The sequence below is a fragment of the Anopheles moucheti genome, chromosome 3 (assembly GCF_943734755.1).
Source record: "Anopheles moucheti chromosome 3, idAnoMoucSN_F20_07, whole genome shotgun sequence".
In the NCBI taxonomy this organism is placed as follows: Eukaryota; Metazoa; Arthropoda; class Insecta; order Diptera; family Culicidae; genus Anopheles; species Anopheles moucheti.
The window spans coordinates 91000217-91234796 of NC_069141.1; the positions used below are offsets into that span (position 1 = coordinate 91000217).

The 234580-nt window shown below is 41.0% G+C and overlaps 30 protein-coding genes across 53 annotated transcripts; 16 read left to right on the plus strand and 14 right to left on the minus strand.

Moving 5' to 3' along the window:
- The first annotated feature begins 626 nt into the window (after positions 1-626).
- LOC128304785 (uncharacterized) lies at positions 627-4193 on the plus strand. The gene is made up of 3 exons (XM_053042017.1): positions 627-834; positions 3760-3961; positions 4046-4193. Exons 1-3 carry the CDS (start codon positions 627-629, stop codon positions 4191-4193), a joined length of 558 nt encoding a protein of 185 aa, XP_052897977.1.
- A 2223-nt stretch (positions 4194-6416) lies between these two features.
- Positions 6417-14316, minus strand: LOC128305889 (arfGAP with SH3 domain, ANK repeat and PH domain-containing protein). The gene is made up of 16 exons (XM_053043521.1): positions 14245-14316; positions 13029-13536; positions 12473-12545; positions 12265-12410; positions 11938-12192; positions 11756-11841; positions 11195-11634; positions 10670-11105; positions 10421-10601; positions 10039-10338; positions 9440-9962; positions 8930-9379; positions 8731-8847; positions 8588-8661; positions 8269-8505; positions 6417-8191 (listed from the first exon to the last, which is right to left on the minus strand). Exons 2-16 carry the CDS (start codon positions 13152-13154, stop codon positions 7991-7993), a joined length of 3645 nt encoding a protein of 1214 aa, XP_052899481.1. The 5' UTR covers positions 13155-13536; positions 14245-14316; the 3' UTR covers positions 6417-7990.
- Positions 14317-15605: 1289 nt separating this feature from the next.
- On the plus strand, positions 15606-19843 carry LOC128305539 (E3 ubiquitin-protein ligase ZNF598). Its single transcript, XM_053043032.1, has 6 exons — positions 15606-15894; positions 15965-16110; positions 16233-16544; positions 16612-18331; positions 18403-18600; positions 18664-19843. The coding sequence occupies exons 1-6, from the start codon at positions 15688-15690 to the stop codon at positions 18889-18891; spliced, it is 2811 nt and encodes a 936-aa protein (XP_052898992.1). The 5' UTR covers positions 15606-15687; the 3' UTR covers positions 18892-19843.
- An 8-nt stretch (positions 19844-19851) lies between these two features.
- Positions 19852-31351, minus strand: LOC128305540 (glycogenin-1). Of its 4 annotated transcripts, XM_053043036.1 has the most exons (8): positions 31219-31351; positions 30972-31138; positions 29058-29193; positions 28522-28986; positions 28273-28453; positions 24400-24760; positions 22127-22714; positions 19852-19985 (listed from the first exon to the last, which is right to left on the minus strand). In XM_053043036.1, exons 2-8 carry the CDS (start codon positions 30976-30978, stop codon positions 19951-19953), a joined length of 1773 nt encoding a protein of 590 aa, XP_052898996.1. In that variant the 5' UTR covers positions 30979-31138; positions 31219-31351; the 3' UTR covers positions 19852-19950. The 4 variants fall into 4 exon arrangements, with proteins under 4 accessions (XP_052898996.1, XP_052898995.1, XP_052898993.1 ...); XM_053043035.1 differs by lacking the exon at positions 19852-19985 and having other exon boundaries at positions 20942-22549; XM_053043033.1 differs by lacking the exon at positions 19852-19985 and having other exon boundaries at positions 20942-22714.
- A 374-nt stretch (positions 31352-31725) lies between these two features.
- Positions 31726-59832, plus strand: LOC128303363 (guanine nucleotide exchange factor DBS). 2 transcript variants are annotated; one of them, XM_053040294.1, is made up of 17 exons: positions 31726-32580; positions 33579-33977; positions 34063-34649; positions 34709-34824; positions 36094-36229; positions 36313-36630; positions 36687-36896; positions 37087-37266; positions 48545-48664; positions 48743-48838; positions 56916-57101; positions 57168-57370; positions 57439-57553; positions 57617-57814; positions 57888-58093; positions 58185-58612; positions 58689-59832. In XM_053040294.1, exons 1-17 carry the CDS (start codon positions 32394-32396, stop codon positions 58793-58795), a joined length of 3792 nt encoding a protein of 1263 aa, XP_052896254.1. In that variant the 5' UTR covers positions 31726-32393; the 3' UTR covers positions 58796-59832. The 2 variants fall into 2 exon arrangements, with proteins under 2 accessions (XP_052896254.1, XP_052896253.1); XM_053040293.1 differs by lacking the exons at positions 31726-32580; positions 33579-33977; positions 34063-34649; ... (3 more) ...; positions 36687-36896; positions 37087-37266 and adding an exon at positions 44689-48054.
- Positions 59833-64106: 4274 nt separating this feature from the next.
- Positions 64107-67141, minus strand: LOC128302006 (adenylate kinase). Of its 2 annotated transcripts, XM_053038710.1 has the most exons (4): positions 66575-67141; positions 65801-66474; positions 65606-65728; positions 64107-64957 (listed from the first exon to the last, which is right to left on the minus strand). In XM_053038710.1, exons 3-4 carry the CDS (start codon positions 65705-65707, stop codon positions 64337-64339), a joined length of 723 nt encoding a protein of 240 aa, XP_052894670.1. In that variant the 5' UTR covers positions 65708-65728; positions 65801-66474; positions 66575-67141; the 3' UTR covers positions 64107-64336. The 2 variants fall into 2 exon arrangements, with proteins under 2 accessions (XP_052894670.1, XP_052894669.1); XM_053038709.1 differs by having other exon boundaries at positions 65801-67141.
- Positions 67111-74737, plus strand: LOC128302003 (chondroitin sulfate N-acetylgalactosaminyltransferase 1). 4 transcript variants are annotated; one of them, XM_053038703.1, is made up of 6 exons: positions 67111-67306; positions 67788-67873; positions 71832-71941; positions 72004-73266; positions 73342-73490; positions 73558-74737. In XM_053038703.1, the coding sequence occupies exons 4-6, from the start codon at positions 72051-72053 to the stop codon at positions 74185-74187; spliced, it is 1995 nt and encodes a 664-aa protein (XP_052894663.1). In that variant the 5' UTR covers positions 67111-67306; positions 67788-67873; positions 71832-71941; positions 72004-72050; the 3' UTR covers positions 74188-74737. The 4 variants fall into 4 exon arrangements, with proteins under 4 accessions (XP_052894663.1, XP_052894661.1, XP_052894665.1 ...); XM_053038701.1 differs by having other exon boundaries at positions 67144-67195; XM_053038705.1 differs by having other exon boundaries at positions 67144-67195; positions 71832-73266.
- LOC128302007 (synaptobrevin) lies at positions 68029-125912 on the minus strand. 8 transcript variants are annotated; one of them, XR_008287362.1, is made up of 5 exons: positions 71278-71362; positions 70635-70697; positions 70126-70448; positions 68728-69667; positions 68029-68640 (listed from the first exon to the last, which is right to left on the minus strand). XR_008287362.1 is itself a non-coding variant. In XM_053038715.1 (5 exons), exons 3-5 carry the CDS (start codon positions 70664-70666, stop codon positions 68543-68545), a joined length of 420 nt encoding a protein of 139 aa, XP_052894675.1. In that variant the 5' UTR covers positions 70667-70697; positions 122110-122175; positions 125722-125912; the 3' UTR covers positions 68029-68542. The 8 variants fall into 8 exon arrangements, 7 of the variants coding, with proteins under 7 accessions (XP_052894675.1, XP_052894672.1, XP_052894674.1 ...); XM_053038715.1 differs by lacking the exons at positions 68728-69667; positions 71278-71362 and adding exons at positions 122110-122175; positions 125722-125912 and having other exon boundaries at positions 70126-70415; XM_053038712.1 differs by lacking the exons at positions 68728-69667; positions 71278-71362 and adding exons at positions 122110-122175; positions 125722-125912.
- LOC128302004 (filaggrin-2) lies at positions 77446-83244 on the plus strand. The gene is made up of 7 exons (XM_053038706.1): positions 77446-77507; positions 77610-77783; positions 79041-79402; positions 79473-79702; positions 79782-79878; positions 81029-81688; positions 82852-83244. The coding sequence occupies exons 2-7, from the start codon at positions 77757-77759 to the stop codon at positions 83093-83095; spliced, it is 1620 nt and encodes a 539-aa protein (XP_052894666.1). The 5' UTR covers positions 77446-77507; positions 77610-77756; the 3' UTR covers positions 83096-83244.
- LOC128302005 (uncharacterized) lies at positions 83248-85586 on the minus strand. Of its 2 annotated transcripts, none has more exons than XM_053038707.1 (7): positions 85331-85586; positions 85043-85241; positions 84866-84968; positions 84552-84758; positions 84242-84483; positions 83745-84146; positions 83248-83667 (listed from the first exon to the last, which is right to left on the minus strand). In XM_053038707.1, exons 1-7 carry the CDS (start codon positions 85487-85489, stop codon positions 83417-83419), a joined length of 1563 nt encoding a protein of 520 aa, XP_052894667.1. In that variant the 5' UTR covers positions 85490-85586; the 3' UTR covers positions 83248-83416. The 2 variants fall into 2 exon arrangements, with proteins under 2 accessions (XP_052894667.1, XP_052894668.1); XM_053038708.1 differs by having other exon boundaries at positions 85043-85223; positions 85331-85585.
- On the minus strand, positions 86198-87238 carry LOC128303124 (uncharacterized). Its single transcript, XM_053039981.1, has 3 exons — positions 87065-87238; positions 86923-86998; positions 86198-86847 (listed from the first exon to the last, which is right to left on the minus strand). The coding sequence occupies exons 1-3, from the start codon at positions 87236-87238 to the stop codon at positions 86306-86308; spliced, it is 792 nt and encodes a 263-aa protein (XP_052895941.1). The 3' UTR covers positions 86198-86305.
- On the plus strand, positions 102217-124463 carry LOC128302002 (uncharacterized). The gene is made up of 19 exons (XM_053038700.1): positions 102217-103160; positions 103227-105493; positions 106050-106523; positions 110612-111076; positions 111357-111524; positions 111594-111730; positions 111804-111876; positions 111956-111991; positions 112300-112429; positions 112502-112652; positions 113007-113039; positions 113673-113728; positions 113802-113977; positions 114600-118754; positions 122902-123241; positions 123315-123429; positions 123500-123715; positions 123794-124005; positions 124080-124463. The coding sequence occupies exons 1-19, from the start codon at positions 102217-102219 to the stop codon at positions 124246-124248; spliced, it is 10317 nt and encodes a 3438-aa protein (XP_052894660.1). The 3' UTR covers positions 124249-124463.
- Positions 125913-126605: 693 nt separating the features above from the next.
- Positions 126606-133941, plus strand: LOC128300500 (activated Cdc42 kinase-like). The gene is made up of 9 exons (XM_053036578.1): positions 126606-126633; positions 126979-127048; positions 127117-128557; positions 128632-128943; positions 129010-129286; positions 129367-129472; positions 129540-129870; positions 130714-132813; positions 133865-133941. The coding sequence occupies exons 1-8, from the start codon at positions 126606-126608 to the stop codon at positions 132772-132774; spliced, it is 4626 nt and encodes a 1541-aa protein (XP_052892538.1). The 3' UTR covers positions 132775-132813; positions 133865-133941.
- A 1944-nt stretch (positions 133942-135885) lies between these two features.
- LOC128300502 (ubiquinol-cytochrome-c reductase complex assembly factor 1) lies at positions 135886-137797 on the minus strand. Of its 2 annotated transcripts, XR_008287336.1 has the most exons (4): positions 137651-137797; positions 136889-137587; positions 136620-136818; positions 135886-136483 (listed from the first exon to the last, which is right to left on the minus strand). XR_008287336.1 is itself a non-coding variant. In XM_053036582.1 (3 exons), the coding sequence occupies exons 1-3, from the start codon at positions 137681-137683 to the stop codon at positions 136723-136725; spliced, it is 828 nt and encodes a 275-aa protein (XP_052892542.1). In that variant the 5' UTR covers positions 137684-137797; the 3' UTR covers positions 135886-136722. The 2 variants fall into 2 exon arrangements, 1 of the variants encoding a protein (XP_052892542.1); XM_053036582.1 differs by having other exon boundaries at positions 135886-136818.
- A 191-nt stretch (positions 137798-137988) lies between these two features.
- LOC128300501 (zinc transporter ZIP11) lies at positions 137989-140569 on the minus strand. Of its 3 annotated transcripts, none has more exons than XM_053036580.1 (5): positions 140559-140569; positions 139196-139643; positions 138730-139120; positions 138412-138669; positions 137989-138350 (listed from the first exon to the last, which is right to left on the minus strand). In XM_053036580.1, exons 2-5 carry the CDS (start codon positions 139536-139538, stop codon positions 138272-138274), a joined length of 1071 nt encoding a protein of 356 aa, XP_052892540.1. In that variant the 5' UTR covers positions 139539-139643; positions 140559-140569; the 3' UTR covers positions 137989-138271. The 3 variants fall into 3 exon arrangements, with proteins under 3 accessions (XP_052892540.1, XP_052892541.1, XP_052892539.1); XM_053036581.1 differs by lacking the exon at positions 140559-140569 and adding an exon at positions 140319-140433; XM_053036579.1 differs by lacking the exon at positions 140559-140569 and adding an exon at positions 139726-139906.
- A 218-nt stretch (positions 140570-140787) lies between these two features.
- LOC128303125 (uncharacterized) lies at positions 140788-141357 on the minus strand. Its single transcript, XM_053039982.1, has 3 exons — positions 141183-141357; positions 141021-141111; positions 140788-140951 (listed from the first exon to the last, which is right to left on the minus strand). The coding sequence occupies exons 1-3, from the start codon at positions 141240-141242 to the stop codon at positions 140788-140790; spliced, it is 315 nt and encodes a 104-aa protein (XP_052895942.1). The 5' UTR covers positions 141243-141357.
- A 41-nt stretch (positions 141358-141398) lies between these two features.
- Positions 141399-155797, minus strand: LOC128300677 (rho guanine nucleotide exchange factor 18). Its single transcript, XM_053036832.1, has 22 exons — positions 155706-155797; positions 154708-154971; positions 154525-154622; positions 154280-154452; positions 154069-154198; positions 153868-154001; positions 153390-153458; positions 152734-152840; positions 152596-152666; positions 152460-152515; positions 150080-150151; positions 149556-149721; positions 148766-149460; positions 148569-148701; positions 148337-148494; positions 148152-148264; positions 146331-147343; positions 146085-146253; positions 145909-146014; positions 145641-145767; positions 145476-145573; positions 141399-145405 (listed from the first exon to the last, which is right to left on the minus strand). Exons 2-22 carry the CDS (start codon positions 154763-154765, stop codon positions 145072-145074), a joined length of 4080 nt encoding a protein of 1359 aa, XP_052892792.1. The 5' UTR covers positions 154766-154971; positions 155706-155797; the 3' UTR covers positions 141399-145071.
- A 965-nt stretch (positions 155798-156762) lies between these two features.
- On the plus strand, positions 156763-157804 carry LOC128304819 (uncharacterized). Its single transcript, XM_053042055.1, has 4 exons — positions 156763-156956; positions 157035-157180; positions 157247-157537; positions 157610-157804. The coding sequence occupies exons 1-4, from the start codon at positions 156848-156850 to the stop codon at positions 157622-157624; spliced, it is 561 nt and encodes a 186-aa protein (XP_052898015.1). The 5' UTR covers positions 156763-156847; the 3' UTR covers positions 157625-157804.
- A 2272-nt stretch (positions 157805-160076) lies between these two features.
- LOC128300899 (potassium voltage-gated channel subfamily H member 7) lies at positions 160077-183864 on the plus strand. The gene is made up of 28 exons (XM_053037147.1): positions 160077-160152; positions 160289-160519; positions 164037-164174; positions 164239-164392; positions 164467-164620; positions 164711-164813; positions 165581-165685; positions 168187-168344; positions 168470-168538; positions 170167-171312; positions 174029-174166; positions 174845-175088; positions 175170-175351; positions 176819-176839; positions 178382-178536; positions 178619-178742; positions 178812-178932; positions 179020-179138; positions 179211-179401; positions 179488-179630; positions 179709-179902; positions 180365-180456; positions 180540-180652; positions 181069-181143; positions 181874-182168; positions 182240-182602; positions 182690-182801; positions 182888-183864. Exons 1-28 carry the CDS (start codon positions 160077-160079, stop codon positions 182924-182926), a joined length of 5055 nt encoding a protein of 1684 aa, XP_052893107.1. The 3' UTR covers positions 182927-183864.
- LOC128300901 (mucolipin-3-like) lies at positions 161498-163749 on the plus strand. The gene has a single exon (XM_053037148.1). The coding sequence runs from the start codon at positions 161741-161743 to the stop codon at positions 163676-163678; it is 1938 nt and encodes a 645-aa protein (XP_052893108.1). The 5' UTR covers positions 161498-161740; the 3' UTR covers positions 163679-163749.
- Positions 183865-185244: 1380 nt separating the features above from the next.
- On the plus strand, positions 185245-187540 carry LOC128300902 (glycine receptor subunit alpha-2-like). The gene is made up of 10 exons (XM_053037149.1): positions 185245-185267; positions 185497-185594; positions 185678-185745; positions 185839-186086; positions 186158-186240; positions 186310-186462; positions 186534-186772; positions 186855-187037; positions 187126-187304; positions 187384-187540. The coding sequence occupies exons 1-10, from the start codon at positions 185245-185247 to the stop codon at positions 187538-187540; spliced, it is 1431 nt and encodes a 476-aa protein (XP_052893109.1).
- Positions 187541-187913: 373 nt separating this feature from the next.
- LOC128301955 (kinesin-like protein KIF23) lies at positions 187914-190907 on the plus strand. The gene is made up of 4 exons (XM_053038640.1): positions 187914-187980; positions 188061-188786; positions 188856-190266; positions 190333-190907. Exons 1-4 carry the CDS (start codon positions 187970-187972, stop codon positions 190795-190797), a joined length of 2613 nt encoding a protein of 870 aa, XP_052894600.1. The 5' UTR covers positions 187914-187969; the 3' UTR covers positions 190798-190907.
- On the minus strand, positions 190847-191941 carry LOC128301956 (THUMP domain-containing protein 1 homolog). Its single transcript, XM_053038641.1, has one exon. It carries the CDS (start codon positions 191881-191883, stop codon positions 190903-190905), a length of 981 nt encoding a protein of 326 aa, XP_052894601.1. The 5' UTR covers positions 191884-191941; the 3' UTR covers positions 190847-190902.
- Positions 191942-191990: 49 nt separating this feature from the next.
- Positions 191991-193707, plus strand: LOC128300158 (spliceosome-associated protein CWC27 homolog). Its single transcript, XM_053036128.1, has 2 exons — positions 191991-192125; positions 192189-193707. Exons 1-2 carry the CDS (start codon positions 192084-192086, stop codon positions 193659-193661), a joined length of 1515 nt encoding a protein of 504 aa, XP_052892088.1. The 5' UTR covers positions 191991-192083; the 3' UTR covers positions 193662-193707.
- Positions 193678-194902, minus strand: LOC128300159 (E3 ubiquitin-protein ligase HACE1-like). The gene is made up of 2 exons (XM_053036129.1): positions 194871-194902; positions 193678-194809 (listed from the first exon to the last, which is right to left on the minus strand). The coding sequence occupies exon 2, from the start codon at positions 194801-194803 to the stop codon at positions 193844-193846; it is 960 nt and encodes a 319-aa protein (XP_052892089.1). The 5' UTR covers positions 194804-194809; positions 194871-194902; the 3' UTR covers positions 193678-193843.
- Positions 194903-195025: 123 nt separating this feature from the next.
- Positions 195026-195686, minus strand: LOC128300160 (uncharacterized HIT-like protein Synpcc7942_1390). Its single transcript, XM_053036130.1, has 2 exons — positions 195324-195686; positions 195026-195257 (listed from the first exon to the last, which is right to left on the minus strand). Exons 1-2 carry the CDS (start codon positions 195618-195620, stop codon positions 195096-195098), a joined length of 459 nt encoding a protein of 152 aa, XP_052892090.1. The 5' UTR covers positions 195621-195686; the 3' UTR covers positions 195026-195095.
- A 115-nt stretch (positions 195687-195801) lies between these two features.
- LOC128302133 (protein CLP1 homolog) lies at positions 195802-197328 on the plus strand. The gene is made up of 2 exons (XM_053038873.1): positions 195802-195986; positions 196068-197328. The coding sequence occupies exons 1-2, from the start codon at positions 195885-195887 to the stop codon at positions 197235-197237; spliced, it is 1272 nt and encodes a 423-aa protein (XP_052894833.1). The 5' UTR covers positions 195802-195884; the 3' UTR covers positions 197238-197328.
- Positions 197174-198664, minus strand: LOC128302134 (N-acetylneuraminate lyase A-like). The gene is made up of 4 exons (XM_053038874.1): positions 198629-198664; positions 198192-198493; positions 197743-198131; positions 197174-197675 (listed from the first exon to the last, which is right to left on the minus strand). Exons 2-4 carry the CDS (start codon positions 198251-198253, stop codon positions 197278-197280), a joined length of 849 nt encoding a protein of 282 aa, XP_052894834.1. The 5' UTR covers positions 198254-198493; positions 198629-198664; the 3' UTR covers positions 197174-197277.
- A 140-nt stretch (positions 198665-198804) lies between these two features.
- LOC128300407 (GTP-binding nuclear protein Ran) lies at positions 198805-201544 on the plus strand. The gene is made up of 3 exons (XM_053036448.1): positions 198805-198940; positions 200117-200694; positions 200771-201544. The coding sequence occupies exons 2-3, from the start codon at positions 200266-200268 to the stop codon at positions 200984-200986; spliced, it is 645 nt and encodes a 214-aa protein (XP_052892408.1). The 5' UTR covers positions 198805-198940; positions 200117-200265; the 3' UTR covers positions 200987-201544.
- A 1210-nt stretch (positions 201545-202754) lies between these two features.
- Positions 202755-232524, plus strand: LOC128303465 (syntaxin-1A). 5 transcript variants are annotated; one of them, XM_053040428.1, is made up of 10 exons: positions 202755-202797; positions 205088-205671; positions 216632-216812; positions 216885-216958; positions 217047-217230; positions 217313-217386; positions 217522-217659; positions 220666-220776; positions 223962-225333; positions 227210-232524. In XM_053040428.1, exons 2-9 carry the CDS (start codon positions 205639-205641, stop codon positions 224037-224039), a joined length of 873 nt encoding a protein of 290 aa, XP_052896388.1. In that variant the 5' UTR covers positions 202755-202797; positions 205088-205638; the 3' UTR covers positions 224040-225333; positions 227210-232524. The 5 variants fall into 5 exon arrangements, with proteins under 5 accessions (XP_052896388.1, XP_052896391.1, XP_052896392.1 ...); XM_053040431.1 differs by lacking the exons at positions 220666-220776; positions 223962-225333; positions 227210-232524 and adding exons at positions 219353-219463; positions 222103-222893; XM_053040432.1 differs by lacking the exons at positions 223962-225333; positions 227210-232524 and adding an exon at positions 222103-222893.
- The last annotated feature ends 2056 nt before the right edge of the window (positions 232525-234580 follow it).

Below are 234580 nucleotides of genomic sequence, written 5' to 3' on the forward strand. Positions count from 1 at the left end.
TCCTTCTTCTGTTGCTCGGCAACCGTGCCGGGGATTATAGCGGGGTTTTCGGTGCTGTTGCGCTGGTTTCGGGCCACACGGCTGCACCATACCGGAGTCAGTATCCACTTGGCCGACTGTGGCACTAGACGCATAAACATTAGCTCGCCGCAGTTTTTTCCCCGGTTCGGTAACGCATAGATGCATAGGGCGTATATACTACGAACCAGCTCTTCGAATCTTCGAGGTTTAGCGTGTTAGCGTTTAGGATTTTTATTTTTACGAGCTACTAGCGATAACGAGTGTGCGTGTGTGTTTCTTCGGATTAGATACACCTGGCTGTCGAGTGGGATTGCATTTTTTTCCAGCAATACTAACGACGACGGTGACGCCGATGCTTACATAAACAGTGACAGAAATTTGCATCTGCAGGGAAAAGAAAGAAAAGGTGAAGCAGGAAATCACCGTGCAGAAACCAAAAACCGCAATTGATCTCAACAGTTACACAGTGAAGTCTCCCGTGTACCGAATTTCCAATTTGGTAGAAACAACAAAAAGCAGACCTTTTGCCATCTAGTGCTCATTGGTGGTTTAGTGTCCTACGTAGTGTTCTTGTTCGTGCAACACCATCTTCGCTGCCCTTCATAATGAAGATGCAGAACGTGCTACCGGTCGCTGTCTACTTTTTCCTCTTCATTCTACTCTCCTCCAGTGACTTCAACGAACGGAGATCGCTAGTACAGGCTCAGGAGCCGCTGTTCGAACTGCCGGTACAGCTGATCGGTTTCCCCGTAATCATTCTCTCCGTCCGTTTGGCAAACTTTGCCAAAAAGCTAGCCTACTCGCTAAATCCAAGTAAGTAACGCCAAGTGACAACGAAGGTCACGGCTTGTACTAGAACAATGCAGGTATTCGGTCTTTACGCATCGTTGCGTCCATGTGCGTGCAATTGCCCGTGAAGTTTTGGTTTCGCTTCGGCTCAAATCATGTAAGGACATTTTCTCAAGTAGCTTGTGTCAATGCACGCCATACTGTGCGCAGCCTGTGAGGTCATGACTAATTAAACGAGAACAACTTGTCGAAAAAAGAAATCTCCCATCCAACGCGACCTAGACGACGAGCATAAAGCTATTTCCTTGAAGTTCCCAATGCAATGCCTTTTTTTGTACCTGACCAAACCAAAACTAGTTCCCGCTTTAAGGTGTTTTGTGGCTGTTCTAGTAGTAGCCTTGGACCTGCGTCGGGGCAGATCCCACAATCAGTCAAACATTTTCCACCATTTCACCTTGTGCGCAAGGTAAACCGGTGGTGATCCGTATCACTGATCATGGGTTATTCAATTCACGATCCGTTATCATTTTGGTCATCATCCCCAGCTTCGTGTTTCTAATTTTAAACCACAGCTAGCCATTCAAGTAGCCATATACGTTTTATTTTAAGCTTCTAAGCTTCCAGTGTGAGTAGTCTGAAAGACAAAAGGTGGAAAATCAAGCTTTTTTTTGCTGGGGTGATTTTATTTTGACCATTTCACCATCTTTCTGCCTTCCAGCCTTCCACCAGTAAAGTGCCTCACTGACTTACTGCGTTGTAAGATGAGCTATGGAGTAGCTCAACCGAGGTTGACCACTTGACCCACATTTGCGAACGCTTCAAGATGCGCGCACCGCACGATCGCTCTTCTCACTCTCGTACTCTCTCACTTACCCTTTCCTTTCGGGGTGCGTCAACAGTTGATTGCAGCGAGAAAAAAAGCACACACACCCTTGAGGGGTTGGATCGGGTTGGGCGTAGCGTCGTGGAAAGGGGATATTCATTCGGTGGACGAAACTTGTATCTTGAGTCCCGTTGCAGTGAAAATGACATGCGGATCGGCGATAAGTGATGCAGTCGGATTGCCGATGTGCTCCACGCACCATTTCCTGCGGCCAAATGTATTATTTCGAAACATCATCTGTAACTGACCCCCTACCGCTTCACTCGGGGAGAGAGATTGGGAGATTGGGATTATTTGCCGTCCAAAACTTTATGCCGCATGTCGGAAGCGTTTGGCGATTCATTTGTGGCACGGCTTCGCGTCTGGGCCAACTGATACGACCCGGCTACGTGACCTTATTTTACGCATCAAGCCCATCTGTTGTGCATGGCAGATCGAAAAGATGAAACATGTACGCCTTGAGTGCTGTGCATTCTCACTCCGACACACATGCTGTAGAGAGTGGCACAAAAAGCTCGTTAAAATATTTTAACCAACCAGGAGGTAATAACTGTAAACACACACCCTGTAATGTTCAGGAGGAATCAGAATCAGAAAAGCACTGTCGTACTGTCGAGTACCTCCAGAGTGTTAATTTCACCCCGAACAACAAACCGAAAGTAACGGATGGTCGTCCGGTTGTTTGGGCAATTATTGAGCTCTTAGTCACCACACAAGAAACGAATTTCTGGAATGGCGCACACGTTGGACATTGGGGTATGCATGGGAAGTGGAGTTGTGTCCTTGTGTAGCTAAATTTCTGCTGGCTATATGCAGCATACTTCATGGAGTACCTTATTGCGTGTTGGGAGAGTTTAAATTCACCAAGTCAGCGTTGATGATTGGTGTCAGTTAAAGGATGGACTTATATGACCTACATGATAATGACAATTACTACTCAAGTACGCTGCCATCGCACAACAAAGTCTTTCCAAACTGGGAACATAAACAATGGTAGCTTACGAACCTTCCTCAATTTCTGGAAGTGAAATTCCTCCCTGTTTCATCCACAAAGAGAAGCAAGTAGAAAAATTGGGTCCATTAATCGCACCACGTGTCCGGTGAATTTTCGCAATGCTTTCATCCCCTTAATGCCTTGGCATGTCAATCCGTCAATTATTGTTCAACCATTAAGGCCGGTGTGCCTGTACAAACTACTGCAGGAAGTCGCTTGGAGAGATTAATCTGCTCAACGCAAAAAAAAGCACACACTTAACGATCCACATCGAGCATTACCGATCTCTCGATCGTATTCGATCAGGTGGAATGAAAAGAAAAGCCCCTAATGTGGAAACAGTTGTCATTTCCTTATTGGCGAGCAAAAATGAGCATTTGTGTTTTTTTTTTGTGTGTTGTTTTTGCGAGCAAAGGAAAGCGGAGTCTAGCCGTGTGACTGCACACTACACGGTTGAAACATATATTAGCCAGCACTAATTTCTTCTTCAAACCCGCGAGCAACGCCTGTACTGTGCTTTGTCCCAAGAGTACGCTACTCCGGCTACATGGGAGGGGAGCCCTGCACCATGGCTCATTAAAACCGTATGCATCGAATCTTCGAACCGATGGAATGGTACTTTTTTCTGGAGCTGTAAGACACCAAAGCGACAGACATGCCGACTGCTCCGAAACCGAAAAACCGTCACGTAATCACATCAAAATAGAAGCGCATTGCATAAATATGCTTTAAACTGTGTCGATGCTTGAACTAAACTGCGTACCATAGGTGGGATTGGTTCGAGTCGGTTCCAAATTGGCCTGTTGTTTTCTGGCTGGCTGACTGGGTGGCGTGCGATGAATGGAGCGTAAAACTGAAAGTGAATCGGCGCAACGTGGTCGGGCTTCGTGTCGGGTGTTCAGCACCGGAGGGATGATAATAAACCGTAGATGCATTCTCAGAGCATTTGTTAAAAGACATTATCTAAAACTGGTTCCAACGAAAGCTTGAACGACTAGAAACGTCCACCAGAGGCTTATGAACTTTTAATCACCATTTCACATCCCATCTTCATTTTCCCCATCCCATACAGAGACCTACCAATCTCGTAGCCGACGCGAGACGCTGCATCCGGAAGAACTGTCACGGCTAGCGATCGATGTGGTACAGGCGGAGCGGAAAATTCTTCACGAGTTCGGACCCAAGGCATGCATCGAGGAGGAACCGTGTCGAATTCACGCTGTCAGCAGCGCTCGGCTGGACAACTATCAGCCAGACTGGGAGGATATTTTGAAGTAAGATTTATTAAATTCTAACACACTATTACGGTACGATTATTAATATGAATATGGTTTCAATCCACACTCATACCCACACAGAAACTACAAAACACAGACCAGCGGTATGAAACAGTGGTACTTGTTGTCCGTGTTCCTCGGTGACTACTTGCGGGACGTGCAGTTCTGCAAACAGCTGGCCAAGCGATTAGACTGCAATCGATACCAGAGACCATTCCTGCGAGACTGAACATCCCCGTGGCGGTTCTGTTAGCTGTAAATTATCTACGTTGTACATATAGTCCGAAAGCGATCAACCAATAAAGAGCATACGGTTTAGGTTTAAGTATAGACAACACAAAGAAATAAATACTTTTTTACTTTAAACTGACGAAGACAGGTCGCTTGTAAATGCATTTCGGTGGTTGAAATGAAAGAAATAACAGAATCTGTTAAATATGTATATCATAAATTAAATAGCCGTGCCAACCAACCAATAGAGGATCCAGTCCTTTGGAGACCCCTGGCGCAAAGGGAAGTAGGTCTCCTTATTTAAAAATGATAGAGGTTGAAAAATATCGGAAGAAGCGGGGAGATTCCTGCATTTCTTTTCTTTCGGAAAATTCTCGTACCTCATAATTGCATGCGGTTTTGTGCTGAGTATATAGTTTGCATGAATATACCGACGAGCTGAGCTGTGCCGGTGCTCGAAGGACGCTACCGAATATACCGCTCAGCATACGACGATACAGATTGCAGCAGATTGACTCGCGGTACTATTTGCCTCCACCACATGTTACGGAGCAAACGGACCAGTCCGTTAGCTTCCAGTAACAGTAAGTGGATTGATTTTTGCTGTTTTGTGAAGGTAGTGTAGCGAATTCGCACATGGTTATTCTTCTTCTTGATGACAATCTTTGTTGAGGGACAACAGAGAGCAAAATGGAAAGAATTAATCACCGTTAGTGTTTAGTGTCCAGCTTACAAGAGCTAGAGGAGCGCACGGTCTCTCAGTCGTCATTGCATATTATTTTGAAGCGCGTTTCCTTTCGTCGAAGTCTCCGCGCATGCGATCGGAGCCACCAAAAAGCGACCGGTTTTGTGATTTCTGACACCAAGAGAGCATCCATAAAAGGAGATAACATCAATCCGATTCGCACAAGGATCCGCCATGTTTGTACATAACATATTGATATCGCATACTCACGTTATCATTCGCTTTGATGGTATTGATCAATCATCAGAATGAGAGATCTTCTACTATTGGCTATTAGTTACACATAATATCAAACTAGGGAGAGCCATCGATAGAGTAGATAGCTCACCTACTGTGGCGAGAATCCTCCGTCTCATTTTATCCATCCAGTTCCTACAGTGCGTCTCATAACTGGACAGCAGGTAAGTTTTTTAATTATTAGGAGTAGGAAACATGGAGTGCCACTATTTCCGAAGACATTATGTATTGTTTATTGTTCGGTTATTTTGCAATATTTATATCTGTTGTCGTCATGGAGTGTCCGGGGGTTTAGAAGGATTCCATACATAAATATTTTCCATCCATATCCATCCAGTTATTTCCATAAAATTAAACTTGGGTACAGTTGTGGTACGCACTGTACTGATTGGACGAATGGAAAGAGAGGAAAGATCAGTCGACGGATCAAGCGCTATGATGACTAGAGGGAAGAGTACAGCTATATGAAATGCTGCCTGCTGGTACGGAAATTTGTGCTACCGCTTCGTATGGATGCTCTCTTGGTGTCAGAAACCAAAAATTCCATCGTTTCTGAAGCATTTTCGACGGACGGAGCGGCGCAAAATACGAAAGAGATGCAGGATCCGCTTTGCCTTTTCCCCCACATTCCAATGCGTTTGATAGGAATGTGACACCGACAGGCAGACGTGATTATTGCCATTATGCGAGAAAATTGTGGATGCTCGCTTGGTATCACAAGTAACAAAACAGGCCGAATCCGGGGCATTTTGTCCCAACTTCAAATTTCGCCTGGGGCCTCTCTAGCATAAGGAAACTGGGCCTATGTATACAACTACTACACACAATTTTTGGGGCCCCCAACACCCCGAGGCCCTAGGCGACCGCCTACTCCGCCTACCGTTTGATCCGCCGCTGAAGATAACACAGATTCCCTTTTGTACTACAGCTATTCCACTGTCGCATTGCTATCTTTATCTGTGATAACAGATGTTCTACTACATAACCTATCGATACCACATAATAACAAATACAGGACCGAGAGTGCAAGTAAGATGCAGAACTCAAAAAGTATTCTTCTTATACTTTAATAGAGTAAACTGCATACTTCGACAACAAAATCTCACATACTTCAGGTTGAGAAGATCGTACAAAAGATCGTTGAAAATCGCAGAATAGAAATGAGAATTCGTCATCATCAAAGGCTAACTTCTAGCCGGGTTTCGTATGAAATGAATGCTGCACCATGCGTGTTTCTGTTCTAACAATGAAATCTGTACATTTATTTCTTAGTATAATCGCTTTAGATACTATAATCGAGTTAACATTCTATTCAATAAATACTATTATGATGTCCGTAACTATTAGCAGTTTGCTGTGATCTTGCTTACGTTTGTACGGTTATAGTTAGATTTCATGTATGGTTTGTAGTTTGGTGGACTCACGATCGAACATGGGCTTTCGTTCTAGAGTTAATCTTTTTAAAAACTCAAGCGCTATTTTTCTTTACTTCAATGATACTACACTGCTGAGCTATTAATTTTCGAAGCCAAACACAGATTTTAGTCGCGGCTTTGCAGCTACTACTTACTACACCTCTGTCGTCCTGTAAAACGGAAATTCTCACCATTCCGATATTCCTGCACAAAGTGATGCATTTATTCGCGAAAACTGATGGACTTATATTGTGCTAAAACTAGGCTGCTTTTACGTCAATGTGTATCATTTTGAATTTGAAATTCAACATTGTATACGTTTCGCTGCGCTCGAGGTAACTTATTGCGATCGAAAGTAAAACAAAAGTCGTTCACTAATGTATAGGTTCTTATAGTCCATATGACTGAGTAGATTTGTATTTGTTTTGCAAAATTTTATACATACTGGCACGTGTAATTTCCATTTGATTGAAGTTATGTAACATATGTATTTCCTCCTCTTCCTACGGTGATAGTTTTTTTCACGATATTCAACGTTAACAATATATGTAAATGTGTCATTCGTTATTTAATTTACTTGGCAAAACTTAGAAATACATTTCACTATCTTGTATTACATAGTAATGTGAAAAACGTTTAGTTTTTATTCCTCTCTAATAACATTTACTGGAATTCGTTACATTACTTTTATTTTAGTGTGATCTCTCTTTTGGTTCAACTTTGTTTACTGCTAAGCGTTCGGTAATCCCAACCTATTCCAAATTTCGCGTTTGCATTTGTTCGAAATGATTTTTCATCAAGTTTAAGACTCCTTCTTTGCAACAGAGTCTTTCATTAATACCACTACTGTGTATTAAAATCATAAGATATAATTTGAGGATAAAATTATTGAGTAAAACTGTAACAGCCCGAAACAAAATCTATGCAAATTCAGCAATATCGTCTATTGGAACGATGATCGTTTTGCCTTGTATGTCATATGAACAACTCTTTGATGAATGGAGTTGCAACGCGCACACACAATGCATGACTATAAATTATATACGTATTGTAAAATAAATAGAATACGTTATGAAAGCCGAAGCAGATACTACGTTCAGTGAAATCTCATCCTTAAATATCGTTTAGAATGTGTCAAGAAAATGTAGGAAATGGAAACGAATGAACGGTATGAACAACAAATGCAAGAGCATGTAGCTTTTCTGTTCTGCAAAACTCAAAGACAAACTCCACCAGTACCGGTCACCTACTAGTTTTCACCAAGCGTTTGGTCAGAGTGGGACTAGGAACAGTTATGAGTGTGTGTGTGTGTGTGTGTAACAGCTTCAAACCAAATGTCCGTTTCATTGGGAACTCGATTCACAGCATTCGCTTAGCTTAATGAACAAACGATGCCCCTTAATCGTCCATCATTTGTACAAAACTAACCGGAAACATTCCACGTCTCGTGCTGTCACCTTCGATTTGGCCTTCCATCCAATTCTCATCGTCGGTTCGTTCGTTCAATACGAGTAATATTTCGCCCTCCTTGAACTCAAGCTCATCATCGTTATCAGCATTACAATCGTACAATGCTCGACATCGCCGCATTACTCCGGTCTGTGTTGAATGGATGAGAAGATCAATTCTTTTTATTAACCGTTTCATAAAGAACACACCTATAATTAAATACTTACAAAACTTCTACTGGACAAGTTGAAAGAATCTAAACCAACAGAGGCAGTACTACCACTCTTATCGTTGCGACTATAGCTACTGTTGGAAGAATCGGCGTTGCCACACGACGAAGACGCTATCGAGTTGTCTAACGTGTTTACTCGTATACCAGAAGTATCATAGTCGGGATAAGTTGATCCCTTCATCATTTCATCCATGTTCGTTTCGTACTCCGCAGATACTGTTGGACCTTTTGCCTGTTTCGTGGAGATTGTAGCGAAATGTACATCAATTAAATAAGTAAGATAACTTTCTTTGTATATATGTCTTATTATTTACCTTTCGTCGCATAACTATTGCATCATCAACAGAGGACAAGCTTTCATTAGATTGTCCATTGGAATTTAATTTTTCTGAAGAAATTAAGGATAAAGAAATGATTTACCAAACTATTTTACTGGGCGTTATTTGCGCCGCCATACCTGAATTGCCAATTATTGTTCCAACCACTTGGGAAGGGATTGGTTGTTTGGGACGGTTAGACACTGGTTTCAGCTGTGGAATTTCCCCAGCAGGCGGCAGAACTAGTTTAGCACCAGCTACAAACAATGACATTGACAAGCGTGAATTAGATTACGAGAGATTAAATAAGAACCCAATTGAACAACTATTGCAGCGTACCTAAGTTTCGTCCAAGTGATTCTCCGCTAGGCGAGCGTTTATGACCTCCAGTGAAGGTACTCAAGAAATTTGGATCACGACTTCCACTGCCTACGCTAGTGGTAGCGGTTGAAGAAGCATACGGTTCGTATCGATCGAAAATTTTGTTATCGAACTGCAGCTGTGCCTGCATCGATTTAGTTGATCCTCCACGCATTTCGCTTGACAACAGTACGGCGGGTACGGACGAAGCACTGCTATTAGACGCAGGATCGGATCCTCGCAAATGTGGTAGTGTACTATACATGTCCGGATGATGGTGATGCAATCCATGTAGACCATGATGCTGCGATGCAACGCCGAACAATTCATTGTCTAAGTTCTGCGAGTGTCGAGGAGCATGCGGTAAAGTTCCGTAGGTAGTAGGAGGAGGTGCTGGTGCCGTGCGTTTCTTCAAAGAACCCAAATTTACTGAAACAAAACAATATTCGTAAGAATTCATTATGATGAAAATGTAACAGTTTCACGAACCAGATGATGGCTTTTTACTGGCAGACACATTAAACGCTGCCACACTGGATGATGACAGTTGGGACGATGTAGCTCCCGATCTGGCGATGCCACTGGAGCTGCTAGATATTGGACTAGATCCCGATGTAGGAGCAGAGCTACCAACACCAACGGCATTTGATACAGAACCACTGGTACCACTGACATAATGCGAGGAGAATGCGGATGCGGATGTGTTGAACTGTTTCGGACTTGTTCCGGATGATGGGATTGGTGGAATTTGACGTTGATCGCGGACCGCATTAGGATTGCAACTTGAACTAGGACTGGAACCGCTCTGAATCGAGTCACAAGTGGATGACCGCGATCGTAACGCAACCGGTGAATCGCCCCCAACAAAGCTTGGAGGCCTGGAACGCGACTTCCTTTCATCCATCAAAGCTGTATCGTCGTCTGAAAAGTCCGTTGAACCATCGTCATGGATGTTCCAATCCGTATTAATATGATCAAAAGCACTTTTCTCGCGTTTCATGGCATGTTCAATCTGCAGGAGAGAACAAAAGCATCAAATATATCATATATATAACCAATGTTAATGTACGATGGTGCAAGGGCGTTACCAATTCTTTGCAAGCTTCATTTCCCATCTCTTTGGCAATATCCAATGCTTGTTTATTCTGAGAATTACGAATATCGCAATCACAGCCAGAACGAAGTAATAACTTCATGCTCTCCCGACGATCATGCAGTGCGCATAGATGCAATGCCGTGTTCTTGCCACTCATTTCCATCGGACCGGGTGGATTGGTTTGTTTGTTCAAACCCTGCGCAGTCATGTTTTGAATGAGGAAGTCCACAATATGCAACGTAGATCCCATTTCTCGCAGCACCGCTAAATGTAGTGCTGTTTCACCAAAATCCTACATAAACCACGAACATGAACCATTAAAGGAACCATTTACCAGTTTTTAAAAACAGCTTAAATTGATCTGTCATTCTTACCGATGATGGCAAAACACAAGTTAAATCTGCACCTTCAGCCCAAACTTGTAACAGTTGACCAAGATCAGCATTAATGATGGCTTGTTCTAAGTCGCTTCTGAGATCTCGATCATCGGCACATGTTCGCATTACGTATCGTTTAGCTACATATTTTGCACGAATGAAATCGTATCGTTCCTCCCTAGAATAAGAACAAATAAAACATTCGTCAGACTATAAATCTTCAATCGTTTATAACAAAAGCAGTACATAGAACTTTCCGGAGTAAGTTTTCCTTGCGCAAGGGTGGCTTCCATCACTTCGTTCAACGCATTATTACCCATCGCACGAGCAACGAGAAGCTGTGCAGTGGTCAGATTATCCAGCGTTAGACTTTGTATGCGTGAATGATGCACACCCAGATCTCGATGTACTCCCGAGCATTGTATGCACACCAGTATGCCAAAGTTCAAGCTTATCCATGTAACATCATTCCGGGAACCACAGTCACAGCACTGATCATTTCCCGGCAAATTTTGTATATGTTTTATGACGGTTTTTTGCAATTCTATTAAGCTGGGACTCATTTGTGGATTGGCATGCTGAAATGCTTTCGCTAGAGCCTTCTCTTTACAGTTGATCAATACCGACATCCACGCCTTCTGGTCCGCCTCGTCCTCCGCTTGGAAGTGATAAGACCGATTATCTGTAACCAAAAATTCGAGAAGGTTAATACTGCTTCTGCATCCGATATGCCATCCTGCAAAACCGCATAGCACCAACACGCATACTTACAACTAATTAAATCAAAGCCTTTCCTATCGTCTGCTAGAGGTTTTATCTGACAGGTTAGCAGATTTACCCTTGTCGGTGCTTTGGTTTCGTCTGCATGGCAAATGTCTAGAAATCCATCGGCTGTTACGCGGCATCGCCGTTTCTGCCATACGCGTCGTACTTTCCCCTCACTTTTCTTCAACAAGTGTCCACTGCGGGTAATGCCATGATTTTTATCGCCTTGTAATTGATGTAAAGAATACCCGACCGCTCCGCCCTTGTCACCGGGCGGAACATTTTCCACACGATCAAAGTCTGGTGTGGAACGCAAGAGTGTACGCAATTCCAGTAGCTTCCGACGTTCCTCGTCCTGCTTGTGACGTATGGTTTGTAGTTTAATACTGAGTTCCTCGATGTATGTACCGAAGTGGGCGATTGTCTTTAGACCATCCTTAAAGTAGCTGAAAAAGAAATCACACAGAAAACAATAACATGAAATGGGTTACGGAACAGCAACTTGTACTTATTCCGATAATAGTTTAATTGTATTTCAAACGCTTGTTACACAGTAATTCTACTTACTTATTTTGAGCATGATAATATTCAACCAAGTGCTGTAGCAATTCGATCCCCTTTTTGGTTTTGATTTCATTGAATTTTATAAGATACTGTAATGGATGCGGAGTAGACAAGGTTAGAGCTTTGTGTTACCAGTTAAAGATAGGAATACATTGCTAATATTGCTTATTCATTGTACACATTACCTCGCACATCTGTAACTGGAACACACGTCTTTCCTTTTCAATTTCCTCCGCTATTTCGGCGGGCGTAACCTCTGTTCGCATCATGCCAACTTCCTTAGCGAGCGCTTTCTTTTCCTTCTCAATTTTCATCAGTTTGGAATCGTAATCTTTGGCCGCCTTATCAAAGGGTCGTTTCATTTCTCCTTTCATACCACGCAGTTCCGACTTGAGCAGAGAATCGACAGGAAACATCACAATATTGTTGATGTTTTGCATCTGCAGAGGAAAGTAATTGTTGTAAAATACAACGTCCAACAACGCTTTGGCGAGCGTGACTTCTATACTAACCAATGTTTTCATTAGCGCACTTAGCTCTTTGGTTACAACGGAAAATTTCAAGAACGCTGCTCCAATGTCCGGTTCCTCTTTGGACAAAGCAACCGAACCGAGCCGTTCCAGGGCTCGCACCAAGCACATCTCGTTGTCGACATGGGCTGAAATTGAATTGCGATTAATATCGTTTCGTTTGTTCGGTCAGTTCTAAGATTAAACTTACTGTTTCCGGAATTGTGAATGGCTTTAACAGCTTTTTTAAGTTTTGTTAATCCTTCGCGATCGAAATCCAATGTCTGGAAGGGAAAAACAAGCAAAAGTTATTACCCTTTTCTGAAACATCATCGTGAATGCTATTTATTATTGCATATAATCTTCTTTAATTCTACATGAAGCATAATAATTTTTATTAATGTTAGTAAAAACTAATAAATAAATTCAGTCTACAATTTCAACGATGCATGCAATATGAAGAAAAACACTCCAACATTATCTATCGGCCACACGTTCCAGTGCTGCAGCCTTATATGGCTTGTACATACGGGTGCAGTGATCATTTATTGAATTTCCGAGGACGTCTAATTATTTATTCTATGCACCCTCTCATCATTAAAACTGGCTGCGTTCAAAACACAAAGATGATCATGTTCAAACTCTAAGTCATTATAGAACAGAAGAGTTGGGTTAATCCAACAAGTGCTACCTTTTATGTGTGTGCTACAGTTTCATCAAACAATTGATGAAACGCATTATATTAAATAAATGATTAATAAACTCACCTCTTCCAGCGCTGCAATGGTTTGCCGGCACTGAGCCATACGAGACACGAACGTGGACGTTGTCGGAGAGTTGTAATCCTCTCGAGTTTCTTCGAGGAACTCCCCGACACCAATAAGCTCCGGCATGATTATCGTTTATGGATTTGATTAAAATGTATGAATTTGCACCATGTACACCACCATCAATTAGAAGAACACGACGAATCCAATAGACGCAATTGTTTGTTCATTTACAGTGCATAGCTCGTTGCACTTGTACTAGAATGGAGGTAAAACTTCACCGTCTTCCGCTGACCGTACATTTTTTTCGCACATTAACTAAGGGCACCTTTAATCGCATACATCTTCTTCTATATATTAATGCCTTTGCCTCTATTGGCTCTTCGCTCCTATTGATAACTTATCCTCGATACTATGTTTGTCCAATTGAATCGAATATAGCCTTTCCCGTTGATGTAAAATGTGTGCGATCAACTTGAAAAGCCAGTGATGTTGAGTTCCATAATTTCTAAAAATAAATATTCCACTTTTCAGATTTATTTATACGATCACACCTTACATTTCGGTGACACCTTGCTGTATTCAAGATTCACGGAGCGGATGGATGTTGTTATAAGTAATTTATGTTTTCTTTTCGTCGCACAACGCCTTAATTGGCATCAAAATCATATCACCGAGTTATCGCTAGAGGTACAGTAGGAATGTAGATGCTAGACACGAGAATGTTGCTTATCATAAATGGGATTAACATCTTTGGAGGACATTCCTGCTTTTTGGAACGTAATTTTGCACATTTAAGAAATATGCAAAACAAAGCACCAAAGAAGGTAGTAATACGTGGATTCTATTTACACCGAGCGTAAAGGGAGAGGCATTAATTTATGTTCCTAGAATATATACGAAGGCATTTGTAGGACGCACAAATTGAGCATACAAGCCAATAACTTTATGGATACTAGCTCTTAAGGCTCAGATCCGATTCGCGAACATCCTGACCCGCCTAGAATCTGTTCCACCACATTCAACAAGCAAATGATTTCACAGGTATCACGCCCTCGATACACTCAGCACATAGAGGATATGGACTAGAGTTTAGCAGGCAGCTCACACTCTTATTGCAAATGCGCTTGAATCATCCGACCAATTGTCCGAAGCCTCCAGGAGGATAAAGTTCACAAGTGAATAATAAACGCTCTGCCTTGATACGCTGCATCACCTATAGTTAATCACGGATAACGATTGTTTGCAACAAATCAAGCACGACTTCGTCACTGTGATTAGGTTTTCCTACTTGGTTGTTTTGTCGTCGTACCGAAAAGCTGTTCGTTTTGCAATTCTGTTTCTTTTATGTCTGCTTGCGTCCTTCTGTGCATTGGCAGTGCTGCGCAAATGTCGCTTTTGTACCGTGGAACGTTTGCAACAATTTTATAACAATTTTAACGCTCTCTGAAACATATGTAATATCACCTTCAGTAGCATTTTAAATTCGATTTATTTAAGCTCTGTTCTTTGGTGCTTGTTTCATAATAGATTTAGAAAAAAATAGAGGCTAGAATTGAAGTGGAAATAAATATTTCAGATACATTTCGAAAACCCTACTCTGTTTGGCAGCACGGATGCAAAACGTTCTGAAATGACAGTCACTGACAGCAATGCCTAGGACTACACCAAGGTACTTATGCATAATGTGGGCACTGGCAACAGTATGGTGAAAAATACACAGTACATGGTGAAACATGATGAAGAAGTAATGCTATTTTTATACTGGCAGAACTCTTCTAATGGGACTGTTGAAGCGGTTAGTAAATATACTATAAAACACACATCTAGCCCGCTCTACCGAAGTCCATCAGACAGCATAAAACAATCCAATCAAGTATGACATCGGACAAATCCGTGCGATGTTGTATGATATGTCCGATCCCCACCTTGCGCCGTGTATATCTTGTGAATATCGTTTGTTTTGATTCTGAATTGGCTGTTCCACTCACGATCCACGGTTGGCAGGGAAATTTTTGAATAATATCATGTTTTCAATGTTCATTAAAATACATTTACTGTATTTATCTACTGTACAGTTATCGAAATTTGATACTGATTTGAATCTCTTTCAAGATAAGAAGTTGTAAATGACTATTAACGGAACAGAAGAAAAAGAACTTTGCGGCATGCATGCTCTCGTATAGACACCTTGGGCCACGGAAAATTTGCAACTTGTCAAAATCTCTCTTTCGTGTTGGAGGCGTGAGTGTTGATTTGCTGTTGTTTGAAGAAAAATCTGTTTTAAAAAGTAAATCTGCTGTTTCAGCTCGTATTCCCCATTAATCGACAGGAGCAGATACTTCCGGAGAGCGCATAACTGAACGCTATTCAATTATTGGCAGTTTGCAAGCAACAGCCAGCTGTATTGTTGAGCCATAAGATCAACGTGTACGTGTCGCGGTTTATTGCCTTTCGTAACCTCATCTAAGGTTAGCGAGCTGTTCGTCGTTCCTCCGGCTGTCATCTAGCGAGTTCGGTTGCCCTTTCCTACAGCAAAATCGTCTGATCTGGTGCCGTACGCTATTTCGCGAATTGAGCAACAGTTCGTTGAAAGTAGGAGCTAAGAAAAAGAGTTCTCTATCTACGTTACCACCGTTCAGGAGCTGTGAGTGACAACATGGCCAACAATCGGCAAAAAAATATCCAAGAAAAAAACGTCTCCGAAGCAGAAACGACGGAAACGCTTTGCGTCGTATGCTTCAAGCCGATAGTATACTTTGCTATTGGCGAATGCGATCATCTTTGCTGTTACGAGTGCTCTACTCGTATTCGGGTGTTATGCCAGCAGAATGATTGTCCGATCTGTCGGAGAGATCTGGCCAAGGTAGGAGTGTCTCATCTTTCCTACGATTACACGATCTTGGCATTAACATTGTCTTGCATACCGTTTATAGGTTATATTTTCTAAGACGCTTACACCGTACCACCAGCTGGACGTGAAAAATCGTTCGGGACTGTATGATAAAAAGTATCGCATCTGCTTCACCGATGCAGAAGTTCAGCAGGCATACTACGATCTGCTGGATTATAAGTGTCCTCGGTAAGCACATCACGTATGAAACCTATTTTTAGGCTAGCTTTCAACCCACGTATATTTATGAGTTTGGCACCATATGTGCCGCATAGCAGTGCACGATGATACATGTACGAATTGTCTTTCAGATGTGATCAGAAGAATTTTCCCAAATTTGAGTTACTGCGGGACCACGTACGAAAACAGCACGAGTTATTCTACTGTGACATCTGCACGGAACATTTGAAGGTATTTTCCTCGGAACGGCGCTGCTACAATAGACAAGAGCTAGCGCTGCATCGTCGCAAAGGTGATCCGGACAAGGTTGGTCACCGTGGTCATCCTCTATGTGAATATTGTGATACACGATTTTTGGATAAGGATGAACTGTTTCGTCATTTGCGGAAAGATCATTTCTTTTGCCACTACTGTGACGCTGATGGGCGAAACTACTTCTACGGGTAAGATAAAAAAGCTCGCGCTTATCTTTTGCATCAAGCTGATATAATGTGCAATTTTATGTTGTAGAGATTACGTGTCGCTACGCGATCACTTTCGGACAGATCATTTTCTGTGCGAGGAAGGTGAATGTGAGCAAGAACAGTTTACGTCAGTGTTTCGCACGGAGATCGATTTGCGTGCGCATCGTGCTTCGGTGCATGGAAAATCCATGAATCGGTTAGCGAACAAGCAGACCCGAACGTTAGAACTTGAGTTCACATACGCACCACGGCACGGAGCTGCTGTCGCTGGAGGTTCCGGTGGATCACATTCTGCTGCTTCGTCCGGTGCTGGACCTTCATCAAACCGAGGTCGAGGAGGCCGAACGGGTAGTGCAACGGGGCGTCCCGTTCCTACAGGATCATCAGCCGATTTGCTACAGCACGAATTCGACAATCTTGAACTGGCAAACGATCATACCACCAAGCAACATCCCAAAAAGGTGATAGATGCCACTAACGAGCAAGATTTTCCAACACTTGGAGGTTCGGCACCTAACCCAGTATTCCGACCAAATAATGTCACTATACGGCAGCGTGTTTATGGAGCCGCTGGACTTGCGCGCACGAAAGAGAACTTTCCCGCCCTCGGGTCGGGCGGTGGAGAAGGGACTGGTCCGACCAGCCTGAACGAAGGATTTAGCAGTAAAATCACGGCGAGTTCTCTGCTAAAACCCAGTCAGCCTACTGCTACACCTGGGACGAGTATGATGATACATGTTTCAAACCGGCCTACAGGGTCAAGCGGTGGAAAAGTGAACGGTGCATCCGTTGCATCCATGGTTGGGAAGAAAAGTACCTCAGACTTTCCGGCTCTGCCCGGTTCGGGTGGCAAAGGATCAAGCAAAAAGACTGGAGGAGATATATTTGCGGACATGGATGAACGTGGTGGTGGCGCTGCGATGGTAAATCTCAACGCAATCTCTGCGAAACATCGCGCCCTGGTGGACGATTACGTGTCAGTATCTAGTGTCGTTTCCAAAGTAACGACAATATCTGCGAAGGATGCTAAGAAACAGTTATCTGCTACCGTCCAAAGTTCCGTGCCTAGCGTGAACTCAATCAAAGCGTTTCCTTCACTTGGGGAAGGCAACAAACCGGCATCGATTAAACCCTTGCCGTGGGCTTCGGGAGCTGCAAGTTCATCGAATAGCGGTGGTGGATCTACCGCATCTTCCGGCAACATCTCGAGCAAGAAGAAACCAACGCCAGCCCCAAATCTGAAAGATGAAATTGCTTTTGTCAATCTTAACGCTTTAACGGGTAAAAAATCAGCCGACAAGTTGAAACAGAAGGCGGAGTCATCTCTCTCTAATATGGTTGATGCGCGTAATAATAATAGTGAATCGGCTCAGAAAGGCTCCGGAGCAACGAAGGATCGTAACAAAGACCAACAACAAAAACAGCAACACTCCAAATCCAATGGACAGAGCTCGTCGGGAAACCAAACATCTCATGCAAACAATAACAACACTCCTTCCACGCAACACAATGCGTTCCCGATGTTGGGGAATTCGAACAGTGTACAGTTCGCATTAGCCGCGGGACCAAAGCGTACACCGCCCGGATTCGAAAATGTACATCTAAAGCGTACCCCTGGCCCACCGCCGGGATTCGGGAACGTGACGTTGAATTCTGTTGCACGGAATGCAAACAATATGACGTTCACGAATTCGACGGGTGAATCATATAATATATTGCCCACACATAGCTACGTTTCACCATCTAACGCCAGCAAACGGAATCAAGTAAGCAACACGCTGGGTCGTAATGGGCGATTTACGTTATTAATATTCTTTTCCCTTACCAATTTCGATAGGTACTTGTGACACACTTTCAGAAAGCGTTGAAAAACCAAGATGCGTTAATGGAATTTCGGACCATATCTCAGATGTTCCGCGATAGTCAGTACGAAGCATCGGCTTATTATGATCATTGCAAAGTAGCACTCGGCGATCGTTTCAATGAAATATTTCCCGAACTGATTGCGCTACTGCCAACTATTGCCAAACAGCAGGTAATTGTTCTTCAATGCTGTTCGAAGTCATGGGGTTTTATATTGCTACCTTTTTGATTGCAGGAACTTTACTTGGTGTTTTGTCAAGATGAGAAAAATAGACCGAAAGCATCGTCTGCGAAGGGAAAAGCTTCTAATGCGTCCAAATTGGAGGTGTGTCATGTTTGCAAACAAGTGCTCGTACAAAACGATTTGACGGAACACTATCAAACTCACTACATGGAGAATAACTTTCCGAAGCTTGGAACAGCAGATGAGGGAAAAGTTGATTCTTCGGCATGGAAGAAATAGTTTACTGCTACAGATCCGCCCATCGATTGATCATCCATTGGTGCAAGATGATAAACCCTAAGGCCATGTTTATTCGGTATACGAAAGATATTGCGGTCAAAGGAGCATAGAAATACGATCCTGTGTACAGTGTTTTAGAGCGTTTTCTCCGATTAGTTTGCCGAATTATCGATCGTTATTGGAGTGATTTTGTAAACCTACAGGAATGCGAACCATCTCGTTATTTTTATTTAATTCTTTTTAATTATACAACTGAACGTTTTGTGGTACAATATTAACGCGATACAGGTAAAACCCAAACGTGTGTCAGGAAAAGGTTTAAACATCGACAAATATTGGCGTGAAGTTGATCCGCGAAACTATTTTTTCCAGAAAGCTTGTTGATTTCATACGCTTAGCGTTGTACTAATTGTTGTTCATAAAAGTTATGCTCAATTTTAATCTCCCCAGCACACATACATGGAAGTTGTACAAAATTGTAGATTAAATAGCAATGTACATACAATAAACTGAACACCTAAAATTCTAACTAAAATGCTTCTGCTTTAAACACCGGTTCTATTACGTACTGATCAACTGGCTTACAGTTGTCCCTCATAGTCGATCGGGACTTTGGGCAAGAAAGATTACCTCTGCTAGACAAGTTGAAGTAAAGCTAGCGCTTACTACCAAACGAATACTTACCTGTGCATCTATTGACTCAGTGCTCGAAAATGCAGTTCAATTCATGTGTACAACAGTTAATATTTATTTTTCAAATAAAGAAAGCTAGTTCAGAATAGCAATTGAAGGAAATTGTTGCACGTAAACTAGAGAGCAACAAAATGCATCGAAAACGAACCATTTTCAGGACCATAAGGAACTGTGTTATGGGTAGGAAATTAAATTTTGTCTAGATTTTGTGTGCCGGAAAGAAAACGAATGATTCATTCGTTCAGCTAAACCAGAAGCTGGTTTAACCACTCCACTGTAGTAAATGTAGTAAAGCGTTATAAAAACAGACGGCGGATGCAGGTAGTAGAGAAGTTTTGTTTTCTTACACCAAGCTTTTACTTTTTTTCACAAAATAGTGCAGAACGTTCGAATGAGTCGTGCTGGTAGGAATAAAAATTGGAAAAGGAAAAAGGAGTGTTATCGTCGTAAGGATTATTCAGTGATATATATATATATACAATTGTAAAGATATGTAAGTGTATAAATGTGAAGAAAACATGAAGGGACGAAATGAAACCTAATTCATCTTCTTTAGCGAAAAGAGTAAAGCATTTCGAAGGCCAGGAGCATCGTAAAACGTACGTACCACTTATATTATACGAGAAAAGGGGGTTTGTTTTGTTGGTTTTCTTAAATTGTCATCCATATATATTTCGATATTTGGTTTGAACAGTTCAAGCGTGTTACGTTATTAAGTGAATTCAAATGAAACACTATCATCGTTTTTTCTTCGAACAAGAAATACAAGATAGTAACAATTGAACAAGTTTTGATTTCTTTGTCTTTTCTGTTCAATCGTTATGTGAGCAGCCAAAAGAGAGCGAGAGTTAAAAGATACAAACAGGTGAATCACATTTGTAGATCGTTACATAGGTACAACACGATAAACGATTGGTATGTCACGTGAACCGAATAATGTAGTATAAGGACATTTCATTGTGACAAAGTGACGGAAAAGAGAAAAAAGAGAAAAGAACGAGAGAATAAAATCGATTATAAGTTAGATTTGTATAGAAATCAGAGAGCAAAATGGCTAGCGTTAAGCAGGCGGCAGGGAAATAAAACAATACATATTTACGCAATAAAAGAAAAAAAACGTCTAAAATTAATGCCAGGATTTACAGGAGGGACACATTTGTGAACACAGTAAAACTAAGCAACAACATATCGATCGGGAAAACAAAAAACTTATAAGAAACTTATAAGAATCAAAACACTGAACGATTTGTTAATCGTAATGAATAAGGAGAACGTTAAACGGACAGAAATTTACAAATTGTGTGTTTTGTTTTTATTAAAGACAGCCTTACACAATTAAAAAAAAAACATACCAGGGTGTCGACCAGGTTCTATGCGTTTGAATCGTTTTACATGAGTAAGTAGAAGTAGCCGTACAACGGAAAATGATTGTGTTTGTTTAGAATTATTCGAGTATGTTGATATAATGCTTCGTTTTGAAGATAGCATCTATTCACTAATTAATAGTCAATTGATATCGAAGAAGAATTGAACGTGTCAGCATTAAATTTTGGATGCAAAATTTTGGAAACCATAATTTTGAAGTTCTCGTCGCTTTCAGAGTTCAATACAGGCTCAGAATTGTACCTACAGTTACATCATCTGCGTGTATCGATCCATATCGAAGGATCGATCGTGTCGGTTAGTATCTAATAGAGCCATTTGAATTGCGGCAATAGATGACTCCTTCCTGTAGGTAAATTTTGAAAACGGACTACCAATTCTTGAAGTTCTCAACCACTTTAATAATGCTAACTGTTTGCAAAACGCAACGTCTGTTACATCGTCAGCTCTTTTCGATTTGCTTGTTGCGCCTGATGGAAAGAATGGTGATCAAGGCTTCGGGTTGCCTGTACGCGCGGTGGTTTTTGAATGTTTAGCAATTGCTCCACCGCAAATACTACTCATGTAAAAACGTCATGGCGAACAGAGAAAATGATGATTCGAATGGAAGCGCTATAAAGGGATGGCGTTTGTTAAATTTTACCTAACTTTGTTGCTCTTGACTCACGCTTGCGGCGTGGAGGCACTGGTGGCGAACCAACTCTAACACCTTCCGAAACTGGCTGATTCTGTTTCGTTTGAGCAGAAGGCGGCGTGTTAAGCTGAGGTGATGATTGTTGCTGTACGGGTGGAAGAGTCTTGTCTGGTGATAATGATGTTAAAATTGGTGATACTTTCTCATCACCTAAAGCAGTGGACTTGTTCGGAGTGATCGGACTGTTACTCGTCTTTGCCATGTTGGGCGATACTGACGGTGAAGGCGATCCGATGGCTGACGAAATGGCAGTAGCGATGGAAGCCTTTTGGTTAGACGGTGGGTCATTGCGCGAAGCAGACGTTAAGGATGATGAAGATGATGATGGGGATGGTTTTCCTGGCGCTTGATTGATCGACGCGGCATTTGTAGTAGTTTGCTGTGGTCGCGACTGTGGAGAGATGTGTCGTTTTTTGCGCAATGCTTTGACCGGTTGCTTCGTGTCCGCCAATGCATTCGTTTTACCTGCAATCGATTCCTGTGCCACCTGTTGCTGGACCGGCGCTGGTGCCGCAGGTGTAGCTACAGGCTTTGGAGCGGATTTAGGAATCGTCGGTTGATAAGCGCTGACATTACTACTGGCCTCCGGAGCAGTACTTGGCGTCTGCCTTTCCTTCTTTGGTGGCACATTTTCGCTTGTGGCAGCTTGCCTCTGGGACTGTTCTTTTGCATCTGCTTTCGCTATCTGAGGCGTAGCAGTAGTAGCAGTAGCAGCACCATCTACGACGTCGTGTTTCGAACTCTTCTGAGAAGCATCTAGTGCCGTAGATGGTTGATCAACTTCTCTGTCCGACTTTTGATCATCTTCAATCGACGGATCGTAGACGAGTTTCTCGTGCGTACGGGTTTTGCCTTCTGGACTCTTCGTCGTTATAATCTGCCGATAACCTGCAAAGACTTTCTTGGTCAATGTTGTCGTATTGGTAGTCGGATCGTACTGAATTGGTGGCGGCAACTTTGCTTGGGTTCGCATCGCATGGGTACTTTCGATCGATGATAAACTGATAGCAACGTCGTCTTCCTCCGCAATGATCGGCGGTGGGACGACTAGTACTGTAGTAAAATAGTTTGCATGGGTTTGGTGATGGAAAGCAGCCCACAAAACGTAGACAAAGGTAAAGAAAACCAGATGAGTGTAAGTGGATCATGCATACAGCATTATTCCCAGTATAAGAAAAAAAGCGCGCAAGCAATACCAAAATAGTAGAAAAGGGACATGGGTTTACATATTCAAACGTGGCCCGCGTGACACAGTTCCGGATGCGGAAGTTGGGAAATGGAAAGTATATTTTTGGGTCATTGTTGTTTTTTTTTGTTCAATAAAAGGAAAGAAAAGAAAGTTTAAGAAGAAAAGGAAATCCTTGTTAGTGTTTGAATACTATTGCATGAGCGGCACCAACATTTTTAATAATGCAAGATTGCTAAAATAACAACTTTTTTCAGTAGTTTCACTCAAATAATGTTTAGTAATTGAAACATAAAACACGTTATAGATGAACAATTCTCCATACTCTTAGGTGGAATTGCTAAATTGAACAGAATAAGACAGAGCTCTGTTGTTCTAGTCACTTAATTACTGATGTTGGACAATGTCATTCCACATTTCTTGCACCAGATCGTCACTGCCTCTGTGTGTTGAAGGAAGGTTGACATGTAGTTTTTTTTTAATTTGCTTCAAACTATGATTTTAGTATTAAAATGTAACCCACATAATGAGAAGTAAAAACAACGTCGAAAATACTATATGAACATCCCATTATTTGATGCTGATGTATTCTATATCACTCGTTTAGCTCACAGTTAATCCTTCTGAAATATAAAAAAAAACACCAACGTTTTATGTAAGATGAACGCTTACAGAACACAACACCAACCAGGAACAATAATGATTACATATATTTTTACTAGAATGAATTCTCTTTAGGGGACACAGTTACACAATTTGCTAAAAAAAAATGAATGTACCATTTCACGAGTAATAGGGCCTTAACTTTTATACCTTGTCGAAAGATGAGACGAAAGCGAGTATTAATGTTTATTCTTGTTTTGCCGTCCTTTTTTTTTCTTTTGTATCATGCGTTTCATTTATTGTTTGTTTCATTATTATGTTCACAATGAGTGTTATTTTCCTTTCTTGATTCTTGTTTCGTCGTTCTGTTCGTTTGTACAGCTGGTAAACTGTTTGATTATTTATGTCAGATTTCTTCTATGATTTAATTTGTTTACATTTGCTTTCTAGCTAATGGCACTAAGAGGTGTGAAGTAATAGTAAGAACCAATAAAATGTGTACAGTGTAAGTTACTTTTCCTACTAAATCAGCTTATTGATTCAACATAACGCGTGTATATATCGAACCGTTCTTCATGTCGCAGTAAGTAATATATGCAGCTACTTCATATAAATTGTCTATATCTTCTGAAAGTTTCTTTTGTGCGACAGTTGATTGTGATGGAAGATTAGCTAATATAATAAAACAAAATGACCAACAATCATGACGGATGAGTCGGTGTTTAAACTAACGTTGGTTCCACGGTTGGTAGCATGGCCCAATGTGAATATGGTGACACGTTGATACTGGTCATAGTAACAATATTAGAGACACGACGTACGTATGATAAGGGAGACAACACACAGCAGGAAAACAATTTTAAACGATGGATGATATTGGTTAGTTGGAAGCAATTGCCTGACTGGTGCCGCCGGTGAATGCAGGCAATGATGATGGTGGGTCAATTACCTTCCTTTTTATCGACAGGTTTTTTATCTTCCGGTTGCGGCGTAGGAGACCGATCTTTCGGATCCCTTTTCGGCGTCGCAGAACGTGATCGCGATGGACGGCGACTAGTGCGTTGTGCTGGAGCGGGGGATACAGTCTCCACGGTGGAGGAGGATTCCGCCTTATCTTCGGCACCCGTGCCGGCTCCGGAGTTGAGGGTTTGTTGAATGCGTTTCCAAATGTTTTCGAACGAATCGCGACCCATATAATCGATGTTACCTGTTTCCCAACATTGGCGTCTCATGTGCTCTTCGTAGGCTTCCTGTTCTTTAGATTTCGCCTCACCAAGATGCAACTGAGCCAATGCTCCCGCAAGACCACTCTGTAATGGAACAACCACAATGCAAGGCCGTTAAACTAATTTGGTTTTTCGGGAAATGAAGAACTGTACGATAGAAACACAAAACATAACATGAACATTACAGATATCGAAATGATACAGCATTTTATAAACCATTTTTTTTTTTAAATACAGAATTCACCTTTTTCTATGAATATGAGTAGTTGTTCGGAATACACTGCAACGGATCGTTGAGCGAAACAAGCAAATGAAAGAAAATGTCTTGCCATAGAAAGTAATTTAATTATGGTTGTATTATGCATTACAATGTCCGCACAGGCGTGGCACTAATTTTTGCACTCACAATTTTTATAAAACAGCCGAGAAGGAGTCAAAACACCACACACACGAAAGCTACACACGCAAATGAATAGGGAAAATGCTGGGAACAAAAATGCAACAACGCGTGAGGTTAATACACTCGCATTAATGGACGGCTTTCCGTTACAGAATTTAGAATAGTCCTGAAAGTTACAGGCTAAACCACTAAAAGTACTCATGCAAATAATAAACAGGATAAATGTAAAGAGCAACAATGAACACACACACACACATTAAGCGTAGTACGAATTGAAGACTATGACCCAGGAATGCTTTTTTAGATGATATTGACGTTCATTGATTGTAAGGTACCTACCACATCCCCAACATTACCACCAGCGTCACATTCCCGCTCGTTTTCGCTTGGTTTCCGTTGGTTGGTTGGTTCTTGCTGGGAGGAGGAACTCGGAGGATACGTTTTGTGCTCATCCAAATCAGTACTTTTATTGGCGGCATTGGCGTTACTAGTACCATCACCAACTGTGATGTTATTATTCGAATCTTGCTGTATTATTCTGTTGCTCATATTATAACCAGCATTGTAGTCAACCGTACTGAAGCTAGGTGATTCTTGGTGTCGAACAGCGAACATCATTTCCCCAGAATCTTTTTCCCAGTGACCTACGTTTTCTTGATGCTGTTGAACCATTCTATCGACCCACTGATCTGTACGCTGGAAAGCATTTTTATCATGATCATGCTCTGTATGACCACCATCAGCACCCCTGGGCGGATCCTGATGCTGTGGTTGTTGAGCATAGTGTGGTATATCATGATATGGTGACTGTTCATGATGTTCATGTTGTGCATTTACGAGTGATAGTTCATACTGTGTGCGGCTTCTATGTTCTTGTGCGCGTAGTTCATTCAAATATTGGAAGTACAATCGTTCCTCCTCTTGTTTGCGCAACACTTTTTCGCGCTCCTGTCTCTGCACGTAATCCTCCCAGGGATCTTTATAACCCATTTCCGGATCATACGAAACGACAAACCCTTCTCTTTGCTGCTGCTGGTGGTGGTGCTGTTGGTAATTGTCTTCATATTGCCAACATAACATCTGACTATCATTATCTGCTTCATGAGTAAAATAGACTGTACTCAAGGGCGTTGAACGAGATTGATTAACACTAACCTTGTGCAAAGGTTTAATCCAGTGAGCTAAAGCTCGTTGCTGTTAGGAAATAAAACTCAAATCTTCTTAGCACAATCACACGCACACGCATGCATATACGAATTAAAAGCAAAAATAAACTTAAATCACAAGTCACATTGAAGAAGGACATATGCACTATATGATAAGCGGTTCGACAACATACATACAACGGCACGTGGCGCAAGCATCTGAGTCTGCAAGCACGTTTTGCGTTACTGTGGAGGAGAGTTCTGTTCTGTTTCATAGTTGACAAATTACATTTCGTTATGCTTCTATGCTACATTTAATGTAGGTGTAATCCTTTATTTCCGTATCATGTATCGCTAAAGGTGTGACTTTGCAGTTGCTTTTTTAGCACCACAACAACCAGCAGAGAGCACTTTCGTCCAAATTCAACTCGGCAAGTATAACACACATTCCAATCCAATGCATCAAATGTATCGAAAGGGTAAAATTATGTTATTCGAGCTCGCTTCCTTTATCCATGGTTTGCTGGATTTTGGCCCAGATATGCTTAAATGCGTCACGTCCAACATACTCTGCATTGCCCGCTTCCCAGTATTGTCGGCGCAGTTTCTCTTCAATGCGGTCCTGTTCCGAAGTGCGCGGTTCTCCAAGCGTTACATTAGCTATCGCCCCAGCGAGGCCATTCTAGGGTTTTGCGCAGGGTTTTGTGTATGCACAAGGGTTTAGAAAATCGGGATAGTTTTGGAAAGGATGTAAAAAAAGAAGCGAGAAAATGACAAGATGTGTGGCAACGAAAAAAATGCATTAGCCGAATCGTTTTAAGACAATTAAGTTGGAATTGAATGTTGGTTCGAATTTTCGAGGCAGTAATAATGGGAAAAAGCGAGCAATTGTGTTCGAATGCATGTTTCAGCTTGCTCGTATGATGCTGTATTAGATTTCATTTGTGTACCAGCTTTTATCAGCTGTGCGAATGCCTTTTTATTGTTTTGATTAACATTTCCTGACACAATCCTCTTTTAGCGTTGACATTATCACAGGCACATTGTATTGTTTTCTGTAGTGTAGAAACCATTTACAAACAATTAATGTAGGTTTGTATCCTTTTTTCTGGAAGCCATTACCAACAAGCTCTACCTCCCGTAACCAAAACATGTACAGTGCGCGTTGTATGTTGTCACGTTTTTTTATGATTGTTTGTAATGATTAAAATATTACTCGACGCAGTGAAATCCGGTAAGAAAGAAAGATGCAACACACATTCAATAACCAACAGTAGTGGCCTAATGATATTGCTTTCTTTTGAGTGGGTAAAGCAACTACTTTTGAAAGCATTTTAACAATACTTTTGCTATGGGTACAAAGGCAACTAATAGTTTAAAACAACAATTAATGGCTTCAATACTATGAAAACAAGCAATAAAGCATCACTCTTCATTACAGTAATAGTGTGCAAATGCAAAGCTCTACCTACGGGAATCCAACAAACAAAATATATGACGAAGTTTCATTCGTTTAATACGCCAAATTACGTGAACAATTGAAATGATAATGAATAATTAATAAAAAGCGTTTGCAAAAGCTGATGAAAAGCATAGTACAAAAATATTCAAATCAAAAAGCAAAAAACAAAAGCAAAACTAAACTACTCTGGCAATAAGTTCATCTCAGGGTGCTCATACGTTCTCTTACCTCCGTATTGAGTAATATACTCTCTTTCCAAACGGAAATAGGTTCAGACTTGAAATTTAATTAGAATGTTTTTGCTTATTAAATTGTGTGCCAATTGCATGTTACTTAACAGGGTGTTGTGTACCCTTTGCATGCCCTTCTGGAATACATTCTCGAAGTAACGAAAGTTCTAAACGGAATAAAAACGGGGATTGCCAAAGGCAAAGACAGGCATGCCAGGAAGCACACGCTATACACTTTGTATACGATCGAAAGGAGAAAGACAGCGGGAAGACTTTTCACAAAAGGCCGCATCGTAAAATGTGTGCATCTGATTCCTGCTTTTGGTAGGATAGCAATAGCGAATAATGTGATTACTTACCATATCTGGGCTCAGCCTTGAATGGACATCTTCGGCAAAGATGTCCCACCAGTACTGAAGAAAGTTCGCCAGATGCTGATACTCTGAAGGCACATACACTTTACGTGTTTCAGAGTTAAAGTTCTGCAGCCATGGTTTGACAGTGCCGATGAAATGAAGAATTTTGGTATTTTGTCCAAACCTGAAACAGCGTGAAAGGTAAGTTTCATTAGTCCATTCGTTGTGTTTACACTCGGCATTTACACGTACTGTTTAAATGCAGGCAAGTAGGAGTACGTCGCTACCGAGGACGTGTTGTAAATGAAGGGTAAGTGCTTTTGAATATCCTTGTGGGCCCAGTCAGAGAAGTAGGCATTCAGCAATCCTTGATCACCGCCATCGAAGCTTCCGTGCGTCACCGCATATTGCAGCAAACTGGAGAAAGTCTCCAAATTGGGTCTAAATACATATACGCCCGAGTTGAAACAATCCGGCCAGCCAATATCCGGTGCAGCCGACAGTTCTTCTCGCTCGAACAGTTCGTCACTATTACGCAAAACAAGTGTGTCCGCATCGAGAAAAACGCATTTTTCGAACTGAGTAAGACGCCAGCAGTGCAATTTCGTGAACGTAACCCCCAGTTCTGGGCGCTTCAGAAGTGCTAGATTCGCTGCATCCTTCGAATCGAGTAGATTGACTTCTTCTACTACGTTGAATACAGCACGCAGCTTTGTTCTGTAAAAAAATACGATCGCATAAATTGGATTCCGGGGGAGGGAATTGATTACGAAGCAGTAGCGTCTTACTTCATTGCTTCCGATACTCCAGGCGCGATGAGTACGGCCATTTGGTGTACAGTATGAACACGTTTCAGTGAGTGAGCAACAACAAGAGCTCCCAGCGAGTAGGAATCGTTGGTTGCTAAAGTGACCCAGGCGTACTCTAGAATAAAAGAAACAAAGGCCAGTTTTAATGTACCAATTGCACATGATCATTCAACATGATGGACCATTCTTAAATAAAGGCCGACCCCACCTGATAAGTGACAACAGTTCTATCAATGCCAATATTTGGTTTGATAACCTTGAAAGCTAGATTACAGCTACAACAAAATTCTAACTGTTACTTTTCCCAGACGTTCGTGTGATGTAATCATATTCAAATAAAAGAAGAACACATGCGTTGAGTATGATGTTTCATTAACATGTGATAACATGGGTGGTTCAAAAATTAGTGGTGTGAATTTATTTTTGTAACAACGGTTCGTGTTCGCAGATAAGGGTTTTCTTTTGTACTAGAGAATAATATCAGAGAGTTTACATCAAATCAATTGGGAAGAAATGCGAGAGAGAGACTGAAATGTTATTTGTCAATAGAAAGTACATCAGTTTGGCCAAAGAATTTTTTTGTGATTTACTGCCCATTACTCCGCCTTGCAACATAATGCACTCATTTCGATCCAATGTTAAATGGTGCATTCGCCAGCAACCTATTTTGTTTAACAAAAACATGACCATAAAAATCAACACCGTAAATTTGAAACAAAATCAACACGTCAGATAAAAATTCAAGAAATTATTAATGTTTTTGAAACTTAATACCTGTTGCTAATCTGTGCTTTATATTGCTTTTGAAAGCACAAACAAAACAATAGGCAACAAGGCCATTTTAACAGTGACTTGAGATGATAGTAAATCGGTCGGCGACAAGGAAGAAAGAGAAATAGTAAAAAAATAATCTACCACCTAGTTACTTTCCTAGAGCCTAAATCCCCATGGCGGTTGCATCTATTTGAACACAATTAAACAATCATAATGACGACACTGATAAGAAGCAAACGTAAAGGATGTTATGTTGCCATTGATGACATTTTGTGACGTTCATTATCATTTGCACTATCTCTGTTTCTGATGAATGTTATTCATGGCGCCAACCCTGGTCTTGGGCGGTAGAAAAGCATAAACACTAGCAGATTAACATAGAACTTTTTAAATTGCAGCTGATAACATTAAATGCAACAGCGGTCACCGTTACCGGTTTTCCCAACAATTATGGACGGTGCGATTCTATCAATCGGTTACGGATATTTGGTTTGAAAGATAGGCGCCAGCAATCGCGTCAAGAGGTAAAATTCAAAAAGCCGAAGATATTTTCGGTAAGCCAAACGCAAACTCCAACGTTGTTGCCAACGATGCAAACCTACGCAAGATTAAATTTAGAATTTTGGTACCATGCGGGAGAAACACCAGTCGATTCTTCATTCAGAGCTCGATTCGCATATAAGTTTTACAATCGTCTTCGCTTGGAAAACGGAAACCTTAAATATGCATGAGTAATGTTAATAACTAAGTTGATTTTTAAAAAAATTAAAATATGTTCGTATTTTATGTTCGTTGTATTGGTCAGGTATTTACAAACATACCAATAAACCAATGGTATAAAAATGTTCCAACGGATATTTTATTGCATAAAGCATTGCACTTTTCGATACAACACCACATTTCCTTTTCTATTATTCGAAAACATGCATTTGTTTTCAAAAAGTATGTTCAAGGTCACTCTAGGTCACCTACTTTGACATCTAAATCTCACATGTCGTGGATAGAATGGTGCTGTTGTTGCTTCACACTGTTTTCGCCGTAGCGATTAGTCGGACCTTCTACATTATTACGAAACACTGCGTCTGGTTAATTGTTTGGTTCTAGCTTCTGTATACTTACTGCTCATTTTGCTGGATAGTGTACTATTATTTCCCTATGAAATGTGCGTTGAACTTGATGTTTCGGCACTGAAATGATGCTGCACTGATGGCCAATTAAGAAGATGCAATTAGAGGCCGATATCGATGGACTTATCAGTATCGGACGACGAAGGACGAAAACAACAGCTTTAAACGAAAACAGAGATGCGTCAATTAGTTAGCAAAGGTATTTCGCACGAGCACGTTTCACAGATGAGGCTGCGCACCTAAAAACACCCAAGCATCACGCACGAGACTCCGTGATGCCGCGCTTTAGCTCGAGATGATGGTGATGATGATACGATTCGCGAAACTCTGCCGGTATTTTCTGAGCGGTTGTTTCACATAGTTCTATAAATACAGCCAATCCAAGGAATACCCGGATTATGGAGCACCACGGATGATGCGCTTTGTATTGTTGACATACGGACTTTGGTTCAAGGTTAGTACAAAAGAACTGAGTCAGCAATACAATGAGCAGGAATCCAGAACAGAAATGGATTTTGAGAATTCATTCTGTTCAAAAACCAACAAAAATGTCAGCAATTTTCATGCAAAATGAAACAGTTTCAAATTAAGAAACATACAACCTGAGAACGGTGTCAGCTAATATGACCGATGCCATCTCACCGTGAATCTGAACTGCTCTCTTGAAAGAGAATAGCATAGCAAAAGAGAGAATAAAAAAAAAACAAAAATGGAGTTATTGTTTGTTTCGGCAGGTGTATAAAATTATTAGCGGGTGCTTTAATTCCGCTGAACTTGAATAATGTAAAGTGTAAAAGCATTTAAAAGTGTGTCAAGTGTGTCGAGAACTTTGAACAGTTCGGATCTAATGAAAAACCAAATGTGGGTGTGATGCTGTACGCAGCTGAGCAGCTAAAGTGAGCAGGTTGCGGATGCGGTGTGAGATTGCGTGTTCTAGCACATATTCCGTAGTCATATTATGTGTTCTTAATGATAGAGTGTACATTTAGGAATAGCTAATAGTCCAGCATCATGATGAAGCTTAGTGAAATAGAGCCGCATCAAAGTTGGATCCAAAATATTCTTTTTCTGTGATTATGTAAAGATAACCGAGCAGCAGAAGCAAGTGCTTGGTGGTTGAACGCGCCCCATATCTTGCGTGTTATGCAAATTGGAGAAAGGTAGTGAAAATCTTCTAATAGTTGTAGGATGTGTAAATAAAATGTGGTTTGTGTGATACAAGGCGGCCAAAAGGCTTTTATTTATTGATCTGTTTGAATGAATAGTGCGGGGCATTAGTGTTTTCTCATGAGTACTGTGTGATTGCGTGTGTGCTATTTAAAAGGCATCGAAGGGAAATGGCAATCATTTGTTTGTTCTACGAGTGACGTCGTATATAGAGTACGATAAAGTGGATACAAGTGATAGATTGACTATGGCGGCAGGTACACCTAGTTCGATCGAGGTTCAGATCGATAATTTTTTAGAGCAATTCAAACGCAGCGCCTCGAAAGCTATGGATGGTGACTGGTCATCGTCATCTGCGGTCACGACACCTCAGTCGGCCTGTTCTTCCGGTTCAAGACTAAAAACCATCTCCGGCGACCAACTTACGCACGAAGGTGAGTTGCACGGACTGTTCTAATGTTTTCAGATTCAATACTGATATGGTCGGCCTGTCAATACGGCATGGTCATTCGAATGGGAATATTATGGAGGAATTGTGATTATTGTCAAATAGCCTACCCCCTAATAATCTATTTATTAGTTCGCTAGGTTGATGTCGGATTAGCCGAAAAGAAAAAAATACTTGCATGTACTTATATGGCTAAGATTAAGATGCACACCTTATTATTACAAGAAGCCCATAGGACGGCGCAACGTACTTAATACGCTTGGAAGAGCTCGTGGAACATAATTCCGTAGATTGGTGTGTTCACTTCCGTTAAAAAGCAATGCTCTACTGCATATTACATTCCGTCTCTATCTCGGAATGGTTGGAATAAGATGTAATAACTTGATAAGATAAACTATAAGGCAGGAAAAAAAGTTTCCTTTTCATTGCGTCCCCAAAGGAACCCGCTTGATAAGGTTTGTTTGCTTGATACTGGAAGATATCTAATCCCAAAAGTTACTATTAGTGTTGTTCAGAAACGACCAGTTTCATCAGTACGGATACCAAGATATCATAACATAGCCCCAGAAGGTGACACGAACTTGTGCTTATCTCCAACCGTTGTTATAGTTGTTCCTTTTTTGCACGTTATCAAAAATCGTGATATGAGATTTCTTACTATTGGCTATTCATTATCAAACCGAAGAGAAGGGTGATATTCACCCTTATAGCTAGGAAGCATATAGCTAGGAAAATCTTGCATCTCTTTTAATTTTTCGATTCAATCATCAACGATAAGAAGCGCAAAAGGAACATATGTATGGAACAGTAGCATGAAAAACAGTGCATAAGTTTGTCGGCCCCTGAGCTGATGATGCTGGCCATTTTTGGTCACTTACCTTACCTTATTACTAATGGGTGTTCGTCATTTGTGATAGTATTCGAATACAAACATGGGATATTAATTACTGTTCGTATTACATTTAAAATGGTTTTATATTTTAGAAAACAGCAACTTTCCTAACAATGGAAGTGCCAGCAGCAACGCATCTTCATACCATTCAGCCCATCAAAATCATCAGTATACTAACTATCAGAATGCTATTCAACATCAATCATCGGTGACTTCTAATACATCCGTGCAGACTGTGTTAAACCAAAGTTTACAAAATTCTACCAACATTAATAAATTAATCGAAAACGTGTGTCAAAATGGGAATCACTTTAACTTTAACACATTTGGCAGCTGTAGCTCGTTGATCACGACTAATGGGCACGCATCTTCGAATGGATCAATCTTAAGAGATAACATGAATTCGGCTGTGAGCGTCAGTTCTGCGGAGGAACCGCTGAGCGTAGGAGATGTGGCAGATCTTTTACATCCTCAATATGCCATCATTACTGGTAAGAATATCCACTTCCGTGTAGATCGGTCCGATTGCTCTAAAATGGCTCTTCACTATTGTAATGTATTTAATTTCTATTTAAGGTGGACGTTCGAAAGACGGTTGCCCATTGATAACGTTTCCGGATTATAATAACTTTCAAAATCTCACTGACCTCGAGTACCAAAAGTTGATGCTTTATCTAACGTCCGTACCTTCCCTATCCGAGGCAGATATGGGATTCAACTTGATTATAGATCGACGCAAAGATAGATGGGCTGCGGTGAAGGCAATTTTGCTGAAGATATCGATTTATTTTCCTGCGATAGTACATTTCGTATTCGTGATTCGTCCTGCAGGCTTTTTACAGAAAGCTATTTCAGAAGTCAGCAATAAATTTTTCAAGGATGAGTTTCGCTTCCGCGTAATAGTCTGCGCAACACTAGAAGAATTGTATGAATATGTTTGCCGCAGTCAGCTCACAGTAGAGTTGGGCGGTGAGCTGGCATATTCGCACCATGAGTGGATACAGCAACGTATATCGTTGGAAAAGTTTTCCGGCCTGACTAACATTATATCAGGCAATTTGGATGCGTTCATGAAATCAATTCACGACATGGAATTCCCAAACTCTGTAGAAGCAACAGAACAATTGATTAACGATCAGGGAGAGCAGTACGAAAAGCTGAAGGTAAGTGAAATTGCTGTCTAACGAATGCATGTATTGAAACAATTGCATTTGCTTTGTAGGAAGACATACTTTCTGCTGGACAGCATGGTGAAGTTCTGTTAGAGGAAATGAAGAGCAAAAAGGAATATGATCGAGAAGCGGTAGAACGCTTTGGAAATATAAGTTCTATAGAAAGGTAAGTGCTGGTTTGTTCAAATGCTTGGTCTAAAATACAAAAATTAACTTGTTCAAGATTGTTAAGACTGCTTTTTGTTTGTCGATAGTTAACGATCAGTTTTAGTGTATTTTTATTACTGGAAAATGAAGTAACTTACCCGTTAATTTTACAAATGTCATATTTAACCTATAACGGCATATAGGCGCCAAATTTGGAAAGCGCTATTTTGGGTACATAGTCTACCTAGTGTTCTCACTTTAAACTTAAACTTTGATAAATTGTTTGATTATAACCGTATACGTTGAACATTTTTGAAACAATCAATGTAAAATTAACACACACAATTTTTATTCGATATTCCAAGCGGTTTTAATAGTACTTTCAAATAAATACTTTTATAAACAAAACTTGTATTTGTAGCATTTAAGATAACAGTAAGAAAACAATTTACCTTGCACTGGTTATTTTATACATATAACGTCAATGGGTTAAGATGTTGCATGAAGCAACTGTATATCATACATTTGGTACTTGCATATTGCATTAAGCATATTATAAGAATTAATACTGCACTTTTGTGTTGTAATTATGACATATTATTTTTATTTGTCAATTTATTTCTCAATTTCGTAATGCAAATATGTGAAAGAATAATACATTTCGGTATTGAATTTTGTACTATTCCTGGTCGTGTTTCGCTAATTTATCGTCAAATGTTGTAACGACCTTGTGGATTGTGTTTGCCTTTTTTGAAGAGGCGAATGAAGTTATAATACTAACAGTACCGATGTCGGCATTGACAGTAGATTCTACCGCAGGAATCTTCCTGTACTGCATTAGTTAGAGCGCTTAGCATCTCGCGTCATGTCATGTTTATCATTGATGAAGTTAATAATTTTGAAGAATCATTCCTTTGTCTATTTTGTTTATATAAATGTTACGATATCCATGCACAATTTTCCCATATTTGTCTTATCATAGAGATTAGGTAGAAAATGCACAATCGTTCATAATCTACACTATATAATTTTTGACCATATTCATATTACATAGACATCTCATCATCTATATTCATATCTCATACGCTTACGCCTTTATGCTTCCGTGTTCATATGATCTTCGGTTACTTACGGCAACATGTAAAATGAAACATAATGAAACCATTGCTTTTCGTGAATGATATGGCATGTTGAATATTTACTTATGGAACGTGTAACGAAAACAAAAACATAAAACATCCAGTGCAAGGAATTATTTAAATATCAATACGCATCATTTTGATGACAGTCGCGATTGTCACAGACTTTTGGTACAACTGGAGGAAACCGAACGACAATTTGAAGACTTCTGGACGGTGCACTTGTCAAGATTGAAAAAATGCCTCGAACTTCGACGATTTGAGCAAGATTTTCGCGAGCTACAGGTGAGATATTGAATCGTCCTAGATTGAGCATAAATTGAATACTTATCTATGTGATATTCTCTTTCTCATTACATGGTATAAAGAATAACTTCGATCGTCATTTAAAAACAGTATCAGATATGACCGAAATTGGAGAAACAGTCACAAGAATGGATCAACTATTAAAAGAGACCAAAGAGTTCCAATTTAACTGTAATGTAGATGTAGAGCGTGCCCAGCATGTCATCAGTACAGGCCAACGGATAATAGGAACTAAGGGTTGTATAAGTTCATGTCCAAAGGAAATGGTTCAACCGAAATGTGATGAGTTAAACCGTGTTTGTGGGCTTATTCACAACCGTATTTCAAAACGGATCGACACTCTTGCCAAAGCACGCGAATTGATGGAACGGGTTGAAAAGGTAGACGAAAGTATAGTGTTTATAAAATTTAGACGAATAATTTGCAATCTTTTCAGGCAAACAAATGGTGTACACGAGGCATCGAGTTATTAGCGACGCAACGAATAGAAAAATGTTCAGTGTCGGTTGAAATTGCTGAACAGAGCTTGCAAGAGATTCAGGACTTTCTTGCATCCGCGGCTGAGTTTAAGTTGTCTAGTCCAAAGGAAATAAAACTAGAAATTCAAGAAAATACAACGCTCGAAACTAAGGCGTTAGTATCACAGGTAAGTTACATTTCAAGTTTTTTTTAGAATAGTGAAAACTTAAATAAACGTATTAATAATGATAAGAAAAAAATATTTTATTTTTAAAACATTAGTTTTTTTCACTAAAGTTTGGTTTAATAGCAGAAGAATTTGTCGTACTACGTATATTGTCTTAAATTGTATCGTTGTGTGTTGTCTTTCGTAACAGGTGCTACAGCGTATAGATGATGTCCAATTAATGTGTGATAAACGCATGATTACACTGAAGAAGCTGACATTGAAGCCACCGCGTCCAGTACAAACCGTTACGCCAGAGCCAGCAGTACCGCTGCAGCCTCCGGGTGGTGCGCCTCATCCCTTATTTCGTACACGGCGATCGTACAGCAAGGTAAGTTATGAAAAACATACTCGAACAATGCTTGGTAGTGTAGGCAGCATTTTCCATAAAACAAGAAAATTTGTCCCGCTATGTGAAAAGTCGATCATATCAACACGTAGGAGCTTGAAAAATGTTTTTAAGGAAACATTTATCACAATCACTATCGCATATAATTGTTACTTTACATTCGACAAACACAAACTATAACGAAATTGTATGGTGTGCGTACGACCTGTTTTTAAATTGTGCCTAGTAGGTCACTTATGTTATGCTACTAGCAGTGAAACGGGTGTTCTAATTTCCCAATGGTCTCATGACACGATTTGATATTCCGGTTCAGGACTTTAGGAGAAATGCTATAACATCGCTCTCCTAGGAAATTGCATCATAATATCTTAAACCTGTTTACTATGCGACCGATTACGCTCATGGCCAGAAAAATGCAGCATAAGATCAACTCGCATCGGAGGCTGGCGAGCATCGCACGGTAGTTAATGGCAATCCAAGTTCACTTGAATGAGGTCGAGGCCTTTATGTTACGATGCATCTGTACTTTCAGGTTGCGTAATTTTTTTTACCTCTCTTTTATCTCCACACGGAGAAGTAGAATCATTCAATGAGGATAACTATCCAATGCAGAAGTAGTGAAAGATAGAAGGAGAAGAAAAAGTTGCACTAGAAAGTAGAAGGGATGAACGCATCGTGGCTGCATCCAGACGGCCCGGGCAGTAAAGATTACGGGGCTACATGCAGCAAACCGGAATCGGCTTGACTCGTCGCTCAATGACTAGTACCGTCGTATAACAGCCTGCTGACCTGAATATGGACAGGCCATAATAAAGATGCTCACAGCATCCTCACGACCCATATAACTTCCGTACAGAACCTGTTATTAGTTGGTGGTTTGTTCTAAATTGATGGACAAGACTTTCCTTGGAAACGAAACTTTCTCCCAAACTTGTGTGCAACGTAGATCTATAGAAATAAAAACTAGATCAGGAAATAGCCGGTACTGATTAAGAAATAAATTTAATTATAAGCTGCAAGTTTTTTGTGGTCCTTTTTAAAATAATTCGATCCATTCGTGTGAAGATCGGCGCCGCTACCATCATGTCACCAGGCCGCCCCTTTCTATTCGGCTCAGAATAAAAAGAGTTTATTGAAGGAAATGGCAATGGACCATAACAAAATCCGCTTAATTATTCCTTGTAAAAAATCCAAAGCATTTCGTCCAATTCCATTCGCATGCTCGTACGTTCAATAAACTCAAACAAGCCGATTACGTTACATGCGTTACATCCCCGTTTGACGATTCGTTGTACGCGCGTGGTTTGCAATGTACGTTACAAGCTCGCTGATTGAATTGAAAAGATCGACGACCTGTATTTACATCGTTTTATCGTTAAACAGGTTATAGGAAGAGATTTCGTGGCAAATTTGTGATGAAGCTGAACAAAAGGAAGCGTTTTATTTATAATAACTTATTGGTTAAGCACTTTGCAAACTTCAAACATCTAAACTATTGTTTGGGAGTAATAGTTGAGGGCAGTTCACATAAATCTACTGATGTATGCATCATCTTTTTTGTATTACCCAATAAACTTGTTTGGTTGGTTATGTTGGTGATTGGTTAATAGACGGTCTTTGAGCAGTGGGAGCTCTTTCATCTCCATCTAATAAGCATATACTGTGCACGAACAATTCGCATATGGTTCGGCAACAAGATTGATTAAATACGAACAATAACGAGAATAAAAGTATGATTGCGCGTTTGCACTAGTAGATCGCGTAACATTGTTTTAAGTCTGAACTTTTAGACCCTTTTCTCAACAAAATGATGCGAACGTTGTGCGTTATTGTGGCAATACGTCGATTCGCATGAGATTGGCAATAAACACCCTCGGAGTAAAGTAAAGAGCTTTTCGATTTCAGCAGCTATTATTTCCACACTAAAAATAGAACTATCAAATTACATGATGTTTAATATTAGTAAACGTAGACAAACATAGTGGGAAATCAGTAGAAGATACTGTAAACTAATAACATGTCGTGGGTATATTAATCAAGATGAAAGGCTGAGTAATTGGCTGTGAGGTTCGTCGCTTATGCGTGGGTAACTTGTCAGATCATGACATTACCACCGTCTCATTGTTTAAAATTGTTGCACACAAAATTATGCCGCACCCATAAGCTTCGTTTGTTCAGTTCAAAGGCTCTACTTATTACTTTCAATACGGTTTTCTTGTGTTATTTTTCTTAACTAAATGGTGGCATATTGTACATATCAAAACAATATTTATTTATTAACGTAATTGGAACTCGAACATCGACTGACAGACTGTTGCCACACTAAATACAAATAAGCGGAATTCCGATGAACACACCCATGGATTTGATTTATTCGATTAATTGTTTTACTTCCTTTGCAAATGTTGTAAATGTTCAAAGTGAACGAGTGTCCTCACGTGTGTTGTTTACTTTTTGGTAGTTTTTGTTGGAAAAAACACCAAGCAAAAAAGCCTAAAAACATTAATAACAATACGAAACCTCGTCATAAATATTAATTTTTCAAGTTTTTCATTCTTGTTGGCTTGATGGTTGGCTTCGATACTGAATTATCGTATACAGATGATCGGACGCAGCAGCGTTCGAGCTGAAATGCCATCAGCTTTTGAGTGACACCATTTATTGTTCCCCAGGCAATGAGACAATGGCTCTGCTCGTAGGAAAAATCGAAAACATAATGCATTATTACACTCTTTCTCCAGTTGTTGGCTGCAGTAGTGCCACCTGCTCCGGGCGGAAAATACGGGAACGGATCTGTTGTCTTTTGCTATGATTTGGCCGTTATCTGTGTAGAGGGGGCTACTGAAAAGCACGTCGACCTTTCGTTGTGGTATGGTTGGGAAACAATGTCATCAGTTCGAAACAAACCGACACCACGAGACGTAACAAATGAAGTGAAAATGACGTGTACTGATGGCGCAAGGCGTCAAGCGTAGAAATAATGGCTACCTACTTTATAGAAGTTTGACTAATTCCCGTATTTGAAACACGTTCCCTTTGTTTCGCCGATAAATCCAGCTGCTACCAGGTTGGTTCAGTAAATTGACCATGCACTTTCCAGTCACTGTTTGAAAATCCTTACAACAGAGATTTTCACTCTCAATACATTGCTGCGCGTTGATTAACCTTACTACTGAAGGAATTCTTCACAATATTTGCAATAATGATAAAATTGAATTCAATGTCCTCAAATAAGCTTTGGCTGGGATTTTGTCTCAACCTTTGCATTACATAAAACAGATAGTTTAATGTTTATATAAAAAATCCTACTCTATCGGTCGATTTGCATTTACGTTTTCGTGTTTCCGGAGATCGTCGTACGAACGCCAGTAATGTAATGGTGCCGAAACTAAGCATTTTTGTCTCACTTAGCTCACTTAGCTTATTGCAGAGCGCTTAATGCTGGAGCTTGACCACAGTGGAAACAAAAACACCAACTATGAGGTGCGCAGAGAAATGCGGGTTAATTGAGGAAGTATGTTTTGCTTCGGCTACTCTACGGTTGTGCTGTGAGTTGCTGTAGTAGCGGTACTTTACTGGACAGTGTAGGTCAAGAGTAGTTTTCAACGGTAGCGACTGCAGCCCGATTTTGACAAATACTGAAAACAACAATCAGGGCAAGAAATCAATTGAATTCTTGTGTTATCCTTGTCAATATGAGGGTGAAAAACAATTACATTGTATCTTTAACGCGTTCTTTCGTATGTATTTAGCCGCTTTTCGAGTTCCCTTTACGTTTGTACTGTTTTTGGGACTCTGTGTAAAAATAAATACGCTAAGTATCCGTTTGTTTGACTCTCAAAGTTCATGAAAAAAGGTAATGTTGTGATTTACCATCAATGCAACAATACATTTCAAGAAGTCGAGATTCAATACGCCAGTATCTCGCTAGAGAAGTGCTAGTAGTAAAATGGAGGATATCATAATTGTTATAACTTTGCTTCAATAATTTTCATTAGAATTATATGAGTAATCAATGAAAACAAAATTTTTAATCCGTTACACGAGGTCAAAATCTCTATTCCGTGAACGGAACGGCGACGAAAACATCTCGTCGAAGCTTCACTCTCCAGTGCGTTCCATAACTGAGAGAGCTTGATCCGCGACGGCGACGAAAACATCTCGTCGAAGCTTCACTCTCCAGTGCGTTCCATAACTGAGAGAGCTTGATCCGCGATCGCGAGTGCGTGAACCAGCGCGCTTGCAACATTAAGAGAGCTTAATGAAAGGTTGTTCCAGGGTTTCTCTTGTGCGATCGTAAGCTACGAAGTTCGCATTCCGTGGTATGTTGCTTTCTTCAGTCGCAGTTCATACATCTACTGAGGCGCATACCGTAGTGGTTGAACGTGAATGTGGTACCGTCTCGATCGCATAGCTTCGTAGAGATTTTATTTCAGCAACTTAACATAGTTTCCCTATTTTGTGACATAGTATATAGTCACCGTGAGCGGAATACAATGTGACATGTTATTGTGATTCATGCAGAAGTTTACTAAACTACTAATCAGTGGATTTGTTTATGTGTTGTGGAACGCCATACTGCTGATTACTATGTGAGAATATGTGACAAAAGAAGATCGCGTTGGGTTCGTGTGTTTCTACTAGCTAACGTGTACTGTGATAAATTTGAAATACGATGATAGAGCAGGCATAAAAAGAGAGAAAAAAGCTCTAGATTAGCCTTGGTGTATGCATTGTTGGTAACAAATATTATGGAGTGTGTGCAATTTGGAAATATGCAATTGACCTTAAGCAATACAAATTAACTCAAACTTTCTCTGGTTTACTAAAATAATCTTTTACTGCTCAATTCTCATATTTGTGGAATAAGCTAGAGCTAAGGTTGTGTCTATTTTGTTGTTGAAGTAGTTAAATCTGCGAGTAACGGAATAATGAAAATGAATGAAATTGTTTAAAAATACAAAAAACCAGAAGGTACATGCACAAAAAAGAAATGTGTTAAAGTAATTTAAAAGTTAATTGTGTGAAATAATGTCGTTCGTGAAGTGTATAGAAAATACAAATGGAAGACGTTTAGAAAATACAAAAGATTTGTATGATGGTATATGTAGTGAATTTGAATCTTGTTAAAGGTTGTTGTGCTGTTTTATGTTTTTAGTGTTGTGTGTATGTCGAATTACGAAGTTACATAATGAAAACAAAAAAAATCCAAAATATTCAACAAGAATATAAAAATTGTCTTATCCAAAACCTTTATTCAAACTATTTGTTGAACTCCTTTATTCTGTGCATGACGAACCAGTGACTTTGAAAAATTGAACCAAAGTTGTAGCATTAATGTAAAGCTAGCGAGACGTAAACATTGCTGTATTCTCAAAAATCTCCCAGTAGGGACGGAAACATTTGTGATGTCAGGGCTCAGATAATAATCCAAATTTTGAAAGTAGTTGTATAACATGGCACTGTGCATTGATGGATGGTCTGTAGAGGCTGGCTAAAGGTCGTTCGGGCTGGTGAAATGACAAAGTGTCTCCATTCCAAAAATTATTACTTGACGAGGTGGCAGCGATCAACATTTAAACAAGTTGAAGCTGCTGAAACCTCTGCTGGAGATCAGCAAGACAATGTATTTGTTGTTGAGTTCGAATATTGCCCAGGGAAGCCGTTCAATAAAGCAAGACAAAGTATGGAAAGGGTTGTTAGTGTGTTTTTGTTGCTTTTTTACTTTTGCTTGGGATAATAGTTATGAATAAGCGCATGCCATTTGTTTTCAAGTGTTTGTTTTCTTCGTTTCTCCCAGAATTACGCCAAAGGAATGCTATTTTATAAAGAAAGAGGAAAGCATTACGGCGTGGGAGTATTTCAGATGACGTTTATTATATTGTTACGTTGATGGTGCCGTGCCATCCACAATGCGTTTCGTTGACTTTCATTGTTGAGGGCTTCAGCCCGATGATGGTTACGGCTGCTTTCATATTCGCAGATTTTCACTTTTCAGCAACGCAACATTTTCCATTTCAATTCTTCAGTTACACGTGACATTTTCACGATCATTCCAAATATCTCGGATGATTTGTTATGATTGTTCTATGTCAAGTGGCATAACTTTCATATCCAGAGAGCAAGCCATTGCAGTACGTTTGAAATATCCAACCATAGACTAATTAAAGCCAATGCTTCAGCTTATGCCTGTGAGATTTGAACCCGCTTATCATTTTAATGATTTCCGGGCGATTTGCCAAAAAATGTTTGCAATAACGCAAATTGTGCGTTGCATCAGCAATGTTCGATAGAGAGTTGTCGGTGCGGATAAGCAAAAAATTTAACCCGAAGACGTAAGCAAAGGCGTACAATGCGTGGCTTCCTTAAAAAATGCTTCTGCATCATATGTAAATTGTCCTCGAATAGAGAAAGAGTTTCATCTTCAATCACACCAACGATCATCATTGATCGCAAGATTTTTGGCTGTTGTTTCGCTAATGGAAAGATGATTGTTTTTACTTACATAACGAAACCCCGAAGCGACCGATCGGAGCGCCAAATGCAGACAAAGTTTCACGAAATTTGTATGCCGGGCTTATGCATAATCCGACCGCGCACACTGTATGTGCCGGCTGTGCGCATTGGCTCATCTTCTCTCCGTGCAATTTGCGCAGGTACTTTCTGTATTGAAATGAAAGAAAATCACAGCTTCAAGACACAAGAGTGGTTAATTGTGGTTTTCCTGGTCCAGCAATTTGTTATGCGGTACCTCTACTGCTGGTGCGGCTCGTTTCTCATATACACCCGGAGTAATCGATTGATGGATGAAAAAGTAAGAGATGTGAATACGGAAAATGGAGCTCATCTTCACCAGTAGAAAATTGGCTTTCGAAAATGTTCGGTGTTTCCTGGTCTCAAAAGAGCGAGAGAAAAAAAAGATCTCAACTACTTATACATTTCGTATGCTTTATTTTGGTTTTCCTTGCTCTCTACTCTAGCTAGCGAGCAAAGAAATGGTAATGAACAGAAATAATTTGATTTTTCTTTGTTAAGTTTTTTTCGTTAGAGTTATACCGTTTACAGAGCTAGTGGTGTAAATGAACTTGAAGTTTATTTAAAAATTTCTATTTAGATTTCGTTCAGGAATGAAACCTTTTTTTTGCAATGCTTTAACGTAATATAAAAAGTAATACTTGAACAACCAATCATTTTGTTTCTATTAATCTTTGGTTCATTTCGTTGTCACTGGTTCTAGGAAACCGTCACACAACAGCCCACATAAAAGTTGAAAGGTTAAGGTTCCACTGTATTTAAACCTGTGTAGTGAATTAAAGCAAAGGAATTCGATTTGTGTTATTGTAATATTTTGCAGGCGTTGTTAAGCGAGTGAAGTGATCTTTGTGCGAAATATGAAGCATTACTATCCGGCAAGTGCATCATCACCGTGAATGGTGGTACTGTTACCCAAAGTGAACTCCAAAATATGTAGCCATTATCGTTTGTGAAAGTACATCATCTACCGTGAAAGTGATACTGTTACATAAAAGTGAAGTGCATGATAGAGGCTTATCCGGAAGAAATGTGATTAAAATAATGATGCACCAACCATCCCGTGTTATACATCAATCTTCGGTTGCCCTAAGATCGGTGTCACAGCCAAATAGTCATCATGCGAGAAGCGGCACTACGGGAGTATCTTTGGCGAATCATGTTCCCGATCCGCACTCGAGTAAAGCATCCCAGCAATACACCAAGTTTCGGAATAATCGCAGTGCAAGCAGTAGCCGCGTGGTGGGAGGACTTCAAGCTCAAATTAGGGCCGAATCCAAAGTAGATTGTCTGCGAAAAAATGATCCTCGAGTATGCAAAAATGGACTGGAGAATGAATCCTTCGCGAATGATCGTATCCCCAAGATGAAGCTGCTGAAAGTGAACTACGTTAATTTAAAGAACGAGGAAACAGATAAGAAACCTGCTTCTGATGTTGATAGAAAAGAGTCTGTTGCATCATTCAACGGCAACCAAGCGAAACATGGCAAGGTATTGAAGGAAGATATTGAAAAGAAGAAAACAATATCCACCGCTACTGTTGTAGGTTGCAGTGAAAAGAGCCCTAGCACTAGTGGTAAGGTGGTTAATAACGCCACTAATAGCCTGGCGGACGCATCAGTTAGCTCTTTTGTCGGCAAAAAAGAGAAAAAGGAATGCAAACCATCTACATCCAGCAAGGAGCCGGAGGCTAAAGTTGGGGATCCTGGAAAATCCGGCAATTCTAAGTATCTCGTGTACAAGAAACATAATGGGTTTGGCGCAAACACACCCAGCTCAACGGAAAGTAGTACTGTAGGCGGTAAACTGCAGTACATTAATGACTCCGACATCAAAATCAAAGCATTGGCCAAGAAAAAGTATGGTTTGCTGTTCGAAAACAAGAAGAAAAGCAAACTAGAAACTGTGCAATACTACTTCGACAGCCGCGGATACGAACGATACGTGGACAATAAGCTGTACGGTGTAATTAATGAGAAAAAGAACCTGCAGGATGTCCAATCGGCTCAGTCCGGTTCTACACCACAGACCCAGAAGTTGACCGATGTTCAACACAAAAGGCTCAGCTGGGATGTTCGGCAGCATAATAGACCCAGCATGATGCGCGTCATTAATCAGTCACCGGCGGCTAAAAAGTGTGCCAACGTGCTAATGATGAACCAGCAAACGGCATCCAAGCCAATGTCCGCGGAAGCACCGGACACGTTTGGAGGTGGCGGCTTAAAACAGGAAAATTGTCGCATGTTCAAACTGCAAAAAAGCCATACCAGCACAAACCTGCTGACGCGCCATAAATCGATGAACGATATCCACCGCATCAATCAACTGTTCCTAGATTCGAGGGAAGATCCGGATCTTATGTCCAATTTTTCGTCGCCGAGTCGTCCGAGTCCTAAACACGGAAACAGTAGTGGTTGCGATCCTAGCTCGCCAAACAATGAAGTTGCAGTTCGTGATAGTACACCGGTACATCGTTTCGAGAAGCACCGAAAATCAGAACAGAGTAAATATCTGGTGCATAAACGACTCAGTGCGAGGTACAAAACTGAGAGCAATCTACCAAAATCGGTGGACGTTAGTACACCGGTTTCAGGTGACAATATAACCTCTTGCAGCTTATCGGGCGATGACACAATTAGCAAACGCATCCGCAAAATCATTGACGATCAGGATCGTATTGTATCGACGGAGACTCTCGATCAGCAACCAGATGAGCCACAGATCCATGAACAGAAACAGCCGCCCCAGAACCATTCCATGTATCAATCAAGTGCCGAAAATGTGTGTTCTAAGAAATATCGGCGTCTGTCCAAATCAAAATCTGCCGACAAGCTTATCGTCAATAGTAAACACACGGGAGAAATGGTGATGAAAAAGGAGAAAAATGGCAATACTTGTGGCTACAAAAACTGCAAATTTTCCAACTGTCCAATGTCTTCATCGTCATCGTCTTCATCCGCTTCCTCGACCACATCAGCAGGTTCTTGCAGTAATGACTGTAGCAAGAAAACTGTTTCTTCGGTGAAACCAACACCCATCGATAGCAGCACATCAGATCAGTTGGATATAATTTTATGCGGAAAGCGAACTTCGATTGTGATTAACGATAATGACGACATCATGGCGACCACCAAGGAAATGCCGGAATATAAAAACGAAAAGTTTGTCATGAACAATTTGCTGAACAATGGCATGTTGAGTGGAAAGGTGAATAATACACACAACAGCAAAGACGTAAATGATGAATCGGAAATTATAACATCGTCCACAATAAAGGAAATCGATTTGGAGAGCAACAGAATGATCATAGAAAAATGCATATCACATGTGCCACAAAATATCGGCATTGTATCGCGACAAAAGTTTTGGAACCAGCAAAATCAGCGTAACATTAAATTGAAAAACAATCCTCAAACGAAAGCTTACGATGATAAGATCAAAATCAACAACAAAATCAAGAACGAGGAAAACAACAGCATCAAAATCTTCATCAGTAGCAGTAATGGCAGCAATGGAAACAGCTGTGCCAGCTTCTCCGAACCAACCTCGCTTATCTCCACAGCAACATCCAATAGCAACAGATCTTCCTCGCGATCCTACTCTTCCAATTCTTCGTGGGGTTCTACTGGTAGTGAATCCGACAAGGACGATGGTTATTACGATCAAAGTGAACGGTCAATAAGTCCCGAAAAGCAACAACCTTCCTCGATCGTGTCGACAACCAGTACCGACAGCAGTAGCAGTAGCACAATCTGTAGTGAGTCAACCAACATTTCGAGCGTGACTTGTACTAAAAGTCTTCCTACAAGCAGCGGTGCAACGGTTACGCACAGTGGTAAAAATCGTTATACGTCCAAAACCAGCATTAGGCTCGGGTGTGATGGCTCGCTGTTTTTAAACAAAAGCTATCTCGATGAAGGCGAGGAACTTCCCGGTACCGTGACCAGTGATCTCGAAGGTGATGACAATGAAGACGGTATATGTGAACTGCAACAATCCCTCGGCACGAGCAATTCCTGCTGTTGCTGCCGGAAAAGGCATCAGAAGTTCGCTCATCGGACACAACCGTGTTTAGTCAGCTCCATAGACATTACAACCAACGGCAACCCAGAAACTCCGCTTTCGACGGATTGCGAAGGCTTTGGAATGTCTGCTCCAAAAATCAACGATGTTGCAAATGTACATAAGCATAAAAATGATCATTGCTCTTGTATGAAAAAAATAAATGCTCAAAATAAGGTAAGCTTGAGTCGGCAAGTAAATGCAAATGTTATTATTCGACGTATTGAACATATGTCAGAAACACAAAAAATCACTTTTTTGGCATGAATTATAACCATATTTAGCGGCACTGAAACATATTAGTCGACTTTCACATTAAACACCCTTAATGAATCAACGTAAAATAATTGTTCAAAATGAGAAATCCGCTATTACCCTGCAGTAATTACTCTTCTCACCGGCGATAGGTCCATTTAAACAATTGATTTTAAAGAAATGATTTGAACTGTCAGTATGTTTTTGAATTTTGTGTTTCATAAATGGTTATTTGAATTTGTTATGCCTTTACAAATAATGCGACTTCTCAAATAATATGAATAAATCTGGTTTTCACGTATTCAGTTATGCTTTAACCATGCCATCATCTGCCAATCTTTTGGGTATATCGACTGCCCTGTTTAAAAACTGTAAAATAACAAAAATTCTTTTGTATTACAATCGTTTACAGATTGAAAACTTTTCACCACGGCCACGATCGATCGAAGGTCCACTTGATTCGGGTATCTCGATTAGCAGCGATACGGCGATAACCAGTTCGGATAGTGATCTAAATCTTCAGAGCCAAACGGTAAATTACCTAAAAGTTCACTGCCATCAGTGAAGAAGCGAAATAACAGCATGCCAATATCATTCCACTTTATTGTAGGACTCGGACGAAAGAAAACTGAAACGAGGACATGTGTTAGCTGAGCTTCTGGAGACGGAACGTATCTACGTCGCTGAGATGGGATCTATTTTAAAGGTAAGTCACAAACATTGCGGTATGCACAAGACATACATTTAAAAGATTGTCTGTCGTTCAAGCTGCAAAACAAAGAGCGATGCTATTTACTGTATATGATCAAATCGGTAACCATATATGTAAATTGAAAGCACTTACGAAAAATAGAAAACTTTTTCTTCACTTTTTTCGTATATGTTATGGAAAATAACCTTAATTTGGTCGGTAGGTCGTTGATCATGTTGATCAACATGAGATACGTGGATGGACGCTGCGTTAATGCACATGCGGCTGTGTAGAAGCGCATAATGCGGAAATCAAGAAGCGATCAACAGCTAAATGGTGTCAGAGTACGTGCGTGGCGGTAGGATGGCGCCGTGTGGTGGCCAGGAGGGACGGCATGTATTGCTGAATGCGTGGAAATGAATCGCCAAGAGAAATTAACTTTTCAACTTTAGTCGTTCGCAAGAAACCAGAGCATCTTCATTTTATTTTCCTTTCTCCTTCCCTCTCTCCCGATCAGTTTTCTTTTTTGTTCTTCGTATTCCCATGCTCGTGATTTTCTTCCAAATTACCAGTCTGAGGTGCTGGTATATACACAACACGTTGTTGGAGAGCATAATAGGCCAAAAATGGCTTTCCGCCTTCGAGTGGTCAACGGTACAACTGTTTTCATGCGCTTCTTTTTCCTTTAAGTATATTTCGATCTTGGAAGCTTATATTTTGATGTGAATTTTATACTACATAGTGTACCGGGACCACAGATCAGGTGATTTACCGGGACGTTGTCGTTACCTGATAAATAGGGATTTGAAAGAATAAAGAAATTTCTTCCCTTATATATGCTTTGTGCGCGTCACATTGCATATCATATTAAATTGAGTTCTAAATTTAAACCCAACTCAATTTCTTTCATAAATTATAATTATTGCAAGAAAGTATTAAAAAAAACATTTTATAAACCAGCTGCCAAATGTTGACTAATCTGTTCTATTCACCTACTCTCGTTTATTTGAAAACGTTATATGAATCTTGGATCAAACAAGCTGTGTACTTACCAAATAGCTGATAAATTAATAACGAAACAAACATTTGGGGATCGAACAAACCGTGGTGCTGCTATCGAGCAGAGCCCTACAAACATATAAGTAATGGTCAAATGGTCTGTACTTTCGCCTATAAAAACCAGCAGATATAAGTTTTAAACATGTAACGGAAAAGCTAACAGAGAGTAGAACATGAGTGATTCATAGGATGAAAAGATTGAGCAGATATAGACGTAATACTGGTGCCTGAACCGCAATACATTTGTTGTGGTCTGCTGACTAGTTGTTCTATCCAACGGGGGTTTCTTTTTCGGTTTTGCTCAACGGACCCCATCATATGTGTGTATCAAGCAGTGGGTAACAAATTTCCGTTAGTTGTTTGTGTTGCAGATAGTGGCGAAGGTTTCACTCTTTCTTGCTGACCATTTCGCATAGCTAATCACATGAAACTTTCGGGTCTTGGTGAGTTAAGTTCGGTAAGATCTTCCCAACAGGGCGCAGGACAGTAAGAACTAGAAGGACTAGAGATAAAATAAAACTACTGTTATACCGAGTTACGACACACTTTTCGCTCATATATACACAAAATGTGTTTTACCTAACTGAAGTTTGTTTGTTAGATAAATAGCGCGTTGCAATTCTTCATTAATTAAAGAATAAAACAAAGCAAGGCTAATAAACCGTGAACATGAAACGAGTTGCTTCATTGTGTATTGTGCAGTTTAAAAGCATCAATATATCGCAACTCAACAACAGTTTACTCATTAACAACAAAGTTATTTACATAAATCGATCATTTACTTTGTTGTTATATGATCATTTGTTACGAGCTGTAAAAGTTCAATGCAAAACATACCGAAACAGATTTATGTGAACCGTGATTGGAATCACGAACGGTGGTGATTATTTGGGAACATTTTCTAATACACCGGAAGAAAAATGGCTTGCCGCGAGTGGCTTTTCTCCCGTTGCATTACTGTGCGCACAGGTAATGCAGACATTTCATGCGCATAAATGCATCTTTGAAGTCTTTTTTCGCTGCGCTTCCTCGTGAAGCAAAAGCAGCAAAGCGTGATGAAGTATACGATTAGGTGCTCGCGGTAAAGATTACACCGCCACAGCAAAAGGAAAAACAAAACCGATTCTTTGTATCGATACAGTGTGCTGAAGATTTACTCGGTCTCGTGGAACGATATGTAGTTGGTAGGATTGCGCCTATGATAAGACCTATCAGGCAACACCCAGTACGCTTGCGCTATTCGGAGCGTCTCACAGTTTCTCCTTTGCTAAAACATGCTTAAATAAAGCTACCATCCACATATTGGCATAATCATAAACGGGATGAGCATCCATGGAGCGGACGTGTGTATTACGGTGTTGCGTGTGTTTGAGCGGTTTGGATGAATCGGTCTCCAAAACGAGCGCAGTGTGCAGCCAGTGCACACACTTCATACAAGCCAACCACACCCTGGTCCTGGTGCTGCTGCTGCTGCTGCTGGTGTGAGGCTCCAAAATCATCCGCCATATCTATTGTTTTCAGTTTGTATCGATAGCTCACCGTGATTGGGGGTTTGTGGCTAAACTCTTCACCACTCTTCATAAACATCAATGTTTTTTGTGGGTGTGTGTGTGTGTGTGTATGTGCGCGATCTTTGTACAATTAATCGTGATCATTTGAAACTAAACCGTGATCATAAGAAACCAAGTTCATCAACAACATTGTGCAATTGCAAATATATTTATTGCAATATGTCCTTTATGCTAACAATTGTGCGATGCGTATAACAACTTGTGCGTCAATGTTTGATAGTTTGATAAGCAATGAAAACAGTGTGCGAATATGTGCTCAAGTTGTATAAAAGTATCGTGATAGTTTGGTTCATGGTACAAGAATTCATGACATTAAACTTGTTTGTGAAACTCCACAGTGCGTGACACTTTCCGCAAACGATAGAAAGTAAAATAATGAAAAATTTATACTTTTCTATTATATACGGAAAAAAATCGCATACATATGTGTAATGTGCTCCCGTTGTTGCTAATGTGGACCAAAATTCGTCGAAAGTTGTGTCTGGAAAATGGTTTTGAAAACGATGACGTTACTGTGGTGTACGCAAGTGGCTGGCGGGTAGCCAACAAGTGTGTTTTGAGGTGAAAAACATTATCTCATGTAAAATCATCGTGCTCACTCTCTGTGAGTTTGCCGTTTGTTATCTAGTAGAAAGTTCGATTTTGAGCCGTCAGTACTTTTGTGGGTCAAAACTGTGTTGTTGTCTGGTGGATTTGAATGGTTTCCATTTGAATTGAGTAACCGTTTTCGTACTGGTAAACATTTCGTTGGGCAAAAGTTTAACAATAGTTTAACAGTGTCATTAGCGATAATCTGCTCAGCTCGCACGACACTCTAATCCACGGAGCGAATGTTAAATATTTTATTTTTTAATTTCCCATTAGTACGTCAGTTGCTAGACTTGTCGGCCAGTCTGCTGTCTGCTGCTCTAAAAGAAATGCTATCCTCCGTACTCTGTTTCCCGTATCCCTCGCGAGCCTACGATCATACTACTACTGGCCATCAATCCACCCCATATCATTAGCAGCGCATTTAAGTTGTCGGTAAAGTTGTTCGCTAGAAAACTGTTCGCGCGGTTCGTGTGCAAGATGTGTGCAGCCTCTCGCTAAAAGTTGTAAACCTAATACACCCACACACACATACACCCCGTTGGAAAAGAAGAAAGTTTACAGTGGTACGCTTTATCGTAATTATTTGCACCTTAAATAATTGCTAAAAGTGGAATATAAAAACGTTTAAGTTGCGCTAAGCGCGGGTGGTTTATTGAGCGTGTTAAAAATGTACAACCTTTTAACATATCATGTTTTTGTTTTCGGGGTGCAGTTTTAGATGATAACGGAATTGGAAACGTATAATCCACAGTGAAAAGAAAAGCAAACACAACCGCCGCACAGACATAAATCAATCGGTATCGTTTTATGTGTGAGCTTTATAGTTTATGAACTGGAGTATTGTTTTACTGGCACGAAGAGCAATCGATACAAGTGAAGTTTATTAGGAATGACACAAAAAAGACGTTAAACATTTGTAGGCTTATTAAGAAAAATGAAAAACAAAAATTCATGTGGACATTAATCAGACATCAATGATATCAGAGTGCACAGAGTGACGCATAACTTTCAGGCCAGAAACGGCGGCGGTGCGTTAAGTATATTTACCATCTCTCTACGTACCGTAATCTTCCAAATCCCAAGTTCGAACGTGTCTAAGGATGAAGTTTGGCAACTACAACCTGACCAACATCGGAACAGCGGAACCATGTGACAAAAAACGAAGGCATCTCTCTCTCTTTCGGGCCGGAAAGGTAAAGAGCACTGCAAATTACATCGTCGGGAAGGTTCACAGACGCTTCGGGAGTGTTGCGAGCACAAGGATGCCATCACCCACCGTTCTGGAGGCCAAGTGTTTGAGTGGGGAAAGTGCAACAAACGAACCCCCGGTTCCTGCCACGAACAATCCGTCCAAGCATTGTGCTGTGCATGTGATCGCATCCGATCGATCGGAATCCTCCTCGACGCTTTCGTACCGGGCGTCGTTGTTTGGTGAGCAGGACGAAATGGTGTCGTTGGGTGTTGGGGAGCGAGAATTTACCATGCCACGGTTTTCTCCGCGAGATTTCCCAACGAGCTGGATCGGCAAGAACGATGGCACGCCGTTCGGTTTGCAGGGAAAATTAGCGCAGGGCATATTGGGCACGCGCCTAGAAGAATCTGCCTGCCAGCCGTTTGGAAGTCGAGCGCATCTGTTCCACAAAAACAAATCCATTACGGGCAAGCATGGCGTGTTACCATTTTCGCACGTTGAAGGTGCTCAACTACTGCCACACGCTTACCATTCGCTGAAGAGTTCTTCAACGCTGCGCAGAACTGCGCACACTTTCGGTGGGAGCTGTCCCGAGATACATGCCGCATCGGATACGATGCGGTCCCAAAAGAGCCACAAATCCCAACGGTCGTCCGCTGGAAGCCATGCGAACGGTGGCTGTCGGCTGGGCAAGAGTAAAATTGTCCAGCTGCTCGAACGAAACGAAAACGAAGAAAACGACGAAAACACCGAAATGGCCATTTTGCAGGAGTATTTCGATACCATGTCCTACACGGAAATCGTAAAGGATCGAGACTTCAGAAACTATCTCATGAAGAAGCGGTACCTCGATATTATGGAGTATATCTACAACAGTAGTGGAGCTTCGGAGAGTGGTCAGTTTTCGCGAGCAGCCTCTACCGTGGGCCCGGCCTCGTTGCCCGTCTCGAACAATGATTGCGACTCGGTGAAGAAGGAGAAGCTCATGGCAGAGTCTGTGTCGCCATCTACCGTGCCGCCGCTTCCTCCATTGCAGCGATACTATTCCTCCAACACCAACTCGCAAGTGTTCTGTCGCCGAAATAGTAGCTTCGAGCAGTATTATCAAAATGAAAGCCAAACGCTTCCACCGTTTCTGGATCCATTTGAGAAACTTATACCAAGGAACCGAACGCTTCTATCCACCAGCCGACAACAACGGGGAACAAACTGTGAAAGTTTGTCAGTTCCTCCTTACGCGACCCTGCTCAAAGACCGGAAACCGAAAGCACCTTCCCGCTGCCAAAGAACATACCGTCAGATTCGAGCATTTTGCGAAAAATCGCTTATGAAATACTCTCTAAACCGATCGCTAAACTCCACCACTATGACCCTCAAGCGTTGTAAGTCATCCAAGGATTTTTCGGAAAAGAAATACCGCCGCGTGATCGATGCTTTTGTGCATCAGCGTGGATTCTCCAGCGTCGATGAGTACACGCGCTATCATTATGGCGATTTTTTGCGCCAAAAAATAACTGCTTCCACGCGCAAGCGCAACAAGCGATCGTCAAAAGTGAAACCCAAATCGTTGAAGGTATCGTCGCCCCAAAGCCAGCAGCAGTTTCAGTACAATTCTTTACCGCCTCCTCCGTACTCGAGCGGTGACTATTACCATGCGCCTTCCACACCGGTTTCCTTTGAGTCCAAAACCACTCCACCGCTTGCTCGCAACATGGCGACAAATTTGCTGTTTGAAGTGGATGCCGAGCAGCTATCGCCGACCACTGCTACTTCGATGCCTAACGTGTGCGATCTCATCGGCGCGGACACATTCAAAACCTTCGACTACGTGAGTCGCTCCAAGACGCTGCAGCACTATCGCAAAAATGCTCCCTCGATTAGTTCGACCGCTTGTCGATTGAATGATCGGAGGCAAATTTTCCTTCCGGTCAACAGTGACGGCGAGGAAGATCCACACCATGGCAGTGCTGCCAGTCGCCCTTTGCTACCCTTTGGCAGAGAGATGCTGCTGGACGATGTAGTGGCAACGAGTGATCAAACCAATCGGCCGTACATATTCGACGACATCGGTGTGTACGAAACTATACGGTCCGGTAACAAAACGGAACAGGTTCGAGCGGAAATGAGGTGTAGGAAAGATTTTTTCATTAAAACGAGCTGTGACAATTATGATTATTGTAGCAAAATTCGACCACAAGCACGAAATCCCGCGAAAGATGAAGACAGTTCAAACGTGTATAGGTGTGGCGTCTTCCAAAAGCTAGTAAGTTCAATTAGCACGCTTAAGCAATCGGTAATCGAACGGTGATTTAAGGGATTTAAGGGAGGATTTTTATTACAAGCAACTTTAGTTGGTCATTTTTCTACCATATCTGTCCTAGTCATATAGCTGGGTCAAGAACTCCAAGGTTGTATAAGCACCAATAAGAAAGAGATCTTTTTGCTTCCAAGCATTCATTCAGTAGTAGACCAAAACGGCCGCGATGTAAAGGATTTCTTAATCAAGACGACAATTTCCGAAATATTTGTTTTCCATTGTTCGCTGATCGTCAGCGAGCTTTTGCTGGAATCGGAGTTCTTATCTCCTTAGCGAACGATGTAAAGCGCGCTTAGCTCGTTACCATCCAGTGTACGAATAGATCTCGTTCATCTGATGGGTAATTGGCTGCTATGGAGATGTAGCCGGCGTCGAATGACACTTTCGCATCACGATGTCCATCTTGTCCAGGTTACATAGCCGGTGGATCGAAGAGGTCCCTTTGCAACACGGGAAGCGCTTAGGTTCGTCGCTCTGGTCATTCTCCGTGAGAGAGGAGTTATTATAAATGCCATTTCGGTTATATCCGGCAGACGAGAAACGCTTCACTATTTCAAAATTTCTTTTGAAAGGGGTGGTGTTACCCCCCTATGTAGTAGTATGGACAAATAATCCGTGTAAAATTTTTCGCTGAACAAAACAATTGCCACAATGGATGGTGCATGGGTGGATTTATGATCGTATGATTTTTGGGTGGATCGTATGATCGATCACAGAAATCAGTCCAGAGTGTAATGCCTGCGTTATTTGGACAGATCTAAGGAAAAATGGCCACTTAAAAGGGAAAGAAAGAAGATACGATCAAATTTTTAAAAGGCAATCCTCCACTGGCGCCAAGCGAGATATGTTCAGTGTGGTGCTGATCGGTCCGGTAGCGTTGCTTTCTCTCTCCCCTTAACGTGCGATACATATAGAGGCGCGATTCAAGTAACTCCAGTTTTGAAGCACACGGTAGCTGTTGTGTGCCGATGCATGTGTCCGATTGAAGTGAGGGCTATATTTTGGGGTTCCCCCCGGAGGGCATCTTGCTGCTCTGCTGGCGTGTTCGAGTGTAATTATATGCTGAAAATGCATGTTTGTAGCAAGAGAAAGTTGACCGCTTTCGGGGTTCAAGCAAATCAAGCGTTGGCCGGCCAACGGAATCTGTTGAATCGGCAGTGGTGAATCAAGCAAGTTGGCGAGACCATTCGGTATGGCCGTTCAGAATTATGGGTTGCATACAGCAACATTGTGCCGGTTCATTGCCGAATGATGGAATGGTTAACGTTTGTTTTTTAGTTCCGAAATAGTAGAATAAAAAGTAGCAAATTCGTCTTGTGCACGTCTTATAACATGTGCCACTTATTGTTGTTCTATCTACAGGGCTACAAGGATGAAATGCTGTCCGAGGAAATGAGCTCACTTGTGCCGCCGGGTTTGCAGGGAAAATCGGACATACTGTTTGGAAACTTGCACGAGCTGTACACCTTCCACAATGATATTTTCCTGAAGGATTTGGAGAACTGCATTTCCACCACCGAGCTAGTCGCACTATGCTTCGTTCAGCGGGTAAGTTACGATTGGCGACAGTGTGTTTGGGCTGTTTATTAATTGTTGGACATTTTCTTATTGCAGCGCGACACCTTTTTCCGGCTGTATTCGTACTACTGTCAAAACATACCTCGTTCCGAGCGCCTGCGGGAAACGCTCGTCGACACGCATCTATTCCTGCAGGAATGCCAAAAGAAGCTCGGCCACAAACTTCCACTGGCCGCCTATTTGCTGAAACCGGTCCAAAGGATTACCAAGTATCAGTTGCTGCTAAAAGATTTGCTAAAGTAAGCAATATCCGTCGCGCGGAATATAAACGTTCAACGTACTGATGTGCCTCTGTTTCTGATTCCAGGTTCAGCGATACAGGCACATGTTCGCGAGAGCTCCAAAAAGCGTTAGATTGTATGTTGGTGGTGCTGAAGTGTGTTAACGATTCCATGCATCAAATAGCAATTACAGGCTTTCCGGTAGGTAAAACCAGCTGCCCTGGTCGAAGGCATTGCTTCCCTAACTCTTGTGCTCAATTTTAGGCTGATTTGTCGCAGCAGGGCGAACTCCTGATGCAGGATTCGTTCCAAGTGTGGACGGAAAGTAAGAAAGATTTGCGGCTCCGATTGAAGACACAGAATAGGCACATCTTCCTGTACCAGAAGGCGATGCTGTTTTGTAAGCAAGGTTCCAAAACGGGACACAACAAGAGCACGTACCAATTCAAACATTGGCTTCAGGTATGACCGTAGTTCGCTGAAGAATATAAATTTCCGCGCAGTTCTAACGCTACTCACATTCACGCCTTGGCAGATGTCGCAAATCGGCTTGACGGAATCGGTTCGCGGTGATTCACGACGGTTCGAGGTATGGTTGCAGGGACGCCAGGAGGTCCATACAATACAGGCTGGCACAATTGAGATTAAAAACAAATGGGTTGCCGAAATTAAGAAAGTTTTGCTAAACCAGCTGGAAGAGCTGAAGGGCGAAAAGATCAAACAGTATGGCTTAAACCACAAGTAAGTGTTTCTGTGCTGTCAGATTAGACTGCTCCTGCTGCATGAACTTTCGATTGGATGTTTACACAATTTAAAATTCTCATTTTTGAAGACCGCTACGGCACATGACATCGTGGGACGTTCCACAAGCCGTTCATGGTACCCCGAATCGAATCGTGAGCTGTGACCAGCAGACGCAGTTACAATCCAATGGATTGGCAGCCGCAGGTATGGTGGGACTTGCGCAGGATGTCGTTACGCGAATATCGAACTTGAACGACGATAGTCTGTTGAACGCGACCGGAATCTCGTCATCTTCATCAGAGCACGACAATCAGGAGAGCAATGCGTGGAGCTCCGATTACTCCAACAGCGAGGATGAATTCACCACGGTGGAAGACAGTGTCGTGCCGGGGCATAAGTTTGTGTCGCTGGCCGATTACTGCGCCATGGGTAATTCGGAAGTATCCATGAAGGAAGCGGAAGTGGTAGAACTGTTGAAGGTCGGTTGTGCAGGATGGTGGTTCGTGAAGGTTATCTGTAAGTATTCGATACGCTGGCACTGGAATGCACGACCAGAAAATGATACGTGTGTGCACTTTCTTTTTTTTAACAGCTACCGGTCTAGAAGGATGGGCACCGGCAGCATACCTGGAAGCAGTCAGTCGCAAAAATTCTCGCCTTCGGAATGCTCGTAGTCAGGACCGTCTGAACGAGCACTAGAAACTCAAAAAACAGCGTCTTTTCGCGTTCGTAACTGCAGTGTGCGTGCATGGTCGACGAAAGGAGAGATTATCAAATTGAGCCAAAGCAAAGAGAAATTGACTGCGCGTGAATGCGCCTCTGGGCACTTTATAGAATGTCAAGTATTTAGTTAGACAATACCTATCGCGTTGTCATGTGTTCTCTCCGGGCGAGCATTTGCGAACCGGGCATGACAAAAGTCTGATTTACGTACCTCGAATTCGAAATGTCGATTCTTTATAACGTTAATTAATAGATCATGATACTCTGCGTCCTCTCGAAGTTTTGGAAAAAAGTTAAATAATTAAAAAGATACTAACCTTTAGCAAAAGGTGCATAACCGTACGATGGACGATCTAGTACCAATCTTTTTCGACGCTTTTGCTATCATTTTTAAGTTATCATGCTGAATGTATCATCCATCGTGAAGGTAGTACATTAGAAAGTGCGTTTGGTGGCAAGTAAGCCGTCTAACTGGCTTATCAGTACTCCAATTTGCTCGAAATCGTGATAGTCGTACTATTTTACGTGGTCGTTACACTCTTTTGCTTGGAAATTATGAGTAAATGCTAGCGTTTACTAACCAACCCCATTTAATTTGCTGAATTATCGAATTTATAGTGAAACGTTCCGAGTTGTTGTATATTACATACCTAGCTTATAAACTACTGCTCAAACGCGCAATATGAACCTAATCAAAACACGTTTTTTACACACGATAAAAAAGAAACCCCCCGGTCCGGTTGCCGTTAATCGTGTACGTGGTTTTGAGTGAATGCTGCAATTAATATCATGTCATACACATATTTATCTCGGAAACACATAAACTATGCACTTACGGTATGCTGTGTTGTTTTTATGTGGCTTATATGTATAGCTTCGATCTGTGGGTAGCGTAGCGAAGGCGAACAGCAGACATTTATTTGTGCAAGCAGAACAGTTTAAGTTATAACATTGGACATCTTTGTAAAAGATATTATGGAACGAGTGCAAGTAAAATATAATAAAACCCGACATAAAAACATTTAAACAGAATTCATTGCTTGGAGTTTAATGTTATTTTGCATGGAAATGAGCTTCCTAAACATTGTCGCAACTGCCGTGCCCCGTAGCACACAACGGTAGCTGAAACAACAAATTCTCCGTAATCAAAATGGCATGGAAAGGAGCCGATTTCCGATTGCTGATACCAAGAGAGCATCCAAAACAAGAGGTAACATCAATTCCCCTCCAGCGTGCACACAGCTGATCCGCTCGCGCTTGTCATCATCGAGCGTGATGCGAAATTCCATACAAACAAGCCGTTTTCAGATTTGCACCACCAAGAGAGCATCCAAAACAGGAGGTAACATCAATTCCCCTCCTGCGTGCACACAGTTGATCCGCTCGCGCATGTCATCATCGAGCGTGATGCGAAATTCCATACAAACAAGCCGTTTTCAGATTTGCACCACCAAGAGAGCATCCAAAACAAGAGGTAACATTAATTCCCCTCCAGCGTGCACACAGCTGTTCCGCTCTCGCAGCATCACACATTTAACTTTCTCTTTTGTCAGGTGTGTCAAACACACTGATAGGTTGGAAATATTTTATTATTTTATTTATTCATTAAATTGCCAAACATTAGGAAGAATCACGGAGAACAGGTGGGTCGATGTTATGTTCTTTCGCGGAAAATACTTACTTGTATCAATTTATAGCTTAACGGCGCTCAGAAAACAAGCTTACAATGCTGTCATCATGTCTTAACTCATATGTTTTGAATTTCTTCAATTGAAGTTGATGTTCGATTTTGAACGATGATCATAGTTTGACACCTCTGACTCTAACGATAAGATAAGAGCAGTTTGCCTGGGAGGTACACAGCTCTCTTTCTCACTTTCGATCTACGGCTGGTGTTGTTAGCCCGAGTCAGTTCTGGTTTTACGATCGAAAGTAAAGATGGCTTCTCGAAGGCCTTCTCAAATACCACGAGCCGATATTGTTTTCCTGGCGTACAGCCCAGTTGCCGGGAAGGCCCCGTCGTTGACGCTGAATAGCATTTGTACGGTTAGTTAGTACGAGTTGTAGCGCTCATTGTGCTAGTTGTGTTGTGTGTTTGTTACCTTGTGACCCTCATTTATCAAATTGGGCAAGAACATTGTGATGTGAAAATCTGATGATGCAACGGGTTCGGATGATACCGAAGCAAAGCGTGCCCGGTATGTGACCGAATTGGAAGGAATTTCAGTGAATCCTAACCAATCCGCACCACCTGCAGCTTCGAAACATTGCCTATCGGTAGAAGGGGCTGCGAGCAGCAATTGCTAATACATCCATTATCCAAGAAGGCGATGAATAGCAGTTAATACTACTACTAACACCCGCACCACCAGCACGACAAGATGATGTTTGGTGATGGTGAACCGTGATGCAGTTCTAGTTCGATAAGTGTAGCGTTGTGCCAAGCAAGCCATGAAGTGGATTTTATTTGCTAATTTGGAATAATTTAACGTTCTTTATTGGGATCGAACACCGTGATTTGATCAACCCGTTGTCGAATAAGTTTAAAGAAGTATAACAGAAACAGAATAATACTACCACAGCCAAACAAAGATCGGTTCCAAAAGAGAACCATGTGTGATAGAAGATATACCGTTAGTAGTACGTACGTGCGTTCCATGTTCTGAGAGGATGGCGCAGTGCGTGTCGTAAGCTCATTGCATAAGAAACATCATTCAAGCAAACATACGTAGAAGAAAGAACCAATACCGTACTCAAACGATACATGGAATTGAATCTAGCATCGCTGTTGAATTCAGGGCCTGGTTTGGATGTTGAGGAAGTTCGCCGCGTGAGTGGTCCATGCCGAACGAAAAATTAAGATAAAGTGAAGCATCTCGTTTCTTAGAATGGTTAAGGTAGAATTGAAAGCGGAACCCTTTTGGTTGAGTACGAGATGTATCAATTATATACATCTATTTTTATATGGGCATACTGTTTTTTGCGTACCGCTCATTCACGAGCGATTTTAATTTTTGTACTACCAGTTGATGAAGACCAAACTTACCACAGTTTGCTTGTAGTTTTGTAGTTCCCTTTTCACACGCCGTCAAGCGTGAGGAAAACACATCCATCACCACCACCAACAATTTCAGGCCAATCCACCGGGTGGACACGTCTCGTATTGCATATCAAACCATTGAATGACCGGGCAACAAAACAACAAATAAAATACAAACGATCAGCTGTTATATTTTACGCGCGCTTTTCCGTTTAGAGTGCCGGCAATTACGGGAGCTTCTTCCAATTCTTCGTCTTATTTGTCTTCCACGAACGTTGTGCAATTCATGGTTTCTTGTTTGTTTACCCTCGTTTTTGACAGGAAAAGCGAAGGATACTGAGATGTTTGAATTGGATTTCCCTTTCCTTTAGAGCTGTACGCTTTCAAGTGCCCGGTGCTGTGCTGTGCTGTTGGGTTTAATCTAGTTGGTCGTCTGCTTCTTGGGTATATCGGGATTATTGCTACACACGCCATATTAATGCTAAACGTAATATCAAATCTGTTTCATTAGTTGAGCGATAAATAATGTAAATAGTGTAACGCAACCCCAGTCTAGAGCAAACTAGGAATGCGAAATGCTATGAAACAAGCGATAAATGTATAACAAAAACGTGTCAAACTGTGGAAATGAATGGAACAAAATATAGGGGATAGGGGATAAGAACAAGATAGACTAAGAAAAGAATGTACTAATTGATCACACACGTATCATGATGATAACATACGTACAGTCATATACATGATAGTTTAAGGACGAAAAGAATTAATAATGCTGGAACAGACAAAAGCGAGCCGACAGATAGATTGTTTCCTGTGCAGCAAACATTACTTTGAATCTTCCTACAAATAGCAGAGCGTACAGTACATGTATCGCAAATCAGAAGCCAGTTTAACAACCATTCTACAGAAAAACAGACAAACCACCTGAGAGATAACACACCGAGAGAAGATGAATGGATTGATTTAAAATATATGCAACATGAAGCGAATTGGGTCCTGTCGCGGGTTGGGAAAACTGCTAAACACAACCTCCTAAGCAAAACATATATACACCGCCTATTTATGATGAACATACACACAGACGTGCGTAACATGAGGTAACATTATATACATATACATATTTTGAAAAGAAAAACACAAGTGGTGTAACGATTTAAACATCCTATCAGCTAAACTCCCTTTCTATTGTGTAAGTTGATTTAAATGATATATACAACAAAACACTCGTTGTAGAAAGAACATAAAGAGAATATACGAAACGGAAGGAAATCGTTGTTGTTTTGCGTTATTCTAGAGAAATTGAGAAACAAAGAAAAAAAAATCACATGGTAAATCACAGGAATCTTGCGTTTTCAGATTTGCACTACCAAGAGAGCATCCAAAGCAAGAGGTAACATCAATTCCCCTGCAGCGCGCATATTCAGTTCCGCTCTCGCATTTTATCATCGAGCGTGATACGAAATTCCATACAAACAAGCCGTTTTCGGATTTTCGACACCAAGAGAGCATCCAAAGCAAGAGGTAACATCAATTCCCCTCCAGCGTGCATCACAGCTGATCCACTGGCGCATGTCATCATCGAGCGTGATACGAAATTCCATACAAACAAGCCGTTTTCGGATTTTCGACACCAAGAGAGCATCCAAAGCAAGAGATAACATTAATTCCCCTCCAGCGTGCACACAGCTGATCCACTGGCGCATGTCATCATCGAGCGTGATACGAAATTCCATAGAAACAAGCCGTTTTCGGATTTTCGACACCAAGAGAGCATCCTAAACAAGAGGTAACATTAATTCCCCTCCAGCGTGCATATAGCTCATCCGCTCTCGCATGTTATCATCGAACGCGAGAGGAGATCTTCTAATACATTGGCAACCACCGCTATCGCATACCATCAAACTCGTGAGAACGACCGCCAGTGCAAGTGAGATAGATGAGTTGGAGATGAGATGCTTCTTCTCTCTTGAACTCACCGTCCCCGCTGATACGAAAACCCATACAAACCAACCGTTTCCCGATCTCTGTCCAGCGTGCATATAGCTCACGCTCACGATGACGAGAGTGATCGAAATGTTGGATGGAGGGAAAAGTGTGCTTCTTCTGAGGAAAAAACATCCAATGCAGGTGGTTCATTTATTCTACACTAACTGTTTTCGAGATGACGCTGCCGGCCTTGCGGATCCTATCGATTAAATATAAATTAACATAATTTTAAAAACCGATTAACCACCTACTGGATGGACATTGACATTGCTTTTCTCGTTTTATTTATAGAACAAGAACTTTTAACTCTTACTACCAGTGTTTATACAACACAATATATGGTCGTGACATTGTGGTGGGAAAATGCGAAGCACCCGTCAAACAGAACGACGTAAGTGTTAAATTTATAAGTAAAGATAAAAGAAGTCACAGGTAGTTAGCTGGTTGCATGTTCCGAGTGTCATCCGTTGTCGTGAGCCCTTTGTTCCCATTTACAAGCTCAACCGAACTGCCCGCTGCTTCGTAAAGATGCTGTCGATATTGGCAAACACGTCCGACGCACTTTTGGCCGCATCGACACGGAAATGCAATCCTCGCAGTGCGTAATAATCAGCTAATGGTTTCGTTTGCCTATGATATGCATCCAGACGTTTCACTAGCGCATCCGCATTGTCGTCACTTCGCCGCATTAGCGGTTCGCCGGTCACATCATCGCGCATTGGCACCTTTGGTGGCGCAAACTCTTCGTGGTACGATCGACCGCTTGCCTGGTGGATCAACCGACCGGTGATACGTCGGACCAACAGACTGTCGTCGATACCGAACTCAATCACCGCATCTAGGCCCGTGTTACGTTTTTCCAGCAAATTGTCTAGCTTCTCCGCCTGTACCACGGTTCGAGGGAAACCGTCCAGCAAGAATCCGTTACGGCATTCCGGTTTGTCCAGGTTGGAATCGATCATGTCCACCACCAGCTCGTCGGACACCAGCTTGCCCTCATCCATCACCTTTTTCAGCTGTGCACCGAGCTTCGACCCAGCGGCTATCTCCGCCCGCAGCATATCTCCCGTAGACAAGTGACATACGCAATATTTCTCTTTCAACAGCGGCGCCTAAAAATATACGGAAGCATATAGACAAAAATAAATAAAAGACGGCTGAATTTAAAATCGTCCGATGGCCGAGGGGCGTACGGTTTAAAGGTTAATGGTTTGCGTAACGCTTGAATCGATTTCCGAGTCACACGTGGGAACGAAACAGTACTTAAGCCGGTTGAGCTTGCTCGATGAAGTAGCGCGCTTCGCTATAATCCTTCCCTATCGGTATGCGAGGGAGCGATAATCTCTGCCGGCACTTTCGCTTTCATTTGTTAGGACGTCACTACATCAACCGAGACGAGGTAGGGTCCGTTTGTTGCCCCTTCCAACTGCTCTCGTCACGTGTGATTCCTCATTAAACGTGCGGGCACTCTGCCGCTAGAAACAATTACTACACTTCTCATATGTGATGAGGCAAGATCAGCAAAATCATACACGCCGGGCCGAGCGGTTCAGTGTTCGTAGGGTAGTTCTTCTTCTCGGCGGTTATCACTGACTTGAATCGGACACAGCAACATGATTTGCATTATGTAATCGGAGAGATATTGCTTCTGGAGAGCACGACTTTATCAGCCAATTACCACACGTATCACTGATTTACGAGCACTTCCAATACGACTTGCGTTCAATACCATCACGCCTGAGAGAAAAAAAAGCGAGTACCTGTGTTCCTTTGCCAGACCCGGGAGGTCCAAGTAAAATGGCATTAATCCCAGTTGATGTGGATGCAGGCCTTGCCAGTGGTTCCGCCGCATTAGGTGCCATTTCAACAAGCCAGGGTCTTTGCTGTTAATGAAACAAAAGTTTTCAGAAGGTTAATGTCTGGAGATCGAGAACAAGTGAAGCAACAATTATTACTTATCAAAGCGTTGACAAAATTAGCACCTCAGGCTCTAATTCCGTGCTTCGTGGGTGAAGGTACAACGGCAAAAAAACCACGACAATATTTGCCACACGTATTTGCCCCGCATCAGCTCACACGCACTATTTAACAAGGAATGTTTTTTTCCTCTTACTCTTGCGCTTAACATACGTGCTTATCACAGTTTCTCTGTCTTTCATATTTAATCTTCACAGTCATCTCTTTCCCTTCTGTTTTGTAGAACGAGGATGTTTGTTTGCAACGTTTTCCTTCCACACCACCGACTGTCATTTCGTTTATACCATGCAATCGGTTACTGAGTCACGTGACCAAGATGCTTAGATGTGTGTGCTATAGACACCTTGGCATCAGGGAATTCCTTTTTTTCTACAAAATGCTGTAATCTATTAAAAAAGCTTGATGTACGTTACAAACATCATTTACAGACATTTAGGCTGATTTTTTCTCATTAGTTTTGATTTTTTGCGAATCGTAACAGCGAAATGTTTTCATTTTTGTTGCATTATTCGTATCCATATCAGCTCCTTTTTGTGTGCCTTGCATGGTTTTGACTCTATCGTTATCTCCAAATGATGACTACTAATGAGACTACTAATGGGGGTTACTTCTGTACTTACATTTAACTCTGGTTAATAAAGCATCCTTCCATCTGCGAGAGAAATGCGGTAAATTGTTTTAATACATAATTCTTTTCTGTGGTATAAATTAACAGCTACTTAGATATGCTTCTATTTAGTTATAACCATTACCTTCAGTGCTTAATAGCTTTCAATATTGTGTTGTTGTTTACACTCCTCTAGAGTCACTCAACAGCTGATTCCGTGTACCAATACACACGTGGTTCAATTCTGCTGCAGCAGCAACACATTATTTGTGCATCTCTTGCACTCTCTCTGTAATGATATGCTGCTATACGTGCCCTTTATAACAATGTAAAAATTCTGCAGTAAATTCTACTAACATTGCTCACCAGCAGCAATCCTATCCCTTTTTAGCAAGGATCTCTCCCCCAGTACGGTTTCCTGGTATCTTGCCGCACAAAACTCTCCGGAGAATCGCTTCCTTTTCTGCGGCGCAAGCGATTTTTGAATGAAAATGGTAGCAGCATTGCGCGATTTGTGACAGGACGCGAGAGAGAACGGATTGCAATACGAACAATCGGACTAGAATGTTAACATAATTGTGTGGCATTGGTTTACTCAAATTACAAACTTGACTCTTTTACACTAACAGTCCCCAGTCCCAGTTTCGTTCGAGTCTCACTGCGTACATTTCCTACGGTGGATTATGAAGAGACGATGTATTTCCGCAGTGACCAGCTAGCTAGTGCGCTATTTTATTAATCGCGTGTCCCGAATCAAACAAAACAAGTTAGTGCAATACAATAGCTGTTCGAGCAATAGCGTAAAGGTGTTTGGAGCACAATCTACATGAATTGATTCTCCTAAAAATAAAAGCAGTGCATTTAACAGCAGCATAATGTACGCTATACCGATTAGCATAAATATGTGCAAGTGATTATGTTTCTAATGTTTGGTGTTTCGTGCTAAACGGAACACGATTATGTTGAATCTGTCAGGATATATACACGAAAGGATTGGTTTAGTCCTGCCATCGATAGAAATAATAAATAATTCTTGCGTCGTTCTCATTTCATCATCACATAAATTAGCGACTAACAGTAATTCCTTCGTGTGTGTGAATGTGTTCGAAGCCTGTATTTTGAAAGCTGTAAAATATATTGATTGAATATCTTCGCTTCTGCTCTCCGATTTTCCTGTTTTTCTACCAAAGAAACATATTTCCATGCGCGGTGTTTGGTGAGAAAGCAGAGAAAGCAAGAGAGATGAAATGAATGATGCAAAGTAATAGTGTGTGTGTTTTTTATATAAGTTTGCTTACAACGTTTAACACGGTCCTGTTGTAGAAAAGACAAACATCGCTAATTTTAACTTTTTCTAGTTATGCGCAAGAAGCTAATACCAGAACAAGTGAACCAGATTGTAGTGCAAAGAATCCTGGATTCCATCATGGTCCAAAACGAATAGGTGAGAATATGCCTTTACTGTGATTAAAGAAAATTGAAGGATCAACAATTAATGAAATCAATCCATATGGACAAGAAATTTTAAATTGTTCGAAGTATATTAAACTGCGTATGTTAAACTAACTGTAAGTTCAAGACCGACTGAAAGTTGTGTGCCAAAAACTAACTACCAAAGGGTAGCAGCAAAACCCTTATACATACAATTCCATTTCATTCCGCCCTGTGTATACAGTTGTTGGTTTATTCAAGCATTTCAATAATTTAAATACATTCATACGGATGTGATATTTGGGACAAGCAAATTATATAACCTCCACAGATGCTCAAACGTTTATCCATTATTTCCCTTTGCTGATTTATCTTTGACCTTTTTCCATATGTAATACAGATTTAGTATAAAGTTACCAGTAAAATAATAACATTCGTATGCAACAAAAACCAACATTCACATGGATAGATGAAAGGGATGCAGAACAGCAATTATGCTGTTTTACTGCAGATAATATACTTGTTTACCACAATAATTGCAGATTTCATTATTCAATATTAAGCTCGTCCAGAAATATAGTTTTTGCTTTTATAAATGTTATTGCTTTCAAAGATTGTGATTGGAAGTTCATTCAATAAGTTCAAAATTTAGTCATTAAAGTGACAATTGTTTTAAGGCCTATCATAGCTGTGGTGCTTCGGTTACTTCTGGTTTAACCGTTGTTGCGGGTGTTTCAATCGCTGGAGAACTGTAAGATCCACCACTTGGAACAATCCAAACTGTGTAATATGAAGCAGAAAAGATCTTATTAGATTAAAGTTGTACTATGTTAAATTAACATGTAGCCAAAACAATGTAAAGCATACCTTTTTTCCTAAAAAAAACAGTCCATTGTACAAGATATATACATTTTAAACAATGTCACAACCTCTTTACAAGAACTTGTCGATGATAGCCAATAGATGAATGGATGATATTACACTTTAAGTTACACAACAACTTCGATATGTTTTCATTAACTTAAAGAAAGATTATGGAAAGATCTCACAATTTCAGACATTAATAAAGAGTAACATAACATATAACAAAGACGCCGATGCCTATGTATGATAGAAAATCCAGTTGAATGTTTCCTTTGGACAAACATTGGAGCTGAACATAAATTAATAATACCAAGCTTAGCCGAAATCTTGAACCCGCATGTAAGCGTTTCTTTAAGAATAACATTCAGCCGGTACTACACTTATATGTGTTCCGTAATTGTCATCTGAGAATATTTGTTGGATAAATTTTTTTTCAACAGTTTGGGATAAATTTCTGAATATAAGTTACATGAATATTCGCTTAATTGAATATCGAATACATGAACATAATATAATTTTATATATTTATCTACGATAGTACATTCTTTAAGGAATGCAAAGGAGACAAATGAAAAATAAAATGAGACGTTACATATACATTTGAAAGGTGAACATGATAATAACAGAACGATACCTTCAATGCCGATTCTTGATGAATACATGATATTAGTGGATTTATCCATTTCTCTCTCTAAATTACGTCTTTTCCAACTAAAGTGACGCGATTGGGGAAAAAATTAAGAACCGTACTATACATGTGCTGCGAAACATAATGGAATTATTCATTTGCTATTGCAACTGTGATAGCACGTGACGAAGATATCACAAATCTGTTTTGAAGGTATTCATTGGAAGAAATGCTTACAAAGTGATTTAAGAACGATTATTTGAGTATGTATATAATAATGCAAGGTAAAATGTCATTTTTAATAAATGATGGACACTGAAAAGAAAAGAAAAGAAAAACACACGAAATAAAAAATGGAAGGGGAAACGAAATTGCGCCGGGAAATCACGAAATGTAAATGTTTTGTACTTTTTGCTTAGAACGATCGAAACGGCTTGTATGTCACAATGATGATTTGGATATAACCAACAAAAGGAAAGGCATCATGAGATCGAAACATGGAACAAATGAAACAAAATTCTTTGGTAAGCTAAGCTAGTTACGACCAAAACAAATCTTAAATTCTTGTAATTAAACATATGTGCATCCCATTAGCTATATAATGAAGCAATCGAATGAACATACAAATATGAACCAACCATGAACACAACCAACACAGGTTGTGAAACAAAAGGAAAGGACCATAATAACGCTTACATACAAGTCGAACAATTAGCAAACTTTAGACCGGAAAGAGGATACTGCGCATCTACTCTGTGAGCCAAACTACTTACGAACGATAACTGTTAGCAGCACCACGCCAACGACGCCCATGATGATCATCATCTTCATGTTGGCCCACCATTGTTTTCTCTTCAGTTTGCCGGCTTGCTGTTCGAATTGCGATGCACCGTGCTGTAGTGCATCGGCCCGCTGATCCAGTTCGGAAAGTTTTTGATCGCGTTCTAATACTTTTTCCACGTTCACGCGCATAATGCCGACCACTTCGTCAACCTGCGCTTGTGTCTGCTTCAATCGATTCGAGGTGGCATTGTTGGAACCATTGGCGCCAGACGGCTGCGTACTGTCCGTTGGTGGAGGCGGTAATTTAGGAAAACTGATTAATTGAAGGTGATCGAAAGCCAGCAACAGAATAACGATTAGTTTGTTAAATAATTACCCCTACATTATTCTCTCAACTTTCCCAGCCTAACTATTTCTGGCTACATGACATTATTACAGTTATATTTTCCTATTTAACTCTACACTGTAATAGAAATTGATCGATCGTTTCTATGCTTACCCGTTTGAGTTTCCAGCTTCAGGAGTTGACATAATTTAATATTTGCGTCCTCTGGATGGGAAACTGTGGGATAAAAACAATTGAACAAATCTGATGAAAATCCATCATTACTGAATAATCATCGATGTATGCCGGTAATGTTGTTATATATTATTTGACATAGCTGAATTTGTATACGAATTCTGGCAACCATGTCTGATGTTATTTCTTATTATTATTGGACATTTCTTGTAATGGAATTTCCCTACTATCCACCGCTATTCAAACAGACATTCCAAGCCTCCTAATTGAAGCAACGCAGCAACACATTGCAAATGAATGTACAGGCTGGACAAGCAGTAGAATACGATGTTCTTCTATTTTTTTTACAGAGCTTGTATACATTATCGTATAATCAGTTTTGTGGGCTGTGATTCATAGCTGGAACCAAAAAATATTACTAGAGCTGAACGACAGTGCACAAATGAAAACGAAACATAAGCAACACACACACACACACACACTTGCACACACCTACTTCCTCATACGATGTCAGTGAATGATTTTTGTGCCAGATTGCAATATAGATCCGCTTGAACAACACCGATATCTCGGTTATATTTGAGCTAAAAAGCGATTAGACAGATAAATGGTAGTTTTTTACCTTGTATTAAGTAAGTAAAAGTTAATCCACAACTTCACGGATCACAGCAAAACAAGATAATGAGCTCACACACGCGCACACCCTATCAGAATGAGCTAAAAACAGGTAACGTCATAAAGTCAGCTCCAGGCAAATGCCATGTTGATCTTAAAGTGACAGTTATGGTTCCATGGTTTCGCTTATGTCATCATTATTTTAATATTGATTCAAATTGTTTATAAGAATATTTGCCAAACTTTACCACAGTATTTGTGCGATTATAACAAAACAACGACGATGGAAACAAAATGTTGAATAAAAATAGCTGAACGACGTGATCGATCAAAGTGTATGAAACATTTCATGGTGAATTATTTCACTGTAATGAATTAGTTTCAAAAATTCAAACTAGATCGCTCAAAAATATATTTTAATTCTATTACAAAAAAATCAATTATAATTATAACAATAATTATCATTATTATTAATTAACTATACTTTATAATCATAATTATAATGCTCGCGTAAAACCAACGAAGTTTTTTCATTTGCATTTTCGTGTCATATGTCTTAAGCTGCCGATGAGAAATCATCCTCCTAAGACTACCGAAAACTGGATTTAGCCAGCCGACCAAAACAAATTAGTACAGACTTAACAATTATAAGCCGCAATATAATGTTATAGGTGGGTGTATTCTCTTTTTTGCTTATTTCTTTTATTAACATGTTATTACCACGATTTTGTAGCGAATCTACTTCCAATGTTTGACGGATTGCTCACGTGACTTGTAAGAATGGTACGCTTGGTGGGATCGAAGCTGCTAGCCAGGCTATTACTTCTGATATCGTCCGTCACGTTGATATCGCTGATGGTATTAACACGCTGTGGATTAGGCGGACTAATAGTTAAAGAAAATGGATCAATCATCAGTGATTCTGGCAATGGGGCAGAAAGTGATGCTGAGGTCAAATATGTTGGTGAACGGAAGCCTCCATTGGCACTCGAATATGTTCAGCAACAAAGCCACTACCAATCCGATGCTGAACAACAGCAGAACGGTTATTTACAAATGTTGCAACAGCGCGAGGAAGAAAATCTCAAAGAGGTAGCGAAATTGACCGCTGAAATAAAAGCTTTAAAACTCCAAATCTTACAGTTGAAAAATAGGTTAAACAGTGCTGGTATAGGTATGCTGCAGGCAAGTGTAGCGGATGGAACATCCTACAGTTCTACAGTAAATGATAGTAGCTCAATGCTAGCTAATGCTCCCCAACCGCCACAAATGTTGCATGATTGTACTGCATTCATAAGACGGCAGGTAGGATCGGCCGAGATATTGCACGGTTTGCCGCTAAACAACGAGTATGAGCTAATCCCGTTCAATCACTTCACCTTCAGTCGGGTCTATCCGATCGAACTTGGACTCGGAAAGCGAGTTGTCGAAAAACCAATTGGCTACAAAAGAAAGGATCTTTTGAGCGCTCTAAACAAGGGATTGGAGACCCTCAATCGGAACATTTCCGCAGCAACTCTGCGCTACACGTTGGATGATTTCATTGAGGGCATATACCGTAACGAGCCCACAACCGGCACACAGTATGAGCTGTATTTTCGTACGAAGGAATTCCAGAATCGAACTCAACAGCAACAGCAAGTGACACCACATCATGAATCACACACGCACGGTACCACGAAGCTGATCATCATGCGACCGTTTGCTTCATTGCAGACAGTTCAGTTGGAAGCTTATCCCAAGCAACACGAAAAAGAAATTATTTACATCATCCTTCCGCTCTCCGGCCGCATCAATACGTTCCAAAGCTTCATGGAGAAATATGTGAAGATAGCTCTCAAGCATGATAGACGTGTGCATCTAACCGTCGTCTATTTCGGTGAGGAAGGACTAGCGGAGGCGCGAACGATTATGACCCGAGTAATTGGATTGAAGAACAGTGGAGCTACTAATTCCAACTTGAAGCTGCTCGCACTGAATGAGACGTTTTCCCGAGGTAACGATGCAATGAATTCGGAAATTTATGCTTCATTATTTTTACCAATATGTCAATGCGGCTTTTATGTTACAGCAAAAGCGTTACGAGTGGGTGCGGAAAACGTATGGAACTCACAGGCAGGAAAGAACAGCGACATACTGCTGTTCATGTGCGATGTCGATATCGTATTTAGTGCTAAATTCCTAGATAGATGTAGATGGAACACCAAACCAAACAAAAAGGTAATTATTCAGCGACAGAAATATCTTCCGACCACTGACTTACAATGGTTTTGTATTGCGACGTTAGGTATATTATCCAGTGGTCTTCAGTCTATACAATCCACATGTCGTCTATACACTGCAGGGCAAAGATGTGCCCCCGGAAACGGATCAGTTGGTCATCTCGAAGGATTCCGGGTTTTGGCGAGATTTTGGGTACGGCATGACCTGTCAATATCGCTCCGACTTTTTACGAGTGCGTGGCTTTGACGAGGAGATCATCGGTTGGGGCGGAGAAGATGTAATGCTCTATCGCAAGTACGTTCGATCTCATATCAAGGTAATACGGGCTACCGATCCGGGAGTTTTCCACATCTGGCATCCAAAAGTGTGCACCGGACCGATTATGTCCCTATCCGCAAATCAGCGGCTTACTCCCGACCAGTACCGGGCCTGCATTCGTTCACGCGCCCTTAACGAAGCTTCACATGCGCAGCTTGGATTTCTAGCGTTTCGAGATGATATTGCGGCAAACGAATATTTGCTAGCGCAAGGTGCCAAACTTAACCAAGATTCCAATGCGACCAAAAGTAACCTCATCCACTCGGAGAACCCTTTGGTGCAAAATACCACAATGTACAGCAGAGATAGTATAAAGATTGCTGCAGGATCGAGTGGGACGCCGAGTAGGGGTGTCAATGGTAAGAAAGCTACATGATCTTTTATGACACAACATCAGGAGAGCATATGGAGAATTGAGTTCTAGCAGCGATGCATAGCAAGAAAGGATGTATCTATGATCTTTCTTTGCTTTAACGATGATTCCTGATGTTTATGAAAGGCTCCATTTAATTTAATCGATAAGACCATTTTCCATGTTTCCGTGAGAATCAATTCTTGTAAAGAATAAGTACGGACAAGGACAGCAGTAGCAAACCAATGTTAGTTTGTAAATAATACTGTACATAGCGCAACGAATAATGATCACAGTCAAAGCTACAGATTTTAGGTGAGTTACTTAGTAACTTGGCAGGATAGCCATTGGATTAGATTTTGGCAAAAGCGTTGCAGAGTTACAAAGTAGTAGGAGAAACGCGAAAGAACCATCGCGGCAATAGTAGGATTTATGATCTTTAAAATTTCTCGTTTTTACTAATTAAAAGCAATAAAATCCCCTCAATTACAAACATCATGACTCCATATCGTTAATACACAAGCAGGTTGACGGAGGAGGGTACGTTTATGTTATAAGTTTAAAAGTGTGGAAGTGGCGCTATAGAATAGAATCAGAATAAAATAGATCATTATTTAGTACTGCATTATATGCCATTTTTGTTTTCCAGGGCGTTCAACGCTCGCTCAATTGATGCCTGGTTGAGTTATACGCACCCGAATAATGTGATAATTGCATGTTGTTGTCTTATGATTACGTTTGTGATAATATCATGATCCACATGATTATTCATGTGCCAAGTAAAACAATGTTGAATAATTGTACAAAGTTGCTTGTTGTTCTACGGCAAATACATCGTTCACTTTTTCTATTCGCTAATACAATGTAGTAATACAGCACAGCCACGTTAGTTAAATTAGCAAAATCGTGAATGCATATTGTCGTGCTTTAGCATAAGTCACGATCTTTCAATAACTATTGCATCCATGTTTCTCTACACCAGTTCTCATTTCGTATAAAAGCAGACCCTAGTTCAGGCAACAGGTTAAGTTTCGTTGGAGAAGTAAAAACCTAAGCAACAATGCCTAATCTAGCATTCTTCCTGTTGGTGCTCGTTGCCATCTTCCTTGTTTTCTTCGCACCCGCTTATGCGTTGGATAACAATTTATTGGGTTCGGGGCCAAATGTCGCAACTCTGTAAGTATTCTTTGAGAATAATGTTTGAAAACAATAATGTAAACTATTCCAAAATTAACCCACAGCCCACCAAACGTCGAAATACTCAAAACGAAATAAACGTTTTGAACACGTGTTTGAACATTGGACGGAAAACCGATAGTATCTGCGAGAAAAATGGCATACTTCAATAAACAATTTACATAATCAAGCATTAAAAGAATCGAACTTCGCTTTTTTTTGTTTATGTGACTTGTGGTGTATAGTATGACTTTAATTGAACCATTTGATAGTGGTACATCTTTAGCTTACAGAACTTACTACATTTGATTCTATGTTCAATGACATGATGACAAAATACATAGTGTGTACTTCGTATTAAATTGATTTTTTTTTCGGCCAGTGACAGCATTTAAGTTCAACCATCCGGCAGCTCAGACAAACTGAACGTTCTTTGTTTCCGTTCTGCTACCGTAAGCAAATTAAATTCATAGCTGCCGCAGTCGGATTTGGGTGACCTGCAGTTTATACAGAGCAAACAAAAAAACACAGAGCACGATGTGAAGGTTTTTCGGCATTCCAAGGGTAACCTTTTTTTCAAGGTTCTGGGAAATATGGTGTATAGGGACTGCATTTTAGAATGTGCTTATTGTCGATAGTGTACAGTGTATAGTAAAATAAGAGAAATTTGAAGTAAAAGATCTTCTCTCATGACCTTTGATAGTATGATGGCGAATGACGGATGACGAATAGAGTTTGTCTGAAGTCTAAAAACAACTCATATCTGAAAGATTCTTTATTCACCCACGGTGACTTCAACGAATGGCAAGAGATGAAGGAATATTTTTCGCTTCTTCTAAAATGGTTGAACTATCCATCATTCTCTAACGTTTTCTTGCTATGGATGTTGTACAAAAGTCGTACGTTTCGGAGAACTGATTTACAACCGGACCGTAACTGTGATTCAAGTGTTGCGTCGTGCAATCCTTGCAGTCATACACGCAACTCGACCCTTAAATTGTTGGAAGCATTGTCAGCGGGAGCAAACAAAACCACATGTTGCACTGAGCAGTTGTACTGAGTGAGCAGTTCTTGAAGGTTTGAAGCCCAAAGGAGTGTAAATGAGTAAAATCTTTTGTCATGAGAAAGTAGTGGTGTAAAATATTTGTAAAATTTTCAAACGAATTGACACTAGTGCCTGTTAGGACGCAAACATAAGTTTTCCGTGGCTTAGTTCAACAACCGCTCGGTAAACTTTGCTTCCGTCCCTCGACACAATATTAAAAGCTTCCTGGGACGGGGAGCATCGCACAGAAGAATTGATCCGAGCTTTAACTCTGCAAACGTTTCCTCCTCTGAGGCCAGACACCGCAAACACCAGACGTGACAAAACATCCACTAAGAACGATGCAAACGCATGTATGATGAAGTGAGAATGCTAATGGCCCCGCCGACCCTAGCCCAATACACTGCAGCGCGTTGATTTTCACGCGCCTCTGCGCAACCGGATAGAACGGAGAGGTCGTCGCCGTCCCAGTGGAATCTATGCTGGATGAGGTTGCGATCATTGGAGAATGATAAACGTGGGCTAAATTTTCCATGCTTGAGGGCAACGGCAACGTCCATACTCCATTAGGGGCTTACTAGTTGCGGTCTGTGAACTTGTCACAATGATGATCCATCTCTAGCTCCCTTTTTCCATTCTGTCGTCGACGTTTCATTTGCCTACGTGTAACATTTTCCTCCAATTTCGCTAGAAATTGTAGAACTCGCTTTGATTTGGACGCATGGGCGACGTGCGTGGTAGAGTATAATTATAAAGGATGGCACCAGTCAACGCGACCTATCTCACTCCTGCATGAAACACTGTTCGAGCACAAAATAGCGTTGTGCACTGAGACGAAACTAAACATGACCACTTGACTGCCGGTTGTGGATAGTTTTCGCGGCAACTGAATGCGACAAGCGGCGGACAGAGAGATGAAATTTAAAAAAAACTGAACACCCGGGGGAAAAGCTCTGCGGCGTTGTTCTGAGTGCTGTGCGTTGGATGATGGATTGAAATTAGAAGGGGTATTATATAAAATGCTTCACCCACGAAAGTTCTTGCCCGATTCCACTGGCGACCGTCGACCGTGATGGACATTGAGTTAAACCAGGATTAGTCTCCAGTGTGTGTAATGTGAGAGGTGCGAACGGTTGAGGGATTTTGTTTTAGAGCAACAAGTTGTGTGGATAGAAATTTTGTTTCTAAAGTTTTATAGTGCTCGAATCAACATATTTCTTGACAGAATCGAATCCGGAAGTAAACAAAAAAGTACAAAACAGAAAGAGTGGCAATAATTTGTGATGCATCAATGAAACGGGAGTTCTGGCAGGCATTGAAACATATCCGTACGATTCGGGCGCCATTGTTCTAGTGTTTGGTTAGTGACTTAATGATTTACATAAACATCATGTGGAAGGTAAGTTACTACAAAAAGTATGATGTGATTCACTAAACCAAATTCCAACAAATCGAATACTTCAATGGAAAATTTGTGAAAAACGCGTAAAATCATTTTCTCGCTTAAACACACATGTACTGTAAAATGTAAATTTAAAACAATAACTTAATACATAAACGATGGATCCAAGATAAGCGTTGTTGTACTAATAATAACACAGTGTTGTTTCTATTCTAAAAACTTATATTCTCAATTAACGAGCTGTATTTCAATTTCTATTCAAACATTCAGCGATAACAGCTAGATACACTTCCAGTTGTGTTTGTAACACACTGCATTTAAGTTGCTATAAACTTTGTTTGATGCCAAGCGCTTGACCAAACAACAATGGTTTACAAATAACGTGCTATTCGGAAAATGGTTTCAAACACCTATGGTTCGGTTTTTTTCGGTCAATTTGAATGGCTCTATTCAGAATGTATTACATCAAATCACACGCTTTTCCCTCCCAACCCCAAATTACCATAGGAATTTATTTTAACAACTAGAACCACTAGCCTAACATTGCGTACGCCGCATGTGAAAAGAGAGCAGGGTAATGATTGCTAGTACGAAATCGTCCCAAACAGCGAGAGACAACCGCAAGCCAAAGTTGTTTTTTTTTTGAGCCAAACTTACGCAAACGCATGTTCGTGAACGCTTGATACGCTTTATTAACCATGCATAGATCCACTTCGGGTGGATTTGCACATGTGGCACACGTATTACGAAGAGGGATTAAACCTCTAGTGTTACATTAGGGGGTTGACTGGACATCATTAGTGGACAAAACAATGAAGCATTACAGCAATGGCCACGTTACCTCCACAAATAATTACAAAAAACTACGTATTATTATAGTTTTTCATTGCCAAATTTTACATTTTTATGCTATCATGGCCACATCGCATCCGCTTGTGTTTTTTTTCGGCATTAGACTATCAAGGGAGATGAAGAAAATGTTGCAGCAAGATACATTTACCAGTTTACATGGAGCATTTAAATAGTTTCAATGGTGGCACACATGATAACGTACGAAACGGTTCAAAGATAACTTTAATTGTGATTGGCTTTATGCTGATTAATGGATGCATAGAAAGGGCTACATGGAAATCGAAGTTAATCATATTAGAAATTTGTTAACGTGGGTTTTATGTCTTACTACAATGTTTCCATTAAAATTTTATTGTTTCCCACGTTTTCATTCGATCTTCCACGTATTGGAATACATTGCAGTTTTCTGTTGCATTACTACTGCTGACGGTGCATCTGACACTTGCTTCTGAAAGCACTGTCACGTCAGCTAAGCTTATTAATGAACCACAACCGCAACCAACCACATCTCTCGCAAGCCTCTACCGTAGTGCTAGAGATGACTACAACTCTAGAAGGCACTGTGCTAATTGTGGCCCAGGATACGAAAGAGATATGCGAAGCTATGGACGGCAAACAGGTGTTACGGGATACTACAGTGGAATGGGCGCGATCGAAGACGATCGCAACTGGTACTATCGTCCGGAGAGTTTTGACGACCGCTACCGAGGCGGAGCAATGCAGGCATCTTATTCTGGATCGTATAGACAACCACCTTACATGGGGTAAGTGTTGATCTGAGTGTTTGAAAACCAATTCCACAGCTTCTCTTATTCGTGCGATGTTATTGCTTAGATACGATTATGAACGATACATGCAACGGCCGGACGACAGGGGATATGGATATGGTTATCCAGGTATGGCAATGAGGACCAACTACTATGATGGAGGTGCCGGGAGGATGCCTTACTATCCTGACATGATGCGCGGATACGGCTACCGCGGCAACGGATATGATAATCTTGATCCGCAGTACGCATACTATATGATGCAACGCGGCAATCCCAACGGGATGCAGAACAGGGGTAAATTCTTAGGAGACAATAACATACAATATTTCTACACAACTCAATGATCAACGTTGTTTTTTCTCTCTTCAATCAGATCGTTACTATGGTTCTCAAGGGTACTATGATGATCGAATGAGTTACGGTGGGCAGTACGATCAGAAGAATTTCCGACCGTGGGATCAAACGTACAGGTACTACAACACCTATAATCCTTATTATTATTATTAATCGAATTTCTTGTCGCTTTTCCGCGATGAAGCTTTGCGAAAAGTAAAAAAAAAACACCAAAAACTCTCAAAGCATAAAACTGCTTCATAAAATATCTCGCTTATTGTAGCATACTGAAAAGAGAAGGGAAAAACTAACTAGTGCTTTATAGCGTGTATTTCGCTTTATATGCTTTTTGCCCGATTGAGGTTTATGTAAATATACATTTTTTGTTCTGTTACGCATTTACAAGCAAAGGCAATTATTGCTTAAAGTAATCGATTTACAATTTCCAGTTAAAGTGTGCTTCTTACTTTTGTGTTATTAATGTTTAATGTTAACAGCTTTGAGTGCGAAAAAGTCACTGCCTAATTACTGATACCGCTCGATTACTACCACTTCTCTCTTGTTGCTTCTTACTAAAAATGTGTCAATTTGTAATGCTTTGCTGTAATGATGAAATAATGCCTTCAAATCAATGTTGCAAATAACATGTCTTTCTTCTTAAAAAAATACACGACATCGACTAGAATAACCTAGTAGAAACAAGTTAACAATAAAATAGCAACAAACTCCAATGCTTTCAAGTACTGCAATGACCGGCATGTGTCACATCTTCACCACACCCGGCAGCAAGGTATATTAAAGTTAACGTACATTTCCCACTATTGGCAACAGAATTGGGAAGAAAAATTGAGAAACAGGTATTAATCGCCAAGCCGTTCGGTTTAAATATACCGAAGATTGTAGATTGAAACCCATCTTTATCGGTTTTATAAAGCACCGGGCTCTGAGACATTTCGACAAACACGCTGCTATTACTGCATTGCTTATTACCGTAATCCGATAACCCTTTGTTGTAAAGGTAGGCTAATTAATTGTAGTATCAATGTGTATCAATTGATTTAGTGTATCGCTTTTGCTTTCAAATAAAAATGGTTACTAATTGTTGGTGCCAATAAGTGGATAGAGTTGCAATATTTGTATTTGTTTTAGAAACAGTTATGGGTGGGTTTAAAGTAGATTGCTTATGTGAAAACAGAGCACTAACAACTGTTGCACCTATATCAGTAGTTTTTCAAAATAAAAAAAAACCAAATAAATTTGTACAAACCCCCCTCCTTCAACCCCCAGAGGAATATCTGGTTTTGATAATTCTGGACGTGGTTATTATTTTGCAAGTCGTCCCTTGACATCATCCTCTTCATCACCACTATCATCACCTTCATCATCCTTGTCCGCACATGCATCATACCATGTTCAATCGCATCCGGCACCGGAACCGGGTTACGGTGGTCAAACCGGTGGTTACGATCAGCATTCGTCCGGTCACCTAAGTGCTAGCTACCGTCCGGGTGCACAGCAGCAGTACCACCAACAACAACCACAGCATCATGGATCGGATCGACCCGACTATGAGCCATCGGATTCGACATCAAGCTGTTGCAAAAATCGGTATCCAGAAACCTCATCTAATGGTTATTCGCATCAAGGCGGTTCCTTTTCTGCCCACAATACCGGTAGACCGAGTTACGGTGGTGGAGAAAGTGCTCACAGACCCTCAGGCAGCTGGAATTATGTGAATAGTGGTACAACATCTGGCAGCAGTGATTCCAATCATGGGGTCAACACCGGCCATGTTGGAGTAAGCATCAACACCCACGGCTCTTACGGAGAACACCATAACGGCCCGGGACAGTATCCAGGAGGTGGCACCGGTAGCGCTAGTGCGCATGAGTACGGGGGAAATCGGGGAAACGATCATCGTCGAGAATCAGATAGTCGCCAGCAAAGGTATGTCGTTTAAGTTGATACTGACACATTAGTACATATGTTTTTGCATGGGACTAACTAATACTAATAATCCAAGCTACATAAACTAAAGATGTTTTGGTTATATATTTCAAATGTTACAATGTTCTAACTGGAATACGATGAAAAGTTAGGAACACATCTTTCAATAACAAAATCAAACTAAGAAAGTAACACGATAGAATAGTTATTTTCAACTGAAAAACTATCGTACACGAGCATCCCAAAAGTAGAACAAACATTGACACTCTAATACAACATCAGTGCACAATCACAAAGCAAAGAGTAGATTTATGCGGCAGCTGGAAAACACTTACAACATGCACGGGAATACTACCCATTAAATAGAAAGTGTATAATAAAAAACAACTTATATAATAAGTCACACGTATCTTTGCTACTCTTGTAATTTAACTTTAACATAAAGAAACACTCACATGCGACATCTTCCGTTGGAAAAGCAAATGTTGCTAATGTCTTGGCAATTGTTCTTCTGCTCTTTACGACAGACAACAAGGATAATTTTAAAGTGGAAAAATCCAATAAGAAATTTAAAAATTCAAGTTTTATACCAGTTCTTTGCCATGGATTAAATACCCAGGTCCGCGAATAGATGCATGTTCTTATCTGCGATCGTTTGGAACTGATAAACTTGTTTGAGTTCGTGGTGTTTCTGTAGTTAAGTGGTTGCGGTGATACTTTCCATATATCAAGACCGATTACTTCCAATTCCTGTCCGAATTAAGCAACTGATAGAGCAAATCCAGGAAAGCCGGAAACAATAAGACAAGAAACAAATAAAAAAGAGAAAGCTTATGCACATAAACATATAAAACGTTAATAACAGACCAGTAAGAAGAACAGTCAGTAAAACTTTACATTTTTACAAACAAGTATCTTCTAATCCTCTACAACCATTCAATTTCAAACCAAAGATTGACTATTGACTAAGAGATGTATTACTGTTTGAGCCATCTATTTTTCCCTTTTCTTAAAATGTCCTGCCCGTATGTTTTGGAATATGGGCAACCAAACAATGAATGAAATTCGCTTTATGCTTCAGTAGTTAATTTTCTCTTTCCACTACGAATTACCCTCTTTCCTAACCATTAAAAGCAGAGCAATATTACTGTCTCCTTTGTTAGCGTTGCCTATGGTGGACGTCCGCGGCCAGCGTCACTAGGCGACACCAGTTACTTGATGGATCGAGATGATAATCACAACAATCGTGTTCCTACGGATCAAGATTCTGCACGACCTGCAAGTGCTGAGAGCGACAAACGTGCTAAATCAGACATCGAACCCTTTACCTCTGATCAGGCCATGGATAAAAATGGCACTGATGAAAGTGTCCAAATGCAGACGCCAAAAAACACTCCTGATACGTAAGTTTGGGTTGCGGCAGCGACACAACGAACCACCATGAGCAAGGATTTTCATTTAGAAACCTCTTGTGAGATACGGCATGTGCGAAACAGAAGGCAACAATAACGTCATCGGAAATATCAGGTCCCTCCCCATTAAAACATGTACGTCCATACTGAGGCAATAAAATGGAAAATTTAATGTCTTTGATTGTTCATCTTTGTGAATACATTTCCGTAAACTGTTTGGGGTTTACTACTGTTCGAAGACACTACTATCACTCGAGCTAACCTATTGCCTTCGGTACGTGAATTTATTACATAATCTATAATTCGAATAAAGCTTTCAAAGATGACTTGTGCGTGGCACTTTACTACGATGATTATAATTCCGGTTATAATTCTCTCCAAGTGGACAGACACCTGTCGTAGGGAATATTGCAGCACACTTTTCGTTCACCACTTGCCACAGCTGTTTACCAAAGCGCTCTTGAATACGAGTGTCCAGAACAACGTTTTCAAAATCATAACCAAGGCTGCCATCGCGATAATGCATTAACAGTCCCTCGTTTTCCGGCACTTCATATTCGTACGTATCTGTGATTGTAGAGAAAGCATGTTGTTTGAAACAGTTTTTTCATTACGAGACTTTAACAGTCCCACATCCACCTTACCTCTAACCGCTTTCCACACAAAATGATTCCCGGCTTCGAAAACGTTTCGACCTTTCATCACATATTTGCTGCGATTGTGATGCAGCAGAGGATTTTTCGTCCGCACATTACGGACCTGTGTGTAGAGGTAGGTATTGTTTGCCCATGGTGGTACGTGCGAGAAATCAGGTGCATAGATATCGTAGAAAAACACACCTTGAAAGTTGAACGAGTGCACATCATATCGGTCTTTTGCCAGCAGATACTCCAGGAGGGTTTCCTTATCACTGGTCGGAAATAATAACTCGTCGAAATCGACAATTGCCGTGTACCGGAATCCGCCAGCTACCGTAGCACGATAGAAACATTCGTTCAGGGCCACAAATATACCCTCGTACCGCAGCTCATTTTCGAATTTGTACCCTACAAACCAACAACAAAACGATTACATTTCACTTTACACCGGGTTGCGCTTACACATGCCACACTCGGTGTTATTGTACGACCGACCTACATACCATCGAAGTGCCAATCCAACACCTGCACCAGTCCAGTTGCTTGATAATATCGCAATACCGTGTCCACTTCCGGCGTGGCCGATTTGTTATACACGTAGAACCGTTCTGCTCCATTCATTTTGTAATATTCGAAAAACTCCACCATGCGAAGTGCGTACGCAAAGTTGTGATGCAACGGGCCAACGCAAACAGCTAGCGATCGAGGGGGAGAAGATCGGAAGAGCCTGTCCTTTCTTGGGTACCTGTTTGCTCGGGGTACATCGATTATATGACTTTTGTTCTATTCTGGTTCTGATCGCATAGCGCATACTTTATACGAACAAAGTTGGTTGCTTCCTGCATGCTGGGTTCACCGAGATAGCTTAGAGCCACTTCATCCGGTAAGCGTGCTTCACGTTTAGTAACATTTCCAGCAAGTTTACATATCACATATGTAGCCGCAAATTGCATATTCCAATGTTCGTGCACTGCTTCAACCTGGTCCGCCTGGTGCTGCGCCACATAGTTGTTATCTGATCTATAGAAAAAAAATGCGTCACGCTCCCCTCAATCAGAGCTGAATCTAATCTTGAAATACTACAGCTGATAGCTTGAGAAAATAATATTATCGATTAATCGCCCTACCTAAAGTTGCAAAAAATATCTACTTTCCGTACATTCATTGGCAATATGGCAAAGATACGAATACTACCGAACGGCAGGAACCCATTTGGGACTCTGTAGGATTCTAAAAATAAGCAACAATCATTAGTAGTCGCAAGCGCAATGACGCTCAAAATATACGCACTCAACGCTACTTACCGACTACCTCCAACCGTGGATCAAAATAAGCTGAGTATAGTTTAAACTTTTTATCCACATCACCAATCGGTAGCCAACGATCGTGCTGACCCGTATCCTCGACTTCTATATTACTTTCATTTCCAAACGCCAGCGACACAGATCGTTGGTAGAGTGGAAGTGTTTGGTAGATGTACTTTTGCTGCAAGTTGTTACAGTTCTGTTGTTGTTAATTACATAGCCCTTATTACATCATGCCGGCATGTTTCACACATCGAAAAGGTGTGAATGTGTGGTCGAAGTACTTACAAATAACACTCTCCTATAGTAAAGCAATCCGAGGATTACCATCAAAAGTACGGAAATTAACCCGTACTTTCTCGTAAAGCGATTTGATACTAAGGTGTGCACAAAAATCACTGGCTTAGAACGAGGTTTGATTAGACTGTATGCTGTTCCTCGTGTCATTTTTGGTGCACCTTTATCACTCTCACTATCGTAACTATCTTCAGCCTGCAACTGTTAACCTTAATTCGCAGACAGCGTCAACCAACTGAACGGCAAATGAGTCAAAGCGTTCCACACCAACGTTCCAACGCTGTACCATAGCGACACCTGTGCACTGGTGCGAGGGCTTTATCTTTTGATGATAAGAACAAAAATATGCCACAAGAGCGAAAAAGCCAGTACACGTTCTAGAGCAGTGCAGAAACTTATTTCCTATTGCATTAGCTACTTCGATCGTATTTTTATTCTGTTTTTTTTTTATTGAACTTAATACTAAGGACACTTTGTTGTGTTGATGTACCTAGTCAAATGAGCAGCATCAGTTTCGTACCATTAATTTTTATATACGCGATAAACTCTGCATATCCCATGACAATCGTTGCTTTGCAATACGAATAAATTGCCACAGTCTACAATGAACGATTGTAACCGGCGGATCATATTTGCGTTGCTGCTTGTGATGGTCATACTTATAAAACATGTCCACGGATTCGATGTTGCTAGTATCATGCAGGTAAGGCTTGCTTTACTCACATAAATTGCACAAATCATCTTCTTGCTCTATCCTTTACTCAGCTACTTAGTGATTATATACAGCGAATATTCAACACGACCGCAGTACCGATACTACGCAGGTTTGAGCGTCCTACCGAAAATCCTCTTGCGGAATGGATCTAACCAAAGCTGATCGAACAATAAGTGAAATAGAGAAATACATAAAGTCATACAGATAAGTATTATAAACCTTTTGGCATCAGCTCACGATGACAATGTACGCTATCCTTCCACATGCAGAAAAATATGTGCCAGATTCGACAAGGAATGTTCCAGACGCAGACTCAAAAAGTACCGAAACATAATGCCGATGGAATTCTGCGAGGGGAACAGAAGAATACTTATAGTAAAATTTGCATTCCATAAAGGGTTCGATAAAGATGTATTGGTAATCACCTGAAATAACAGCGAGTTATGTAGAGAAAATATGTTGAAGCTTAACTCACTCCCACATTTCCCAGTTGAAAACAGTTCACCACGTTGCTGCTCGTATTGCACTTCCGGTGCATTGTTGTTAAATGAACCTTCCATTTCGCTTGCATTTGTTCCGTATTTTTCCCCACTTGTACTAGATTCCACCGTTGAAAATGGATAGGATGAAAGTATATCCAAATTTTCTTCTTCAAATTGCACCGGCACACAGGAGACGGTGGTAAAGCGAATCTCAACACGCAGATTTAGTACGTCATTTTTATTTATACTTTGCAGAATAAGATAATGTCCTTGCTGATGTTCGATGGTAACGAAAGAAAATGTTTGTGCACCTATAACAGCAAAAAAGAAAAGAGTTTTTCGAAGCACATGGTTGCAGATTGATGTTAATCTGGAACATAACAAACCAATTGCAACTTTATACATTTTTCCAATTCCTACAGGTTTGTGGTCTGTGGCAACAAAAGTGACGAACTTCATCCACTAGAAGATGCATACCAAAAGATTAGAATGTAGTCGGGCAGAATAACGCAGATATGTTGCATTTACCTTGTTTGCCGCATCTGACAACATCACAAAATCGTACAGCGTTGATTGTTCTATATCCGGATAGTGTTGATGACATCGTACTGCGTAAGACGCGGAGAGGTCAGGAATAGTTATATATTGTAATGCGAGCATTACAGCCATAACTCCAGTAACTATCACGAACGCTGAGAACATTTTCGTCCCGTTGTTTTATTATAATGTACAGATGAATGTATTAACAAACTAATAATGGACTACTAAATAGTTTGTACACTACTGCTGTTAAGATCGCTCTAGCAACAAATTTCTCAACAATCCCGCAGATCGTTAAAAGCTAAACTGAAACCACCTACAGTTCAGGTTTGACAAGCAAGAAACCTTTCAACGGCAGCATAAATCGATTTTTCTCTTTTGCGGTTGACGGGCTTGCATTGAAACCGGTGCAAATGCTTCCTGTTGCTTCAATGCATTAATGATAATTAGAAAAAAATCAATCTGTGAATGGCGGTCTGAATCGGTATAGTTAGCTGGTAAGTTAACCGATATTCTTTCATTAATTCGTACCCGGAACGCTCAGTTCCTTTTTTCCCTAACAATTTAAAACATCGCAGAGACATTGCATGGCGCTTGTCTAACGTTGATGAGCGTGATTTGCCCAAGATGAAACGGTTTTCAAATGTATTCTCTTTTTTATCCTAGAACTGCAGATTTCAAAGCAGCTTTTGCCAGCAGCTGGACACGGTCAAGAATTGTAAATAAGGGAAGGATATCCTTTCCTTCCTGTCTGCACATTTTTTATTGCTTCATATTCTTGTCACTTTCTTACGCAATAACACGAAAGGTCCTACTTAAAACACCCTTCTTTTCACTGTTCTGTTAATTTCTTTCCAGGTTCAATGAGAAATATTCTGATGCTGATGTGTACGGTTTTCCCTCCTAAGATGCAGAGTCACCGATGCGCAGATGATGCGTCATAGTCAGGTATCCCTCGTTGGGAAAAGATTCCCCTAACCCTTGGCACAAATTCCCTCTTATAAAGGATACGATCTGCTGATTTTGTACACTTCTTGCAACATGACCGCTGAGAAACGAAGGTATCTGATACCAAGCGTTCTTCAAGTAGTGACGCAAAACTTAACGTACATCCTGACTGACTGGTTTCTGTATTTCTGCGAAGAAAACTGCAGATACGGTGCGGAATTTTGCTTTTATATCGTACTGCACTTTCAATAAACGGTCGCATTCCAGTTATCTCACCTATTTGCAAATATTACAAAGATGTACAACAACATTATGTACGAGAGCGGATGATTTTCAATTCCTTCCAATACGGTAGACAAAAATGTTGTATGTGCCGCAAGCTTAACCGTCGGAACAGGATTTCATTAATTCGTCGTAGCTGTTATTCCTAAATCAAATATGCAAGGGGGAAAATTTTCCCAGGATGTCGCAGTCCTTCTTATTACACCCCACGGTCATGGCGAGCTTTAAATCGTTCCCTTTACAGTTCAGTTCTGTAACCCCGCATGCCATCCCTTCCATATATTCGAAGCTACCTCTCCTTAAGACATTTATTATTTTCCTGATTCCGTTTTAGCGTATTTGAATCGTAGCATTATTCTTCGAATGTAACCAAGCACAAGGAAAGGGAATTCACCTGGATTCGTATTGTTGCGCGTAGTCTCCGTACGACGCATACAACGCAATCTGACATGCACCCGGCGTTACGACACACAGAACAGAATAGAAATAGTCATGCAGGGAAGCATAAATCTGATCATTAAAGAAGGGTCGTTGTGCTTTGGGTATGATGTTTAACAATGGTGATGTTACCACCTTACCTATGCCGGTACCTTCGTATAAGGGACAAACCATAGAAACTCCCAGGGGTGTCATGCTTCCGGCGAGACGTATTTAAACCCGCTGCAGTCAGCGCACATCGTCCAGAATCGTTCCAACCATCTCGCAGTATGGTTCCTGTCTAAGAGCGTGAAGCAGTTTATCAGACAAAATCTTTGCTAGCTGGCGTGAGCCATCATAATTGAAAGTGCAATATGTGATACGCCAGGGATGTAACGTTATCCCGAGTCTTGTACGAAGCATTAAGTGAAAGTGCTGGCAGAAGAAATTGTGCAAATGATAAACTGTTCGAAATTTGGAAGGACGATTTTATTGAAATCCTGACGTACATAATGGATTGCCTGGATTGACGAAGGACAACAAGGTAAGTTGGGTTCCGGGATTGCTTGCAACAGTTAAAAATGAAAGCAAAACGTGAATGTGCTGTTCATCGTAAATGATCGTCAACTCCTAATTTCGACATGAGCGACTAAAATAGTGTGTTCAATTACGATATCTTAGTTTTTAGAATTATAACAAATATTCTTGTCCTTGCAAACCCTGCAAGTTGTTGGAAGTATGAACAAATGTTGCGTTCTAAAATATCGATCTACAAATTTTACAATCAAACAATTCGTTTTTTTGTTTTCTTCCACTTAAGATATGGCTTTAACGTGCTATGGCCGCCGTTTAACCAGAAAGGAACCAGCTCTCATCAAACAGTTTGGTTGCACGTTTCAAAAATCACCTCAATAACCAGAGAAAGAAGACATCAGTCTTCTCCAAGACGATACAAATGACTGATTCAGTATGCGCTTTAAACAACGATCATTTGTGAAACCTATTCTAAGATGTCTACTGCAGCAATCGTGCTGCATTGTATTCTGGAACACAGTGTTTGGGCTGAGCGTGTCGGAGCTGGACATGAAAAAGATGTGGAGAACATCTTAAAAGAAATGTGATGTGAACAAATTCAAACACGATAAGGATGGAACAAAACTGGTTGGATAGTACGATCGAGTCAAACCGCAGCTACTACAGGACCACTCAAGATGCGGGCCTGGTTAATTGGAGATTGGAGACCACCCACCCACTACAGAACCTGGATGTCCGGCAAATATGGTTTTGGTACCCTACGCTAATAATCCTTATGTTCACTAAAGTACACATTCAGAAATATTTATCGCACTATGATCAATCTTTAAATTCCATTCCCACCCAGTATCAGGACACACTTTTGTGCCTTTTTTAAAAGTTTACACCACCAACAAATTGAATCGCAAAGTAGCAGAGCAAAGTGGTTTAGGCTGCATTAGAGACCTTCATGTTTCGTTTGTCATTCCCGTTGTTGTTTTCATTGTTCATCGTTGGCTATTTGTAATTGTTGCATCATTACGTTTGTAATCGTTAGTGCCCGAATTGTTTGTTGATTTTACTTCTACTTAGCATGCCCTGACAGCATAAAGCGTTATCAAACTCATTTGAACTAATTGCTTTTTCGTTTTTTAGTAATTGTACACAAAAAAATGAAAAACTAATTATTTTCCAGAGTATACTAGCGAGATATCGCATGATGTTGAACGTCCGTTTTATCCGTTGCACTAATGTCCGTTAAACTGTTTTTGTTCTGTTTTGTTAAGCTTGATATTTGTTAGTGTTTTATTTTGTTGTTAACTTCGTCCTTGTTGTGTTCTTCACTTAGTTACCGTTATTTCAACCTTACAACGTTTTTTTTTCTGTTCTGTTACAACGTACTATATTCTGTACAACACTTCAAAAATATGAACTCCCCGCGTCCAACTTTTAAACCCCTTCGCTTGTTATTAATCCAACTATTTTGTTCTGTTACATTTTTTCTTTACTTTCAATTGTTATTCTTTGTGTTACTATGGACAAAGTTGCTTGTTGTTGCATGTCAAATTCAAGTTTTGCTATCTGTTTTTCACTCAAATTGTTTTCTGTTCCACTGAGTACCTGCTGTTCATTCAAAATTCCATTACATCATGCCTAAATCTCTTGTTTTTTAGATTCTTTGCTCTGCTACTGCTGTCACACAATTACAATTCTTTCGTGCTTAATATTGGTAATATTTCAACTGAGCTTTCACTTTCGTTTTTCTGATCAATCAACTAAACTCCAATAGTGCAATACATACAATGAATGATTCCAACTCGTCAATAATTTCACCCGATATCCAAAGATTATCTTCAAGCTTTTAAACCTGACCAAGATTACTCTAAATTCAAATAACCAATCAACAGATTGACGATATATTTCCTCTCCGTTTACTAGCGTCATCACACAAACAAACTTGAAACAAGCTTTTCATGAATTCTTATATACGTAAAAAATGCGTGAAGCATACTAATTGTTATCATATAAAGATTATATGAACTGTTAACTAGTTTTAAGTAATGCACGTAAATTAATAGATCCACATGTACCTATCAATATCAGGACAAAAATACATCAGCAGAAAAGAGAGAAAAACACACATAAAACATCACTTTCTTACCGCAAAGCATTCAAATTTGCCAAACACAACAGAGCCCTTTTCTTTAATAAATCGATTACTGCAAAAATTTTGCTCAAATGAAAACGCAAAATAAATATATAATTTACGTACCAATCCGTCTTTGTCCAGCTGTTTGAATTTAACGACATGTAGACTATTTGTCTCCATCAATGACGTACGATAAATGAAAGAAATGAAGAAGGGCCTAAATGCGCAAACGCCAGAAATGACATTGGGCTCCTTTTAGAAGGAAATTTGTTCTGCCAGTGTGCAGATATGTAATACCGAAGCATATTAGATAATCTTTCGAGTTGCTGTGGTTACAGAATATTATGTGATTTAAACCGTAGTGCCAATTCGTCGGACAAAATTAAACGAAACATTCTTCAGCATTACTTAGTCTGTGATAGCAAGTATCTTGGGGAGGAGAATTGTATGTGTTTATTCCAGTCGTCTGTTTTGTGCAAAACAGTGTATGATTACACTCTTCCTTCCTCTATCTTGCTCTTATTTACATACGTGCCGGGTTAACAACAGCTGATGTAGCCAGTTTAAGGATTGGATGTCATAGAAACAACTTTGGTCATTTTGGAATTACAAAACGTTTACTCATTTTATGACTTGATAGCATCGATTTCTATAAAACACTAGACAAATCAGCAAGTGCAACTGAAACAATATTGCGAAAATAGCAATACACTGTAAGTAAACATTACAACATTACACAACATTTTTTAGACATACACTAACCGCATGGTGTCAAGAGGCCTTTGTGTTACAAATATGGTAATCAAAGCATAAAAAGATGATGTCGTTCATAGAATACCATACTTTCGTAGTAGCTTGCAGAATGTAAACAAGACATCAAGCTGGATCAAACGGATCGATTACCACCGTGGTCCAACATTCGTTCGTGTTCAACGTGTTGCATACATTTTGGCGTTTAACTTTTGAGCCACACAGTTTGTCAACAATTTTCTTTGTGTTGCCATTTACGATAATCATTTTCATTCTAAATAGATTTAAGCAGTTTCGAACACGGTATTTGGTACTGTAAATTTTCTGTTGTAAAACAATTGTTTAAAAAAAAAGAAAAGCAATGCACACATTTCGTAAAGCATTACTTATCTGTGCATTGAGTACAACGGAAGGTTAATCAAATTTTTGCTTCGAACCCGTCACGAATAAGTGCTGTGTGAGCCGTGGTTTTGAAGCCACGGTTGATTTATCATTATCTTTCGCTTGGTCATAACTCATGCGTGCTGAGATGTGATATTCACACTGTCGTATGGGTAACAAACAAATACCACCAGAAATCGGAATGTAAAATAAAACCAGAAAAAGAAACATTACGCCCATTTATATGGTTTGATTCACTATTAAAGTGTAACTGGTCGAAGACGGATTAGCATCCATTCAGAGGGAGGACGACAGACAACAACACACAACAATGTTGAAGTTTTGTAAATTATCTAAATTTAAAGCAAGTTCTCCCAAATTAAGTGACTCTGGTGACGGCGAAAGTGTTCCAGCTTCTACTAAAGAAGCATTGGTGACATTTGTGCGTCAATACTCAAAACGTTTTGGAAAACGTGCCAGACCTGTTTACCCGGTGGGATGCTCTAATCTGTTATTATCGATGGACAAGTACGTAAAACACTAAAATGTATGTTTTACACTATTTTAACACTTTTCCTACTTGACAGTGCATCTGATAGCCATATTCAACATGCTATTGTTAAAAGTGAATCTAGAAAAGGTAAATATTATCATTTGTACATGTCATATTTTGCTAGAATTCACATTTCTCCAAAATTGAGTTCGGTATTCACAAACTCTCCGAAGTTGGTTTCGAAATCAATAAGTCTAGTGTAGTGTTTAGAAATTATAGTTTTTTTTTTATTTTATTCTACAAATCATTCTCCTTGAATTGAATTATATTTCGTTCCAAGCCAAAGATCGATGCATTGTTAATCAATCATGCGTGACATCTTGCACAACCCAGAGCCAATTCAACGTGTCTTACAACCTTTTTTTTATTCTAAGATTGTATATTCGAGTACTAAACCAGAAAGAATAAGAATATGTGCGTATAAAGAAAAGAGCGAAAGAGAAAGTCGTAGCGACGATTTCAAACTGATTGTCGTGTCGATTGTTTCGTCGTTCTTGAGCACAATGGTTTGTCTGAGAGCATTGTTTATAGTTTATGCTGGTTCAATTTATGGTGCCACGGATTTATCCATTGGGAAAAATACATACAAACGCATTCGCAAAACCATTCTCTTTCATAAGGCTTCTTCCTCAGCACGCCCTAAGGGAAGCAAACCTGTAGAGGTGGTTGTCTAAAGTTTAAGAAATACTGACCCGGGTAGTGTGTCGAGGAACACACTGTGCCAGATTTTCATTGAAAGTTTGGCCTTCGTGTAGTACGGTGCATGGTTGCTGTACCAGATATTAACGTCGTGGTGTTTTCGCAGTGGTAGAAAATAAATTCAAAGACTATGTTTATTAACTGCACGATATTTACACAGTATTATCATTAACGATTACTGTTACAAACAACAAGCATGAAGCTAAAATGTCCATCACCGTTGTGCCTTACTTCCGAGTCGGAGAATACCTTTCGGAAACAATTGAACGGTTGCGATTGTCTCATTTGTGGCGTGAAGAAATACAAAAGTGAAGTTACTAGTACTGCTGATAACTATTCGGCCAATATTGCCAGTGGTGATACGTGCACAAAAACCGCCCGCAAACGATCTGTATCTTTTTTGAAGCGTATTGGCGGTAATATTCTGCACAATCTGGGACCGGGACACCGTTCGAGAATAGCAGCCTGCACTACACAACATCAGGTTTATCGTGCCTTTGATGAGGACCCCATTACGCTGCCCACGGTGTACACGAGCAGCTCAAACCCGCCGCCGTCGGTGATCTCCACAGTGACCAAAGAAACAATCACCACGAATGAAAGTGTTAATAAGAACAGAAGTGATTTACGAGCTTTCTCAATGGCCGTAAACTCACCCACTAATGTGCCCGATGATCGCAATCGATACCTTTACCGATCATTTCACCATTACGTGTACAGCCCGCAATCTTACCAAGGCAATGGTAAGTATGCTGTTGAGCGAAAGCACAAAGTGAAAAAACATGATCTTCTACAAAAGCAGCATCGGCCAGAATCACAGCAGATCCATAAGGAATTTCGCCAAGAGCAACAGAAACAAATTAAACGTTCGTCTTGTGAATATTTTGCCATGAATTCGGGAAAACGTGCGGGTAAGGAATACATATGCTTCGCATCAGACGATTCGATGCACAGTGATTTTTGGGATAAGTAGTGTTCTATAAAATTATATCAAATTTTAGTACGGCCAAGTAAAGTATTTGATCGGATATTTGAATTAAACACAGTATGGGAATTTTAAAGGGCTATCTTGTTTAAAATTAAAAAAAAAAGTTTTTACATGATCGTGTACGAACATCTCATGAATGTATTTGCGCCAATGTAAGCAGCCTGTGTTCCCAACCTACCAATATGTTCCCCTTGAACATCGGAAAACACAACACAATGGAATAATTTGTCGCGGTGCTACGGAAGTAGTACCTCCCAATGGTATAGTAGCAGAGAGAATCTGGTTGCAAGTGTGCTGCAAATAACAACAACAAAAATACACAATGGTAAATGGGCTCGTTTCAGTACGGAAAAACCTCGTCGCAACGAAACAATATTGAATATCTACAATACTGAAAATGGGGCACACCTGAATAGCGTAACAGTTGGAAATAGCCAAGCCCTTTCCTTTAATTCGATTCCAATTATTCAATGTTTACCTTCGCGACATTTTAATCGGAAAATATTTCAGTTTTGTACTCCATGGTATGCTGATGTCCAAACTGAGGCCAATTGGTTTGAATGGAATTGAAAAGACTAAAGCTACCAATTTTTTGTATTTTAGTCTATACAACCCTGTGGTAGTTCCATTGGTGCCTGCATTCGACCACTATGCACCGAAGGCCGTGAAACGAATCCCATCTGAACCGATCTGCGGTAAGAAGGTCTGCCTATCCAGCTTCGGGAAAATAATTTCAATGTCATATTACCATATTTGAAGTCACACTATATGGGACATTAATCAGTAGATCTATATACAGTTGAAAACACTTTCAAAACTCAGTGTAACTAATAACAAAACTAAAATACCCTCAACATGCAACAGGTGGAATCGCAGATGAGGATTCTACGTATTTGCTTTTCACTCAGGCCTTCAAAAGGTTGACAACATCACATTCAAACAGTTGAAACGAATACACTCCCGATATCCGGAGCGCAACATAAAACACATGCAACAATACGGAATCAATTTTGAAAGTGTGTCTTTTACCCTCTTTTTTCATCCCATTCTGTCTGTATACCGTAGCTAATAAATTGAAAAAATAGGAACTAGCTATGTTACTCTCATGAGCATTAATTCCACAAAATTCCATGCGCAAAGTTCGAGCACAATGAGTACAGCGATGTTCTGTTTCACTGCTGCATATATCTGCCAGACCACCTAGATTCAATGATGCGCAACGAATGGCGACAAAAACAAAACAAAAAAAGGCAAAATAACTTGACTAGTTCCGTATCGAAAGCAGTCGTTAGCTGTACTCGGATGTCAAGCAATGTGGATAATCCGAAGCAAATGATATTTTTCGTACAAAAGAAAAGTAACGTCAATCGTCTCGTCTTTGTATGTAAAAACCAGCAACTGTTCTTTGGTATATTGAAATTTTTTTGTTTAAACAATTTACTCAACAAGTAACGAAATATGTAGGCGTGTAATAAACCTACCGAACGGAATACATGTTGCATCCTTTGGGATGATGCCTTTTGCAATACACATTCAGTGCGCATGGGGTGGTTGCCGGCTAACCTCATGCCGTCGTTTTTATCATTACTTTTCACTACCTACAGCACAAATGACGCTGTTCAGTGATCCGAATCAAATGTAAATCGTTTGCGCATGATTGCGTGTGCAATTCATGTATGCGCGGCACACGGTTGCCTACAAAATGCCCCATGACGTTTGGGGGGTGATTTTGCCTGCTTTGTATGGGAATCCTGTTGCACATGATACGACGATCTGATACTATCTAATGTTACTTTTGCTACAAAAATCGTGATATTTGAGAGCATCATCAAACAAATTCCACCACTTGGCTTTGGAGAACCGCGCACAGTTTTAAGACGGGAGCTAACATTATTTTAAGCAGAAACATAATACAAATCAATGTTCATTACAACGATTTCGTACAGTTATAACATTACACAAAAAGTAAACCACACCCTTCTTGATTAATACAATGCTACCCTCGCCCCTGTCCTTCAACCCTTCCTGCTGGCCTTCCCTATTTATGCCACTTATTTTCCAGTATCGATCACACGGTCGAACGAATGATCAAGTGCCAGGCTAAACCTCTCATCCTCTGTTTGGTTTCGCTACTCTATTGTCACGCATCCACCCGTCGAACCCAAACGATGAACCCCACCTTCAAACGGCGGAACCCCTGAACAAAGTCATCGGTCAAACGAAATGGAAATGAAAACAAACGAACTACGAGATGGCCAAAACGAATCGTCTCGATGCCGTTTCCAACACATGCGTCATGAGCGTATGTTATTTTCCGCGGAAAGAGGCGATCAGACACACGCACACCCGCGAAAGAGAGGGGTTTCACTCTAAACCAACCACCCCTAATGGAAGGCAGGCTGCAGCAGTTCTCGCATTTCCAGTGGTTAGAACCCGTAATGTTGCCGACGCATTGCATTAGTGTGTGCACCCATTTAATTACCATTAACGCAACAATCGCACAACACTACTTCTCTACAGGCTCGGTCCGCTCTTCGTTTACACAAATGAGTATGACAGTATTAATGTAGCCGAAGCATAACTTTAACTCCATCAAAGCCGATTAGAGCTGCAGACCCGTGACGAGAGCTCGCATACACAGCCAAGCAACCACTTTATGACAGGGTGCAGAACATTATAAAGTATCAGAGACGCGATCGTAGATTTACCACAGTAATGTGAAACTAAGTGTAAAACAACACAGAGCTACATGTCCTCTCCAGATCGCGGGGCCCATAAGTACTAGTAGTGTAAAAAATGTTTTGCAAAATGTTTTCGAAAGTCATAAACAACATCATTACCATCTCGTCACATGATCATATTCACTTAGAACAGCAATCTAATGAATGGATTGTTAGATCGCTTACTGGTTAGTTTATAAAAATCTAGAATAAGGGTGGTAGGTAACAAAGTTGATTGGTAACCCTGTGCGGATGTATGCGATAAAGCACGGGTCGCTGGCATTGTGTACACACGCGGATCTCCATCTTGCCCGGGCTCAACCCGAATCGGTCAAAATCATTGTGAGGGGGAATAGACAAAACGAGCCACCGCGAGAGTGGATGCGTGGTGGAGAGACAATAACAAACAGCAGCATTCAAACCGCGGAAAGACCGATGCCACACCAGCTAGCATCACATCGCGATCGGCAGCGTGTACCGATCACGACGACTACGATGACGACGACGACGACGACGATGTCGACGATGAAACCAGTCGCGCACAGTATCGCGTTACAGCTTGAACGATAAAGTTCAAACCGTCCGTCCAAGCAAGAGCCCCACGTGTGTGTTACGTGTCGCACCCGTGCACTAATAAGCCGCGAGAATACGACCTACTAATTCCAGTTATGCTGAGAGTGATGTCCTAACCATTCAATACGAGTGTCAACTAGATCTCCACATCCGACCAGCGCATCATATAGCGCGTTGTGACTAGTGTAACAGAGTTATCGAATTGAGTGTTTTTCATCTGCTGTGATTACCGGAACAGTGCACATTCCATAGTTCAAACTAACTATCGATTCGCGTCCCACTTCGGTCGTTTCCGTTCTATTCGAGGTTTTATTTCAATCGCGAGTTTACATTCGTGCACAACTTACTGTTTGCAGCATTGTTATACAGGCATCACATATTGGAGCGGAAATTGCTGTGAAGGTAGTTGTCTATCAAGTTCTAGTTGCTTCTAGTTGTGTACGATCACTAGTTTCACCAAACATCGCATAAACTTTCTCTGCGAGTGAATTAGGACATTTCAAGCAGAAAATGACCTACGCCATATCTTAAACCAGATTGCGAAGAATAACGACTGGAATTTTGGAATATATTCGCGTGATTTGCATAAACCGAAAGCATAGCGTTCATGCATACTGTGCTTCATCCTTACCGCGATCGCGGTCGCGGTGTGTCTCAAGATTGCTGTTACTCATTAGCATAGGAAAAAGATTGTCAATGCCGGTTTTCGTACGTAATGCTGTGATGCATGCATCTTATTGCGGTCTCTCCACCGATCGATGAGAGATCGAGTGACGTGAAACCGCTATATGTTATCCATAATGACGCGATCAGCAGGGTGATGCTGCGAGCGAATACCAGTATCCAAATGGTGAAACTCACCTGCATACCACGTTGACACTTGTTATCCAACCGGAAGATGTGCATTAGACACACGCATACCGTTTTAGACGCAGCAAAAGCCATGAAGCATTTAATGACCACCGGCAAATATTAAACAACAAATAAATGAAAGAACACTATTAATCCAGTTGCACCGCTCGTCTAAGCGAGTGGTTGTGGCAAAAACCACTGCTTCATAAACCCTCTGCATTCAAGAGTGGTTGTGTTTGTGCTGTGTGGCCTGTTTGTGTTTTATTGACTGCACATGTATGTTGCTGCATAGCGCAACTGTGGAACAGAGAATTCCCCAACCCCAACGGAGTGGCTATTTAGATATTTTGCTGTGACATTCACGGCTGTGATGAAAATCTGTAAATATGTGTGATCTGCAATGATGTCATTTGTGGTCAACAGGGAACCACACACGCTGGACAACAGGGCCCTGAACCGTACAGGTTTAAAGCATAAGTACAAATTTGCCGGGCATGTAAAATCACTTATGCATATTTAGCGAGCTATTGCTGTACTCTCACCACTGGATTAACACGTTCTCTCATTCTCCCGGTCTTTACAAACAACGCACGATTCTACGCCATTCGGCCATAATTCGGTGGCTGATGGCTAAGTGCGTTGTTGGCAGAATTCTAAACGACAAAACTTGTTTCTGGCCGTTTTTTTTTGTTTCAAATGCCAATAGAATACAAAATGCGATACTCGCTCCGAACACGTAAAGTGTAGTGAGAGAAACACAACCGACCTTACCTTATCGCAGTTGTTAAACACGAGGTCTCAAAACTAAAATTTGTCAAACCTAACGGAAAGCAAATTGATAAGAACTGTTATTTGAGTAGATAAAACATTGTGCATCGTTTGAAGTTTTTTTTATCAACAAGATTTTGACGATACAGTGGTGTAAAAATGTAAACAAATGCCATATGATCGCTAAAATATTTTTTTTCTCCATAAAATTTTCAAAAAATAGTCCATAAATTGCTTTCGAGTCAAGAGTAAGTTTTGAACTTTCTTTCGATACAAAAAGCTCTTGAGACAACTCGAGCGCTTTCACGCACTTCAAACGAATAGCCCAAACCAGGGTTATAACACAAACGAGTGAATATTTGTCCATCGTACCAACTCAAATATTAAAAATACAAACATAATATTACGCAAGTTTCGTGTACGGCAGTGACTGTATACGCCTAAATGTAGACAATGTTAAGACATTGGTTCATCTGAAATGATGATCAACGCTTTGAATTATCGATTAGATTAGCATTATTTAATATTATTTTGATCATTGCTATCCATTAGCGTACATTCTAACAACCTATTTCAATTTCCAACCTTATTTTCAGACATTCCAGTAACTAATTCTGAGAGAAACAGTCAACAAGCGGAAAACTCGGATAAAAAACGAACAGGTACTTCAATTATTAAACATAGCAACCATATATAACATCAGCGGAGAACAAGTCACATCCAATAGATAGTATTAGATTAAGATGAACAGAGCGAACAAATATCTCAATTCTAAATTATGCATGGGTACATAAACCCGTGGTCGAAACCTAATGGATTTCTTGCTATTAAAAATCGATTCAAGTGTTCAACATTTCTTCAACTTGAAACATTCAACCTATCTGAACACTGCCCCAACCAACGCACAATCTACACAACTCCAGCCATTGGCTACTACGGTGCCACTAGTATTAGGGAGATTTCCGATATGGGTGGCAATAGCATCTGCTGCTCACTTCGATAACGCTTCCGCTACAAAAGCAACTTTAATGAAAAAATGAAGCAACTTTACGATTTTACGTTCTACACTTTAACGCGCGCGAGCAACGTAGACATCGTCGCACACCTAAACAAGGCAAGGAATACCAGGGAAGCGGTGTAACCCCTTATCAGTAAATTTGATAACAGCCTGGAATGGGCAAACTTATACATTCTAAGCGAAGTAGACTACAGTTCAAGATGCAGAAGCGGTCACAGTTGTCAATGAAAAAAGTGAAGCTGCATAGCGTTGCGTGTGTACCATTCTGAATTTCCAGTTGGCCGCGGTAGCAGCTTCGTGAGCGCATTCGCTCTTCTCACCCGGTGCAATACTCGGTTCTGTGAAATTCAAGCAAAATACGTGCATAAGCCGTTGAATCAGACGCAACAAAACTACTACGAAGCATAGGATAGGAAAAGAGCAAACGAAAAAGGAAAACTCGATCGTGACGATACGCGGGCAGTGCGCTTTAGACGATCTACACAAGTGGAATTCAAAAAGGAAAAACACCCCTTTTGCCATTTTATCGTTCCATTTCACATTTACTGCCAAACCTTCTAGTCGAAAGAGCTGGCCCGCCGGTCTGGTGTGCACGGAATAGAAACACTTGGGGCCTCCGCCGTGTATGAAGATTTGGCATAGTCTTGGTTACCGACAGGGCGCTGCGCTACACCAGAAACGTGAATAAACATTGCGCTGTCGCTTGTTTAGCTCGAAAGGAGATTGTTGAAGTGCCAGATTGGATCAATATTTTATCACAAGCGTTCAATACTTTACAAAGATTCGGTTGGGTTTTACGCCCCAATGGGCTCGGAAGCGTACGCGCTGTACTAGTGCGAGATTGGACGTAACACTAAATGTCTGTTTTACGTCAACAGTGGCAATAACCGTCACTAGATCTCACAGACCTCACAGAACAGTTCATCACAATTGTGATTCTAGATGTAGTGTAATTCGGTGTTCATGCTGATGTGATGGCAAATTGCCTGTTTTCGATTCAAGTCACGTGTTGGTAGAGACGCGAGCACCAAAAGCAGATTTTCGGAAAGCAGTGTTTGAACGATGTGTGGTGCGTTGTGTTTGCTTTGACACATTCGAAACGTGTGCGCTAAATTAGCCAGCAAAAAGGTACTACACTCCAAGTGTCTCCTTTAGGGCAGTGCGTGGTGCAATAGATGACGCTCGGCAATAGACAATGATTTTGTGCTGTGCTATCGCAAATCACGGTAGCTGCTAGCGGCGATTGTATCTTTTCTAATCCGACACTCTGCCTACCTAAATCATCGTCGTTCGCGTTGCGCACGTTTCGTTTCGGTTGCCTTTTTTATTCGCGGCAGTGACATTGATAATGGCTGTCAGCATAACACACCACCAACCATTCGCGGCAGTAGAATTCTGTGCAGTTGTGTGTTGGTTTGGTCCCGGATACGATAAGTCACAGATACGATAGCATTTACACGAGTGCTTGTATGCGAATGCACGGTGTGCGACGGTGTAAGTAGAAAGAGTTGCTTTTTTGAATCGAAAACATGAGGTGCAGTTCGTGTATCGGTGGCAGACGTCGCAGTCACAAACGTCGCAACGACCATGAATCTACATCACCAGTGAGACGACCAAGTAAAACAGCTGATTTGAGACCCGGCCGGAGTATGGATCAACATCTACACGTACCAGATTGTATTGAGTATCGTGTGGAATCGCCTACGGGCAAGCAAGAGGAGGATAACAACTCTACTACGGATGATTACCGCCCTCCATCGATAACGATCACAGAGCTCGACGATGAAACTGATGAAGAAAACGATGTTGAAACCCACCAGTTGTCATCTTCAACGATAAGAAAGTATGAAGATACTATTGATTCTGAACTAGTGCATCAATGTCACCGTGTCACAGCAGTGCAACCTACACGTGCAATGCTCGAAATCATACGCGAAGAGGAATTGACCGATTGTAGTGACAGTGAAAATTCACACATTTTGCCGTCGTCCGATAGAAAAGTTCCACCATCGTCGAAGGAAGCGAACACAACTAAGGCGGACAAAAACACTAGTGAAGGAGACGAAAACGATGTCGAGCGCGTAACGACAAAATTCGGCGCTGGCAATGTGTTGCGCGATTTGCTACGCTACCGACAGCAGAGAAAACGACGACGAGGATCCGCACTTCACAACGCTGCACCACCGCACTTTCAACAAAACGGGCAACAGGTTCCGACGACATGTCTGTTGGTGGGCGCCAAGGAGAGCAATATGGCACCAACGGAGTATCGAAGCATCTGCACCACGGAGTTAGTCAGCAGTGAGGTAATGCACGTCGAAGTCGTCAACATCGGATCCAACTCCAGCAGTCTTGATGATCTTAGCGACATAGAACTCGAGAATCGAGAGGACACTGCAGAAAACTTTGGACAAGAAAGCCCCACTATTCCGCAGCGCATCGACCACAACGACGGCAGCACCACATGCTCTGCGTACCCTTTAGACACAACCAACAGTAACAACAGCTCAGTATCAAAACAATTTCTTCTTGAAGTCAGCGAGCCGTACCAGACACACTGTACCATTGTTGGTGACAGTGATCCTTCGAATGCGACTTCTTCTCACTTTCCCGACCTGCATCAAACAACCGAAGACGCTGATCAACGGCGAACGGGCGGCGGCTGTAGGGATAATTTTGTCATCCCAGAAAACCAATGTTTGAGGCAAAATATTCTCAACTCTAGTGAAGTTTGTGCAGCGCTTGCGCAGCTTAACAATTCACGACCGAACCAAATGTCCGACTCTGGGAATGTTGACGACATTGCGAAAGGGTGTGCGTTAGCTGGTGACGTTGGTGCAGATCACTGTGAGCGTCGTTACGACGTTACGAGCAGCATCCATAATGTCTTGAACACCACCGTCGAGAAAATGAGCGAGCATGCCAACACATTGGAGAGCAGCGAAGCAAACTCGATAGTAGGGTCCACCCTCGAGCATAGTAGCGCTTCGTTACTAGTTGAAGATCGTGATCGCGCGTCGGCTGTCGTCGGTAATGATGAAAATGTCATCAAGGCTTTGAAGGACCCGTGGCCCTCGGTGAACGTTCGTGATTGTGTACCAAAGTTCGACATCGAGTGCACTGTGAATCATTGTGTTCGGCTCGGTAAAACACCACCGTTGATTGAGGAAATCATGCACTGCGGAGATCAATCCCAGGGGGTTGCAATCGCTGTGAAAAAGGAAAACCAGACTTTTTCCGCTCCACCTCCTCCCACGAATCGTGTGGCGGCGCAGGTGGTGTCAGAAACGGCAATCCCGTTGCCTACACCACCGGCCAAAGGGGATGCAAATGTGACTAATCTGGGTCAAAATACGGTCGAATCGGCAGAAGTCGACAAATCCGATACACCGCCACCTGCGCAGTTAGTTCCGCTAACCGTAGAGGCGCTCTCTTCGAGTACGGCCGGATTTAACGCCCTAGCCAAAAATGCTCAAGCTCATAGTGGCGATCATCCTAGTAAAACTGATCATGCAGATGCTAATCAAAATAGTACGCAAAATTGTGTCGATGCAGTAGCATCAGTTAAACGACCAGAACCGTCGAAGCGATCTGTCGATGACCAAAGTGCTTTGCTTAAGTACCTACAAGTGAACGGTCGCACTGCGGATTCAAGTGAAAAGCATTATCAAGAGTTCAAGACAAAAAACGCCTCTAATGTATCCCCAGTCGCAACGGCCTACGGTGATTGCTTGGTAGGAGATTTGAAACAGCACCAGCTAGACGATCCCGTTCCCGTCCACTGTGATGGTAGTACCGGCGAGGGCAACGCCGACCGTGCAGCAAAAATAGAACAGGCTCATGAAGATCATGGTGGAGAGAAGAACTGTGGTGTTAGTTCCGAAGAAATCGTATTGCCCCCAAATTTACGTAATGCTGACCATGAAATCTTAGTCTCCGGGACTAAACCTGGCATGAATAACGTAGTACGAAACAAACATCCTAGTAGAACAGTGGAACAAAAACTCCCTTCCAACACTGTGCCACCTGTGTTACCTCTTGTCGGAGACATTTCCCCGTCTGGTCATAAGCAAACCTTGACTACCGATGTACGTGCTGAAATAAGTCGTTTGAAAGATGCAGAGCTAGAAGATGAATTTCGCAAGCTGGAACTAGAAGCAGCTAGATTCGAAAGAGAATTGCAAGCAATCACTGTGCCCAAGCAAGCGGCCTCCCAGTCGAATGGAATAACCGAAGGCACCAAAAAATATTATGTTTCGAAACAAAATGATTTTGTAATTGAAAGATCTAGCATGTCCAATGTTAAGCATTCGAGTATGGTTAGTGCTATACATGGTATCTCTTCCGACAACGAACAACAGCAAGATGCCAGCAGTCTGACATTTAGGGAGCAGCGCGAGCAACGCAATCTGCAACAATCCAATCAGGACATGATAACCAGAAACCCTCCTGCGGTCCAGCTTCGTGAGTCTGGTCCCGTACCTCCTCCTCCTTTACCTCCACCAATTACTTCCACCAACTCGTCCACGGACAATGAAGAATTTTTTGTCAAAAAAGTTAAAGATCGTGTGCGCGATCTAATGGCTTCACAAGCTGCGGCTGCTGAGGCAACAACAAAGTACGCAATGAAGATCCGTAGTGCACCATCGACGCCAACGGCGACGCGGAAAAATATTGAAGCAGAATTCAAAGAATTTAGAGAAATTCGACAACGAGAAGCTGTCGCCATCGAGAAGCAGCTGCTCGACGCCAAACCGACGGTTGTTACCAGAAGCGTACCAGCAAGGCAACCTCCTGCGCATACCGGTGAGTCTACGGAGCGGCCGGATGAAACAAACAGCTCTAGTAGGTACTGGATGTCCTTTCTTGTTTCTATGGGCGCTGGAGTTATTATGTGGAGTGTCGTTCGACTCATAGTCCCCTTTTTCCGCAAATGATCAACAACTGTGTCTAGTCTTGTCTATGATTATGTTTGTCTTTTCCGTGAACAGCATTTAATCGCATTTAACACATTATTTGAACGTAATATTTATCGAAAAATTACTCTTAAACCAACAGCTTCCACCAATACTCCATTTTGAATGCTTTTGTTTATTGTTCGATACGAACTATGTTATTATTTCATCGCAAATGCAGTTATGCAAGTGAGCTAAATTGTAAAAACCCATTTAATGTGAAATAATAAGACATAACAATAAAATGTTTAGCGAGAATCGATTCTATCTGTGTGTAAACACCAATATCCCAACTATTTCGTGTTGTTTTCCTTCCCTTTCTTAATATAAGAAAAACAAAACTTCGCGCATGGATTATTTATCAATATGATTTCATTTCTATATTTCTGTTTGACACGTTCTATTAGTACGAAACTTTTCACCGTCACGAATCCCTCTCGCTACGTCCAAAACTTCCTCCGTGTCTCAGAGAAAACCTAGCGATGCGTTCAGCACTGGAGGCACCGTTGCTAAGAAACCCCACGACCACGAACATAAGGATCAGACAGAGGAAAGCAATTCGGAAAAGATCCAAGTAAACGTTGCCGCACTTATTGCCACACATCAAGAAAAGCAACAATTGAGCACTTTACCAGCGGTTGCGCAAGTCCCGAAAATAGCTCCTACTCCACAGGTAGAGCATATCGAAACTGACAATAATAACCCCGCGCAGGATGATCCAGCTTCCGCCGAAGTGGTAGTTAGCGTCAGTGATAAGTGTCAACAATTCGAACAACGAATTCGACAAAACTCTACGGAAAGTGTGTGCGATACGACAACGCACGTGCGTAAGATTTGCAACAACTCGACGGCCGGACAAGCGCCGATCCAGCAGAAACCCGGTACGACTTACAGTAGAAATGGCGATGTTTGTTGTGATGCTGTGGATAATAATAACTTCTCCGGGATTGACATGCTGCATGAAATCGATCACGCATTAGTGCTTGCTAAAGATTTCTTGTTTTCTCGCGGTACGTTTGATACCTTTGTTGTTCCTTGCAACTGCTTACACCTTGTGTCTGTGAGGAACTGCATCCTTTCTCGCGAATGTCTCCTCCCTATATCCATGTGTTGCACTTACGATGTCTTGTCCCGGTTTATTAACTTGTTAATGCGCTTTTATTTCCCGAGCTGCCTAACTATGTGGATCATATTTAATTAAACTGTGCAAAACTGTGCTGCAGTATGCTGTTGTAAATGCGTTATTTTACTAACAACAATAATTCAATTAATCAGATCTAAAATTGAATACATTCCTGGAACATTCTAGCATCGTTAACATATTTGTACCTTCTAGCATAGGCACACAAGTAAACCTAGCATTCAAGATCAATTAAACGAAGTGGAAACTATCGTCCGATCGAAGAAGTTGGTACAGAAATTCACCATTGTGAATCATCCTTGAGGAATCATAAAGTTATATGCTATTGATGAGATAAAAGCTTTACCGTAGCTAGCCATTTTAAATTGTCATTGCTTAGTCTTCATGTTTAGAGGCACGATCGTATACGTAAACGTGCATGTCTCAATATCAGACGTTTCCTGATGATTCATCATGCTGTACCATGAAACTCTTTTCTTTCGACACCATTGATCTTTGCTCGGATCTGTAGTAATTGCCTTACGATGAGAATGCCAACCGGCGCATACTATTCTACGTGTATGATCATCGTGCAACCACCTTTTTGGCGCTGATCGTCTAGATCAAAAGTCTTCGAAAACATTGACGTCCAACAAGTTTGATGCCACCCGACGCGAATACCTACACCAACGCATAATCTGTACGGTATCCTGCCATCAGGGAGGAAAATGGGAAATTGGAGGTGGAAAACCGTAACGGACACATTATTATTTTTAGCCATTGAACGCAAATATATGCTCCGAAAGCGGCACGAGTGTCGGTGTGAAAAAATGGTAAACAAGACCGTAGTACTACGACAAGCACACCTTTTTTCTGTCTACGTTCGTAACGAAAAGGTTCCTTTTTCGAGAGAAAAACAAGAGCTGTATCGTTACAATTAGATGCGAATGAAATATATATATATATTTTCATTCAATATTGGCCGCTATCCAAAGGGCAAACCACACACGATTTGGCCGTTGTGCGCCCTGCAATTACAAGTGCGCATGGTCAACACACACTGACGCACGGGCGATACATTCGAACGTGAGCAAAAGAAAACGTTATGCCGGACGACACCACGGCATCGTGAGAAAAATCAACCCGAACGATCGAGACGACCAATAGCTCGGTCTTCGCGCGTAGTCTAACCAATAGAGTCTCACCGTACAGTCACAGTTTTTCACATTTCCATACCGTTCGAATTTTTCGTTTGCTTTAAAAGACGGTACTGGGCTGTTTGTTGCAACGACAGTTTGTTGTTGTGACAAAGTTACAACAAACTTCCATTAACGAAATGTGCTAAATTTAAACACTCGTGTACCATACCTTCGAAAGCGATCTATAACATCAGTGAAAATTGTGTGTTACTGTGTCTTTTATTACAACAAGAAAACAATGAACATGATTTAATCGCTTCACAGGCACTTGTTGATGAAAGTCTGTAAAATGGATTCAAATCAAATCAATCACAATGAAGCATTCATTGCTGCATTCCTTCACAAGTGTTAGCGTGATGGAATTTTGATGGTTTGCTTTCCGTACAACGATCAGTTTCCGCGTTGAAGAAAAACAGCCTGATCGGAGTTGCGTCTGTGATTTAATGCAAGAACTGTGCTCTATCTCTTTTCTTCACACATATGCTATATGTTTTTTGTGTTTCATTGATCAATTCTAGTGGCAGTGTACTATAGTTTTTATTTAGTGAATGATCAAATCATTGTAAGCAGTACAAAAGCACGCCGTGAAGAAAAATTGAATTGAAATCCAACGGCAGAACAGCAGACGTAACATCGATACGGAAGAAGAGGAAATTTTTCGAAGATTGAAAAGCCGACGAATATGGGTCAGGGTTAGTAGTCCAGTGTTGCCCCAACATTCTCACACTTGATCACCACAAAACAGAATGTGTTCGTGGCTGTTGATATCAACAACATTAACGAACACAAAACACTTTTCCAAAACTGTACTAATTATGGAAAGTGTACGCAACAACATAGAACATCATCCTGTTGTGAAATTGTTTTGACGCACACTTTATTCGCACCAGTGCAACAAACTATAGAACAAAAAGTAACTATTACATGTTGGCGGTATGATTGCAGATAGCGGAACAGCGGTTAAAATTGGGCCTAAATTCAAGGCCAAAACATCTAGCTTAGGTAAGTGCTGGTTTGTCAAAAAACAATCCTCTACGATAATTGCCAAATTTAACGATTCATATCCAATTACCAAACACACCGTTGAAAAGAGGGTTTTTTTTAAGTTTTTAATATTTCCATTCAAGCAGGATGGATTTATTAACTTTCCAAAAACGCATATATCGCGTCAAGACCATGTAACTCGATCATGATCATCATTACCCTCGTGATGTGGACTATGATTAGTTCATCGTCTTTTCTTGTACCTAATGATGTAATTTAGAGTCACGGGCAGAGCATTTATACACGAATGTTTACAATCGAAAGTGAACAGCAATAACAAAACAACATTCATCGCCATTACCGCTGCGTTCTCGCGAACTAGAACTGTTTTGTTGCGAGCGTAAATGGCAGAAATTGAGTCCAGATGTTCGCAGAAACATCAAATTCTGCTGGTCGTTTTTCTGCGGCAATGTAGGCAAACTATGGCTATCTCATGTGTGTGAATGATTAGTGGACCGTCGATAACCAAGAAAAATATGATATTGACTAGCACATTTCTAAAGTATACAAAAGTACAGTACTAATGAAAGATGACCTTAGCAAATTACTTCGAGAGCGCATATTACACAGTTCATTTCTTCGTATGGGTAGTAATTCAAACAATGAATAATATTACTGATATAAACTTTACTAAAGCGTCACGTAAACAGAGACAAACCACTTTGTTAAATTATGTTGAACTCTGGCACAGTTTTGTAAACTATAGTTTCACGCTGTTTATGCGCCTGAAACATTGTACATCATAAAATTTTAAAACTCATACTTTACTACCAATAGGTCACTAGTTAAGTAACATAACCCCTTAAAACGTGCGTACTCTGCTTACCGAGTCGTTCAAGCATTGAAACACGTTGGCGGTTCATCTCAGATCTGGTTTGTCGAAAAATGACGAATTTATAAATAAAATCTGTATCCAAACGCACGGTCCTAATTTTGTAATGCCTCTCGGTTTACCATAAGCAAACCGCAATACAGGGACGCTGGCTTGAAACACGTCTGCGGGAAAGCAGATGTAGAAACGAGATGAATCACACCCACATGATTGTAAGTTTCGTTGCAGACGATAGAAGAAGCAACAAAAAAAAACTCGGGCAACTGTAGCAGAACACCTCATAGCATCTCGTCTGATGGCTGTCAAAATTTTATAAAAATGTATCTTACTTGTGTGAAATTTATTGAGATGGTAAAAGTGTGTCAATAGGCAGCATCCCATGGACGGGTCAGTTATGAAAAGCTGTGTGCCTATCATACAAGTCGATTGATAAATTCTTCCACAGTTTGGCAAACTTTGATGTCTCTGTTGAACACAAAAAACCGGCACAACACAAGCAACAAAACTTAATGTATCCACTTGCAAATTTGTTGAATAAATAGCTTACAAAACAACATGAAATAATCACCCTTCTTAAAGAGAATCATGGTATTGATACATATTATCTTGTATGTGTTTTTGTATGTGCATTCTTATATTTTAGGCAAAAGCTGTGCTATATCCTGCTTTTAGAACACTTCTTTATGTTGCTGTGTTAGTATATAAGTTTGTTTAGATCGAACATAATTGCTATTTGAGATTCTAACAAGTTATTGCTTCATCTGTCCTTTCCAGGAGTGTGGTCTCCCTTTAATCGCTCCACAGAAGTCCTCACCAAAGCAGAACTTGCCGAACGATCACCATCACATCACGAAACCATCGTATCTCAACAGCCTCCTGTGTGGACACCACGAAGCGCACCTCCATCACCACTATCCGAACGCCGCGAATTTCGTCGGATAGGATTCGAATCACCAACACCTACACGAAGAACCATCACGCCAACACCTGCAGATCCGTCTGCAGTGGTAACGCCTCCGTGGAATCAGCCGGGGTACAATCCTCCGCTGACAGTTGCAGACCATCCGAAACCGATCCCACTTCAGAGTTCTGCTTCCAACCGAGCAGTAGTTAGCTCGCCCAAAATTTCCACACCACCTCCACCACCACCAGAACAAGGATATCAAGTGCGATTTCCACCACTGCCACGATCGACCAACTCCCAGGAACCAACGATTAATTCCCTTTTGAAGTCTAAAGGTAAGTCAATGCTCTAACATACAAATGCGTGGAACCAGCATTTGCCGAAAGCACCATTTTTCACCAAATTGCGATTTGTTGTTTGGCATATACCTTTCAACCGGTTACACTACTGCAGCGCACACTGGATCTCACCTGTCATGTACCTGACAACTTTTTTTTACGAAACAATCAAGATCAAGATCGTAGCACATACTTTTCACTTTTCTAAGGGAGTGTCACCGGTTTTGCATAACTTCACGGCACATTGATTAACATATAACCAACGTTTTCGATCTAGATGGAAAAACAGCTACACCAAATGGTTTGGAAACTTCAGAAAGTTTGAAAAAGAGTTCAACGTTAACCGCTAGTAGCGTACGTACTTCATCGTCCTTGATGACGAACACCTCTCAGCTTGGTAGTGTGGTTAATACAAATCAAACCAACTACCAAAACCCACCAATAAGTGAGTGTTGGGAAAGAAAGTTAAAGGACACCTGGGCCAAGAATTTTTACACTATCTCATTCTTTAAAGGACATAGAGCAGAACAATCCAGTGCCTCTTTGCAAGCAACAGGTGACATGCAGGACCGACAAATGCAACAGCCTGCAAACAAAGTGGAAGGAATCGGCCCTATCTCCAGGGAAGGAATGCCGCTCACGTTAAGATCAGTAAGTATCGAATATCTTGCTGGACAAATCAATTAGGAATCGCCTAACGAGTTTGCTGATGTATCACTTCTAGGAGATTGATGAAACGAATCGGGATAAATGGTACAAACAGATGTACCAAACGCTCCACAAAACGCACGAAGATGGTGAGTTACTTTGTCTTAAAAACAAACGAAATACAACCACAGGACATGTATTTTATCGTTTACATTCGTTTCTTTTCAGACGATTATGTTACCGTACGATACAAAACTCGCAGAGGTGATATCAATCGCTCTTATCTTCAGTTATAGCCTATTCACTGGCTACACGAATCAGTCTTTGCTTGCTTAATCTTATCAACAAAACTACAAACGCGTCATCACCATCAACTCCGCTGCAACCTTTTGTTTTATCATGCAGCTTTTATATTTATATCATAACTTTTCGGCACATACTGCAACAAACTTACACTTGCATCTTTTGTTATACTTTGGGAGCACGCGTGCTAGTTTGCATTTCATTGATACGCTTAGTATAATTCGTGTGTGATACGATTTCATTGACCATTGGTTTCATAATGGTTTTAGGTTATCCTTACAAATCGAGTGGCTATCAGTCGGAGCCCGAACCGAACTACGATTCAGACTACAGCATCAAGTATAGTACCCTCGATCGCAGACGGACTCCTGTAGGCTTAAGTCCTACCAGCTACAATAAGTGAGTGTCAACATATCGTCAACTGTTTGGAAACTACTTGTATCAACCGCTTTAACCGATGCCTCTCTATAGATTTAACACGTTGCAAAGCAAACCGACAACACCGCAACCGTACCATCAGCAGTCGGTGAAATCAGGACATGCATCGTACAAAAACCAACCTGGAAGAATAGAAGATTACACACCGGGGCGATCCTCAATTTCGGAAAAAGAATCTAAAGAGGTAATGTTACTGAAATAAGACGCAATTGATGGCTGCAAGAAGGAAGCATTCGTTATCTATCCCAGGCGATAGACATAAGCTATGCGCCAATCATTTCAGCAGCAACTGATGAAATAGCGCGTGTAAAAAGCAAACCAATATGCTTCCATAATCGCTCTGTAAAATATTTAATTACTTTCGTACAGTCGAGAGAAGACAGAGAATCACAAGTAATCAGTCAGAATATTTTTGCTCTTCTCATTTCACGAATGGCACGTCCTCTATTAACGATCTTACACCTATTGTTGTACGACCGTGTGCGTTTAAAAATATGCGTGCACCATTACAAAACACTCGCGCACCCCAAAATCACAGTGGTGGGATGAAGTAATGGACATTTTTAACGGGGTACGATCCTTCATTTTGCTACTCTCTATCAATTACTCACACACTATTAGGCTGATTCATGAGTGTTTTGCTTAACACATCTACCATACAAAAACTCTTGCTACTCGTGCACAGCTGACATTTTATGCAACGATCGGTACTTTAGTTTCACCTAAGCTACTGTTGCAAACTTCTGTAACATAATTTCGCAAATTTTAAACGAAACACGATCGTTCATTCTCACGATGTTCATTTCATTCAAAACACACTTCCACTGTAAACAATAAGCATTGCGTTATCACTTGTAGCAAAGAGCTTAGAACTCAGAATCATTCACATGGATTTCGAACTACAATTTACGATTAACACAACTAACATTTACTTCTTCCAATAACTCGTTTTATGCGTCACCAACACCCACTAACGATACATCATAGATACTATTGTTCAAACATACTATTATCCTGCATACTTCAAAGCTAGCAGCGACTCACACACACAATAGCACAAAACAATATACCCAGAGACAAACTCGTTGTGCGTATTGTTATAACTCAACAGTAGCTTCAGCTTGAAATTTCTGTAAAAAAAATTACTACCAATTGCCAAATGCATGACGAAGATAACTATTCTTCACTCATTATCTCTTCGCAGCAACTGGAACATCAGAAACTCACTGGTAAAACATACACCGAAGGAAATTTGTCAAGGTAAATACAGTCAACCGCAACACAATTGAACAGACATTAAACTGATAAACAATATTGCACTGTATCGTTGCAGAGCACTCAAGGAACAGGGATACGAAAGTGACTCAACGCTAGTTTTTCGAAAACGAGAGCCTCCGGTTAGTGCAGCTCTAAGCCCAGTGGAACAAAAGCAGTACTATAAAACCATGCAAGCAGGGGGTGAGATTCCACTGCAAGGTTTCCGCAAACCGGCTCCCGAACGGCCAAAAGGTAAGCTTGGGAAGTTTTCACAATCGAATAACAATACACCAGAACCATCTTCATCACTTTTTACAACTATCGTTCACTGTACCTGAGACCTATTCATTAACATCTTCTTTTCGGACTCGTAAACTGTTACATCTTTTTTGGTGCATAACATAACAAGGGGTGCTTACATTTCATACGGTACTATAGAACTAATCCAAATGGGTACTACACGAACGGATATGGGTTAATGGTGACGTCGCAGATTTTTTTGTTGTGGATCTATATAACGCATAACCGCGAAAGCATCACTTGCAAAACTCAAGGTATTTTAAACACCGGCTCAATCAATAACAAACTCCTTCTTTCTTGAAGAGTGGCTTGGTAAAAACGTGTGAAGTATTCGAGAGAAAGAATTGTACGCACATGCATAAACTACCGAATATAGCAAACCGTCTGTACCAGCATCGTGTGGATCGCAAAAGTGTGAGTGTGAAAATAGCACCAGCAAAAGACATATAGCGTCGTTTCGAAGCACTTGGCTAATGTTGCACTACAAATATGTACCAGCGAACCATTTTTCATTAAACTATCTTTCTCGGATTGCATTTCTGTGGATCGGCCTATCCTTTCCCATTTCTGACAGATCGTAGCGAAGAAGCAATCGAGTCGGACTTGTTGGTGGAAATCAAGGAAAATAACAGCGGTAATAACTCCAACATCGCTTACGCAGGACATTCCACCACATCCACTGGTGACAGTAACAATGCTTCCCATGCACTGGAGAATATCAGTTGCTACCCTATCGTAAACATACATCGCCCGTTGGACATGTTCGGATCATTTCTCAAGGAATCGCGTACATTTGTACCGCCCGTCCCGCCAAGTCGTAAATCGTCGCGCAGCAACTCCACATTGAAGATCATGTCCCAGGTGAAAACGAATACATTCAACAGACGCACGATGTTGGAGCGAACGACAACAACCACTACATCAGCAGGCAACCAGCAAATGGCAAAGTTCCGATCGAAATCGGCCGGACCATTATCGTTCGGAGGTGCTACCACCTCAAGCTCTTCGATCATGGCAACGTCTGCGTCGATGATGAAAGAGGAGAAAAACCAAGAAAACAATACTCGCGTTGCTTCAAAACGCTCCACCGTTTCGACCTACCGTTCAAGCTCCAGCAGCCCCACCGGACAGCTACGAAAATCGAGCCAAAGTCCGGTTGCATTTGGTCGCGGTATCTCGAAGGAACGGACGTTTGCCGAAGAGAAAAAGCGCATCGAAGAAAAGCTGCCTAAAATTGTGTCCGTTTCAACGAGCATTTTGCGCAACCCCGAATTAAAGTCACCGAATGAAGTTAAAAAAGCGCTACGCAGTTCCTACCTGCCAATCGTGGGAAGAGTGGAAAGCTCCGAGCGATCGTCTCTAAAACGCTTCTCTTCCAACGGAACATTTCGAAGTGCATCAAGTACGTACTCTTCCAACAAGAGCCTGAATAGAGTTTTATCTCCTGCGTCAAATCACAGGAAGGAAGACAAAACCTTCAGGATTACGGTCTCTTCCGCGCCTACCAAAGGAAAGGATATAGCGCAACAGCAACTACAGAAGAGATCTCTCAGTCGGAAGTCGAACGCTGGTCGTACTTCGACGCCAAGCATTACCATTAAAACCAGCTTCCAAAAGGCGTCGAAAGCTTTTGGACTCAAAGCTACATCCTCAAGCCAAAGTCTCGCTCGATCTTGTTCAACGTATTCAATCGAATCCACCAACCAAAAGTCCCGTCGATCCCGCATTTCCTGCGTTCCGTCCAATACCGTGGCAACGACCAGAAATTATCTTCAAACACAGCAAAGACTCCTTGCAAGCAGCAGTCTCGATCGTGGTCTAAAGACATTGAGAACCAAATCACCAACAATGCTACAACATGCGTACGAACAGAGAGTCGTTCAACAGAAAGATAATGTGCGCTCGGATGCGTTTTTCCAGAAGCTTTTCCTTAGAAGATCGCAACCTCCGTCCGACCTCGACACAGACGAGAAGCCTGCAAGTGTACTAGACAAGGCTCGCCTGTGGAATAATCTTACTTGTCGTTCGGAGCCTTCGCTGAAACAATCCAACTATTATCTCTCGCAATCCAAACCCGTGTCGTCTTCAAAATTCAAGGCCAAGGAGAAACAAAATAATTCCGAGCTTTCTACGGCGTACCAAACCGTCCGTCACGTAGGTCGCGAAGTTATCGAGCAAGTGCACCGATTTGAATCGATGATCAAGCTTACCGATCATCAACCCGAGGATCAAAACCAATTCGGCTACGTGCGGGGACGTCGAATGGAAATAGATTACAGTTTCCATGAGCGTAGTCGCAGTGAACCACCGGCAGAAACTGCGACCACTACCACGACTAGTACGACTATACAGGAGGAACTGATCGGCACAGATTCACCAAGAACGATTGTGGGTCGCCGGTGTCAGGTTGCTCAACGTACATCCCGGTCTCCTTCCTGCCGACGCATTCAGTATCTCAAAGGTAAAGAAGGGCATGTAAAGAAAATAATAAGAACACGGAGTCTAAGCGGCAATACTGGACAACGGGTTTGGTTAGAAAAACCAAAGGATGAGTTAGTTCGCAGCCGTTCGCTGAATCTCAGCCAAGAGCCTAGTGTTTCTCGAAGTCGCTTTCGCGATCTCAACACTTTCTACAATAGTTTGGAACGACTCGGACAGTTAGAGCGCGTCACCTCATCTTCATCCAATGACTTACGACCAACGCGGCGCACGCGTGAAGAAGAAATCATCGATTATGATCTTTGGAAACGTGTGCGCGACCAGGAGAAGGCGGAACGTGAGCTAAACCAGATAAAAAACAAACTCAAGCAAGATCAACGCGAAAAAGATCTGTTCTTTTTGCCGCGCGATCCAGAAGACGTTCGCTGGAGAAGCGATCAGGACACAGGACTTCGCAATCGCGAAAAATCGGTTGAGGATCTAAAGTGCATACTGAACGAACAGGCCCTCAGCTTTGAGGATGCCAAATTACGCGATCTCGAAAACCGAAAGGATTACTACAAACCCCTTTGGCGCGGATCGTCGGTAATAGATGTCGCTTCACATCTGCAGGAAAAGTATTCTGGCTCGGGCGAGAAAAGAGACGAGCCTCAATCGCTCGACATAATCAGCAGCAACTTGCTCAGCACGCTGTCGTTCGAACAGATGAAAAAACTAAAGAATCAACTAAGTGAAATTTACAGCCACGGAGCGCAGAAAGAACCGACATCGACCACAAGAGTTACATCACAAGTGCATCAGCAGGAAGAATACGTTATCAATGTACCTGAAAGGGCTAGTAAGCTAGAAAGTTTACTCAAAGTGCGCAGCCATTCGGTGCTTACACAGGATAAGATCAATGAGAGCCACCTTCGAACGCAGGCGACCAAATTCGGCAATACAATCGGCGACAAACCTCACAAAACGACCAACATTCCCACAATGCTTCAAAGTAGCTCATCGAAAGTAGTGGACCGTGCGGCACTCTCACGCACACTTTGCCAGGAGTTGAAGGACAAAATTCTGGAGAAACATCATACGCTACCATCGATCGGCAAAAAGAAGAAACATGCTCGACCTACAATTCTGATGAAAGAAGAACCACGCTTCCTATCTTTGGAGAGTAATTTGAAAAAAGTCAGCGGGGACAAGCCCATCCAGTCGGCAAAACCCATAACACGCAAAGAAAGTGACAAAGAGTTCGAGGTGATCATACGTAAGGAGCGTCCACAATCCTACTGCGATACAGAAAGCATTTCCTCAGAAACTTCCAATAAAACGGTAATCTTCCGTAGTCAGTCGTTGACACATGCTCCAGAAGTGCCGGTTGAAGACATCAAAACCAAAATCAAATATTTTGAAGAAAAGCAAATAATTGATGAAGCTCCAACGGTAACAATTTATCATGCGCGTGAAGATTCCTCACTTTCGGAGAATGAATCAGGGACGCAAAGAAATGCTGACAACAAGGTATTTGCTGCTAAAGGAGCCTGCAGTTCTATGATATCACTTTCCCAGTCGTTCACCGATCTAAAGGATCTGTTTGGCGAGAAACGATCGGTGTCCTGTTCCGCGTACACTGCCTCCTCTTCGCACGATGCAAATCGAACATCCGCCCGAAAACTGTCTCCCAAACGATTCACTTTACGCTCCCGCAGTTCCACCCCAGACTATGCTACATGCATACAGACGGGTGAAGTGAAAAAGATTAAGGACAAGTTCGAAAGCCTGGACATCAACATATGGCGTCAACCGCCATCGACAAGCCCGGAACGTCAGTATCAGAGTGATTCGGAGCTAAGTTGCCAACCATCGGCAGAGGTCGATAAGAGGTCTCATGAACACTCCGCAAAGCGACAATGCAAACCTGCGACAGGATCAACGATCGTGCGCCATCTCGAATCCGGTGACGTATCCCGCATCACACATAAGTATGAGGTACAATCTGAACGTGCCCGAAGCCGCAAGTCACGGAAGGAACGCGTCACATCGCCGATTCCTAAAAATCCCTTTCGTAAGGACGATCGCTTTATGCCGCATATAAACGTCATAAGCAAGACAGCTTCGCTCAAGCGTGAAATAAAGCCGACCCGTACATCCGTCGCACATCAACCAGCCGCAATAAAACCGGCCGTTTTGCAATCCACACAGCTACCAAACATATCCGCGACGACTACTAGAAGTGCATCCGCTGGCAGCTGTGGACGTCGGAGTGCGTCCTCCGGTAGTGAAGAGTTCGAAAAGCTGAAAAGTAAGTTTGAATCTGGCGAACAACTTTCATTGCTCGGCAAGATGTACACATCGGTGCCGGATATACGTGAGTTGAAGGACATTTCTGGATATTTGTCCGGGGCATGGATTGCGCACCAATTTCCCAGACCCACTGACAACGCACGCTCGCTTGCTGCACCGGATCAATCCCCGCCAGGCAGACAGATTGTTCGCAAAGGATCGGCTCCAAGTCCGGATCGGTTGCACCGATCGCGTCAACTAGTGCCGCCTCGTTTGCACTCTTCGTCGCCACCGCGACGACGATCCACCAAACAGCATACGACGCAACACAGCGACGATGATGATTTTCTCAAACAGTTTTTCACCCCCGACGGCAATCCATTCGGCGACGAAAAAAGTTCCTGTGAACGTTCGAAGTCAAATCGACGCCTTCAAGTGGAAGCGCTCTGGAGGAAAATTCAAGCAATGACTGGCAACAGACCCACCGGAACGGGAGTGCAAGCCGACAAACCGTCCGTTACATTTGAAGGTTTTGAGCTCATTTTTACCATTTTAGGCTTAAACTTTAGACCACCTCCATAAACCTTCATTGAGATGTGTATTACCAGTGAGGATTTGCGTTGACATTTCAGGAGCGAATGTCTCCATATCTGTACATTACTGTGGCTGACAATCGTTTTGCATAGTTTGTCTCTCTCGTTACCATAACGTGTAAGCCTCTTTTTTCCACCTAATCCTTCATTACTCTCCGGATCGGCGGCACATTTTCCACAACTTTCCACATCTTATCGCTCTGTACATGCTTTCGTTAACTTGCAAGCTGGCAAGTTGTTGGCGCTAATGAACAGCGACTAACAGAACCGATCGTTGTACGAAGAGTACCAAAAACTCTACTTCTATCTCATTTCTAATCACCATCTCATCGTGATCCATCTACCCAACTCAAATCAATTTGTTTTTCCTGTCTCGACTGCATTGTGTCTTCGATTCGTTTGCGCATCCCTCTAGAACCGCACATCACGTTCCCTTCGCCCCCTCTGAAAGGAGCACAACCACCACCACCACCACCACCACCACTACCAACCCTAATTTCATCATCACCGATCGCAACCACCGTAAACGGTGCAGGTGAGTCATGTCCGGTTAATGCCAGCAGCAGCAGCGCACCTCCAATGGATGCATACATTAGGACCATCATCGCTAGGGAGGGGGAGGAATTTTGGCATCATCTTAACTCATTCCAAACGCCCAATCACCTCACGATCAATGATCAGCAAATCGAACAACGAATAACACATTTTAATTACATCTTAGCACAAACAAAAGCGCGAAACAAAACACAACCAGATCATTTGCCAACCGAACGCCATATAGCGACACTGGCAGCAGAAATGATGTCTTGTGCTCTCCGCCACCGTCCCCGCATGGCCAATGGGCACTCCTCCATATGCTCTTACGGGTGCTCGCCCCACTGCAAGGGTAATTGGTGAAAGTTAGAAGGGCCGTTGAAGGTGAAAGTAATGCACGCGGTAAACTTCGTTCAGCTGATTGCCGATGCCTTTGTGTCCAACAACCGCGTAGTAAACGCTTCCTGAAGCTTTTTATCTCACACCGTGAATCAAACAGGGATACTTTGATTGACGAAAGCGGACGAAGATTCAAAAGTTGACTGGTGAATCATCGATATCAACCGATCGATTCATCCACAACGATCGGAAGAATATTTACTGCAACTTGATATCTGATTTCTGAATTGCAGAATTATGGCTGGTAATGTTGGGCTTAAAATCAAATCCAATCGCCCAACATTGCGTTTAAGCACGTTGCAAATGAACGGTGCGTGAGTGAATTGAGCATAAATTAATATGCGATGTCCACACACATGCACTCCCTAAACCAGCCACCAGTCTGAGACAGGGCAATACTGAGCCGACACATAAAAAGAGCGGATGGTTTAAAAACAACAGAGAGCCCACATGCAACCCCAAGCGGTGGTGCCGGTAGTACGCTGCTAGGGCGTCGAGTAGTGCGAGAGCGCGCCAGGCCAGATCGCATTGCATTGCAAGGGTGGGGACGATTATGCGTCGCCTGGTGTGGGGCTTTGTACAGGTTGCTCGCAAAAGATACTGCTGCTCGGTGGTAACCGCTGTTCACGCGCGTTAAGGGTCGCGTCACTCGTTCAGTTGCTTTCGCCAGTGTGCGATTCACGGTTTCACGGACGGACGCGCTTACATTACAGACGGATATGTTCGCAGGTTCGTGGTTTACGTTCCTACTGGGTTGCTTGCTTGGTGTGTTGTTTCCGGGATTATTTCGATCATGTGTTTGCGGTTCGGTGTAATATGTTAAACCTATAGAGCGCAGTTTGGGGTATTTATTGGACGTTTCCATGTCGCACCATACTTTACGCTGCGTTAATGTACTCAGTGTGTATCAAACGCTTATCAAACGTTAGTGCCCACGGTGATAATGTCTGGGTTCTAGACCCCAGCAAAAGTGCTAGACATAGCGACAATAAGTATTTTACAACAGTCCCATACGTCCAATTTAATTCGAAGTGTGACTGTTTTAATATTTGCTTTACACAACCCCTAGTGTATGTTGTTACGCTCGAACGTGTTGCCACGGGTGATGTAAAAACCATCGACTAAACAGAAAGCAAACACACAAAAAACGTATATATTGTGCTCGTTTCTCAAGAAGGTATATCAAGACGAACGGTATCATCGTTAGTCACACGCAGGAAGGTTTTTCATCGCCCCTAGAAGAAGCAATGGCTTTCTGTCGTAGCGTATCCCCAACGTCATAACGTGGACAGCAACCGTTATAATACTATTGCAGGTGAATTACTAACAAGAACAGTATTAAGTTCCTTTTCTTCAGCGGTAATCTTGTCGATAATTTAGCCACTTCAGAGATTGCCCGATCTCAACCAAAAGTGATTCCTCAAAGGTGCAATTACACGCGTGTATTGGCAAAACGACTATTTTTGATCTTGCGTTTGGCACAAGAACTGTTTGCCTCAAAGCGAACCAATGCGTATCAGCTTTGTTATCAACGGTGTTCAACAACACAGAAAACGAGAGCGTCGTGGTAAGTTATGAAACGCCCTATGATCACGCCCCTGCTTAAGTAGTACGATGTAGTTTTGGAAGAGCTTAAAGTTTCCACCAGAACGGTCCATTATGGACCATTCGAATTCATGCACTGCTGTAGAGCTTCTTTATGGAAATTTTTATTTACTTTGTGCCCAAAAATACACAATAACATTTCACACAAAACGATAGATCAGGAAGAAAAAGTACGCTACCGTAACAAGGTTAAGTAACTTCACCATCGCCAATATATTGTGGATATATCGTTTTACTACCTACCTTGTACATTGGGTGTAGATTGTGCCCATTTTCGTCAATGGCCGTTTAAGCACTTTTACAAGCCAGCTGTAATTGTAGAAAAAGTTACATCAATTAATGGGTTTTCCTATTCTCCTTTGGATTTGGAAGTCATGGTATGAACGATCTTAAAATGTTATCCAACAACAACGAGAACTGCGCTTCCAAAGCAGTTATTGTAGCGTTTTGGCATAGACTACATCTAATGCAATGGTGGGTCATTCACCAACCACGAATATTGCAGGGATTATATATGGTCTCAGGTTTATGCTCAGTTTCGCTAGCTTTCTCCGAAGACCAAGAGGAGCACGAAGTTGCAGCAGGAATGACAAACAAGCAATGACACCGACATCGGTCAAGGTACTATAAACATCGGGGATATTCCTTCTACAACATACCATCTCGCATACAGCAACGCATGAGCTTTAATGTTACACTGCGCAGCAACTTAGTGGGGGAAGCGCAGTGAAAGTGTGGTACGAAGCGAAACGGAATCCTTAGCTTTCGATCTAGAGACGAACAAACCTTTACCTTCGTCTGAAAAACAACGTTACTTTTCACAGTCACATTTTAATCCCACGATGTGCCGAAAAATATGAAACGCTTCAGCATGCTTCTAAACAAAACACTGACGGACGGTACGGGAAACCCAAGACGACACACGAGTTTGTTATTATTATTTCCACACGGTTATTATTTACACGAGCGTGCCGCGTTTGACTCACGTTTCGAAATCACTTAAGCAACACCGGACAAACAATTTGTATCTCGTAGAGTCTCCACGTCGCTATATTGAGAGCGATGTCAACATCCACTACAAAACGCCAATCCGGTTTGAGTACAAGGATCCCATACCGGACGATGAACTGGCGTATCGTCAGGCGGAACATATGCGACGAGTTTATCAAGAAGAGCGCCGCCGGAAGTACATGCATGAGCTGGAAGATATGCACTCCAGGCGCCACATGGACAACATTTTGCCATCTCAGAAATCACCGATCCCGCTAAACCGTTACGATGACTTTGCGGCCGACTTGTCGGTCAAACCGCAGATCGTTCAGCAGCCAAAAACTATTGCTCGAGCGTTGTACAATTTTCAGGGCCAAAGTGTACGGTAGGTCGCCTCGTTGCAAAAAAGCCACAAACTCGTTATAATACTCCGAATGTCCATATATGACCATTTTCAGAGAACTGTCTTTTCGCAAAGGCGATATTATCTATTTGAGACGTCAAATCGACAAAAATTGGTACGAAGGAGAACACAATGCCACTGTTGGTCTGCTGCCGGCAAATTACATCGAGGTACTGCAGAGCAGCAATTATGTTTTAAAATACTCAATTACTTAATCGGATCCACTCCCAATCTTCACAGATTCTTTCCAGAGACAACTTCAATGTCAGACCGTTGCCCAAAAAGCCCTCCCGGGAAGGAAAGGCCAGGGCAAAGTTTAATTTTACAGCGCAAACCACCGTCGAGCTATCACTGCTGAAGGGTGAACTGGTTACGCTTACCAGACGGGTGGATGACAACTGGTTCGAAGGCAAAATAGGGAACAAAAAAGGAATTTTTCCAGTATCATACGTGGAGGTAAGTCATCACAGGAACTATTCCCATCTTCACACATGCTGGCTGTTAATAGTTCCTTTTTTGTCCTTTAATTCCTAGATACTGACCGATATTGATGGCGAAGAGAGCTACGACATCGAACCTATTGCCAGCAGTCCCCAACAGTCAGCCCTCGGAGTAACAAGTGCACTTACGACGCACTACGACAATTCGCACACCAACGGCCGTGTTTCGCCCGGCATCGTGCGAGAAACGAAGACGATACAGAAAACGGAAGTCCTGCACGTAGACACCTCCAACGAACCAATATCGTAAGCGTGCTGGCGTCGGTTTCCCTACCAATTTGTGGTTAATTGTTCATTGATTTCCAATTGTTCTTTCATAGCTATCGAGCACTGTATAACTACAAACCACAAAACACCGACGAACTGGAACTGCTCGAAGGGGATGTAGTGTATGTTTTAGAGAAATGTGACGATGGATGGTACGTGGGCACATCGGCACGTTCGGGATGCTTCGGAACGTTCCCTGGCAATTACGTGGCTAAGCTGTGAACACTACGGAGCGCCTTTTAAATCCCTCAAAACATCGGCAGCAGCATCCATCACACGGAGTTAAACTTACGCGTCAAACAAACCACCCATAAGATTGAAGGCCGCTTAAGTGTTTAGTAGTAAATGTGTTAACATGGCATCTCACACCAAATGAAAACATACAAACGAAAAAAAAAAAAAGCAAATGCACCCTTGCCAACAATTAACGTACATTTGTGATGCAACAAAGAGTAATACCAAAAAAATTACAACAAAACAAAATCAACTAATATTATTCACGGTAGTGTCTTGCTAGTCATAGTCGTACCTACTATTTAAAAAACAATCGCAAAGCTATCGATTGCGCGTACCAATCAATACCAACGACAAAGCGCAACACAAAGCAGCGACAAACATTCGTCGTTTCGATGTTTGGAGCGTTATGGTCAACTCTGGAATTATTTGCTTACTTCAAATGGTAATTGCACCATAATACAAACGCGATCGTTGACCGCGGCCAAAACCAAGCGTCACAAATTTTAGTAGAACACAAGTGCCTTCACGCAAGCAATTACGAGAGAGCCCATTTGTTGATGGTGTACAACAAACGATTGGAACTGGCGCAGCTCTTATGCGAAATTCGAACGGCCTTAAGGGAACTCAATTTCATAGCAAAAAGATTTCGATTACACTAATGCAAATTGTTTTAACGACCACAAAAAAGTACCTTGAACGTCTATGTCCTTCGGTTCAGTGTTGATCCATCTTCAGCTAACTACTATCGAACACTAACATTAGGTACTGCTACAAAATCTCGATTCGTGTTAGTTTTTTTGAATGGCAGATAGGAAATTTTAGTCTCAAATGTACTTCCAATACCCTGACTCCGCTTTTGATGCAGTTAAGAGCAATCTTGTGACCTTCCCCAGTTTGCAGTGCAGTAAGTTGTCAGTTGACACTGGTTAGTGATTCTTACATGAAAATGATTCGTTGAGTGTCTCGTCTAATGTCTGAATGTAGCATGATCGACAAGGAAATCAAACCACTAACCTCTAACAGCTGGTGTGCTATGTAAAATTTCACTCCCATCACACCATTAGTTATCGTAACACCATACTCTCACCATACGGTTAACTAGCGCAGAACCCACAATCGGATACTTAACCATTTTTCTTCATTTGATATACACGATTTATTGGAAGTGTACCTTACCTAGGGTAGGCTCTAACGACACGTAACTGTTTGTTAATTGAAGTGGTTCAATAATAAATAAATTACAAACAACTACTAAACGGACACAATTTGTTTACCTATAAAAGCTTCAAAGGCATCCAAAACAGGACGACTTCTTCCAGGCGATGAATGATGAAGGCCAAATTGGAAATATTAATCAAAGTACGTAAATGGTTCAATGGAATCCTTTAGTAAGTCATTTATATGAATGACTTTGGCAATAGGTGGGAATTTTCTACAACAAACAAAGCTACTACTTACGCAAATTTACAGCTTCTGTAGCCTTTTCCAGGAAACAGTCAGAGCACAGGCAATGTGGTAGCTATGATATTCACAATAAACACTTGTTTTGTGCGAGTAAGCAACCATTTTAGGAAGGAGCGAATTAACCACTTTTCACAATGTTGCACTAAAAACGTTCGAAAAGTTGTGGAAGATAAACAATTTAATTCAAACACTTTACCGCTTCGAAAAACTTGTACGTCAATGTCAATAATTTCCATCACCGCTCGAAGAGCAGGTCAGACAGCAACGATTGTTTTGACGTTTCATCCATAGGGGTTGACATTTGATTGCGTTCAAATTGGTGTGATGAACTTTTTTCCAAATTTAGGTGCGCTTTACCTTTGCGGGTTTAATAGAATTTTTAAAGAGTTCCTGTACAGTAATTTCTGAACAAGGTTCCGTCTATAAATTAATAACAAGCTTAACTATGTTTCGGTAATTGCATAATGAAGAGCGAAGTTGAATCTTGAGCAATGGTGGCATACCAAGCTCTTGTTCCAACCTGGAATTTTACAGTGTTCCAAAATAGCCGTCGTCCTAAATATAACTCCCGTGTTCTCGTGAAGTGGAGTTCCTAAAATCATCAAAAACGTAAAGGCTGACATTGCAAGCTGGTGTGTAAATGTTGTATTAATCGAGCATTGTTGAAAGAAATCAGTGAATATGCTGCTAGCATTCCATTTTGGAATGCAAATACTGCTATCGTTTTACGCCTGACTGCAACCCACCCTCTTCGAAGCTCGATGAACCTGCGGAAAAAGTTGAATGATTTGGGCGAGACGTCTTAATATCATGATACATGATCAACCGCGACCATAATATAACAGCACCGCACATAAAAGAACGTATTTGGCGTGAAAATGATGTGGAATACGACAGCAACCATGGGTAAGTGTAAGGGGAAATGTAGAAAATCTCTTTTCCCAAATAAATAAATAGCTGTGTAGTAATCAAACGATAGTTTACACAAACATTCCGTAATGATTCCTGTAATATGTAATTGTTAGTAAGTTTAACAATCGATAGCACACTGTTTGGTTTGGTCAAACTAGCTAAAAGATACAAGATAGCCAAATAAATGACATCCAATTCCACCTTTTATACAAACAAACAATTTTATATCATAAGCAAATGGGTTTAAAAAGTAAGCACGCAAATGTATCCTAGGCCAGCTTGGAAAAGTGTATGTTGTTGATTGGTATAGAAATTTTCATTTCATTCTTTTCGTTCCAGAGCCGAAAGTTCCGGATTTGTACGAGTTTTTGGCTGAAGCCGAATTGCAGCAGTATTACAACTCTTTGAAGTAAGTTTACTGCACGGAGAGAAACCGAAAATGTGTTGTAAATTAATAACTTTCTGTTAAAACACCAGGAACGAACTAAAAATAACCAACGTTACACATCTGAAGTATGCAACCGATGAGGATTTGCGGCAAGTAAGCGGACTATCCCGACCGGAAATCAGGCGTCTGCGTAAGTTTTACGAAAAGTATTACCCGCACGGATACCTAAACAAGATTCGTCGTTTGCTGCAAACACCGCGCAAAGATGAAAACAGTGCCAACAGTCCGACCTCCGGCGTGGAACCGATTAAAGTGTGTCCATCACCGAGCAAGATACCGAACAACAAACATATCATACCGCCCGATGCAATTTGTGTAAACAAGCAGTTGGGTACGGGTGAGTTTGGCATCGTGCAACAAGGCGTGTGGACGAACGGGTCCGAAAGAATACAGGTAGCTATCAAATGCCTTTGCCGCGAGCGCATGCAGTCCAACCCGATGGAGTTTCTTAAAGAGGCGGCAATGATGCACTCTATCGAACATGAAAATATAGTACGCCTTTACGGCGTAGTGCTCGATACGGAATCACTAATGCTTGTGACTGAATTAGCGCATCTGCGCTCACTGTTAGAGTGCCTCAAAGACCCGGGTCTACGGGTGAGCTTTCTCACCGTACCTACGCTGTGCGAGTTTTCGTCTCAGATTTGTAACGGAATGATGTACTTGGAGAACAAACGCTTCATACACCGTGATTTGGCAGCTAGGAACATTCTTGTGTTCAGTAAGAACAAGGTAAAAATTTCCGACTTTGGTCTGTCCCGGGCGCTTGGTGTTGGAAAGGACTACTATCAAACGAATTTCAACGTTAATCTGAAGCTTCCGATTGCATGGTGTGCCCCGGAATGTATCAACTTTCTGCGCTTCACCCATGCCTCGGACGTATGGGCGTACGGTGTCTGTCTGTGGGAAATATTCTCCTACGGCTTTCAACCGTGGGCTGCACTAACCGGTCACCAAATTCTGGAAGCCATCGACGAGCCACACTATCAGCGGCTAGAGAAACCGGAATGCTGCCCAAAGGAGTATTATGCGTTGATGCTGAAATGTTGGCAACACGATGTCTTGAAGCGGCCAAAGTTTAATGAGATTTTTTCAATGCTTCCCGATATTAAGCCGGAACAGCTGAAGACAATCGTTGCGTTCAGCGAACCCAAAAAGGACTATCTTATGTACCGGCAAGGAGAAATTATAACCGTATTGGATAAGAATAACAATGCACCATACTGGAAGGGTGTCTTGAACTCGGGCAAAACGGGCCTGTTTAATCCTGCCAATACCGTCGCATACCTGGACAGCTTGCCTTCGTCAGTGAATCGGGATAGTTTGTGTAGAACGGCGGAAAGATCTAGCAAGCGCAAAATACGTACCGATATGATTTCACGGCCGCAAAACGACCTGAAACACACTGGACACGTCGGTATCGACGGTGTTTCTTTTGGAGACGTTGCCTTTCTCTCTAGCCCACAAAACGTAAGTCAGCACGAGGAGAAACAACCCACCACTGGAGTATAATGAAACATTAAACTGTTCTATTTTTCGTACAGCTTCCACGCCAAATTGTGACACCGTACAAGCCTTCTGAGGATCTGGAACAAACTCCATTACTCCTACCCCCAACACCAACCAGCCCGGATTCGATACAGACTGCAAGTGGCTATTTTTCGGAAACGCTTCAGCTCGCTGGCCATCAGTCATTTATAAATGCAGGCGAAAATAGCCATCACATTATCGATCATGGCAGTGGTAATACCGTGGAAAGCATGACGACCAGTGCATTCGATTTTCGCAACAGTGGTTTTAAGGACTCAAATCCATTCATCAATGCGGACGACAATGGAGATCATCATGCTGCGATTGTAAGTAATTCTTACGGATGGCCATGTCCAATTGTAATCGACATGCCCACCTTCCCTCTATTTCAGGTTACATCGTCATCGCGGGATGGCCAAAATCAGCACGAGTATCATGAAATTTCCGATGACGATATGGTCACGGAGAAAGTATTTGATCAAGGCCCTTCCTTGATGGACGAAATGGAACACGTCTTCAAATCCATGAGCACGATTTCCGAACAGGGCGTGCCGCTGTCGCCGGATGCCGAAAACACAAACATGCGCAACGAGCTCGCAGAACTTTCATCGAAAATGAGCCGTAAAAATAGTTCCTCCGCTAGTTCAGGAACGATCGGTAACAAAAGCGGTAAATAGTGGACTAACAATGCACAGCTGTAAGACGCACAGCGTCATTGAGGGTTTTTGGTTTCTTTGTTCTATTTTTAGGAGGCAAATCGAAGGCCAAAAAAACTAGCACGGTAAAACCAATATCGATGAAGGATGAGAAACTGTTAAATCAAGTGATAGAAATGGCGAACGAAATAAGTGCCAAGTGAGATAAGCTATACGCATTACTATTCGTAAAGTATTATTAATTGATAATTTCAATCCCTTTCCAGATCCATGACTGACCTAGTAACGGATGCTAGCCATCAAACGTCGAGCCCTAAAAGAAAATTTAGCTTCCGATTCCCTCATATCCACAACGTAGTCGGAGGTGACGGTTTACGTGGATCTTCGCATAGTAGTATTGCTGGCAATCATTCAAACGTTTCCGGTTCGAACACTGGAAGCTCTTCTCATGCAGGACGTGGTTTGATACAAGATAAAGAACACGGCGTATTGTCCAGTTCTGGACAACATCATCCTCACAGCTCGAATACGCTGGCAAATTCATATCGAGAGAAACGCAACTTTTCTCACGAAGTAAACAATGTGCCAGACTTACAGGTATGCTATAACCCTCCAATATTCATCAAACATTATTCTTGCATGCACCGATGAATTATCGATCATTGAGCTCCCGTAGCCTCAGATTCCCCCGTACTGGAGTCGTCCATATTCATGCTGTGTCTGTCATTTACATTAGACATCTTCTCTATCATTTCATGATTGGTCACTCCGTATATATGCGATTCAGTTATTGTGTCATTGTTCAAAATTAATTTTCTTTTCTTTTTCGCATGTTCATCGCCATATCTCTGTTGCCTTTCCATTGACATCGTGTGGAACATGTTTTACTTTCTGGCTTGTTCTATGAACCATGTTTAACAAATCTTCTCCTCTGTCCTTCAATTGCATATTTGTCTATATTTATGTTTTTCATATCCATACGTGATTTTTCATCTAATTTTACTGCCTACATCTGAATCACCGTTTCTCAAACAAACCATATTACATTAAACACGTATCGTTCACACATTTTGCTCGATTTTAACAATATTAACCACGGTAACACTATACAGTTCATAGACGAACTCGATGACGCTATCGATTTGTGAACTGTTACGATCATACGCAAATGGAAATAACAACAAATCCTTCTATTATTCCTTGGTTTTGCTTTTGTTTTTCATGTTGAACATGATTTTTTCTTGTTATCCCTCTCGCGTACTCTCGTTTACATGCGCACACACGTACGAACCCACATATACACACATTACTAAAATATTCATATTTCGGCAAATGGTGTGTTCTTATTCTCGTACGGATTGGTTTGTTATTTCGTTATTATATGTTTCATTTGCGAAAATTTGCTATCATTCTCAAACTCGTTGCGTGGTCACCAAATAGCGCTACCGTTCATTGACGGGAATAGAACGTTGTCAGTATAGCGATATCAAAATACCACTGTTCGATAAAGAAACGTCCGATTTTTGTTTTAAAAAGTCTCGCGAATTGTTAAGCAAACAACCGTTTCATATCACGAACGACATTACCTCGGGCACGGGCAAGCTAAACGGTAGCAAAACACTCGACAAGAAAACACGTGATTTGATCGGAGAAAATTTGCTCGACATCGAGAAAACGCTTAATGCACTGAACCTAGATTTTCTGCAGACATATCACGAACTGGAAAAGGCGGATTCGGCCGAAACGCTTTTTGTCGAATGTTACTCCTCGATGATGTGCTCCTCGTCATCACCGTTCCAAAAAAGTCCCCCGTCAGGGTCGCTGATAAGAAATTCTTCCATTGAACTGTCGAATTCACGTGCCAGTTGCACCCTAAACGAGAAAGGTTCATCCGGCTCATCGTCACTAGCCAGCAAGAGTCCGCCAACGATTAATTTGGGAGCGAATGGTGCAAGCATTCCAAGCGGTACAACTGTTGGTCGCTGCTACTCGGAATTAAACGGAACATCCCCCAAACCGACGATGCAACAGGATCACAATAACAAGTATGGGATTCGCGATTTTAAATTCCGTTCGTTCGATGCTCGACCCAAGGAACGGTCTGATTACTATAACTTCAAAAATGAATACCTCTCGGAGCTGACGCGCAAGCAACAGAGTCAAGTGCTTGGGTCGGCTTCGGTTTTGCAGCAAACTGCTGCCGCCGGTAGCAAGCAGCAGCAACAACATAAGATCAGTCAGTTGTACCAAATTTATAACACTCCAATGCAGGGCCGAAAATACGAAGATAGCACATCTCCAATTACTAAACCATCCTCATCCTCAGTGCGTCAACGTTCGTTATCTTTTACGGAAAACTACGAATTTAAGCCATCGGTTCCATCCAAAAGTGGTACGATTGTAAAACCACAGAATGAATCTCAACAACCGACACCGCCTGTGGCCGTAACGCGCAACGTAATCACTTACAAACCCAGAAGCATACGCGCTAGGAATTTGCGACGACTCAGCTACAATCCTATAAACATGGTCGACAGCTCGTCGTCTAGCAGCGAGAGTGAGTTCGATCGTAATCTCGTTCATTCCGAATGTGACATACGATCCCGGCTTCATACGACGGCTTCACGTCGACGAAGACATCAGTACATGACTCGAAAGTCAAACAGCAATAGCGCAAGCAGCCAGGATAAACTGTACGGATCGAATGCAAGCATCAAAAGTGCTCCCCAGTATAATTACCATAGCGATCGTCGCCAGTATTATAATCATTTCCAGCATCCTTCCTATCACTATGCAGACGATTTTGGGGCAGCAGACAATGACGAGGAAGACGAAAGCATTTATGACTTCAGCTTACGGCATGGTCGCTTACAATCGGAAGGAAAGGGAACAACATCCACACATAATCTGCCGACGAGTACAGGCACAGCGACAACCGCGTCTACGGCTCCGTCGTCTGGCATGATTCCGGCTACTTCACCGCCGGGTTCCGCACCGCTAGTTACTGGTGGCAAATTTGTCGTACCCGAACCGATTAACTACACAAACAAAGCTCTCGAGAGGGAATATCTATACTCAGAGTTTGACGTCACGAAACTGACCGGCAAAAGCCCGACTACCCAAAGTTACTTCCCGACGGGAACTACTGCCGGGCCGGGACAACAACAAGATACCCAACCGGCCGTGATTCCCGTGACGGCAAAAACGAACCCATCCACCCCGAATGCTGGGAAGACCCCAACAATTGCCGCACACTTGCAAGCTCAACCACAGCCCGGATTTCAGTGGCCAGAGAAAATTCACGGTGCAGTTGTTAAGCACAATGATATGCTTTGGAGACAGCAAAGCGTCGTACAAAAGCAACCGGTAAACATATTCAAAGGAGTTGGACAGAACGAGAAGCACTACTCCAGTGATACGTCGTCTACTGAAACGGACTCGATCGATTTCCATCGTCCAGTGGAATGTATACCCATCATGCCTCCCTCTCCAGCCCCGTGAGCTTATGGAGAGGACCATAATGAAACCATCTTATCTATGGTAATAAAATTGGAGATTCTGTAACTTTGGCACAATTTTGTTACATTTAAAATTGCTGTCAATCAAAAGTATTACCTAAACAGTCAGGTCATTACACAACGGTAGATCAAGCATTACTGCGCACAGTTTTAGTGTTTCAGTTTAATGAACGCTGCATTTAAACTATTTCCTTGAAAAAAAATATTTAATTGCGTTGCACAAGATCACCGTGTACAACGCCACTCGAATGTCTTACAACACATACTCCAGTTGACAATTAAAAATACATGAATACTTGAAGAAATAATGAGCAAGCGGAAATAATCGCGCTATTAAACGATAGTGAAACACTTTATTAACTACTTATTGATTAACAACAAGTGTGTATGTGTGTATGTGTAGCACTGGTACTTGGATTTTGGGAAAAGGTACTCAGGTTCAGTAATTTCGTTGTGTACATAAACGTATCCATCCCCTTGCATTGTGTTTAACGGCAAATAAAATATACCAAATGCAACAATACAACTAGCTTTCCAATTACACGGCAGGCACACATTATTGCAAAGGATAGTTTTTCTCTGTTAATGCGTGCATTAAATATTTAACATTAACGACGATATCGTTATATGCATGACAATGGATCAAACAATTTACGAACAATGAAAACCAAGGAAGAAAATCAGTGTCTTCATCATTCATCTACGAATGATAATAATTTGCACAAGTTACAAGTTTTGTTACAAGTTTCTATCCCGTTCGAAATGTTGGTAGTGCTGTTTGTAAGCTAACGCAAGACGAGATCTCCCAACCAAATCGGCAAGTTTTGCACGAGTTGCGTTTAAAAATTAGCAGATTATCTAAAAAAAACTAACAAGTTTAATGATCAGTATTTTGAGATTGATTCCGGTACTCACGGTTATTGGTTGTTGTATGTTTGCGTTTGCATATTATTTCGTTTATTTTTTCCTTAATTTGTTTTTTTTTTGCTTTTTGTTTCTTTGTTTTCTTTTCACCCTGTTTGCTTTTGGCATCCTTTCCCCCGTCCCCTTTTTCCTCGTTCCCCTGTTTGCAGAGCACAATTACTGAAGAGGCACGTATAGCGTACAACAGTCTCGTAGAAAACCCTTGTACGTCTGGTGCTGGCAGCAGCATATCCGGTGGTACCGGTCTGGGAGCTGTTGGTTTCACATCCTCCACCTTGCCACGGGCCAAACTTACCAACTCTCTGACGCTTGCAACTGCGAGCTTCCGGTTTAAAGACATCGATTGCTGTTCTCCGCCGTCAGAGCCCGCTCCGAAATCGCCAGAAAAGGCTGATCTTTTGCTGGGCGAAGCATCATCTAGTAATGCGCATAGTGGTGATTCTAATCCACTGAGCATCATGAGGAACAAAAACTTTGCCATTGTATCGCGAGCCAAGCACAAGACGAATAATCAGCAGCTGCCATGGGACGAGCAGTCAGACACAGCAGGATTGTCGTCAAATCAAGCAGAAAGTCCCAGCTACCTGACCAACCCAGAATATACGTACAACAACGCGTTGGCATCTACAACGACCGATCATGCACCGACGGATGGGACAGATGGATCGGCCAATAATCCTATTCCACTGCCTCCGCGCGATCGCAACAAAACTATCGCGGTCAATCAGAAAAGGCACGTAAGGAAGTATCCGCTCATCATACCTGCCGCTGGAGTGCAGCGTACGCTGAATAAAGTCACGCAAATCACACCCGTTGAAGAGAAGACAGATGTCTTCTCCATCACAGATACCGCTGAATCGCGGCATACAAATGATACTCAAGGCCATCCGGATGAATGTTGCAACATGGATACAATAGTATTACATAAATCAGTCGAATCGATCAAGCTGAATGAAATCGAAGAATCTCTCCATGATTTATCGTCGAATGCTCGATCGGATGATCAATCGGCACACAAGAAAGGATATAGCAAAGAATTTCTGGAGAATAATTTCCCCAACGTTTCCAGTTCCTTTACGATGGGATGCGTCGAAGGGACTGACAGGAAAGAGTCACCAACTCAGCATTCTGCATCGTTAGCGAGTACGATAATCGCTACAACGCTACCCGCTACTATACCGGCAGCCAGTGCTATTCTTACCCGTCGACGAACTGCAAGTGATGCTGGCGTGTTGGCCACATTGTCACAAAGACGGCAACCACCACTATCACTCCCTCCGGTCGCACTCACCTTGGCAACAACGCCGACAGAGCTACGCGACCCTACATACGAAAATTTGGACATATTTCAGACGCACAACAATTATTGCATTGACACAGCTTCACTACACTGTGAATCCATATTGGAGAACGATGCAGACAGCTGTCCTTTAGGTCGCGGCACAGGCTGTTCAACGGTCACAGTCGATATGGTCGATGGATTTAAACCATCCGGTTTGTTTGACAGTATTAACAGTAACGACACGATTCGTGTATCGGAAAAGCAACAACCGGCATTGAAAGGGGTCGAAAATGATCAGACCGATTGCACACAAACTGATGGCAAGTTACAAAAATCCATGAACTTCGTCAGCTGTGAAGATTTGCTCGAGTTTGCCGAGAAGCCAAAAGGACGAGCCCGCGGGCTTGAATCAGATGAAGTAAGAATTATGTCGAAGGTGCTTGGTAAAAAGGTAAGTTTCCGCAGAAATGCGCAGAAACCAGCCGAAATTCTAATAGACAACATGCTTTCCCCTACTTAACAGCCGTCACCCGCACAATGTTTGCTGACTTTGGAGTTCATTGATTGGGATATACATAAGGCAATCAAGCTATGCAAATTACAATCCATTCTCGAAACGTTTAACCTATCACTGCAGGAATGCAACGATGCATTGCAAATGTACGATTGGGATCTGCATACAACGGCCCTCAAGCTAAAAGGTGGCAACGGTTCAAGATAAAGCTTCCAGCATATAAGTAAACAATGCACAAAATACTCTTTCTACAAATGTTTTACAATCGAAATTTACTCACGATATTAGTTTTTTTTGCTGAGTAGAGATCGCTTAAGTTTAAATGTTGCGAGCAATTCAAAATAAGTTTCTAATTTTAATGCTAATATATTATAGGCCATACTTCAGTTATAAACTCGTGTACAATATATTTGAATAAATATACAACAAACAAATTGTACTAACTCTCTAATACCATTTTGAATGTTATATCCTTATACTATTATTAAAACTAATTTCTAAGTGATCGATATGATAAGGATGGTTTCTACAGCTAAACACGAATTCAATAAAAATTGAAAACAATATATTTCCTCTTATAACTCTTTGTATTACGTGAAATTTTATTTCCATGACCACCTAAGCTTACGACTTTGAGAAATAATGCTCTTACGAAAAAAGATATTCCAAGGTTTCTTCAACGTATGTATTAAGTATTGACTTTACAAAGCACTGTTCAAGGAACTGCTGATGTGCGATTGCTATGATGATTTTTTATGGCGGATACTTTCGGATATAACTAATCGTTTTGGGTGTAGTTAGCATGAAAATCGATCGTTATATTTTCGTGATTATTAAAACATCGATAATTTTCGACTATACTATAACAGCTATGGTGATTGGTATCGAATTCACAGTGCTCTGTATTGTTCAGCTGAGTGTAACTTAATGTGCATGTTTCCAGAAAGCACACTTTTGTATGTTCCTCAGCCTCTTTTCATGGAAACGTAAAAATAATTCGTATCACAACAAAAGAGATAAACTTCATCAAAAACACCGGGCCATCCATCACTGGCTCCTATACACACCCAAACCCAAACATTATTTAGCTAATAAATGAAACACATACCTTTCCGCACGAAACTCCTTTTTCTGCATTTGCTTGCTAAAACCAGCATTTACTCTAGGCAGTGGCGTAGTCAGGTTCGAAGATACACGCGCAGTGTTATGAATTAAGTCGTTGGTCGCTTCTCTTCTATTAGCGGAGTCCATTTGATTGCTGGCTTTATGGCAAAATCGTATCGACTTAACTGATCAAGCATTGAAACCTGCAATGGAATATATTGTTGTTTAACAATCTAATAGAATATTTTTCGAATTCGAATACTATCAACATACCTGCTTGCGTACATATCCAACCAGAAGCTCTAGTTTTTCGTAATCATCACATTGTCCACCCAAAAATCTGCGCCATAGGGCCGCAGCTAGGGCTTTATCGTCGTAACTAACACCCTCGTCGTACGATATTAGGGCAGCCTGGAACTGTTCGGAGAGTTGCTGTATTTGTGGACGCACCACCGACGGATTATCCATTGTCAGCTGTTTGGCGCGTGTCGTCACATCGTTCCACATGGTTTCTACGATACAGTTACGCAAAAACCGACCAGCAGCTCCCTTTTCTGCACCTTCTGCCATCGAACGAACTAGCAGCATCCAGACGTGAAGTTCGGTGATCAAAAACCAGGTATTAAAAGTATCCGGCATGGTGAAGTGTTTGAAAAACTCCGGATAGTTGATGTTGTCAACGACGGATTCGTACAGTAAACAGCTGGACATACGCAATCTTGCTGATGAATTATCAATCCAACCCATCTTCTTTATGAACCGCTTCAAGAACCCATCGTTCGATTCTGTATCATGAAATTTCGACGAAATCGTGGAAACGCCATTTCCAGTGGAACTTTGGCGTGTTTGTACGGTCCGGCAAGTGAAATGTGAATTTCCGCCTGCATGCAGGTAAGCAACGCCGGTATGCGCTTGGGGATCTGAATGCAGAAAGAGGTTTACTGCAGAACCCGCGCGTATCTCACAGAACAGCTGCAAAACAAAGAACTCTGTTAGAAAATAACCTATTTAGCTACTAATGCTAAACCAACATACCGATCCAGCAAGCCTATTAGTAGCGCGTATCATTATGCTTCGAGTTTCGTAATATTTCTACACTTCTTTCGTTCTAGTCCCACGAAAAAGATCAACAATTCGCGTGTTTCGCAACAACTGTACTGCACGGATAGACGAACAGCACGGATTATCTGATGTTTATGTTTGACAGATTGACTTGCGTGAAGGTCGCGCAAATCGTGTACCACACTGTACAAAAGCTCTGTGCGAATAATATTTCATTAAAATAAACTGAACAAGTGTATTTGTAAAGTGCGACTGCAACGCAACTATGTGTATGAATGTGAAATTCGTAAATTAACCACTAAAGCACGGTTTAAAATAGTCATGCCACTGCTGCCAGCATTTATTGGCGATTTAAGCACTGTGTTTCTGATGTTTTAGTATGTTATGTCCAATTTAAAAAATAACCTATGCAAACGTCCTACTACTAATCCACAGCAAACTCAGTGATTATAACATAGAATTTTCACACCGTGGTTTAATACTTAATCAAGTACCATCTAATAGACACTGGCTCGTTCAATCGAGGCGCAATGATCATTCCTGCAAGGAACTATCCAGATAGTTCCAAATTGATACTCCCAATAAATGTCCACTTTATCCGAGCCCCACGTCTAAACACATCATCACCACAAAGCCTGCAATCGTGCCCCAAGTAGCTATGAGTCCATTATCGCTGAAAATTATTCAATAATTTATCAAATTGATCGCTGTTGTCACTGTCACGAGTTACATACCTTGCATGTGCTTCTGGCAAAATATCGTCCGCCACAATGTAGATCATGGCACCGGCAGCAAAAGATAGCGCGTATGGTAGTATGATAGTCGCAAGACTCACGGCAACTGCACCAAGCACTCCAAATATGGGTTCCACCATGCCGGACAACTGCCCGTACCAAAAGCTTTTCCCCAAACTAAATCCAGCGGCGTGCAAAGGTAGACTCACCGCCAACCCTTCGGGAAAATTTTGTATACCAATGCCAATGGCAAGATTCCTGTAGAAAATATGAAATTTTTTTAGAACTGGACAGATGTGGAAAGCAAACAAACTTTACCGTGCTGCCTCGAACGTGGCCGATTCAGTGGTGCCAATGGCACCGAAACTGACACCCACTGCCAAACCTTCCGGTATGTTGTGCACAGTAATGGCTACCACAAGCAGCATGATTCGTTTCCACTGGGATAATTGTGCATCCAGCTGACTTTGGCTATTGTTTGTATACACCGACTGTTCCCTGACCGATGCCGTAGAACTTCCTTTCCTGCGCTTTCGCGACACACTGCCGTGCTGTGCGTTCAGACAATCCGCAAAGCTATCCATCCCGATGGCCAGCGCATGATCCGTCGAATTTGGGGCTACTCCAGCGTACGAACTTCTGCCATGCTCAGCAGACACTTGATCGTCCATAGCAATGTCAGCTTTGTCTTTGTTTGCGTGCGTTAGTGCTAAAATAAATAACGCCAGGTTCGAAGGAATCGCACTTTTATAAATGTAAGTAATGAAATTTTGAACCCACTTACCAATCATCATTGTCGGGCTGTTAATCCCCAAATAGGAAATGATTTTGTCAGTACCGTACACAAAAATTGCGCCCAGCAGAAATCCTACAGCCACGGGGATAAAGGCGAACTCTCCTTTGCTGCCGTACATGTGCGAGTTTTCCGCTAGCTCAATTGCCGGAGCCAGCAATGACCAGAAGGAAGCCGCAATCATGACACCGGCCGCAAAACCGAGTGAAATATCCAATGATTTCCGCTGATTGCCTCTCAGCAGCACCACCAAACCCGATCCAAGCGCTGTTAGTCCCCATGTTAAAAGCGTTCCCAGCAGTGCTTGTGTGACCGATCCGTAGCCTTGGATCATCGTCGTGCAATAATCACCACCGGCTAGCTCAACTTAATAGATATTCGACGTTAGCGCTACCGATTAATAAACAGACTCCGGGGTGTGATGGACTAGCAATTGTTCCTGGAAAGAAAATCAACAAGTCATGTTCATTAATCTATTGTACTGATAGAAGAAGAAAAGAAACCGAATTCAGCAAACCCACGTGCAACAATGTTCCAACACAGCTGGTTGATCACCACAAAGCTCACAAGGCAACAGAAAATTCCGGTGAGAATTCTCGTACAGATGCACCAGGCCTTATATACACAAGAAAGGTTATAGCAAAGAAGGGGGAGGCAACATGTTAGTCAGCCTCCTGAGATATGTTGTATGCTCGAAGGTGTGTGTTATTACAACAGAACCCATCACTACGTACAAAGGTACACAGCACAACCATCCCGTACGTTGTGTCCGATAATGAGTGACACGTTGCTCTCGTTCACTGATAAAGATTGTTTCCTACTGTTTTTGATGCCCGACATCCTGCACGTATCAGCGATCAAGCAGTAAAACTATAAAATGATTACCCAGCGACACGCCAACACAACAAATGTAAACGCTCTTTGATTATATCAACGCCTTGCAGAATGAACGCAACTTCTGCCAAATAAAAGCAAGGCACTCAGTGTGAATGATCCTCTTATTTGCATCACAAGTTGCTAATGTAATACAGAGTACGCATTTTCCACTAGTTCTTCAAAAACACACTGGTTGTTTGATACGACATGTACTTATTGTCCGTTTCGGTCTGCTTACCAAGCCACTATACAATCCGGACGAAGCAACACCATAGATCAATGTTGCGGTTGTGCATTTCAAACCGATGATGCGAATGCAAGATGTTTTGCTTTTTTTAGTTGCACAAACTTTGGACATCTCTCAGTTAGAGTAAGACATGACCGAAGGGTACGTTCAGTTAACGATTATTAGATGCTAATTGCACGATTAGTATTAGCGGAACTCTTTAAAAACATACAAAAACAGCAATAAACTCACCGCGCGGCTGGTCGTCTAGAAAAAAACAAACCTTTTTGTTGTTTTTTTTCTAGACTTCGTTGTTGTTACTCGCCATTGACACTTCACACTGACAGCTGATTTTGAATGGGGCGTTTGGGAAGTGCTCTATTGTACAAAGACGAGGTTTGAAATTGTTGATGCTTTTATTGCAGATAATATTACCGGCCCTTTCATATTATACATTCATATCACATAGAGAAGTAACTCCTTACACTAAGTTATTTGTACTTCCATGTAGGAAGTTATTATCAAGCTTAAGTGTCTGTTCCCGAATCTTCGTATCTTGCAACACAATGTCGTAATTTAAATGCACCAAACTTGGGCCATACTTTGCGTCCGGTTGGATTATGTACACCGAAACTGGAAGGTTTCCTATAAGAATGGACAAAAAGTAGATGTTTAACACATATTATTGAGTCTTAGATCTATGCAAATACAAACCTGCAGGATTTGGCTTTAAAGTCAGACTAAAGGTTTGACCTAACCGTCCTTTCCACTGCTTAAGATTAGCTCTTACGGTGCAAATGTACAACTAGAAAGGTTCAAAATAAGACAGTTAAATAATAGTTATCATCCAAAAAGAAACATACCCCGCGTATTTACCAAAACACACAGCCCACAAAATGAACACATCCATAACATCGCGTCGTGCCAAATATCCATTCTGCTCTGTGTTTATGGCTCCGGTCTCTTCGGATATGCTGACCGCCAATCGAATTCAATCAACTCGAACCAGCATTAATCACTTAACACTCATCAGCTCTATAGCGTCGACTGATATTTACTGAGAATGAGGATGAAATCTTTCAACAAAATATGGACCATTTTTTGATAAGCACTATCAATAGACTGCGTTCTTTGCTTTAGCTCTTACCACGCGCAATTGTCTTACTTTCCATAGTCCATCATTCTTGCGTTCTAGTTCATTACATTTCTTATGACCATCTATTACACAGGCGATCGCGCAGCAACATTTTTACTGTTGCGGTAAGCCATGTCCGGGCCCACTATAGTGACGAAGATCTTCATGATGCAATGGATTTACCCTGCCTAATCAGTCAAAACGATTGCTCGGTCACGAAAAAAATAATTCTTCCAAATTTGCCTTTACAACCACTAGAAATCGTTTTAAAAATGATAATTGGTTCCTTTAGGCAGGGTCTATTGATAAGGCAGGATCGACAGAACAGAATAAAACGAAAATCACAATCAACAACCCATTAGTCTATGTTTTTTTTTCATCTGTTCGTTAATATTTATTCTAACATTTCAACAGTGACTGAATGATAACATTTCAATAACATTTCTGTTGTCAAAAATTTAAGTGTGGTAAGTTACATTGTTTGCTTTTGTTGTTTCTTTTTATGTACCATTTTCCATTTTTGTTCTGCTTTGTATGTTTGCCATGTTACATTTCATGTTATTAAGTCCGCTTCGCAAGAGTGGTACACATAAGTATATATTTCTTAAAATGTTCCTCAATACTCAAACCATTCATGCTATATTTGTTATATTAGGTGAATTGTGTGTGTGTGTGTGTTTGTTTGTTTGGATTTGCATCTAATACATATGCAGGAAATACTGATCGTGTAAATACCACTACTAACAGTTGAAATATGCAATACATTCTTCAATACATGTTCTTTCTTTTCAAGCGGTTTAGTAGTAAAAATGGGGAAGAAATAGTTGTACTTGAAGACATACATAATCTGATCTGCATTGTCACTAGTGACCTAGGACTGTTCAAATTGCTTCACTGAAAGAACACAACCAATCCATATGGAGCACAATCAACACAATACCCTTCCCTATTTCCCTTCAACGTTTGCTTTCACGATTAAAAACAGTCATAACCATTGAAAGAGATTGTTTTTAAATACATTTGCCTTATGTTGTCTGATCATTAAATATCATTTTTATCCGCTATGCCTTAGAGAATAAGCCTTCCTTATGCACTGTACTTTCATTTTTATATTCTCGACAGTCTAAATTCATGATTGTTTTGCAGTGTTGTTTGTTTTCCTTTTAGCAGAGAAATTCGGTGGATTGAGTGACTTCATGTTTCCGCGTTCTCTTCACTATCCCACATCTACACTTGTTACTTGTTAGTTTACAACATATTCGTTGAAACAATGTGCGCTTTCAATTCAGGTAGGTAAAACATTTTTCGAAGCAAACTAAATAAGTGCAGCTTTAATATTAATTATTCTGATCGGAGAGAATCTTAATAATTTCAGGATGATGTTTCTACCGTACAAAGTATTGATACAACGGTTGTAAAAATGCTATACACAAAAACGTACTATGTGAATTGCGAATTCTTACACCACCGCAGCAGAATGCGAAGAATAATTCATGAAAATTCACACACGCCAACGACTTGTTCAAACTTTGCTTTATACACCAAATGTTATAACACGAACCAACGTCATTTTGTTCATCATATTATAGCTTTCAAGTTTCCAACAATCACACTAGTCGATATGATTATTGAGCTTCTCGCGGTTAGATAACTAGGTAGGAAGGAATGTTAACAACATGTACCAAACGCTTCAGCGTTGCAGTTTAACACGTTTCTCGCTATGAATAGTGTTGTAAAATGATTGAGCAGTTTATAGTCTTTTCTATATTACTTGATACAACAACATATGCTATACATAAGCATCATATACACATGAACAGATGCATCAACACGTATGTATTTCCATATGTTTAAAAATATTGTTTCGATAAAATATAGCTTGATTTTTTCCACCCAAAGTAGGTGTATGTCCTATATTGTACATTTACGCATGGATTTGTAAAAGAGTGTTACATAGCTGTGTATGTCAAAGTATTTTGTTCCTGTCCATATATAACACATACATTTTGTTTTATATTCAATTGTACACATTTTTCACATGTTTCGGTTCAACACGAATATAGTGTGTAATTTCTTGTTGGCCTCAGCACTGTTGGCCCGCTATACATTATTATTACGTGTTTGTATCTCGCTTTGTTCACAAATATAAATCTTTAGATGTTTTTTTTTCTTCTTTTAGCCCGTATTACACATTCTTATGCATACTTGTTTAGAGTCGTATTATCGCTTTTAAATTTCAATGTGTGATTCTCTTTCTTTTGTTTCAAGATTTGCTTTGTAGTATTCATTGTTATCAACCTTGTTAAAAATTTCATTAGTTGTATTGTCAAGAAGTTAGCTAAACAGAGCATTTTTAAGTTTGAGGACATTTTGTAGCGTTTTCCTTATCTCATTTTGGTTTACTTGTTTCTATACACGTACACACGTTTCGACGGTCCTATATATTGGTAGACTGTTTGTTTGTTTGTTTTTTTTTCATTCAAAATTAACATAGCATTCCTTAATAACACGTTTTGCTACAAAACACTTACAGTAATAGTTCAGTAAAATCAATTACAGTCGGTTTACTATGTTATACTGTTCTCTATATATTGTCCCTAAGTGATTGAAGTGTAGGTGCGCGATTTTTTGGATGTTTTATGAGTGTACTCTTTTAATCCTGCACAATGTGTGTCTGTAGATTTGTTTTAAACAAAAATCTACTACATTGTTTATTTGCATTTTTTGTTTTGTTTTGTTTTGTTTGCAGTACAGTCTTACAGTCATGCTTGCAATACATAATTCTAGCATCTACATCCATATCCATGGTACGTACTACGTAGGAGTAGCCATGAAAACATATTGCCATCGATGTTCATTGAGTGAACAGCTTGGAGATTACTATAATGCAAATATTTTCCTTGTTTCCGCTAGATTGGAAAGTAACTTGTCTACGTTTCTTCAAATCGACAAAAACGTCATCACAGTATCAATAAATCAGTTTTATTCCAACAGTTCATCACTCATAAGCAGTTGTTCTAGGTAGACATTTACAGTAGCAGAAATAGGAAGGATCGAACAGTTCGAATAAAAAACGTAAATATAAAAGAATAGAACATAACTAAGTGCTTGTACTATTGCAGAACGTACAATCAGTTTCGAACATGTAATGGCTTGTTAATCCATTTTAATCATTTGTCCATTAAACACTTAAAATGCAACCATCGTGCGTTACCACCCTTTTCTGTCACTGAAGAGTCCACACGCCTCCGGTACAACCATTTGCATTGCCATCAATATATTACATCGTGAGGATGCAATTCAATTTATTATTTAGCACTTTTAGTTCCATAACACATATATTTGACATTAATTTAACATTCATACCTAACGACCGTATATAACGATTTACTAAAAATGCTTGTTGTAGGCCATTAATGCAGAATGCAGAAGTGCTGTTCCTATCATGATCGAATAAATAGCATGTGTCTATATGCTGGACCTCAATGACACTGTTCCACCTCACCCGAGATCAGTGGGGCCTTAAGAATTATATATAAATCAAGACAAGGAATGATAAGAAGGCATTACTTACTTACTAAACCGAAGAAAGCTTTCCGAAGTTTAGATCTCCACTTCGACTGGCGTATATCAAAAGTACATCACTTCTTCCTCCTTGACCTTGCTGTTGCTGTCACCTTTGCCGCCTCCCAATTGTGACGGATCAGTAGGTTTCTGCGGTGACTGTAAGTTGGGATGGCGAGCTGAAATCGGAGAGGAAGTACGGGCTCCACTCGATTCCTGATGCATCGTGCTTCTAGCGGGCACGAGCGGAGGAGGAGTCGAAGACAATGCCACCATAGGATGTGACGGTGATGAATACTGATACGTTTGTGGTGTAGTTGAACTTGCACTTGGTGGGCCAGGATAGTTGTCAGAACTTCTTAAGCGAAAGCGTTCTGGAATTTTTGGATAGGTGTTTGTTCTGCAATGAACAATCTTTTAATATTCATATCTCAATAAAGCAGAATGTTATTCGATCTGATGAAACATACCTAGTAGCAGGATTGCCTGATTGTACTTGAATTTGTTGTTGTATTACGGCAGGACTGCTACCAGTTCGAGAGTGATTAGGAGTGCCAGTGGAGGAAATCTAAACAGTAAACGTAGTATGCGGAATATAAAGTATCGATTGCATTTAGCATTTAATATTGGTATACCTTCTTATCGGCAAGCTTCAAAGGAAACATTTGAGTCACCCCAACACCAGCTGCATGCGAAGCCATGCCAGCATTACTACTGTTAGGTGACATTACCAAGCTGCTGGCAGCAGAGCCCTGCTTTGTGCTAAACGCAGAATACACAAAAATAATTTAATATATACATTAAAAATTGTATTCTGCTAAAACATGTTAGCCTACACGAGCACTCACAAATCATTATTTAAAAATAATGCAGCTATAAATAAAAATATGCAATCATTCGTACCTTGACAATGATGATAGTTTTAACGGCAGTTGCTGTTTTATGTTAGTTGCATTAATCTTCGCTGCATTTGTTGCACTTACAAGGTTTGCTGGAGGTGTCTTTGATACTGCAATAAAGTTTAAATAAACTATCATTAGATTCACCTTAGATTATAAATTGGGTATACGAATACGTACTGCTCGCTGTTCGCCATTTATCTTTCTTGCGATCGATTGTAACCGAAGATCCAACCATAGAACCTGCTGCAATGCTTCCTCCGAAGGCACTATCGACGTGGTGCTCTTCGCTGACACTTTGTGCATCCTCCAATGACGATGCTACTCCAGTTGGTATCGGCAACGCAACCTAGAAAGAGGACATTTATTTAACATATTATGATCATATAATGTTTCCCTGCTGTACTAGTTAAAACAAAAACTTACGCTTGGAGAGAGTAGCAATCCTTGGCTTGATAAAATTTCCATCTTTCGATACAGTTGTTCACGTTGCTGTCTGATATCTTCCTGTTCTGCCCGTATCTGATCCTGCAAAGCTTTCTGTGAGTGTTTCATTTCTTCGAGTTCGCGCTCCTCCTGTTCTTTTTGTTTCTGCCAATTCGTCTTTTCCTCCTGCAGCTTATCCTGCAAGTTACGCAATTCTTCCAGCTGGTCGTTATGTCGATACAGCGTCTTTGGATTTTCGCGATAACTATTTAACTGATGCTGTAGGCTTTGAATGGTAGTCATTTGCTGTGAGATTATGCAAAGCAGAGTGTGCAGATGGTGTGATACGTGTAAAGCAGCGTAATTCTGATCTTTGGCCAAGTCAGATGACACACCCTCTGCACCACTGCCCAACAACTTCTGCTGCCCGTATGAAGTAGCAACATGAGGATTAGCCAACATAGAAAGCTGATCAACGTCCAACCCAGATGATGAAGAATGAGTCTGCTGTTCCCGTTTTTCATACGTTTCACGGTTGGTAAAATAGCCGGCTGATAATGTTGAAAGAACAGCGTCTCGTGAGTTGGCAGTATGTATTGTTGAATTAGTACCTCCAATTCCTCCGCCAGTCATTAGTTGTTTTGATCGACGCTCATCGAATCCACCAAATGTTTCGGCTCGTTTTGGTAAGGTTGGAGAGATGAACAATTCACTCTGTCGCTCTCCAACTGAGCTGGTGGACCTAGATAATGGTAATCCCGTCGCAGCCGTATAAAGCGAAGAAGCCAGAGAACTAATTTCTTGTATAGAGTTCAACACCCGTTTCCATATTTCTATAGTATCACAGTCATCGGAGATAAGATCTCTATACGATCCGTAATTTGAGATAAATGACTCAACGGCGGGACCTAGTTGCTCAGCGTTTTGCTCGTTATCCAGCAACAAGCTCAACTGTAGTGCTATCTTTTCTTCAAGTAATATCGCCTGCTCGAAGTCCTTCTGACGCATTTTACCTGTTGAATAGATTTATTGTTTACTGTTGATGTCCGATCACGTATGACACAATTCTAAGTTCGTACGCTTTTAAAATCATGATCAATAAGACACTAGATTTTGGTAAAAAAAAATTAATCGACTACAATTGTCCATGCATTTTTCCAGTACGGTAACAATAAACAACATATTACATTACATTAATTAATTGGCAATCTTTTGATTATTACCTTCCAGTTCGGTTGTTCCGAGGGCTTCAGTGATGAAATGTTAGAAACAGAACAAGCAATCTATTTAGTACATCTATTCCTAGCTATATGGAGCCTTATCAACATAGACATACTTTCAACGTTATTGATATCTTCGATATGTTTGGTTCATGCATTTCGTGCCTACACTGAATTTGCACCAACTTGTGCGTTTGCTAGTTAAGATTCATTACAACGAAGGCATTTCTATTGCAGAGACCATCATTTTTCAAATGGACTTTGTGATGGTTGAGTCCATGCACCCAGATAATTTCTGATTTTTTTTCAACGCCTGGTTGAACACTAGTTTAGTATCCATGAATGGCATTGATCTGGCAAGGATCTGTTTCATGAAATGTGTCATGTGTATTTAAATAGAACAAAATTCTAATCCTGGCCAACCACAGTAAGTGAAGTGCATTCTAGCGAGAAAGAGTAGAAGGCTATTTGCACATTAATGTACAGATGGTAAATATATGTATACAAAGTTTACTTCACTTTACACAACGAACAATGTGACGAAGTGTTAAAAATAACACATATTTTAGAGCTTCATTTTCACATTTTACAATATACTTACAAATTATCTCCCGTATATTGGCTTGTTTCAGATCTATTATTTTTTGCCTTTGTTCAATGCTCATGTAGTCATCTGTTTCCGATTCATCTGAGGGACAGTCAATAACGGCAGCACTATAACAAAATGTGCAAATGCACAATTATAGTTGTGGCGATATAACATCCTTATGACAATGTACTACTTACCGTATTGATTGGATCCACACATTTTTATCTTTTGGATTTTGTACCTTCAGTTCGTACATTTCCGGATAAGCCGGGTTTGAAGATATGATGTAAATACCTCTGGATTCTGTGCCAGCTTTTTCACGAATTAAAAGCTTTTGCAAAGAAACTACGCCAGCCTGTGTAGCACATAAGACAATAATCGTACACTTGCTTTAAACCGCACATTTTCGATAAATAATCGATCGCTTACCTTATTCTCAGGAGTGAAGAACGAATATTTATGCGAATTTTCCAATAGAAAAAACAAGCAATCCGATAGGACAACCACCAGAACTGTTTGCATTTTGGATCTGCCTTGCATTAATGTGGCTACTCCTTCGAATCTATAATAAATCATAGCTTTAGAATACTAGCAGCACATGATGCATTACCCTGGAAACTATTTACCTCAATTTTCGATTGCATGAAATTATGTCCGATTTTTTGAACTTATCCTTTTTAAAGATAGCGCAGGATTTGGCATCAATACGTTTAAAAATCTCTAATTGACGATCCTCTTTTTCCTTATCGGCCACCCGGGCATCCACGTCAACGAGTATTTCCTTTACCAGCGACATAGCCTTTTGCAGCTTTTCCTGCTCAATCTTGTCTTCGCGAGAGCTTTTCAGCAAAGGGTCGATAAGTAACGGGTATTTAGTTAAGCGCTGCGTAACGAACAGAATACATTCGGGAATGCCTTTCTTCTTAAGGAGTGGATTTTGCTGACAATGTTTGTACCATTCAGCAAACACGTTGTCACCAGTCATGTAGCACTTGAACGTATCCAACGCTGATCGATGATTTGAACAAAATTCGCCATATGAACTTTTAAGCTTCTGGGCCGACATTGAGGAGAAAAAGTCGAGCAGGATATCGGCGATGCTGTCCACTATGTGATGTTCTCTTTGTTTTAATCTTAGTTTGCGAAGAAATCCCGTATGTAGCTCGGTTAGCTCAACGAGCCTTGGAAACATTCGTTCTAAGTTAAGATGGCTGAAGTGTTTCTGAAGACTTTCTACAAATACCTTCTGCATGACTAGTAAAGTTTGAACATGATGCTTCTCTGTCATGATAAATTCATAAATGTGTTCTTGACGTTTCACCTAAGTAGGGAGAGAAAAGTTTCGATTATTATAAAAAACGCAGGAATCATTATGAAGGACTATAATACATAAACACGTGTCACTGAGATACAAACCTGTTTGTCCTTTAATCCTTTGACCACCTCTTTAGGGACACTGGGGCTCCATGAGTCGTGCTCATCAATTGCAACGCCTAGAATGGGCTCTGCACCCAGTTCATGTGGACCGATAGGCGCTTCATGCAAAAATTCATCCCTTATCAACGGAACGTCGTCTGAGTAACTGCAATACAAGTATTGATTGTTTAGGTTTTATTCTCCAATTTTCTAGATTACCAGTACGTGTTCGTCGGCACAAACGACAACACGACACTGTATGTGTGAATGTTTTTGAACATAATTCGATGTAACTTTAAGCACCGACAAATATACAATTTTAACATGCAATTTGAACATTTTAAATGTGTTTTGTTTGTTACTGCATAATGCATTAAAATAAAGATAATTTGAATCACAGAAGAAAAAGAAATTCATAAACATTTATTACTTAGAGAAAGAGTTGCAAAAAGAGAACAAACGATGAAGGAACCGTTACACACACTTATAAGAAAAACATTTTTGTCTATTCAATATATACTCACTTAGCGTTATCATTATGCACGTTGCCATCATAATAGTCTCTACCCTGATCATCGTGTTGCGAGGAATTGTGGCTATAGCAAGCGAAAGTAAATACAAAAAACACATGAAAACGTATAAATAAAAAAATGACCACAACAGGTCCGCAACAGAAAACTGCAAAGCAACGAACGAAGAAAGTCACACATAAACAAAACGTTGCAAACAGCAAATAAAACAGAAAATATAGCAGAATTCTGAAGAAGATAGAACACATCAGCATCGGTACCAGTACCGCTATGTTCCAAAACATACTGAGAGAAGAAAGTGCGCAGTGGAGTGTGAATTTTAAGATTGCAGTTGTAGAGATACAAAGGAGATTAGAGAGAGAAAATACAGACAGTGTAATAGATGACCTTTTGTCTTTTTCAATAAGTCTTCTAACAGACCTGTTCGAAAAACGATCTCGCCTTGCCGCTGTAAAACTCATGGATTAAAGTATGTTCATTATTTTACCGATTCGTTTGAAGCTATTGAACTAACTTTTCAAAATGGAATGTGCTTTAACATATTCTCACAAAATTATTACCCATTTATTAAACAACATTAAATGCCAAAGCTAACAACCTCACGCGAAGTGCAAAAAGGCCCTGGTTTGTCTAATGGCGCTTCGCTATCTGTGACTAGATTCACTTATGGCGGGATAGTCAGTGTTCTTTATGGGAAGCATGGTTCAGTGCAAAGGTGCACCCAAATTCGATCAGAATTCAAAATTTAATTGAAAGGCAAAAAATGAAATTCAATATCAAACGTAGATAGCTGCGGCTGATACATACTGTTTAAGGCTTCGATCGGTACTGTTCGCGTTGTATGAATTGCACGAAACCTAGATCATAGTTTAAGCAATTTACACATTCAGAGACAGATACGGACATATAGAAATGTAGAGAGATTAAGAAAACAGAAAGAGTCAGAAATGTGTCTACCACTTTTCAGGATATCTACCGCTGATAGAGAAGAGATAGAACATGTGTATCTTTCAAAAGGATAAAAGCAATAGTTTTCGTCGCGAGAAGGCGATGGAATTTAAAGGATAGTAGTGGTTATGAAGATAGAAAGATAATTGGGTTGTTAGTGAATGAATAGTTTTTTAACTAGCGTTACCTAGCGTGTTGTGATACCACGCCTAATTTGTTAGCAACCAATCGCCACGGAGAGTAACATCCAGTCATTTTTTTGCCACTTTATCATGTTTTTTTTTCAAATCAATGCAATATGCATAACGGTGGTTAGCGTTAGTAATACATAAGAATAAAGACATTTGTGATCATTTAATAGATGTTTACCTACAAGATCAAATTTTCACAGATGGAATAAAAGGAATTGCCCGACTGATGAAATATATGCATACATGTAAGACAGGGAACTGGTTACTAACTCAACATACTATTAATATTAGTCTTTGGTGTTGGATCAACATGTAAGTCAGTTAGAAAACATGAACAAGGACATAACTGACAATAGAAGTCACGTTCTTGTTAGCACTAGTTCCCAAAACCAGATCTGCATTCATATGCAAATACCTACTGTTACATTCCAAACTGTTTTATTTTGATCGAGAAAACTATAAGCTGCGAAAAAAATGCAATAGTTCGAATTCAAATCATGGTACAAAGCGAGATAGCATACACCACTTTCGACTGCCCGTGTTAAAAGCGCACATACTCTTGCATCAATTTCTATAGTTCATGCCGTTAATTAACATCTACCTGGTTGGCTATGAAAAGCAGATAAAAATCATCGTAATTATTCAGGCTTAAATCATGAACGAAGCTGATAAAGTAAAAAGCAACCAAAATATTACGTCGAAATTAATAGTAAAATGAACGGCGAAATATAACAGATAATTAGGCTTATATAAAGCAAGCTAGTTCAAAACTTCCAGTTAAAGTTTATTGAAGGTTTGTTATTTGCCGAAGTTATTGACGAAGAAACTACAGCAGAACTGCGAAATACATTCCTAACACATATCTTTGTAACTAATTCAAAACGTCCATTCATATGCAAAAAATTAGTATATGATAATTCAATAAAGTAATAATGAAACAAATTCACTGAGGATGCATAAAACTGGTTCAAATTTAGCTGGTCCTTATTTAAGAGAGGTCTTGCGACACTCAATGCTTTTTTGGGTGACGAAAATTTGTTGTCATTTCCAAAGAAGTAAATTAATTCAAATTAGTATTATAGCAGGCCAAAGAGTAATCCATTATCGTATGTTAATTCATTACATGGATAAATTCATTACAATACGGTTTAAATGAAACTGATGCATCACAGCCAATTTCAATGTTCAAAAATTGTACATGAAATGGAAAATGTTTAAAAACACTGTCTAATTACCTGTTGGCAGAGCTCTTCTTGTTTGAGCTAGGTTTTGGTTGAGCCTGGAAATATTTCTAAAAAAATACAGAGAAACGTATACAATAAGTTATTTATTTTGTTGTGCGATAAACGCCCGACCTAACCAGTTACATACCTTTGCTATCTTTGCTTTACATTCTACTGCGTGCTCTTTGTATGTTGCCAGATTTATAACTGCTCCACATGCTACAAGGAAGATTCATAGTTTGTAATTGAGTATAAGATCATACTTTTTATATTCTATGATACAAACCATCACAAACAGAGGATTGTCCTTTTGATTTGGATTTATCTTTCTTCTTCCGGAAAAATAATGAACCACGTTTTCTTCGTTTTTCGTGATGCTCTGGATATTCCTCGCTAAAACGTGTATGGATTGTGAGAAGGGAAATAAAGGATAGATTAAAAATTTCAGCCGTGAATTCAGGAGTTTTTATGAAGAGAAGAAACATATAAACATAACAAATAACCCTTGAAACGAATTGGATACAGTAGTTAAATATGCACGAATAACAAATCAATAGAAAAATTAAATAAATAGACCAAGATTCAACCGTATCCGGCCATAAAATGATGTACACAAAAGCTGTTAAATGTAGATATTAGCTAGAAACGATCAGTATCTGAATCAGAGTAAGATTCAACCCAAGAAGAAGTGGAAAGATATAGAGTAGAAAGTGGCAATTGGATAAACCTATTCGCCAGTAATTCGTCAAACGGATAGCTGTGTATTTTTTCAACGAGTACGAACAATAGTGTGACAGCAAAACAATTAAAACTACCAACTACAATCACATTACATCGGGATAGTAAACGCGTCACTAGCGTAGAAGAGATGTTTCCGTTCATTTAAACGCTTAGAAATATTCAACATCAATCAGAAATCGGTCTAACACGGCACACACTTACTTTTTATCTCTCACACAAAGTAGTGATCGATCATGAGTTTCATCTTCACTGTCAGAAAGATGCCTCGAACTAGTAGTTTTACGGCCATTTGAGATTTTTTTTTGTAGGGAAAGAAAGGAAAATACAACATTATAAAGCTTTACAAGCTAATCTTCCAACTGAGGATATCAGACTGCTTATGAGCAATATTTAAAAATACGTGTTTCACTCAGTATATGGTATAAAAACTTCGCCAAACAAAACGAAGAATATACAAATCATGACCCATTAAGTCTTGCACCGACCGGCTTCAAATTTACTTAATCCTCAAAATCGAAACCGGGTCGCAACTTTGCATTTCAAACGATAGACTTTGATGGCTGTTTGGGTTGGACTGGGACAAAGCATACAACGCCCAATAAGGAGTTGACCGTTGTTTGTTCTTATAGCATTATGCTAATGCGTACGTTGACATTATGTATGAGCGTTTGATACTTACGAGGCTAGATTATCTTCCTTAACCGTCTGATTACGAACCGGAGCTATCGATGGAGTGGATATGCTTTTTTGTAATGGAATCCGTGGAACGACGGGCACCAGATTGCGTTTTGCAACAACTTTCTCAAAATCTCTCTAGAAATTAAATTTACATATAAGTAACATGACCGTACTCGGTTCCCCCCTGTTTTGCTATACACACCGCTAACTCGGCTTCGTTCAAGGAATGTGTTGAAATTCCACCCGTACTGTTTCTACTCGTTCGATTATGAAGTCGTTCCGCAGCTCGTAAAGATTCTTGCTCTTCGCTGTCTAAACTAGACAAGCTGACGCTGCAAAGTTAATGTTGCCATTGTTATCATTGTATATAATTTAGTAAAGTCGTCCAATTCCAGGCAAGCAAAATTGCATACCTTTTGTGTGATGACTTTGTGCATTCTGTTAAATCCTCAATGGCGGTCCATGACTTTCGTCGATCATTATTCAAACCGTACAGTACATGATGATGCGGCCAAACATTGATAGGATTAGCTAAAGTAAGATCTGGCAACGAAGGACACGAGGAGAACAATTTCGTCGAGGACATCTAAAGACAATAAAAGAAAGTTGTTAAATTGGGATTTTCACACTTAGTTATTAACCAACAGCAACAACATACCGTCGAACCAATGCCTCCCAACGCCGTGTTTTGGAGTGTTGAATTTTTCATATGAGCTACACTTTCTCGTAGACATTGTAACTGATTGAGAGTGTCCTCTGTAAGGTAAAAAGACACCCACGCACACGTTGTGTTATATTAGAAGCAAATGATTGTATTCATATCACATCACGAAAACCTTACCTAGAAAATTAAACTTGGCCCCAGGGCTGTGAGGAGTCACACTAATTATTGGCACCATGTTGCTGTGATTATTTGTAGTCGCGTCACTATTGCTACCGTTTGTTCTCGCCAACTCGCTGACGTTTACTGCTGCACCTGTTGTATTCTTCAGATCGCAACAGTTTTCTATCTCATTAGAGCAGGCAGAGGCATCCGTGCATTTCGGGGTGATGGATTGATCTTCGCTCAAGTAATCAATAACCAGATCAGCATCGTTTTCATCATCTAAAATGCGGAGTTTCTTATGAAAACTTGCACATCACGCCCAAACACACACTTCGGTTAGACAGATTTAGCACATAGCAACATAAACTACCAAATCATAAACCCTCAAAAACTACACATCCCAAAAGCAGACCATTAAGCAGTGTTTCATAGTTCTTACAAAGCTTTACATTCCTCGCTGGAATCTTGCCTTGTAATTACGGTGTGGTTAGTTGTCCGCTATTTACGTCCGGTAGCCCTTATACTTGATTGAGGGTCGGAAAATCTATTTACCTGATGACAACAATAAAAGTTCTTCTGATAACACATTATGATTTGGACCATCCATCTTGTACAGGGAAACGTGCACTTGACACAGGGTGGAAGAACTGGAAGGGGGCAAACCTACGATATTTAGCGTCTCCTTCAAGTACCAATGAAGTCAGTGCAAAAGAGGTTTGACTCTATCCATCAAGAAAATGCACATTGTTCAGGCATTTGAATAGTCTATTGGTTTTCGTTTTTCCGATTGCATATGCTACAAAATCAGCATTATAGCTTTCTCATTTCCCTTCTGCAGAACAACAGAACAGAGCAAATGTATTTTTTGCACACGTCCATTCCATTACAATCTCTCCGTAAAAAGTAAGCTTGAAACATTCATCGGAACACAAGCAACGATGCAAACAAACACAAAGTCACAGAACTAAGCACACAATGCAACACACAACATACGGAAATAAACATTTACATACGCTTTTATTACGTGTTAGCAGCGATTTTTGTGCTAGATTTCTTAACTTATAAACTTATTAGTCTTTCTTTGCTTTTTCTTCTTTGCCTTTTTCCCCAAGAAAAATCAATGGCGAACACCCAAACTACACAATTGACCCATCTGACATGTTTCAATGTCACATGTGACATTTCCCACACAGCAATTTCCGCCCGATTGTGGATTTTATTTAACTTTCAACGCCATCTATTGTATGCTAGCGGAAAAAAGGAAACTTCTATATGCATGAGTGCAACAAATGGAAACGTTTAAACTCTTTGTTTTTTAGATTGTTTATAACTAAAACAAACGCACCTCAAAAATTAAACAATTTCAATTTATCTCCAGCTGTTTTTATACAGATTTACTTCAGTTAGTCTAGCGTTACAGAATAATATTCGCGGGCATCGCATTTCGCAAGATCAAGGGAGACACTAGGAAGAGTGCAACACAATTTGGGTATTTTTGGCACAGAAGGTCAAATGGAATTTGATACTGATCTCATCGTGTTGCCTTGCTTCCACCAAAACCACTAGACTACATTCACGTGATCTTTTCTAGCATATATGCAGAACACTCAGCAGAATGATCGTCACATCTCATCGAAAAATAAAGTTTGGTTCAAACGATGAAAAAAGCAAATCCTACGTTTCATGATTATTTATTCCCTGTCTTACTGCTACATTTGGAAAGCATGTGCGCCGCCAACACCGAGCGAATGCATGTTATTGAATTTTTAATAGTCAAAGGTCAGCGGAGTTATCAGTACTCAACGGTACGTCCAACTATACCGAACTGCCACCAGAGTATTTCCCTTCTCTTCACTTTGCTCCAACATAACATTTAATCTATGACGCTACTTCGTGATTGTCCGGTATGACTTTATTGAACACATCTTTGGTAAATGATACTCTCGTGCAAAAACTGGTACCTGCACAGGATTTCACAGTCGAAGTAAGAACGTTGGGCTGGGTTGATCGAATCCCAGCAGCTAGAAATCCGGTGTGTTGAACACGCTTTCTTTGCTTTGCCAAAATGTTTTCAACAGTTTAACTACTTCCCGAACAATCTCTGCGAGTGCGTTTTATTTTCTGTGATACTGATTTCTAGTGAAAGCGAATAAACATGTCTTCCGTGAACGATGTAAAAAAGTCGCCCCGTGAAGCGAAAGTGCTGCTGCGAAGTACTTCCTTCCAAAAGCTGTGTTCCATACCGTACAGCTTCAAAATCGAAGGTAAATGCATGGTACATCCGTTTTAGGGACTGAGAACTGATAAAAATTTAATGTACTTTATTTCCGGCCATCAATCAGCAATTCAATCGTATAAAGAACACATCAAAACGGTGATAAAGCTCCTGAAGATTGCAACCCGAGTATATGTCATTTCGGTTTATTTCAAATTTATAACCACCATCCTGCTTAACGGATTCTTCTTTAAGCTGTGTAGCCAACTAAAGGTAGTATGAATAAAGTTTTGAATTTCATCATTATTTTAAATTTAAACATCTCTTCGTTACTCCTAGGGAAAGTACATAACTGCACGCGATGTTTTGGAATCTGCAAGATTATCATCTTTCAATTCAGACTACCAACACAGAAAAGGTCATGATGCACAATCGCGTAGACCAACGGTACCAAATTTCCTTTCGCATTACAAAACTTTTGTCCAAACAATTCTAACGTACATCTGCATCATGTACCTTGTGCTGCAAACAATTTCTCTACTGACAACGCTTTGGTGGTCTTCAAACATACCGTTTGGTCTCGTGTTTCTCATGCTGGATTTGAGCTACATGGGATTCATTATGCTCAAGGTGAGATTGATCCCCGCAAAAAAGCTCGAAACCGTTCCATATCCCAATTCTTACATATTACATGTTTTACAGATTGCATTGAACTGACCACATCAGGACTTTTTGTGAGGCATTACTAGCAAAACCCGGAGGGACACTGTCAAATTCACACCATTTCGTACGACAAAGCTACGGGGGTACGGTTGTCAGATGGTTAAATTTTCACCTACACCAACAGAAAGTATACCGAATCGGCCTATCTACCCACAATGGTAGTAAAAATGTAAAAGCGACGAATGGAAAATCAGAGTAAATAAAACGCTTATATCCAACGCAGAACATCACACCTTTGCACACCTTTTTGCTGGTCCTACGCTGGACTTTCTCACTTCGCTGCTTTTTCTCTCTTGGCTTCTGGAATCAAAACAAATGTACTTTCTCTCAGCAGAGCTGTTATAGGGGTTTTCCACAGTTTTCCAAACCGATTTTCCTACCAACGATTTTCCGAACCGATTTCGATTAATTGACTGATCAGGCGATGGTGGATCAAAATGCAAACACAATATAAATTACAAGACAACAAGAAAATGAATGCAAGGAATTTGCTTTATCAATCTTTGCTTTAAACGCATCAAAATACTCTCTTTGCTGTTATTTACTTTGCTCAAGTACACCATGACTTGGAAAGCTTTTTCTCCAATTCAACCAATGCGTCCAAGGAAAACCCTGCACATGGGTGACGTTTCCGAAGCCGCATTTAAATATTTTATTTTCTGTTAGTTTATGCAGACATTTCGGCGAAGTTGCACGCGTCCGTGTAGTGTGATAGTGTCCCCAGCGTGTCCTTCCCGACCGTGAGCCTTGCGCCTCCCACAGAGGAACTACACGCTTCGATTTCGTGATACATTTTTACATTTGTTAAAGGCTTAGTGATCGCTTTATCGTAGGGTAGAGAGAACGTGTGCGGTGCGCGCAGTCCGATATCCGATGTTCATACAGTGGTATAGTGGTATACATTAACACAAAGCATCATAAATTTATGCTACACCGTGTACAAACATATATCGAATCTTTACACCTAGCATATATGCGCAAATTGCCGGCAACTAAATGTCCGTACATTTTCCTTGGAGGTGAATGAACAAATGAAACTCCTTTCGGTTCATCGCTCAGTTGGGAAATATCGCAGTAATCCGTGCTTTTCGTGAGCTTTTGCAGCTGTAAAATCTTACGCTACGTTATGAACGCATACTCTGCATAGCAGTGAGGACGTGCAGTGCAGATTAATGGCACGTCTGACCCAGGCCAGGAATATCGATGACGTCACGAACGTAGTGAGAACATTAACATATCGCAAGGGACGTGCGTGTACAATAGTTAAAAGAAACACCAAACCATTCTAATGCTCTTTTCAGTGCAAGTTTTTATATGTCCATGGCAAGAAATGAGTGAAAAGTGTCGCAAGTATACCTCCAGGAAAGAGGGAGCCCGTTTTAGACCTTTTTTGTTTTGCTATGGCAAAGCTGGAAAACTGCTATCACAGAAGTGCGCAAAAGCGTATAGTGTCACCATTCCCTAAAAATGAAGTAAGGCATCGGAATAGTTATCAACACAAAGCGTGTTATGGACATCTGCAGTGCTTACTACATGAAGTATATAAGAAATTATGTATTCCGTTCGTGAGAGCGTGAATGAACGTAAAACGCAGGCCATGAAAATGATACCTGGGCATAGAGACTAGAGCAAAGTTGGCTACGTTACCGTGTATACAGCGTGCCATGCGGCTCCATTTCGATTTTTTTTTCTTTCTTCACGTCGCAGGGACGGAGAACATTTCTAGAAAAGGATACTTTGTACGGCATTAGCAAGGGAAGCCAGTGTTTATTGACGGTGTGCAAATGTGGTTGTCCTATTTTTCTACGTTTCCCTCTGCATTCGTCCATGCAAATAATCACTGGGAACCGCACAAAGGCGGGCCAGTGGAAAGCGTTTGTTTGTTATTTGTATACATTGATGTGCTATTTTGTTGCATTTTGCCATTCATTGGTTCTATTTATCCGCTTCTATTCCATTATTGTCATGCAATTTGCTAACAACGCTTGGAAAGTTTAAGTTTTCCTTTGTTGTTGTTTATTAGCAGCCACTCAAACACACCCTACCAATCCGCCCATTTTGAAAACTAAATGCGTTAAACCCTAACCCTACCCTACCCTGGTAGGGTACAATGAGGTGCGGATTATTAAAATCAATAAAATAAAAATAAAAGCATGATTCCCACTTGAACGATAGTTATTTGCATACTCGAATGTAAGACAACCTTTTGCGCTAGGAAGGGGCTACTTTCCAAAGTGCTTCGGAAGATGTTAGAATCGGTAAATTGGATCTGTGTAATAATCAGTACCAACTCTTCCCGTTTTACAGTCCGGCAATGTGAAATGTACAGTATAATTGAATGAGAATCGTAGTAAATTTAATGAATGTGATCAGTATAATATTCATCGTATTGAAAAAATCGATTGTTTTAATAAGCATAGCGAACAACACGTATTATTAATGCACAATGCCTGTACGCAGAGGACATGTCGCTCCCAAAACAACGCTTATCGAGACAATTATTCGCAAATTTGATACACACAGTAAGTAAATGGAATCAAAGGATGTTTCTTATCGCATGGATGAGTCAAGTTCAACTTTGCAATGAAGATTATCAATTTCCGGGATCAGCCTAGAGGTTTGACTACTTGTTCCATTACTTTTCCTTTCCAATTGCAGATCGAAGTTTTTTAGTAGCAAACGCACAACCAGAATCATGTCACATCATCTTCTGTTCGGATGGATTCTGCAAAATGACGGGCTTTACCAGGGCGGAGGTAATGCAACGATCGGCATGCACCGACTTTCTGCAAGGCCAAATGACCTCGGTCGGTGTGATGGAATCTATAAGGGAGGCGCTAAGAAAAGGCGAAGAAAAACATTTTGAAATTCTTTACTACAGAAAGGACGGTAAGTTCAGACCATAATAAATTATGCATAAATGATCGGTAATCTTTAGATCAACTTCACAAAACAATGCGAAGTTCGTTTAAAAGAAAAGCATTGTAACTCAGGGCGATCATGATCCAAACGATCAATGCTAGTATCATAGACGTGCCAACTGTGTCTGGCTCGTTGTAAGGATTACTTGCGGATCAGATCAAGCCACTTGGTGGGATCAATTCGATTTACCCAACCTGTATGTGGGTGCCCGAGTATTACCCTGTATGTGGGTGCTATTAAAATGAAGAAAAGGAATTGGTCATGTTATTTTTTCTTCGGTTTATTACATATTGGACGGAACGCCGATGCATTATGCGATGATCCAAAATCGCCCAGTCACATAATCACGAATGTATGCATGTTCCACTTGTAATTGGTAAAGTAACATACATATCAGACAAAATCAAACATTTTGTTGATTGTCGTATTTGTCTAAAATCCTAATCGATTTCTGTATAACTTTAAAAAAGATGAACGAAGTCCGAAAACTGCAAGTTCCTATAAGCAATACCATCTACATTTATAGATTTATTCTAGTTACAAGTCATGTTTTTCAGCTTTTATAGAATTCTTGGTGTTTTGTTCGGTACCTTGCTAGAACACCCAAGAACTGGAAGATTACAAAGCGCCCTTCGAACACAGGCATGCTATTTTTCAAATCTTCATACCTGGTTACGAAGCTATGTTCAACAATTATTATTTACTATAAATATAATTTATTGGAACAACAAGGTCTACAAGCTGACGAACGAGAATATATATTCAATATTTTGCAATATTGCAATATTTTTCAATAAGGGTGGGCCCTTTTTCTATCCAGCCCTTTGGCACAGTGTAAACGCGCCCTTAGCTATGACAAATGTCATTTGATACTTCCTTGCTCGTGGCCACGCGAGAGGCCAGTATGCGCGTCAACACAATAATGGCTGGGTTTCAGAAGGACGAATCTTTGTTTCGATGAAAATTTATATTGATTAGTGCAATATTCACTTCACCGTCCTACAGCGCAGCGGTTCAAAATATCTGTTTTTTGAAAATTTCATCTGCATTGGAGCTCATGTTAGAAGGGAAGAGAATCTTGCTACACAGATGACAGTGCGTCGTCACAGTTGTTTATTTTTCATCAGCACAACACTGATAAGGGAAAACAAAAAAAGCTACGTACAACGCGTGATCTAGATCGCTGCAATGAGTAGTGTTTACTCATCATCCACTATCTCGAACTGTGACCAAGAAGAAAGTGGTGTATCCAGAGATAGCGGGATTAACCGAGTGCAGAACGTCGTACAAATCGATGATACTATGAGGCCCATACGACCGTACGTTTCACGCCAGAGAAGCAGCACCAACAGTGATATGGCGGTGGAAACAAAGGAACCAACCGACGAAGAAGGTATCGTTGAGTCGCCCATACTTCAAGACGCCCGCATGAACGAGATGGAGGAAAGGCTCAGACGGAAATTGCAGTTTTTCTTCATGAACCCTATCGAGAAATGGGAAGCCAAGAGACGCTTCCCGTACAAGTTTGTGGTACAAGTTATTAAAATAGTGCTCGTCACATTACAACTCTGCCTCTTCGCACATTCCCGATACACGCACGTGAACTATACGTGGGATAATACGGTTACCTTTTCGCATCTCTTCCTGCGCGGCTGGGACATCACGATGGAGGTCAACAACTATCCGCCCGAGACGGGTCCGCTTTCGGTGTACATGATCGATGAGTTCTTCAAAACGATTGATTATGCAGCGGCGGGATATGCTAATCTTCCGCAGGCGATTGGACCCTATTCCTATCCAACCGAGGACAACACGATGGCACCCATGAGGCTGTGTCTGTACCGCTACAAGGACGGTACGATCTTTGGATTTAACGAAAGCTACGTGTTCAACCCGGAAATTGACTCGCTGTGTGTGGACCTATATCAGAACGTTACCGTCAATGGTAGCCAAGCTTATCTGCACGATAAGGATATTCACATAAACTTTTCCGCCTTGGTCAAAGCGGAGCTTACATTTGCTATCAAAACGGTCAACTTTAAGGCGGCTGGGCCGATAGCGGCGCCGGATTGTTATCGGTTCGACTTGATGATCATGTTCAACAACCAGGACCACGACGGCCAAATGGTACTGCGGCTCGGAGCAGAACCCACACGGCTCGTATGCCACGGCGATGTGGAGTTTATCAAAAACTCCCAAATAGACGACGCACTGCGCAGCTTGTTAAACATTCTGGTGATCGTGATCTGTCTTCTTTCCTTTGCCCTCTGTGCGAGGGCCATTTTCCGTGCTCAGATTCTACGCCTGACAACGTGCGACTTCTTTAAACAAGCCTACGGAAAGGACCTTAGCTGTGAAGGCAAATGGGAGTTTGTAAACATGTGGTACATTATGATCGTGTTCAACGATATATTGCTTATCATCGGATCGGCACTGAAGGAACAGATCGAGAGGAAACACTTTATCGCAGACGATTGGAACGTGTGTTCGCTGCTGCTTGGCGTAGGAAATTCACTCGTCTGGTTCGGTGTTTTGCGTTATCTCGGATTCTTCAAAACGTACAACGTGGTCATACTGACGCTGAAGAAAGCAGCCCCTAAAATTAGCCGCTTTCTACTCTGCGCACTATTGATCTACGCTGGATTCACCTTCTGCGGCTGGTTGGTACTTGGACCGTATCACATTAAATTCCGTTCGCTTTCCACCACCTCGGAGTGTCTCTTCGCACTCATTAATGGTGACGACATGTTTGCTACCTTCTCGATTATGTCGGAGAAGTCATTAATGCTGTGGTGGTTTTGTCGCATCTATCTGTACTCGTTCACCAGCCTTTACATCTACGTGGTACTATCGCTGTTTATTTCCGTCATTATGGACGCGTACGATACGATCAAGAAGTATTACAAGGATGGCTTCCCGCAGTCCGATCTACGGCTCTTTGTCGGCCCAATCAGTCCCAACGATTTCTCCAGCGGTGTGTTCCGAGAGCACGAAGAGTTCGATATGGAAAATATGTCGTTCACGGACGTCGTCAAACGTTTATTTTGTTTTTCGACCACGAGCGCTGGTCCAACCGGTTACACATCATTGCTACCAAAGGCTTCATCTAGCTACGTAAACAATTAGCCAATGCCACTTCTTCTCAGTATCTCGTTATCCATTAATTTGTTATGAGCTTTGCAATAAATTTTACAAAACTATAAGACTTCGACTTGTATTATGTCCAATTGAAAGAAAGTGATGGTAGCACGAGTGCTGCTATGTATTCCACACATGCTTACACGTTCCTTTTTTGGTAAACGGTCTTATGTGTGAATGGAATGATAAATAATTGACGTAAGAAAAACTGAAGCTTTTTATCCTGGCAACAACAGACCCGTACTTTTTCTCAGTAAAACAATATAAGGCATGACAAAATGTATCACTAACATCCAGCGAGTGAGAAGGATCATTACACATTCTACTTTCATTTCCCCCTACACAGGTTCCAAATTTCTATGCTCGGAAGTGATCGCCCCAATCCGTTCGGAAGTTGATGACATCTCACTGTTCATAATAAACTTTGAGGATCTATCTAACCCCTCAAATCCCGAACCGATCGAACAAGTAAAGTTAAGTAAATGTGAGTATATTCGAGTGATCGTTCATTTACAGCAAATTACTAACGCGCCACATAACTGTTGCAGTTGATAAGGCGAGAGCGAGTTTTCGACAATCATTCAGAATCGGACATATAGCCCTTCGAGATCGAGGTTTACGCTTGGCGGGATATCTAACGCCTCCCTCCGATGCGACCCAAGATGAAGACGAAATCATTGCACCGAAGCACCCAATCGAGAGGTATGTCGTTCAAAAATATGTAAGGACACTACGTGAGACAAACTGATACAATTGTATTTTCTACTTTGTAATAGTCCCGCCAACAAGAACACAGTCCTTAAGGTGGAAGCCAACATATGGGCACCTATGTCAACACCTGCCCTGACAAGAACAAAGGAACTGGACTGTCTTCCACGCGATATCGATACACTCAGTGGACCAGGCGAGATCGTAATCACGGCACCCAATGTAGGCTACATACATACATATCAGCGCTTTAAGTGCAACGTTTTCAATGGCCTAAATTCGGTTATTTCCCAATCCCATCCATTTTTTCAGACAACGCAACACATGCGAGTGGACAGCAAGGAACAAAGTTCGAAAGACATGAAACCAGAATTTGTGCAAACTAAGAGCTTAGATTTTGAATCGCAATTAAAACGTAAGTGCGTTTTACTACGATAGAGATGGGCCCTTCATTTTTCTGTTTCATTTGGTCCTTTACTCGCTTACTCTCTTTCTCGCTGTCCCATTATCATACGCTCTCTGTCTCTCTTTCTTTACCTTATTATCCCTTAATCTTTGTTTTTCAAAATTCGTCCTCTTCTACGCAGAAGAATTTGTTTTAAGGTTATTTTTACGAGTTCCTGAAGTCTTTGGAAATTGTTTTGTTATCCACTTCTGTTCGTTGCGCTATTGCTTAATATTACGAATTTATTATGCATTGTTTTTGAACAATGAAACCGTAACCTTGTGGCCAATTCGTAATGTTTTAATACATACTTGCTAGATGTTTTTATAGCCCACAGCTGCGTTAAAAGTTTTATCTACTGGCTGGCTACTAGTTACGATTCGTGGCATCGATACGTTATAAAATCATATATTACTATCTTCGTTTCTTTACGAACCATTCATTGTATATTTCGATTGTGCGCTTTTGCCGCTTCTTCTACAACCATTCCACAATCGTATCTCATCCATCCAGAGGAATGTGCGTGCAATGAACTGTCCATTTGTAGGATTTATCGTATAATTTCATTTGGTTTTTGTTCACTTTATTTTAACGCCTCAACGCCTCCCTGTTATATAGTGACCAGATGGAGGCGTAGCGAGTTATTTCCCTTTTTTTGTTTGGTTAACAACGGACACGTCACTGCTACTTGCGGAAGTCGTTTTTCATATAACTTAACGTTCTCGGTTACTTTATAGATGTGGAAAGCGCGAAACTAATTCGCTGTTACGAAAACACACATTCCCAAACAAGCCGTGGATTCGTAGAAAAACGTGCCCATACGGTAGATGATTTCATGAGAGGTAAACTTCAGTTTATTTTCCGTTTTCTTCCTGTACGAACACTCCTGCAAAACATTACTTCGGTAAAAAAGAACATAGTAACGCTGCAAAAACCATCATTTTCGACACTTTTACCTAAACTGTTCCCAACTCTGCAGCTCTGGCACACCATACCATAATATGCTCGAAAGCAGTTTATCAAGCATCTTGCGCTAATAAGAGATGATTACTTTAAACCGACTGCCAAAGCAACACTCTTCAGCCGCGTACTTTTTTCTCCAGCAGTTGCTTGTAGGCATTATCAATACGATTTCGTTCCAGTGAGCTGTGGCTGAGCCGTCTGGGTTGGCCTAATCAGTTTCACAGGTGTCTCTGCTTATGCTTATTATAGGTATATGCACCTTCTTTATTCCTATTATTGAAAGAATAATCCCGACCAAGTGGTCATGGCGAGGATCGTGCCAGGACCTTTGGTGATCGGGAGTTGCTTTGCGCGACATTAATAAAGCAAACAAATGCAACAAAAGCAAGAGCATCTTTTGCATCTTTCACTATCAAAATAATGGGTTTGTTTTACCAACACTGTTGCGATGTACAGCACACATATAATTTAGATTCCATAATGGGCTATTAGATATTCATAATTCCGCTCTTCTCTCGCTCTCTCTCTTTCTCTTTACCTCTATCTACCTCACTGTTTCCTTCTCTTTGTCGCTCTACCTCTCTCGCTCTATTTATGCTTTTATTTACAAAAAAACAAACTCATGTGTCCTGCCCATCCCTAGCTGCTATCTAGTTGAAAGGTGTTACATCATTGCAGCCGCCGATTAGCTAATTTGCTATCAGTTTAGCATTCTTATCTCGCATTGTTCACGTGTTTTGTAGATATATCTTAATATGAACCAACCAATATTAACACCCCCTACTTAATCAATACTTACAACCATCCATAACCCAAAAACTGGCGCTCATGTACATTAACTTTTACATACAGCCTCCGCCTTAATGTAACACACATTAACCGAATGCATGTGTCATGTTTTGCTTATATCATAGTAGAAAGTATCCCCAATCCACAAACACACCGAATCACCGTATTTTGTTAAATAAATTAATCATCATCGGTTTTTTTTTAACTTGCAAAACTTGTTTATGCTGAATCAAACTCTGCCATTTTTTCAGCTGCAAAACCAATAAAAAAAAAGAAAAACCACACACATACTATTTGTAAAATGCTTCATATGGAGGGTATATTTGCTATTGTTGAAAATTTTCATTATTTTAGTTTGCTGGCTGAAACTGTATAATATTCAATCACAAGAATCAACCTTTTTTTAATTGTTGCCGAAACATTCGCCATCCCTGCGAGGTGAGTAACAGTTCTGATCAACATATTTGTTTATGCCTGTGTCCCAAACCCCCCCTAAACAAAAAAAAAAACCCACGTGTTTTTCCTACCCCGTAAAATGATTGCGCCCTTCTCTCCGCGCGGTCTTTTTGTTTCCACCTACCAAAACAAAAGAGCGCCCTCTACGTTTGCTTTATTTTTCTCGTCGTTTTGTTCCGTTGCGTTTCAGTCGACTGGCTTTAAGTGTTTTATTTTTGTGTTTTTCTTCCACATTTTTTCTTTTCTCTTTGTATGTCTCTCTATCTCTTTCTCTCTCTCTCGTTCTCTATTTTTTTTTTATATTTACCTCTTGCTTTGTGTGATTACTTGTGTGTGATGGAAGTGCGTCTTACTAGCATCTGCAATAAAGTATGTTTATCTCTGTATGTTCGATCGTCTTGTAGCATCTTGTGTCGCGATGCTGTACGTGAAGCTTAACCGTTTTGCTAGATTCTGTATGTGCTCAACAGGAGAGAGAAGAAAAAACAATTCCATGTTTAACATAAAATCGCACTTGAACGATCGAACTAGTTCTCAGCAATTCATTGGCTAATGTTACCAAATGTACAAATGTAATGTAAAATGTAAATTGTTTTGTATCGCTGTTTTGCACCAACACAATACGCTTTGCTTGCCCAAAGAATGCTCTCGCCTAGCCACCACCTGTTGTCCTGGACGTCGTGATCATAAAACTCATAATAGGAAACAATATTACTCACACATTGCACCATGGAATTCGCACACGTTGCATGTGTATGGCAAGAAAATCATGCTGTTCTTAGCCGTTTCGTTTCTAGTGGAAGCTTTACACAGTTAATGTTATACCGAGTGTTTTGTAGCGAGACATTGATTTTGTTCCATTGCAGACGTCCCGTTTTGTTCGTTCTATTTAGCTATGTGGTTATGCTGCATTGTCGTTACCACAAACCACCCCGCCGGTGTAGTGTACAAATGGATGTAATACAAAGCTCATTAAATCTTTCTTCGATAGCATTACTGCCTTCCACATGTTTAACCACCCCAACCCAATCTGCCAATAAACTCAAGCCCTTCAACTAATCGAACTCTGTGTACACTCTCTCTCTCTCTCTATCCCTCCGTGTCTATGTGTTTTGTGTGATCCTCAATCCCGCAGGTCCGGTAAATCATAATGCAAGATTGTACTTCCCTTACGTCTCATCAGAAAGCGATCTGCAGCGATACAAAGCGGTCCCTGTGAAACAGGCTGCGGCTCAAGATGCGAGGACCAGTTCATCACTTTCAAACGTGCCTTCAGACTCGCTCAAAGCTAAGGTAAGGTCGCGGCAATTTCGCTGCCAACAAAAAAAACCCAAAGTTGGGCCTTTTGCCGGGGACATTCGTCGCTTTCTATGTTTTCTTTTTCCATATTCACTCCTTAAATTATTTATAAAATGCAGGACAATGGCTCTGGCAAATATTTCCAAGGTACAAGGCAGACCATTAACATGGGAGAGAAGGTGGCACAGGTAAGAGGAGGACACCACCGCCCTGCATAAATTGTGTCGGCGCGCGTGTCGAAAAACAGAATTTCTTTTGCTCTGTTGCATGTGCTCCGTACACTGCTTAGGCTTTATGAGCTTGCGTTGCATTGATTACAGGGAATTGAGGGCTAACCCATGATCTGTTAGAGAATGCTACAACTGCTCTCCAATAAATCCTACACCTGCTTCAATGCTGCTTCAATGCCCGTTGTACCATATTTCACCGTTAGAGGTTTTTCTTGCACTGCCTGGTGTTATTATGTGAAATCCTTACTAAGAAGTCGACATCGTGTAACACAATTTACCGAGAGCACACATTGAGGGATTTTATTGCGAGAGTACGAGTAACGTTCTAATTGAAACAAACGCCACCCTTCAGCAAAGCCACGAAACGGTTGGCGGAAATAGAAAACCATACTCTGGGCACTCATTTCTATCCACAAATCACACCTGTTATGCTCTCTGCTCACATTCGTGTTACTCTGTACTATCCCACGCGACATTTACCGGATCCGCTAGGCCCCCGGATGTCCTTTTCACTCTACGCACCCGCAAACGCCAAACGGTAGGTAGCTTTGCATGTCTGCGTGCTCTCGTCTCAGTACACGACGGCTACACTCTGTAGGTGGTCAATCGCCCCCAATTTCACCCAATTTGCTAGCTGTATGTGTGTAGGTGTGTGTGTGGATGTGTTTGTGCGTTTCCGAAAGGATACTCCAGATGGAACTCCCCAACACGTCACGTCGCGCGAGAAGACGTTGTTGAGATCTCTGTTGAGCGCGCGACGCCCGCTGAGAGAAATGAAAGCGGTCCGTGTTTCTTCGGAACGAACGAATCCATTTCCACCACCCACAAGCCCCCCAACCCTTTATCACCCTCCTACTGCCCACCTACGGCCACGCGCAAAGGTAGGTGTGTAGGTGTGGAAGGATACGAATATCTTTGACTCCCTCTTGGAAAGCCAAGTGTATAAAGGACTATTCCCGACAGCACCAGCCACTAGTGGAAGTTAGGCGTTCGGAACGTTTGGTATCGGTTCGGCCCGTATCGCAGTACCGTGCCGTGCCACTTCGGTAAACCCGCTTGTGTTTGGCAGCAGAGCGACCCGGTGGTGTTGAATGGCAGGAGAATGTGCAAGTAGTGGATCGTTCTGTCCCAGAGCAAAAGGGCCTAGGGTTTCCCCGTACGCATATTTGCCAGTGAAGGTGTCGTGTGTGGCCAGGCTAGTTTGCGGGTTCTCATATTGAAAAACATAATTATATAATGTTGTGGCCTATCGGTATCTAGTTTCTGTTCTAAGAAGCAATGCTGAAGTTGTGCTCCACTGTTATGCTTACCGTTTCCCGTCGTAGCGAGCTTGTAGTAGTAGTAATAGTGAAATGGTAGCATATTGGTCCACGTCCCAGGGATTATCATACGTGGTGAAGTGATTATATGTGGTGTGGGTGTAGCACCGAGCACCTGGCATACGCCTTGGTCCAAAATTCGCGCTGTGAGAATTGTACATTACCGTTGACATCCTACCAGGTTTGGTGTAGGAGAGCTTAATCAAACCACCATGAAAGTAGCGCCCGTGGTGATGTGTACTCCGAATTGCGGTTGTTGCATTGCAGGAAGCTTCATGTCCTGCTGAAAAGCGCAACACAACCAGCGGCACAACAGAACAGAACACAACAGAACTGGCACCAAGGGCGCGGGACAGACGAGCGAGTAGTAGAGCACCATCGAGCGAGTGCACGATAAATTATGTTCGCAACACCATGTCCGAGGCAAGTTTGCGGGCAAATTCGTGCGTTGAGCTGTCGGAAATTCGCAAACTGGACAGTTTGCTGAGGCAGTGCGAAACGCTCAGTTACGATGATCTGTCCTCGGGCAGCAATGGCGAGCGAGAGCTAGAGGACTACATGGAGCAGCGCAAGCACATCCGAAGGCGCCGTAATTCCTCCGGGAACTGTATCTTCACACCGCCGATCAGTAAGTCCACGTTATCGATGCTGTCGAGCCTGAACTTTCTGAACGGTGCGCGAAAAATAATGGGCGCAATGAATAGACCGGGAACCATGAAAACGGGCACGATTCTGGACCACCCAGACGACTGCTGGTTACTGTCGCAGAAGTCTTTTACCACCAAAAGCTGTTCAAACCTGCCCAAGGGACTGTGCTTTACGCCAGCGGGTGGCACCGAATCAGCCGGCAAGTCGCTCCAGCACCAGCAGCAGGTGGACAACTTGCACAGCCTTTCCGAGACTATCCTTTCCAACATACGTAAGGCTGCCCATGCAGTGCAGGTGAAGCCAAGCAATCGAGAAACTTGTCGATGTGCAGGTGGCAACACAAACAAACTCCCACCGAGTACAACGCTGCAACTTCCAGCAAGCATTCCCGCAGCGGAGGAATTCTGTGGGGATGATGCAAAAACGATACATCGCAAGAATCAATGTCATGCCCCGGATGAAGATAATCGGATAGTGAACATAATCGAAACGCCCAACATTGTGCCGATATCGATGAAGAGTCTCAACAATGCCCTGTCGGATCGGCTGTGCTACACCAACAAGGCGCAAAGATCCTTCGACAATCGGTCGGATAAATCGATGCTTTCCCAAGCGAACAGCGTCAAGTCGCGATCAAAGTTCTCGCCATTGTCGCGCAAGGTTTCGCATAAAACCAACAGCTTCGACACGGAACCGGCCGAGGGTGCGAAAGAGTCGCTGCTCGGGCACAAGTTTGAGAAAATACTTCCCGAACCGGTGGAAACAGTAAGTTCCAAGGCGCTGGTTTTCGGACCTATGCGTTAGCTCAGTAGACCCGTCTAGATGTAGATATAGCGTTGGTATCGTACGTATTACACTGTCAAGCGTTTATATGTAAAGTAAATAAGTCGCGTCTAAACCTTGAGCTAGTAGGAGCTGAGGCGGATGGAGAAACCCATTGCACAATGGAAGTTTGGTCCGGGGATGTGAACATCAAGCCATAAGGATGGAAGGGAACGTGATCGCAGAGCTTTTCGGTGCGGTATAATTTGCTACAATCAGAATCGGAATTAGGAGTAATTAGGGAATTTCTGTGGGACAAGTCACGACTCCCAATGCTTTCGCGTGAAAGTCCGTAAATATTGAAACGCACACTCCGTTCCAAAAGCACGTTTAGGAAAGGTCATAAATAATTCCAACGCAGCTGACTGTGATAGGGTTCGACGTGGTGTGTGGCCCCCATCAGTGTGGCATAATTATTTTTACGACCTATAATCCCCAGCTGTATCGTAACTGGTTGCATTGGTTGATACACACCAGCCGCTCGTGAGCATTGGGACCAGGTGACACATGATGTGATCACAGCTTTTGACAGCCTGTTCAATTCATTCGTCCTCGTGGGCAATACCACCTCCATGGTACGCGGCACTCGTTGCAATTCTTGCCAATATCGCATTTGGCAATTGAAAAATGAATAATTTTGAACGTGTGTTCTGTACGTGCCACACCGTTCGTCGGGGCCCCCGGGTTCTTTGACCACCTCCTCGTCCTTCCAGTATTCCAACGAGAGAATTTCCTTCCCAGTATTCCAACGTACCTTTTTTATGCTTTATTACGTTTCCAAATGGTGAATAACAAACCCATATACAATACATTCTCATCGCTTTAGAAAATCACCCTTAACTTATGTTGTGTGTGGCCCCCTCGTCCGTTTGTGCAATGGTAAACAAATACATAGACACGTGTGCAGCGCAATTCCGTCACGTGAGAGGATGTGTATCCTAGAGTTCCGGAGACTGAGCGCCCTCAAAAAGGATACACACCGTCGCTGGTGCACACACATCTAAAGCGGCGTATCTCGCGCAACCTAAAAAAGGGGATGTTTCTTCTCCCGGGTTTGCGCTGATGTTTAGTGGAGAGCGAGAATTGTTACCGTGAGGACGCGAATTTTACAATGTGTGCCGTGTTGTGTCCCGTGTGCTAGTGGCTAGACATTTGCGGCGATGTTAAACAAGCTTAGTTAAAATTCCGGTGTGGTACCTACAAAGAACTCCCTCCAATATTCAAGCAATACCTGCTAACTACGGTGTGTGGTGCCTGTTCTTGTGCGAGTATAGCCAACAGGAAAGAGGTTGAAGATTGGGGTGAACAGTGCGGTGGCGTCGTCATAGTAGGAGCACGATACGTGATGAGAACTGGCAAGGACGACGACGAAGACGTTGACAAAGACAAATGACGATAACGGCATGGAATTCATAACCCTCGATCGTACCCCGAATCGCGTGTGTAATTGAGAAATCGATAATCATTCATTCCAATTGCGCTCTCAAGTGTTGCTGATTGGGAAAGTACACAGGGACACATATTTTTATATCGACCAGTTCCACGGTCGTACTATTCGATATTGAGGTGAAACACAAAAATCCCCGCAATAGGACGAGCTCGCAGCTCGCATTATCGCAGAGCATACACACCAACGCACGAGGAGAAATTTTCACGATTTGCCGACGCAATCCTAGACGCAAACTAGCTCCAATAAATTGGTGCGAAGGCGCTATTCGAGTGTACAGTTGTGTATGTATGTGTGGCAAGGATATACGATGTACGGGAGAGTACGATATGTCCACAGTACACGCTACGTAGCGTGGTGAAGAGCTCGCTCTCGCAGCATGAGCACATGCATCAGGTACTACACTACGAGCCTCAAAAGAAGGACCTAGAGGATCATTGCGACCATTGCGGTGGAGTGTTTTTAACGATTTCCGCGTGTTTGTGCGATGCTAGTATTACACACATCCTTTGGCTGGGTTCATTTTAATCGATCTGACAAGACACAACATTCCCACGCTTAATGGCCCCACCGCTAAACCACTTGACAACCTTTAGTGGCAGAGTCAACCCGTCTGTTGGCACCACCATGCTGGTTCATGAATGACACAGCCAGGGCTTGGGGAAAATCGAAACAACAAAGAGATTACACACAGCACCTACCCCACTTTTGGTGGTGGTGCTAGTAGTAGTGTGTAGTTGTGTGCGTGTGCGCTTTTGGTGCCGTTTGCTCCTCGTCGCGAAACCCGTCAGCAAACAAGGAAGCATATATGAATAAGGTTTACACCGAGGAGAACAAAATCAAACGATCGTTATCATCGTGTGTTATGAAGATGAACAGAGCACATAGTCAGGATCAGACCAATATACCGCTTATAGTGACGACGAACGAAATCGGAGCCAAGCCAAGCTCCTCGACCGCGACCAGTCTAGACTCCGCATTCAAAACCAAGTCCTGCCGAAGTTTCGTACGTCAATCGAAGCTCAACTATGAGCATCGCAACAAATCTGTACCGCAAAATTTGCAGGTCCGTGTTGAAACCCCCCCGGGGACCCCCTGCTAAGTCTTTGAGATCTCCCGCCCAACCACCGAAATCTAACCAGCCCTAACATCCCTTTAACCGACTTGCTATCTATTCCTTTCGCACACTACACCCACACACCATAAATTCAGGCGCAAGAAAAATGGTCCAGTGTACGGCTCAGTACGGATTCGAAGAAGAATCAAATTAAAATTGAAAACCATATATCCACCCACTCCAATTTGAACCTCAATGGGCTCAGTGGCGACAAAGCCAATTTGGGAAAAGAGGTAATTATATTATTCTACTCGTGATCTTGATCTTGATGTGTGATCCCCTTGCTTTCCATACGCTCTCGCCGCCCAATAGCAACAAGTTTGCCACCCAAACGCCACTCAATCCATTTTTTGAAAACCTTTCAATCACTTAATGAATCCATTTTCCTTTTTTAGAACCTTTTTTTGCTTTTAATCCATTCCCTCTGCTTATCTACCGAGCACGCAACAGCTATGGCATGTGACCGCCAAATGTACTTCTACCACCCCGGGCATGGCATTAGCTTGTGTCGATCGAAATCGAGTTGAAGTGCTTGTTATTGTGCTGTGCTATTTTAGCATTCTAACGTTATAATAATATGGTAGAAACACGTTTGATAATGTTTATATAATTTCACCGATACTACTCCCCATCCACTGGGCAGCCATCCTCGCCGCTAGAAGTAAAGCACAGGATAAAAAAAAATAGGCGTACGATGTGCAAGTTGGTGCCGCTGCTAGTATCGCATGATCGCGAGCTTAGTGAAATCGATATTTTAATTCTTCTTGCTGCGAACGCAAAAGTATTACCGTGGCCACCGGGCTAAAGTGGGCACAGGATACTGTCGCAAGATGTAGAAAGCCTTAACAATGCCATTAATTATTTCCTGCATGTATTGTTCTCTTTCCGGTTTCGATGACGCTTATTTACAGGTTCTATCGCTGGGAGCTGACGTCCTGCCGGAGTACAAACTGCAGAGTCCGCGTGTTCACAAATGGACAATACTGCACTACTCGCCATTCAAAGCGGTCTGGGATTGGATAATCCTGTTGTTAGTTATGTACACAGCAATATTTACACCGTACGTGGCCGCATTTCTGCTCAGCGAGCCGGACTATAATCAGCGAAAGAATCGAAAATATGCCGATGATCCCATTGTGATAATTGATTTAATAGGTAAATGTCGCCTAAACCACCCTTCCTATCGTCTTTATCATCTCTCTCTCTCTCTCTGTCTCTGTGTATCTCTTTTTACAGTTGATGTAACCTTCGTTGTTGATATACTGATAAACTTTCGCACTACGTTCGTGAACGGGCAGGACGAGGTAGTATCCCATCCGGGCAGAATCGCCGTTCATTATTTGAGCGGATGGTTTTTGATAGATCTGGTAGCGGCTATACCATTCGACCTGCTTCTGGTGGGCAGTGACACGGACGAGGTAAATTACTTGTGTCTTTTTTGGGAATAGAACGTACTATATAATACCACTTCTTCTCACTTTTGTACATCTCATAACATACGGTACTCATATGTAGAATACCGTAATCTCTCAATCCAAGGCTCAACTCGTCCAAACTCCAATGTTTGTAACCGCCGATGGGTTGTGATAAAAATATTATGAATATAGCTAATCTACGCATAAACATTAATCCATCCTTGTCTTGGCTATTAATTTCAAGGCCATTTTCCAAGGCCAAGGGGGTAAACAGGGCACTTCTTTCTATATGCTCTTCAATTGCCTTTTACAAACCTGAAAGTCGTCAAACAATACACGTACAGACAGTTTTACCTTGATTTTCTATTTTGCCTTTTCTACATTTCACAAAAATAACAGAAAAATCAGTCATTTTGAGGTGAAATATATCAAGCCATGGCTTGTCGTACATAGTTTTCTATGTTCCGGAAGTTGTTATCTTTGTTTAAAGCTATATTGTATCATTCCTTTAAACATTCCGTGAAATACGTTCGTTTGATGAGCAAGAATCATTTCATACAGTTCTTATATTATCTTATCTAACTCATATCTTTGGCTTCCTATCATCGTGGCTAGGTTTCTCTTAAATTTTCTTGTTTTGTGTTTGCCCGTGCTGTTATGTACCATGTATCTAATATCGTCTATCATCTGCTCACAACTGCATCGTACCTGGTTAGCATATTAGCGAAAAACTGAAGGCACAAAGTACTTTTATATAGGAAGCAATTAAACGATTAATCTATCATACTTCGGCACTTATGTATACAAACTAAGTTCATCATTCAAGTTTAGTTACGTAAATTATAATCTTGATATTACAATTCTTATGACTCTTTTCTAATACTCTTATCTTCTTAGCTTTCCTTTCATAGTACAATAGTGTAATATTGGCATGCAGTTGACGTGACACAAAGATGATAAATTTACTTCAGATATACAAATAGAATGATGCATTTCACTCTCAAGAATTCGTATCCTATGATGTTTTAAACCTTAAGAATAATTATACTGCCACACGAAAATTTTACATTGTGTTATTGATTTGACAATCGTATTGTGTTTGTTTTTAGCTATATTCTTTTTATTTCATTAAAAAAGCCCTATACTTAAAGAAATCATGGAAAACCCTGTCGTTGTCGATTTCGATCGTTTAGCTGAAGGAAAACTATAAAAAAGGCCAGGCTATCTAGGTTATGTTTTGGTTGGATTTTCTTGAAAATTATTATGAACTTCAGGCAATGAAGACAGTTGTGCACAGATGTTCCCCAAAGAGAACTCTTGGAAAATTATTACAGAAGTCATATAAACACAACCTAACCGATGCAAGCTACCATTTATTCCCAACACCCATAATCATTAACTGTAGACTAAATTTAATAATACCATGTAATTGTTATTGTACTAAATGACGCCAGTTTTTGTATTTTACAGCTTGGCTTGGACAAAGATGAGGTATTGCACTCGAGATTTTGGAAGTATACCTGTGTCTTTTGTTTACGAAACGACAACTAAACCTTTATGCAAACAATTTCTTATCAATCTCTTTATCAACTGAATGGTCACCTGTTGTTCCATTACTCATTGTATGATTTTATGACTTTTCCCTTGTTCAGTCACTAATCCAAATATATCCAACACTCACATATATAAACACTCACGTTTTGGAAAATTTTTATTATTCTTAAGGCACCAAATGAATGGTTGGCTCCAATCGATTGCTCCCACTCCTTTTTTGCATTTATACTACTAAACACTTAAATAATGTTTCTTATAGCAAAACAAAACTAAAGAAATCATCCTAGGCTTTGGCGTAACAAATGCTTCTGATGTGTTTCGCTTTATTTATTTATTTTACTGTCTACCGCATGTCTTCGCTCCGTTCGAAATATAGCATCTGTAATTATCTTACTGTAAATGGATTACTATATAGAATACTTGTATTTTATGAATTTCTATCTTAATGGCATGACAACTAGAAAAAAATATAAATCTACACATAAAGTTAAATTGTTTATATGTTTTTTTTATCTGTTACGAAATAGTAGCTAATGCTCCATGTAAATTAATGAATTTTTCGCTCGTTCATCGATATTGTTCATTAGTTAAATAGGTCGCAAGGTTGCAAATTTATCGTAACTGATTGTTTTACCTCAAAACACTGAGTTTCATTGTGCCAAACATATATTTATCACCAAAAACATTCGGCATTTTTGTTGTTATCTTTCTCAAAAGAGCATTACGAATACATTAAAAATTATTATTCTTTAAATTGATGAAGAGTTATACCGTAAATCATACATGTTGGCAAGATTTTAAACACAGTTAGAGTAAAAGTAAAAAAAAAATCATGTAAGATAACATGATGGTAATAAAGACAAAATTTATGTTGTCATTTTACATTTCCCAGATACCTCACTCCATGTAATTGTCTGAATTTGTTAGCACACTGTTGAGATCTTTTTTGTAGGACTTTATCAAGTGTCTAAAAATAAGATAGTAATTTAAATCACACAACAACAGATATCCATTAAACGAAGTTGTGACTCCAATGTCTAATTAACTTAATGGTTGGTGTACCAAACAACATTTCGTCTGAGCAAGATTTTTCATTTAAATGCTTCGCATTGTTTTTAATCTCACTATGCCATATTTAAGTTTTTTTAGCAAATTTTAATAATAACACTTTTAATGGACACTATGATACCGCTTCATAAGGCAGTTTCTGCTGCCCTCACGCTGTAATGACAAACAGTGTCAATAGTTTTGTTGTTTAAAATTACTTTGGAACATATTTATTCCATATATTACACATAATTAGCTTGTGCTCCTTTTTAGTACCATTGAACTAGTTGCATCTATGATAAACGTTGATCGTCAGTTTAATTATTGGCTTCCAATCAATCCGTGCCCACTTGTTTTGCGCTACAAAGCAAACAAAGTGTTCACAGGTCACACATTTCCTGAGCAGGCACCTTCAAATTTTCCGTTTTACAGACAACTACCTTAATTGGGCTGTTGAAAACGGCACGATTATTGCGCCTCGTACGCGTTGCTCGAAAGATCGACAGATACTCCGAGTATGGGGCAGCCGTCCTCGTACTGTTGATGGCAACGTTCGCGCTGATCGCACATTGGTTAGCCTGCATTTGGTAAGATGCTGACAATCCCGCATTGATTGCTAAGTTATACAAAATAAAACAAACGCTTGGCTATTGTTTTTAATTCCTAAAGGTACGCTATCGGGAATGCAGAACGACCTCTACTGAAGGGAAAGATAGGGTGGCTTGACGCACTTGCCCAAGATACTCAGGAGTATTACTTCCCGAACAACACCGGCGGAGGTCCTTCTGTGAAGGTATGCTAGGGACCTGGGACCTCCGACACCCAAAAGGAAGATTAATTACATGTCTTTGCTTTTCCTTAGTCTCGTTACGTCACTGCCCTGTACTTTACCTTTACATCGCTTACATCTGTCGGCTTCGGTAATGTTGCGCCAAACACGGATGCAGAAAAGATATTCACCATATGTGTCATGCTTGTTGGCTGTAAGTATTCCAAAGACACTGACATTTTCAAGGCATCGAGTGGCCATGGCATTGACCAACAAAAAATGTGTTTAATTTTACTTCCAGCGCTTATGTACGCTAGTATCTTTGGAAACGTTTCCGCCATCATACAGCGGCTATACTCAGGAACTGCACGATACCATACTCAGATGCTGCGGGTGCGCGAATTCATTCGCTTCCATCAGGTAAACTATAATTTCACACATTACACCACATTATACGGGGCCAATTGTATAATTGTCGCTTCCAACTTGCAGATACCGAACCCGCTGAGACAACGCTTAGAGGAATATTTCCAGCACGCCTGGACGTATACTAATGGTATCGATATGAATTCGGTACTTAAAGGGTTTCCCGAATGTTTACAGGCTGATATTTGCTTACACTTAAATAGAAACTTGTTAAACAATTGTTCAGCTTTTGAAGCGGCTAGTCCAGGATGCTTAAGGTTAGATATCTCTCACATCTCTCACATCTCATCTTCGGAGAAGCGGAAGCGGATATGAAAATAAACCGATCTTTTTTACCTTTCAGAGCACTTTCACTTAAATTTAAAACCACACATGCTCCACCAGGTGATATTTTGGTGCACAAAGGCGACGTTCTAACGTATCTTTATTTCATAGCCAGAGGGTCAATTGAAATTCTCAAAGACGATGTTGTAATGGCGATTCTAGGTAAATGTGCGACCTTAAAAATCCCAAAAGAAAACAACTAATTATCTTCTTCTTTTACCCTCTTCTCTATCACATTAGGCAAAGATGATATTTTTGGCGAAAATCCCTGCATTCATTCAACACTCGGAAAATCAAATAGTAACGTTAAAGCTCTGACTTATTGTGATCTGCATAAAATTCATAGAGATGACTTATTAGACGTGTTAGATTTATTCCCGGAATTTTATGATAGTTTTGTAAATAGTTTGGAAATTACATATAATATGCGAGATGTGAGTCTTTTTTCAAATAATATTTACCATTTCAATAGTGTTATCGTGTTCCGTTTTGCATTTTCTCCGCACGCTAAACGATAGTGTTGAGCTTTGTTTTAGTTCAGTTTTGTTCCCATCATCATTAGCAACAGTTCCGTAGCATTGCACGATACATATTAGCCCTTATTACATGCATAATAAAATGTTATTTGTTTTTGTTGAATCATTATGTGCACCGAAACACCGCAATGTTGAAATAGAGATAGAAGCATGTTAACTTTTGTAATGTTCTACTTAATTTGCAATCATTTATTGTAAAATAATGGGGGCGCCCGGTGCTTCATTGCACGTGCATGTATTGATATATTTCTTTGTAATTTTTTGATATCACGTACTGCTGTCTTTCTGTATGTGATGCGTGATGTAAAGCCTGATTATCAATCATTGAATGTAAAATATGATGTGCATCCGTTGTTTTAGGAAGAGCAAGCTGGTGTCGAACTTAGGCATAGGTACATGCGGACTGGATCCCAAGATCGCGAGAGTGAGACGAGATCTTACGTTAGAAAACTGTAAATGTCATTCTGTTTCCCTCATTATGCTCGCGTACAAAGTTCAACACGATTAACCGAGCTCGTTTTTTCCAATGTTCCAGCAATACTGTGCACCACAGGCCGTCTGGCAATAAATGTGATATGCCCAATGATAGAAGTTCGATAGGACAGCTCAGTACTAATTATGACGATGATCGCAAATTCTCGCTTTCCGGTAAGTAACGGAGCATATTCATTACATCATCTCTCTTTTGTCCTTTTATCCACACCATATATATCCCAAATATGCTAGGACAATTTAGAAAGGAAATCGATAGTACCTTTGCCCATCTCAACTTAGTATCTTTTTTAAACGCGCTATTGTAGCTAGCAATTGCCGATGGTTTGGCAATCGGTAGACAATCAACCGTATCCCGTATATGCTTAAAATCGCTTACCGTTTACTCTCCACTTCCCGAACTCTGCTGACGAAACCATGTCTGATATAGCGAAAAGAAGAGGTTGATCATGCTAACATAATAATGTTTCTTTCTATCTATCCTATCATCTTCACCATACAAAAAATATATCACATCATACATTCCAAATACAACTACAAACCACCCTAAATGCGGGTGCCACATTAAACAGGAATAATAAATCAATTGAAAAGAAGCATACCAGATCTTAGATCCCATAAACATCAGCCATTGACAAACCAGTGTGGTAAGCAAAGAATTTGGTTTTTGTTTGTTTGGTTCAATGTGCTACCTTTCCATTAATCATACTGTATGTTTTTGTTTTCTCGTGTGGGACAAGATTTAGATCATCTTATTAGTTTTGCTGTTAAATATTAGCTGTATTACCGTTCCGAGGAATCGATCGATCCTTCCAACTGATCCAATACAGCACTAATTGTTTTTATGTTTATTTACCGATCACGATCCGAGTGCGTGCTTCCCAAGGGGATGCTCCCATATATACACACACGAACACACACAGACACATGCACCTTCAACGCAAAACATTTCTTAATTTCTACGTTGTTCAACAATCGACATGGTTTCATATATGATCTGCATGAGCGCCGATCCTTGTTTTGGTTGTACAGAAAAAGAACAAATTGTCCAATACACGTTGAACTTTAGCTCACACCATATGATCACGTGTATGATACAATAGGCAAACAAAAAAAACATCACATTTTTATGCTCCAGTTATTACTTTCGCACGTGAATGTACGTTTAGCTTGCAAATATTGCGTTTGAATGGCCGTTCCTTTCCGTTTCCAAATAATTACTCCCAACAAACAACCAACATAAGCATTTCTTTTCGGAAAAGCTTCCCGTGTTCATGGTTGCATTAATCTTTACTCAACTTCCGCAATTGCGCAGACATGTCATGCACGTTGCTTGCAAAATAGAGTATTGTATTTTTTATCGTGTATTGATTTCAGCTTCACCAAACGAAAGCCCGAAAAGCACGCACAAGCAGACAATACCACATCTTCAAGAGCATCAGACGGCGGCCATGGTTGCCTCGTCGGTTCTTGGCAGGGCAGCAGACACTGTTACATTGAGTGCGGTCAGTAATCGTGCCTGCACATGCGGATCGAAGCCAGAAATACCAGGAGGGCCAATACGGGCGGCCGATTGCTCGCTGAAGAGTAGCCCGGATGACGATATCTTTCAGCACGCAGCACCGAACGGTAGCAATGTGGGCAAACCAACGGACCCCAAACATAGTCTAGGGTAAGCAGGGAATTTTATTACCTGTGGCGAAGCTTTTTGTCAAAGGTATTAATAATGAATTTCTTGCACAGAATAATGGTGCATCAGTTGTCCGAGCTGACGGATAGAATCGGCAATCTGGAATCGAGCCTGAAGCACGATATTAGAACCATCCTGGAAATTTTACACCAGCAGCAGCAGCTGCAGATGCAAATTCAGCAACAGCAGCATGATTATGCACAGCACCATCAGCAAATGCATCAGATGCACACCGGGAAGACAGCTCTGTCTTCGTATCAACCGTCCGAAAGTGATTTTTCCTTTGACATGTGCGGAGCACCGATAGATCCACGGGAAGTTAAGCACCACCAGCAACCACTGTCATCGCAGCAACGGATCCACGTGGCCCGTTCCGTGTCCCAGCCCGAGTGCTCCGATGATCGCAACTTATTTAAGTATGTCTCTCCGTGGAACGGAAAACTGTACATTGAGTGTAATTCGGGAAATAACACTTGATGTGTGACGTTTTTTTCTTGTTGCAGATGTTCCAAGTTTTCATCTTTCAACCATCCTTTGGAGGATACGCCCGAACAACAAAATTGGAACATATTTGCCCCTATTGCTAAACTTGAATCGTTAGACGAAATCGATCAGGTAAAATGGAACAGTCTAGGATGCAAATAATTTCCCCATGTTTGCAATATAGTTATTCCCAATTATTCCCAACTATTCATTTACAGGAAACTAAAGCTTCATCCAGTCATGATAAGATACAGTGAAGAAAACGGAAAAAGTATCATCATTCATCGTATATTACAACAACAACAACAAACGAGAATCGTCGATCCGAGTCTCTTATAACCTCTATAGTGAATGTTGGTTTTCTTTACCTATTTTCTAAAAAGGAAAAACGAAACGACAAAAATCTAACGTTTGTATATATTTCCCTACGCATAATGAAGTCAAGATAGACATAACCACACACACACACACACAACAAATGCAAACACACATTAGCACACGAACACTCGATAAACATACGAACACGAACAACACATACCCACTGGAAGGTTTATGGCAATTTTTCACCACTTATAGACAAAGAATCCATCGTTGCGTATATATTGATATAGAATCCCTCACCAAAACAACAAAAAGGCGTGAAAAATACTGCAATGTGTTTAGTTTTGTCATTTTCACTCTATATTAATCGATGCAGCAAAAAAAGGAAAAGAACAAACAACCCAAACGCTTTGTGTTGAGTGACTACGTTGAGTCTTTAAAAAAACAGCAATAATGAAAATTAAATAGCAATCTTTTTTCATATAAATTACATTTCAAACTTAATACGATCAAACGGGAAAGGGTTTTGGGGGTAGAGAAAAAAAATGGTATAGCATGAGAACGAAACAAGCAAACGTAAGTAAGTAGATGCGCAAGGTGCGAAACTGGCGGCGGGAAAAATGTAGAAAAAAAAAACAAATGAATGTACGGAAGGATAGAATTAGTGCAAGCAAAAAACACAAAAAACACATAGAGACTTACAAATATCAATGAATTAATGCAAAGTCAGCAACAAAATCCACAGCGCATATTGGAAAAGCTCATTGCCTTTATTTAAATCGAACACAAAAGAAAACAACCACAGAAGGGACGAGAACAACAGAAAAACAACAACAAACAAATAAAGTTACTGCTAATGAACTGATTTATACTACTTTACTTCTTTTTGATTGATGGCCTCATTATTAAGCATGGTCTTCCGCACCGAAACATATCACACTACTTCCAACAATGTGGAGCTTCGGTATTTTATCATTCATCATTTGTCACGTCAGCCTACATGTGCGGGTATGGGTTGTACATCCAAACACCATGTCAGCGTAAGTAGCCGTCATTTATACTGTTTCCGTTTCCGCAAAGAAGGCCAACACTTGCTTGCTAACGGATGTTTAACTAGTTGCCCTTTCCACGGTGGTGACGTGTGAACGCGGATCGGAAAGAAAGGGGGGACCTGCATGTATTAAGGGTGCCCTCGGAAAAGCCCCAAGGAAACAACCCCGCACGTACGTCAAATCGCGGCGCTTTTATTCCAATACCTTGACAAAGAGGAATGCTTGTAGTAAATAGTGTGAAGCTACAAGTAAACTTCACAAAGCTCACCAACCGCAAACACGGCGTCTTACACGGGCCAACGTGGCCCGGTGTTCGTGTGACCATGTGCTACATACACCGAAAAAAGTAATGATACCGTTGCGTGTCATCGTTTCATTTCTACCTTCTACCCTCTGGTTGGGCTGTGTGTGTCTTACAAGGCACCGCATGTTAGGAGACCCGCACAGAGTGCGCGGGGCGTGAACATAAACCCTGTTTTCCCCGGTACGCCTGGAGGAGCTGGTAGTAGCCTAGCCGCTAGCACTAAGACTGCTTTCAAGTTTATGAGCTCGCTATTATTGATTAAATTAAAGCGAATAAAAAAACCACCTACCACGGGCTCACGAATATTCATAACGGCTTGAATGAATGAGCTGAACACACTACTTTCGTAACACGCACCCTGCCGCATTCGAAGGTGGCATAAGCTTTCTGCTGTGGTTCTTCCAGTTGTGGATCTGAATTCATCGATTGTGCAACGCGCAACACCTACCAAACTAGGAAACTGTTCTAGTGCGTATTATAATCTCCCCAACTGTATGGAATGTATAGTTTGTGCTTTCATCATACAGAATCAGTATTACATTAAAACCTTACGGTGCGGAGTCGTTGTAGTGGCAAAGCTTTTGGCTTGTGCGTATCGTTTGGCAAACTCTTCACACACGATTCAAAACGGTGAATCGAAACGGGACATTTGAAGCATGCCATTCAGGACACGTGCTATGGTGTGAGCTTTTCGGGTGAACAATAGGAGAAGAAAAGTTTTATCGATTCCTGATGATGGCGTCGCTGAAAGTGGATCGTGTCGTGAACTGAGTGTGGCTACTCATCGCTAGTTTCGACGATCTTGTACGGGTCTCGCATTATCATATAGGACAACCTACTTCAAGAGTTCGGAGAGTGAAATGTGAAGCATGAATGTGACCTACAGCATACAAAGACTATGCGTTGCATATACATAGCGAGGTAATGCTCCTGAAGTCTAGCTTTTGCTCCCAGCACAAACCACCATAATAAACACACATCCTGTGAGGTTTTGAAGCACAACCGCTTGATGTAAACAGGACATTCAAAGGTTCGGCAAAAGAGCCTATGTTCTATCACTAATCGTGTGCTGGTTTGGACGAGTCATCCAGCGGCAGTAATGACGTGTTTAATTACTCTAATGGCAGGCTGCACCTCGTTCTCGTTGCAGTTTGATCTGGGTTTTCGAATTATGTCTCCCTGCGAGAACGGCCACTTCCAATTACCAATATGAAAAGGGCACCGAGTATGATAAAAACGTTAAGCCAGGTAAGATGCCAGGTAATGCCTCAAACGTAATTATATTCTGTACATAAACACCTCTCCCTCATTCGGTCCAACTTCTGCGATAGGAGCTCTCACGGATGTATCCGTATCGCTGTACATTAATCGAATATCAGGCGTGGATGAAAATAAGGAAGTAAGTAATCAAGTGTTCCAAATATAAACTAAAGCCGTGTCTGAGCGATAGCTATCACACACCTAGGTTCTGTTTATATTAAAATACTTGCAGGAAATATCATTCGATGTCTTCCTTCAAATCACTTGGGTAGATACCCGAATCCAGCCAGTGGCGAGCAATTCAACGTCGAACAATTCGTGGGTAGGCGAATACGTAGAACTGACGAAGGCCGATCGAGACATGATATGGGTTCCTGATCTCTACATACGACAGCTGCGGGAAATGAAGATGCTAACCTTGTTTGAAGAAATATCCAGTTTGCGATTATATTTAAACAGCACCATAAGTTTAAGCATTGGGTAACTGCTCGCTGAAAATGGTCTATGGCAACCTCCATCAACATATTACAATATTTCCTCTCATCTTCTAGAGCTACCATCATCATAAAGTGTGACATGGACTTTGTGCTTTACCCATTGGATGTACAAAGATGTCCTGTCGATTTCAGCAGCTGTACGTATCATTGTTGGATTCCGATATAACCAATTAATCCGTTACTGATACATTTGTTTGCGCTTCTAGATAAATATCCAGTGAAAGATTTAAGGTTCCGCTGGCGATCGGAAAATGCGCTTTCTTTCCCGAATGACTTTGGCGATGGATTTTTTCGGCTTCCAAAATATGTGGTTTCATTTTACACCGAGCAGGAGTCACAGATAGTCAATTACAGCGATGGTAATTGAAAACCTAAATCCTTCTATTTGTGCATACACGCGTAATGATATTCAATATTATTTCTTTTATAGATAATCATAGTTCAGCTAGATTAGAGATAACCCTATCAAGGGAAGTAAAGAGTTACCTGTTGGAGAACTATCTTCCATCCACGTTATTCGTTTCCATATCCTGGGGCTCCTTCGTAGTCGTTCCAGAAATTGTTCCAGGACGGATGGTGCTGCTAGTCACCACGCTGTTATCATTGATCACGATGTTCGATACGGTGCGGAATAACTCACCGGATGCGTTGGAACTGAAGTGCCTTGAAGTATGAAGGAAACCCCATCGTTGATGTTGTGCTTTATGTGCTGTACGTTCGTTACTACTCACCGAATATTCCCTTTTTCTAGGTGTGGCTCATATCCTGCACTTTGTTTGTGTTCTTTGCGCTAATGGAGTACTTTATCGTGCTGTTCGGAATAAGATACGACAAGCACTGGCGTGTGGCCAAGGCTCAGCACGCCTCATCAATACCTCCTTCCATAACATTACAGTCGGCGGTGACGATGGCTCAAAGCACGATGGATACGTCGGTAAGCGCGATCCCCTTCAGGATCGTGATCTTCTGCATCGTATTCCTTCTTCTGCATCTAATGAACATTTGTATCTACTTCCAAATAGATAAACTCCGCTACGTTTCAACGCGAGAATGGACTTGAGCATAATACTCTGAAGGTTTCTGGCAGCAACAAGGTTCAACCGCAAGATCACAACAGCAAGGCAACATCGGCTTCACTTAGTAATATACAGGACACTGTTCAAAGCGCCCAGAAAGTGTCGTCTGTGATGACACGGAAAAGGTAAGACTGATTCTATCGGTTCTACTAACACTTCACAACGAACATATGAACTTCACTAAACAATTAAAACGACCTTCAGGTTTCGCAACGTCGCGGATGTAGCACTTCTATACGCGGGCTCCCAGCGCGGCCGATTGGATCAGCTTTCTTTGATTATTTTCCCTCTCAGCTTTCTTATATTCACCATTTCATATTGGACCATGTATTTAACTGAATCTAAAAAAAATTTCAAGTAACATTCTCCTTCGAACATAAACCCAACCCTATAGTTGATCTAGTAATAAACTGAATTGCCTGTTGTAAATCTGTATGTTGTTTTTACGTTTCGCGATCCAGCCGGTTGTTTTCCGGAAAATTGTTTTCAATGAAACTTTTCATTGTTTTCTGGATGATGACAGGAATTGGAATTTTAACCAATTGTCGCACATTGACGCCCAGTGTGTCCTGTCACTTTTTGACATTGTTTGAAAGTAACGAACTTTCGAACGACTTTTCAGAACAAAGCTGTTGTTTTGCGTACGTAGAAGCCGTTCCGCAAATTGTTAGCCTTGCTCAGTGCACATTTAGCATTATTAGGACGTGAAGCAATCGTTTACTTGCGGGCGAAGTGCGCTTTTTGATGAGAGCAATTTATTTCATATTGCGAGGATATCAGTGTGTGAAAGATGAAGACGATGTAAGTTCCCAAATCGCGCGTTCTATTCCATACATAACATAGGTTATACAAATGCGGGTTCTCCAATTTTCCACTTTTAGGCGTCAGAAAACTCCGCTGAAGATAGCGCCGAGATCGGTCATCAAAAGCCGTGGAAATTCTGGCAACAGCTTGGTAAAAGATCCTGTACAAGTCTACTGCCGGATTCGTCCGCCGCCTTGCGAATCCGATCTTATCTGTTTACGCGTCACCGATGCTCATACAGTCGTTTTGACGCCTCCGGAAATAGCAATTAACTACAAGGTGGCTAATCTGAAGGAAACGCAGTACATTTTTAAGCGCGTTTTCGACGATACTGTCCGTCAGCATGCGGTATATACGTCAGTCGCTCAACCGCTGGTAGAATCATTAATTCGTGGCCGAAATGGATTGCTGTTCACTTACGGCGTTACCGGGAGCGGCAAAACGTACACCATGACCGGAGATCTACAACATCGTGGAATCATGCCGCGTTGCTTGGATGCACTGTTTCGCACTATTGCTGATTATCAAGCAAAGAAGTACACATTTAAATCGGATCGACTGAATGGCTTCGATATTCTTACCGAGGCAGAGGTATTGCTCGAGCGGCAAACAGAAATGAACGCGAAACTGACCAAATCTTCAAGAAAGAAGGATTTAGATCAAGAAGTGGCATCACAGGCTTCGGTGGAACCATCGGAAATAAGTGGTATTGAGGAGGACAACATCTACGCCGTATTCATAAATTATGTGGAGGTGTATAACAACTGTGTATACGATTTGTTGGAGGAAACCACTATACAGAAGTACGTCCACTGCCCAATAATCCGTTTTACATCTGGCGGGTAATTAATTTGAATTTCATTTCTTTCCAGAACGTTGCAAAGCAAAATGGTCAGAGAAGACGCGCATCATAATATGTTTGTCCATGGTGTGACGGAGGTAGAAGTGAAATCGGTTGAAGAGGCGCTGGAACTGTTCCAGATTGGGCAAAAACGGAAGCGCATGGGACACACGATCCTTAATGCGGAATCGAGCCGTTCTCATTCCGTTTTCACGATTCGACTAGTTCAAGCTCCAATCGATGTGCAGGGAGAGCACGTCGTGCAGGACCGTAATGCCATCACCGTAAGTCAGCTTTCGTTGGTAGATTTGGCCGGAAGCGAGCGAACAAATCGAACGGGCAATACGGGGCAACGGCTGCGTGAAGCGGGTAACATCAACAATAGCTTGATGACGCTGCGAACTTGTTTGGAAATTTTGCGCGAAAATCAGCAGACTTCCGGTGGCAAGAAGGTACCATACCGAGATTCAAAAATTACCCATCTGTTCAAAAACTATTTTGATGGAGAGGGTCAAGTGCGCATGATTGTATGCGTAAATCCACGTGCAGAGGATTACGACGAAACGGCGCAAGTTATGAAGTTTGCCGAAATGACTCAGGACGTACAAATAGCGCGACCCACACCGATCAAAATTGACATGGGTCTTACGCCAGGCCGTCGTAAGGCTAACCAGCTGGTCAAGTTGGCTCTTGCGGACATGGCCGAAAGACATCAGCAACATGCACCGTACGTTGCCGATTCGAATGTCGATCGAATGGATTTCGACCTCGGACTGGTGTACAGTTTGGAACCGTTCCTGTGTGAGATGAAACTGGGCACACCGGAAAGCAATGAGCTAGTTCGAAAGCTATCTGAGGTGTTGGAATTAAGGATTCAAAAGCGTAAACTGTTGGGTGAAGATTTTAACGCTCGGCAAAATCGTTTCCGCATGAATTTACATAAACTGGAAAGCGAAAATGTGTCTTTGCGTACAGAAAACGTATCGTTCAAGGGCGTTCTTGCCCAAAGCAAGCAGAAAATTACCGCACTAGAGAACAAGATCGTGATTTACGAGAGTTCCATCGATGATTTGAATCGCCGCAATCGTGTGTTGGAAGAACGAGTACGGGAGCTGCAGACGCAACTGAATCAGAAAACTCAGCTTGTCAGCCAGAAGGAACAGGAAAAGGAACGTCAGCGAAAGAAGTTCACGTCTAAAATAGCAGTCGAATCGGAAAAGATGAACCGTGAACTGGAGATAAAACTGATGGAGCAAAAGAATAAACTGCAGGACGAAATGCGTGACAAAGAAGAGCGGCTTCGAATGGTTTCGGAGATCATTCAAGGAACACCGATAGCGCGACCTCGTTCAAGTAGTGTAGATAAAGATTTCCAGAAGCTAGAACTAACCCCCAATGTAAAGTCACTCGTTTCTGCTTATGTCACACCGCGAGTTTCGAGAGTAAGTAATCGGTAGAAATAGTGGATTCTTGAAAAAATCTTAACTCAGATACATCTTCTATTGCAGCCCGGTACAGCAGTCGCAAATAGTAGACATCGTCGGTCTCGCTCAACTGGTGAACGCTGGCTGGAACATCGTGCTGCCAATCCCGTTCCGCTGGGAACCATCCTGCAGCCGTACTATAGCAACTCAAAATCTGTTACCAAACTCACCGATAAAGACATCCTCGCGCAGAAGACCAACAAATATTGCTTGATTTCGCAAGACGCCGACACTGAGGGTGAAGTGGAGACGAAACTGTACAAGGGCGACGTTATTCCGACCAGTGGCGGAGGAGCGCAGGTGGTCTTCAACGATGTGGAGTTCCTGAAACAATTCTCCCCCACGAAGACACCCCCAAATCGGAAACGTTCGAACAATTTCGTTACTCCGAGTGCTCCGCCTTTGAGCGAGATACAGAACACCAATTCGAAGTGTAGCACAGCTATAGAGGGACATGCGGAAGGGCAAAACAAGCGGTCAAGGCACTGATAGAGGGGTCTTTCTATTTATGCACCAAGCTATCATTTTAGTTGTATTCACTAACATAATGCATTATTTTACAGTATCATTGTTTCTTTATTAATACAAATTTTCTTACTCGGCTACTTCTTCCGGCAAGCTTGTATTTTTTTCCACTATTACACTCTGTTCATCTGGTTGATGTGTCTGTGTAGTATCTTCTTCCAAATTATTAGTCACTTTGACCTCTTCTAATGGCGGCGCCTTATTTGGATTCTGTGAGAGAACCAGTTCAACCAGATTGTACTTCCGCAGCTGGTAGTATTCGGGCAGGATTCCGATGCAACACAGGCCCTTGATCACTTCGACGATCACCGCTAAATCCGGGTTTTTAAGGTTCGCCTTGTTGCCTGCATTCTTGGCTGCGATAAGTTCGGCGAGTTCGCGGATCACATCGTCTCGGGAAAGATCATTATTAAGCCGACGATTAAATAAGATCGCAAATGTTTTCGGCTCCTTCAGAAAGTACCGGTCGCTTAGCTTGCCAACAACGTCGATTATATCCTTAAGGTTGGCACGGCATACCGCTTGGATCGGCAACATTCGAAGTATGAAGCGAGATTTGTGTTGTTTAGTATCATTCAAATCCTTCATAAGCTTGCTCGTCAGTTCGTTCGGATCCGGTAAAGATGTCTGAATAAAGAGACAATTCATGGCTCCGCTCTCTACGTTCTGGAAGCGGAAAGTTTTGTTGTTCGGTTTACCGACCGCCTCTGCCTCTTTCTGCAGCTTAATCGAAATGTCTTCTTCATCGCTTGCTGCATCGGTTTGTTGCTGATTCTCACCATCCTCCGAAGCGGTTTTGTCTGATGGACCATACAGCTCGTCTGCATAAGCATTCAAGATGCGATAACTATCACGGACACAATCGCGGACATGCCCGTTGCATGTTACCAGAAACCCACGATGGCCCGGTTTCATGTTGCGATCTCTCATTGCGTCACCTGTACCGTGATCGTTCGCCTTGGCGTAATAATTCCGCTTACCCATCTTTCTGTTCCTGTTGCGGTGATCCATTCCAGACGAATTCAGCTTTATTTTCTTTGCCTCAGACATTGTACACCACCGGTTCTCGGAATTTACATTCAACGCGTTTTCGATGGTTACCAGACGACGTTTGTGGCTGAGCAAACGTCTAACAAATGTCAGAGCGTTCCGTGTCACTTTGTAAACAATCCGGTTGCAGTGTTTTACTTTTTGTAAGCGCTGTTTGGTTATTGGCACACGGTCGTTAATTTAATAGATTCATCGTTAAAATGAGCAACATTTACATCCAAGAACCACCAACGGCGGGGAAGGTGAATCCATCTAAGCCACTATTTACCACCTTGTTTCTAAATCTAAGTGTTGTACTCTTGTAGGTTTTGCTGAAAACAACAGTAGGCGATATCGATATAGAACTTTGGTCAAAGGAATGTCCATTGGCTTGCCGAAACTTTATTCAACTGTGCCTGGAAGGATACTACAACGGGACAATATTCCATCGGGTCGTGAAAGGCTTTATCGTACAGGGAGGAGATCCAAATGGAGATGGCACTGGAGGTGAATCAGTGTACGGACATCCGTTCAAAGATGAGTTCCATTCCCGTTTACGCTATGTTCGGCGGGGACTCGTTGGTATGGCAAATTCTGGCAAAAATGATAACACTTCACAGTTCTTCTTCACCTTGGGACCCACACCGGAACTGCAGAATCAGAACACGATCTTCGGGAAGGTGGCGGGCGACACCATATACAACATGCTAAAGTTGGAGGAAGGCGAAGTGTATGAAAATGAACGACCTCACTTTGAGCATCGTATCATTCGTACCGATGTGCTCAGCAACCCATTCGAGGACATTGTGCCGCGGCGGCTGGCCGCGGGTGATAAATCGAAACAGGATGGTGAGAAAAAGAAGAAAAAGGAGAAAGGAGTAAAAAACTTTGGTCTTCTATCGTTCGGTGATGAGGCGGAGGAGGAAGAGCTAGAAACCAAAGTGTACGTGCAAAAGATAGCACCAGGACGTGGAAAGTCTTCACACGATGTATTAGATGATCCCAATCTGAGCAAGCAAACCAGTATTACTTCGGAAAGCGAAATGAAAAAGCGACGAAATTCCGTCGACAGTAGCCAAGAAGATTCTTCATCTGACGGTCAGCAAGAGTCTGGTGATCGTGGCTCTTCATCGAAGCGATCTCTTAACCATGATGTGAATAGCATTCGCGAAAAATTGAAGCATAAACTTGACGATCCTAAGCGGAGTAGAAATCCAATACCGGACCCAGCTGGTCAGGAATCTGATTCGGACTCCGATTATGGATTAGGTAGCGACCGGAAGAAAGCAAAACAAGAGCAGGCGGAAAAAATCCGACAGGAAATAAACCAACTCAAGCGCGACTTTCATTCGGATAAACGCGCCAAGGACAAGCACAAGGTTAGCGAACAGAAGAAAGCATCTAAAAAGGCACCCCGAAATGAAGTGATGAATGAGGTGCTGAGGGTGCAGGAAGAATACTCACAGAAAACCAAACAGCTTCCCAAGAAAGGTAGTTCGAGAGAAAACTTTACCATGGAGCTGTTGCAAAAGTTTAAAACTAAGCTCCATTCCGCTCACGAACGGGATACGGAAACACCGAACGGCGGGAACGCATCAGCTGAACTCGACGAAGAGGAAGACATCCGCGGAGACAATTGGCTAGCTCATCGGTTGGAGTTTGAGAGGAAGGATCCAATATTGGCAAAGGATGCTGCAACAAAAGACGACGACTGGTACGACGTGTACGATCCGCGCAATCCTCTTAACAAACGAAAGCGCGGAGAGAAAATAGATCGTTCTCAGAAACCACGAAAATAAAAGAATGATCTATCGTTTGAATATGAACTCCATATTTATTGCAATGAAAGGCTTATATACATAATGGAATATACACATCGCTTGTAAAATAACGAGTAACGAAAGAATATACAGCACGTTTCGTCCAATGTGGAATGTAATCTGCGTGCTTGAAACCGGGGAAAGCATAACCGTATCTCAGCCTACAGGGTAAACGTTTTCAGCCTTGATAGTAGGGAATTGACGTCGCTATCTATTTCATTTTTTACCTTCAAGTTGATGATTTGGTCAACGAGTGTATCGATATTCCGTTGACGTACTGTATCTAGCTTTTCGGAGAAATCTTTCAACATTTCTTCCAGCTTTTGCTGATCTATGCCGTGACTCTGCACATCGAGATTCCTAATCTGCCGCTTGAAAACAGAAAAGATTCTTTCGCATATGTCCACCGTCTTTTCCCGATGCTTATGTATGTCCGTTTGGCTTAGCGTTTGCATTTTAGAGATGATACGCTCCGAGAGGCGCAATTTACCGATTGAAAAGTCCAACGCCAGCATTCCGTTTGAATCCCGCAGCAATACGTTGGTGCCATAGTCGAGCAACATCTGTACCACCTCTACGCTTTCCGTGCTAACCGCTAAATGCAGCGGTGTGCTCAAATTCTTATCCCGTATGTTTGGATTGGCAGAGTTCTCGAGCAAAACTCGAACGACGTCCCGGTAACCTCTGCTGCAGGCAATATGCAACGCCGAACGATTGAAATAGCATTCGAACGTGTTTGGCGACATTCCTTGCAGTATCATATCCTTCACCTTATCAGCGTTATTGTACGAGACAGCTTCTAAAAAACGAGATGTAAACAATGCTGACGGTCGTACTTTGAGGTACGGTGCCGGGCGAGTTTCCGTACGATGGTCCTTGCGAACTTTCAGCTTATTACGTGTGGAGGAACACGAATCGCTTTCCGGCCCGTCTTGAGCATAGGAAGGGCTAAATGAAAGTGATGTTTTCGGGGCATCTATGGTGGGATTTGTTTCTGTTTCGGCACCTTGTCTAGTGCAACTGCTGATCGAATCCACCTCTTTTTGATCGCCGACCGTAGAAGTTTCTGGTGTTTCTGAATCGTTCGAAACACCCAACGTGTCGGTTGTATGACCACTCATCGTGGGCTAAAAACACGAAATAGTGTTTAAATTTATGTAGAAAATGTATTTATCGGTCATTTTTTACCAGCCCTGTTCGTTTGCTATCCGTCCGTACTTTGTTTTGTTTTAGATTCTGTTGACAGCTTGCGCTGTTTTGCTATCCTAATTTGCATTTGTCAACTTATTTCAACTGACATCGAATACCAAACATCCGAATAAATTTTTTGCTCATTTTCATAAAACACAAAATCAACAAACCTGCGGGAGTTTCTACTTTATTCACGAACTACATGGAAAAATGATCATTCAATCATCCTGGCGGCCAGCCGAGTTGACGACCACCGATTACATGAAGGTGTATATGGTACACCGTTTGGCATCCGTTATCACCATTATTGATAACTAACCGGAATCCTTTGGGAGCCTTCGATTTACCCAACTGACCAGCAACATGCGTTAGATGTCCTAGTAACTAAAATATGACACGAAATAGGGAATAAATATTTTTCAAGACGATATATTTAGCTAGTGCATGTACCTCCACCTGGTCGACTGTACTGTTTTCTAGCTTATCAATTTTTTCCTTCGGAACCACGAGAAAATGAACCGGAGCTTGCGGCGAAACATCATTGAAGGCGATGCATTTCTCGTCCTCGTAGATTACATCTGCAGGTATTTCTTTCTTGATAATCTTATCGAATATCGTGTCCGGATGTTTTACACCCGGTTTGGGTGAATTTGGTGAAGCAGCGCTATCTTGACTGTGAAATCTCACCATGTGACAAACGGACTGCAGTGTCCGGGTCACAAACGGACGGACTGTAGCTGCTATCATTCTTTATCACACCAGCACGTAAATAGTAACCAATTACTATGCCTACGTCCAAACGCACCAATTTGCAACCAATGTTTTTATTCTACAAATGTTGTGATTTGAAAATAAAAAAGGATGTCAGTGATTTGACAGCAGGCCTTGGCATATCTGTCATTAAAAAAGTTGGTAAACAATCAGGAGCGGACGATCATAAATTTTCAAGCTTATCCAACGAGTATGCAAACTTGAGCGTACATTCTCCAATAAAACGAAGCTCCAGGCACTATGTCGGACGATAAAACGATTCCAAAGACAGATTACAAGCTTGAGGCTGACTCCGAGCTACGGTTTGAGATAGAAAATAAAAACGAAAAAGTGTCCGTTGTGGTAAGTAGTCCGGTCGCGTCGCATTAATCTAAAACGGCAGTACTCCAGTATTTTTATGATGCATTGTTTCTGGTCTTGTAGCTTCTCAATGGACAAGCGGAACTTTTCGGCACGGAACTAGTCGTGAAAAAGCCGTATGAATTCGTCACCGGCGCGAAGGTTGCTATTTTCACCTACCATGGTTGTACGATCGAGTTACGGGGCAAACCAGACGTGGTGTACGTGGCGAAAGAAACGCCTATGGTCATGTACTTGAATGCGAATTCGGCTTTGGAGCATCTGCGGAAGAAAGCCGAGCAGGAGGATGCACAAGGTCCAATCGTGATGGTGGTGGGTCCGACGGACGTAGGAAAAACCACCCTTTGCCGCATATTCCTGAACTATGCGGTGCGCCTTGGCAGGCGTCCAATCTTTGTAGACTTAGATGTTGGCCAGGGAGCTATCGCTATACCTGGCACGATTGGCGCCTTGCTCGTGGAGCGTCCAGCACCGGTAGCGGAAGGTTTCTCCCAACAGGCCCCACTTGTGTACCATTACGGTCACAGCTCACCGTCATCTAACAGCACGTTTTACGATGTGCTAATTTCGAAACTGGCCGAAACTACGTTAGAACGCTTGCAGGCAAACAAAAAAGCAAAATCGTCCGGCATGATCATCAACACCTGCGGATGGGTTAAAGGGTCCGGCTACTCGCACATACTGCACACCGTGGAAGCTTTCGAAGTGAGCGCCATATTTGTGCTGGATCAGGAACGGCTGTACAACGAATTGTTGCGCGATGCGAAGGAAAACGTGCAGGTGATACTTCTGCCGAAAAGTGGCGGAGTTGTGGAGCGTACCAAATCGCAACGCACCGAGGCAAGAGATCAGCGTATTAGAGAATACTTTTACGGCTCGAAAATGCCTTTCTTCCCGCACAGCTTTGACGTGAAGTTTTCGGACATAAAAATATTCAAAGTAGGATCGCCACCGTTACCGGATTCGTGCTTACCGTTGGGTATGAAAGCGGAAGACAATTATACAAAGCTTGTAGCCGTCCTGCCGGGTCCTCAACTATTGCATCACATACTGGCGGTTAGTTTTGCCGAAAGTACCGAAGAAAACGTGATACAGACGAACGTGGCCGGTTTTATCTGCGTTACAAATGTCAATATGGAGAAACAAATTCTGACGGTGCTGTCCCCACAACCGCGACCATTGCCTCAAACAATACTTCTCGTTTCCGATCTTCAGTTCATGGATAGTCATTAAACAAGATTATATTTTTAATTGACTAATAAAGTACACAGGTTTACATGTTCAGTGGTGGTCGAGTGCTACCAACCGCTATGGAAGGAAACTTTTCCCGAAAAGCTTTTTTCATTGCTGATACCCAGTCTCCATGCTTTAATATTGTAGCAATGTGCGCATTTAACTGGCGCTGCTTATCTCTAGCATCCTTTACCGCTCCACGATTCACATCGGTGATGATTTCCAATGCAAGTTCTGGACAAATGTTAAGCGTCGTCATAATGAAACTATCGAATCCGGCAGCTACTGCACCGCACACTATGGAGTCTGCGCCAAGAAATATGGTACGTCCTACCTTCAAACATGCGCTTCCCTGATCGAGATCTCCACTGGTGTATTTAATTCCTCGGAAATTCGATATCTCCTTCTCTGCATCATCCAAAAACGTTGGCATGTGAACTGGGAGGAAAAATGGCAACTTAAAAAATAATGGTTACGTCCAATTCCTGTTTCATGTCAATCTTACCATTCACGTCAGTAAACATCGGGATGTGATAATAGAAAAAAGGTATTGCAGGGCAATGCTTCGCTATACCTTTCAGATAGGCCACAAGCTGCTCAGAAGATTTAGGCTTAAAATAAAGCTCGGGAAGGCACAGTACCGCGTCCACGTCTATCTGTGCGGCATGGCGTGCTAGCTGTACAACATCCGGGTATGGTGCACCACCAATCTGAACCATGACAGTGATGCCATGTTTTTTGCAGGCCCTTTGCCAAGCCTCTGCCACAAGAATACGTTCTTCGGTGTTCAACAGCATACCTTCGCCCGACGTTCCATTTACGAGCACACCCTTCACATGCTTGGCTTTCAGTAGTTCCACGTACGGTTCAATAGCACCGATATTGAGCGTTTCACTGGAACGAATGGTGCTTCGTAGAGAGATAATAACTAATGTCTACCGTTCAATCACTTACTTGCCGTTTAGGTACGGTGTAAATACCGGTGCCATTAGTCCCGTAAAGTTAAACGTTTTCATGATGATGCTGTTACTGCGGTTGGAATGGGTTTGACCGTCTCTGGATCGGAATGAGTAGTCAAGCTAATACAGCCATCTGTAAGCTATGACGGTTATCTCTGGTATTTTATTTACATGCATTAAGTTTGTGAAGCGCACAATGATAACGCAGGTTCATCATAATCAAGTGTGAGCACAAACAGTGGCTTTATTGAAAGAAGACGGGTTTCGCGCATATCGTCAACAACCGGCCGGGAACAGCTAGGAAACAATAACAGGAATCAAGTCTTATCAAGTATTTCCTTTAGCTCAGAAATTATATGAAAAAAATCAGTATTTCCAAAATATAAATGCAAAAGCTCATTGCTTTGTAGTTTTTGCACAACGTAGCATTACTTTTGGGGTGGTTCAGCAAGAGCGCAAAACTCGTGCTGAATATGTACAAGCCAAATGTTTTCGAAAACCGTTATTTTTTTATTGAACAAGGCGACAGTTGTCAACTCGATTATCTTGAGAGCAAAAGTTTGCTTGCTGTATTTCCGCCTGTAGTGTGCCTCTCTGTCGGCGATATTTCCCGCGAGCCGCAAGAACGAGACAGCTGTCAATATAGCCGCACATTTCGCGCCTCCTGACATCGTTTCGTTTGCGAACCCGGGCTCCTGTCGTCATCTAGAGCGTTTTTCCATCGTGTGGCCAAGCTTGCTCTCTGTAAGTACAGCGAAAAAGTGTGCAAATGATGTGTAATTCTGGAGATTAAGTGTGCTAGGATAATTTCGTAGTAGTTATAAATCAAAATACAAGTATGCAAGTGCAAGTGGGATGTTGCAAGTGCATCGAAATTGGGCATTTTTGCTTGCGTAAAATATCGGCCCCAGCTCTCTACGCCGGCTTTAGCGTCGGGAAGTGGTGGCAATGCAGATATGTGACGAACTTGGAAGATGACGGAAAGACTAAAATATGTAACCGTGTGGGCATCGGATATGTGGTCGCGCATCGAATACATCTGTGTGATGCTTGGAGTGTCGCTTGGAGAACTAGAATTTCGTTACCATGTTCATCTGCCAAAAGGCACCGCTCGGCAGCAACCGGGACTATTGGCGCAGAAACAGAAGCGTGCCGTAAATTTGACAACCATCGCTTGCTTTGCTTATAGCAGTTCAATGCTTACGTCTCATAGTATGCATTTGGTGCAGTTTGTGCCCTCTAGAGATGATAATCCTACACAAATGCTTCGTAGTTCGTTTCATGGAAAGTCAATTCTGATCACAGCATACTATTTATTAGGCTAGCTGTGTGAGATTTGTATTCCGTTTCGAGAAGGTCATCGCAATCGACGAAAGAGCGCACTAATTGCAAAAAAAACCCTGCATAGCGTTCTAAAAAGCGCAACATAAGCTTCCGTCTGGTGCATTTGGTACTGCCGGTTTTGGATAGACTTTACATAGAGCTTTTCAATATCTGTAGTTCAAATATTGTGCCAGCTGCGAATCCTTTTTGGTGACCGAAATGGTAGCGTTTATTGTGAACCAAGGTGGCTATTAATTTTTCCGTCATGATCTCATTCGCTTCGTTAGCGCCGGATGAAGTTAGCAAAGAGGAAATGTATTGTTTCCTTTCGCCCCACATTGCCTGTCATTTCGAAGAAGCTTCTCGAGTAGTACTGCCTTTGCCGGTGCAATATTTTTTCGCATTGCGCGCTTTATAAATACGAAAATATTCGTATTGTTTCATTGTGGATGCACAATGGACTTCGCAAATTAAATAACAAGTATCAGTTGTAATTTATCTTGAAACTAAATGAATTCTGGGAATTGTCAAAACTTGTTATTCATATCAACTTCTTTTTCACCTTTCATATGTGTCTTATTTTCTTCGTGGATGCAGTCCAAAGACCATCATATCGTCTAGAAGAACTCAGGATCTTGGTGGAATACCAAAGCGAACGGATCGATCCATAGACAGGACGCATTCTTAAGGAAGCTCTGCATTGAATACCCTATTTTGCAACTAGGAAAAACCAATTATCATCAATAATGGCGGAAGGAGATATGCCCACTTTCAAATGTGTGCTTGTTGGTGACGGCGGTACTGGCAAAACGACATTCGTCAAACGGCACATGACGGGTGAGTTTGAAAAGAAGTACGTCGCCACTCTGGGTGTGGAGGTGCATCCGCTAGTATTCCACACGAACCGTGGTGCGATTAGGTTCAATGTGTGGGACACAGCTGGACAGGAAAAGTTTGGTGGACTGCGCGACGGTTACTACATCCAGGGACAGTGTGCCATTATTATGTTCGATGTCACGTCTCGTGTAACCTATAAAAATGTCCCCAACTGGCATCGCGATCTGGTGCGTGTATGCGAAAATATCCCGATCGTACTGTGCGGTAACAAAGTAGACATCAAGGATCGTAAAGTAAAGGCCAAGTCGATTGTTTTTCACCGGAAGAAGAACCTACAGGTAAGTAGTGTTACGGTTTACATCGCCAGACGCTTTTTGGCTCATTTGGATCTCTTTTTCCTTCCATTTTCCTTAGTACTACGATATTTCCGCAAAGTCCAACTACAACTTCGAGAAACCTTTCCTGTGGCTGGCTCGCAAACTTGTCGGTGATCCTAACCTTGAGTTCGTTGCAATGCCTGCCTTGCTTCCGCCGGAAGTGAAAATGGACAAGGATTGGCAAGTACAGATTGAGAAGGATTTGGAGGAAGCACAGGCCACGGCACTGCCGGACGAAGACGAAGATTTGTAAACCTTTCAATTCGCAAAGCGGGTGTTACACAAATGGCCCATCGTGTTTTTGTAATTTGCATAATAAGAAATTTCAGTTAGGTCTCTTATATGGTTCAAATCCAGCTAGCAAAGTAACGTACAGGAAGGTAGAACGATGCGTACACTTAATCCCAAAATAGAATGAACCTAACTACGCAACAGGTGAACGGCAGCAACAGGCACAGGAGAATGTTTCAAGAGCAGAGCAGATAAATAAATCGTCGTTGGAACGCAGCATTGTGAAAAACAACAGGATATTGTAAAGCTAATGCAGCATTGGCATCATTTTGCTTGGTTCAAATTGGCATTAGTTAGGGGGATTAGTGCAGAAGCGAAATATTGTGAGCGTTCATCATTCATCGGTTCGGTAGGGGCTGGAAACGGTAAATTTTACACCGTTTTTTGCAAATAGGCGTACGAGACAGCAGGAATGTTTGAGTTCCCTTTAATTTTAATGTTACTGTATCGATGGAAGGATTAGGAGATATAATGGAGATTGAAAATACAGAAGCTCATGCAAGATTCCACATACACAACATGTAACAAGCGCTCGAGATAGTTTTGTCGTTGTTTGAGAAAAGCGTGCTTTCGTTAAGCAAAGCGCCGCGGTGTAGTGGTGTGGTGATTATATTTTTCCCGAATGTTCCGACTAAGAGCATGTACACCTCAATTCAGCATACTGGCGATATATTCTTAAACCTTACAAGCATTGGTATTAAACGATTGAACTGATGCGTGTGGGGGTCGTAAGGCGAAATGTAGGAAGTACATATTTCGTATATGAGAAAGCAGCTCGGATGTCTTGAAGAAAAAGTTGATTCTATTATAATAAAGATCCGTACAAGAAGCAACATAAGCTGGTTTATTTGAAGTCCAAAACAATCGCAGTCCAAACAATCGATCAATATTATAGAACATAATTTTTTCATGTTTCGCTTGAAGTTGGGCATGTGCCTTGTTCTTTCGGTATGTGTTTTATGATTGAGATTTTGTTTTATGCAAATACCTGCGTATCATTTGAGAATTGCTTCAAGATGATAACAGGTGTGTATTTTTTATTTCACTGGTACAACAACCTCAGGAGGTCTAGGCCTGCCATTTCCGGCTTTCTTTGAATGCATTTACCCATAGCCATAGTCCTGCTTATAGAGGATTGGCCCATATGGGATTTTGAACCGGTCCTGACGAGTGAAGACCGGCACCGCCAACAATACACCGACGGTTCGCCTAGGTGCATATGTTTAACCGAATTGAAGTTAGTATTTTTTATTTAATCGGTACTACAACCTCAGGAGGTCTAGGCGGGCCATTTCCGGCATTCTTTGATTGTATTTACCCATTGCCATAATCCTGTTTATAGAGGATTGGCCCGTATGGGATTTTGAACCGGTCCTGAAGAGCGAAGACCGGCACCGCTAACAATACACCGACGGATCGCCTAGGTGCGTATGTTCAACCGAATTGAAGTTAGACTTATTTTTGTATAATGTACTACTCTCAGGACCTGCTAATCGTTTACTTATATTATTATTATTAGTACGTTAAACAGACAAAACGATATAAGTAATGATTTTATTACATCGGAACGGCTTTCGTGAAGGAAACTTCAACCATCTCAGCAGATTTTAAAAATTTTCTGAAGACGAATGACATCAGACGTTTGCAACAGACGTTAGCAATACTGTCAAGCGCTGTCGTTGATGCTTGTGTGTGAGTTTGCATTCGGCGAAGGCCTTAAAAGTATTTCTGTGGGAATGGTAGCATGAAAAGTTGATGTTTCTGCGATAAAAGGTGTTGATTGGCGAATTATGTGCGTGTTCATGGGAAAAGCGAGCGTCTAGGAACAGCCAAACTACCTGGCTAGTGTTTTGACAATAAATTGAAGTTTAGATCGATCGAATGCACCAGTGTAGGGAGTGGAAAATCAACTGTGTTTGATGACTAATTCCTTGCGCGTAGGCTGTCCGTACAAACGATTCTTCCGCTTTGAAGTCGATGCAGTGTGATTGGAAGTGTGTGTTCTGGGTAGCTGACTGAAAAAATCGATAATTGCTCGCGATTTGTTGCTAATTTTTTCCTACATATTCGGGAGGACAAATGTGTTGGTGTGAATTCACGTGAGCGTGAGAGCGAGAGAGCGCTGAGGAAAGTGAGAATTGCTCGACTCATTTTATAGAATATACAGGGTTACTAGGGTAAGTGTATCAATTGTTGTGCTATCGTCAGAAAAATTTAAAATATGAAAAACCCATAACGATTTGCAGTCCCAAATGAATTTCATCACATAATTTAACATGTTATACATGTGAGACTAGAGCGCATAGTCATCGATGAATGATTTCTAGAATTCGTTCATGAGTCATTTAAGCTTAAACAACACAGTTTGTGGCAATTCAACTATATTTATTAGGTAATATTTATCGATTTGAAAAATAGCACAACAATTGTTGTAGAAAGCACGGGCGAAAACCGGAAAGCACCAATTTTCGTGCTATACTCATATTGCCAGTTTGAACTGCCAAGTTTAAGTGTGCAATAAATAAACATATTTCTTTTATTGTATTGTTTCATATTGACTCTTACAATTTGAGTCAGCTGGACTGCTTCCTGTCGATTCTAACAGTGATTTAAGACTAGCACACCAATTGGTACACTTATAGCACAACAATTGGTGCATAGGAGAGGTTTAGAAAAACGACAAAGTTAGATAATCTAGAAAGGAAAATATGTAGAAAATGTATACCTATGAGAAAAATCCTTGTTTAGTGAATTTTGGTTCAACATTTTTATCACAATCGCTGGTTTTGTGAACACGCTGTACAAATTTGTACATAATTGATACAGTTACCCTACTATCGAGACGTTTTTTAAATCCCTTACATCTGGTTGAAAAGTTAAATGTTTCCTAAAAAATGTGTTTAATATTAGAGCTGAAGTTGAATGTTCCTTGTTGTAATAACCACTTTTCAAGTGATTGACGAGATATTTCTCTTGGTTTCGTCATGTGAGGACACACATTTTCCTCGTATCCTTGTATTGAGTCTGTACTGAAATCCTTATACGCTTCGACATGTGATCGATACTGCCCATCTGAGATGGCAGATAGGCAGATGTGTTAAGGTCGTCGTTTATTTGTTTTAAAAGTCCTCAAGTTTCAATCGAAAGAAAAAGGCATATGTTTTGGTTTTTGTAGTCTATTGCGGAAAAAATCACATCATGTTCAAAACCATGTCGAAATTTACCAAACCTGAAACCCTGTAATATCGCACACGCAGGCTCATTTGAACGGTGAGAAAAACACTTGATAATGCTGCATTACGACATTCGAGCAGTTCATTCGACGAGTACGCGTGGTGTCGTCGTCGCGTGAAGATATCGATTTTCACCATAAGAAGTTAGTTTTTCCACCGGAGCCCTTGTGTGGCGGCGATTGTTAAATACTGTAGCGCAGCAGTGTGGCAATGAAAGGTAGAATTGGTGAAAATTGAAGAAGAAAATGCAGTGTGTCTGTTGTAACAAACTAAATTTGCCCTAGCCTCCGTCGTGATGACGCACAGTTAGTGATCCTCGTCGGAAGTTGAAAATTCGATTCGATTGATCTGCCGAATCATCCCTCTTCCTTAACTAATTAACGCCCTGTGCTGTTCAATCGGCCCCTGAAAAGTTATTTTCTTAGTTCTTAATATTAGTTACCATAAAAAGTGCAGCCTCTGTGGCGTGAAAATTGTTCTTGGAAACACTAGTGTCTCGTGGTATTTTCTGTCCAAAAAGCAAAGCACGATGGAAAGGGCACACCCCTTCGTGACGGCCACTTTATGGCAACACCCCCGCACGGTTTACCGCTGAAGTTGCCATTGTGGTGAGGGTGGTGCTCCTTCGTTTCGTGCATGATGTGTCATTGGTGCAAAGCGAAATCTCGAGATGGCGTGTAGTTGAAAAAGTGGCCATTCGAACATAACAATGCAACAGCATACTGCATAAACGCAGGGTGTGCCAATCACCATCATGTGCAGTGGTCGAAAACGTAGTAGCTCGCCTAAAGGTAGTAGCCTGAATTCTTATCCATTATCTTCTCCATCAGCCGTGTAGGTGCAGAGTGGTGCAAAGGTGCGAAAGAGTGTGAAGGTTTTACAGTGGTGCTAACAGAGGTCGTCGGTGCTGTAGACGACGAGGAGACCGCGGACCTGCAGATATCCTGGTGTTACTGTACCTTGTCCCCTTGTCCTATGTCACGGCCCGTCCGGCAGTCCCAATATACCGTTGTTCACCTCATCAACCAAACGGGAAACTAGAGCACACGCGACTGTTGATCGATCGAAGAGACGGTCAGGAAAACGGGTGGTGGTTCTCCGGTTTGTCTGGTGCAGAAGGTGAACAAAGGAGTCGGTGGATTCAGGCACGAGGGGGTGATTCTTCTTGCCGAAATAAGTAGAAGTTTATTGGTTTCTACGGAAAACAACGCAGACAACCAAGGAAATCTCCGATAGAGTATATTAGAGGACACACAGACGGACATTCCGACGCACGCACACAGCGACACAACATATTTACGCCCGTACATACGGTGTACACACATATTCCCCCCAGCAGGAAGTGCGTAGAGGGAGCCACCGGCGATAAGAAGCGGTCAAAATGACGAAGGACAGATTAGCAGCTCTGCAAGCGGTAGGTCTTCCTTTAATTTTAATCGTTACTAGCGTGGTTTAGGTTAGATCTTGATTTTATCCTTTTATAAAGCACCTCTTCTTTAGTTACCCATTGCAGTGTATAACGTTCGGCATAAAAGAAAAACATACACATATTTTTATGACATAGATTTTGGGTGATAATTTTTTATGCCACGAAAAACAAAAACAGACCAAACATATCATGTTATGATTTTCCTCGCATTTTAGTACCATTAGTACGAATGTAATAGTTTTTCTAGTATCCTTTAACATTAAACGCTACTAGGCGCTGTCAACAATTCCATAGGTGCTAGGGGAGTTAAATGTCAATCGGAAAGTTCATTTGGTTCATCCCCGCTAACGGATTTTGTTCCTAGGGACGCATTGGAAAATCGACCCCACCCGAATATTATCGTAAAGGGGGGGGTCTGCACACTCTCGGTCAGAACAGAAAAGAGAAAGTGACGCGGGCAGGGATAGGAGGCGGCCCATTCGTGACACACAGGATTCAAAGAAACTGTTCCTTTTTCCCGAAACCAGCAGCGTCTATATACGCCACTTGGCGGCTTGAGAATATGCGCTCTTTGCCATGCTGTTGCGTTCGTGTTTTGTGATGCTCACGGTGCAAAAACCACTCGCATCGTAGTGCCAATTCGTGGGTGAGCATGTTAGGTGGCTTGCCTAGAGGCTTGCTCTTTTAGCACTCTTTCTCTCAATTTTAACACTAGTCGGAAGTGGAAGAATTGGAGGCAGCAAAAAGAAGATTAATCGGAGGAAACCCCTACTTGTTCCGCTCAGACCATGTCTTATAACAGAAAGATCTAACACCCATGGTCCGTGGTGTAGCACGTTCCCTCCACATACTAATGCATCGTCATGAACGCGGCTTAGTAGCAAGAATGTGGCCGCTCTTGCGCTTGCGAGTTTTCATCGCGAACCCCTTTTTCAATTCAGTGCGGTTTCTCTGGCTTCAAGGACCTCTTGCCTTTTATTCCCGCAAGATTAGGTGATTTAAATTGCAGCAGTCTAAGACACGGGACGTGAGACTCGAAAAGCTTTTTTATCCATAATTTCTTCCAAATGCGAGATCCGGTGCCAAATAGGAATCCTTTCGGTACTGATTGGTTTTTTTCTGATAGGATAGCAATGAAAACGTTAATGAGAGTGGATGATTTTCCCAATGCTTGATATGTGGAATGGTAAATACTTGGTGTACTTTTTACGATTTTTTTTCTCTCACTATCAATTTGCTTCTCTCTCTCTCTCTCTCTCTCTCTCTCTCTCTCTCTCTTTCCTTCCTTCCTTCCTTCACTCCCTCTGTCTGAAACTAAAACTCTGTTGAAACTAAAATGTTGTTTTTATCAATATTCAAGATATGCAGACATTTTAAAATTGGATCAGGTCGGTTAACAGTCAATGCGATTATCACCACCCGAAAAGGTTTCAGACGACGAAAGCGCCCGTTTTTGTTTGCCCACCGGTATTTCTGAGTAAAACACCCCAGGATATCCTTTCTACTATCCATCGGGAATCATCGAGGCTGCTGTTACATGCACACCCACACAATTCGCTCTTTTGTCTCTTTTTAGCTGAAACAGGCAGTTGACACTGTACTGTGCACTATTTCATGAATGAAAAAGGCGAATCATGCAGTGTTTTTGTCCACATTAGTGTGTTGATCGATCAATTATTCTCATCCTAGGATTTCCACTCATCAATGGAATTACTTTCAAGGTATTTCCTGAAAATAAGTATCCTTTTGATTCGTTAACGTATTCTCCAAATCCAAACATGAATCGTTAGACAATTATTCTGGTGATTTTCAAGCGGACTTTCAATTGGGTATCATTGCGTGATACGTTACAGGAAGTGAAGATGATTTGGAATAGTGTAGTATTTATAACCTGTTATGAAGCTACATAGCTGCGTAAAAGAAATGAACTATCAAACGATTTGTTTCATAAAAAATCTAGCCTTAAAGTCAGTAAAAAAATTACACAAAGACTTAAAAGCGACAAAAATGCGTATATATAAAGTTGCATTCAAATGGAGTTTTAATTGTTGCAAACAATAGAAGAAATTCTATTGGAGATGAATTTCATTCGTTAAAAAGCACATTTTGTCTCTTGGTGTGTTATCATTGCGACTGCGCAGTGCTCCGATGTATTAAGGAACATTTGACATGAAAAGTCTGAACGTAAAGAGACTAAGAGCGAGAGAAAATGAGAGAGAGAGAGAGAGATAGAGAGAGAAGGCAAGCAAGGGATAGGAATAAGAGGAAAATCGAAAGAACCCGAAAGAGAGTATCGTTTTCCTGACGTGGTACTGCTGCAGCATCGGCGGTGAAAATTCACCAGGACGATGGGATGATGGTGTGTGTCGCAATACTGTTGTATGGAATCCAACCTACTGAAACACTACCTTTCTTCCGGTCACTCCGATACACACGATAAGGAGATTTCCACGCGGACGAACTGAGAGATAGCTGGCTGGTTGGGGTTTAGCAACGCCTTTGTGCGTGTGCGTAGTGGCGGTAAATCCTGCAGAAAAAGACATTCGCTTCCCCATTCCCATGTACGCAAATGTGCGAATGAATTTGCGGAAAGGAATCAATGAACAGATTTCCTCATCGCGGACTGTTTTTCTTCCCTTTTGCTTACTCATCAAGGGTGTGTAGACCTTTATCGAACGAAGAGTCAAGTGCTGTTGGTCGAAATGGGTCCATCGTAGCGGCAGGCGTCTGCGAGCGTTTGCTGTGTCTACGCAAATACGCGTCAATAGCCTGCCAGAAATATGCATATTCGACAACTAATCTCCCTTTTTTGTCAGACGTCACTTGCCTACACCACGGATCCAACCGTTTATCTCGGAACATTTTCTTGTTGCAAATGCAAATGAAAATAGCTTTTTTATACATTCCTTTTACTATGCTGAAGCAGTACCTTCCACGGTCCTCGGTTTTGTGGGTTGTGGATCGAATCACAACTGACCCTCATGTCTGTACCAAATCCCCTTACCTTCGTCAATGTTTTGGAATTTTGATCAACCATCGATCGCTTTCATCCCTTCGAGTGTGCTACCGCAATAGATAAGTGGGGTTAGAAAAAATATTACTTTAATCACAATCCCAAGTGGCAAATTTAAGTTGCTCATCGACGGACATTTTCACGGTCATATGAGTCGATGTTCGGTCTTGTGCACGGTTGGTCTATTCCTCGCTGGACCGCGCAGATCTAGGATTTTGATTATCCGTATGCATCTCTCGGTAGGATCGATCGAAATCGCCGTCCGCCCGTCCCGCGGATCGCACGAGAAAGAACCTTTTTTGGTTTTTAACTGTTTATACCAACATTGGTAGGTATTTGATTTCCTAGTAGTAAAGTCATTCAGACTTTAGTCAGACTTTAAGAAGAAGAACCGTTTACATAACCAACAGAGAGACATGTAGACCAGATTTACTGCAGTGCCCCTAGCCCTTAATGCGATAGTGATTAAAGTATTGCTTTTTTAGCCCCACTTATCCATTGCGCTTGCATGCTCGAAGAGATGAGAGCGAAAGCATTGGCAGAAGTGGTTGCATATACCAACAAACGCCATTGGCAATAATGCCGTAGGGTAATGTGTACTAATCAATGTGTGATGTGTTACACTGATACTCTTTTAGGGCAGATGTATGTAAGATTTAAATTATGCAGCACTAAAGTAGCAACAGCAACAGCAACAGCTCAGGGGTAAAATCATTTCATAAAACAGGTTGCCTATGCGTCTCGTGTAAGAGCAAATTATCTGGGTGTTGAACTATTAATGGCAATCCAACACGTGTCCAGCTTTGTAGACGTTGTGTCCTAATCTGTTGGACGAGATATATAATACCCCATCATTTCACCTGTACGAATAGTGGAACATCCGATTGAATGAATGTATTTATTTTTGTAATATAAATGTGCTGTTTTTGTGGCTTCATATATAAAAGTATATATGTGTATGTATGTTGTAAATTTTGTTGTTGTTCTATGTGTAATCCAATATGTGGTATAAGTTGTTGTACTTAATGTCGTTGTTGAAATGTTGATCGTTTAAACGAACGTATGTCGGATGGCATGTGTGTGTTAAGCAACGAATTCACACGGGTCAGTGTATGTGTGTGGGTCTATGCTAGAACTACAGACATAATGACCACATTTAACCATGTATTTCTGCCCATATCATAATCTATGTAATATAAAACAAAACTAGTGATTGAAATGCTTTTGAGCATAATGACACAAAACATGAAAGAACCAATATAGATCATAAAATTACACCAGTAAAACAGAGACATATTTCTAGAAAAATGATGAGATTGACATTTGATTATCCTGCACCTATGAAGAAAAACAGACATAATACCGTTTTCACCTCTTCTAATAGTAGTTTCGGAAGGCAATGGGCCAACTTTGCTTTCAGCTATTATCCGATTCATCTGTAATTGAATTCGAATGCATCGATTGTCATGTTTGTAGCTTTAAATCGAATATCCCATAGGTTATATCCTAGTGTATTACATCGTTCTATCATTTTCTTCTTTTAGTTTGTAATCAATTTGCTTAGCTGTGAGATATAATCATCATTTGTAATCACCCCTATTTGATGATTGTTGTAAATAAATGTACAAATAAATGTTTTCTAATGTTCTATTTTCATACCTATTTCTGTATTTCTCAACTTCTACTACTACCACTACTACTACTACTACTACTACTACTACTACTGATATTACTACTACTACCACCATCACTACTACTACTACTACCATCACCATCATCATCATAATTGCAACAATTACCTCCTGTACTACCGCCACTACTGTAACTACTATTACTACTACAACTACTACTACTACTACTCCTACTACTACTTCTACCTGTACTGCAAAATGAACCATCAACCACCACCACCAAATATGAATCATCTTCCTGCTATCGTGTCCATCTGAATGTGTGTAATCGTTTGTGGTTTTGTGGATGTGTTTTGTTGTGCAATCTAATGGAAACAAAAACCAAAATGATAATAATAAAAAACCACCATCAACACTGTATTGTACAATGTGAATAAATAACTAAAGGATATAGAGGTTAGTTCACCTTCGATTTTGCGTAACAGTTTACAGTTTTCTTGCTCTTGTTCTGCTTCCTTCTTTTGTTAAGTTGCGCATTGTTGTTGATAATTGGTTTTTGTTTTTTTTGTTGTTTTGTTTTGCATGTTAAAGGCTTGAACATTTAAGGTTTTGTAAGGTTATATTTCTTCGCATTGTTTTATTTGCATAAATGAAACCTATCAGTGTTTAAAGAATTGTTGAGGGTCCGACCGTCCTAAAATGATGTTTGGGAATTATTTGAAGGAAAATGTTATACTTTTTTTGGTTTCTGCTCTGCTTTGTACACTTGTACCACTTTATGTTTGCATCATTGTTTATGATATGTGTTTAAAAAGAAGGTGAGTTTACTAAATGTTTGCTTTCCAACTTATGTGTTTGCCTGATGGAAATGACATCATTGTGCATGCTAACTATTATTGAATCAGTGTTATATTTAACAATCAACTAGATATTAAAGTTTTATGTCAACATTTGAAACAAATGTGTTAAAACTCCGTTTAAAGGTTATTTTACTAATGAGTATACTTCACGTTGATGTTTTGATCTGTTCCAAAATCTGTAAATCTGTAACCAAAATTTTAAAGTTCGATGTTCCTACTATACGTCTCTGTTGATCATCCGGTAATGTGAGGTGATAAATTCCTATTGAGAAAAGGAATGTAAGTAAACTGCCGATGTCAACATTTTTTATTTTTTTTGTTAAAATCGAACTTGCTCATACTCAAAACGGTTGATGCAACTGAACGTGGAGGTGATTCATGGACCGGCTCTGTTGCTTCTTCTATAGCACTTTGTTGATCTCTATTGCTAAAAGCACCCATGTACGGGTTTAAAGCTATATGACCATCTCAAACCTTGAAATGTAACCGCGCCCGCAAGTAAATGCTCCCGATGAATCATCTTCCAGTTTATGTTGCCTGTGTGCGTACATCACTTGTCATCACCACCATCCGTGAGTCTCGGGAATTTGCTTTTGGTTGTTTGTTGATTGATGTGACACCCGGTACCTCGGTCACAGTGCTACGGGTGTGTTAAGTTTGTGGTATTAAAATTTCCCCCTCAGCATGCTATGGCTAGGTTCGTTACTATGAACAGATTAGGTGGTGTCGGAAAAAACTGATAGACTCCATATCACCATGTATTGCGGGTTCGTAGTGCGCTATCTGCCATACCATTACGACCGGCGAGAGTGAACAAACACACAGGGTCATGTATGGGTAATAGTGCAATGAATGGTGGGTAAGATAGCCTCCGAACAGAACGTACAAGTGTTTTATCTCTATGGATTTTTCTAAAAAATAAATCAAACCTTCGAAGCAAAGCTCCACGAAAAACGTCAGAGCTTCGCAAATGACACCCCGAGTATGTGAGGCGGCGCGAGTGTGATAAGAGGCTTGGATGAATTTTGCAATTGTGTGGCATGCCAACAGTCTGCGTGAAGGTTCGAAGAACAGTAACATAATAATAACCACTGCAAAAAGATGACTGATGAGGCAGAACTGGCTCAATAATCACTGAGAGCAGCTGTGGAATGGATGCTAAGAAAGTATTCCTATCGCTAGAACTTCACAGTAATGAAGTACTCGGACTTGCCTTCAACTGGCTATCTATCGAATGATCGTTCAACGCATTGAACACATCTTCCATACATTACATTGAGTTTGTAATGGGAGCATTCGGCATCGTGTTCCATATATAGACGCAAACGACCTCACAGATGCCCTTGCTGTAATGTGCACTCCATACGTCTACACCCTATTTGAACCGTAATAGCATGTGGCTTTCGTTGTTTGGGGAAATTAATTGATTTATTTGTATTTTAAGGAATTTGATAATAAAAAAAAACACACACTTCAAAATGTTGAGTTTCCAGAGAGTTCAACGAAGAGCGAAGGTTAGCATTATTGAATTGTCCAAAATTCGGATTCTTTTGAGTTCAGACCAGCTCCGCCATATCCGTAACGGTCAAGGGCGAACAAAGTTCAAGATCGCACGCGGAACTCTCTCGGAATTATATTTCGTTACTGTCAATACTCGCTTTCTCTGCAAGGTTACCACATTCAGCTTGTACGAACGGGAAATAGGAGGGGTTGCGAAATGTGGGGTATGGTATCGAATCGTTTAGGGAAGGATTTTTTTTGCAAATAGACACCACGACACGGGAACGAGCTGGTCAAAGTGAACTTTCCCTATAGTGGTACGAATTGTGCGTTTCCTTCCCTAAAAACAAGAATTCCCTCTTTGTCGTTTGTCAGGAATACCGCAATGCGTTATAGATCGGTGGGCGGAAGGACGACAGAATGGTATGTGTCCATATGTGAGTGTGTGTGTCAGAGGAAGCGAAATTGGTCTGCAACACTTATCCGCGTCAGCGATCATGCGCACTGGTATCGTGAACCTGCTTCTTCGGTCTTGCATGATGCCGCCGACACACATATCGGTGTGAGGAGAGCGTTAAGGTGCGTTTCCTTTTGGCCTCTCAGGTGTGAGGAAGGCGTTCGAAATTGAAGCCGGATAAAAAAATCGACGGGATGTTGACGGTTTATTTTTTTCTCGTCTTTGGTTTGGGCGGAGGCCCCCATACCGCGTACTGAAGCGGTGGGTTGATTACTTGGTTATGAGGTTAATTTCAAAGGTGGAACCATGAACGCCAACATTCCCTCAATGAAGATCGTCGACGCGGTTTGTGTGATTCTCTTTCTTTTTCTGCTTCTCTCTCTCTCTCTCTCTCTCTCTCTCTCTCTATTTTTTCCTTTTCTATTTCACACACACACAAGCGCGTTTGATGTTGGACACTGCGCATGCTATAGCATTCTGTTGTAAATGTAGTGTTGTCGCCGAGATTAATAAAAAAAATCATCAATGATAACGCGCCATATCACGTGGGAGGAACTATACGATACTTGATCCGGGAGACTTCAATCCGAAGCTTTTCTATTCCTTCCGCATTGTTTATACTCATCAGTAGCTCAGATTCTCTATGCAACAGCATTGATGACCATTCCGGTGAAGAGTTTCCTGTTCCTGCGTTGGATATTCCCTTTCTTTTCGTTTAAGATGTGAATAATTGTATTCTGGACCTTCGGGTTCAATGTTTCAGTTTTATAAAAGACATTTTTTGCTCAAGCTTTTGCTTTAAGACAATAAACATTAACATGTTGTTAACATTGTTGAAGAAAAGATATTGTATGTGTTTGCAACTTTTTGCTAAACTTGTCTCTGCAGTCAAAAGTTTCACAATTCTTAAACGCTTTTGATATGAGAAATTTGATTTAAAGCTTTATGGATCGAATACCTACCACATTTGCGTTGGTACTGGTCAAGCAAAAACAATTTACTCATTGTGCTCTTGTGGATAATATTACATGCAGGGCGGGAAGCTGAATAGCTTGAGTTCGGAAGAATGAATTCCTTCGATTGTTTGTCTTAATTGCATATGATGTGGTTACGCTTGATCGCTCTGTTACCCGTCTTTCTTAACAAAAAACGTTCTTTCATAGACACTCTTCCGCAATTAGCAGAACGATGTTATATTAAAGTTTTGATTAAAATTGGCTATCACTTAATGAATGAGAACCGAAATTAATATAAAACGGCTTACAGAAGATGTTTACACACGCGTCGTTCTCTTATATTGAAGAGCGGATGAAAATAAAAATTCAGTGCTTCTTCATCGTTTAATTATTCGCACGATAAAAGCAATAGGGTTTGGCCGTGCTACTCGAACAGAAAAAAACTCTCATCAAACATCAGGCATGTAAAAAATAGCACTGCAGGGGTTTAAGTATTGGTGTAAATGGGGACTTTGCTTTAAGCAGAAAGGCATGCAGCAAACAAATGATGCTAGCGATGCTGTTGGCCTAGGAGTGGCAGCTCATAAAATATTAAGCAGTTCTCTAAAACTGTACTTTCCGATTTACCACGACCAGCGGGGCGGCTAAAATGACGGAGAAGAGACATTCTTTGTATGTCAGCTATTTATAGGAAACTTTATCATTATGCTATGAATGAAGATGCTATTTTGTGTGTCTTAAAGTTAAAGTAGATTCAGAAAAGGGATAATAGAAAAAGGAATTAACAACCAGGATACAGGTTACAGAATCCATTGGATTGCTAATGTGGCATTTTTGGAGCATTGTTAAGAATGAACGTATTTTAACAATTAAATAATTTCAAAATTTCCGTTGCTTACGTTTAATTGTATATGTATTTTAGTATATAATTCAACAGAAACATCCAGGAGTAAATTCATATGAATAACAAATTATTTACCAAAACGTAGATAATGTGACAAAGATCGTACTAGTACGATGGAGACGCCTGGTACTTCGTAAGAAGGATATTGATATGAAATGGCATTATCTCAATTTTCCATGAAAAACAAAAACATTGTAGTATGATATTTTACGTACACACATTAGAAACCTTGCTCATTCAAACAGTTGTAATTTGCGTAATTTGTTGTGTCTGATGTTTATTAATATGGACATTTCCCTTTTCTATGTGTTGATAAACGATTATTTACTTTTTCTATGAAAGTTGCCGCAAAAGTCAGCAATATGTGGCTGTGTGTATGCGTAGGAAGTTATTGATATGGTCGAGGCTGGGGTTTGGAAAGCTGATATTGTCAAACCAACGGAATCGACCGACGTCATTAGAGCCCCATAGCAGTCGCTAACGCATATTCTCAATGGTTATTGACGTCATGGATTATGCACTCCAAGGACATGTTTGGCAACTTTGGCAAAACTAAATCAATATTAGTGAATTGGATTGGCGGTTACTGCCCTCAACCACGCTACTGATCTTTCCATAGAGAGAGAAACATAAATATTTATTCTTCAGAACAATAAATATATTTGTGTGCTAGTACAAACAATTCGAGACGAACTTCAAAATGTTTCTTTTTATCTGTACTGTTCATTTGATTCGCACGCGTTATATTGTACAGAAGCCACAGCATTTGAGTTCCAAACCGATGTACGAAAAGGCATAATTAAATAAAAAATGTGTCGCTTATTGATGGAGGCGTCTGGTGCCTCGTAACAATGTTTTTTTTGTGTACAAGCTACCAATATTGACGACTGCACGCGATGACATTTGGACTCCGCCGCGTACCCCATATTATCATCCACCCCTTTTTCCGTTATAGGCAGGATGATAAAGTTTTGCAAATCGTTTGCGCGCATGACACTTTGGGGCTAGGGAACAATGAAAGAAGCCTTTTCCACAGATCGCTGTTCTGTGGACACATTACCGACGAACGTCCCCCACGCACGCTCGCACGCTGATTATTAAGTGGGTAGCAGCTAGTGGGGGGCATGTTGAACGTTAATGTAAATGTCGGTCGTATATGGACTCTGTGGTATTCCTCGCCGTGAGAAGGGTGCGGCTTTTGAAAAGTAAAAGTGCGGTTGGGTAGTAGAAGGTGAATGTATTGTTTGGGATTAGAAGTTTTTATTAATAATATGTACGGATGTACGGTCCTAATTATCTCGTGCATGATCTGTACACGATCATGCATGTGCTATTTTGGCGCATCGGATGATGGCATTGGTTCAATGCATTTGTAATGAAGATGTGTTAAAGTAATTCTCTTTTTCTAAACGATCAGTTACTATTAGGCGGGGATTGCTTGGCGTTAATATATTGAAATAAATTTTTACTTTTGTTTCTCTCTATTTGTGATGCATTTTTCTATTCTTTTGGTAGTATGAGGCTATAATTTTACGATGGTTTAAAGGTATACAATGTTTTCCAATCACGCATACATGATACATATGTTTTCTCTTTTCCGATTTGTTTATCTACGCTATAACAGGCACAGAGCGATGATGAGGATATGCCCGAGGATGTGGCTGTGCCGGTGGAGGGCAGCTTCATGGAAGACTTCTTTAAAGAGGTGGAAGAGATACGGATGATGATCGACAAAATTCAGGCAAATGTCGAAGAAGTGAAGAAGAAACACAGTGCCATCCTGTCGGCTCCACAGTCAGATGAGAGTAAGCTTGTGGAATATGGCGCGGTGGAGGACGATCAGCAACCAACTAAAATGTTTCCGTTTGTTTTTGCAGAAACCAAACAAGAACTTGAAGACCTCATGGCCGACATTAAAAAAACTGCCAACAGAGTAAGAGGGAAACTTAAGGTATGGAATAAACGGAATAAAATTTACATTGGTCGTCTAAAACATACGATGGTTTATATTTGTTCTTGTTATATCTGTTCTGAAACAGGGAATCGAGCAAAATATTGAGCAGGAAGAGCAGCAGAGCAAGTCGAATGCTGATCTAAGGATACGAAAAACGCAACATTCGGCGCTGTCGCGCAAGTTCGTCGAGGTCATGACGGAGTACAACCGGACCCAGACCGACTATCGAGAGCGTTGCAAAGGAAGAATACAACGACAACTGGAAATTAGTTAGTGGCGCACACGCAAACAGCAGCAGAAATAGTACCGAGATTGTAACCAATCGATTATTTTAAAACTGTGTCATTGCAGCGGGTAGAGCAACAACAAACGAGGAACTCGAGGAAATGTTGGAGCAGGGAAATTCGGCCGTCTTCACGCAGGGGGTAAACGATTTGATCTGAATATTCGTGGAGTGTGCTGGATACAGTTCATGGCATTATTTCTCCAGTCACCTGCAACAGTTGGGTGTAATAACGTGATTCTAACTGCATGTTTTGCGTTTTCTTCCTGCACTGTAGATCATCATGGAGACTCAGCAAGCCAAGCAAACACTGGCCGATATCGAAGCTCGACATGCAGATATTATAAAATTGGAAAATTCAATTAGGGAACTGCATGATATGTTCATGGATATGGCTATGTTGGTTGAAAGTCAGGTAAGGTGGACAATTTATATGCATGCTTTACATATCACCTGCTCGTGTTTGTTTATTCTATGTTACACTAGCTTCGATTTCGTATAGAGCTCCTTAAAATGTCCGTTCTGTATGGTCATGAACAACGCGTATATTGGCATTAAGACCTTCGAGCCTCTCCAATGTCATGATTGATAAATATTTAGTTCGCAATCATTCATCTCATCTTGATACATCTGTATAGTGATAAAAATATTAAAGCAATTATTGAATATGCCAATTAAATGTAACGATTTGTTCTCTGCAGGTTATTCGGCATTTAATGTTTGTCAATTGTTTATTTGGCCATAAATTATTGTTCTGGTCAACTATCGGATAAAAATTAAATGAAACTAAACTGAATATTTATTTTTTTCCAATTCGTGATGCATATTATATAATACATAATTTTTTTAACCTGTTAAGTAATGCACTATGATTTGTTTAGTACTAATTTTTATTTCAATGCATTTAATTCCGTCCACTGGGATAGAATATTATAACGTTTACATCACCATTTATAACGAATGAAATGAATATAGTATGCTATGCTTCCCATAATTTCCGACGAGTTCCCTTATATCGCCTGACAGCTGTTCCAACACCGTGGAACTTTAAACCGGTTCGACGGTGTTGTTGCATACAGCTCTCAGTTGCAGATGTCATGTGAAAAATAGGTTAAACTGGTGCACTTTGTGCATCAGCTGACATAAGGACTTTGCGTTGATCCTCAAGCGCTACTTTGGAGGCTAAGGAGCTGCTAGAAATGATTAGAAACCTTACAGAGCTGGCTACTGAATATGCTAGCGCTAGTAGTATAACGATCCTAAACACGCCCGAGTATCATCGACGAAGTATTCCTGAGTATATGCTATATTTGAAATTGTACAAACAATAGGAAGGAGTAACACCGATGGAAGTGTTTTGCCGAAAACTGCCTGATTTCGGAATGTATTTTAAACGTGTGGAAGAGATCATGTCGCACTTTTGTGTATTAATTTCAAAACAGATTCGTTTATCTGTTTTACATTGATTGTGTTGTATTGCTACGTAATGCATTTGATGAATGGATAGTTATAACTCTGTGGTTCTTTCTATCACTCTATCTGTCCCATTTTCACTATCCTGTATTATCAAAGCTCAAATCTAACGCTATTGTAAATGTAAAATCGAATTATCGATATCGGACAAAACTAGGTCTATGTAAATGTTGTGTACCCTGTAATATTTATGTATTTCAATGGAACATCCATGTGTTGTATTTTTGTGTAATACTTGACCAAATTGCTGCATTTCCTCTGACTCACCTGACCATGGCGCACTCTATTTCTATGTGTGTGTGTGTGTGTTTACTTACTAGTCGTATGTTTTCTATCCTGTGAGCTATGGAATCAAGGTCACTGTAAACATTTGTGTAAAAAGTTGTCATGGCTGATAATATTTTGTCAAACCATACAGAGTAAATCCCATACGCACATTCCACAGCAGTTCACGTGTGATCGTAGAATGTTCACGTGTGATCAGCAAACTTTATGTAAAACAAACCAGAATACGGCAATAGTAAATACATCGCAAGACACTTGTAGTATATACAAATTATCAAATTTGCTCACTGGTTATGATAAGTTTGTGAAACAAAATGTCATGCAAAACATACTACCTCCTTCTCCTTCAGGGTGAAATGATTGATCGTATAGAATATCACGTCGAACATGCAATGGATTATGTTCAAACAGCGACACAAGACACAAAGAAAGCGCTTAAATATCAAAGCAAAGCCCGCCGGGTGAGTAAATCTACCGACTCTTATACTAATGTTGTGTGTTTTTTTCTCTTTCTTTCCATACATTGTTTTGATTTCATCCCTGTGATCCCTCCATCATCGTTGTGTTATGTATGCCTCACGTCATGAAAATTGATCTGGTTTTCTGCTGTGCCATGCAAACATGTGAAAAATCTCGATCAATCTCCCCTTATCAATCCCGTACAATCCTTCCGTTCATTTGGTCCTTTTTACTTACCTGAATGTTGTTTGTTAATCATAAATACAATTTTGGGGGAAATAACTTAATTTGGTTTATGCTTTTATATACAACATTACTAATTGCACTTAACAATAATGCTTCTATTATAACCATGCATGCTACATTTGCTATCGATCTGTAACTAATGTTACGCTTTGGTTGCATCTCTACTCTTACTATTGTTTGCTACTTCTATACTCGCTTGAATACTATATGTTTATTAACATTGTATGTGTGTGTGTGAATGGATAAAACATGACAAAATGAATGTGTGTACTGCAATTCAATCCCTGTATTACTAATCTCCACCGACTGACCATAATTGAAACTTTCGACCAAATGTAATAATGAACTTTCGTGACACTGGATCTCCTCTACACTCTTTGCTAACGGATAATCCATGGTTCCGGTTTTTTTCTGGCTATTTTGAAATGAAATTCTGATTATGCAATCTCTCTACAATTATGTATTATGTTCTTTTCCCTTTGCGGGTTTTGCCGAGTTTGTCTTCTCTGCGGAAATATGGCGACTACAATGCCACCAACGATACTGCATCCGCATCCGGGTCGACTGTCGGTATTTCTACTTCCCGCAATTGTGCTTATTCTGCTTACACCGGTGATCGTTTAACTACTCACACATTCCTATCCAACCAACCATTCTACACCAAAAATGGTCTTTCCCAATCCCACTGTTCCTCTATGAATCGCACCAAATCCAAATCCTCATCCGATTTGCTGCACTTGTACGAAAACGAATACGATTCCCCTGTTCATGGAACCAATGTGAATAAAAACTGGTACCAACGTACCCAATCCCCAAACCGAATCCTTGACGAGCGTGTGCAACTGCATGATCGTTGTGATGGCATGGGGATCTTGGCCCGTTCGACATCCAACCTGTATCGTGCTGATGCCGTTCATCGTGTACCTGATACGCAACCATCGTCTTCTCCGGACGAAAGGGCGAAATGGTGGACCGAATTGAGTACCATGTGGAAAACAGTCGGGATTACGTTACAACGGGGCAACAAGATTTGGTCCAAGCCGTCAAGTATATGGCCAAAGCCAGAAAGGTACGTCTGCAAGACTTTGGTTCATTGCCGGTTGGTATATGTTGAAACAAATCCTCTGCAACTAAGCATACTAATAATGACCTTAGTATTGGCTGGGTTTTCCGGTTAGTTAGTATATCTCAAGTGTTTCCTTACATGTCACGTGGAAATGCCTTGATAATACATCAAAAACTCAACAAGATACGGACGTGGATATTAAACCATTACTTGTCTATACTAATCAATTCCGAACAGGTATTTGTGTCGCTTATTTGCAGTGTTTGTGTCATGTGGGGCTTGTTAAAATGTTGTTTTTGTGCGGAAACGATCTTACAGACTGGCTTGAAAAGTTTTGGATATTTGAATAAGAAAATGAAAATATTATGTGCTCTGTGATATCAAATTATGTGCTCAAAGTGATACATTGGGTATGCAAATGTACAATTTGTTACGTTTGGTGTGCAAAAAATTGAATTTAGTTTTACCTTTGTTTGGTGTACTGTGAGGATGGGTTTTGTCATTGTTTATCCCATACTTTCATGTGTTACAATTTTAAGTGTTATTTGTGTAACAGAATACTTATGCCGAAATCGGTAACTGGGATCGGATATTAAGTAGGCATCATATGAAATGGTGGAAAATCCATTATAATAAGATTGCTTATCTCTGTACGTCTCTGCGGAATAATAACACTACTTATTGATATCTATTTCCTTTATTATTGTTTTCCAGAAAAAAATTTGGATCGCTATTTGTGTTCTAATAGCGATCATCATTTTAGTAGTATTCTTGGCGATCTACCTTACGTAACTCCACATATCGTGCATAACTAATAGTGCGATTTTACATCGGAGAGAGCAAAGTGCTCACAATTGAAAATTGGTAGGTTCTGACGATATTGGATTGTCTACAATGTCGTCATATATATGTTTAGTTGAAAGATAGAAACACCAAGGCAAGTTTTAAAAATCTTGACACACGATATGAAATGTTTGGACCAATACAAGATAAGATACCAGTTTAGAACGCAACATAGAATAAAGAACTTTAATTGTTACGTTACATACTACATGCAGATGAAAAATCACAACCGTCTAAATCATAAACATAACGTTTGAAATTAAACTTTGTTTCGATGTGGCTGCCGCTTATCAAGCCAATCCTTCTTCCTAACATTGAAGAGCATGCCGATTGCTTAACATTTGCAATATTTCTAATGAAACAATTAATAATACTAGTCTTTATTAACAAAATAGTTTACAAATGGTGCTGGGACTGGGCATAATTAATGCATGTGTAAAATTGAACATTACCTTACTTCGTTTTTGTTTTCTTTTTATTTTCCAGAAAAAAATCATGATAGCGATTTGCCTCTTAGTAACGATCGTCATACTGTTACTCATTTTCGTAGTGTAGTTTAGCGAACTAAAAATCTAAGCAACATACATATAAGAACGGTAACATAAAACGTGCTTTATAATTATTTATGGTTAGCATAAATCAATTAAATTTACGACAAGTTGTTTACCGTGGGCAGTCTACAATTTTTCGCATAACGTTTGATACGTGTTGTACATCAACGTTACCGAATTGCGAATTGGGAGAACGAGGGAAATAAAAACTAATTTCTGGTTCACGCAAAACTAATTATATCTCCACTATGATTCTTTTGAAATATGAAGATTTAGGAATTGGGTAGGAAAAGTAATCAAAACAGCCTATTGACATTTACGTGTGCTCGGAAGTGATGAAAATTGTTAGGAAAAGTGATTAAAAAAGGTTAAACGTTTATTTTTGCCAAATTAACAGGAGAAACTGAAAGATGAAGGTTTTATTGGTATAGTGCAGTGCAGGCAATTTGTATGCAACTATTTTATTTATTGCCACCAACCCATGTCACTACTGAGCCAATAAAGAGCAAATCATTAACTAGTTGACATTGACACAGGCATGCTTGTAATGCCAGTAGCGTTTAATGCAGAGGTTGAAATGTACGAAGTGGGATGATTTAAAAAATTTTATTCATTTTATTGGTTGATAGTGTAGTGTTGATTTAGTATACCTACTATCGATAGTCGTGTGATATATGTTGAACAATATAATGCATTTTATATGTAAGAAAACACTATAAACGCTGCTCTGTGGCCTTAGGCGTATCGACGCTTGCAATTCCGAACATAGATTTTTATTCCCAATATCTCGTGAGAATAATGTTTCGCTTTTTGTTTTCTTGGTGGCAGAATAATGAAGTATTTTGTTGCCTTGTGTCTTCCAACATTCTTTACATATTATAACAAATGGTAAAATGCTTTAAAGAGGTGACACATATGGTCCAAACGTCATATCATCGTTGGCATAGGAATAATGAGGAAAATATCTTGAGAGAGAGAGGTTCTTTCTACAAAACTTTGATGGTCCGCGTTTCACTTTTATAAAGGGATGTTTGTTCATCTGAAATTGTTGCATTAAATATCAAACTACTAGTATGAATGGTATGAATGAAAGTGTGCATGATCTCAAATTTAACCTCGTAAGGTACTACCATACTGTTGGCAGCATACTATAAACCGTACGATTATGCATTTTTATTCAAAATTAAATACTCGCCCGTCTTGTAGAACCCAATTTTTCCATGTATGTGTTATTCAACAATACAATTATCTTTCTACAAAATATGGAATAACAGCACAGTTTACCAAGAATTATATTAACGGTTTAGTTTAGAAAATGTACGTTTTATTGTTTCTTATGAATGCATTTCTTATACACACTTTTATTTACACTAGCACGATTTCAATATATGTATATATATAATACATTCAAATATTTCAATGTTTTTTCTTTGGATTTAATGCATTTGTTTACTTTTTTTGATTCTGATGATTAAATGTGTTAGTTATTACACACAATTGTCTTACGTTTTGTAATCTATTTTGTGTACGGTTTAGTATGATTCTTTTTTTCTTAATACTATACAGTTAACTTAAGTTTTTCTGTCATTAAGTATATCTAATACTCCGTTTTTTTTTAATTTACCTATCTTTGGGGTAGTTGTTATACATATGGTAGCCAGCAATACAATGTATATCACTAAATTGAAACTGTTTCTCTCTCCCTACACCGATCCACCACCGACAAACACACAAAATCACACACTGAACACCTCTAATGACGTTTGCTGATGTGTTGCACTTTCATCTCTGCAGAAGAAGATTATGATCCTGATCTGTTTAACCGTGCTTGGGCTGATTGTGGCATCGTACGTTAGTAGCTACTTCATGTAAAACAAAGACAGAGATGAGATTGAAGCGCGGATTCCACAGGACAGCGCACACAAAACTGGTTCTACGGTTGGATTCTGAAAAAGACAAAAACAAAGTGAATGTTGCAACATGCACACACACACACACGGCGAAAACAACGGAATGGTTCTGGAGTTGAATAGTAGACCCGCGTGGTTTCTTCTAATGCATTGCGTATAACAGAAAATGACCAAAAACGCTTCATCAAAGAAAAATAAGGGAGATTAAGAGCAGATAATTTCGTACACATTGTTTGTTTATAGAAGTTTATCGAAACGATGTGTTTGCCTACAAGAGAGAGAAACTCAACAAGAAAGTTTTGTTCATTCTGTGCGAAACACAGTGACAAAGGAGAGAACCACTGAAGTATTCGCCTATCGGCAAATCATCTTACATCTTATAAGGCAATGCTTTTAAGACGAAGTTTGCAGCGAAGATGGCACTGTGTACCGAAATCGAGAAAAACGACGCCTATGAGGCAGCATATTACAAGTCTAATTCTGAAATCCATACCACCAATATTAATTTGTCTTTAGTTTGTTATGCATTCAACGCAGCAGCTGTCTACCGGTAATGATGAAGAGCGGCAATGAACATGTTGAAGCAATGTGTGGCAAACAATTACATTGTAGATTCTCCTGTTAACAATTATGGTGTGTGAACAACTTAGATAACAGATCGCAGGATTGATTGTGCCAGGAGCAAAAGAAATGGAGTGAGGAGGAAGCAATGTTTTGGGCAGCAAATTATGTGCGACTATTGTCAAACAAATAACAGCTAAGCCATTCATCGGTTTAAAAACGAGCCACCACAATTCATTTCAAACGTCGCCTATTCTTCATTCGTCAATCTGCTTATTTCTACATCGCGTGACGAACCAGGGCTTTAGATGCAAGATACAATGATCAATTTACAACCATCACCATTTTGCGTAATCGAAAGTATTCGTTGCTAATACGACGAGATTCCCCGACCGAGTAACTATTCCCAACGGGGGCAAAAATTATTCGACGGCTAATCTGTCAGCAAAAACGTTAGAACGAAAAGCAATCAAACAAGCGCTGCAATCAAAACTATTAAAATAGAGGAACACAACAATTAAAAGCCCAGAGCAGCACAGAGCAGCGGACCTGACATAGAGAGATCCCACAAAGAAACCAAAATCAAGATAGAAAACAGTATAACTCCTCTTCATATGTGCTCTAATTTTCTCATAATACTCACTTCAGCACAACAGTGTCTCTATCTCTTTTGAATATTGTGTAAATTGTCACAGGTACATAACACATTTTAATGTCAAATGAAAACCTTAAACCCTTAAACCCCACTCACTCAAACACTCAATATTCCATTTACATCACACAAAACATATGTAAGTTTTATAAGTTTGCTTCTAAGTTTGGTTTTGTTTATCGAGCAAAAGCATATTTTTCATTAAAATGGACTTCAATTGGACGAGTTCGTTTCGTCACCAGTTTGCTCTTAGATCAAATATTAACATTACCATTTTTTTAAAAACATTTATTAGAATTGATTACAATGCCGTTTATGTGATAGAGCTCTGCGTGCTCTATTTGTATGCTTAAATATTCGATTGTTTTCAAGTTGTCAGAAACAGCTCATTTATATAATTTTACTCGTTTATAGAAACAGTGTACCGTGGAAGAGAATTTGCATTCGATTGTAAAAAGAAGACCAAAGAATGAAATAATTATCAACAAGTGTATGTTTGCACTAAAGCAGTAATACAGCCGTAGTTGTAGTGTGCAAAAACCACAAAGTCCATTCACGTCCGTCGCACGGTCACATCATGTATTTTTTGGCTTTTATTTATGGTCGATTTTTTCTTGTGTACAGGGCTAGCAACCAATTAGAGGAATTTTGCCGATTGCATAAAACGATTCTGCACTTGCCTTTTCCCGTGGATAGGGGGAGGGACCTGGTAAAGCTGCTAGATAGATGCTCGAAGCTACCAAAAGCCGACTGTAACATAGAGGAATGTGTACTTCCCATTTTTAGTTAGGTCAAATGTAAATAAATTCGTTTAGCAAAATACACGCACACGCATTTTTTGATATGTGATAACATTAGATGCGTGTTAATTATAATATTATTTCTTATGACTCCTTAGGGACGATTAGACCGTATTCACTATTATTTTCATTTTTAGTTGTGGAGTCATGTAGTACTGTAAATGCGAAAACAAACAAACGATGCAAAACACAAATGATTATGTTGCATTTAAATTAAAAGTGGGTTTTTGTTCTTTTGATACGGATTTATTGTTATATTAAAAATTAATTTTCTTTATCATGTTTTGTTCATTAGTGCAAGATATAAGTAGCTAAATGAAACAGATTCTTGGTGTTCTATTTATTTTATCTTGAATTTTCTTTTCTTGCGCCGACCGATATGCTCATTTTCGTCGCCTTCTAATGTGTGATCCATCGATCCTAAACGACGGCCATCCATTCGAATCGAGCAGAAGAAGATCATTATTCTGGTATGTCTCAGCATTCTACTGATTGTGGTTGCATCAACCATTACTGGATACTTCGGTTTCTAAGCAAGTTCCTCCTGCCTTAAGGACGAACAAAATGCAAGTGAATTAAAAATCTGTGTCATCGTTCTCGAGAATCGGACGAAAAACAAAACGGACGGTACATTCATGTTCGGTTGTGCTTGCATACTATTAAACACTACAATTTGCTATCTTTATATGTACCGAAGTGAGTGTTATAACGCTGTTCTACAGAGCACAACTGGATTAGATGCAAAAATACACTGTTAAACTGAACTGAAATTTCAACAAAACATACAAAGATATGAAAAGTTGTTACAAAACCACGAGAGTAATTATTATTTTTACTTATTAGTTATGTTTCTTTTTTGGTTCCATAGGCTCATCAATCACACTCAATTCCAACAATGTTTTTTATAGGTTTATAGGAATTAAAAAAGCCTTTGGATTTATGTTATTTAATGTAACATTCGATTCACATTAAAGTGAGTATATTGATTCTGTTACAATCACCAACACCGCATAACAAAACAATAATTTTCATACCACTACTACTCCTCTTTCACATCCCATATTCATCCTGCGTTCGGAAGTTTGGCAAATATACTAAAAGCGTTCTAATTATTTGCAGGTGTCGCACCGCAATTGCTGCTCTTGCACCCGGGCAATTATTTGTGAAAGAGCACACAACATTACTAACATGACACCAGAACCAAAAACAAACAAACTCGGTAACACGTGTTCAACATGATATAAACACCACTACAGAAACACTGACAGGAGAAGAAGCAATCTGGATCAGAAAACAATTAAGTTAAAACTTGCCTGTTCAGCCGTACTCATCGGACATGCCTTTGAAAATGGTAACGTAGAACCCTCCCTCTCTGCTTCCTCGGTATGGTTGAGCAGGGAGGATCATATTATAAATCCGGCCAAAAGGTTCCGCCGTCTGTGTACATCTGGTGCAGCAATACGAGAGAGCCCTCTAGCTGCGCTCTACAGCATCTTTAACCTTACGTTCTGGCAATTTTCAAACAACGTATATTATTGTTGAACCGATAATTCTACAAGGTTGCGAAAGATGGAGCAAAATGCTAAAATTGCTATAAACACAAACATCAAGATCCCTAGTGAAAACGGATTGATTCTGTTAAATTAATTCTCTTCTAGAATGGCGAAACAATAGGTGGGAGTGATGGAATACATTTAATATGACAACAATGGCAATAAATGTGAACGTAAATAAGTGCATGAGGAAGAAAAGCCCAGCTTACCAACAAAGAGACCATCCTGTGCGTATATCGGTACCAGAAATGTATTCATGCTTTTACATGATGAAGGGCGATAATCACATTATCCAAGATTGTATTGTATTGATTTTTGTTTCGTGTGCAGTCAAGAGTGGTAATATCGCGTGTGTAACGCGAGTGCTGTACTAGTGTGTGAGGCTAGAACGTTGGATGTATCTTTGCATATCCCGGCTCTGCTTTCTGGTGGTGCAATGGCACGTTTATTTTGTTCGATGTTAGGACACAAAACAACTGTCGGGGAAACAGCAATTGAACGCCATTAAACGTAAATTGTTCAAGAAAATGTGTGATAATAATTAATTCGATAAAGGTCTCTCGACACACAGAAACAAATACACACGTACACGCATAAAACACTCACTCACATATATACACTGCTACTTGTCCCTAGATCGAGTTAAACTGGTTAGGATTGAGTGAAGCAGAAATCTAATAACTAAGATACAAATACAAAAAGGACTACCTAAGAGAACAAATAGTATATTTTAGAATAGGCGATAAATCTATACAGGCACACGATATGTACATGGTATGGAGTTCAGGTGTAGGAGAGTAAACAACCCCGCACGATATCCTGACACAAGAATCATGAAACAAGAATCAGAACACATGCGCCAACAATTCAGAGCGCGCTAGGGCCGGCAAACACGGAGTGATCGCTAATTGCGGTAAAATGTTTGACCTTTAGTTGACGATCCTCCCAACTTTGAAGCTGAGAGATAGTTAATTATTTCCGGAATAGGCAGGCGGCAATCGTTTGTAGTTGTCCATTTGTTTCATATTCACAAGAACAAACTGCATTCTGTGTGCAATTATGCGCTTCCAGATTATAACAGCACTCTCACTCACTCTCGGTACATGAGCACATGAGAATAGTCAATTTATCCTGTACTATACTGTCCTTAGCACGGCGCGCCTCGGGAAGCGTCCCGAAACAGTCTGAGTTGTAGTTTAACATTGTTTTGTCTGTTTTGTTTTCCTGTTTGTGTCCGTGTTTTCTTTGTAGTTGCAAGATAGTTACGAGTGTCCAACGGTACGAACAATTTTGTTTATGAGCAGACCAGCCGCGTTGCCGCTCACTAAATTCGTTTTGCAACATTACAATTGCAAAGTGCGGGAGGTCAGCAAATTTCGTTTTCAAAGGGAAATGGGAGATGGATGGAAATCAGAAATCAGAACAGAATTGAATACTGCCCAATAATGATGCAAAGTAAATGTAACTCTAAAGAACAAACTATTTACATCTCTTTCATCATATGCAAATGCAAATGCGATAAGGACCCGTGTACACACGCTTACAAACACTGCATCCAATACTGGCGCAGTTGGATCTAGCCGTGTGTGTAAAACATTTCAATCCCCTCAAAACTAATAGGGATGATTGTCGGGAATCGTCGGCTTAGGAAATGTTTCACATTGTTTATATAGACGAAAGCCCCTCCATGCTGATGGTACATTTGGTCACTTCACGTGTGTTAACGTATGCGTTTGATGCGTAATGTTTTACAATGTTACATTTGTTGATTCCGTTCATACTTTATTTATTATGTTCCACAATCTAGAAGAAGAAGCTAGACCTGGTTGATCAGATCGAGTGTCTATCGTTATGAGGCTTACCTGTGCCACGTAGAGTTGCTGGATGGCAAAGAATAGGTGTGGAAATGATCGAAAAAAGCGATAGGAAAACGATACTGTTACGTCAATTGTTATGCAGCATGCAAGGGGAGCAAAAGCAAAAAACTATGTTCGTGATCATTGGAAGTATCTGTGTGGAATTACTCTTTATGGTGCATAGATAGTTGTTTTTTCAACTTTGCTATTGCTAGTATGAAAAAAATGGTAGAATAATTTGCGATAAGTTTGAAACGCTCCGTTTCAGTTAATTAGAGATCTTAGTTTTGTGTATAATTTGTTATTCGTATTACCGAAAGGGCTGAACAATGTGTGGTAGTTATAGCAAAGAGAAAACGATGTGAACAGAAACACACACACACACACACACACACACACACACACACACACACACACACACACACACACACACACACACACACACACACACACACACAGACGCAAAACAGTAAGCAAACAGTTGAAATCAGATTTGTGAGTAAAGGACGAAATGTAAGGCATTTATATTTAAGCAAATAATTAGTTAAACAATAATGTATTTGAGGAAAAAAAGAGGGCAAAAACGCGGTAGAATAGTGGTAAAGAAAGTCCGTTACAAGTCAATGGTCGCAAAAGTCAGCAACAACAGTAACAAAGTTTACGTGAAAATCATTACATGCAGTGAGATAACTTAGATGAGAGGGAGCACTCGACACGAGAAGTGGTGGTGGTGGTCATAAAATGTAGAGTAATCAAAACACAATTTTACCGGCGACAGCTAGTATAATGTTCGCTAGATTTGGAGTTGCATCTCTTGAATTAATCCGAACCCGAGATATTGGCAATAGTAGCGCAGAATGTTAGCAGAAATCAGACCAGCACACGTGTGTGAATAGTTCTTGCCTGCAATAAAAGGTTGAGAGGAGAAGAAAAAAGAAGCGGATGTATGTCAAAAAACCGGAGTTTGCGCTGGCTGATAGTTAATATCATAAGGAAAGTACACATAGCATCTAAAACGAAAATGCGAAAAAACACAAAAAATATAGCCTATTCACTTAAATAGTTATTTAATGCAAACTATATATCTACAAGAAGAAGCGTGTCGATCTCGTTCCGATGAACCCTTGCGAACGGAGGAACGAGACACGTAGTAACATTATGAGGCGAACATGAATAACAATTGTCACAACAACGTATCAGACGAAAAGATCGACCACCTGACTCTTTCACACACTGCTCTTACACAACAGCATATAACATAAAGTAAGGTTTAGACACGAAGCCACACACCACGGTTAGAAATCGGACTCGGAGATCGAGTTGATGCATGATAATCGCGAAAAATATATACAGACGCACGTCGCGCGGCAGATGGCGCGCATAAAGAAAAGTAATCTGCAAGGAAAGGAAAGGAAACAGAAGCAAACAAGCAACTAGTCGGGAATGTCAATACAGCGCGCATCATTTTGCCGGTTTAAGTGGTTTAATACTAGCAAATATCTAACCGAAAAAATGGAAACCAACTGGCTAGGGGAGGAGATTCTGCACCCTGTTGTACAGTATATATTTTTCTCTCTATTTCTCTTGTATCAATTAACAAAGAAACAATTGGGCGACTCAAGAACTGTACGCTGATGTACAAAAAGGAAGCAACATGAAATCGATAGTAAGCAACCTTATTTAGACAGATAAAAAAGAAACAAAAAATCTAAAAACAAGAACAAGAAAATATAAGTAACAATAAGGCAAAGCAACAACTCAGAACAAATAATTGATTAATGAGGCTTTCGTGCAGGATGTTCTACACAGTTATCGCTCAGAGAGAGAGAGAAGAAAAAACACATTAATGGCACAGAAGTGCTACAAAAAGGACGACAAACAAGTACGAGTCGGACCCTTGCTGACAGAGGAAAATCACATGCGCACTAGAATTTTGTGTGGCGGCGATATTTTGATGTTGACAGTCCAAAATCCTGTTGTGAGGTATTGTTTTCGTCGCCAAAAAACCTATTGCGGAGAATTTTCCATTTCGTTTCCATACCGTGATGTAACGCTCACGCTCTGACCGCTGAGCTAATCGCAATGGTGGGAAGAGAGTAAAAACTGCATATTATAAACACGCTAAGTGCTACACTGCTGCTACGCGCCATCGTGCATGCTATTGTTTACGCTGCGCTGGCCGTTTGTTACCGAAAAAATGGCAACGCTAAAGAATACCCTTTCTGAACTTGTTGAATATGTGAGACCCGTGCTTGAACTGTACTCGTAAAGTGAGTTGAAAAAGGGTAGCAAAACCAAAGGCAAATAAGACCCGTACCGCGGACTCTTAAAACCGACCTATCACACAAGAACTTGTGAGCAAGTGATACAGAAGCAAAGAATACAATTGAGTTCAAAAAATCCCATTTTCGCCTAGACAAATAAAACTTGTTGTTCATTCCATACTGTCTAAATACAAGCAATTGATTTTACTTTGAAATCTTGATGTTGATACTTGATTAAAAGCGAAGCGAAGTAAAAACCGCAGCCATAAAATGGAAAGGAAAGACGCTACTAGGAGGAGCAAGGATGCGCTTGATTCTATTATAGTTCTCTGGAGTAAAACAGAAAAGAAACTTAATCAGAATCATTACACCAAAAACACAAATACTATTAATTCCAAAACAAATCGCCACCATACACGTAAACACATCAACAAGCGCAGAGAGATCGCATCGCGCACACAAAGAGAATTTCCTCACGCGTACAAAAGCATGTGCAAAACGAAAGTAAAACAGGACACACAGAAAGGACAACACAAAGTAGCGATGTAAAGTAATAAGACAACACATTCCGAACAAGAAAAAAAAACAGCATAACGAAACATATACAAAAAAATCGTGAAAGTGAATAGCGCCGAAGACGACGAAAAAACAAAACAAAACAACAAAAAAAAACATGTAAATTGTTGCATTTAATCATAAGTCCATTTTGAAGTTATTGCGAAGTTAAATGAAAGTAAAAACAAAAAAAAACAGAAACAAAAGAGAGCAAAGTAACTCCTCTCTTCAGTAACTAGACGTTCAGTGCTATGAAAACTATGAATATGAAAACAACAAACAAACAACACATACACACAACAGGTCACAACAGGCAAAAGGACACTCGCAACAACACACAGACCACACCGCCACAATGTTACGCGAACAGAAAAGGAAAAACAAGCACAGAATATCATTATCTCCTTCGCTGTCGTCATTATCACTCTTCAGGAGCACGTAAAATCAGCAAGCTGTACAATAAGATCCACTCGATATAATATAGTAAATGGCATGAATGCGTTTGGTAATTGTTGAGTAAGGTCGTTGCCCTGTTTCTATCTTTTTTCATTATGTTGTGTGTGTGCTGTTAATATGATGCGTGACACTTATATTTATCGTACTGTTTAGGTACTTCACTGGCAGGATTTGTGTTCAGAAGCTCTTATCTTACAAGTTGCTGCTACAATGTTAGGGCAATAGTAGTAGAGCAGAATTTGTGTTCGTCCAGCATTGTGTTTCCTTCGTTATGACATGTGCGATGATCCTGCAAATGAGATGGGTACGGGGTTTATCCACGTACGTTTCCATTTCTGTGGTGTATAAACAAAATACGAAACGAACATTAGTCGGGCACGTGACGAGGTTAAGGACGAAAAGCAAAGGAGAGATAAGGGATAAACTGCAACCTACACTACCTAACCACATGAGAAACTAAATACACGAGGAAACACACATACACAAACACGTGTACACGATACAAAATCAAGTGATGGCTTTCGAAATTATATAAGGAAGATCTTAAAAATAAACACAAGTTGATAAAAGCTAACTATTAATCGCCTTTTGCATTTATTATTCATTCGCTGATTTTTAACGTTGAGAGAAATGAAGCAAAAAAGGGAAAAACTTCACTCGCGTATGAAGTAGAAAGATGAACAAATCAAACGTGAATAGATATGCAACAATAAAAGAACAGGTGAACAACGCAAAGGCCCATCATTTCTAGCGAATGGTTCCAATACTGTTCCATCTTTTTGCATGTTTCTTACCACTCGTTGAGTTTGTAGACTTAGAAGTAATACGTGGCGTGATCCGTTAAAACAGCTCTGAACTATCTACCAGAGTGGCCACCCGGCAGAATATTAACCGGCCTGCTGGCTTATGTTTGTCTGCTTGAAGCTTATCAAGCCCAAAACAGCGCTTATCTTGCGATTGCGTGTATAAAACTTCAAAGAACGGTCCGAATCTACCCTTTATCATCGAGATTTGCAGTGGTAGACATGGCGCAAATTACTCCCGATTTACATCTCCAGTTGTTTAGTTGTATCTTGTTGCAACAGCTGCATTTAGGATGCATTTAGGATGCGAAAAAGAATGGAAGAAGCCCTCTTTTATTCGAGTCCCACCGTTGTTACTACTATTAACCGAATGAAATAGGAAAAAAGCACAATACTGCGATATCGCAAAACACACATCTTCAAGCAACACCAATGTATTAGATTTGCTGTCCCGCGTCCCTATTGGGCGTCCTCCTGTCATCATCTCATTCCGTTATTCCGCACTTAAACAAACAAAGCTGTTCCTGCCACTGTCCTTGGTTTGTAGCTTGCAATGTTTCCCCTTGCAAAATCATTTCTCTGTCTCTCTAATTCTCATTTACTATCTCCCGATCTCCTTATTTTGAAGAAAACTAAAAAAAGCACAGATTAATCTGGCTGACAAATTGTAGAGGCTCGCGCCAACGTGCAAACAATCTGATTTGAATAATTCAATGTTCACATAAGCACTATTACCTTCAAAGCACCATCCCGTGCAAAGCAGGAGAGGTCTAGTCAATTCTGTTTGCAACAGCAAAACTATGGTGAGTGTCCAAATCCACACGAGCCACCAAACCCATTTTAGGCGCAATTATAGCCAACACGAACCGATAATGAATAACGTTTGCCGGTGACTCTAAGTAGGATCGTTAAACAACTTTCACCTCTTTACACACCAATTAAAATCGTATATTTCAGGATGAGACAACATGGTAAAACAACAGGCTAGTATAGCACTAGAATA

What these genes read in the sequence shown, in the direction of transcription:
- LOC128300901 (XM_053037148.1), top strand. Translation starts at nt 161,741, where the DNA reads ATGAGTAGTGTTTACTCATCATCCACTATCTCGAACTGTGACCAAGAA.
- LOC128303363 (XM_053040293.1), top strand. Translation starts at nt 44,860, where the DNA reads ATGATGCACCAACCATCCCGTGTTATACATCAATCTTCGGTTGCCCTA. An exon ending in CTGCTAAAAGATTTGCTAAA is followed by an intron (nt 57,371 to 57,438) that starts GTAAGCAATATC and finishes TTCTGATTCCAG; the next exon opens with GTTCAGCGATACAGGCACAT. An exon ending in AATTCAAACATTGGCTTCAG is followed by an intron (nt 57,815 to 57,887) that starts GTATGACCGTAG and finishes ACGCCTTGGCAG; the next exon opens with ATGTCGCAAATCGGCTTGAC.
- LOC128302005 (XM_053038707.1), bottom strand. Translation starts at nt 85,489, where the DNA reads ATGACACGAGGAACAGCATACAGTCTAATCAAACCTCGTTCTAAGCCA. An exon ending in ACTATAGGAGAGTGTTATTT is followed by an intron (nt 85,242 to 85,330) that starts GTAAGTACTTCG and finishes TAACAACAACAG; the next exon opens with AACTGTAACAACTTGCAGCA. An exon ending in TGTGTGGAAAGCGGTTAGAG is followed by an intron (nt 83,668 to 83,744) that starts GTAAGGTGGATG and finishes CTACAATCACAG; the next exon opens with ATACGTACGAATATGAAGTG.
- LOC128300677 (XM_053036832.1), bottom strand. Translation starts at nt 154,765, where the DNA reads ATGGTGCCAATAATTAGTGTGACTCCTCACAGCCCTGGGGCCAAGTTT. An exon ending in GTGTGGATCCAATCAATACG is followed by an intron (nt 148,265 to 148,336) that starts GTAAGTAGTACA and finishes ATTTTGTTATAG; the next exon opens with TGCTGCCGTTATTGACTGTC. An exon ending in CAATATACGGGAGATAATTT is followed by an intron (nt 147,344 to 148,151) that starts GTAAGTATATTG and finishes TCTATTCAACAG; the next exon opens with GTAAAATGCGTCAGAAGGAC.
- LOC128300501 (XM_053036580.1), bottom strand. Translation starts at nt 139,538, where the DNA reads ATGATCCAAGGCTACGGATCGGTCACACAAGCACTGCTGGGAACGCTT. An exon ending in CAGCCCGACAATGATGATTG is followed by an intron (nt 139,121 to 139,195) that starts GTAAGTGGGTTC and finishes TATTTATTTTAG; the next exon opens with CACTAACGCACGCAAACAAA. An exon ending in GCCACGTTCGAGGCAGCACG is followed by an intron (nt 138,670 to 138,729) that starts GTAAAGTTTGTT and finishes TATTTTCTACAG; the next exon opens with GAATCTTGCCATTGGCATTG.
- LOC128302133 (XM_053038873.1), top strand. Translation starts at nt 195,885, where the DNA reads ATGTCGGACGATAAAACGATTCCAAAGACAGATTACAAGCTTGAGGCT. An exon ending in ACGAAAAAGTGTCCGTTGTG is followed by an intron (nt 195,987 to 196,067) that starts GTAAGTAGTCCG and finishes CTGGTCTTGTAG; the next exon opens with CTTCTCAATGGACAAGCGGA.
- LOC128300159 (XM_053036129.1), bottom strand. Translation starts at nt 194,803, where the DNA reads ATGAGTGGTCATACAACCGACACGTTGGGTGTTTCGAACGATTCAGAA.
- LOC128301955 (XM_053038640.1), top strand. An exon ending in GAGGAAACCACTATACAGAA is followed by an intron (nt 188,787 to 188,855) that starts GTACGTCCACTG and finishes ATTTCTTTCCAG; the next exon opens with AACGTTGCAAAGCAAAATGG. An exon ending in TCACACCGCGAGTTTCGAGA is followed by an intron (nt 190,267 to 190,332) that starts GTAAGTAATCGG and finishes CTTCTATTGCAG; the next exon opens with CCCGGTACAGCAGTCGCAAA.
- LOC128301956 (XM_053038641.1), bottom strand. Translation starts at nt 191,883, where the DNA reads ATGTCTGAGGCAAAGAAAATAAAGCTGAATTCGTCTGGAATGGATCAC.
- LOC128303124 (XM_053039981.1), bottom strand. Translation starts at nt 87,238, where the DNA reads ATGTTCTCAGCGTTCGTGATAGTTACTGGAGTTATGGCTGTAATGCTC. An exon ending in TGTCAGATGCGGCAAACAAG is followed by an intron (nt 86,999 to 87,064) that starts GTAAATGCAACA and finishes TGCATCTTCTAG; the next exon opens with TGGATGAAGTTCGTCACTTT. An exon ending in AATGTATAAAGTTGCAATTG is followed by an intron (nt 86,848 to 86,922) that starts GTTTGTTATGTT and finishes TTGCTGTTATAG; the next exon opens with GTGCACAAACATTTTCTTTC.
- LOC128302006 (XM_053038710.1), bottom strand. Translation starts at nt 65,707, where the DNA reads ATGGCACCTAATGCGGCGGAACCACTGGCAAGGCCTGCATCCACATCA. An exon ending in GGTCTGGCAAAGGAACACAG is followed by an intron (nt 64,958 to 65,605) that starts GTACTCGCTTTT and finishes GTATATTTTTAG; the next exon opens with GCGCCGCTGTTGAAAGAGAA.
- LOC128300899 (XM_053037147.1), top strand. Translation starts at nt 160,077, where the DNA reads ATGCCTGTACGCAGAGGACATGTCGCTCCCAAAACAACGCTTATCGAG. An exon ending in TTTTGAATCGCAATTAAAAC is followed by an intron (nt 164,814 to 165,580) that starts GTAAGTGCGTTT and finishes GTTACTTTATAG; the next exon opens with ATGTGGAAAGCGCGAAACTA. An exon ending in TTGGCTTGGACAAAGATGAG is followed by an intron (nt 176,840 to 178,381) that starts GTATTGCACTCG and finishes TCCGTTTTACAG; the next exon opens with ACAACTACCTTAATTGGGCT.
- LOC128302007 (XM_053038712.1), bottom strand. Translation starts at nt 70,666, where the DNA reads ATGTCAACTCCTGAAGCTGGAAACTCAAACGG. An exon ending in GAAGCTGGAAACTCAAACGG is followed by an intron (nt 70,449 to 70,634) that starts GTAAGCATAGAA and finishes TCAATTAATCAG; the next exon opens with TTTTCCTAAATTACCGCCTC. An exon ending in GCTGCTAACAGTTATCGTTC is followed by an intron (nt 68,641 to 70,125) that starts GTAAGTAGTTTG and finishes CATATTACACAG; the next exon opens with TTTGGATTGTTCCAAGTGGT.
- LOC128304785 (XM_053042017.1), top strand. Translation starts at nt 627, where the DNA reads ATGAAGATGCAGAACGTGCTACCGGTCGCTGTCTACTTTTTCCTCTTC. An exon ending in AGCCTACTCGCTAAATCCAA is followed by an intron (nt 835 to 3,759) that starts GTAAGTAACGCC and finishes CATCCCATACAG; the next exon opens with AGACCTACCAATCTCGTAGC. An exon ending in GACTGGGAGGATATTTTGAA is followed by an intron (nt 3,962 to 4,045) that starts GTAAGATTTATT and finishes ATACCCACACAG; the next exon opens with AAACTACAAAACACAGACCA.
- LOC128300500 (XM_053036578.1), top strand. Translation starts at nt 126,606, where the DNA reads ATGATGTGGAATACGACAGCAACCATGG. An exon ending in GAATACGACAGCAACCATGG is followed by an intron (nt 126,634 to 126,978) that starts GTAAGTGTAAGG and finishes TTTTCGTTCCAG; the next exon opens with AGCCGAAAGTTCCGGATTTG. An exon ending in GAGATCATCATGCTGCGATT is followed by an intron (nt 128,944 to 129,009) that starts GTAAGTAATTCT and finishes CCTCTATTTCAG; the next exon opens with GTTACATCGTCATCGCGGGA.
- LOC128305539 (XM_053043032.1), top strand. Translation starts at nt 15,688, where the DNA reads ATGGCCAACAATCGGCAAAAAAATATCCAAGAAAAAAACGTCTCCGAA. An exon ending in CTGGATTATAAGTGTCCTCG is followed by an intron (nt 16,111 to 16,232) that starts GTAAGCACATCA and finishes ATTGTCTTTCAG; the next exon opens with ATGTGATCAGAAGAATTTTC. An exon ending in CAACTATTGCCAAACAGCAG is followed by an intron (nt 18,601 to 18,663) that starts GTAATTGTTCTT and finishes TTTTGATTGCAG; the next exon opens with GAACTTTACTTGGTGTTTTG.
- LOC128305889 (XM_053043521.1), bottom strand. Translation starts at nt 13,154, where the DNA reads ATGCCGGAGCTTATTGGTGTCGGGGAGTTCCTCGAAGAAACTCGAGAG. An exon ending in TATTATCATGCTCAAAATAA is followed by an intron (nt 11,635 to 11,755) that starts GTAAGTAGAATT and finishes TTTCTTTTTCAG; the next exon opens with CTACTTTAAGGATGGTCTAA. An exon ending in CAGTAAAAAGCCATCATCTG is followed by an intron (nt 9,380 to 9,439) that starts GTTCGTGAAACT and finishes GTTTTGTTTCAG; the next exon opens with TAAATTTGGGTTCTTTGAAG.
- LOC128305540 (XM_053043033.1), bottom strand. An exon ending in GGAGTATCGGAAGCAATGAA is followed by an intron (nt 28,987 to 29,057) that starts GTAAGACGCTAC and finishes ATTTTTTTACAG; the next exon opens with AACAAAGCTGCGTGCTGTAT. An exon ending in ACCTGTCGATAAAAAGGAAG is followed by an intron (nt 22,715 to 24,399) that starts GTAATTGACCCA and finishes ATTTTACTACAG; the next exon opens with TACTAGTCGTCCCACCGCCG.
- LOC128304819 (XM_053042055.1), top strand. Translation starts at nt 156,848, where the DNA reads ATGTCTTCCGTGAACGATGTAAAAAAGTCGCCCCGTGAAGCGAAAGTG. An exon ending in GTACAGCTTCAAAATCGAAG is followed by an intron (nt 156,957 to 157,034) that starts GTAAATGCATGG and finishes GCCATCAATCAG; the next exon opens with CAATTCAATCGTATAAAGAA. An exon ending in AGCTGTGTAGCCAACTAAAG is followed by an intron (nt 157,181 to 157,246) that starts GTAGTATGAATA and finishes CGTTACTCCTAG; the next exon opens with GGAAAGTACATAACTGCACG.
- LOC128300902 (XM_053037149.1), top strand. Translation starts at nt 185,245, where the DNA reads ATGCGTTGCATATACATAGCGAG. An exon ending in CGTTGCATATACATAGCGAG is followed by an intron (nt 185,268 to 185,496) that starts GTAATGCTCCTG and finishes TTCTCGTTGCAG; the next exon opens with TTTGATCTGGGTTTTCGAAT. An exon ending in AAAGCACGATGGATACGTCG is followed by an intron (nt 187,038 to 187,125) that starts GTAAGCGCGATC and finishes ACTTCCAAATAG; the next exon opens with ATAAACTCCGCTACGTTTCA.
- LOC128300160 (XM_053036130.1), bottom strand. Translation starts at nt 195,620, where the DNA reads ATGATAGCAGCTACAGTCCGTCCGTTTGTGACCCGGACACTGCAGTCC. An exon ending in GTACAGTCGACCAGGTGGAG is followed by an intron (nt 195,258 to 195,323) that starts GTACATGCACTA and finishes GTCATATTTTAG; the next exon opens with TTACTAGGACATCTAACGCA.
- LOC128302004 (XM_053038706.1), top strand. Translation starts at nt 77,757, where the DNA reads ATGATTTACATAAACATCATGTGGAAG. An exon ending in CCGTGGGATCAAACGTACAG is followed by an intron (nt 79,879 to 81,028) that starts GTACTACAACAC and finishes TTCAACCCCCAG; the next exon opens with AGGAATATCTGGTTTTGATA. An exon ending in TCAGATAGTCGCCAGCAAAG is followed by an intron (nt 81,689 to 82,851) that starts GTATGTCGTTTA and finishes CTCCTTTGTTAG; the next exon opens with CGTTGCCTATGGTGGACGTC.
- LOC128300407 (XM_053036448.1), top strand. Translation starts at nt 200,266, where the DNA reads ATGGCGGAAGGAGATATGCCCACTTTCAAATGTGTGCTTGTTGGTGAC. An exon ending in ACCGGAAGAAGAACCTACAG is followed by an intron (nt 200,695 to 200,770) that starts GTAAGTAGTGTT and finishes CATTTTCCTTAG; the next exon opens with TACTACGATATTTCCGCAAA.
- LOC128300502 (XM_053036582.1), bottom strand. Translation starts at nt 137,683, where the DNA reads ATGATACGCGCTACTAATAGGCTTGCTGGATCG. An exon ending in CTAATAGGCTTGCTGGATCG is followed by an intron (nt 137,588 to 137,650) that starts GTATGTTGGTTT and finishes TTTGTTTTGCAG; the next exon opens with CTGTTCTGTGAGATACGCGC. An exon ending in TTGGATATGTACGCAAGCAG is followed by an intron (nt 136,819 to 136,888) that starts GTATGTTGATAG and finishes ATTCCATTGCAG; the next exon opens with GTTTCAATGCTTGATCAGTT.
- LOC128302003 (XM_053038703.1), top strand. Translation starts at nt 72,051, where the DNA reads ATGGTACGCTTGGTGGGATCGAAGCTGCTAGCCAGGCTATTACTTCTG. An exon ending in GAATGAGACGTTTTCCCGAG is followed by an intron (nt 73,267 to 73,341) that starts GTAACGATGCAA and finishes TTTATGTTACAG; the next exon opens with CAAAAGCGTTACGAGTGGGT. An exon ending in ACACCAAACCAAACAAAAAG is followed by an intron (nt 73,491 to 73,557) that starts GTAATTATTCAG and finishes TTGCGACGTTAG; the next exon opens with GTATATTATCCAGTGGTCTT.
- LOC128300158 (XM_053036128.1), top strand. Translation starts at nt 192,084, where the DNA reads ATGAGCAACATTTACATCCAAGAACCACCAACGGCGGGGAAG. An exon ending in AACCACCAACGGCGGGGAAG is followed by an intron (nt 192,126 to 192,188) that starts GTGAATCCATCT and finishes GTACTCTTGTAG; the next exon opens with GTTTTGCTGAAAACAACAGT.
- LOC128303125 (XM_053039982.1), bottom strand. Translation starts at nt 141,242, where the DNA reads ATGGATATTTGGCACGACGCGATGTTATGGATGTGTTCATTTTGTGGG. An exon ending in TTTGTGGGCTGTGTGTTTTG is followed by an intron (nt 141,112 to 141,182) that starts GTAAATACGCGG and finishes GAACCTTTCTAG; the next exon opens with TTGTACATTTGCACCGTAAG. An exon ending in TTTAAAGCCAAATCCTGCAG is followed by an intron (nt 140,952 to 141,020) that starts GTTTGTATTTGC and finishes CCATTCTTATAG; the next exon opens with GAAACCTTCCAGTTTCGGTG.
- LOC128302134 (XM_053038874.1), bottom strand. Translation starts at nt 198,253, where the DNA reads ATGAAAACGTTTAACTTTACGGGACTAATGGCACCGGTATTTACACCG. An exon ending in ACACCGTACCTAAACGGCAA is followed by an intron (nt 198,132 to 198,191) that starts GTAAGTGATTGA and finishes CATTCGTTCCAG; the next exon opens with TGAAACGCTCAATATCGGTG. An exon ending in GATGTTTACTGACGTGAATG is followed by an intron (nt 197,676 to 197,742) that starts GTAAGATTGACA and finishes TTTTCCTCCCAG; the next exon opens with TTCACATGCCAACGTTTTTG.
- LOC128303465 (XM_053040428.1), top strand. Translation starts at nt 205,639, where the DNA reads ATGACGAAGGACAGATTAGCAGCTCTGCAAGCG. An exon ending in GATTAGCAGCTCTGCAAGCG is followed by an intron (nt 205,672 to 216,631) that starts GTAGGTCTTCCT and finishes ACGCTATAACAG; the next exon opens with GCACAGAGCGATGATGAGGA. An exon ending in ATATGGCCAAAGCCAGAAAG is followed by an intron (nt 220,777 to 223,961) that starts GTACGTCTGCAA and finishes TCATCTCTGCAG; the next exon opens with AAGAAGATTATGATCCTGAT.
- LOC128302002 (XM_053038700.1), top strand. Translation starts at nt 102,217, where the DNA reads ATGAGGTGCAGTTCGTGTATCGGTGGCAGACGTCGCAGTCACAAACGT. An exon ending in GGCAGCACCACATGCTCTGC is followed by an intron (nt 103,161 to 103,226) that starts GTACCCTTTAGA and finishes TCTTGAAGTCAG; the next exon opens with CGAGCCGTACCAGACACACT. An exon ending in GCAACCTCCTGCGCATACCG is followed by an intron (nt 105,494 to 106,049) that starts GTGAGTCTACGG and finishes ACGTTCTATTAG; the next exon opens with TACGAAACTTTTCACCGTCA.